General features: G+C 39.0%; 1 protein-coding gene and 1 long non-coding RNA gene across 5 annotated transcripts; one reads left to right on the top strand and one right to left on the bottom strand.

Annotated features, from left to right (window-relative positions):
• The first annotated feature begins 16,560 nt into the window (after positions 1 to 16,560).
• On the top strand, positions 16,561 to 217,085 carry HTR4 (5-hydroxytryptamine receptor 4). Of its 3 annotated transcripts, XM_063643229.1 has the most exons (8): positions 16,911 to 17,026; positions 34,308 to 34,380; positions 112,269 to 112,394; positions 113,975 to 114,175; positions 142,220 to 142,373; positions 155,547 to 156,115; positions 183,681 to 183,800; positions 184,755 to 186,500. In XM_063643229.1, the coding sequence occupies exons 2-8, from the start codon at positions 34,355 to 34,357 to the stop codon at positions 184,843 to 184,845; spliced, it is 1,287 nt and encodes a 428-aa protein (XP_063499299.1). In that variant the 5' UTR covers positions 16,911 to 17,026; positions 34,308 to 34,354; the 3' UTR covers positions 184,846 to 186,500. The 3 variants fall into 3 exon arrangements, with proteins under 3 accessions (XP_063499300.1, XP_063499299.1, XP_063499301.1); XM_063643230.1 differs by lacking the exon at positions 183,681 to 183,800 and having other exon boundaries at positions 16,561 to 17,026; positions 184,755 to 185,566; XM_063643231.1 differs by lacking the exons at positions 183,681 to 183,800; positions 184,755 to 186,500 and adding an exon at positions 216,640 to 217,085.
• On the bottom strand, positions 102,301 to 107,739 carry LOC129486193 (uncharacterized). Of its 2 annotated transcripts, none has more exons than XR_008658881.1 (4): positions 107,673 to 107,739; positions 107,172 to 107,274; positions 105,740 to 105,816; positions 102,301 to 102,711 (listed from the first exon to the last, which is right to left on the bottom strand). It is a non-coding gene; the product is annotated as an uncharacterized lncRNA (long non-coding RNA). The 2 variants fall into 2 exon arrangements; XR_010121868.1 differs by having other exon boundaries at positions 107,172 to 107,271; positions 107,673 to 107,726.
• Positions 217,086 to 222,039: the final 4,954 nt, after the last annotated feature.

Consider the following 222,039-nt stretch of genomic DNA (forward strand, 5'->3'; position numbering starts at 1 on the left):
AGACTAATAAAGAAGAAAAGAGAGAAGAATCAAATAGACGCATTAAAAAATGACAAAGGGGATATCACCACCGATCCCACAGAAATACAAACTACCATCAGAGAATACTATAAACACTTCTACGCAAATAAACTGGAAAATCTAGAAGAAATGGATAAATTCCTCGACACATACACCCTCCCAAGACTAAACCAGAAAGAAGTTGAATCTCTGAATAGACCAATAACAGGCTCTAAAATTGAGGCAATGATTAATAGATTACCAGACAAAAAAAGTCCAGGACCAGATGGATTTACAGCCAAATTCTACCAGAGGTACAAGAAGGAGCTGGTACCATTCCTTCTGAAACTATTCCAATCAATAGAAAAAGAGGGAATCCTCCCTAACTCATTTTATGAGGCCAGCATCATCCTGATACCAAAGCCTGGCAGAGACACAACAAAAAAAGAGAATTTTAGACCAATATCCTTGATGAACATTGATGCAAAAATCCTCAATAAAATACTGGCAAACCAAATCCAGCAACACATCAAAAAGCTTATCCACCACGATCAAGTGGGCTTCATCCCTGGGATGCAAGGCTGGTTCAACATACGAAAATCAGTAAACGTAATCCAGCATATAACAGAACAAAAGACAAAAAAAAACCACATGATTATCTCAATAGATGCAGAAAAGGCCTTTGACAAAATTCAACAACTTCATGCTAAAAACTCTCAATAAATTAGGTATTGATGAGACGTATCTCAAAATAATAAGAGCTATCTATGACAAACACAGAGCCAATATCATACTGAATGGACAAAAACTGGAAGCATTCCCTTTGAAAACTGGCACAAGACAGGGATTCCCTCGCTCACCACTCCTATTCAACATAGTGTTGGAAGTTCTGGCCAAGGCAGTCAGGCAGGAGAAGGAAATAAAGGGCATTCCATTAGGAAAAGAGGAAGTCAAATTGTCCCTGTTTGCAGGTGACATGATTGTGTATCTAGAAAACCCCATCATCTCAGCCCAAAATCTCCTTAAGCTGATAAGCAACTTCAGCAAAGTCTCAGGATACAAAATCAATGTGCAAAAATCACAAGCATTCTTATACACCAATAACAGACAAACAGAGAGCCAAATCATGAGTGAACTCCCATTCACAATTGCTTCAAAGAGAATAAAAAATACCTAGGAATCCAACTTACAAGGGATGTGAAGGACCTCCTCAAGGAGAACTACAAACCACTGCTCAATGAAATAAAAGAGGATACAAACAAATGGAAGAACATTCCATGCCCGTGGGTAGGAAGAATTAATCATGAAAATGGCCATACTGCCCAAGGTAATTTATAGATTCAATGCCATCCCCATCAAGCTACCAGTGACTTTCTTCACAGAATTGGAACTACTTTAAAGTTCATATGGAACCAAAAAAGAGCCCGCATTGCTGAGTCAATCCTAAGCCAAAAGAACACAGCTGGAGGCATCATGCTACCTGACTTCAAACTATACTGCAAGGCTACAGTAACCAAAACAGCATGGTACTGGTACCACAACAGAGATATAGACCAATGGAACAGAACAGAGCCCTCAGAAATAATGCCGCATATCTACAACCATCTGATCTTTGACAAACCTGACAAAAACAAGCAATGGGGAAAGGATTCCCTATTTAATAAATGGTGCTGGGAAAACTGGCTAGCCATACGTAGAAAGCCGAAACTGGATCCCTTCCTTACACCTTATACAAAAATTAATTCAAGATGGATTGAAGACTTACATGTTACACCTAAAACCATAAAAACCCTAGAAGAAAACCTAGACAATACCATTCAGGACATAGGCATGGGAAAGGACTTCATGTCTAAAATACCAAAAGCAATGGCAACAAAAGCCAAAATTGACAAATGGGATCTAATTAAACTAAAGAGCTTCTGCACAGCAAAAGAAACCACCATCAGAGTGAACAGGCAACCTACAGAATGGGAGAAAATTTTTGCAACCTACTCATCTGACAAAGGGCTAATATCCAGAATCTACAATGAACTCAAACAAATTTACAAGAAAAAAACAACCCCACCAAAAAGTGGGCGAAGGACATGAACAGACACTTCTCAAAAGAAGACATTTATTCAGCCAAAAAACACATGAAAAAATGCTCCTCATCACTGGCCATCAGAGAAATGCAAATCAAAACCACAATGAGATACCATCTCACACCAGTTAGAATGGCGATCATTAAAAAGTTAGGAAACAACAGGTGCTGGAGAGGATGTGGAGAAATAGGAACACTTTGACACTGTTGGTGGGACTGTAAACTAGTTCAACCATTGTGGAAGACAGTGTGGTGATTCCCCAAGGATCTAGAACTAGAAATACCATTTGACCCAGCCATCCCATTACTGGGTATATACCCAAAGGACTATAAATCATGCTGCTATAAAGACACATGCACACGTATGTTTATTGCGGCACTATTCACAATAGCAAAGACTTGGAACCAACCCAAATGTCCAACAACGATAGACTGGATTAAGAAAATATGGCACATATACACCATGGAATACTATGCAGCCATAAAAAATGATGAGTTCATGTCCTTTGTAGGGACATGGATGAAGCTGGAAACCATCATACTCGGCAAACTATGGCAAGGACAAAAAACCAAACACCGCATGTTCTCACTCGTAGGTGGGAATTGAAAAATGAGAACACATGGACACAGGAAGGGGAACATCACACACTGGGGACGGTTGGGGGGTGGGGGTAGTGGGGAGGGATAGCATTAGGAGATATACCTAATGTAAGTGACGAGTTAATGGGTGCAGCACACCAACATGGTACATGTATACATATGTAACAAACCTGCACATTGTGCACATGTACCCTACAACTTAAAGTATAATAATAATAAAATAAAATAAAAAAGAAAAGCAGCCAGTCTGAATTTGAAATATACTGTACATGTGGCCACACTCAACCACAAAGAGTTAGTGCAAGAAAAAGAGCACAAAATACCTCATTAATGATTTTTATTGTTTATGTGCTAAAATGATATTTTCTCTGTATAGAATTAAATAACATACATTATTCAAATGAATCTCACTTGTTTCTTTTTACTTTATAATATGTGTTTATTAGAAAATTACAATTGCGTATATGGCACGCATATTTCTACTGAATAGTGCTGAGCTAGAATACCAAAACTGGGAGGAACTGTCTAATCCCACACCTTATTTTATGAGTGAATAATTGTTAATAACTAGTGTTTATTAAGTGAGGGTTCATGTCTAATCATGTGCCCTAGCACCTTACCTCTACTATCTCATTTAATATTTACTACAATTCTGTGAGGTAGGTATCATGGTTCTGCCCACTTTAGAGATGAAGTCTGTAGAGGGGAAATAGTTTGTCTGGTGTTACATAGCTTGTAACTCAGATGCTTGGCACAGCATCAATTCCTGGGAATAATGGAATATACAAGTACTTCCTGAGACTTAGATGCCTGTGTATGGCTCCCTGGTTGTCTCTCACTGAATCCACCTATCTCTGGTAGCCACAGTATAATGGACCTACTCCTCAATTATCCTTGCCCTCAATTCAGATTTCATTTTGTCTTTGAAATAAATGTGTGTACAGTTTAATGGAAAAGTGATTTCTCTGGAGCAGGGGCCTCTAAAATTATAGCAAGCTCTATTTTTTTTTCAGTTACAGAGGCAGAGGAAAGTGGCCAAATGTGAAGCTTTATGACGGAAGGTAAGTTTTCATTCCGCCTAGAGCTGTATTCCTGTCATGGCAACACATGCAGTACATACACACACACAGACACACACACACACACACAGACACACACAGACACACCCCACACAGAGCAAATCCCTCCTCCCAAACTCTTCAGATATTTACAGTGTAGCTACATCTTAGACTTGATTTTAAAAATTAGTTGAAAGGTTAAAATAACATATGGACAAAAATGATAGCATTAACACATTTCCTTATAAAGGACAACATTGGAAACCGTTATGCCATTTCAGAATAAATCCAACCCAACCAATTTCTTTTTCAGCTTAGAATGGATTGTTGCTTCTTTAATTGATTGTCACATGATATTGCTTGTTTGTATTTATGAAGAATGTCATATAAAAAGTGTATTACCTGAGACACTAAAATCACACTCAGCACAGTGAGAGGCTTTCTTTGGGAGGAGTACATGAAAACTGGGAAATAAAATTTATGCCTCCCATATGCTAACTCTAGGGTATATGGTTACTGAATGAAATGGGTGATAGAATTTCTCCTAGTATTTGAATTATTTTCTCTATATTTTGACAAACATGTGAAATTGAACTCGTACAAGTTAATTGAAAATGCATGTTACTCCTCTATATACTCAACCTTCCAGTCCCTCTGATAAACAATATTAGGTTCTTATAGAGCTATCATTTATGAGGGTTCTTGAGAAAGGCGTATTAGTGATAGCAGGGTGTATTTGTCTTTAATGAGCTTGAAGAATTTATGAATTCATTCACTTACTCTTAGAATAGTAACAGGGGTATCATCTATGTGTCAGACCCTGTCCCAGGTGCTGAGAAATTTGAGAGAAATTAAGAGATCAACGCTGTCTTTAAGCTACTCAGAAATGTTAGATGGTTTACTCATTAAAAAATAAATAAATGCCCAGGAGCATATGAGTATTGTCCCAATGAGTCAGATAAATATTTTACATTTTATCTTATTGTTATAATTATTCCTACTATTATTAGAAAAAGATGGAGAAATAGGCTTGCAGGAAACAGAATGTTGAAAAAAGATTTCAGAACCTCTGATCTGGTGGGTCCTACTGCAGTAGACAATATAGCAGAGTGGAAATAAGTCTGAGCTTTGGAGACGGTGTGAAATAGATACTGTAGGTACTTAAGTGGAAAAAGAGTTGGAGGCTAGAAAGGCAATTATTACTTTTTGTCTCATAGAGCACCTCTATTTTAAACTGCATGGAAAAAATGCAGACAAAAAGATCTAGTCTGTTAATGAACTAGTGTGAATCTGTTACTGCAATTCTGCCCTTTTGAAAATTTCAGTGTATACCTCACCAAAGGTTTAAAATCATTAATCTTAAACCTCATTTTTTAAGGCTATAAGCTCAGGAGCATCAAATTTCCCATGAATTTGCAATGTAAATATTTACCTTTCTGATTGATTTTTCCTTTGTTTTTTCCCCCTAAGTTCACGACTTTGTTTTCCTCTGTTTTTAAAAGCTGATTGGCTAACTCATTTCAAAGGCATCTCCTTGACCTTATATTCTGAATCTGGAATTTATTATATTTACTGTTACCAAAATGACACTATCTACATCAACTTGTACCTTCTTCCATTTTCTCTCTTCAAGGTACTTTATGACCCAGGCTGCTTTCTGGATCAGAAAGATACTCAAAGCTGTAAAGTTCACACAAAGCCAGGCTTTGTTATCACCTGAGTGTGCAGAAGGGCACTAGCCCTGAGTATGTGCCACCTCGTACGCCTCTCACATGCTTCTCCGTTTTCCCTACTTCACTTTCCTGGGTTCACTCCAAGACAGAGAATGGAAGAAACCAGAGCTAAACTTGTGTGCCTGCAGTCCAGATGTCATGCCTGGAGGTGAGTTGTTCTGAACCTATGGACACATAAGTTTAGAGTATGTGGGACACACTCACTGCTTTAAAAGATTTGGTCTTGGGCCATACCTACTGCTCTGAGCTCTGAGAGTGTGGCCGTGGAAGGACTGTGAGGCCAGCCCAATTTGCTCTTGGAAACAGCCTGCTCCATTTTCCTTTGCTTTGAGCCCCGATGTGGTCACATCCTCTACTTTGGTCTCTCCTCAACACAGCTGATGCCAACTGCTATTCCCAACTAGCTGTGTTGTCAAGGCCCAGGATTCTTTTTTCAATTAGAAAATATTTTTGCAAACATTTTAAAGAACCCATATTGTACTTTTTCTTATTATAAAGTAAGACATATTCAATGTAGAGAATTTGGCAAATACTGAAAAATATAAATTTTAAAAAGCAAGCATGAACTCTGATTCTGCCCCTCAGAGACAACCACTGTTAACGTTTTGTGAAATTTCTCATAGATTTTTAATCTAGAACCACAGGAATTTCTACTATAGGATGCTATTAAATGTGCTGGTAGGCATTCCACTTTTTCTCTTAGTAACATTTTGTGAAAGTTTCCTCATTTTATTTAAGTAGTCTATGCAACCACATTTAGATATGCTTATGTGTGTGTATACTATACAGAATGCTTTCCAGTGATGTCTTTCATAATTTAGCATTGCCCTTAGGCAAGGACCCATCCAGTATTCCTACATAGCATTACTCTCCCATTTGTGGTACAGCTACCACAAACCATGTATTTTGATGTTTTACTCCTTACTCTTCATGCCTAATTGCATTTTCTTCATTTTTTATTCTTTACATCATTTTTTTAAAAAAATCGAGTAATACAGTGCTTATAAGAAAAGACAAAAAGCCGTCTGTCTGTTTACCACCTAAGAATCAGCTATCTCTAGAAGACAGATCTTTTTGTTTGAGTTCGTCTGTCAGGACTGTTCAATTTTGAAAAGTATAAAAAATTAGCTGGCCGTGTGCGGTGGCTCACGCCTGTAATTCCAGCACTTTGGGAGGCCAAGGTGGGCAGATCACAAGGTCAGGAGATCCAGACCATCCTGGCTAACACGGTGAAACCCCGTCTCTACTAAAAATACAAAAATTAGCCCGGCATGGTGGGCACCTGTAGTCCCAGCTGCTGGGGAGGCTGAGGCAGGAGAATAGTGTGAACCGGGAGACGTAGCTTGCAGTGAGCCGAGATCGCGCCACTGCACTCCAGCCTGGGCGACAGAGTGAGACTCTGTCTCAAAAAAAAAAAAAAAAAAAATAGCTGTATTGGTTAGAAGTAGGTTTATGTATATAATGGAAAATACAAATTAATAGTAGCTTAAACACTTCATCATTAGTTTTCTCAGGTAGCAGAAGCCTGAAGATATGTAGTCGATCTTTACTATTTAAGCTCTATCGGGGACAAAGGTTCTGGTAGTTTTCTTCTTCCTTATGACTTCTATTTTCAAATTTTCAATATGCCTGCTGTTGGAGCTCCTCATTCTACAGAACAGGAATGAGTAAGGAATCAAAATAATTATGGCATGCTCTAGTCACATCAGGAACTTTGAAGGAGTCTTCCTGGAAGTTCCATACCACACATCTGCTTAAATTTCACTGGCCAGATCTCAGCCAAGGGCTGGGAAGTTACGAATGTAGTCATTTACCACTGAATAAAATCGAGGTTTTACTATTCATGGAAAGACATGAAGAATATTGGGTAGGCAATTAGACAATATATTGCCTCACATAACTGAATAGTTCAAGGGTTGTTTATAACTTCAGGTACAGTTTGATTTGATTTATGACAACATAATCAGGACTTTGATTTCATTTTCTCAGAGAGTCTCTGGCTCATTCTCCTCATGTTGTTTTTACTGGCTGTCTCTTGGATGGCAGAGATGGCTGTAACATTTCGTGATACATAATTCTTCTACCTCACTGTCCAAAGAAAGAGAGAAACATTATTTCTGAGACCTCTCACAGGAAGGCAAAAATATTTTCTTCCCAGAATCCTAAGCAAAGGCTCTTTGTGTATCATTAGCCCAGCTGGATCACTTGCTTATGCCTGATTCAGTCATTATGACCAGGCAGATGGGATATACTGACTGGTTTAGGCCAATTAAGATTATCCCTAGCAATGGCAATGAGTTTAGCTTCCCTACAACACAGATTGTCTGGATGGGGAGATGTGATTACTGCACATGAACATGAGCATAAGTATCTAAAGAAACCAGTGTTCACTACAACTTTTCTGGAAATTATCTCCTTCTTTCTACATAGTATGCTTACATAGATAGTTCTTCATTTGTTGTTTAGTGAACTCCCCATATTATTTCCTCTTCTAATCACCTCTGCAACTTTAAATAGCACAATTATACTTTGATTTTAATGTTCATTCCATTAACCACAGGAGATGGACATCTCTTGACTCCTATTTTGTATGATGAGGACATCAAAGTTTCTTTATCCAATCATCACACTTTCTCACCTCTACTTTCCAATTATTATGCCAGTTGTATCATTGTTTTTATAATGTTGAGATTGAGAAATATATATTCTGTCCTGCTACATTCGTTAAGTCTTTTCAAATATCCAGGTTCATTCTAAAAGTTTAAAATTAGAAAACAACATTTAAATTTTTTTGACATTATAAATACTGTTCCTTGGTGGTCCAGGTGGTTACACTTTTCTTCTAGGTCATCAAAGACACAATCTTGTGCCACTGAAGTTTAAATGGTTTCTCTGTTTCTAACCAGCACAAAATGCCTTTACCATTTCTGTAAGTTTTTCAGGATCTCAATTAAACCAATTTACCCCTTTTATTTATTTCTTTCCTCTAGGGACCTCTCTTCCATGATCATCCAGGGTGAATTAGACCAGGTCCTCCTGAGACCAGCAGCGTGGATATTGTATGTCCAAAAGCTAGATCTGGGGCTTAGAAAAGAATTCTGGGCTGGAGTGCAAAATTTGAGACTTATTAGGATACAAATGGTAATCAAGCAAGGCTTGTGGATGAAATAGTATGGGGGTAGGGGGACTGTAGTGAAAGGAGTGAAAGGGGAAGAGGGAGGGCTTTGACATTTAAGTGCTAGCCAGAGAAGGAGTTGGCAAAAGAGACTGAGCTTTTCAAATCTTAGCATCAGATAATCAACAAGCTGGGGGAGCAGCAGAAAGTGATGTTGAATCTCACACCTGGAACAGGGGTTTTTGCTTCAGCATTCCTGGCAGATGGCATCTAGCCTGTGCTTTGGTACCTGCAGTGCTAGACAGCCCCAAATGTTGAAACAGTCTTACACTAAAGTGAATTATTTCTCTGTAATATCCTGGCCCCTATTCCACCTTCTCATGCATCAGAAATCCAGCCTGATTGTATTGTTTCTCTCTGCATAATAGTGGTCCAAATAATCTGACATAGTTACGTGCTCAATACGTGTAATGCGATCAATGATTAATGTTGTTTTTACATTGTTGTTACTATTAACGACATTTTATTTCATAGTTGCTCATGGCAAAAGCTTTAATGTCGGACAGCATGAATTCCAACCTTGGCTCTGCTCCTTTCTAGCCATGTTTTCTCAATATCAAGTTTCTTAGTCTTTCTGTGCTTTGTTTCTTTTTCCTTTGTAAAATTGCAATAGTAATAGAATCTCCTTCATAGACTTGCTATGAGGCTCAACTGAGATAATGCATATAAAATGCTTATCACAGTGACTAGCAAAAAGTATGTGCTCAATAAATGTTTATGTAATAATAAAATAATGACAGTAATAATAACAATAATAATGAACTCCACTTGCTGCCTATGCTTACCTTATTAATGATCTCAGTGAGTTGAAATTATCTGGGTCCAACTCCATCTCCTTTGCTTGGCTTGGAGTGCTTTGAAAAGTGGAGTCCTATCTTTTTATTCATCATATCCTGCAGGGTTAAGTACAGGGGCCACCACATAGAAAATGAGTAAAATGTTTGTGGAACAAATACTCGCCAACCTCCTAGACAGCCTGGTTGCCCTTTTTTTAAACATTAAGTGATAGCTCTAATCATCTACTAACCATCTTATTATCTGTAGGAGACCCCAAAGGGATCCACATGCACCACAAATGCAAATATGTCAGCCACACTCACCTTGTCCCTCTTTTCTCTGACCATCTCCACTGCCTGCAGTGCTGCCTGGAGATGCATCCTGTTGCCCCTGCCCATCATGAAAGCACCAGTGTCTGTGCCAAGGAGCCTAGCTGGGAATGACACGAAGACCTGCCTCTCCAGAGCCAAGGATAGGTCCTCCTTCCTGGATCTAGCTCTGCTTTATTAATTGGGCCCAGAACATAGCATCTTGTCTTGTGCTTAAACCCCTCTTGAACACTCCTATTGATTTTTGCTTCTAACCCCTTCTCTTTAGAGCTCAAACCAGTTTAAGGGATCTTCAGGGGCCAGAGGCCATTCCTTATCTCCTACTTTTCTTCCCGCTATAGCCCCTTCCTCCTCAGGGCTTCCTTTCCTACTTACATGACAAGAGCCTCTAGGTGTATGAATGGGACCAACCTGTACGGGGAAGGGGCGATGGACAGTATGGGGTAGGAACTCATTCAAAGATGCCCCATTAGTATATTATTTAAAATGTATCTCTAAGTATAGATGTTAAATATCACTTTTGCTGTATCCTGAACATGGCAGTGGTTTCACAACTCTATAGCTTGGTCAAAACTCACAGAACTGTACACCCAAACCAGCAAATTTTACTACATATAAATCTAAAAATAAATTATAAAATTTTAGTGTTGTCACGAGTTTCCCAGCACTTCATACTCTTGATGTCTGTTTCATTGTTTTGGCTGCCCTTGCCCGAAAGAGCTGACTCGGAACACTGTTTTCTAGATTTCCTTTCCAGTACCCTGAATGTTCATCTATTTGATTTTTATTGATAATAAAACATGAATTAGTTAACTGCAGTCTCAAACATAAATAGATTAAACCAAACAATACCGGGAAGACTGGAGGACAAAGACCAGCTAACACAGAAAGGGGCCAGGAGGCTCTTATCTGGACTGTGATAACTCTGCTTTGCGGCCCTTTATCTGCCTCTATTCTCTGCTGCTTCACGCGGTCGGCTTTTCAGTGTTCAAACAGCAGGTTAATACGGACTTTGCTGGATAGTAAGTGATTAAGAACGTCCTATCTTGAATTGATGTGGTCTTATGTTCTCTTGCTCAATTCTGTTAATTCCTTTTGAACTAGGCTGACTTCTGGGCAGCTGTTTCCCAGTTAGATACAGTCTGAAGCCTCTCTCCTCCTTCTCTGGCTCCACATTCATTTTTTAGTTACAGACATATGATGTCACTGTGTCTGAACACCTGTTCTGCTTTACAACCCCTCCTGCATGTGAGTCTACTTCTTCCCAAGCCACCTCCTCTCATAAAAATGAGTGATCATCATTTAGTCCACATGGAAGCAGTTTCCTTTGACCTCCAAGGACCCTTGGTTCCTGGGCAACTGTGACTCCTCTGGAGAGGACAGATGCTCAAGGGGAAATCGAACTGTCCCTGTGTTCATGTTTCCACCCATTCACCTCTTACCAAGTGAGTGTCCACCCTAAGCCAAGTTCTTATGAAGTGCATTATCTCTTACTTCCAGCAGCTTACATTTTAGTGAGGGAGGCAGGGTGAGTGAAAAACACATCAATAAGTTATTTACAGAGTGAGATAAGGGCTATGAGTGACATCAACAGAGACAGAAAATAACAGAGTGAGGGATAAATGGTGCAGGGAAACCTGGACCTGTAAAAAGAGATATTTATGCTGAAAGAGAAGAGAAAGCATTTCAGGTCTGGGAAACTGTAAATGCAAAGGTCCTGAGTCAAGAAAGAGCTGTGTGTAAGACTAGAAACCTAAAGCCCAGCATAGCTTCAGCACAGTAGGTGAGGAGAGTGCTGTGAGATGGGATGAGAGAGGAAGCAAGTTCCAGAACCTGAGCACCCTGGAGGCCGAGTGGAAAGGTCTGAGGCACAAGACCCACTCATTAATCTGATATGGGTTTGGGAAACTGGGAGATAATCATGCACTTCAGAACATATAGCAAAATAAGGATAAACATGGCCCTCTGCTGTAGATTTGACTCTTACAAACAACAAATTGCAAAGGTTTCTCCATTTCCAACTTTATTTGGGGGAGGTTTTATTAGAAGTTCCTTCCTGACATAGAATGATTGTCTATAAGGTAAACTGAGATGCTTGTGAATGACCCATGTGCCCATATATGACACAGTGTCTTGCTCTAGGATCTATTTACTTTGTGGTGTTTATTAAAATAAAGCCAGTCACCCTTGCTTTATTATGGGAAAGGTATTCACAGTTTGGTTTCCATGCCTTTGCAGCTGCATTAAAACTCTTTGTATAACTGTTTAAATTTTCAGCAGCTCTTAAGTGGATGGAAGGTATGCAGGCTTCAAGTTTGTGAATTCAAGAGAAGCATTGATTTATTTTAGCAATTTAAATTTGGAATTTAATTTCCATCTTCCTTGTTCCTTTCTCTTTGTTCTCTATTTTCTCTCTCTCTCTCTCATTCTCTCTCTCTCTCTCTCTCTCTCATACACACACACACCCCACACACAGCGCTTTTCTGTAGCTAAGGCACCCTAAATACAATAGTTTTAAAACAAGCTTTGAGACTTTTAAGATAATCTCCATGGTGTGGTGCTGATGACACACTCCAGGCTATTTGACAGACTGCAACGTAGTAAGTACATAGCAGGATATTTGTACCAGTTGAGCAAAGTATGGTGTGGACAACCATTCAAGTTTATAAGTGAAATAATAGAATCAAAGAACACCATCTCTTCGAGTGGTGTTTCTGGCCCGGTAGCTCCACTGAGCTGGTTGTACAGGGTCCCTGGCAGGGAAGCTGAGCCTGTGGCCTGAACAGCACAGGTCTCTGACACATCGCAGGGACAGGGACGTGTAGGGGGAATTTAGGCTGCCAGCTTCCATGTTATCTTCCAAACAGCATCATCAATTTACTGGGAAAATATATTGCCCATTGTGTGTAGTCATAGTGGTGGGACCAGGGCCTCTCCCTCCAATCCTCTGACTCAGAACAAGGGGAAAAAAGACACATAGCTAACCTTGGCCATCCAGTGTATTCTCCAGGGACTCTGAATTTGGGAGAGTGACTCACCCAAGGATGGAAAACTTGTGGAAGCCATTCACCATGTCAGGAGTGATGCTGTGGCATCTTGGTTGAGTTTGTCTGTGAACCGGTTGCTGTGCTTTCTGCTTTATGGTTCTCCAGAGCTCTCCTGGTGCCTGCTTCTCCACGCTTGCTTCCTGGTATCTCAGTGGTTCTGTGAGTTTCTCATATTATTTCAATCATTTTCTTTTGTTTAAGGTAGCTAGAATCTGTCTCTGTTGTTTGCTCTCAAACGCCTTAATTAAGATGGTATAATAAATGTTCCTAGAGTGAATAAATTAACAGAATAAAGTATGCCCAGATTAAATTTCAAGTCTTTTATGACTTTTCCCTTCTTTCATCATAATCAGAGAATTGAATCCCATCTGTAGATGAGTTTTCTTGAAAGTTGGATAAATATGAAAATTTTATATGATGACTCTTGGAGGCAAAACAGTTCTGTAAAAAAAAATGGAAACTTTTAAATATATGGCTATTGTATGGTAGTTAGAAAGTTCAGACCAGCATAAAAAGAATATAAGCATATCCACAAACATCTTTTTATACAATGAATATCAATTGACAAAATCATGCTCAATACCTGAGGATATCTCATGGGAGGGATAATACAGTTTAAGTGGTGAATCTCTCATTATTAAACATTTGAGTTCTCTCCAAGTACTCACTCTTATAAAAGGCCCTGCAGTGAACATTCTTTTAGGCAAATCTTTGTATGCATAAGCTTATTACCCTTAGGATACATTTCAAGAAATAGAATTGCTCGGCCAAAGATTTTGCACGTTTATAATGCTTTTACTCACAATAGTAGCCCTTTAAAAAGTTGATTAAAAAATGAAGAGCCCTTTTATTGTAGCTCTTCTTCAGCAAAAACAAGACAAACAAACAAAAACAAAAAAATGGTCTACATTTCAAGGTATGCATCAAAGCGGCCCCATTTAAAACCACATTTCATTAACCGAGGTGCTTCAATTGGTCAGCCCAACTAAACAGAAACAGATGGTGCAAGAAAAATGTATTAATATCCTTGTCTGTTCAATACAACAAGACATTGCACCTGCTCTCTTCATTCATATGTTTAAAGCTCATTTATAGAGTCCCTACTGTGTGCCTGGCATGGTTCTAGGGGCTGGGGGCATAAGAAAGGAGGCAAGATCTAGTTTCCGGCTTTGAGGTATTCACAATCCAGTGAGCCATGCAGACCCATAAACAACTCACAAACAACAGAGTGTGGTGGCCACTGCCACAGGAGAGGCATAAACACAGCATTCTGAGAGCAGCAAGCCAGAAGCAGTTTCAACCTGTGTGTAAAGTCTTCTTGTTCCCTTCTCTCTCACTAGAAAGCACTATTTAAAATGAGAATATGAGATACACCTTGAGAAAAACAAACAGAGGGTTCTGCAGAAGTAAAGAAGGGAGAGATCAGGAACAACTCCAGGGAGTCCATGGACATTGGCAAGTGGTAGGACTGGCATCATGTGGAGGGGCATTCCGGAAGAGAGGGCATCGTGATCACTAGTACAGAGCAGGAAAGAAAAGAAAGCGTTTGAAGAAAAGACTGCTTGAAATAGAAGGTTTGGGTATAGTGAGATGGCTGAAAGTCTGGGCTACCTAAATTGATGTTAATAACAAGATAAAGCATTTGTGTGTAACTCCATATGTAAAAGAGAAGCACTGCGTTTGTTACCTGTCACTGCTGCAACGAATTACCACTTGGTGGCTTAAAACAACACAAATTCATTATCTCACAGTTCTCTAGATGGGAAATCTGACATAGATCTCACTTTGCTAATATCATGGTGTCTGTAGAGCTGCCTTCCTTTCTGGAGGCTTTAGGGGAGAATCTCTTTCTTTGTCTTCCCCAGCTCCCAGAGACCATCAGCATTCTTTGACTTATGGCCCCTTCTTCTGTCTTCAAAGCCAGTGACAGCTGGTTGAGTCCTTATGTCCTCTCACTCTGACCTCCTCTTCTACTGCTCTCTTTTACTTTTAATAATATTTTAAGAACCCATTTGTATAATCCACAATAATCTTCCCATCTCAAAATCCTTAATCACATCTGCAAAGTCCCTTTTGCCATGCAAGGTAACATAACCACAGGTCCTTGAGATTAGGACATGGATATCTTTGGGGAACTGCTTTCTACCTTTCATGGGTATTAGGGTTTTAGAGCAAAGAGTGATGCTGTTGGGGATCTATCTGCCTGAGGAAGACCATGCTGACCTCAATGAAGAGGATGGACTGGAGGGAGAGAAGACCAGTTAGAAAATCTTTGATGATTACCTCTCTCTCTCTCTCTCTCTCTTTCTCTTTCTCTCTCTCTCTCTCTCTCTATATATATATATATATATAGGCCCAGTGGAAATAAGAAGGAAGGGACAGATGCAAATGACAGAGTGGGAATAGAATCCCCAGGAACTGGCAAATGTTTGAGTAGAAAGTGGGGAGAAGGGGAACAGAGGTGGAGGTGTCAGAGATGATTCAGGCTTTGAGCATCCATGAGTGAGGATAATGGTGTCATTTAAGTGAAGTGTTTGGTTTAGGGAAGGGGAGTAGTGGTAAATTCAAGTTTAGATCTTATTGTCATTAAAGAAATAATCTACAGCTCCTCTGCTTTTAAATTTTTCATAGGGGATATGCAATAAATACATATTCAAGACATACACACCAGGGAAAGAACTAATAGGTGGAAATGGCTGAGAGATGTTGAGACAAAAACTTGACACAAAGATGGTGAAGAAGAGATACACAGAATGGGGACTCAGATGGGAGGAGAAGGAAAGAAGAGATTAAAAAGTGTAAGAGTAAGATGGGGAAGAAATATAGACCATGAGGAAGAAGGAAGGACCTAGCAAAATAGAGGGAAAATGAGAGACAAGGCATTTCAGCAGAGAGAAACTAAGAAAGGGACCAACTCAAAGGTTTCTAGCATGGATAAGTTGGTCAATTTAAATTTCCAGTTCACTTGAGATGTGCTCACAATCATAAGTTAATAATTTTTAAGATTGTCTTGGCAGATTTATTTACTTTCAGAAGTTAATCACTGTCCACAGCTTCTCTGTTTTGTTTAGGTTCCATGAGGCCTCAGTGGCCCTTGAGGGGGTCAATTACTCACCCATTACCCCTTTGCTCCTTGCCTGCCTCCGTGAAGGAACGCTCTGCTCTCTCCTGCCCTTCCCAACATGCTTAGTCTAACTCTTGAATTATTTTATCCTTGGAATTTGAGGCTTTTGTCACATGTGTTGAGGAAAAATATTTTTCACTCTGTCACCGTCCCTCACAGATACTGCAACTCACTAAGTGGCACACCAGCACCACACAACTGTGAGTTTATGCCCGTGTTACAGATGGGAGCATTGAGGCTTGACTCTTGTTTAATTAACATGCTCAAGGTCACAGGTGGTCAAAGCTGGGAGGACAGGCTAAGACAGCAAATAGTGGACTATCAATATGGCCAGGATCATTTAGGATGACTTTAGGCAAATGGAATCATTGTCTCTGGAAAACTTGAGTCTTATATCCAAGGTGCTACGAAGCTCACTCTAAACCCTGCTCCCAAACTCTCCCTGCTCTGGCAGAGGCAGAGGCATAAGAAGGAAGTAAACTATACAGGGATAGGATTTCCCTGGCACAGACACCACAAACGCTTTCATATTTATTATCTTTGAATAGAGGAAGTGGGTACTCAGAGAGGCTAACCAACTTGTCCAAGGTCACCCAGGAGCCTGCAGTCAGCCCAGGGCTCCCTCCTGCCCTCCATCAGATGAGCAGCGCTCAGGCCAGGGAGGGCGCCTGCTGGCCAGCCCGGAGCGGGTGAGATCGCTCCAGCCCGCCTCTGCGCCCACTCCCCTGTGCGCCCTGCTGGCAGAGCGGCACCCCCGCTGTCCCTGGCGCCCAGTGGGGGCGGCAGCGGGCAGGGCAGCGGGGACCACCGGGGCTGGGGGCTGTTGAGCCCGTGGAGTCAGGCTCGGTTGGGGAGAAGGACGATGCGCGGCAAGCCCAGGTGATCCGGGGCTGGGGTCCTGCGCCCGCAGCCCCTGGCCCGCGCCTCGCGCCCGCCGGCTCCCCAGCGCGGGGGCTGGAGCCCGCACCCGAGGGGGCGGCGGGGAGGGCGCAGGCAGCGGCTGGGAGCGCAGCGGCAGCGGCGGCGGCAGAAGCTCGGCTCCGCGGCTGGGGGTGGCCGCTCGAATCTGCCAGGGCACCTCGCTCCCTCGCCTCTGGCAGCGGGTATGTGCGGCAAGTGCGCCGGGGGTCGGGGCCCCAGGAGCCCACGGGTGCCGGTGGGGACGCGGCGGGGGCGGGGCAGCACGACGGGGTCGGGGGCTTGGGGGTTCTGGACTCAGGAGACCCGGCTTTGCGGCAGGGTGGGCTGTGGGGCGGCTCAGGGTGTAGGTGGGCTGGCTGGTTGTATACGACGTGTTTCCAGCGTGGGATCACTGTAGGCTTGGGGCTGGTGCTTTGCACTTGTGTATGTAAATACTTGTGAAACTGCATGTGTGCTCACTGACTATACAAGGGAGGTTGTGTATGTAAAGATTTGTGTGTGTGCGTGTGTGTAAGAGAGAGCGCGTATAGGCTGTGCATCCATAGCCAAGTGTGTAACTGGATGTGTGTGTGGACTCTATGGCTGGTCCTTGATGTGCAGCCCAGAGAGTGTGCTGTGTGTGTGTGTGTTTGTGTGTGTGCGTGTGTGAGAGAGAGAGACAAGATAGTGTGTCTTGAGCGTCCACTTTGATGTGTGTGTATACGTGGCCATGAGTGTGTGGGTACGATGTGCTGCATAAAGCCTTGGCGGTCACTGCTGGTACTCGCAACCATCCTGCAGTTGCCTTTCACAGAATCCCAATCCTAATTTCAGATGCATTTCCTCACAGCTTGCTACCCTGTGCGGCACTGTGCTGTTAGTTGTCTTTGAAAGAAGTGGCTGTTGATACAAGGAAGTGGCAGCTGGCAGAGGTCAAAAAGTGGTAGGCATGAGCTTGTCTTCCTAGAGTTCAATGTTAAGAGAAGATCTTGGCTTGATTTCCATTTGGTCCAATCAAATGAAGAAACAGAATGTTTCTTAGGGTATAGGTTTGGCATGAACCAAAGGAGGCTTTTGATGGGACACTGGTTCAAGTTTGCCCTCCCTGTCTTCTATCACTGGGATGGATTCTCTGGCCCTTAAAGCTGTGGGTGACTGTGGTGAGCAGTAGTGGATATTTACCCTGTCCCCAGAATGGAACTTGAGCATCAGTGACCAAGGGAGATGTTGCTGCGTGCTCCTGGTGAGCACAGGTTTTGAAGGAAAAGGACGTGGGTGGTAGATGCGGTGCCCTGAAAACAAGGAAAAAGTCAGAGAAGAGATGAGACCTGCAGAGTTCTGAAGAGCAGCTGTCACCTAGGAAATATACAAGTGTTAGGAAAATCATTAGTAAAAAGTAAAGAGGTTTTGCAGCGTTAGCAAGTCATTTCTTAATCATGTTTATTTTCCTCATGCATTCTCATCTTAAAATCTCTCTTATGTTTGCATCATTCCCTCCTGTGGGAAATATCCTTATTATAATTATTATTATAGAGGAGAGCCACAGTCATCATTTAAATGCCAGAAGAACTGTAGCTCACTGAAGCTAGCAGGAGCGTCAGGGAGCATTTAGTTCAGTTCATATCGAGCAGAAGGAGGCCCCAGGGCCCACAGGACAGTAGTGTCTCTGGTTCCTCTGAGTTGTCTGGATTTCAGTTCTGATGCTGTTCCTTCTAGGGGCAAAAGCATCCTTGAAGCCAGCAAATCAAATGTATATTCTTTCACCCTGCTCTTCTGGACCTCCCTGATTCTGTTCATCTCCTCATCTCCTTCCCCAACTTCACAGACTAAAGGACAGCACCTGAAACCCAACATAGGCATCCTGCTACCCCAAGACGCCTCCTGATTTTTCCACCTGTTATTGAACGCCACCATCCTCTACATCACCCAGGCTGGGAACTGAAGTCACCTTTTTATTCCGCCTCTTCCTTCATCAGTAGCTGCCATAGTTTTCGTCAATAGGCAGGTTTTATCTGTTTTTCCCTCAATACCTTTTAAATCTATTTTGTTTTTCTTTTTATTCCCACTGCTACCACCTTATCAGGTAAGACCCTTATTTGGGAGTTTCTGGAGATAAGAATAGATATAGACTATGATCACTGAAAAAATGCAAAGGAAATACATGAATTGAATACCTTTGATATTATCACTGTCTGACAAGTTAAATTAGTTTTTTGGAAGAATTTGGATAATGGCTGTAGCATCATTGTGTGACATAGATCAACTTTGCCTTTCTAAGTCTTGGTTTCTTCACCTGTGAAATGTGATGAATGATTTCAACTAGAATCTATTCACTAAATCATTTCCAAGGATTCTTTCAATGCTAGAATTCTCTGATTGCCACTGATGTTCTTGGTCATAGCAAGAAACATTTCACCTAATTTCTTATGATTACCTTCTGATATTTAACTGATCAATTTGTTGATATGAAAATTCAATCTTCCATATCATTGCCTTTTTGAGTATTGAAAAATATTCAATATTATTCTTGAATATTTTTATTCAATAATATTATTCAATAATATTCAATATTATTCAATAATATTCAATAATATTATTAAGGTAACTTCACAGCATTCAGTAATTCAGGATTTCTTGGCACTATTAGAATTTTGAGCTAGATAGTTCGTTGTTGTGAGGACTGTGCTCTGCATCATAGAATGTTCAGCAGCATCTCTGGCATTCATTAGATGCCAACAGCAACCCCTGCTTGGGACAACCAGAAATTTCTCTAGGCATTGCTAAAAGTCCCGGGGGGTGGGTGGGCAAAGTACCCCTCCTCCCACCACTCTAGTTGAAAACCACTGCTGTAATTCAAGCACGAGTCTTGTAACCTTGTACAGCAACACCTTACAACAAAGTTTTTAAATAAATAGATGAATTGCTGTATTGCTAGCTGCCTTCCCACCCCCTTCCAACTTTACCATCCTCACACATTTACCTTTATCCCTCTTGCTTTTCACTGCCTTGTTGCTATGCCTGGAAATGCTCAACATGCTGCTGAAGGCTAAGAAGCATTTGGAAGGCAATATAATAATAATCTTAATAGCTCCCATTAATCTAGACCTTGATATGTGCCAGACACTGTTCTAAATGCTTAATGAGAATGATCTTATTTAATCTTCATTAAGAATCCTATGAAAGAGATACTTCTGTTACTCTCATTTTAGCAATGTGGTAACTCAAACTTAGAGAGGTAAAATAATGTGCCCAAGTTCTCTCAGCTATGGAGTAGTGAAGCTGGGATGAACTGGTGTGTTGTCTGATTCCGGAGTCCATGCTCTGAACCTCCATATTATAGTGCCTTGCATGAATGGGATCTTGGTGTTACAGGGTAGAAAAGAGCTTAGATATCCTCTGTGCCGAGTACAATCCTTCAAATTGGAAAGATAAGGAGGGATGGAAGTAGAGTAGAACCACTACATCTACATTAGGAACTACACAGAGTTGAGCATTTTTCCACTTTTTTCTCCAAAATAGGTTTATTGTATGTTATACTATATATTAAAAGCATCCTAAAATAAACCCAAAAGTTATGTGCAAAAAAAAAAAAAAAAAAAAAGAAAAGAGCTTAGATATCCTCAAGCCCAGTTGTATATCCAAGTCTGCCTCTAGAAAACAGGCTAGAGCCTATGAGCTTGTGAGTTGTGTTCAGCTGAAATGTGATTTCTCTCATTTTTATGTCTTTGCCCCTTCTCTGTTATTCAGAAATAGCTCAAAGGCATATGCAGAGTGAGAGGGGTGGTGGCAGGGTTGGGTAATGGAAAAGTGGGGAGGTACAGGGGAGAGGAAGGATGGAGGAAGGAACAATGAATTATACCTTTATTTTTCCATTAACTTCTCCTTACCATCAATCTAAAATTTCTTCTCTTGTCAAAATTAAATTTGCCATTTTTTTTTTAAAAAAAGCTCTGTTTTTATTCTTCTTGGTTTACCCTTTGATTCCTCCATTCTGCATGCTGTTGACTTTTTTATACTATTGAGACAGTAGAAAGTAGTATGGATTTGAACAGAGGGAAATACAACGTAAATGGCTACCAAATAGACTTATTCATAGGGCTAGCCTTAAGTATAGTCTGAGTAAGAATGACTGCCTTATCATTTACCAATTACTAATATGCTTGCAAATCTAAGGCACGTCTGAGAAGGTTGACTATTTTTTTAAGACCCTATATCAACAAGTTCATAGGTTTGGTAACTGCCAGTGAACAAATGATAGAGCACTGGCTTTACCAGCCTCATGGTTGGTTAAGAGAGTGCTTCTCAAACTTTCATGAGCGACAGAATAATTGGATTGTTTGTAACACAGAGGATAAATGGCTGAGGGGATGAATACCCCATTTTACATGATCATGATGTGATTATTACACATTGCATACCTGTATCAAAACATCTCATGTACCCTACTATGTACCCACAAAAATTACAAATTAAAACTTAAAAAAAAAAACACAGATTGCTGGTCCTCACTCCCAAAGTTTCTGATTCACCTAGGTTGAGATCTGAGAATTTACATTTCTAATAGGTTCGCAGGTGACAATGTTGCTCCTGGTCTTGAGACCACTATTTGAGAACTGTTGGGTTAAGACCTAAAGAACAAAAATGAAACTCACAATCCAGCCACCTGGATTTTTAGAATGAAAATATATCTGATTTTAAGATAACTAAACATTTGGATTAATGAGAATCAATGAGTGGAACAAGACTGAAAGGTCAATAATTACTAGGGATGAATTGACATTTCTTACTAAGCATTTAAGCTTTGCCTCTTATGTTGAGTTTCAGAAAATCCTTTGCTTTTTCTCAGCAATTGTACTTCTAGGTTGAATTAATTCTGGTCTTAGATCTTGTCATGTTCCTTGTCTCCACCTACCCCCACTGCTACCTTAATTTGGATGATAAAATTCCTCATTACTTACAGAGTAATCCAAATCAAAAGTCCTTTAATATCTTGTCTACTGCCAGATAAATTCTGAAGAGTCTAAGTTAAGAAAAATCTATTATCTGTCCATCGAGTTTGCATTTCTTCCCCTTTCAAATCCATGTTAGCTCTATGGAGAAACCCAACAGAAATTTAAGTCTGCATATTTATGTAGAATTAATTTAGTTTTTGATATCTCAATCAGAAAGTTTCTTTTAAAACCAAATTTCAAATTCAATGAACTCCTTCCTTCTTCTTGAATATTAGCTTCTTTTTTTTTTTTCATAATCACACATTCCTCATCCAAGCAAGGTGTCTCTAAGTACTTACTCAGAAAGATCTGTTCTGAAACTCAGATTTAATTTAAATAATGTTTATTGAATATTTACCATATGTATGTTTTGCACACCTAGTCTTTGATTTTTCTATCAACTCCTGAGAAAAGTATTGTCTCTCTCATCTACAGATGAGAAAACTAAGGCCTAGACACTTTAAGAAAACTCTTGTATTAGTTAGAAGGCTAGGTGTATTAGTAAATGTGTTTATTGGTTATACAAAATAAAAGCCAACACTGGCTACTTAAACAAAAAATTAGGATTTGTTGAAAAAACAATAGTGCTTTTATAGTGGAATTAAGGAACTTGGCTCCAGGAAGGATGGGAAAACAGTAAATTCTAGAAAACTCAGCTCCTGGAGTTCATGACCCTTTTCACATTGCTCTGCCATTAGTTTGACACATTCCCAGGAGTCTGTTCTCTTAGTTCAGATTCTCAAGAAAGATAATCTGATTGGCTCAACTGTTTATGACCAAGAAGTCGTAGCAGAAGCATAGTTGCCACAGGCTCATCCTTGTGGTTGTGGTAAATTTTTCCAATGACAAGTGGTGTAGTGGATGCCTGAATAAATGTCCCCTCCTATCACACAACTAGTATGGCAAAGACAGGATTTAAACTCTGATTTGACATCAAGACCAGTATTTTTCTTCTCTGAAAGGGATGTTGGATGGAGAATCACATACTGTGGCTTGTAATAGAGACAATCTGCCTTTCTTTTTGAGGTTCCCCCACATGAGGCAACCCAGACACAACATCCTGATCCTTCCATTCGTGCACCTCTCTTGAACTCTGATGCTTCAGTGGGCACATCCTGGCTCTTCTTTGTCCACCTGGTTTCTGTGTCATGTGGCCTGGCTTCTCATTCTGCTCATGTTTGTCACATCTGTTCACCTAGCATGACCCTAACTCACAGATTGTATCCCATCTTCTACCTGCACAGTAGATCATCATTGCTAATGCCAAGCATCTTCCATGAGCATTGCTGAGAGCTCTGTGTCTCATTTAACTTTTCCAAAAACTCTGTTGTTGCCTTTTTGAGGCTTATTTTCCAGTATTTTATTATGAAAATAGAAACTTAAGGGAAAAGTTGAAACAACTATACAGTGAACACTCATATAGTCACCAAAAAGTTTCTAGTTTCTATAATTATCATTTTACCATAGTTGTTTTGTCATATTTCTGTCTACCTATTCACCAATCCATTCTTTGGACAATTGCAAAGTTGTTGTTTCTTATTCTTATTTTTATGCTGAGGAAACAAACCAAGACAGGTGACCTTACCTGTCCAAGATAACTCATGAGGTGGTAATTGGGCTGGGACTTAACACTGGCAGTCTGATTCCCAAACCACCTTCTTGTTTTGTTTTGTTTTTGAGATGGAGTCTCGCTCTGTCAACGAGGCTGGAGTGCAGTGGTGCAATCTCAGCTCACTGAAAGCTTCGCCTCCAGGGTTCAAGCAATTCTTCTGCTTCAGCCTCCCATATAGCTGGGAATACAGGCATGCAACACCACGCCCGGCTAATTTTTGTACTTTTAGTAGAGACAGGGTTTCACCATGTTGGCCAGGCTGGTCTCGAACTCCCGACCTCAGGTGATCCACCAGCCTTGGCCTCCCAAAGTGCTGGGATTACAGGCGTGAGCCACCACGCCCGGCCCTAACCACCTTATTAACCACCAAGCAGCTTTGTCTCCCCTGTAAGGGGAGAGAGAAAGACTCACTAAAGTTCAGGTAGTGGCAGGGCAATGTCCAGTGCCCAGGTCATCTGATTCTCAAGCTCCGGTAATTTCCATTACATCGAGCCACAAAAAATAGTCCACCTTCCAAGTAGTAGAGTTTCTTTGCTCCCCCAAAGATCAGCAGTTTTGGTATTTTACAATCTACCTTAGATCTCTGGAAAATCTGATTTTTGACACAGATGATTTCATAAGATGAATGCACTCTTTCTTCCTTCTCAGCATTTCAAAATAATTTATGAAAATGACAGACTGAGAAATTACCATTTTGGATAACTTTTTGCATTGTTCAGAGGACTTTAACATAAGTTATCTTATTTGAACTTCATGAGTAGTAGCAGGTCTATAAGACAGGTGGGCTGGATGTCTTAACCACACCGAACAGCGATAAACCTGGGGCAAAGTGAGGAGTTCAAAGTCACATGATGCCAAGAGCAAAATTGAGCCTTAGTTAAAAACGTATAGTCTTTTAAGTGTTGGTAGATGTTCTGGAAGCTTTGAGAGGCAAATAAGTAATAGTAAATTAAGCTGGGAGAGCTGAGATAGGGGATCATTGAGATCTAGGTTTTGTTGTTGTTGTTGTTGTTTGTGGGACAACTTAGTAGTTAAAACTCTGGGCTCTGGAGTCACTGTCCGGAATTGCTTTGGGCAGCTCCTCTTTCCTATGCCTCAGTTTCTTCATCTGTGAAATGAGAATAATTGCAGAACCTCCTGATAGCCTGATGTGAAGGTGAACGAAGTAATGCACGTGAAGGGTTAGGTTCTTGGTCTGTTATAAAAATGTGCCATTGCTCTCCTTCTGCTTCTTCCCCAGGAGCCCTTTCTTCTGTGTTAAATGGGCCCCTCTAAAATCTATGGGTATAATTTTATTTTTTGCTCCAGGGATTGGTTTAGAAACTCTTGGTAGGAGATTGTAGACAGCAGCCTTTGGGGAGGTAACATTTTATTTGTCTAGGAAAAATGTAGATTTTGCTTAAGAATTTTCATCTAAGAGGCTGTAAATAGCCTATGTCTTTTGAGATTGCACTGGCATGTTTAATTGGATATGATCATTAGCACGTGATATCTGAAATGGAGAATTCTGTATAAATGGTTTCCTAATCCAGGAGGTTCAGAAGAAATAGCACAGAGTGAGGACAGCAGAGGTAAACATGCCTGCAGAAACCTTTCTCTTGGCATGCAGAGCAAATACTATAATCCAGGTCTCTCAGCCAATGAGGCATTTAAACTGATACAGAAAAATCATTAAAGAGGATTTCAGAAGGGTATGCTCACCTGGACAGATTGCACTCCATCCTTGCAGTGTCTCCTGAACTGCTCCCCAGGAATCGTCTTCATCAGAATCACTGGGGCATTTATGATTCAAAAATGCTTTGAATGTGGCAGTGCCTGAATCTACAGTTTTCCATGTGATTTTTAGATATACTAATGTTTGAGAACCACTGTTGTCAACAGCATAATTCTGTAAGATTCAAAATGCTAGTTGTTAATTTAGATGAAATGCAAATTTTGATTTGACCTGCTCCAAATTCCAGACCTCTGAAATCAGTAATGACAAAAACCTTCAGGCATTTTCAGGCTCAGCCTTCAGAGGCTTATCCTATAGAGAAGAGGAATAAATTCTGTAGCCACATCCCAAAGTAGGGGAGATGGGCCACTAGGTGCACAGCTGCCTTTGTGAAGAAGCAGAGTAGGAAATATCTACCCTCCAATGACTGGGACACAGGAAAGCTGGAATCCACCTTATTACAACAGCTGGTTAACATCATACCGTGAACTCATTGAGCACCTGCTTTGTGAATATTCATTTTCTATTTTTAAATTTTACATCAACCTTGTGAGGTTGTTGGTATGTTTATCTCCATTATACAGATGAGGCTGCTGAGGCTAAGAAAAGTCAAGTAATTTGCCCAAGGTCATATTGGTAATTAGTAGAACTAGGACAGATTCCAGGGTTGTGGTTTGAATCAGGGGTTGGCAAACTATCTGGCCCACTGCCTGTTTTTGTGTGGCTTGCAAGCTAAAAAAAAAGATGTTTACATTTTTAAATTGTTCAAAAAAATCAAAAGGAGAATAATATTTTGTGACAAGTGTAAATTATATAAAATTCAAATTTCTATGTCCATATATTTAGTTTTATTGGAACACAGCCATGCCCATCATTTATGTTTTGTTAATGGCTGTTTCATACTATACAGCAGAGTTGAGTAGTTGTGACAGTGACCTTATGCTCTTGAAAGCCTAAAATATTTGGTAAATAGCCATTTATAGAAAAAAGTGCCACCTCCCACTTTAAACCATTATGCCTGCATTTCTCAAACTTCAGCCATTTGAATTCTACTCCTTCGTGATTCTTGCCACCTTTTCATACCATCTGGAACATTAACTGCATGACATTTTTCTTTAGATCAATTAATTTTCCTTAAATAAATTTATTTTATAAAGAAACAAAAATGAAAGTGAAAACCAGTACCAACTGCAAGAAATAGAAGATAACTGTAAAAACAAATACAATATACCAAGAACAATGTATTCATATTAGATTTCAGCTAAATAGCTGGAACAGACAATGTGGTTGTTGCTTCATTTCCCTGCAGATCCCCTGATCATTTCTCTGTAAGCCATCAGACTTCCAATGATGGACCTGAAACATTTTCGGAGGGCCGCTCTCAGTCTACTGGAATCCCCTTTGCACACAAGCACAATAAATTGGAGGTGCCTGAGAATCCAAGTTCCACTGTGGATAGCTCTAACCAACAAATTGTGGGTACGGGAGTATCCACATCCCACCTTCCTACCCCCTTCTCTGGGAGAATTCTGAGGCATATGTTTTACACCGTTTCCCAAAGCTTCCCTGTGAGATTAAGCTTCAGTGGCTTAATAACACACATCTTACTGTGTCTTATTCCATTTTTTATATTATTATTCCCCTATCAGTGTACTGGCACCTGCCAAATTAACAATGTGCATTTAGTCCTTATCATGAAATCTGCTTCTTGGGGTCCCAACTAAGACAATAGTGTTTCCAGCAAAAAAAAAAAAAAAAAAAAAAAATTGTGAGCTTGAGACCTATTCTTCCCTTAAAAAGAGAGACTAGGAAATAACAGGAGGGTTTTCGTAGATAAAGTAGCACCTATTTGAATCCTTTTAGTCAACATAAACAACAGTAACTAAAACAGAAAATGAAAAGGGAGTACATTTTTTACCATACGATCTGATGAGTACTTAATGCTCTAGATACCTACTGCATAAGAGCATATGCTTTGCCCAGGGGGATGTGAACCACACTTGGAGAATTGCTGTTTTGCCGTGGTGGTTCTCAAAGAGTGGTCCCTGAACCACTAGCAACAGTAATATCTGTGAATTTGTTAAAATGTAGATTCTTCATTCTAAATCTACTACATCAGGAACTTGGGGTAGGGTCCGGGCTTTTTGTTTTTGCAAGCCTCCAGGTGATTCTTATGCATGCCTAAACTTGAGAACCATTGCTCTGCAATAAATGGCCTCTTAGTTCTGTTCTCGTTGCATTCCTGGATTTCCTCAGAATTCAGAATCATCCAAGATTTGTTCCTTTCCCTCAAACGTGACTATCTGGTGGCTTTCTGGCTGCTAAGCCTCCTACTGAGGTGGATCCTTTCACTTGCCAAGACACACAGATCAATAATTGGACAGCACTGATGATTGAAATGATCTACCTCACAGTCAGTCTCAAACTCCTCGTGAGCCTTGCACCCATTTCTCCTCTGGAGCCACAAAGACAAAGCTAATTATTCCTTCTCTAACTATCAAGTAGAACTTTCCGATGATGCCATGCCATTTATTCTCAGGTGCTTGCTGATCACGTACTATATCTCTTTTCTCATAGAATTTGTGGTCAAATAGCAAGTGAAATGTTAATCAAGTGATTCCAAAAGCACATAAATTAATGACTGAATCTTCTCCTTTTTTCCCACAAAATTCCCAGATTCACACTTAATTGGTCCTGTTTTCTTGGGATCTCATTGTATTCTTTGGGGAAAAAAAGTCTCTGCCTTTGGGAAAAAAAAAAAACCTGATTTCTAGAAACACTAGATATATCCCATTCAGCACAACATGAAATGGAAGTGTATGTTACCCCTTTATTTTTCCTGTAATCCATTCCTTTTAACAAAAGGTAGGTTGGGTATTTTAATCCTTTTGAATATCCTTTTGTTGCTTAAGGGCTGTTTTATATAATAGTTTTTTGACAAAGGTGCTAAACTTACCAGCTGTGATATGTTTATTTACCCAGCTGAGAAACGTGTATTTACTTTTAAAAAAGTTAAAAACATTTTGCATCCTAATTGTACGTATCAGTATAGGTGTATTCCAATTATAACGGAATTGGTGTCTGTATTGGATATTCAGTTATGCAAATGAAATGGCTAGAAACTTTTTATTTAGGACTAAATCTTTCTAAATGACTTAGTTCAAATGACGTTTTTACTACCAGCGCTAATAAGATCCAGCATGTGAAACACAGGCTTCTTTTTTGTTTAATCGTTTGTTCACATTTTCACCTGTACACTGCAATTTAGAGCTCTAGGTAAACAATATGTTTTTTTTGGTGAGGGACTAATTTATAGGCAGAAATTCTTTTAAAGAGAATGTATCAGCTGATTAAGGTTAAAAAAAAATTTCCAGGACAGCATCCTATAAATTCTGAATGTTTCCCATAAAACAAATTCCAAGTAAATAGCCAAGGAGAGGATTCTTTTCTTCCATTTAGTGAGAGTATTTTCTCTGTTGCAAGTTTTCAGATGATTCGATGATTTTTTTCATGCTGAAGGTCAAGAGAGTTTGGAGTACTAGGAAATCACGATCATCATGGAATTTGTAAGACTGTTTGTGGGTTGCTTGCTTGTGTGATCCTGATGGGATTGTGTGTTTTAGTGCATATGGCTGGTAGTAGGTTATAGCAGTGAGGTGACAAAGCCAACAACAAGCCTTTGGATAGGTAATTCTTATGCAATATCTGGCCTTACACATTTCTCTTACTTTTATTCTACCTATGGAATGTATTTGAGACATTCTACAAGTTTCCTGTAACTTTAGGGAAGTTCTAATTACTTGACATTTCTCCCTTGGGTTCATCCTCTGCCCCATTCCATTCTGCAGTTGGGAAAATTGAGATCATGAATAGTGAATAGACTTGCTTAAGAATAAGACAGTAGCAGGGTCAGGTGGAGGGCCTAGGTCCAGTGACTCCCCCTCCAGTGGGCCATAATCAGTTATTCCATTATGTCAGGCTCCCACCCTTGATTTGGCTATTAACATAATAGTGTTTTACTTACTCCTGACACTTGTCCCAAAAGAAGGGTATTGGGATATGTCGTTTGATGTAGAAATTTAACCCACGTAGGCATACTCTATAAAGAAACGTGGTCAATCCCAGCATAGTTATGCATGAATATCCATCCATGCAACCAAAACCAGAGAAAACAAAACAAAGCAGAGCAAAGCAAGCTGAGGTTATGACATAGCTCCAGGTTTGCAGATGTTGGCACTGTACCAAACTACATCGATATTTCATTCCAATAGGTGGCGGCTGTTCACATGTGAACCCTGTGCTCACACTTCTTATAATAGAGATGCAACTACACACCTTCTGTTAACCATTAACGACTGTTCCACAGCAATATTTCAGAGAATTCTGAATCGAAAACAAGGGTAAAGATGGGATGCACTTACCTTTGGGGTTTGCCCTTAAAAGTTGTAAAGCCAGAAAACCAAGGGTTGGAATGGTATTGAGTGGCATAAATAAGATAAGCTCTTCCTCCTCCTCCTAGTCTTATAAGGAAAAATCAGATTCTGAATATATCCATCAAGAAAAAGAAGCTCAAGGGAATCTGATAGAATTATATGTTGCTGCAATTTTACTTTTATGATGGATAAAATGTTTTCAGTAATTCCAGTGGTTTGAGCTTGTCATGCATGGTCTTGAGAGACTATTGAGACATGCATTTGTACCTCACATTGGTAGAAGAGTTTGCTTGACTCCTCGCCCATCCCTTTTCCAGAACTTGCCATGATCTTTTTCCGGTGATCTAGGACTGTTTCTCCGAAGGGGATTAGTATGGAGGGTATCATTTCTTGTCCCTTAGTCCAGATGGTAGGGTACAGCGTTACTGTCGTTAAAACACACTCACACCACCACACACATACACACCAGGTCTTAATGGATTTGAACTGGCAGAATTTTTAGAAGTGACACAACTTGTACCTGAGCATAGGAGATGCTCTGAGTTGATTGTGTTTTTAATTAGCTAGGCAGTGTTTTGTGAAGGAGCCAGAAATATAAGTATTCAAGATAAAAGCACTGGTTCCTTCCACATCCCCCTCACCCTATGCAATCTTCCCAGCAAGAGATGTTCCTATAATCATGGCTCTGATTAGTTCTCCCTGGTGAGTCCTGCAGAAAATAGTCGGGCATAATCAATTAATCAAATTAGGATAGGTACTAATCATCATCTCCTCCTTCCTCTGTTCCTTTCTCTCTGACAAAATGCATGCTATCTCACTGGTTTGTTAAAAGGCAATCATTTTAAATTTGCTCATTGGGTTTCAGTGCAAAAAATGTAACAATGTATATGCTATGAATATATAAGATTTTCCTTGTGTTGTAACATTTTCATATGCAGTTTTAATGATACAAACTTTAGGTTTTAATGGCTTTTAAAGCTGAAACTACCCAGCTTTTCTTCCTTTTAATCTGTAAAACAATACAATATTGATTTTATTGTATATTACTCAGCATTCATTTGCTTGCTGACTGAAACACAACTCAAACTGGCTTAAGGAGGAAAAAAGAATTTGTTGGCTCTAGTAATTAGGACATTCAAGTGTAAAATTATCTTAAGACATTGCTGGATCTTAAGCCTCAAATTATGTAGTCAGGACACTGGCATTCCCTGTGTTGCGGCTCTGCCTTCCTTTGGGTTAGTTTTCTTCTCAGACAGGCTCCTCACAGGGGTGGCAATGATGGCCACCAACAGCTTCAAACTGTCTGACATCAGAGGAAAGATAGAGTCTTTCTAGCAAAAATTCTAGGCCTGGCTTTCCCTGGTCCAGCCAGTAAGCTAAGGGATTCTTGTTGCCAGGAATGGACTATTCTGATTGACCAGCCCTGCTTATGTGTTCATCATTGGAGCTAGGGATTGGAGAAGGGAAGGGGTGGTTCCAGTAAGGAAAATCAAGACATTATTCTCAGAGAAAGATGAAATAGATGGATGGATAGCAGAAAATTATAGTAAATGTTCACTTTCATCAGGATACTCTGTTGCTCCAGTGGGAGGACGTATAATAAGATGACGAGAATGATGTAAGCTAAAGCTTGAGTTTTGGAATACATAGCCCTGAATTCTATTCCCAGATTGGTCAAGTGCTGCTGTGTATGACTTTGGCAATTCAATTAACCTCTCTGACCCTCAGTCTCTTCATCTGTAGGTTGGAGGTTGGACTGGGAGGTTGGACTCAAAGGTTGGAGGAGGAGAAAAAGGGCAATGTCTGGTACTTATTAACACGTACTAAAGGGTAACTAATTAAGATATAACACTTTTGCGATTCTTTAAATTACAGTATTCTATTCTGGGATGGTCCCCTTCCTCCCAGTGTGAAAGTCAGAAACTCCTAAGCCTCAGTTTTCTCATTTGCAAAACTAATGAACCACTTAGTTGACTCAATAAATATCTATGATGAGGACACAATACACCAGGCATTTCTCTAGGGCACTGAGGATGTCACAGTGATCAAGACAGTGTCCTATGTCCTCTTGAAATTCATATTCTAGTGAGCAAGACAGATCACAAATAAAGAAGCAATTGACTATATGTATATATATATATATATATATATATATATATATATATATATATATATACTGGGAAGAAAAAAATAGAACAGAGAAAGAGGATAGACATTTTTAGAAAATGGGGTGTGAAATTGTAGTTAGGTGTTGAGAGAAGACCTGTCTGAGGAAGTGATATTTGAGCGGCACCCCTAAGGAAGTGAGAGAGTAATCTACATGGTCACATTCCAGGGAAAAGAGACAAAGTGAAAAGTCCCTGAGATGGGAACCTACAGTTATGGCCCAGGAAAGCAGCAAAACCAGTGAGCTGGTGGGTGGGGAAGGGGAGGGGCATGGCTACAGTTGAGTTTGGAGAAGAGCGGGGGCCAGATCTTGTAAGGTCTGGTGAGCTATGATAAGGAGTTTGGATTGTATTCTAAGTGTGATAGGAAGCCACTAGAATTTTATGCAAGCAGGAAATGACCTGACTTACATTTAAAAAATATCATTCTGGCAAGAGACAGATTGGGGGTGTGGGTGAGTAATTCAGAGAAAGAAATTGGTGGCTTGGACCCAGGTGCTGGGTCCAGAGGTGATGAGAAGGGTCGGGTGTAGGAATAATTTTCTTTCTTTCTTTTGCTTTTTTTCTTTCTTTCTTTTTCCTGAGACAGGGTCTCACTTTGTCACCCAGGCTGGAGTACAGTAGCGTGATCAGCGTGATCTTGGCTCACAGCAGCCTCAACCTCCTGGGCTCAGGCGATCCTCCCACCTCAGCCCCCCAGGTAGCTGGAACTACAGGCATATGTCACCACGCCCATCTAATTTTTTGTAGAGATGGGGTTTTGCCATGTTGCCCAGGCTGGTCTCAAACTCCTGGGCTCAAGCGATCCACTCACCTAGGCCTCCCAAAGTGTTGGGATTATAGGCATGAGCCACCGCTCCTGGCCGGAATCATTTTCAAAGTAGAGAGAATGAGTTTGCTGATGGTTTGGTCTTAGGGTATGAGAAGAAGTTTTTTTGGTCTGAATCACTGGGTAAATGGTGGGCCATTTACTGAGATGGAGAACACTGGAGGAGAGCAGGTTTTTGTATTGGAGATGAGAAAGGAAGAGTTTAGTTTGAAATGCTTTTTAGTCTCCATTTTGAGATGCTGGATGGGCACTGTCTACACCTGGGAAAGTCTCAATGTAGGGATAAAATTTCGGGAGTCTACAGTGAATAGTATTGTAATTGTACTGTGTTTTCAGCCGCCAGATGGATGTGATCCTCTCAGGAAAAAATTTAGATAGACAAGGAAAGAGGATTGAGCCCTGTCACTTCAATAGTTAGGGCTTTGTACTTGTATATTTCCAGCAAAATATTATTCTACATTCAAAATATAAAACAGATAGATGTGGACAGAGCTACTTTGCTTCAGATTAGGGGAGAGGGCTCAGAGTCCTGCAGGTGGAGCCTTCCCCATGCCTGCCCCAGGCGCAGAAATGCCCATGGGAGCTCCTGTTAAGTTTGGAGGATCTCAGAAACAAACATCGAAAAACACAGAGAGTCGAGGTCCTTTCCTTATCTAGTGATCTGCCATTCTCTTCCTGGCTGCCAGCCACATCTGTTTAGCTCACCCTGGCCAAGGTGTCCAAGGGCCCAGGCTGAGTTTCATGGTTCTGTTATGTAGATAAACAGATTTCCAGGTTCTTCTTGGTAAGATTCAATTAGAAAACTAGCAAACAGAACTATAGAATATCAGAGCTAGGAGTGAACTCAGAGATTATTTTTTTCCAATCTCTTCTCTTTACTGAGAAGTGAATGATGATGCTCAGAAAGAAAAGGGACTTGCTCATGGTGACCCTGGAAGAGACAGCTGGACCCTGCCCCTACACTCACTGATTCATCGTGCTGTGGAACAGATGTGATGAAGATACAAAAATTCTTTGCAAAAATGGAACTGAACAATTAGTAAAGAGGGTTGATTTTGTGGAGATCAGTAAATGCCCATCCATTAAAGAGCATGAGGTCTTCTGAGGGTCTGTGATAGAGGAAATCTCCTTTGATTGGGAATTCTTAGCCTGGGGTTCTTGGATGGGCCTGGGATTCCTGGATTCCTGGATTCCTGAGTTCAAGGAATCATGGACTCTCTAGAAAGTGTGCATGTGTGTGCATGCATATCTATTTTTTTCTGGGCAGACAGTTCTCAAGAGTCTACTAGATTCTCAAAAGAATCTGTGATTTCCTACCCTTAAAATGATTTAAACATTTTTTTTAAATCCTCATAGGAACAAAATGGCCATTTTGGGCAATATACTATTTTAAGCATAAGAATGTAGCTACCTATCTTCACTAGTTACTGTCCTAATGCAGATCATAAAAATAAGCCATGTTTCTGGGAAGAACAAAAATAACAATAAATGGAGCAAAAAGAAGCACCCATATGTTTTAATCACAAAGCGATCAGTAGGATGTAAATAAACCTTTTGTGACACGCGGCTGTACCATACCTCAATATGCCAAAAGCTTTTTACTTTAGTATTGGTTTATTAAATATTTCTACAGAACAAGTCATAATAGGAAGCAATAATTATTTGAGTTTTTTAAAACAAGGACTTGTATTTGTCAATGCTACTTTCTTTTATAACATCTTTTTACTTCCCCCATTTTAGGACCCTGTGGGCATTGAAATCCAACTCACTCATGCTTATTTCCTGTAATGGACAAACTTGATGCTAATGTGAGGTATGTTACCTTTCTGTACATATTGTGTTGTAAACTGTGAACATTTCTGCTATGAAGACTCTAAAAATCTGTTGTTGTAGAGTTATAAAGTTAATGGATGTGGATTTTCTTTGATGTTTCATATATTATCATGTTCATGGTACTGTTTGATTATTAGTGTTTTGTCATTTCTGTTTAAATGAAAAACGTAATATGGCTGTAAACATTTCCAGCTTCCTATACTAAAAGTCTGCATTATGGAGATGATGTTTGAAAATAGATATTCATCTCTGTAATAGGAAGAAAGATGTATTTAAGTAGGGGTAAAAATAGCTTAAGAATATCTATCTGTACATCTAAAGTTGAGACAAATTCATGTTGCTTTTTATAGCAGGTTCTAGTTTGTCCACTTCTTTTCTCAACTAGGTTATTATATTATGTGACATAATGGTTGCATGGTATAGTTACATAAAGCTAAATGGTTTTTATTTGGTTTTGATTTGTTTTCCTGTAATTTTCTGAAAGCCTTGGAGATGAAATAATAGTCTGACTGTTAGGGAAGATTTTCTTTTCGAAAAGATTGCTTTATTTGGCACAATCAAATAGTACAAAGAAAAGTGTATTCAATAAGGCCTAAATGTTATGAACTGGCATTTGAGGCTGAGAATTATCCATAGATATCAGTAGCTGGAATACATCCTAAAAAATACATTTTTGCTGTAATCACAAGAACTTTTTCATTCACTTGGGACCTCTAGAAAAGTATATTTCAGGTATAGATCAGGGGCCTTGTGCCTTTGTGTTTGACATAGTAGAAAACTATCACAAAAGGAGTTGTCAAATATCTTGACAGAAACTCTAGTGTAATAGGACTTGAGTTGCCAAGATGTACTATCACCCCAACCAGGGAATTTCTTGAGGGTAGAATGTGTTTCATGATCCCTGGCAAAATCCCTGGTACATGGTGGGTATTTAATAAAGTGATGTTGATCAGTTTGTCATTATAATATATATATTTCAAATAAGGTTGTGTTCTAATACATATAGATATACAAAAAGACTGAATTTTTAGCAATAAAACATTTTACACTCTCAATAAAAGTGTGTGGACTTTGTTATTTCCCAGATGTACTGACTTGGTCAGAGTTTTAGGACTTTAACATAGATTATTTAGGCTGGTGCCAGACCTGGTGCCAGGTCTTTAATTTTTCTCTAAAAGTTTCTGAAATTATTTGCCCAGAGAAAGCAGAGAATCTCAGTTTTGTTTTTGTTAATTAAAAGGCCAGAGTGAGCAATATCAATGGTGACACATTATAAAATTGTTTTAAATTTCAGACACTGTATCAAACTGGATCAGTTGGTTAAAATGTACTTTTGGGGGAATAATTCAGATATTATGAGCTGTAACATTTCTAGCTTTTAAACATTTATTTATAGCAGCATTAGATTATAACAGCAGAATACAATTTGATTAAATGGACATTAGCCATTCTCCTGGGTGCTGTGGAACAATAGTGCAGGATACAAGATAATATCACGCCCCAGAATCTTGTCTCTGGACCATCCTCTCTGTCAGTTTTGTAACCAGATCCCATCAACATATGTTTCTCCTCACCCACTCCCCCTCTCTATCCACAATATTAATAACAGGCAAATGCCACAGACTTTCCACTCATGTCCTCTCAGTACAGCCTCTGAATGTTCATAATAAAAGATGTTTTTAGGCTCACATTTACCAAATTGTGATGCATGAATTGTTAGGAATACGTAATGAATTTAGGTGGTATGCCAACAATATTTTTATTTTAAAATTAAATGTTTATTTTGAGATTACCTCCTTCGGATGAGTAATATTATTTTGCCACTTATAATAGTGAAAAATATTTCCTTATATGATTAATTTATTTAAAATGTAAATGTAGGTTTGTTTTTAAAAATATGCATTTTTATATTAATTAATAAAGGAATGTTAAAAAATTCACAAGGGTATTATGCAAATGACTAAAGTCTAGACACCCTTGTTCTAGGTGTAATTAGCAAGAGGAAATTTTATTATTTTAAAAGCATGAACCAGAAATTCTTCTTTGATAAGGGATGTCCCCACTTGGAAAAGCGCCTACATAAGGTGAGAACTGAAAGGCCTGGGTTTCTAGCCCAGGAAAAGAATCCTTTTTACTTGCTCTGAAGATAGAAGAAAATGAATGGAAAAGGGAGGAGTTTGGAAGAGAGATGATTCAGAGAAGGAGAATCTGGGCTCTGTTTGGGAAGGGGCAAAACATTAGTTGTAAGGGGCTTTGAGAGTACAGTTGCATATCTTTTTTTTTTTTTCTTTAATGTGGTGTGTGTGCTGACTTCTCAAAGGACTCATTCCTTCAGGAAAATTTTCTAGCTTGGCTATGAATGTTTCTTTTGTTGAATGTGTGAGCTCAGCATGGGCTATAAACTGGTATTATCCCATTTAATTTTTAAAGCAGTCCTACAAGCTCCATATCATTATTATCCCTATTTTACAATGTGTGTCAACTAAGACACAAGGAGGCTAAATAACTTGCTCAAGGTCATAAAACTGCATTGCCTTCTTTTATATGATATTTTATTTCAATACATATGTGCATGTGAATGTGCGTGTGTGGGTCTATGTATACTCTGCTGAGATGTCTGACATTCCTGTGTTGGTAAATGTGGTTTGAAAGAGAGGATGCCCGTGTGAGAATGGACACCCAAAAGGAACAGGATGGCAGGAGACTATAAATGCCCTGGAGAGATTTCAGAAATCTGAGAGAAGGCTTTAGACTTCCACAAGCTGTAGAATTGAGGGGCTCCAGTCAATTTTCCCCAGATGTCAAGAGACAGAGAGGTCCTAGTTGACATTTTCTATTAAATAAAATGTCTTACAGTTAAGTATTTTGTCCGGCCATACTGATCACTTCATTTTTTGTTTGTTTGGCGTCATTTAATTGAGTTTTCTTATTCAGCTTGGTCCTTGCTACGATGTGTCTGTCAGCATCCTTGACTAAAAACATCAGAAACTAACTCTGGCTAACATAATCAAAGGTAATTTGGGAGTAGTTACAGCGTACAAGCTCAAAGAATTACTATGAAAAATGCTGGAGGACCAGGATTAGACATAAAAAAGAACTTTGGGAGTTCCAGGAAAGTTAGAAAATGGAATCATGGCCAACCACAGGAAGAAGTCAGTAGATTGCCTTTATGTCTTTACTATAAAATAATTAAGCACCTACACTTCGTGTCAGAAAGAGGGAGACAATTTCCTGGGCTTAAGGATTTCACTGTGTAGTTAGATGACAATCACTGAACTAAAGTATGTAATATGATGATAAAAGAATTCTAATAGTAAGATACATACAGTGAGCTATGTTCTCTGTGAACTATAAGGTAAGACTAAAGAAACTAGGTCTTGATTTTAGCAATATGAGAAGCATTATAAGCATTTTCCTCTTAAGAGTCTCCATGGCAGAGAAAGCAGTTGATGCAGGATGGATTGAATCATGATGAAAAGCTGGCAGTGAATCAGGCCCTGGTTGGGGAGGCAAGTTCCTGATGAGTCCTGTCCCTTGGTAAATAGTGTCAGCCAACTTAGCAGTCAACAGGCGGCTCTTTCCAGACAGACCGACACCCACCTGATCTGTTTTATTGGTCTGTTTTTTCCTCCTCAAGGCTCCGGAGGAGGCAGCTGCATTTTTTTTTTTTTTTTTTTTTTTTTTGAAGGGGTGAAGAAAGAAAAATGGAAACACTGGCTTTGATGATTTTGCAGCAGATACCCTGTAGAACATCTTTGGCTTGTATTTGGGGAATGAGCCTTGCTGGTGCCTCACCCTACTTAATTCTGCCCTAAAACACTTAATGCCTGACTTCAGAGACAGCCATGCTTTTGATGTTTAACTACCAGATTCTCCCCGCTGACATGTGGTTTTCCTCAGTTGATGCGTGATCCCTAAATGCAGCCCATGTTTCTGTCTCTTTTTTCTTGCTTTTTATTACAATTTGAAAGTTTCTGCTTTCTAAGAAATTTTTTCAATCAATTTCTTTTTAAGTTCCAGAGAGTACAATGTTCAAACAGGAGATAAACAGGTGAAGGAAAGTCCATATGTATATAAACTTGCACTTTGAGGTTTCTCAAGATAATGCCTCCAGATTTTGAGCAGAGAAAAAGTTTATTTTATATCTTGGTTCTTTTTAACGGTAGTTTCCTCCTACCCTTGACTCACCTCCCTGCCCCATGCGCTCTCTACCCTCTTGCTTCACTGCCCCTGCAGTCCCTGGGGCTTCTTTCTTCTCTAATAAGAACAACCTCGTTTAAGGATCTGCTTCTTCTCTACAAGATAACCGTTGTGCTTTCTTATTAATGTTTCTCATTAGCAACCAAAAAAGCATCTTATAGGATTATGAATCATACAAATGGTAGCATTTTCTGCCCTTTGCTAGGGTTTCTAGGAAACTGAGAGACAAATTTATAATCACCTCTAATAAGTGTAGAAGATCTCTAGGTATGTACAATGGCGCTAACATGCCTTTATTATATTTTCCAACCCTTTTGATCTCTTCATCTTGTTTCCTTTGCTTTTTAAATAATGTATTGATCGTTTTTGTAAGCCACTTTAAGGATGTAAAGGAAGAAGGAGGAAAGTGAGAAAGAAATCAAAGAAGGAAGAATTTTCCAGGGAAATAATCTTTCTTTTTTATTCCTTTGGTAGGCTTGATGTTAGGTACTAGGGAGCCACTAAATATTTTTTAACTGAAGATCAAACTGGCAAGCTTTTATACACAACACAGAAAATCTAAGTAAATACCAAAAGTTGAATAATTTAAATATAAAATACATAATCTTTATATAAAAGCCGTCACCTGCTATACACATGCGACAACATTAATTAAAAACCATAACAAAAGTGAGTAGTTGGCTTCAAATTAATTACCTGGTTGCTTTAATTCTGTCATGACACCAAGTTGCAATTCATTACTTTAGATCAAGAAATTAAATGTATTGGATATCAATGTAACTACAAGAATGAATTGAAATTTTCCAATCTTAGCAAACAGAAAAAGATAGAAATTTTTTAAATAGGAAAGTTTATTTTGGGTTTGATTAATACCGGTAAAAATACACATTATGTTTCACTAAAGCCTGAAATGAAATGGTAATTTTTAATGCTGACTATTCTAAAGTCTTGAAATAATTTGTAGAATTTTAAAAATCAATGTGTGTTAGTCGTTTGCCCTAAAGATTTATCGATGTGGAATTGATTTGGAACTGGAGTTAATTCATGTTTGTAACCTGGCAGTCAGAATTGTGAACATGTGCAACTTTAAGGCATTTAGGTGTTTTGCAGGAAATCTCTCTTCAGGCTCTGAAATTGCGACATTCATTAGCATATAAGGAGAAAGTGAGTGGGTACCATTTAAAAGGGGTTATTTTTATGTTGCTTTAGAAATGTAAATGAGAATAATACTCAACTTCACTGCTTGACTGACAAAAAATGATGATTATTCAGTAAGTACTTTGATTAGATCAGGAGCACAGTGAATATGAGCTGGGACTCATCCTGTTGAAAACCCCTGTGCCACCTGGGGTTACGGGGGACCTCAAGCTAGAGACATCACAAACTACCAGAAGGAAGAAGACACATTTATATTTTGAAAGCAATGGTCTCTTGCAATGTGTGAAATTTTCTGGTTGTGGAATTAAGCTAGTAATCTTCTACAGATATGTGATCCTATACATCTTCTGAAGTGCTTCTAGCACAACTTCAACTACTAACACCATGGGATGCTGGAAAAGTAGGGTTTATGGAAACAGAATAATATGAGTTCAAGTCTTGACTTTCCCACTTACTGGCTGTATGAAAACAGAATAATATGAGTTCAAGTCTTGACTTTCCCACTTACTGGCTGTATGACCTTGAAGAATTTGTGTAACCTCTCTGAGCCTTCAGTTTTGGCATCTGAATATGGAATTTTTCTTAAGATTATAGGTAATCTTCAGAAAAACATAGGCAAAACTCTTAACATAGTATTTTGCACATAGTATGCATAGAGTAAATGATAAATGTGTCTTTAGTCATCACAAGTGTCATGAGAGGTAGGTATTTATTACCCAAAAACTGATACTTAATTACTATATGCTATAAGTTTCTTGATTGTTTAAATTTAGTATCCATTTATTTACCTGGCTGACCTTAATGGTCAGTTATTACATTGTTTGAATATTTATCCCTGACTGTGCCCATTCTCTGGTGAGGAAATGAAGGCTCCCAAAGGTGATAAAAAACCTTCAATATTGGAGCTAGTAAGTGGCTTAGTTGGAATGAAACCACTGGTCTTCTATACCTATTTAGCACCATTTTCTCTTTACTCTGCAGCTTCGATGGACTTGGACACAGTTCTGTTTGGGAATTGGAGCATCTGGGTTAAGATCCTGTGTCTTTTTGACTCCAGGTCTTGTGCTGGATTCCATACAGCCAGCTCTGCTTTATATGCAATCAATCCCTTGATTGGTGACCCCTGTTTACAAGAAAATACCCCTGACTTATTTCTTTCTGCTATTATATTTGTCAGTGTCCAGGCAGGAAGATGGAAACTGTTCTATATATTTTAAGCAAATGGAGATTTAGTGCAGTTCACAGAGCTCCGTGGCAGAGCAGGGAGAAGGAGATGTTAACCAGAGGTCAAGAAGCCTCATGATCCTCCTTGCTGTTATGGGTCTGCTGGAGGCACAGCCATTGCCACACTTTTGGAACCATTTGCTGTTGCTCTTACTGCTTAAAGCACCTCCAAATACAGAAGAAAAATACTCCCCTTTCTCACCTCATCGCCCAAATTTCCATCTTGAGTCTCTCATTTGGAAAACATAACCAGAAGCCAGTGGGCAAGAAAGTCTGAAAAATATAGTTTTCAGGCTTCTGACTCTCATTGATTGATATAAGTGCATAAAAACTGTGGCAAATAAGATACAGCTTCCCCACTATATAAGCTTGGTTTCTTCTGGAACTTACTGCTGTGGAGGCTGCTTAGCCTGGCTTCAGAAACCTGAGGGTGCAGATGTTACGGCATTAATGTAAGCATCTGAATCTCAATCTGCTTGACTGCAGGAAGCTCAGTCTTCTGTGCAGTTTACCTTGTCCACCTCTTTTGGAGAATTTGATTATTACTGAAAGGGGTGCTCCCAAGTGTCCTGACTTTGTTTTGCTGGCCAAGCTGAACCTCTGCAGCCTCTAGCTCTATCAGTTCCACTGAGGCATACTTTGAATTACAGCCTGCTAAATGAGCAGTCTGTAGGCCTCAAAGCTTCCCCCTGGACTTTAGTAAAGCAGAAGCTCCTTGATAATGAAAATCCACATCATTTCACCTGTGAAGTGAGAAGAGTATGCCTTCCGTGTCATACTTGATCAAAGTGGGTCCCATACTAAAATTGCTTGAGATAGAAGTATTTCAGAAGCAAGCATTGTAGCATTTCAAATTCTCAGACCTAATCTTCTTCCCTGAAACACACAGAGGGTAGTGTTATGATGAATTTTAGTATCAACAGTTACATGTTCTCAGAATTATTATTGACCTGCATCGTTCTGGGTCTGTTGCTCAGTCAACCCTGGTGTATCTGGCTTCTTTTCTTATGACACCTTGTTATTCCTCCCTGCAGTTTGCTTCTTTTATTACCAATCTTTATTTAAATGTCATATTTAATGAGATTTTTTAGATAGTTTATTAGGACCTGTGCAAATCAGTGGATGCAAATAGCTTGGCAAGGGTAGAGATATTGCCTAATTAAAAAAAAATTACAAAATCTTTATGACTCTCGGCTCAAGCCCAGTCAGAATTACCTCTGTACCTAATAGTATTACAGCATGGTCTAGATGGAAGGGTCACTTGGATTCCTGTAAGACTGTGTCTTTTTGTCTCACTTTACAAGCACAGGCTGTGATGAGATTCAAGAAATGTGACTGATGCTGTGAATTATTTACAGTTTCTTAGAAGCTCCTTTCTATAATTTGGAGCCTTGCCTATGACTTGTAGCTTCTTGCAGTCCTACAAAGCACAATTTTTGTAAATAAAGAAATAAAGGCCGGGCGCGGTGGCTCACGCTTGTAATCCCAGCACTTTGGGAGGCCGAGGCGGGCGGATCACGAGGTCAGGAGATCGAGGCCATCCTGGCTAACACAGTGAAACCCCGTCTCTACTAAAAAATACAAAAAATTAGCCAGGCATGGTGGTGGGCGCCTGTAGTCCCAGCTACTCGGGAGGCTGAGGCAGGAGAATGGCGTGAACCCGGGAGGCGGAGCTTGCAGTGAGCCGAGATTGTGCCACTGCACTCCAGCCTGGGCGACAGAGCGAGACTCCGTCTCAAAAAAAAAAAAAAAAAAAAAAAAGAAATAAATATCTTTATTTACAAAAGAAGTAAAAAGAGTTTCAGAGAGGTTAAGTGATTTTTTCCTCAGCCTACACAGCTAATAAGTGATTAACCTGAGACTAAAATCCAAGTCTTTGCTTCCAAAATCACTGATTTTTTCAAATTGTCTCCCAACTGTCCAAAGACAAACTATCACCTAAGGTATATATAATTTAGATTAAAATGTCACTCAACCATGACTAAATCTATGAAAATGGATTTGGACAATAAAAGGAAAATATCAAATCACTATTGTTTGATGCCTTGAACATTTGATAAGAAGGACTTGCTATGGTTCAGACATTTCTCCAAACATGTGACCTATATATATGATCTCACTGATAGTGGCCCCAGCATTACATATGAAGTAACCGAGGCAGAGAAGAATCATTATTTTGCCCAAAGTCACATTTATAGAAAGAGGCAAAGCTAGTATTTTCACCCAAATTTTTGAACTTCAGTGGTTTGCTTTTCTAAAGATTTCTATGTGGCAGAGAGTCTATCATTTGACATTTTAGACTTGGGTTCTCAAACTGAAGGCCTAGTGGATATGTTCATTTGGCCTGTCCAGGGTTTTAAAAATGGATTAAAATCCTTTTAGGGAAGCTGGGCACTCTCCAATTTACCAGAGTCGTAACTGTGAGTCCCTATTGTTTGAAAGGAAGCCATCTTGAACTATCACATTACCTTTCATAGCCACAGCGTACAGTTGTTCAGTGTGCAATCTGCCTGCCTGGTCCTGGAGGGCTTTTCACCTTATCACTTACATTTTGAAAACAGTGGTAAGAATCATCCTTAACTTTGTAGAACCATATTATGACATTTAGTACCCGCTATTTTCTCCCTGGAATTCTGTTTTATTACCATTTAGCAAATAGGGTTGTGTTGAATTTCAGACCTTTTTTCAATTGGAACAGATTTCTAAATAAATATCTGCTAAGTGGTTACCATTTTATCAGTCAGATAATAATGTTCAGGCAATGTTCTTATTTGCATTTTTAAAGAATGTAAGAAGAATCTTTTTTCCCCCTTCTCTGCCCACTCACTTACTTCTTAGCTTATAATGACTTCATTTAGTTTCAAAAGGTTTTATACAACATACTCATCTTTGAATGTTCAATACTAATCATACCTTTGTGCATATCAAATATAGATGGATATTTATTCTCAGCTTTCTCTATCAACAGTGTAACTGACGTTTCTAACCTCACCTTATTTCAAATGCCACCATTGTTCATTGTATGTAATTACTGCAGTTCAAATCCTCAAAAGATGAATTCCAGAAAAGGTGTTATGTGTAAATAGATACATTAGAGTCATTTTTTAAATGTTAAAAAAATCGACAAACTTCTTGGCATTCAAAAAATGTTGGTAATAGAAAATACAGAGGCATTGTAGAAAACTAAATATGAAAGTTCAGAAATACGATCTATCAGTCTGCACGGAAGACAAAAAAGTTCTGTCAGGCATGTAGGAAGCATGACTGAGACTGAATGCAAATAGGGTTACAGGGTTGACAGGAGGAGGGGCCCGAGGAAACAGTGACAGTAGTCCAGGGGAGGCAGGATAAGGACCAGGAGGAAGAAGAAGGGAGTGAGAGTAAAGGAAAAAACACAGATCCTAGAGAAATTTATGAAGTAGCATTTCCAGTAGATCGTGATGAATTGCATGAGGAGGAAGAGGAAGATGTTTTTAAAGTGACCTTGGAGAAGAAGTGTGGTGATAGGGAACGAGGAGTTAGTTTGATGTTGATTGAGATGGAGAAAACTGTGGGACATTCAGATAAAAAATGTCTATAGAAAGCTGGCTAACCTAGTGTGGCTCTCAGTTGGGAAATATTTTGGGGAGGATTCTAATCACATCTGCTGTATGGTCAATTAAATATAAAAGAAATTGACTCCAAAAAGGGCTAATGATCTAGACCAGCAAAAGGTAAACCTCTCTCCAAATATTAACATCCAGAAAACTACCTTTATGTGGAAGCTCTGCCTTCTTCTGACCAAAGGGATCATTTTATTCTCTCATTTGCAAGGACTACAAGCATTTTACATAATTAGGAAGTATCCAAAGGTTAAAACTGTCACCTTTCTGATCTGAACTCAGGAAGCTTATGAGAGCAAATCACCTGTTGTGTATTCATTGGTAACGTGGGACATCCTGACTTATTTTCTTTGTATTTTCATTTCTAGTCAATATGATTGTGAGAATCGAGTCTAATATTTTTCATAGCAAATACATTCTTTATGACTCATGACGGTTACGATGTAAGAAATGTGCAAGGATTTGGAAAATAAATAGTGCATTTAGTTAGTGTGACTTTTAGACAAGCTATGATAATTAAGAGTTTCAACTAATTTAGTACTTTAGTAGAGGATAAGATAAAATCCCCTCCCTGAAAGGGAATGTTTTGATGGCTTGTCCTGGAATTGAACTGAATTTTATCATCGCACCACTGACAGAAGTTTTGCAAAACAAATTGAGTCACGCCACGGAGTCCTGAGAATCAGAAAAATTGTGTCTGATTTCTATTTGTAACTTCAAATGTTATTTTCTATGATTGCATTACTGATGGCCTAGAATCACCCAGATGACACCCCTAACTGAGGGTGAGGCATATCAGCCAACAAGTCTTCTATGACTGAGAGACTCAGACCAGTTCTCTGGACAGTCAAGCCTGAGGGTTGTGACTTTCTACACTAGTGAGAGGGGAATAGGCTATGAGTAGAGACCAGCCTTGGAATTCGTGAAGCACATCTGTGTGAACAAAATAAAAAAACAAAAGGGTTCAATCCACTTCAAAAAAAAAAAAAAAAACCTTTACAGCCGGGCGCGGTGGCTCACGCCTGTAATCCCAGCACTTTGGGAGGCCAAGATGGGTGGATCACGAGGTCAAGAGATCAAGACCATCCTGGCCAACATGGTGAAACCCCATCTCTACTAAAAATACAAAAATTAGCTGGGTGTTGTGGCGTGCACCTGTGGTTCCAGCTACTCAGGAGGCTGGGGCAGGAGAATCACTTGAACCCAGGAGGTAGAGGTTGCAGTGAGCAGAGATCGTGCTGCTGCACTCCAGCCTGGCGACAGAGCAAGACTCTGTCTCAAAAAACAAACCAAAAAAACCCCAAACAAACAAACAAAAAGAACTTTACTTCTAAGAACCTCATTTTGTTTGCAGGAGCACTGATGCTTCTAATTAAGAGTGGGGAAGTTGAAAAGTTTTTAAAATATCTCATCTAGTCAAAAATTCCTAAGCTGTTAGTCATGTATTTTTTAAAGCTACAAATCATATTTGATTAATTTGACATGCTTCTATCCAATTATGTTGAACTGATGAGGTTTTACTCTGAAAATAATAACTAGTACCCTTTTTATACCAGCTTAATTTTAGCAGTGTTTTATTTAGAATTATGTAACCTTGACGCTGCCACCCTCTCTCTACCCTTCCTGTCAGTGCTGTCTTAAGGCTTCACCTCTTTTCTGCGTGATTGGCATCATCCCCAAATACCTTTTTGACTCCCTAACTCCAATTCATTTTTCAGCCAGACGACTGGCCATCTTTCTATAGCCTAATCCCAGCCTTCACGTCCCCTCTTTCTTTCACCAGTTTCCTACTCGCACCTCAAAGTATGAAGTCATTTATCATCTCCTGACCCCCAAGCCTCCTGACGTCCCCTCTATGCTCCCAGACCTCTCTATACAAATTGCTGTTATCAATTATTTATAATTGTCGTTGTTGTTTGTAATTATTTGTTTAACATGCCTACCTCCTCTGCTGGACTTCATATGCCTGGTATTTAGTCTGACATCTTATAATGTTGGAAGAATTTAACTAACATTGATAAAGCCTTTATTTTATTTTTTAACTCTTTAGGCAATATCTCCACATCATTGAAGGCCCATCATAGAAAGTTTTGTGCCCAGTGGATATTAATAACCATTACCCATCTCCACTCTATGCCCCTGAAACTTCCCCCACAGCACACTGAATTTCACTTGCAGCCTGGAATCTGAGGCTATGGGATTTGGAGAGGAGACGGGAGAGTGAAAAGAACACAAGTTCTCTATTTGAGGTTGAAAAGGCTTCTCCTGTGGTGCTGTTTGCAGATTTCATGGCATGGGATTGCTAATGACAGGGACAACATGCCTTTTATTTTGTATCCCTTAGGTGGGATCTATTCCTTTGCTCAGACTGCCACCCTCACCACCATCCCTGCTACTACTAGCTAACAGGCACTGAATGCTCAATGAGTGTAAGTGCTGAGCTCAGCTCTTCACAGGTATTTTCTCATGCACTCCGTATGAGCACTCTATGAAGGGGTGCTCTTATTATCTGCATTTCATATTGAGGTGCAGAAAAGTTAATTAGCTTGCCCAAATTTATGCAACTAATAATAAGGGATGGAACCAACCAGCCAAACCTAGGAGGTCTTATTGCAGAGCTCAGATCCCTGACTACCACATTACAGCTATTTGTAGAATTTACAGATACTGGTATTATTACACCAGTTCCTAAGATCAGCGTTACTCCTCTTCTACAAGTGCTGCTACTACTACTACAGCTGTTACTGTTCATTTTATTTCTACTGTCTCTACTACCATAACCATAAACCCCTAAGACTTTCTTTGCTCCAGGTGCCGTGCTAAAGCTGACTGTACCTTAGGTCACTGAGTCAGCAGTACAAATAGCCCACTCTAAGAAGGAACGTCTATATCATCCCAGATAGGTGAGGCCATGTGCTCTGTGATTCAGGACCCCCTCCAAGAAAATCCGGGAGGGGGAACGCCCTTTTAATAACCTTTCTGTTTCTCTTTGACTGACTCATTCTCTAGGAATTCTTTCTCATCTCTAACCAGAAATCTTCAGCTGCTGTTACCTCTTTTATTTATTTATTTATTTATTTATTTATTTATTTATTTATTTATTTATTTATTTTTGCTGTCCTCAGAGGTGACTGACATCAGCTGAGGACCTACAACGTTAGCACAGGAACACTCCAAAAGAGGGTTGAAGTCCCTCCTATGTATCAGAATTCCATTCCCACTTCAGGATCCTAGAAAGCAGCAACTCTGCTTGGGCTTGAAAATTCCAGTCCTGTTTTTTTTTGGTTTTTTTTTTTTGAAAACATCATTCTCAGTAAACTATCGCAAGGACAAAAATCCAGTCCTGTTTTTAAGTATGTCCAGATGATTGGTTAAATTTGACTTACCAGTCAACTAAACCTAGATTATTACGTATATCAGTGAAGAAAAGAAACAACAGTGAGATTGTGTCAAATTATGCAATATTTTAATAGGTCTGACACAGGTTTTGTTTTACAGGATGTTAAGCTCATCCTCTGCCCCTTTACTCCTCTCATTTTCTGTGCTGTTGTTAAACATCTGAGTATTTCATTTGTCCAGTTTTTGTCCCCATCTCGTCTCTTCCCGCAGAGCAGGCATTGTCTGTCTCTGTGGAGAGGCCTTGGCTACCGATTTTCCTCACTGGGCTGCCTGAGATTTCCTTAAGATAAGTTCAAAGGCCCATTTTTTTCCTGAAGGGCCTGGAGGCAAGGAGCTTGCTTCCATTGCAGTCTCTGGACATTTTCCAAGCAGGTAATTCTGGTTTAGGAATGTCTGGTGCCTTTTCTGTTCTGTTGTCTTTTCTCATTCCCTGCTGTCTTTTCCTCCTCTTCCTCTCCTGTATTGCATTCTACTTGCCTTGTCTTCCCTGTTTCTCTTTCTCTCTTGCATTTCCACTCTGCCCAACACTCTTTCTCTCATTCACGTTCACAACTCATATTTTTCTACCTCTTCTTTTTCCTCAACAGCTTTAACCCCCTAGTCCCTCCCTCACTTAGTTCATTGGACATACATTTCCATTTTGCTTTACAAATAGATTTTTAGGAGTACTTGCATACATATTTATGAAATGACAAATATTCACCAACTATTAATAATATGTATGGCTGTTTGTGGTTAAAAAGGAGTATGAGATAACAATTCTGGCTAGTGAAAAAACGTTATATTAATGATTTATTTATATAGTCCTTCAAAATTTACAATGTGCTTTCACATACATTGTTATCTAAGTCTCACAATATATAGCAAAACAAGGGCAAGTGTCATTAACCCAACTTATAGATAAGGAAAATGAAAATTTGAGAGGTATAAAAGATATTTTCTTTTGCATTAAAAGACACACTGCTAGTAAATAACAGATCCAAGTTTCGAATCTGAAAGTTTTGTTTGAGTTCAATGTTTTCTTACTATACGTGTGTCAGTAAGTAAACACAGGAGTATCAGAAGGATATCAGCCTGACAAGGATGACATCATAATATGATAAACTATTGGTAGAGAGGCATGGTGGTTTTATGGTGTTTCTTGTAGGTTGGGACATGTGGAAAGGTTAAGTAAAGTTTGGTGAGATGTGGCTGGGATTTGAAGACAAAGTTATCCATCAGGATAGGGCTGGTTACAGAGAAACGTAACAGGTACATAAGGAAAGATTAGTCCACAAAGCAGTTTTATAATATGCAGTTAGCATCAGGCAAATCCAGTAAATGGTAATATTTAGACCATAGCAATGAGTAATCTGGAAGTTGACAATTTTAAACCACAGAGAAAATGCTTAGTTTACTTAGAGAAGTTTCTCACAATGTGCTAGGGACCCCTTTGCAGTTCCTAGATTGGGAGGAATGATCAGGTAGACAGACTCCTGATCCTGAAGCCACTGGGGTTTGGAGCAATTATTACAAGCGGCAGTCAGAAACATCAGGATGCATTTGGATACCGGTCAAAGCTGGAACGCAAATTGACATCTGGGTCTCAGGATCCATACAGAAGCCAAGAGCCCAGAACTGGGATCCAAATAAGCAGCAAGAATGACTTGATGTTGAGTATTGTCAGTAACTCAGAATGAAGTATTGAAATGACCTTTGAATTCCCTTTATTATGGATGGACCAGATCTCCAAGGCAAGTTCTAAAAATGATAATCATGACTTGTAGACCATTTTTTGAAAAGGACAAATGAAAAGGAAATTACAGGGTGAACGTACATCATCAGGAGAGACCTCACTAGAAGCTACCCCTTGAAGTATAGAAAAAATAGATTATCCATGGAATCGCTCTTCAAATATTTGAAGAGTGCTGTTAGGATTTTTACAGTTTTAAGCAAGATAAACTAAATTCAAAGTGGCTTCAGCAACAGTGAGAATTTACTAGCTCACCTAATTGAAAAGTTCAAGAACACAACTTGCTGGACCAGAGCCTCAAACTAGTCGTTAGAATTGGTCTCTCTATGCTACCATGGATTGACTAGCAGAGTCTGGACCAGGAGTTTGATGCAACTGGCAGGTACTTCTAGGTGTGCTAGGTGGTAGATTCTAGTGGAAGACAGGACTGGAAGACCAGGTGGCTCATAGGGTTGGAAAAGAGCAGAAGTCTGGAGAAGACAGCTAAGAGGCTAGAATCCAATTGTGGTGGTTGGCGATCACACTGGAGGTTTTTATGTCAAGGCCAAAGCTTACTTTTGACTCTCTGTCATGCGTGGGCAGCCCTGAAGTCTTGATTATAGATAGAAGCATGATTCTGGAATCCCCTCTCAGTAAATTGGTTTCTTGTTAGGAACTGGAAGACATGAAGTTAAATACTCTTGAATTTCAAAGAACCTTTTCTTATTAACAAGCACTAATGAGTCTCCCTAACTCAAACAAATAATTACAGTTGAAATGTAATTTTCACTGTGACAATGATTCTGCTAATATTCCTTTCCTATTTATGGATATTTTTCTGACACATACAAATATGCTTGTGTACACATGTGATGAATGGGGTGTACATGTGAGGAGGTGGCAGTGACTGTTCTTCTAAGTAAGTGTATATTCTCACGTGGGTGTGAGTTGTGTGGTTACAGCATCTGTTGAGTCTCAATGTGGTTTCCTTTTGGTTAGTCTGAGACAAGGCTCTGCTTGAGATGGAGAAGATAGTGAGGGCTAAGTCAAGGCTTCCTGAATATCATCATATCACAGAAGCCTGGAGAGAGAGAAAAGGGACTTTACAGAGCAGGTTGTCCAATAGAAATACAATGCAGACCACAGATGCTAGCCACATATGTGATTTTAAATTTTGTAACAACTATGTTAAAAATAAGCAAAAAGAGACAAGTGAAGCCAATTTTAATAATCTATTCAATGTAACTTAACATATCTAAAGTATTATTTCTGCCTATAATCAATATGCAAATTATTAAAATAGTATATATTTTTGTACTTAGTTTTCAAAATCCATTGTGCATTTTCCACTTACAGCCCAGCTGAATTCTGTCCAGCCACATTACAGGTGTTAAATAACTAAACATGGCTAGTGGCTACCATATCGGACAGTATAGTTCTAGAACATACATTCCAAGGTCAGCAAATTTCTCAAGTGGGTCACCACCTTCCCTTCCTACTGCCATCCCCACTGGAAACACTGCCAATCTATCACTTTTTATTCCTGCGCCTGGTTCTGCTATGACTTCACCTTCCTTTCAACACAATGTTTAAGGCTGCCATTACAAACTGATCAGTTTCTTGGGAAGCAACTTAAAACCATTTTGTCAGCACAGATGGTTCAACCTCTGACTTTTCTTCCCTTTTCTTCTACCTTCTTTGTTGAGGCTGTGAAGCTCTCACTGGGTCTGGTGCAGGTGCTCTGCCCTTGTCTGACCTTGCCCCAGGTGAACATCCAGCCCTCAAGGATGGAGTCTCTCTTGCTTACATTACCTCTTTTCCCCTAATATATCAACAAATTTAGTTTCTCAAACCCGGCTTGTCTATTGCCTGTTCTTGTACCCTGGCTATTTATAATGAGTATTTTTAGCAGGAAATACCTCAGAGCTTTTAATTTATTTTGGTATCCTTTTTTATATTATCAATTGCCTCATTTCAGAATAAACAGGCTATATTTTCCAAATTCCTTCTTTGGACCTGATATGTTCATGCTTTTCTGTTTTCTTTTGTGACTCTGTCAAGTTACAGCTCATTTCCTGCTTTGGCCCTTTCTTTTTAAAAATTTTTTTTATCTTCCTCCTACAGCTTCTACAATCTTGGCTGGACCAGGCAAATCGCACACAAAGAAGTGTGGGGACATCCTCCTCTGTGGATTTTCAGTCGTGTTTTCAATTTTGCATTGTGTCGATGGCTAGGCTGTGTGGGCTCCTGCTGGCTTCATTAGTGTTTTCCTTGGGCTTCACTGCAGATCCCTATTGATAGCCCCACGTTGTCTGTACATAAAATTTGGTCTGTAGCAAGAATCTGAACAAAAACAAGTTTGTTTTGAATTGAGGGCAGGCGGTACCTTGGGTTTTCATTCCATAATTAACTTAAATGATTCCTAGTTTTCAAAAAGATTTTGCTTTCTTGGTCAGAAAAAATATATTTATCTAATTTAGTAAAGTATCTTAATTTTCTTTGAACAGGCAGTGTTTGTAAGGGCATTTTTTTTCTTGCAAGCATCATTAATTGTAGTTCATTAGAACTTCTTAGATTATTAAAACTGGAAGGGACCTTAAAAATGGTCTGGCCCAATCCTAGTGTTTACAAGTCAGGACAATGAGGTCTGGTGAAAAGGGAAGATGTCCCAAGGCCACCTGCAATGGTCAAAAACAAAGTTGGACTGAATTCTAAGGTTTCCTTACTCCAAGATCAAAACTCCTTATTCCTAGGTCCTTTTTCTTTTTTCTCTCTCTTCCTTCTTTCCTCCTTCCATTCTTTTCTTACTTTCTTCTTTCCTTTCTTCATTCACTTTCTTTTCAATACTACTAGAGAATCAAGATCATCTCCACTAAAATATAACCTTCACAGAATATATTGCAGATATACCCTACTAAATCAACCCAAAATGAAGGCGATTGAAATTGGCTGTATGTGTCACAATCCTCAGTATACTTCTGTGGTCACCAAAGCCTAGGTCATAATAACAGGCAATTTGGATTAAATTGACAGTGTCCCTTAGCTTTGAACTTTTAATATTCACTTCCATTTCTTGAATGAAGACTTTAATGCTAACCAAATTTGCGGTTGACATGAAGGAACAGTGATAGGTTGAGCAGCCTGATAGGAGGTCCCATAGGAAAGGGAAAGCAGGCGCAAATAGTTAAAGGTGTGTGCAAGGTTAAAATCAACAAAAGATGGTGGAATACCCTGGAGCTTAGCACAGCAGTGAGCTGTTATCATCTTTGTGCCTGAAGGGCCAAGGGGAGAGAGTTATCATCAGAGCCCACAAAGAGATCAGGAACACAGCTGCTGCCAACCTGTAACCCACTAAGGCAGGAGATGAAGAAATACGGTGACTTCACTCTCCTGCTAATACATCCTGTTGAGTAAGCCCAACTGGAAGCCAGAGGGAAAGGAGCTGGTTGATACGGTCCATATGCTGAGCCTGGCTGGAGAAGAGTGTAGAGTGGATCAGAAAGAGTAGATGGAACACACAGGAAATGTTGCTGCTTTTGACTGCACAGTATCCTTGCTGATAGCACCCTGATTTTGCTTTTGGGGAATGACTGCTCCTTGACTCTTGGGTTCTTGAGTTTTGGGTGGGGTGAACTGTGTCATCAGGCTTCAGAGTGGGAATGTTCTCCGGGTCTGGCCCTACTCAGAGCACCTGACCCCTGGCTACAGTGATTGGTTCAGAAGGGTACAATCAGAGTGACTCCTGGGACTAAATCAGAGGACTGCTTTTTCCCCTAGAGTTCCTGAGAACGTAGAAGCCTAGAGATGCTGATGGCCATCTCCTCACATTTTGGAGAGAGCTGGCCCGAGAATGAAGCTGTTGCCGAAGAGGGAATTGCTGAAAGACAGTGGGAGTGAAGCTAAGTCTTGTTGACTTACTTGAGTCTGTGACTTCCACTATGCATTCAGATAGCCTCTCCTACTGTAACTTTTAGCAATGCAGCCACACTTTGCCTTTTGCTTGAGTCCCTTTGAGTTGAAGTTTCTGAAATTTGAAACCAGAGTCCTGATTAATTCATTACTGTAAGAAGCAGGTAAGAGACTTGACTAGGGTAGGCCGGGCACCGTGGCTCATGCCTGTAATCTCAGCACTTTGAGAGGCCAAGGCGGGCAGATCACAAAGTCAGGAGTTCGAGACCAGCCTGACCAACATGGTGAAACCCTCTCTTTACTAAAAATACAAAAATTAGCTGGGTGTGGTGGCGTGTGCCTGTAATCCCAGCTACTCAGGAGGTTGAGGCAGGAGAATCACTTGAGCCTGGGAGGTAGAGGTTGCAGTGAGCCAAGATCATGCCACTGCATTCTAGCCTGGGTGACAGGGCAAGACTCCGTCTCAAAAAAAAAAAAAAAAAAAGAGAGAGAGAGAGACTTGACTAGGGTAATATTACAAGAAGTGTGTGTTAGGCTGTGCTTGCACTGCTGTAAATACCTCAGATTGGGTAATTTATAAACAAAAGAGGTTTAATTGGCTCATGGTTGGGTAGTCTGTACAAGCAAGGCACTAGCATCTGGCCTGGCACCCCAGGGTGGCTTTACTCATGGCAGAAGGTGAAGCAGAAGCAGGCACCAAAGCAGGAGCAAGAGAGAGGGAAGTGGGAGGGACCACACACTTGTAAACAACCAGATCTCGTGAGAAATCACTCACTATTGTGAGAACAGCACAAATATGGCATTAAACCATTTATGAGAAATCTATCCCCATGATCCAGCCACCTCCTACCAGGTCCCACCTCCAACAATGAGGATTACAATTCAACATAAGATTTAGAGGGGACAAATATCAAAACCATATCAAAATGGAAAGGAAATACTGATATAAGATTCTGTAATTAATAAAGCTAACTATGGTTGGGTTTAGGTGATTAACGGGAAAATGCAATAAGATTAGTAGAGTTATCTTATAGCTGATCATTTATCCTGTTAATTACTCTTCCAAGTTTCATTAAAATACTTCAATGATCCTGGTGTAGTGCAGAAGTCATTAAAAACTATGTAGGCTATTGTGGAGTTTATAAGGTAAGTTATAGCTTTTTTATATGGGTGATAGAAGAAAAAATCTGTCTGTGTATGTACAGAAAAAAATCTAGAATGATATGCACCAAGGTATTTACATTGCCTTAATTTACATTACATTATTCTTTCTGGTGAAGATGAACACAGATACTAATGTTCATTCTTGTGTCTATATTTTTCTGCTTTTTTGTTAATGATCATGTATTGCTTTGTAATAGGAACAAAATAAAGCAGACTTCTTAGAGTCAACAATACTATATTATCACAGCAACTGAAGAGGGTAAATGCTGATCACAAGGGAGAGGAGTTGCTCACTAGCAGATAGAACATGCCCTTGTAATTTATCAACTGAGTGAATGGACTGGTATGGGAGGGGGAGAAAGTATGCCTATTAGGATCAGGAGGGAAGGTGTTAAAATAACTCAGGCTATAGTTGCAGCCCTGAACTAGAGAAATAGAAACAGGTCATTTTTACCTACTTTCCCCCTTGAGATAATGATCGTTATAACACACTGTGTCAAATTTCCATCAAGGAGAATTCTAAACACATTTTGGAAAAATAAACTGTCAGAAAGCTTTAAAATAAGTGTGCCTTTTCCCTTTCTCAGGCACATCCAACAGCATGTGTGTCAAAAGCACTAACCCCTGTGGTTATCAAGACAGTTCACTCACAAGCTCCTCATATTTCTCCTTCGTGCAGATGCCCAGAATCCATTCATTGAGCTAATACGTAGCCCTTGTTGCCTAGCAACATTTGTGGAATTGCTATGTGTGCTTCTTAATCACTGTAAAGTCTTGTCCTTTATTTTATATTGAAAAATAGAAAAGGAGAGAAAGCTTATGGAAAACAAAGGGAAAAAGAGACTGCCCCAACTGTATTTCCAGTTGCAAATTAAATCACAGTATCTGGGTCAATTTAGACAGGACAACATTTTTCAAAAAACTATTTTGGGTCCCACTGGAGAAATTGATTGACAAGTGAAAGTCCTGAATCAGCATTTTACCTGAGCAGTCTGCAAGAAGAGGATCCAGAAACTTAACCACTTAACATACCTTTAGGAGCTTTCTATCCACAAGACTATGGGGGCTGAAGAAGGCCTCCACTCACTCTTTTTCTCAGATAGTTGTGATGAAGAATGTTTTATTGGAAGGACAACATCATATTAGAATTGTTCTTACCAATTTTTAGGCAACGAGGGGGTCCCTACTCCTATCATTCAATAAATCATTAATTAAATAATTATTCATTGTTATTCCCTATCTTCAGCACAGAATCAAAGTACTGCAAACTTGAAAAAGATCCTAAGTGACATGAACCAGTCCCTTGTCTGATGTAAGAATCTCTTCTATTAACACTCCTGATAGAATATGTAGCATCCTGACTGGCCATCTGGGAGTCGATGGCCGAAGATCAGGCAAGCTTCAGAACCAATAAAATATTAAACCCTACTGCTTCTACCTCCTTAATCCCTCTGAAATTCTTTTACATCTCTCTGACAATGGCTTGATTTAGAACAGTATCATCTCTCACCTGGGTTACTGCAATATCCTCCTTGTTGGTCACACTAAAGGGCTAATAGAAATGTTCTTCTCTTGTCTCCCTCCAATCCATTCTGCATGCCGCATTTGGAGTGATGCTTCTAAAATGTCAATCTTGTTATGCTGCTTTTCTGCTTAAAAGCCTTCAGTAGTTCCCCATTGCTTTCAATTGATTAAAATCCAGACTTTTTGACATGGCTGTTAAAGGCTTTTGTGATTTGGCCCCTGTTCTGTCTGTATTGTATCATACCACTTTCCACTTTATGGCCCGTATTCCAGTTCTAATGCATTACTTCCATTTTTCCATAAATAGCATTCTCTTGCTACTGAGAGCATTCTTCTTCACCACTTCACTTGGCTAGTTATGGCACAATCTCTCGGAAGCTTTTGTGGACCACCAAAGCCTAGATTAGCTGCTTCTCTAAAATGTCCCCATAATATTTTATATACTCTTCTCATTATAATATTTATGATATTATATGATAATTGCCTGTTTGTTTGTTTCCCCTGCAAGACTTTAAGATACATGAAGGCAGGCACTGCTTATTTTACCCAGTTTCTTAGAACAGTATACACTCAATAAATACTTGTTGAGTGAATGTGAAAGTAAGCTCGGTTTACACTGTTGGCTCCAAAATAGCCTTAGTTATTGCTTGATAAACCAGTTCTTCATCCAGACAAGAATGTATTTTTGGATAGATTTGGGATATAGTTCATTCCACCTAAGTTTACAGTTGCAGTTAGACAGTCCAGAGCAAGGTTCTAAGCTCCTGCACATTCCTCATCTTAGCTGTCACCCTCCAGTATTCTGATTGGGATTCTCTAGGGATCAATGATTTGGCAGTATACGACATTGCCAAATTAAATTTGAAAGTATAAACAAATAACTTTCATGGTTTCTCCACATTCATAAATGTCCATGGGACATTTATGTTTTAGGCTCCAACTATCGAAATCCAGTGGGACAGACAGAAAAATAGAATATTCTGGTAGCTCCTACACATATCTCTTTATTCTTATGATTGGACCAACTTGGATCATCTTTCCTGTGATGAACTAATTACTGTGGTCAGAGAAACTTAGTGCTCCAATTGGCTGGGACTGGGTCACATGCTCCATCTCTGGAGGCACGTGGTGCCCACCCAGGGCACTTGAACTTCAAGTGGGAATGGAGAGGCTCATCAAAGGTGAGTTAGGGCCTTCTTAGGAAAAGAATGGGGACATGATGCTGGGATGATGGGTGTAAAAACAACAAAGACCCATAAAAAATAACTAATTTTATTTCCTTCAACTATCTTCAGTCAATTCATGAGCCCTGTACAGCATGCATCACTGCTGCCTGAATCACAGCATGGGCAGGCTAGGCCAACATTGAAGCTTGAAAAGTATCTCAACTTTTTTGACCAAAGTATCTGAACTCTGGTCCAGTCTGTGCCCACTACATTTTTCCCCCCTAAGCAGTATTTGTGCTGTGATTTGAGAGCATGGAATAGAAGGAATTATCATGTGTCTAAGCACTATGTTAAGAACATAAATATCTTTATCTCGTTTTACAAGTGAGGAATTGGATTCCTGGGAAGTTAAACAATTTCTCTGAAGACAAAGAGGAAGAAATAGAATTGAGACTCTTACCTAGATCAAGCCAACGCCAAAGCCGGTGCTTCCCCACAATACCTTTTTACTTCCACCATTATGATTAAGATTTAACTGAAAAAAGGATTGCCTTTATCTCCAGAAATAATCTACAGTAATATTGCTTAAGTTAGAGGGACATAAAACAATTACCAATTAAACCTTGTACCTATAGTGATTTGAAACATTGCTGTTTCACGGTAAAGAATCCAAATCTTTTAAATGTTGCAGACAACTTCCAATAAAGTGTTTTTTTTGACAGGAGCCTAATTCATAGAAGTGACAAATCAGTTACAGACCTATTTTATATATCAAAGAACGATGGGACCTATCACCAAATATTTTGTATGGATTTAAGCCACAGCATCACAAACGTAAATCTAAATAAAATTTAAAATAACTCAGAAGCTGGTTTTTAACCATCATACAGACTTGAATATGTCTCTCTCCTTCATAGAAACAATAATAATGGCAGCTAACATTTACGAAGCACATATTATATACTGAATATATAATAGTGCTAAATGTTCTACATGCAATATTACCTCATCTAAGGAGTCAGTTTTGGTGGAGTTAAGCCACTTGCCTAAGGTCAGGGAGCTAGTAAATACAATTTAAATATGTATATGGCTCCATTTTTTTTTTTTAAACCAATGTAATGTTGCATTAACACCTTCAACTGTGTTCACATTGAAAATTCAGGTTTCTCACACTGGCATTCCAAGTGTGTCAGCCTATCTGCAGTCTTGTTATACCTCATATTTACACCTGCCTGTATGCCAGGTGTCCTAGCTGTATCATGTAAACTGCAGTTCCTCAAATCCTTCCTGCATTCTCTCAGCTCTAATTTTGCTCATTTTCTACCCTTTCCCAATAATGTCCTCATTCCCCATCACTGCCTTTCAAAGTACTTCTCATATTTCAAATTCATTTGAAAGGACACCTGCTCTACGCTCCTTTTTCCCTCCAGTCTCTGCAATTCCAAATTAATCTGTTAGTGTCTTTCAGTTTGTATTTTTAATATTTTTAAAAATTCCATATATATTAAAATCATTTATCTGTTGAACTTCTCTTCTACCAGATTGTGAGACCCAGAGGGCAATCGCCATGCCTTATTTATCAAATTATCCCCCACTAAGCGTAGCACATATCCTGACATATAGTAGGATCTGTAGAATTGAGTTGTGTTAATTCATCCACATCAAAGATTTTACATGCTTCTTGGTAGCAGTTAATACACCAAGTGTTGTACAGGCCATTCAGAAAGAAGAGACTGCTACACTCTGTAGGGTTAAAGATCTCAGCTGCAACAGCCTGGGTTGATTTGTTTTCCGATTTTTTTTTTTTTTTAAATCACAGAAACATTTAGTTTCTTCATCTATACAATGGTGATAAAAATCTGTTACATGATCCTGACTTCAGGGCCATAGATAATTTGTCCTGAAGGGGATCCCTGGCCCACTCTGTCGTTCAATATAGGTAGTAACTCTGGAATGTGAAGATCCAGAGCATGCTTTCCTCATGAAAATGCAATCTGTGAGGCTGGACGTGGTGGCTCACGCCTGTAATCCCAACCCTTTAGGAGGCCAAGGCAGGTGGATCACCTGAGGTCAGGAGTTCGAGACCAGCCTGGCCAACATGGTAAAACCCCATCTCTACAAAAAATACAAAAATTAGCTGGGCGTGGTGGCAGACACCTGTAATCCCAGCTACTCAGGAGGCTGAGGCAGGAGAATCGCTTGAACCTGGGAGGCAGAAGTTGCAGTGAGCCGAGATCACGCCATTGCACTCTAGCCTGGGCGACAAGAGTGAGACTCCATCTCAAAAAAAAAAAAAAAAAAAAAGAAAAAGAAAATGCAATCTGTGGTAACATAGAAAGAATTGAACATACTGAAAAAAGCAAAGACCCAAGAGACCAAGCAGGAGAATGTCCCGGCCACAGTAGCATCCCTGGTTCCAGTTGACCCTGGTACCAGCTGAGCCAACACGAGCTGTATTGTGCTTATGTGAGATACAGCGGTCAATTCCTATACTGTCTGAGCCATCAAATGCAATAGGTATACAGAGATACCTTATTTTACATAGTGGCTTACAGTTTACAAAATGTTTTCCCTTTATCATCTCATTTAGTATACTAGGTAGCCAGCCATCTTCTCCACTGTGTTCCCACCCCACTGGTCCAGGTAGGTGGTGAAAAAAATGTTTTTATTGGAATAACTGTATCAAGAAATAATAACATTTCCAATGCCTGAAGTGCCTAGTCCCTACCTCTGCCCTGCAAAGGTAATTACCATACATCAGTTCTGAATTTCATATAAATAGAATCATACATTCTATATTGTTTAGTGTCTGGCCTCTTTCATTCATCATTGTATCTTTGAGATTTATACATTTCATTGCTTGCAAAAGTGGTTAATCCATTTTCATGGCTAACTATTCCATTGGATTAATGCAACACAGTTTTAAAGTTCATTTTAATAGTGGACCTTTGAGTTGTTTTGATTTTTACACTCTTACAATGAGTGCTATACAAGTTTTTTTGCTTTTTATTTTTCTTGCATATGTGTACCCATTTCTACTGTACAATGAGTTAGTAGCAGGTTTGCTTAGATCACAGGCTATGTGTATATATTCAGCTTTGCAAGATACTCTCAGTTTTCCAGCAATAGTATAAGAGATCTAAATGCTCCCCATCCTGGCGAATGCTGATATTGATATCTTTTTTCTTAATGAAGATTTTGTTCAAGTCTTTTGTTCATTTTACTGTTGAATTGATTGCTTTTCTTCATATTGTTATGGGCTCTTTCTGTATTCTGAATAAAGCCATTTTTTTCAGATATGCATGTTGCAAATATATTCTCCCACTCTTTTGAAGGTGACTTTTGGTTAACAGAAGCTCTTCAAAATGTAGTCTAATTTATCAATGGCTTCTATTATGGTTAGTGCCTTTTTACAACTTATTTAAGAAATCTTTGGTTACCTCAAGGTCGTGAAGTCAAAACACCTAAGTTTTTCTCTAGAAACTATATTACTTTATCTTTCACATTTAGACTTACGATTCATTTGAATTTGAGTTTTTATATGGTATATGGTAAGCGTTATGATGAGTTTTTAAATATATATATATAGATATCAGATTGACCTAGGGCCATTCATTGAAAAAGTCTTTTTTCTCCACTACTCTGTATCTTAAGTCTGTGATGATTCTGGGTGGGGCTATTTCCAAATGCTATTTGTCCCTTTGGTTTGTTAGTCAACTCTTATACCAATACCACCCTATCTTATTTCCTGTAGTTTAGGACATTTCATGTGTTACTGTATGTCTATAAATGGCATCATTTTCAATTTAACTTACTAATTATTTGTTGATGTTATGTCAAAATAAAATTAATTTGGAAATTAACCTTGTATCCGGTATATTTTCTAAATTAGTTTATTAATGCTAACACTTTGTTTTCAGATTATTTGAAATTTTTCATGTATAGAGCCATGCTTTTTGTAAATAATGGCAGTTTTGCTTCTTTGGTTTCAAACTTTGTACTTTGTTTTCTTATCTTATCATACTGGCTAGGACCTCCAGCACACTGTTGAATAGAAGTAGTGAAAGTGGACATCTTTGCCCGTTTTTGATATGAAAAAGCTTTTAGCATTTCCCTATTAAGTATAGCATTTTGTGTAAAATACCTTTATAAGATGTTCTTTTGGATTACAAAAATTTCCCTCTGTCCTTAGTTTGCTGAGTTTTTTCTTTGTAAATCATAATTATAACATTTTTTCAAGTGCTTTTTTTGAGGTGGTAATATGAATATTCTCCTTTATTTTATTAACATGGAGAATTGCATTGATTTATATTTGTTAAACTAACCTCACAATGATGAAATAACTATTATTTGTTGCTTTAGATGTGGTTTTATTCAATTTGTTCATGTTTTGCTTAGAATTTTTAGATCAATATTTATGAGATAAATATGCATATATTTATCCTTCTTGTAATGGCCTTTTGGATTTTGGTATCAAGGTCATTCTGGCCTTTTTTCTTTAAAAGTTTTTGTGTAAGTTGGTGTTATTTATTTCTTAAGTGTTTGGAAGAATTCACCAGTAAGTTATCTGGGCCTGAAGATTTTGTAGAAGGGCTTTTATTTACAGATTTTGTTTTTTTTATTGAGTACATTTGGTAAATTATGATTTTCTGGGAATTTCTCCATTTCATCTAAATTTTAAATTTATTGACATTCAGTTGTTTACATGTTTATTACTTTTGTGATGTTTGTAGAATCTCTGGTATGTGCCATTTGTCATTCCAGATACTGATAACTTGTGCCTTATTTCTCTCTTTAAAAATTTTTTAATAAGCCTGTCTAGGGTCAATTGTATTAGTCTTTTCAAGGAATCAAGTATTGGTATTGCTTATTTTCTGTGTTGTTGGTTTTAATTTAATTAACATCTGCTTAGCCTTTTTCTTTCATTCTATTTTTTGGGATTAATTTGCTTTTCATTTTCTAGCTTCTTAGTTGATTATTTATGTAATTTAAGCTGTTTTGAAAGAATTATATGCTTAACAATTTTTCTTATAATATATACATTTAAGGTTATAAATTTCCCACTAAGCCTTGCCTTATCTGCATCCCATAAATATTAACACATCATAATTTAATTATCACCTAGTTTGAAACATTTTAAAATTCCCATTTTGATTTCTTCTGTGACCCATGGTTTATTTAGAAGGATATTGCATAATTTCCAAACGTTAAAAAATTCCCCAGTTATTTTTTAAACTACTTTATTGAGGTATCATTGACATGTAAAAAGCTGTATATGTTTATGGTCCACAACTTGATGCGTGTGGGAATAAGTATACACCCGTGAAACCGTCACCACACTCAAGGCCATAGACACGACCACTACCTCCCATACTTCATCAAGTATGTGGTTTGCATGTATTTTCTCTCATTCTGTGGGTTGCATTTTCATTTATTTGGCTATTTATTTTGCTATGAAGAAGTTTTTTAGTTTCATGCAATGCCACTTGTTGACTTTTGCTTTTGTCGCTTCTGCTTTTGGTGTCATACTTAAAAAAAATTATTGCCAGAACTAAGGTCAAAGATCTTTTCCATTTCTCCTTCTCGAATTTCTTCCCTTACTGGTTTTTGTTGTCAGCATATAGATCTTTTGCCTCACTGGTTAAATTTATTTCTAAATATTTTATTCTTTTGAAATGATTGTAAATGGGATTGTTTTCTTAATTTGTTTTTTTGGATAGTTTCTTACTAGTGTATAAAACTGCAACTGCTTTTTGTGTGTTGATCTTGTATTCTGAAATTTTACTTTGTATCTTGAATTCCCTTCTTAGCTCCAACATTTTTTTTCTGGAGTCTTTAGGGTTTTCTACATATAGGAATATGTCATCCCTATCAGTCCTGTTGAAATAAGCCTAGTTAAGAGCTTCCTTTAGTGACTGGTGCTGATTAGGCCCCCAGTCATGTGTGAAAAAAAATATATATATAAAAATTATATACATATATTAAAAAATACATAATATAATATATATGTGTTTATATGTATATATGTTATATATGTATATAATTATATACATTTATGTATATATGAAGATATATTAATATTTTATTTGTCCTTGTATTTAAACTAACTTTATTAAAGCACATACTTTAGGAACCCAGTTAACAATGCTTTCTTTTTTATGAGTTTATTTAAAATATTTACATTCAAATATATTTGAATTATGTCTAGTATTGTAATTTTTATTTTCTAGTTGTCCTTTTTTATAATTATTTTATAAGCTTTCCCACGGTATTTTGGACTAAAAATTTGTCTTTTATTGTTGCTTTTTCTCCTTTATTGATTTGTTAGAAGTATATTCCTTAATGGTTATTATAGAGATTAAAATATGTGTATGTTATTAACTTAATATACATTTTTACTTTTACCATTTCTCAGACAATGCTAAGGAAACACTGAATCCATTTATCTCCTTCCTTTCTTATATGTTTTGCATATTAAATCTAGATATGTTTTAAACTGCAAAAAACATAATATATTGTTTGTATAGTAAGAAATAATTTAAATTTACTTACATATTTTCCCTTTCCATTGTTTTTCATTTCTGTTTGCATTCCCATGTTTTTCTCTGGGATCATTTTTCTTCATAAGGAGAACTCTTAAAATTTACCAGTACTAGATATGATGACAAATTCTGTTTTTATTTGCCTTAAAGTGTTTTCATTTTTTTCACATTTGAAGGATAATTTCAATGGATATAAAATGTCCAGGTTGACAGTATTGTTTTCTTTCAGTATTGTAAAGTTTTCATTCCATTGTGTTTGACTTCCATACTTACTGCTGAGGAGTCAGATGTCTTATCTTTTCTTTGAAGCAATGTGTCTATTTCCTCCCCACCTCCCAAGCTGCTTTTAAAATGTTCTATTTACATTGGAGTTTTAAGCAGATTTTCCTTTTTATTTTGTGCCTAGGCTTTCTTTTACTTTGTATTGATCTTGGTTGGGTTCATAATATTTCTTGATTTGTGATTTGATGTGTTTCAGCAATCTCAGAAATTTCTTCAAACTCTGCTTTTGCCCTTTCCTTCTCTCCATCTTGTGGACTACCAATTGCATATACCTTACACCATTTCAATGTATCTCATCTATCAGCTATACTTTCCTTTTGTTGTATTCCATTCTTTTTTATCTCTATTATCTAGTCAGTGTTTTTTTCTACTTGCCTATCTTCCTGTTTTTTATGTTCTCTTTATCTATGTCCTGTAATTCATATCCTGCTCTTACATTCATCAATTACTTAATTTCAATAATTGTATTTTAAAATTCTAGAATTTACATTGATTTTAAAATATTTTAAAATCTACTTGTGAAATTCTGTCCATCTTATCATCTATTTTCTTGAACATGTTAACTAGTTATTTTAAAGTCTGTGTCTTACAACTCCAGTTAGCCATTCTTTCAACATGAATTTTGTTAGCAGAAGGAAGGCTAGTAGTCAGGCAATTATAAATAAGTCTGACACAATACTAAAAAGTAGATTTACTTTAAGTAGAAGATTATTTGGTCAGAATTTACTCAATAAATATTTATTTAGTACCTACTGTGTTCCAAGACACTTTTTAAAGTGCTAAACTTCATGGCTTGAAGGTCTTTCTTACTGACCACTAACCTTCACTGATAGTACTTTTTCTGATCTCAACTGCTGGCCTTTTTTTTTTAGCCAGAGTCCGGCTCTGTCACCCAGGCTGGAGTGCAGTGGTAAGATCTTGGCTCACTGCAACATCCGCCTCCCGGGTTCAAGTGATTCTCCTGCCTTAGTACCTTAGACTCCTTAGTACCTGGGACTCAGGCATGTGCCACCACACCTGGCTAATTTTTGTATTTTTAGTAGAGATGGGGTTTGACCATGTTGGCAAGGCTGGTCTCAAACTCCTGACCTCAGGTGATCTGCCTGCCTCAGCCTCCCGAAGTGCTGTGATTACAGGCATGAGCCATCGTGCCTGGCCTCAACTACTGGCCTTCTGGGCATCACTTTTCTGTCTCATTTCTTTACCACCAACCTCCCCCAAATCAGTCTGTCCTTCCCTCAGCTCCTCCTCATTTCTTCTGACTGTCCTATGCACATACCCTTTTTATGGTCCTACTCTTTCATCTTAATCCCAGAATCTTCCCTCAGAGTTCACTGATGGCTACTTAAGTAATCCCAGATGAAACTTTTCTTCCTCCAACATTCTGGAATGAAGGTATTTTGCCTCCCTCTTCATAAACATGCTCAGAATGTTGATTGTTCAATTATGGACATCTTCATCAAAACTTTAACTACTTTTAAAAATCCATTTGCTCATCAACTTAACAAAATCTTTTATGGAACGCTTTCTATGTGTCAGTCACTGTTATGAGCGTAGGAGGTACTTGTTCTCACTGATCTTGTGATATAGTGAAGGTGATGAGCCTTTATCAATCATAGAGGCAAGGATATATAATATAGGCTAAATAACTTATACAGGAAATGAAATTGATTAACATGTTTCCAAAAAACCATATGTTGACTGGAGGGTCGGATAAGACTATGTAGGAAAGTGACAGTTGAAAGGTGCGATGCAGAGGCTAGACAGTGGTTGGGGAGCATTCTAGGCAGTGAAAAGAGCAGTGCAAAGGCCCTGCTTTAGGAGAGAACATGGCACCTTGAAGCAATTGAAAAGGAGTGAATATGGCTGGAACACAGACAGTAAAGGGCACAGTGGTAAGAGGTAAGGAGTAAGAAGAAGAATGAGACAGGCATTAGGGACTTCGGTAGTTACATTCAAGGCTTTGTTCTTAATCCTAAGAGTGATGAGAAACTGTTTCAACTTGGGTTTTAAGGTGATGTACGGCATTTTAAACACATTACCCTCACTGCCCTTTGGAAAAGACCCTGGTTGAAGCCTGTAGTAGATGTGAATTTAGCTTTTCTTTTTGTGTAAAGAACTGAGCTTCTTGTGGATAAATCAGAAATGAATATGACATGCATCCTATACATAAGAGATTCACGTAGTCAGAGATGTATGCAATAATGGGGCCATGAATAATAACCAATACAGAGCAGGGTGCCAAGTATCATAGAGAATGTCTGCTCTGGCTATGCAGAGGATAGGAGATTACTTCTGTGTGAAACTATCAGAGAAGGCTGAATAAAGCCAGCATCTGAGCTGGGCTTCAGGGGGTGGGTAGAATTTGTATACACTGAGTTCTGTAAAGGATGTCCTACTCAGGTGAGTGGAGGCTTCTGCTCTCAGCACTTTTCACTCTACCTCTTCAGGGGCTGCTTACTCAACTCTCTGCCTTCTTGGCTTATTACACTTGATCTGGCTTATTTCATAAGGCTATCAGCTACACAAAGTCAGGGCCATAGCCATCTTGTTCACTACTGAACGTTTAGCACCTGGTAGAGTGCTTTTCATAGAGTCAATGTTCAATACAATATATGCAGAATGAATGAAAGATGGACATGGAGGTAGGAAAAATCAGAGTTTGTGTAGGAAGAATGAGTAATTCAGTTTTGCTAGAGCAGTACTTCTCAACTGGGGCACCTCCCACCCCTCTCCCTCCACCACCAGGGGACATTTGACAATGTCTAGAGATGCTTTTGGTTGTCGCAACAGAAGGGGGTGGTGATGCTTCTGACATTTAATGGTTAGAGGTCAGGATGCTGTGAAACATTCTACAATGCACAGATCAGCTTTCCAAAAAAACCCAGCCCCAGCCCCCAAAATGCCAGCATTGGGAAATGCTGAGCTAGAGACAAGAGGAATGGGGGGGATAATAAATGAAAAAGTTGCTTGAGGTGAGTTAATAGAGAGCTTTGAATGCCTGGGTAAGAACTGTGAACTTTAAAGAATAAACAATGAGAGCCTATCAAGGGTTGAAGTTGGAGAGTAACCAAATTTGAGGTTTGCTTTTGGAAGATGAATCAGGATTACTTATTAGTGAGGTAGTGATAATTGCACCATTTAAATTTGTAAAAATAGATTTCCTGGACACATTCAGAGACTAGTAGTAAGACATTATCAGCACATACTAAGACTTTCACAAGTGCATTTTCACACAGGTTGTGCTTGTCACTTAAAATTGGTGCCAAATAACTGTAATCAATACATTCATACATTTGTGAATTTTTTAGACTTCTCATTAGCATTTGCTTAATTACTATGTCCTCAGCTACTGCTCTGGGTAATAGAAGCACAAATGCCATATGCTGCAATTGATTTGCAGCCACAGTCTTTGATCGGAAGTCTGTGGGATGCTGATTGGTGTCTGAAGCAACTGATCATCTGTACGATACTTTTAACTAAGTTGGAGAGATAAAAACACGATGTTGCAATAATTATTAGTCATTGGAGTAAATAAGTGTGTCACTACACTAACTCCTCATGCAGCCTAAAATTTTATGGATTTTTGTCCTTGTAAATGGGTTGCATCATTTTTATAATTTATGTCATTAAGATTGGAAAATATTTTTAAAATACTTTTTTGGAGGACGAGAAAAAGGAAAGGATAAATTGAATTATTCATTATATTTGGAATCAATGCAAATTGCTTATGGCAAGATGATTTGCATATAATGGTCAATGTATCAATCTTGTCAGGCCAATAATTAATATAATATATAAATTAAAAGAACACAAATATATGAAGACTTTTCCTGTTACAAATGTTATGTCATTGCATTGTGGGATCTTTGCACACCCTTCTCATGTTTGGGGCATGATTTGATCCTGGTGGGTAGATGTGTCCTGTGTTCTGGGTGCTATCAGTCTTGTCAAGAAGAGAGGAAAATGGGATGAAGCAAATGCCATGGGAAAATTTCTTTTGTAATTTTTGGGAGGCAGTGGAAAATCTCACTTTGGGCTGGTGTTGGATCTTGGGCCTACACCACAGTCTGGAGTGTGAGCTGTGGCATCTGTGCCCTTTGGTCGTGGTGGTGCTAGAATTTTCTCTGGAGAAGTCCTGTAATGTTTGAGTATTATTTTCTGGTTGGATTGACTTCAACACTGACCCTCTGATCTTGCTAGAGATTCTAGAACTGCGTAATATCCTTTAATACATGTCTTTTCTGTCTGTATTAGCTAAATAGGATTTTGCTATTTGCAGTTAGAAATGCTCACTGATACACCTTGTATAATCCCATTTGGTTAAAAAAAAGTTGTTTTCAGAGAAAAAAGTATAACAATGGTTATTTCTTCCAGCAGAGATTTCTGAAGATTTCTATCTTTTATGTGTTTGCTTTTCTTTATTTTTGAAATTTTCTGCAATGAGCAACTATTTCTTATGTCAAAGCTTCTAGGGAGTAAATATATGGGAAAACTCATTACATTATAACATTAATCTATTTATGGGATATGAGAAATGAGAAATTCTATTGGCTTTCTGAGATTGGGTTGAACTTATTGTAAAAAACAAAAGTCATAGCCACAGAACTTCATGCAGACGTACAAGATTAGGGTTAAAGCCAGCTTTATCCATGGCTAATTGACCTTGAATACATCATTGGGTCTCTGGGCTTCCAGTTTTTCATTTGGACAGTAACTGGGTTGGGGTAGATCAGTGATTTTTAAACTTAGTCCTGTGTAACCTCTGTGTTGCGGGTAGATAGGAGAAGGAAGGATTACCTGTGCATAGGGCTGCAGTATTATAGTCTCTAAATGAAGTCAGGGGAGGCCCACATGTACCTGTCTCACATGTTGGATTTCAAAATTTTTCTTTGGAAACAATGTTCTGGCTAGTAACACATTTCAGAAACTATTGAACTAAATTATCTTTAAGGTCACTTTCAGCTATAACATTTTATTATTTTATTGCTTTTCCCAATGAATTACACTTACTGGAATGTCAAGTAGGTAGCTTTACACACACACACACACACACACACACGCACACACACACGAAACCCAGAATTGTAAAATTATGAGCCAGAAAAGAACTTATTTATCTCAACTTTTTATTCTTGTAATTTCTAACCATATTATCTAACAACTCAGTTCCCCTTTAAGAACTCACTTAAGGCAAGCGTTTACCTGTCTATGAGAATTCTATTATTATATTTGTCATTGACAATATGTTTAAAGACATACACTCTCATATTATTAGGAATATATGTTATACTGCTATTGAAATATAAACAAATGAATGCAATTCCTAAAAAGAAGAACATTGTTGCTGACTACAATTTAATATACTTTCACTACGAAGCATAGTAATTATACTTAGTATAATGACGTGTAATAAAGAATAACAATTTTTATCATCAGAAAAGATGTGACAATAATTCATGCTGAGAAGCTTTCATCTGGATTTTATGGATCAACACACTGATTTCTCTAGCATATAAAAATATTCTGGGAATTTGAACACATTGAAAATTTAGTATGGTTGAAGCATTGGTCATTTGTATAAAGGCATCCAGGAGAAATTTGCAAGAGATAAAAGCCAAAAACAGAGCTCAGATTGCCAATAAACTTGAATTTCATCTTAGAATTCAAGGATTTATTTTTATTTTGAAAGTGATGGAGGTGCAGTAATAATTTTTAAGCCATAGAATGACAGGATTAGATTTGAATTTTAAAAATATCGGCCGGGCGCGGTGGCTCATGCCTGTAATCCCAGCATTTTCGGAGGCCGAGGCGGGCGGATCAGGAGGTCAGGAGATTGAGACCATCCTGGCTAACACAGTGAAACCCCGTTTCTACTAAAAATACAAAAAAAAAAAAAAATAAGCCGGGCGAGGTGGTGGGCGCCTGTAGTCCCATCTACTCGGGAGGCTGAGGCAGGAGAATGGCTTGAACCCGGGAGGCGGAGCTTGCAGTGAGCCGAGATTGCGCCACTGCACTCCAGCCTGGGCGACAGAGCCAGACTCCGTCTCAAAAAAAAAAAAAAAAAAAAAAATCAATTCAGCTGTGGTGTAATGAATCAGGGAAGGTTAAGTCTTGTGGCAGAAGCAGTAATTACAAGGTTTATTTCAGGTATGAGATCAAAGAATTAAGTTAATTACATTAAAGGTGGAGAGAAATTGAGGTATTTCAGAAAAAGTAATGAGATAGAAGCCACAGGAGTCACATATTTGGATGAGGGTGTAAGAAAATATGAGACATTAATGATGATGCTGTGTTTCTTTCTTGGTTAGCTGACTGGAACAAAATCAGAGAAAGAGTAGCTTTGAGAACAAATGATGAAAAGTTCCGTTTTGTAATGAATATGTGTGGTTCAAATTTATACTACTGTCATTGATCTGAGAACTCACAAGCCAAGAAAATATCATGAAATTTGCCATGGCAGGTCTCCTGCCGGAAGAAAACGTGATACTCCTCTGAAGGGGCACACACTGAACCAAAGTTGTCCAGAATTCTCACAGGAAAAGTCCCATGAAAGAGGAACTCACAACCAAAAATGGAAAAATATATGAGAGTAAAAGCTGCTTTGAGTCAGAATCAGAGGACCCAAAAGCAGAAAAATTTTAGCTATAAGTACTTCAGATTGCATACCAGTTTGAGAGATTACAACATAATTGTTTAAAATTAATAAACAATAGAAGAAATTGAAACCATAAGACAGCCATGAGACATTATGATGAAGAATAAACCAATGTAGCCAAATATAACTTCTAAAGAGAAAAACATAGTAATCAAAATTTAAAATTGTCAAAGGAAAATAAAACATTACATAAACCATAGTGAAGGCAGAATTAATAAACTAAAAGACTGAAGTGAGGCAATTAGCAAAGTGGTAGTACAGAGATAAATAATATCTGAAATTTTAAAGGACATAGGGGACAGAGGAAAATAAATTAGTTTACATTTCGTATGAGACACAAAAATCAAATAGGATGAATGGGGGAAAGGCAATATTCAAAAAACGATGGCTGGAAATTTTTCAGAATAAATGAAGTACATGAATATTAATGTATAATAATAACAATGAGTCCTAAGTAGAAAAAATGAAAGTAAATTCATGTATAAAAATATTGGTGAAGCTGCATGATATCAAAGACATAGAAGACAAAATATTATTAGAGAGAAGAGTCTGCTTATTTGCAGAGCAACAGCAAATTTTCAGCAACAGTACAGACTAGAAGACATGGGGCTATTATCCTTAGAGAGCTGAGAGGGTATAATTATTAGTTTAGGCATCTATTCTCAGTAAAAAAAAAAATTCTTTTTTTAACTCTTATTTTAGGTTCAGGGGTACATGTGAAGGTTTGTTACACAGGTAAACATATGGCATGGGAGTTTGTTGTACAGATTATTTCATCACCTAGTAATTAAGCCCAGTACCCAACAGTAATCTTTTCTGGTCCTCTCCCTCCTCTCACCCTCCACCCTCAAGTAGACTCCAGTGTCTGTTGTTTCCTTCTTTATGTTCATAAGTAGTTATCATTTAGCTCCCACTTGTCAGTGAGAACATGTTATTTGATTTTTTGTTCCTATGTTAGTTTACTAAGGATAATGGCCTCCAGCTTTATCCATGTTCCCACAAAAGACATGATCTCATTCTTTTACATGGCTGCACAGTATTCCATGGAGTATCTGTACCACATTTTCTTTATCTAATCTGCCACTGATGACATTTCGGTTGTTTCCATGTCTTCTGCTATTGTGAATTGTGCTGCAATGAACATTTACTTGCATATATCTTTATGGTACAATGATTTATATTCATCTGAGTATATACCCAGAAATGGGATTGCTGGGTCAAATGGTAGTTCTGCTTTTAGCTCTTTGAAGAATCACCATACTGCTTTCCACAATGGTGAAACTAATTTACACTCCCTCCAGCAGTGTATAAGTGTTCCCTTTTCTCTGCAACCTTGCAGCATCTGTTATTTTTTACTTTTTAGTAATAGCTATTGTGACTGGTGTGAGATGGTATCTTATTGTGGTTTTGATTTGCATTTCTCTAATGATCAGTGATACTGAGTATTGTTCATATGCTTGTTGGCAGCATGTTTGTCTTCTTTTGAAAAGTGTCTGTTCACATTCTTTTCCCACTTTTTAATGAGGCTATAAAGGCAATCCCATTTACAATTGCCACAAAAGGAATAAAATACCTAGAAATACACATAACCATGGAGGTGAAAGATCTCTACAATAAGAATTACAAAACACTTCTCAAAGAAATCAGAGATGACACAAACAAATGGAAAAACATCTCATGCTCATGGATAGGAAGAATCAGTATCATTAAAATGACTATACTGCCCAAAGCAATTTACAGATTCAATGTTATTTCTATCAAATTACTAATGACAGTTCTTTACAGAAGTAGAAAAAAACCTATTTTGAAATTCATATGGAACCAAAAAAGAGCCCTAATAGCCAAGGAAATTCTTAACAAAAAGAACAAAGATAGAGGCATCATGTTACCCACTTCAAACTATACTATAAGGCTACAGTAACCAAAACAAGATAGTACTGATACAAAAGCATGCACATGGACCAATGGAACAGAATAGAGAGCCCAGAAATAAGGCTGCACATCTATGACTATCTGATATTTGACAAAGCTGACAAAAACAAGCAATGGGTAAAAGATTCCCCATTCAATAAATGGTACTGGAATAACTGGCTAGCCATATGCAGAAGATTGAAGCTGGACCCCTCCCTTATACCATATACAAAAATCGACTCAATATGGATTAAAGACTTAAATGTAAAACCCAAAACTGTAAAATCCCTGGAAGTCAAGCCAGGCAATACCATCCTGGACATAGGAACAGGCAAAGATTTCATAACAAAGACCCCAAAAGCAAACGCAACAAAAGCAAAAATTGACAAGTGGTACGTAATTAAACTTGAGTTTCTTCACAGCAAAAAACAAACAAACAAACAAACAAAAACTATAGAGAGAATAAACAGATAACCTTTTGGGAGAATGGGAGAAAATATTTGCACACTACGTATCATCTGTAAAGAAAAATATTTCAACATCAGTGTTGAAACAAATACATTTTCCAACAAGACTGAGAGCATTCACATAGAGTCTCTCACTCAAGTATGAAGGATGGAGTTTAGGAAAAAGGAAATTAAACCAGAAAGTAGAAATACAATTCAAGAAGTGATATACCCCCAAAATTTAATGAACATGTGGGTAGCGCTGAGAAAGTATTTGCTCTGCTGTTCTGTAAAAATAAAATAAAAATAATACCAACCCCGTCTCTATTAAAAACCCAAAATTAGCCGAGCATGGTGGTGCATGCCTGTAATTCCAGCTACTTGGGAGGCTGAGGCAGGGAATCACTTGAACCCGGGAGGTGGAGGTTGCGGTAAGCCAAGATCGCAGCGTTGAACTCCAGCCTGAGCAACAAGAGCAAAACTCTGTCTCAAAAAAAAAAAAAAAAAGGAATGAAAAAAAGAAAATAATAATAATACCAATCATTTAGAATAATAAAAACAAGGTAGAACTAAAATCCTGGATTGGGGGAGTAAGAATACCATTTTCAATTACAGGGGTGTTGTTTCTAGTATGGTATTATGGTAGGCAAAACATCTTCAACAAAACACAAAAATTGTAATCCAACCATAAAATATTGTTATCTTTGACTATATTAAAATTAAAGCTTCTGAAAGTTAAACTCATAGAAGCAGAAAGTGAAATGGTGGTTGCCAAGGATTAGGGAGTGCTGGGGAAAGGAGAGATGTTGGTCAAAGGGTACAAAGTTTGTTAGACAAGATAAATAAATACTTCTGGAGTTCTACTAGACAGCATGGTGACTACAATTAATAATAGTGGATTGTATACTTAAAAATTGCTAAAAGAGTAGATCTCATATGTTCCCAACACCAAAAAGATGATGTTTGTGAGGTGACAGACATTTTAATTAGATTGATTTAATTATTTTAAAATGTATATGTTTGTTAAAATATCACATATTGTATACCATAAATACATATATATATTATATATTTTTGTAAAGTATATCTTCATAAAGCTGGGGGAAAATAAAATTAAAACTTCTGTATGGCAAAATATGCCCAAAACAAAGTGAAAAAAGCCAACTACAGAAATTATTTGTAAACCATGTAACAAATAAAGTATTACAAGCCAAGATATAAAATTTCTTACAAAACACTAAGAGAAAACACCAAACAACCCAACCAGAAAATGAGAAATAAGGCAATTCCTAGAGGAAGAAAACTGAGTGGTCAATACAATAAATGAAAAGCTATGTGATCTCACAAGAAAATAGGGAAATGCTAGCACAATGAGATACCATTTGATACTTATCATATTGGCAAAACTTAATAAATCAAAGACAACAAGGGCTGGCAGAATGTCAGGAAACAGAAACTCTTATTCAAGGGAGAGTTCAATGGTATAATTATTTTGAAGAGCAATTCGGCAAAATTTTCATCTAAGTATTTAGCAAAATTTTGGTATAGCTATTTTGAAGAACCTTAAAATGAATACATACCCATAACTTAGCAAGCCCCCTTCTAGATTTTTGACCTAGAAAAACTCAAACTTGTGCACAGGTATGTTTATTGCAGATTGCTTGTGGTAGCAAAATAGTAGAAGCAAATCATCTATCTCTTATAGGAGAAAAAATAGATTGTGGGTTATTCATATAGTGGAGTGTCAATTAAGATGGACTCAGTCTATAACATATACTATAGACAATCTCAAAAGAATGGCATTGAATAAAAAAGCAGCTTTCAAAAGGATACCATCAGCATGATACCATTATTCACATAAACGTAAACATACAGAAAACATAAAAAAATTTAAAATAGTATATTTTGACCATAATATTTATGTATTATTTATACATATTAAATATATTTGTATATTTATTATACATTTATAATAAAAGAACTAAAACCTACTGGGAATGATATACACTGACATTTAGTGTAGTGATAACTTCTGGGGAGAGGGAGCAAAGCAGTAAAGGCTTTTTCTTCCCCCTGGTTCTTCTCCATTCCCCAAGTCTAAGACCCTCCCAGAATTTAACCTTTGGCCACCTGAGCTTTTTCTCATAATCATTGCTCAGGTCTGATTGTACGGTTTGTTTGCTCAACATTATGTAATATTTTCTGTACTTTTTGGAACATTTCAGAATTAGAAATTGTTTTAAAAATTGTTAAAGAGGTTGGTCAACAATGCAGGTGTTGCAGAGATTAAATGAGACCAATGCTGAGAAAAGTCTATTGGTCCTGCAATCACAGAGCTGACTGATGGTTCAGCAGGGGAGACTCAGCTGGTTGGTGGCAGAGCAGGACTAGATCTCAATCTTACGAGCCTTGGTGTTTTCATTTCTTCCACTTGATCATACCGCTTCCCTATGTGGTTAAAATTCCTTCAGAGGTCCCCAAATCCAGCTACAAATCTAGAAGCAGGGTGAGGAAAACTGAGGGCAATCAGTTATCCCCATGCTCAGGCAGGCACAGCCAGGAAAGGAAGTATGAGGGTGCAAGAGGCTGTGCCAGAGTCAACTGTGATATCTGCTGAAAGATGCTAAGTTGCCGGGCGCGGTGGCTCACACTTGTAATCCCAGCACTTTGGGAGGCCGAGGCGGGCGGATCACGAGGTCAGGAGATCGAGACCACGATGAAACCCCGTCTCTATTAAAAATACAAAAAATTAGCCGGGCATGGTGGTGGGCGCCTGTAGTCCCAGCTACTCGGGAGGCTGAGGCAGGAGAATGGCATGAACCCGGGAGGTGGAGCTTGCAGTGAGCCGAGATTGCGCCACTGCACTCCAGCCTGGGCAACAGAGCGAGACTCCGTCTCAAAAAAAAAAAAAAAGATGCTAAGTTACTAACTCTCACTTTTAAATAGGACTTTCCCCTAGAGCCAGATGGGAGGATGGGGCCACAGCACGAAAAGAGAAGAAAATTCTGCAGCCAGAGTTTCCCTTTCTTCCAGACTGTCTTGTTTCTGCAAAGGCTTCCCCAAAGTAACACCATTCTCTCCCACAGTTTGGATCCCCACACACCCTGCTTGGAAAGAGTAAACGGTAATTAGTTATATAAAGTGACAGAAAAGATACAGATACAAATTAGTGAAGGAGGATGAAGGTACAAGTGTATCATTACGTGGGAGGAGAAAGTATCCTACCTTCCAGAGTTCTGCTGGGAGGAAAAGCCTGAGAAAGGTGGGCTCAGCCCAGGCAGAATCTTGAAGATGTTCTAAATTCCACCACCAGCCATCCCAGCTTTCTTTCACCCCCTCTAGTACTTCAAAGCATCCTTGCTCTGCGCCAGACCACTTTGGTCACCAAGTCTAAATTTCAGTACCAGATCTACCACTAACTTGCTCTGTGACCTTAAGCAAGTCATCTACCTTTCCTAAGCCTGTTTCTTCATTCTCAAATGAAAAAGGTGAGAAAAGACTGTGTCTAAATTTCTTTTACCTCTGATACCCTATGCGACTATAGATATCTTCAAGATATTCTCCTCCATGCAACAAAATTAGCTCTGGGTCATTTACTCATGGTCAAATGTAATCTATCGATAGCAGCTGAAGAAATTGCACTTTAGCCCTAAAACAAATGTGGTTCCAGGGGCCCAGCAGGTAAGATAAGTTTCTAAAGCAGCCAGAGGTGAGACAATAGGGAGCAGTGGGGGTTCAGGGGTGCTGGAGAGTGTCTGCCTCACCTAAAGGCATCCACGTGCAAATGTTTCAGAAACACTGTGCTGCCCAGGGCCATCAGAGTGCAGCCCCAGATAAAAGAAAAAGAAAATGTGTGATGGAATTTCAGGCATGCATCCTGTGAGGTTTAAGAGGATTAGGGCAGCAGAGAGTAAAGGAGTGGGTGAGAGAAGTTGGACCATCTCATAGTCAAATCATCAGTTGCTATCTCATTCACTATTATTCTAGATTTTTAGAGAGGTAGCCATGGATAGATTTTACCCCCAACTTCGCCCTGTCTACACATCAGTTAATTCAGTCAGTTAGCTCTCAAGGCAAGTACTCAACTTCACTTTCCTCCTTGATATGGTTTGGCTCTGTGTCCCCACCCAAATCTCATCTCTACTTGTAACCCCCACATGTCAAGGGAGGGACCTGATGGGAGGTGATGCGATCATGGAAGTGCTTTCCCCCATGCTGTTCTTGTGATAGTGAGGGAATTCTCACAAGATATGATGGTTTAAAAGTGGCAGTTTCCCCTTCTCTCTCTCTCTCTCTCTCCTGCCGCCATGTAAGAAGTGCCTTGTGTGAAAACGGACTAATATACTCCTGTTTCACATGAAAGGGTTCGAGTAACTTTGCTTCAGGATCTTTTCAGGATCTAGTATCTTATAAAGCTAAATACAAAATGGCTCCAGGATTTATTCATTCATTTGTTCAACATAGATTGCCAAGTATAGCTCACAAATATTTATCAGACAAAGATTGTCTCAGGAGCCTAGAATTCTAGAGCTAACAGCATCACCCAATGTTCTTTTGACAAATAGTTATTGGGTACCAGCTCTGATTGCAGGCATTGTTCTGGCCTCTGGAATGCAGCAGTGAGCAAGGCAGATAAGGTGTCTGCTCTCATGCAGCCCAACAACAAACATGTGAAAAAAAATTAGTTAAGTTAATTTCAGCTGGTTATATATATGAGCTGAAAGAAATGGTGAGTGAGGTAGAGAATGACAATGATACATTTTAAGGGGCAGTCAAAACAAATGGCCCTCAAGCTGTGGCTGAAATGGTGAATGAATGCCATACAAATAAAACTAGGGATGAAGACCAACCAGAAGTAAGGGATAATAGTGTAAGAGTCTTGTAAAAGGAGCAAGTTTGACATAGTTGAGGAAATCAGACCAAGACTATACTTCCTGGAGCATAGGGAAATGAGAGAGTGGTAGGAAATGAAGGAAACTCAGGGATCAGATTTTCTATCTCAGTCATCCTGGTGGACAGTAAGGAATATTTTCTGATGGTATACAAAAATGTAAATCAGGAATTTCAGGATATAGACAAAAGACCAACCCAATAGGAGTCAAGAGGCTTGAATTTTACTCCAACATCTGCCATTAACTGCTGTGTGATCTAGGTATGCCTGCAAGTCATTTAACATCTCTGGGCTTCAGTTTCCTCAGCTGTAATTGAAATGGTCATATTAGATACACATTAGGAAATGCCCCCACTACAAGATAAATCCCATGAGAACAGGAATCTTACTTCAATGATATATTCATATATCAACAGTGACTAGCATGGTTCTGAACATGTATTTGGCACTCAGCAAATATTTGTTGATGAAGGTTTAAGCTGTCTTTCTAGCTTTAGCATTCTAGGCTTCTAAGGCAATCTTTGATGAATATTTATTAGTTTTATTTTGGTAATTTGTGCCTTCCATGACCAATCTACGTATAAAGTTGTGGGTGTAATACGTGTTGTTTGCTGACCAATGAGATCAATTCTGCATACATTCCCGGATAAACAATGGATAATAATAAGATAATTTCAGAGAGAGATTCCTACATGTAACCAGGCTACAATATACTGAGGGCTTGCAATGTGCCATTTTAAGCACTTTATATGCATTTTTTTATTTAATGTTTAAATCAATCCTGTGAATTGGGAAAACTGGCACTCAGTGAAGTTAGGTAACTTTTTCAATGTCAGGCAGCTAGCCAGGACTCACACCCAAGTCTGTCACTCCCAGGCAGTGCCTTTAGGTTCTATACCATGTTGGTTTCTGAGTTATTATTTCTTTTACTGAAAAGATACTCAGTTATTAATAGTTCAGGGCTGGTGCAGCCAGCCGGTGATATCAATGACCCGTGACTCTAGCTTTCCATTTTGTTGTCTCTATGTATGGCTTCCAGGTGGCTGCTGTTGCTCTAGATATCAATTTAGGTTCAAAGAGAAGAAAAGGGAAGATGTGATGCCAGCAATCTTTATTCATTTACTCAGAAAAACAAGTCTTCCCCAAATGCTTACTCAGCTTCTGCCTATAACTCCTTGGCCCAAACTATATCTTGTTGCTCCTGGCAGCAGGGGAGGTTGAAAAAGAGAGTAGCTTGATGGAGTTGGGCATATTGGTGCCCCCAAACAAAACTTGGGTCTGTCACCTAGGAAGTAGGATAGAATGGCTATTGGGAAGGTAGTTATCAGTGTCTGCAGTAGCTAACAGGAAAGCCTGGCCATTGAATTGTTACAGAATGTCTGATTGCTTAGGGGTACTGTTAAGTTATAATGAGCTATTTTTACTTTGTAATTTCTCCTTTGAGTTTTTTATACATAAATACACAGAGAGAATGAAAGTAGTCACTAAGCAGAGCTTTGGAGGTCATAAACTAGGCGCCAAGTGGAGTCATGTAATTGGAAAGTGTGTGGCACTGGGTGACTGGACTCCTGATGTCCATCTGTCTAGTCCTGGCTCTGCCACCAGCTGATGACTCTAAGAAAATCCTTTTTCGGGGGAAAGCTCCAGTTTTTCCACAGTAAAATAAGGTATTTGTACTAGATAAAGTCTAAAATCTCTTAGAAGATTTTGCTAACCTTATTTATGTCACTTAAGGATTGACATTTGAAAAGAATGAGAGAATGAAGGGTGTTAGTTTAATGAGCATGAAATGTTTTATATGCTGTTATAAGAATTGAGAGAGCTTTTGAGTATTACCTTTCTCCACTAAAAGTTGGGTAAGATGGGGTGAAAAGCTTTAAAACAAATAACAGGTAAAATTAGATAAAGTAATCTGTATAACCAGAAGATAAAGATCAAATGTAAATGTTAAAAGGGCTGCATTTTGCACTAGACAATGCAAATTCCACCATCAAGTTGGTGTTAAGAAACTGGGAGATTCTGGATTCTGGTGTTGTCAGTTCCAGGACTAGAGCTTCAACCACAGCCCTCCTTGGGGTATTAAAAAAAGCAGCCGAAAAATGACCAGGCAGCTTCTCAGGGAACAGGAGCTCCCCAGAAATGCCTTGCAAAAGACTCATCATCTCCACAGTTTTTAAATGGCCCAGATTAGGAGTGGGTGTGTGGTAGGTGCTACTGGAGACTTTTGCATTTCTTCTTTTTAATATAAAATGATGATAATGCTGATGCTGCTGCTGATGATGACAATTGGTATTAATGAGTGTTTTCTATTTACCAGAGGCTATAACTATGATAACTGCTTTTAGATATTATCTTTAAGTCCCAGTTTCTTCATCTGTAAAATATGAGTATTATTAGCCTTTGCATCATTCTTTTATATAAAGAATAATTATTGGGGACCTAATCAGCATCAGTCACCAAAGGAGACTCTGTATTGGGCTCATTTTAAAAGGGCTGCTGGGCTGGAGGCCATAATCCAAAGCAAATTAACACAGAAACAGAAAACTGCATGTCCTCACATCTAAGTGGCAGTTAAACATTGGGAACTTGTGGACGTGAAGATGGCAGTAGACATGGGGACCACTAGAGGAGGGAGGGATGAAGGAGGACAAGGGTTGAAAAACTAACTATTGGGTAATATGCTCAATATCAGGGTAATGAGATCAGTCCTACCCCAAAGCTCAGCATCACAGAATATACCCAGGTAGCAAACCCACACATGTACCCCTTCAATCTAAAATCAAATTTGAAATTATAAAAAAAGAAGCTGGAATGACATGATCTTATATGTATAAAACCCTAAAGACTCTAAAAATAATAAAGGTTAGAACTAATAAACTAATTTAGGCTTCAAAGTATAGCTGAAGAATACAAAATCAACACACAAAAGTGAGTTGCATATCTATTCATTAACAATGTACTATCCAAAAAAAAATCAAGAAAACAATCTCATTTACAATAGGATCAAAAAGAATAAAATACTTAGGAATAAACCTAACTAAGGAGGTGAAAGACTCATTTGAATGCTGAAAATTGTAAAATACTGATGAAGGAAATTAGATAAAAATGTGTGATTGTGTGTGCTTTTCCCAAAAATACATTCTATGTCAAAATGTCTACACTACCCACAGTAATTTACAGATTCAATGTAATCCCTATCTAAATCTTAAAAACATTTTTATAATTATAAATAAAACAATTCTTAAATTTTCATGCAACTGCAAAAGACCTTAAATAGTCAAGACAATTTTGAATAGTAAGAACAAAGCTGGAGGTACCAAAATTTCTGATTTGAGAATATATTACAAAGCTACAGTAATGTACACAGTTTGAGACTGGCATAAAAATAGACATATAGATCAATGGAACAGAATAATAGATTCATAAGTAAACCCACATATATATGGTCAATTAATCTTCAATAAGGCTGCCGATAATGTATAATAAGGGAAGGACAGTTTCTTCAATAATTTTTTTTGGGGGAAAACTGTATATCCACATCCAAAATAATAAAATCGTGTCATTCATAATACACAAAAATTAACTGAAAGTGAATTACAGATTTGAACATAAGATCTAAATCCATAAAATGCCTGGAAGAAAACAGAGGAGAAAAGCTTCTTGTCATTGATCTCAGTAATGATTTCTTGGATATGGCACCCAAAAACTGGCAACAGAAGCAAAAATTATAAGTAGAGCTACACTAAAATAAAACACTTCTGAACAGCAAAGGAAACATCAGAGTGAAAAGGCAACCTATGAAATGAGAGAAAATAGTTGCTAGCCATATATCTGATAATGCATTAATTTCCAAAACACATAAAGAACTCCTACAACTCAATAGCAAAAAATCAAATAACCTGATTTAAAAATGGAGAAAAGATCTGAATAGGCACTTCTCCAAAGAAAACATACAAATGACAAACAAAAGAGATGTTTACTATCAGTAATCATCAGGGCAATGCAAATCAAAAACATTGAGATAACACCTCACACCTGATAGGATGGCTATTATTAAAAAAAAAAAAAAAAGATAACAAATGTTGGTGAGGTTGTGGAGAAATAGGACCCTTTAAAATGTAAAACGGTACTGCTGCCATGGAAAACAGTATGGAGGTTCCTCAAAAAATCAAAAATAGAATTACCACATGATCTAGCAATCTCAATTCTGGCTATATATCCCAAAGAATTGAAATCAGGATCTCAAAGAGGTATCTGCACTCCAATGTTCATGGCAACAATATTCACAGTAGCCAAAATAACCCAAATGTCTATCAACAGATGGATGAATAGGCAAAGAAAATGTGTTAAACACATGAAGTTGAATATTATTTAGCCTTGAAAAGAAGAAAAACCTAACATTTGTGACAACATGTATAAACCTGGAAGACATTATGTTAAGTGACATAAGTCAGTCACGGAAAAACAAATATTGTATGACTCCTTTTAAGTGAGGCATCTAAAACAGTCAAAGGTATAGAAGTAGACAATAAAATGATGCTTACAAAGAGAGTTGTTATTCAATAGATATAATGTTAGTTATACAAGATGAGTAAGATCTAGAGGTCTGCACAAAATACTGCCTGCAGTTAACAATAAGATACAGTGCACTTACTCATTGGTTAATAGGATAGCTCTCATTAGAGTAAAAAGGGGGACTTTTGGCATGATGGATACATTTATTGCCTGGATTATAGTGATGGCAACGTGAGTGTAAACATGTTCAAACTCACTAAGTTGTATGCATTAATAATGTAGAGATTTTGCATATCAGTTGTATCTCAGTAAAACTGGGGGAAAAAGATTACTGGGAAGATGAAATAATGAAAACAGGCAGCCTAATCCTGAGTATAATCAGTACTTGGAAGCTTTTTTTGTTTCACTGTATCTAATTGACTTTTTCTCTGCAGTGAGCACCATTGTTCCCATTTTATAGCTGAGGCTTGCAAAGCCAATATATCTTGTTGTGATTGGCAAAAATATAAGCTGTCCCCCAAGATATCCTACTCTCTGGAGTACATACATACTCCTTCTCCTTGGTATTCAATAAAACACTTACCTAGGTACTGACGTAAAGGAATTTGGCATGTAATATTAAGGTTCCAAAATCAGCTGACCTTAAAATAGGAAAATTATCCAGGTAGGCCAGACCCAGTCAGATGAGCCCTTTAAATCTGAGTCCAGAGGAAAGAGATGCAGAAACTAGCGATGTGAATTTGAGAGTGATTTGATATGCGGGAAAAATCTGTTGCTGGCTTTGAAGATGGAGGAGACCATGTGTCAAGGAATGTGGGCTGCCTCTGGAGCTGCAAGTTACCTCAGCTGACAGCAGCAAGAGAATGGGGTCTTTAGTCCTACAACTGCAAGACAGTGAATTATGCCCACAATCATGTGAGCTGAAAAGGGAACCCTGAGCTCCAGATGAGATCAGCAGTGATCCCTACCTACATCTTAATTTTGGACTTGAGCAGAGAACCCAGTCACCATGCCCAGACTGTGAGATAATGAATGGGTGTTATGTTAAACTGCTAACTTTGCAGTAAATTGTTATCTATCTATAGAAAACTAATATATTTACTTGGGCCACATGCCTAACCCATGGTAGAGCTAGGATTTGAACTCAGGTCTGGTTGACTCTAAAGTTTTTGTTTTTAATCTCTCCTAATGTAGGGAATTATGCAAATCAAAAATTTGATATTAGGTGAGAAATAGACTAACTGCAACTATAACATAGATGATGTGATAAATTTGAAGCAAACTCTGAGAACTATGAGAAAAATAAATTGCCAAAAAGTTACATATGCTATGTGCAACTCAACCAAAGTATTATTAGCATGAATGTGAAAAAAGAAACATTGGCTGTGCCCCCAGTCTCAACTTAAAGAAAGAACGGTGACATATAAACACTTATGTAGAGTTCTTTAATTGCCAAATTAAATTGGCAGAAACTGACAGCTATGAGTGACTTGAATAAATTCTCCTGTAAGAAAACAATGCCTGGAATTTGGACAAATAGAACTTAGTGTGCAGAAATCAAAAGACTGGACATTGCTACAGGTTCTATAGAGTTTCTGAAGGATGGCTGATTTCCAAAGCTTAGCATAATTAGGAGAAGTGGGCAAAAGAACATCCTGATTTTTCTAGAGTAGCCATAAGTTGGGCTTGGTGTAAGGATGCCATTGTAAGGGCCCTTTCCAATATATTATAGCAAAGACTGTAGCTACGAATAATATTTATCAAGGCCTTACTATGTTCCAGCCACTTCTCTGAGTGTTTTACATGACTTTACTCATGGAATCCTCAAACAATCCTAAGAGGTAGGTATTGTGATTATTCGTTTTATAGATAAGACACCTGAAGCACAGAAAATAACTTGCCCTGGGTAAATATTGTATTGACTCCAGGACTGGAAGAATTCAGGCAGTTTGTCTCTAAAGACTGTGCTTTTAGCGATTACCCTCTGCCTCAAAAAGAAAATGCTTAAGTTCCAGGAAAGTTCATTATTGTTGAAGAGGGAAGTCCATTTATACGGTTAAGACATGAGGTTTATTGAAAGTATGCATGTTAGATTATCGTTTATATAAAAAGGAAAGAGATACCTTTGTTCAAACAATGCTATTTTATATTGAGTGGAAAAGAACTAATAACTAACAGTAGATAACTCTTTAGGGTGCCTAGGACTAGGTGCTGGGTGGTGGTCAAAATGAGGTTTAAGTTTATTGAAATGTTTGAATTTTTTTTCCTAGAGTGTTTATAATTTATTGCAAAATAGTTCAGACTAACAAAATAACACCGCACAACAGAACAAATCTGCATCACCCAGTTTAGGAAACAAAGCATGACCAATACAGTTTACCCCTCCTTGTGTGCATCCCCTCACTTCGCCTCACAGAGGTAATTGTCTCCCAGAATTTGTAGTCTTATCATTCTGTTGCATTTGCTTAATACTTTTTAGTACATTAAGCATGTATTACGAAATGATATTTAATATATTTTATATTTCATATTTTATGTAAATAACATACTTCACATATCATTTGACAACTTGCCTTTTTATTTTACGTATTTACTTTTTTAAATTTTTATTTTAGGTTCAGGGGTACATGTGAAGGTTTGTTACATAGGTAAACTCATGTCATGGGAGTTTGTTGTACAGATTATTTCAACACCCAGAAATTAAACCCAGCGCCCAATGGTTATCTTTTCTGCTCTCCTCCCTCCTCTCACCCTCCGCCCTCAAGTAGACCCCAGTGTCTTTTGTTTCCTTCTTTGTGTTCATAAGTTCTCATCATTTAGCTCCCACTTATAAGTGAGAACAGGCAGTATTTGGTTTTCTGTTGCTGTGTTAGTTTGCTGAGTATAATAGCCTCCAGCTCCATCCATCTTCCTGCAAAAGACGTGATCTCATTATTTATATAGGCTGCATAGTATTCCATGGTGTATATGTACCACATTTTCTTTATCCAGTCTGTCATTGATGGGCATTTAGGTTGATTCCATGTCTTTGCTATTATGAATGGTGCTGCAATGAACATTCATGTGCATGTGTCTTTATGGTAGAATCATTTATATTTGCCTGGGCATATACTCAGTAATGGGATTGCTGGGTCGAATGGTAGTTCTGCTTTTAGCTCTTTGTGGAATCACTGTACTGCTTTCCACAATGGCTGAACTAATTTACACTCCCACCAACAGTGTACAAGTGTTCCCTTTTCTCTGCAACCTCACCAGCGTCTGTCATTTTTTGATTTTTTACTAATAGCCATTGTGACTGATGTGAGATAGTATATCATTGTGGTTTTGATTTGCATTTCCCTAATGGTTAGTGATATTGAGCTTCTTTTTCATATGCATGTTGGCCACATGTATGTCTTTTTTTGCAAAATGGATGTTCCTGTCCTTTGCCCACTTTTTAATAGGGTTGTTTTTCTCTTGTAAATTTAAGTTCCTTTTAAATGCTGGATATTGGATGATCTCTGTGAGATACATAGTTTGCAAATTATTTTCTCCCATTCTGTAGGTTGTCTGTTTACTCTGTTGATAGTTTTTTGTCATTGTTGTGCAGAAGGTCTTAAGTTTAATTAGATCCCACTTGTCAATTTTGCTTTTGTTGTGTTTGCTTTTGGTCTTTGTCATGAAATCTTTGCCCATTCCCATGTCCAGGATGGTATTGCCTAGCTTGTCTTCCATGTTTGTTATAGTTTTGGGTTTTACATTTAAGCCTCTAATCCATCTTGACCTGATTTTTGTATGTGGTACAAGAAAGCAGTCCAGCTTCAATCTTCTGCATATGGCTAGCTAGTGATCCCAGCACCCTTTATTGAATAGGGAGTCTTTTCCCCATTGTTTGTTTTTGTCAGCTTTGTCAAAGATCAGATGATCATAGATGTGCAGCCTTATTTCAGGGCTCTCTATTCTGTTCCGTTGGTCTAGGTGCCTGTTTCTGTACCAGTACCATGCTGTTTTGGTTACTGTGGCCCTGTAGTGGAGTTTGAAGTTAGATAACATGATGCCTTCAGCTTTGTTGTTTTTGCTTAGGATTGCCTTGGCTATTAGGGCTCTTTTTTTGTTCCGTGTAAATTTTAAAATAGTTTTTTTCTAGTTCTGTGAAGAATATCATTGGGAGTTTGATAGAAAGAGCTTTGAATCTGTAAATTGCTTTGGGCAGTATAGCCATTTTTATGATATTGATTTTTTTCTATCCATGCACATGGGATGTTTTTCCATTTGTTACATCTTCTCTGATTTCTTTGAGAAGTGTTTTGTAATTCTCATTGTAGAGATCTTTCACTTCCATGGTGAGCAATATTCCTGGTATTTTATTCTTTTTGTGGCAATTGTGAATGAAATTGCCTTTCTGAGGAATGCTAATGATTTTTTACATGGATTTTGCATCCTGAAACTTTGCTGAAGTTTTTGATCAGCTGAAGGAGCTGTTGGGCTGAGACTGTGGGGTTTTCTAGATATAGAATCATGTTGTCTACAAATAGAGATAGTTTGACTGTCTCTCTTCCTATTTGGATGTTCTTTATTTTTTTGTCTTGCCTGATTGCTCTGGCTAGGACTTCCAATACTATGTTGCATGGGAGTGGTGAGACAGGGCATCCTTGTCTTGGGCCAGTTTTCAAGGGGAATACTTGATTTTCAGAAACTCATTACATGTGTGAAATGTATCAATATTGATATGTTTAGTTTATTTAAACATTTTTACTCCTATGTAGTAGTCAACTTTATGACTATAGTTTATTTTTTGATTATTCTATTAATGAATATTTAGATAATTTCCAGTGTTTTGCAATTATAGAAAATAAGTCCGTAAATAATAATTCCACCTTGGGTACATGTGTGAGTTTCTTTAGGTTCTGTGCCTAGGAGTGGGTAGCAGGTGTATACAACTCCACTTTACTAGATAGTACCAAAATTCTATCAATGTGTTGATGCTCCCACAGCAGTTCATAATGGTTCCAGATCTCTGTCAACACATGGCCATGCCAGACAGGAATTATTCTTAATCCAATTTTGTTAGCAATAAGAATGTGTTCATGTTTTACTCATTCAATTAAATAAGAATGTGTTCATGTTTTACTCATTTAATTAAAAAGAAAGAAAGGGAGAAGGGAGGAGGTGAGGAGAAAGAAATAAGGAGCAGGAAAAGAAAGGAATCCAGTTTCTGAGCCAATGTGCAACTTCAGTGTTTGGACAGGGTAACTGGAGTCACAGGAAGGCCATGTTGAGGTACAGATCTCTTGTAATTGATCAGGGAATGCTTACCTCTCCTTCTATTAAGGATTACACTAGCCTCAAAATTGGAGATTGAGAAGAGCCTCTAATGATTTTAACTTGGGGAGAAAAGAGGTAAAGGCAGGCAGAAAGTAAAGAGGAGAGGTACCCAGAAGCCCTTCTCAACTGGACCAGTGAGGAATACATGATTCAATCAGCCAGTCAGCCATTTTATCTCCAGCTGGTTTGGCTGATTTTCTAGTGTGTTTAGAGGTTGACTCTCATGTGGACATACTCATTAGTTATCCTATCATGCTTGCTTCCTCTTGGGATATTATAAGCTCCACTATAAGGACATTTTAGCAGCAGAAACCAGAGAAAATTATTTTATGCCATTTGACAATATGAAAAATAAAATGAATTCTGTGGTGGGTGGAAATTTCATTTACTGTAGAATGTCAATGATAAATGATTTCCCTGAGCATGTAAGAAGTACCGTATATTACAGGAACTGTGGTCCCTCAAGCCCAACATTCCATCACCAGCCCCAGCAAGTAGTGGTGGTGTGATGAGGTCAGCTTTGAAAGATTAAGAAGTCAGTTTTTGTCACACATCCATTCCAGGTGCTTTCCTGTGTACTACAGATGTAGAGCCATTTGGACACAAAGTGAATCAAATTAATCTTTCTGAATCTGAATTTCTTTATCTGAAAATATCACTTATAATAGTAATTCTAACCTCCCTGAATTTTGTGGATTAAATAGGAATCATAAAGAAAGCTTTTGATAACTGAAAGCTGCATTCAGATGTTGATTTTTAAAATCTGTCACGTGTGTGTGTGTGTGTGTGTGAGTGAAAGAGAGAGAGAGAGAGAGAGCGCGCAAGAGCCTTTACAGCATATTTACCCTTTTATCAGGTGTTTTCAGATGTTTTCTCCATTGCTGATTAGCCTAACAGTCTTGGGTGAATAGCAGTGCATTTTCTCACCCAACCATTTGCTGTCCTGTCTGTAGCTGAATAGGGAGGCTGATAGTCAAGTGCTGGTCTTTATAAAAAAAAATATTTAGTACCACAAACTTTGCTATAGCAGCTTTTTCAATAAAAATCCTTTCCCTCACTTTATGTTGATTCTTCTCATCATTGTCGCTTGCTGGGGAGAGAGTTAATGTGCTTTGCCCTCCTGCGGGAAGAGGAGCAATAATGGAACTATAATGGTCAGCCTATGTTTCTCTCCGTTTTAAATGAGCAAAATTCACCCCATTGCTTGGTTGTTTAGCTGGCCTGTGAACTGGTAATTTTTCTCTAAATATCCGGTATACTTAGCAAAGTATTCCATAATTCCTAGTTCTGTTTATTTCAGAGTGGTAAGAGACCCATGTAGATCCAAGTAGACCATTAGTCTACCAGATAAAGGAGTAGCCTCTATGGTGTCATTAACCTGCACTCCTTTAACTTTTGCTTGCAACACTATGGTGTTAGGGAGCTCACTACATTGTAAGGCTTTGCAGGGCAGCTCTGGTGATTAGGGCAGGGATGAAGAGTAGGAAGACAAATGCTAGAATGCCTCGTCTAGACCCAGGAGGTCAACCACTGCTCATGCCACTGCTTCTGGTGCTCATTATGTTGTTTATTGTTCTCGCCTTCTGGATACATTGTAGATTTGCACTCCCCATCTTCCGTATGGTTGGGTGAGTCTTTCTGACTAGCGCTGGCCAATGAGTTTTTGAGTAGATGTAATATAAGTCACTTCCAGGCTGGAACATTTTATTACCAGTTTGTGACACACACACACTTTAACCCCCCAAGTTCTATTTCCCTCTAGCATGTAAAATGGGAACATTTGAGATGGTGATCACTCCATCTTTCTGGATCACAGAGGGAATGAGTTGAGCAGAGCCTCCCTGACAATGCACACAGACATGTGCAGTGAAGTGAAAAATGAACCTTTGCTGTTTTACGGTACTGAGGATTAAGAGTTCTTTGTTCGCAGAGTGTAATCTAGCCCAATCTGACTGAGACAATGGTGACTGAGAACCCATTCTCAGAAACCTTCTCAATACAGCATTTCAGCTATACCATTGGATTGTAGTTGTAGTATGAGAAGAAAAGTACCTTTCATTTTCTCTTAGTTTGAGCTGAACCCTTCCTTCCAGTATCTTCCCTGACTAGGACCCAGCCACACTCTTTAGAACTGCATGACAGTGTTCAGATATTGGAGTTAGCTACTCCAGCACCTCTGAGCTGTTTGGTCTCTCAAATGAGATCTCCATTTCCTCAGCTGCTCTACCTGTGCCACAGGGAATAATTCTAAACCCTTCATTATTCTGGTTAATTGTCTAGATATGTTTTAGTGTCACTGGATTATCATTATCCATGACAATTCTCAGGGTATCCTTAATCTTCCAGCACTTTTAGCATTCACGATATCTTTTAGAATCCATAGCCTGCCTGTGGCATGTCATGTTCTGAGATGAGGAGGGTGAGGGACAGTGAAAACATGTTAGAATCAATAGGTTGAATACCCTGAGATGGTCAAAGAATTACTGGAGTCAAGAGTACTAAAGAAAAGGGTTCTAGAGACAGGAAATGATAGTTTAAGAATGAGATATTTTAAATTGAAATTGTTTTCAATTTACAACTATTGGTAATGATGAACTCATGGACTGAACATTGGAGTGAGTAACTGAAGAAGTACAGAGCACAAGCTCATTGAAGGAGAGCAGGCTTGGTTCTCAAAGGAGTTATCAGATTTTTTTAAAGAGGCAAACATTTCTATTCATCTGTATTCCAGATTATGTATTTTACTGTTAGATTATCTTCATAATTATGCCACTGGTGATTAAATTAAAATATTATTACATTTGTCTATTATAGGGATTAAGATATCCTGTTCTGGACTATCTACCAGCCATGTGACCTTGAGCACATCAGTTCAAGTCTCTGAGCCTCAGTTGCTTCATCTGTAAATTGGATATAGTCGTAATATCTATAGCCATAGGCTATAGATAAAAATCAGTCAATGAATAAAAAACAGATATCACTCTTTCTGGCATATAGTAGCACTCAGATAATGAGAATAACTGTTCTTTATTCCATTATTATTAAAGCAGAGAAACTGACAAGGCCTGAAGTCTTGGAAAGCTGCCACAGTCAACCCTAAGGGGATACCCTTATTATATTATATTACATTACATTGCATATTAGAACCCACCGTTTATTTTCAAGCTAACCACAAAATTAATTTTTTTATCTCAGCAGTTTCTAGCACATAGAAACATTTCTACCTTAAGAATTATTCTGAGAATGAACAAAACACACACTCACATGAACACACCAAAATTCCACAAACTTGATTTGCAAATATTGTCAAATTAGATATTCATGAGATAATAAATTACAGCTTTTTATGGAAGATGTGTTAAAAATCCTTCAGGACTTTGAGAAAAGCTTGAAGCTGGAGCAGATCTTTCTAATTTTCTTGATAGGGAAGTAGTGTGCCACCTCTGCCCCTGTGCTGCTCTCTCCAACCTTTGACATTCACTGAGCTTCTTTAACTGCATGCATCCAGTACTGATAAATCAGGAACACTACAGTGCATTCATTTAGACAAGACACCTGAAGTGTGTCTTGTCTATCAAAACAGCCTAGCTCTTGAAAGTCATATTTTTCTAGGCCAGTAATTCTCAATCACCCCAGATCACCTGCTACTCTCTTTTTAAAAACAAATATCTTGTAATATCCCTTTACAATACTGAAATGAAATCCACGAGTAATCTAACGTATCTATACACAATGAACAATTATCAATATAATGCCTTAACTGAAATACAAAGAAGCAATAAAAGAAGAGTAATTTTGGTAAAATAACATACATTTCGTTGTATAAATGCTCAGGCTCATCTACAACAGAAACATAATAAAGCAGTCAGATATGTGCATTTGTACATTAAGTCACCACCATGGATGCGACCACTACCAACGAAGTCTAACAGACATGTTGTATGTAGGTGACAGGGTGAATATTTGTTCTGACCCAAATGAAAGCATACCCTTCCCTTTATTCAGTGTATGGAAATTGCCGTGCAAGATTCTTTTTATTTATAAGTAAAAGGAGTTATGTTCTAGATTAGAGAATTACAAACAAATTTTTCACTTACACAAGTGGCTGGTAGGATGTTCTAGAATCATGGAGAATGTGGCCTGTGGAATGATAATTTTCTTATGAGGGATTGTCCCTCATGTTGTAATGTGAAACCTGTCCTTCCTGTAGATTTGTGTTGTGCTCCCCAATCATAACTACAACCCGGTATCCCAAAGATATCTCAAACATCCCCTAGGACATGGCGCCACTTCCACCAATAACCAGGTTCTAGGTAGGTTGACTGATATCGATACAAGGACAATATTTTTAAATTACCAAGACCACTCTAAACAAAATAAAACAAAAACACACACACACATAAACACACAAAAAATACTCTTGTCCCTTCTCTTTTATACACCAGATAGGTCAAAATGCAAATCTAATCATATCACCCCCAGTGCCAACCTTCTTAAAACAATCACTGAATTAATGATAATACCTAAATACTTAGTACAACTTCCAACCCCCTCCTGATATGACCCTTGCTGGCCGCATCTGACATGAGGCATCCCCTCATTCTCTGCACTCCAGTGATCTTTGTCTCCTTTCAGTTGCTGGACTAAGTTATGTGGCTCTCACGGCTGCACTTCCAGCCTTAGTCCCCAATGTTTTCTGCCTTTTTTCTGTCAACTTCTATTCCTCTTTAAGTTGCAGCTCAATTATCATCTCCTCAAGAAAGTGTTTTCTGTTCTCCCATCAGGGTCAATGCTACCTTGTGTACCTCCCCTTATAATATCCACCATAGCTGTAATTTTATGTATATGCAGTTATTGAATTCGTGTCTGTCTATTTCAGTAGCCTCTGAGCTCCCTGAGGGAAGGAACTATGCCTGCTTCCTCTTCTCAGTGCCTGAAATAGAGTGGACTATCAAATACTCTGTTGAGTGCATCTACATATGATTAAGCTGGTGAAGGAATGGTTGAATGAACAAATGGAAAAATGTATGCCTATATCTAACCTGACATTCCTTGGCCAAGCCTCTTTTTCAGTCAGTGAGTTTGTTTGTTTTCTGCTTGGAGCAAGGCTTACACCCAGCTGCTTGGAGAAATTAATACTCTTGTGTATGACCTATTTGGCAAGAGCAGTACATTATCCTTCTAGTGCAAAGTGAGAAGACTTAGATGTTGGCCAGAGTGCAAAAGATGGGATTCACAGGTGAGGGAGAAGTCTTTCCTTATTCTTCAGTTAAACAAGTAACCCATAAGCATACAAATTCACGTAGTTTAAAGTTCTAGTAATATTCCGAAAGAAGAAGTCTCCCATCATCTTTGATCCCCTGCCCAAAATATTTATGATTAACAATAGGGTGTGCATTCTTATGGCCATGACCTCTGGATCTACTTATATTAAATGTATGTATATGTATGCATACATATGCATATCTGTCTCCCTCTTCTTCTCAGTTTTTATTTTATTCAAACTCTTATGATATCATGTAATATATATTGATGTATGATTTTTTAATCTACTCTTGTGTCTTGGATACATTATATTATTTTATTGTAAGTATAGCACAACTTCTGTACAATAAAATAATAAATAAAATAAATATAATACACATACATACAATAAAATAATAAAATGTATTTAAAATAAGATTTTTTTAATTTAAAAAGTCATTTAAAAAATTATTTTAAGTTCCAGGATACATGCACAGGATATGCAGGTTTGTTACATAGGTAAACGTGTGCCATGATGGTTTGCTGCACCTATCAACTCATCACATAGGCATTAAGCCTCACATGCATTAGCTATTTATCCTGATACTCCCCTTCTCCCCATCCCCCAAACAGGCCCCAGTCTGTGTTGCTCCCCTCCCTGTGTCCATGTGTTCTCATTGTTCAGTTCCCACTTATAAGTGAGAACATGCAGTATATGGTTTTCTGTTCCTGTGTTAATGGCTCTATTTTAGATATAACAGCTCTATTTTAGATATAACAAAAGGTACTGAGAAAAAACATAAAAGAACACCTGTGTGTCCATGACCCAGCTTAAGATATAAAATATTACAAATATGACTGAACTTTCTGCTGATCAGATATATTCCTGATGAAAATCAAATCTCCTTCTGATAAAAAAACAACTCTTCTGTCTGTCTTGACCCTACAACTACTTCCCTGGTTTCATTGTTTATGCATGGCTGTATACTTTTTATTATATGTATATGCATCCCTTCTCATTCTTTTTAACACCTGCATAGTATTTTTTAAGGGTATCAATGTGTCATGATGTAATTAATCACTAATAGATTTGTGAAGATTTGTACCGTTTCCAAGTGTTCAGTTTTACAAAAAACCATAGCAACACACAACCTTCTACATGCATCTTTGGACACCTAAGCAACTGTTGGGGCATTTCCCTAGAATAGATACGTCAAAAATGTGCATTCAAAAATTTGGAACATACTGCCAAATTAGCATCCAAAAAGGTTTACTAATGTGTCCTCCCACAACCAGTCCTGAGAGTATGCTTTCAGCACACCCTCGTCAATTCAAAAGATTAGCAATTTGGTGTTTTTTGAGTCTGACTGGTGGAAATTGTATCTCATTGTTTGAAGTTACAATTTCCTGGCTACTTATAAATGTGTGCGTCTTTAGTTAAGCTCATGGACAATTTGTAAAAAGAAGAGTGATTCTACAATATATAATTCATTACCGCTTGCTCTATGAGGTCAGGGGCCTTATCTGTCTCACTGTCAACTATAGCTCCATGGCCAAGCATGGTAAATACATAATAAATATTGATTGGTTGGTTAGTTGATTGATTCATAGGTTAATTAATTATCAGACCCTGTGTATACTTTAAAAATTTCTCTAAAGGGATAAGATAATCTAAACTAGAAATAATCAGTGTAAAAAATGAAAATTGTAATGCTTATGTAAGAATAAAAAATGGGGATTAGTGTGGCCAAAACCCCTAAACTTAAAAATAGAAACAATTCAACTGAGTTCTGAAAACAAAACAAACAATGGAACTGGAGAGGACAGACTTATGGTCTCTACTGGATGTAACATATATAACGTCTTGAGGAAAAAGAGTATTTCATTTGCAAGTAGAAGCAAAGTTATTCTTTCTTTGTAGCAGCTTCAGGTGGATGGGCAAAAACTAAGAAAATTTCTTCTATTAAGCACCACACCACAGTTTATAGCTACATTTGCAATTTAAAACTTCTTAAAATGAAGTACGCCAATTAGTAAGTTTAATAACTGGTGAGAGGAGCAATACGTGTAGATTTCATATAATTATCAAGGCAATTTTATGAGCAAAACCAGACATAGGCAATGCATTTTGAAAAAAACACAATTTTTTTGTGGATTAGCAATGTAATACACATTTGATGGGAAATACTGGGAAAAGGTAAAAAAAAGTATGAAGAAATAATTTAAATTTTTTTTAGATTAATATCACCTAGAGATAACCATTTTGGATGTAGATAATATTAATATATGGAGTCATATGTAATAAATACAGGTATGTCATATGTATAAATATTAGGTACCATGTATGTATCATTTACCTGTATATATATATATATATATGTTTGTATATGTAAGAATGTATGTGTATGTATATCACATACATATACCAGATTTGCATTTCAGTGTTACTCTACAACATTCAGATGTATGAAATGCCAAATTCCTTTTAATCTCTAAATTAGTTAACTTCTCTTTGAGCTCCTCAAGCTGGGTCTCAATGGTAAATTCAATCTCAGACATTTTGTGGACCTCTTCCTCTTTCTGGGTTAAGCTGGACCTTTTGCTTTTCACTTTGTCCTGGTCACCACCATGTCCACAGATCCCTTGAAGGCAGGAGGCTCTGTTGCTTCCCTGTCAAGCTTGATACTGGGGTCTTCAAAGCTTGTAGTTGTACAAATCTTAGTTATTTTCTTGAGATGGAGGAAGAAAGTAACCATTCATTTCTTCTAGTATTTTTGTAATTTTTTAAAAAAGGTCACAAATTAATCTTTCACTATAGTATCTGGGCCCATATATAAATATATATTTTTTATAAAGGTTGAGCTTGTGCTTTACTGTTTTATACCTGCTTTTAAGTTTGGATGGTGTTTAGGAGAAATGTCCCCTGTCATTAAATATTTTAAACCTGAATTTCAATGTCTGTGTATTAATAAATTGTTTATGCAACCAATACCCAAATATAGACATTTAGATGTTTCATGTTTTCCAGTTATGAACAACATGGTTGTGAGTAATAATGTACAGAAATCTTTATGAACAGCTATAATGATTTATTTCTTTCGGAATTTTTGGAGCATGAATGTTTTTAAGGCTTTTTTAACATTTGTCACAAGCATCGCGTGGATATGCATTGACATAGTACTGCAATACAGTTCTTAGATTTGCCAGGTTGGAATGCCACAGCCAGCATTTCTAAATGAGCCTACTTTACATGATTCTGTCTTTGGCTCTAGGGATGACTAGTAACCAGGTGCAGGAGGAGAATTAGTGGGTAGAGGGTCTAATCCAGGTAGAGAATCTGAACTTCAATCTGTCTATCTTTGGGCAACCCCACCATTATTCCCCACCTGCCTCTCCCATCACCTTCACTCCCTCATCTTCTCTTGTATGTTGGGTGCATGGCAGGGCGTGTAGGTGTGAGTGTATACATGCTGGTTGTGGAATAGAATGCAGAGCCTTTCTCTTTAAAATCCTTATGCCCCATCAAGATACTGGATACTCCCTGCTTCTCTTATGATTATGCCAGCCTCAAATCCTCCCAAATTCTTACCCCTCACATACGTTTACCACCTTCTAAACCCCATCTCCACTCCTATGAGCTTTCAGCACCTTTATTTGTTTTCTACTGGTCATGTCTGGAAAAACTTCAGTGTATTCTTACTCATTACCTCTTTTCTCTGACTGCTGTTTATACTTGTCGTTTCAACAGCCCCCACTGTTGAAATTACAACATGCTCTCATAATGATCAGTCATTGATCAGACTGAGTTTCTTGCTACGTTGTGGGCTAGAAGACCAGGACCAACGTTAATGTCATTTGTGTCTATTTGAAATGAACAGAAAAGATGAATATTAATAACTAGGATTAAGAGAACAGACACTACATGCCAAACAATATTGTAAGTGTTTTAGATTTAGATTTATTAATCTTTTTTTTTTTTTTAGATGGAGTCTCACTCTGTTGCCCAGGCTGGAGTGCAGCGGCGCGATATCGGCTTACTGCAACCTCTGCCTCCTGGGTTCAAGCGATTCTCCTGCCTCAACCTCCCGAGTAGCTGGTATTACAGGTGCCTGCCACCATGCCTGGCTAATTTTTGTATTTTTAGCAGAGACAGGGTTTCACCATATTGGCCAGGCTGGTCTCGAACTCCTGACCTTATGATCCACCCACCTCGGCCTCCCAAAGTGCTGGGATTATAGGCGTGAGCCACCGTGTCGGGCTGAATTTATTAATCTTTTTAACAACTTCGGTGCCCAGGACACGACTAGAAAATAGACTTAAAAGTATTATTAGCCTACAGAGTACAATGTGGGAAAGGCTCCTGATATTCTCTGGAGAAACTTGTTAACTCTTTAGCGGTTTGTATGTGATGTTAACAGCTATAACTTGTAATTCAAAGCGAGGTTTGCTGGCCCAAATACACTTGTCTAGGGGAGTGGTTTAGAGACAGGATTAACAGAACTACTGAGCTGATCACTACTTTAAACTTCTTTCAAGCAAGGGCTACCTTGTATATCTTTTTACTTGTCTAATATATATTTGTTGTACTAGGCACTGTTGATACCAAAATCAGTAAGTTAGTGTGGTTGGGAGGCACAGATCTTTAAATAACAATTAAATGTAGGGTGATAAAAGCTATGATATATAATTATAGGGTACAATGGAAGCATATACGACATGGACAATATTGAGGTCAGGATGGCTTCCCAGACAATAAGATGTTTAAGCTGAGTGCTGAAGGACATGCGAGAGCTTGCCACATAAAGAATGGGAAGGAGAGAAAGGAGTTTAATAAGCATGTCTCGTCTCACTGAGTGGGAATTTGGGCACTTCATTTAGTGTTGGTTATGGAACAGTGTCAGAAATAAAGCTAGAGAGGTAAGTAGGGACCACTTTAAACCAGGTCAAGATGTGCTATTTTATCAAAATTGCAATGGGAAGACATTACAAGATTTTGAACAGGAGGGAGAAATTAGCTAATTTCTTTTGGGGGAAAAACATATCTTGACTTCAGTGTTGAGATTGTTGGGAAAGAGTAATTGCCAAGGCAGAATAACTAATTAAGAAGTAGCTCATTCATTCAGTCAGTGAGTCATTCATTCCACAGATACCTTTGTCCCTTGGTATCCATAGGGGATTGGTCCCAGGACCTCTCTGGGGTACCAAAGTCCAAGGATGTTCAAGTACCTGATATAGAATGGTGTAGTATTTGCATTTAACTTAAGCATATCCTCTCATATACTTTAACAAGGTTACTTAACAATACCTAATGCAATGGTAAATACTATGCAAATAGTTGTTACATGTATTGTTTATGTAATAATGACAAGAAAAAGTCTCTACCTGCTCAATACAGGCACTATTTTTTAAAGAATATTTATGATTCACAGTTGGTTGAATCTACGGATGTGGAACCCACAGATACAGAGAACCAACTGTACTTTCACAGCACTACTATGTGCTAGGTACTATAAAACAGTACCTAAAAGGTGCTGGAAAATACTTCAGTGAATATAACAGCCCAAGTTCTTGCTTTCGGTGATTTTACATTCAAGTTATTCTAGTGTGTGTGGGAGCATAAAAGGTAACAGCTGTGAAAATCAATAATGCAAGTCAAGAGAATAGAGAGTGAGGGGGGGGTTCTTTTTTAAATAAGTCCTCTCTGCAGAGATGAATCTGAGCAGACACCTGAATGAAGTGAAGGGTAAGCTTCTCTGGTCACTTGGATGGAGAGATCCAGATGATTGGTAGCATCAGGTGAGAGGTGGATGGTGGAGGTGGATGCACGATTGGCACCATCTGGGAACAGTGTGGAAGTCAGGAAGTCTCCTTAGCAGGAGCAGCCTGGGAAAGAGACAGTGGTGAGAGTCGAGATGATGGAAGCAGCCAGCGGCCAGCTTTGTAAATTTACAAAGGTCATGGTGAGGGCTCTGGGTTTACTCCTAGTGAGATGACAAGCCATCTTAAGGGCAGTGAGTATGGAAATGATATGTTCCAATCTCAATATTTTTCAAAGCTCATTCTGTCTAGTGGGTGAAGAGTGGATTGTATGTGAGAAATGATGGAAGCAGGGATGCCAGTTGAGAGGCCTTTGCAGTCACCAAGTGAAGCATGATGTAGTAGGAACTAGAATGGTATAACAATGGCTGGTAAACGGTTGGGATCAGGAAACATTATGAAGTTAGAGCTAACAGGATTTGCTGATGTATTGGAGGTAGAAGAGGCAGAAACCTGGTAAGAATGGCTTCCAAATTTTTAACCTGAGCAACTGGAGAAATAGATTTGCTATATATTCAGACAGGAAGCAGGTTTGAGGTTAGGGAAATCAAGAGTTCGATTTTGGACATGTTAAATTTAAGCTGTCTCATATACTAAGAATTTGAAGACAAAGACAAAGTAGTTAGTGAGATAAAAGTGGTTGTGATAGGCTAGGCAAAGATGAAAGGAAGCCCTCTCCTAGGGTATTGACAGCAGATTGGAGAGAAGTGAAGGGATTTAAGAGATCCTCAAAGTAGATAATGACCTAGGTAAAGGAGAAGAAAAAAATGAGCAAGATGTTCAGTTTCTGGCATGGTCAACTGGAAAGGTGTTGCTTTCCACTTAGCGAGAGAATCCAGAGGAATGAATGACTCCCAGTAAATAGGTTCCTTTTAGGCTCTTATAGGTCTTTGTGTCTTTATGCCATGTTCTTCTTTAGACCAAACATCTCTGGTTACAAAAGAGCAGGGGTCATGAGACCTTTTCATAAAGGGTCATAAAGGGAGTAAAGTTTCTCTTCGGGCCACGCAATCTCTCTCGTAATTACTCAGCTCTACTTTTGTAGTGTAAACTCAGCTAGAGGAACTACATAAATGATTGAGTGTGGCTGTGTTCCACTAGGATTTCATTTATAAAAACAGACAGCAGGTTGGATTTGGCCCACTGGCCATTGTTTGACTACTCCTGCAACAGCGTAAAATTGAGCTGTTTCATCTCTCCTTTGGTCAAAGGATTTTTTGCATTATCAGAGGCAGAAGTAAGAAGAGAAACCATAGTACTGGGCAACAGCAAACCAAGATCCTGGCAAAATATGGAGAGCTGTATCCACTGGCAATTGGGCCTAGTGACAGAGGCCAGTTGTTGCAAAGGAATGGAGAGCAGGTTACTATCAGAGTATGGGAAAGTCCACTTTTCCTTGAGTGCTTATGCTTAGGGTAAATGATTCACCAAAGTGGAGAGGGCATATGTGGTCCACATTTTTTTCCCTGTGCTGAATTTCTCATAATCACAGGAATAATTTTGAGGAAATGATCAGCCGAATATTGAAAACATGTCATGTGTTTTACCCCAAAGGAGGACATTTCTGTGCCTGATGAGTGTATTCTTTAACAAGTGTGTGTAAAAAAAAAAATGTTCTCAACACAAACCAGAGACCCTAGACTGTGCACACATACAGAAAAAATGATCTTGTAAAGAAAATCTATCTCTGTAGCTGTTGGCTCAGTTCCACTTTTGGAAAATGGGTTTTCTTAAAGAGAGACCACCTCTGAGGTCTAATTTACTAGCACTATTATTTGGCATTTCATTTCCAAGAAGAATTGAATCCTTAGTGGTTAACATGCTGTGCAGCAGTGGGTATCTCCCCAGACGTAGATCTCACCTTGCCTATCTATCTTGCCTTGGCTTCACATTCAGACATGGTCTCAGAAAACAGTGTCTTTCATCCTGACATCCTTTGTATTCCTTACAGCTTTTAACTCCATTATACGCTATATAGACAGATCCTCTTTGGGCTTTGAAGTTAGTTTCATGCCCATTATGTGTGATATTTGAGGTTCTTGAAAAGTCTATTAAGATTTTGCCTCAAGAATTTTACTCTGCATGTTTGCAGTTCAAAACTACCTAACCTTCACCAGCTGTGCACCAACCACCTCCTTGCCCTCCTGTCGTTGTCTATAGGGTTTTCAAAAAAAATCAAACAGAATTATTTTAGAATTACATAAAAACTCCATTATACATAATTTCCATCCTATAAGGTTTATTCCTTTTTTCTCCTACCATTTTCTATAGCCAGCACATTTTACAACACATATTATAAGCTGTCATCATCAGCATTTTGAGTCTTAAGTTTCTAGACAAAAAGCGCAACTTTAGCATGTGTTTTTTTAAAGGAAATATACTCACTTCTAAGTAAGCATGTTTAAAATTTAGTAGGCGAAATACTGGACTTGCAATAAAAATATGTGGGTTTAAATCCCAGCTTCACCACTTAATAGTTACAAAATATTACGTCTCTTAACCATGCTGAGCTCCAGCGTCTTCTGAAAAGGGGTCATTATGATATTACATCACATGATAATGATAATTATGAAGATTGAATTAGCCAACATGAAAAATCTTCCAGGTGCATTGTTTGCCATATGGTAGGTGCTCAGTACATCAATGTCAAAACCAACCCACTTCCAAGGAAGACATTTCAAAGTGAGAAGCAGAAGAAAATAATTTGCAAAGGCAGAAAGAAGGTTAAGATTAAGGGCATCCCTTGTAAGGTTCTAGGTCAGTGGTCCTCAAAGTGTGGTCCCAAGACCAGCATCGACATCAGCATTACCTGGGAACTTGCTAAAAATGCAAAGTTTTGGTCTTCACCCAAGATGCACTAAATTAGAAAGTGTGGGTGGGTTCAGCAGTCTGTGTTTTAACCAAGCCCTCCAGATGATCCTAGTGTTTGCTGGTGATTTTGAAGCACCACTGCTCTGATGCTTCATATTATGGAATAAGGCTATGCAAACTATCTTATTTAATCCTCCTCTTTTTTTTTTTAAAGCTTTCTGTAAAAAAGAAAAAAGAAAAGAAAAAACGTTAACTGGGAGACCTGAGAACTTAGTACAAGAACCCAAAGTAATATAAGCCAAATCATAAGAAATATTTTCTCCCTCAGAAAAGATTTCTACTTAATTCAAAATATAGGATTTCAAATAAGTGTAACATCTAGAACACATCTAGAATATGGAAATAAATGAAGACCACACAGATGAGAACAAACAGAAGCAATTTATTTGCATGATAAAGCAAGAGGATCAGCCACCATCCTTGGAATTTAGCAAAGTCTCAAAGACAGGCAGGGGAGTAAAAAAGCTTTATAAGCAGGGAAAAGAAGGCTTCTGCTATCTTCTGCCTGGAGGTTGTTGGCACAATGAAGCAGGAGGTGCACTAACAAGCAGTGAGGCATCTTACATGATTGCTTTGGGGAGCAGCGTCTTTGGGGTTCTGTTGTTAGTCTTGAGTTGGAAGCAGGTAAGAGGGTTAAAAAGGGGGAAGCTAGCTCGCAGTCATTGAACAAGTCCTGATCGTTCTGGGCTGGCTGCCAGAGATTGTCCATCAGAGTTTTATTGTTACACATGGTCTGGCCATTGTCCATTTGTATGTTTAGTCTCTCAAGAAACCTAGGGGGAAAGAGTGCATGTATTTAAAGGAAATGATATATACTTTAAAACAATTACATAGTATTGCTCAGGTTATTTGTTATAAGGAAAAACAACATATTCATGGATTCTGTTATTTCTATTTTAAATAAAGAAATATTTGAAAAATTAACTTACATAAGTCATATTAGCAATGCGATTATTATCTGAGTTTATTTCTCCTATATGTTAAACTCAGATTTTGTTCATGGCCAGTAATAAAGGTAATGAAGAAGCCACACACATATAATTACAGATGGTCCCCGACATGATGGTTTGACTTAAGAATTTTTTACTTTACCATCATGTAAAAGCAATATAAAACCAAACACCGCATGTTCTCACTCATAGGTGGGAATTGAACAATGAGAACTCATGGACACGGGAAGGGGAACATCACACTCCAGGGACTGTTGTGGGGTGGGGGGAGGGGTGAGGGACAGCATTAGGAGATATACCTAATGCTAAATGACGAGTTAATGGGTGCAGCAAAACAACATGGCACATGGATACATATGTAACAAATCTGCACATTGTGCACATGTACCCTAAAACCTAAAGTATAATAATAATAAAAAAAGCAATATGCATTCAGTGGAAACTGTATTTCCAATATTGAATTTTGATCTTTTCCCAGGATAGCAATATGCTGTATGATATACCATCTTACCTTGCCTGGCAGCAGCAGTGAGCTACAACTCTCAATCAGTCAGGTGATCATGAAGGTAAACAACCTATGCTCTACAGAGTAGTCTGCTGCCAGATGACTTTGCCCAACTCTAGGCCCATGTAAGCTTTCTGAGCACATTTAAGGTAGGCTAGGCTGTTACAACGTTCTATAGGTTAGGTGCATTAAATGCATTTTCCATTTACAATGTGTTCAACTTACAATGGGTTTACTGGGAGGTAACCCCATCATAAGTCTAGGAACATCTGTACTTGTAATAAATGATGTATACTGTCAAAACAAAAATTGCACTGGATGAAGTTAAACAGGTAAAGATGACTTTTTTCTTTTCCAAAGCTATGGCAATAGGGAGAGAGACCAGAATGCAATCTGACTTCAACTTCACTGCAACAAAGGACAGGAGAGTTTTTAAGAAATGGAGTGGGGGGAAGGGATTACCTAATGTGCTACCTAATTAGCCTTACCCAAAGGATAAGTAAACTTTCTCATATCTTCATGACAAGAGATGGTTTTACAACTTGGAACAAGGTGTCCACCTAAGTTAGGCTGTTCGCTCCCACACAGACTGAGAGATAGGAGCACTATATTTCTTGATGATTTCCTTTCAAAGGGAAAGGAAAAGTTCTTGAGAATGACAGTCCCAGCTTGTAAAACTGGTATCTTTCATTTACATCTCAAAGTGTTAGAGAAAGAATTTGTAGTTACAAATTTTCTACAGTAAATGCTCTAAGAAAAGGGAGTCCAGAGCCTGGAGTCAGGAAGAAGGCTGTCTAAAGTTTAGTCAAGCTGAGTGGAACGTTAAGGCCCTCTTGGTTAATATTCAATCTTTTATCAGTATAGAAACCAGCAGGGACCTTACATTTAAGGTTAATAAAATTCTCACTAGAAAAAAGTAATTCAATTTTAGGCAGGCTGTCTTGTAAGTCAGAATGCCCTTGTACTCTTCTCCTAACTGTTGATTGGTAAGAAAATGAAACATTATTTTCTTTAACTTAAATGTAATTCCTTTGCAAAAGACTGTGCAGGGCTGGGCAGGGAGGGTGAAAGAAATACTTGGATAGGGAGTGCTGGGATCTTTTGTGGATGTGCTGTGTATGTTTTCAAGAATGTTTCTTGTGTACACGACACTCCTAACAGGTGGGAGAGGAGGCACTTACTGCGGAGATCATTGGTGCAATGGTGGAGCCCTCTGGTCTAACATAATTTTATTGCAAAGTTCGATACATAAAAAGATAAAGAGAAAAAGTACTCTAGTTTCCCTGCCTCCTTGCTTCCTGTCATTCTTAGGAGTGATCTTGAAGTAGTTCCAGGGAAGTATCAAGAATATATATATTTATATATTCCTAATATATATATTATACATACATATATTCACTTGAAATGTTCCTCTTGGCTTCCAAAATACCACTCTCATCTATGTCCTCAGAACATCCTGGATAGTCTTTCGCAGTCTCCTCTTCTGGTTCTACCTTCTCTACTGCACATCTCAGTACTGCCGTTCATCGAGACCCTGACCCTCTTCTTGGGTGATCACACCCTTCCTCAGTTCTCTAAATCCCATAGAAGTGCTGGCAATTCCAAGTGTGTATCTCCTGCCCAGTCATCCCTCTGAGCTCCAGACACACACACATCCAATTGCCTACTTGACATCTTCACTTGAATGTCTTATAGGTATCTCACACTTAATGTGTTTCACCCATCTCATTAAATTGTACCAACATTTATTCAGATATGCAATTCTAAAGTACGGCGTTTATTTGTGCTTCTTCCCACTCACTCATGGAATCTATTTTTCTTATCTATCTCTTTACTCCCCAAATAAACCTTTATTCCACCCACTTCTCTCCATCTCCCCAGCCACCATGCTACTTTTAACTACCATCTTCTTTTACCTGGACTCCTGCAGAAACCCCTGGCGTATTATCACCCCCGCCCCTATGTCATTACTCTGCTTACATCACTTCTGTGTCTTCTCATTGATCTTCCAACAGAACATAAATTTCTCCCTAGAGCACAAAAAAGTCCTCAGGGTCTGGCTTCGGACTACTTTTCTGAGCTCATCTCGGATGCTTAGTCCCTTGCTCATTTCCCCTGTGATGGTGAACATGAAAAATCTTTTCTGTCTCAGGGCTTTTGCAGTTGCTCTTCCCTTTGAATGCAATGCACTTATCCTGGTTCCTCTGACTTCCAAATTCTCTGCATTCATCAGAACTCAGTTGAATGTCACCTCCAGTGTTTCTCAACCACCTAACATTTCTCTCTAAGCCAGCGTGTTTTCTATCATAATGTCATGTTTACGCCTTTTATACTTTGCTACTCCACCTGTGACTCAGGAACCAGCAGCATCAGCAATGCCTACGGGTCTGTGAGAATTGCAGAATCCCAGACCCTACCTCAGCCTAAAAAAAAATCAGAATCTGCGTTTTATCAAGATCCTCAGTGGATTAATATAAACATTAATATTTGGGAAATCGAACTCGGAAGAACTGATCACAAACTGTATTTATTTCTTTAACTGTGCATTTGCTTATGTCTGTTTCCATCCATACTGTGAACCCCATGAGGTCAGGAAATTTGTCCATTTTCTTTACTATTGAATCTAGTACTCAGCACAGTGCTTGGTATATAGTTGGCACTCAATACATATTTGATGAATGAGAAATTTAGTCTAACTTTCTCAATTGATCAATGAAGAAACTGAGGCTCAGAAAAGTCAAGTGAATTTTTTGAAGTCCTACAGCTGTTTATGAACAAAACCAGTGCAAAAAGCCCACAAAAAATAACAACAAAGGCTGGGTGCGGTGGCTCATGCCTGTAATCCCAGCTCTTTGGGAGGCCGAGGCGGGCGGATCACCTGAGGTCAGGAGTTCAAGAACAGCCTGACCCACATGGCGAAACCCTGTCTCTACTAAAAATACAAAAATTAGCTGGGTGTGGTGGCAGGTGCCTGTAATCCCAGCTACTCGGGAAGCTGAGGCAGGAGAATCACTTGAACCCCGGAGGCGGAGGTTGCAGTGAACTGAGATTGTGCCACTGCACTCCAGCTTGGGGGACAGGGCAAGACTCTGTCTCAAAAATAAATAAATAAATAAATAACAACAAAAAATGTTCTTGACTCTCCAGAAAGTATGAGAGAGAGAGAGAGTGCGGGTGTGCGTGTGTGTGTGTGTGTGTGTGTGTGTGTGTGTGACAAAGTATAACCTAAGATTTCCTTTGCTATTGTCTCTATCATTATTAACAACAATAATCACTTATTTATCATACTTTATCATTCACGGTCCATTTTCACGTATACTAACCTATGTGGAAATTTACCCAGAATTTGTGTCTTTATATTTTCTTTCATGAAGAGCAGAGAAAATGGCAAACCCAGCCCACAAGTTTGTGGAGTTTATTAATGGATCAAAAGATCACAGAGAAAGCAAAAAAGAAGAGAAAGTAAAATTTCTCATAAGAATAGCTGTCAACGAACCAATTTAGTGGAGTGGACAGCTCTTCAGCCAGATGAAAGCTATCCAGTTGTGGTTGACAGGATTGCTTGAGGGTGTCAGAGGCAGCCCAAGGACCTAACATGAATTTTGCAGAAGTGGTTTGGAATTTATTTTAATTGTCATTACTGGACTTACTTTTAGTTCAATGGACAGTTCTGCCTAATTAAAAAAGCTTCTTCTATGCTTAAATTTTGCTCGTCACTCCTAGTTTAAAGTTAAGCTATTTCTAACTCCTAATTGGCATGCCACAAATGAACCATTACATTGAACTTGATGCTCTCTAACCCTGACATTCCCGCTTGGTTCAAAATGTACCTTCTCTGGAGCCAGAGATGTTCATCACAGACGCTCTGAATCTGTTTTCTTCTTTTACAAGAGGAAAGAAAGTACAAGAGAGATTATTCTAATGGTGGTGGTTTTGTTGATGGAGAATTCATGTTATAAGGATATGTTTCAATCATAGTCCATAGACAAAAAAGCGACCTAAAAGAGCCAGGCCAGCCTGCCCCCAATACAGGAGCCCTGTACAGTATCTTGATATGTGGTCACCCAGGAATTCTTTTTTTATATAATGCTAAAATATAAATAATAAAATTTATCATTAATATATAAAATAAGCATTTTAAGCATACAATTTAGTGATATTAAGCCCCAAAAGAGAATGAGATCATGTCCTTTGCAGCAACATCGATGGAGCTGGAGGCCATTATCCTAAGAAAACTAACAGAGGAACAGAAAATCAAATTCAGCATGTTCTTACTTACAAGTGGGAGCTGAACACTGAGTACATTACAGACACAAAGAAGGAACAACAGACCCTGGGACCTACGTGAGGGTGGAAGGTGGGAGGAGGGTGAAGATCAAGAAACTACCTATCAAACAATGCTTATTACATGGGTGATGAAATAATCTGTACAGCAAACCCCCTGTATAACAAACCTGCACGTGTACCTCTGGACCTAAAATAAAAAGCTAAAAAAAAGAACATTCATAATGGTGTGCAACCATTACAACTATCCACTTCCGGAATTTTTTCATCATTCCAAACACTCTATACTTCTTAAATAATAACTCCGCATTCACCTGTGCTCCCAGTCCCTGATAACTACTTTTCTATTTTATTTCCTTATGAATTTGCTGAGTCTAGAATCCTCATGTAAGTGGAATCACAATACTTCTCCTTTTGTGTGTGGTTTATTTCACTTATTTATTTGTTTCATTTATTTTTAAGGTTCATCCATGTGGTAGCATGTATCAAAACTTCATTCCTGGCCGGGCACGGTGGCTCATGCCTGTAATCCCAGCACTTTGGGAGGCCGAGGCGGGCGGATCATCTGAGGTCAGAAGTTCAAGACCAGCCTGACCAACATGGAGAAACCCCGTCTCTACTAAAAATACAAAATTAGCCAGGCATGGTGGCATATTCCTGTAATCCCAGATACTTGGAAGCCCGAGGCAGAAGAATCGCTTGAACCCAGGAGGCAGAGGTTGCGGTGAGCCAAGATCAGGCCATTGCACTCCAGCCTGGGCAACAAGAGCGAAACTCTGTCTCAAAAACAACAACAACAACAACAACAACAACAAACTTTATTCCTTTTCATAGAGAAATAAAATTTTGTAGTATGTATATACCACATTCTATTTATTCACTTATCTATTAATGGAAACTTGGGCTGTGTTCACCTTTGGGCTCTTGTGAATAATGCTGCTATAGACTGTTGGTATATAAGTGTCTGTTTGTATCCCTGCTTTCAATTCTTTTAGGTGTACCCCTGGGACTGAATTGAGGGATCACATAGGCATTCTATATTTAACCTTTAGAGAAACCATCAAACTTGTTTTTCACAGTGGCTGTAGCATTTTACATTCCCACCAGCAATGCACAGGTGTTTCAATTTCCCCACATTCACCTAATACTTGTTATTTTTTATTCGTTGTTTTATTTTTTATAATTGCCATCCTAATGAGTGCAAATTAGTATCTCATTGCCATTCAGGTATTCTTAAACACTTTCTGTGCCAGGGAGCACAAAACAACACCAGGAAGCTATTGCAGATCATCTTTAATTGTTAGAAGGCTCTTATTATCTAGTATTAAATCTTGCCTCCCTGTCAGTGACTCTAATTCATTACACATCAGAGTCACTTGGGAGCTTTTAAAAATTTCTCTATCCAGGCTGCAACTCAGACCAATTAAAGCAGCACCTCTGAGGGTGGATTCCCAGAATCAGCATTTTTTAAAGCTCCTCCGGTAACTTAAATATGCAGGTAAGGCTGGGAACCACTGCTTAAAGTTCACCCACTGGTCTTAGTTAGCCTCACGACCTGTGATAACCTTATCATTGAACCTTCTCTGACATCCTTTATTAAATAGCCAATCTGCAATCCCCCACAGGCCATCCAGTCCTCCTTACCCTCCTAGATATTTTTTTGCCATGGACTGTACTATCAGCTGACACCTTACATACTGTCTCATGCATCTGTTTATTGTCTGTTTTGCTCTCTGTTTTGCTTATTGCTGTTTCCCTATGACATACAACAATGCCTAACACAGAGTAGGTGCTCAGAAATTGTTAAATGAATGAATATGTAAATCTACTCTTATTTCAAATGACAGTGCTCAGATAGCTGAAAGTAGCTTTTGTGTTTCATCTCTTGGCCTTCTTATCTCTAGGTGAAATCTCTATACTTTCAACCAGGCTTCAAAGACATTGAATAATAAATATAACCATTATGAGCACAATATATCTCTCTTTCACTGAATCAGCAAGTAATTGAGCACTTACTATGTAATGCATTATCTACATATGTAATATTAATACATAGTATTACATGTACATTAATACATACTCTAGACTAGATATTGTGCCAGACACTGGAGATTGTAGTGAAAAAGATAACCAAAGTCAATCTGTGGAATTGGGGCACAGACAACAATCAATAACAGAAGTCATTTCAGATAACAGTAAATGCTGTAAAGAAAATGAAAAATGTTTGTTGGCTATGGTACATTAAGTGGGGGTTAAATTTAATCTGAGGCCTCAATGACAAGAAGTCTGTCACTGAAGAATCATTCCAAGAAGAAGGCACCTCAAATACAGAGGCCCTGGGGGTGGAAGAGATGAGTTTCAGAGGGGCCGTTAGTCTCTAAGAAGGACAGGGAAGAGAACCACCATCACCTCCTTCGTTAGTGCTTTAACTCAACTAACATGACCTAAGACCAAATGAGTTTTTGGTGGCCACATCAGCCTATTAAGGTCTTTTTCCTAAGTGTACAGTTTTCCTCATTGAATTAAATCTTCCCTGTCTGATATTTGTACTGTTGATAGTTAGAACTTAAGTGTAGAAGGGTGATTTAGATAAGCATATCTGGAATTTCTTTTCATCTGAACCTCAGTCACAAACAGTCTATCAATCTGCCTATAAAAACACTTCTCAGCTGAATGGAGGGACTTTCTCATTCTCCAACCACTGCCAGACTGGTTGCTCATTCCCTTTGGCACCTTGTCTTCTGTGCCAGCTTAACAGAAGTTCTGGACAAGGCCAAAGCCAGGACTTTGCAGGCTGCTTTCATTTGGAGAGGGCATGCATCTTAATTTTCAGTCAAAAGAGCTCAAGAAAGACAGAGAATTCTTGATTTTTGGAACTGTGTGTTCTCAGTGGTGGGCTCACAGGACAAGCAGCCTCTCCCAGACCAGCCGCTAACATGCTCTGACAAGTCAGCTCTTCTTTCTGGGCCCTGGTTTACCCATATTCAAATGTAGGGTTTGGGTCTCGGACAAACTTGTCCAACCCGCAGCCTGCCAGGGAACAGGCAGCCCAGGACAGCTTTTAATGCAGCCCAACCCAATTTATAAACTTTCTTAACACATTATGAGATTTTTTTGCAATTTTTTTTTTTTTTAGCTCATCAGCCATTGTTAGTGTTAGTGTATGATATGTGTGGCCCAAGACAATTATTCTTCTTCCAATGTGGACCAGGGAAGCCAAAAGATTGGACATCGCTGGTCTAAGAGTTTTAAGATTCTTTGAAACTTCATTAAAAAGAACATTTTATTATACTATAAAAGTTTTTCAAATCCTTATAGCTTCTGAATATTAATCTGCAGATATCGTGCTTTCATTGAAAAAGGATCTTCATTTTCAAGTTAATAAAACAAAATGCTGAGTTTACATGGGGAAGGCAACATTTGTAGACTAAATCAGATGCTGAAATCACAAATTTGAACTGGGAAAACAATGACATATTGTGGGCACCAAAAGAAATGATCAGGGTGGTGAAAGGAGCCACTGAGCTTATTTATTGGCTACTATCTTTCCAACGGACTTCACAGAATCTGAATTCAATTTGTCCAGGTGAACCGATGCAAGAACAACCATCAAACCACAGTCTTTTTTCGCTGGGAGAACCTACCTGTAAGCAGAAGCTTCTGCATGGGCTGGAATGGGACACTGTAACAAGATGGCTTTGCATTCAAGCCAAGCAACTGTATGAATGCAAAGTAACTTGCTCAGTCACAACTGGTTCAAGTTGCTACTGAGCAAGCAGTGGGCTCCTTGCTGATGTTCATAGGCTTTTGAAGAAAAAAAAAAGGCTTCATTGTAAGTTGATCGGCAAGGAAGCAGGAGGCAAAGCTCAAATCTATCTCCCTGAGCCGGGGGCTGTGGCAGGTTTTATAGGCAGAGGGTAATAAGGTATGATCTGATTGGATCTTGTGATAAGTTAATGCCAGGAGGTATGATCTGACTGGATTATTCCACAAGGTGATGCTAGGGCTCTATATGATTGGATCATGGATCATACCATGAGATGTCCACTTCTTTATTTGGTCCCCATGCCTTGGTCCAAGCACTTAGGTTTCACCCTGTGGTTGCATGCTTGGTTCATCTGGGCCTGGTCAGTTTAACTTGCAACCTGGGGGTCCATGGCAACTAAAACACAACTCACCATTTTATAGACAAAGTTGGACCAGATTGGGCTGCTCCTGCAGTTACAAAGTTACTATCATTCATTCACTCAGCTTTTGCAATCTAGTTGAGTAGGTGCACAAAATAGGAATCAACCACATATGTCTGAATGCTAGTTGAACTAAATGCCCTGAAGGAAAGCCACAAGTGCTTGGATGGAAAATAACGTTAATTCAACTCTCTAAGCCTCATACTCCTCTTATGTAGGAGCTAACCAGGATAAAATGTCAAGCGACAGGTTCAGATTTTGGTGTACATTAAATGCATGATTAATATATGTGTCATCAGCTGATGGTGAAGTTACCTTTCTGAAGGTCAATGATGAAAAGATGAATTTTCTTTCTTGTGTCCCAGAGTTTCATTCAATTCTTTGTGCTGGTGTGTGTCTTTCAGTTCCGAGGAGGGTTTTGGGTCAGTGGAGAAGGTCGTGCTGCTCATGTTTCTCTCGACGGTTATCCTGATGGCCATCTTGGGGAACCTGCTGGTGATGGTGGCTGTGTGCTGGGACAGGCAGCTCAGGTGAGCAGCAGGAGGGAACCTTTTGAGGAAACATAGGAGTTCTGAGCTGTCCCTAGAGAGTTGGGTGTGAATATTTCCATTATAATTTGTAATTAAGAAAGAAAACATTCGGCCAGGCGTGGTGGCTCACGCCTGTAATCCCAGCACTTTGGGAGGCCGAGACGGGTGGATCACGAGGTCAGGAGATCGAGACCATCTTGGCTAACACGGTGAAACCCCGTTTCTACTAAAAATACAAAAAATTAGCCGGGTGTGTCGGCGGGCGCCTGTAGTCCCAGCTACTCAGGAGGCTGAGGCAGGAGAATTGCGAGAACCTGGGAGGCGGAGCTTGCAGTGAGCTGAGATGGCGCCACTGCACTCCAACCTGGGGGACACAGTGAGACTCTGTCTCAAAAAAAAAAAAAAAAAAAAAAGAAAACATTCGTGGGAACAACATTTTAAAAATAAAAGGGGAGAAAAAGGGATTGCAATTAATCCTACAACTCTAATATAACCAGTGTAAACACTTCAGTGTATTTCCATCCTGTCATTTTTTTCTTTGTCAAATGTGTTTATAGTTGTGATCACTGTATATACAATTGTTGAGAGCACATATAATCTAACCTCCCCATTTTATTAATGGTTTAGGGAAGATGTGGCTCACAAGGGACAGATCTAGAAATTAAACCTGTGTTTTTTGCACTTCCGCTTCATCAGTCTCAACCCTGGCTGCAATTAGAACCACGTGAAGCACTTTTAAAAACTATCATTGTGTGGTATTAGTATGTCTCATGTGGTATTTTGGACATAGTTATATTTAAGAAGTTATTTATTGCTAAAGTTCAAATCTAATTAGGCATCCTGTATTTTATCTGGTAACCTTTGAGGGGAGAGGTGTTAACTCCCAAGGGTGCCTGAACTAACTGACCTGGGGTGAGACCTCAGCATCAATACTTATTAAAATGCATCAGGTGATTCTAGTGTACAGCCTGGGATGAGAGCCTCTGGGCCATAAGAGTGTATAACGAAGCAGTTCCTCTCTAAGTAAGACATGCACACATCTAATGATGATGCAAATAAAGTGTAAAAGCACAATTCTGACCAGTGTTATAAATGTGAGTACACAGTAGCCAGTCTACTAGTGTAAAATGGTGAACTGTGACTACAGTCACAGGGCATACCTTGGGAGAGTTTCCTGAGAATGCCCCACCAAGGACTTTTGGGTGGGTGGGATTAACCAGGCAACATTGGAAGAAAGAACATCTGCATTGGCCCTCAAAAGGGACCTGTATGTGCAGGGGAACTCAGATTAGGGCAGGGTGGCCAGAAGGGGAAGGAAAAAAGAGGTTTTGGTATAAGGTAGGTCTGGAGAAGTCAGGAGAGGCTGGACCACACTGGGTCTTCTCAGCTATGTTACAGAAGGGGAAATTGAATCTCACGGAATACACTAAGCATGTGACTTTTTCTTTCCTCTTTCCCCCTCCCTTCTTTTCTTCTTTCTTTGTTTCCCTTTTCCCTGTTTTTTCTCTTGATCTCTTCTCCCTCCCCTTTTTCCCTTCATCCCTCCCCCTGCCTCCTCTCTTACACTTTTTCACTCACAGGAAAATAAAAACAAATTATTTCATTGTATCTCTTGCTTTTGCGGATCTGCTGGTTTCGGTGCTGGTGATGCCCTTTGGTGCCATTGAGCTGGTTCAAGACATCTGGATTTACGGGGAGATGTTTTGTCTTGTTCGGACATCTCTGGACGTCCTGCTCACAACAGCATCGATTTTTCACCTGTGCTGCATTTCTCTGGATAGGTAAGGACAGAACAATGTGCATAGCAGAGCTCTGTGCTGGAGACAATGACTTGATGGATATTGGGCAGTGTCTGCCTTTTCTTATTCATTAGAAGAAATGAATCTCAGAGAGGTAAATTTGATAATTCAGTTATACAGTCACTCTCCAGCCTTTGCAGAGGCCCCCTTTTTAGTCAGGCTCTCTCTGAGGCACTGTAGATGCACAGATTAGTAAGACCTAGAACCTGTCTGCAAGGAGTTTGCAATCTAAATAGCAACAGATGTCAGCAATCAAGTTTACTGTAGAGCTCTAAATTTTATACTGATGGCATGAACAAAATTCTGAAGAAGCTGAGCATCAAGAATGAGTACATCTTCCCAGAGGGCAGCAGGGGTGGTTCAGAATGAAAATGCCCTGTGTTTGAACATAACCTTTTCTTGAAAATATGTTTCTGTAATAATTTGATATACATATTTATGTGTGTGCATGTAATTGTGGAGACTCTTTTCCAGAAAGTTACAGTAAACTTTCCAATAATTTTATGTTTTTTTGGACCCAGGTCTAGCATTTCATTCTTGTTGCATAATTTTATTTTCTTTCTTCATATTTGACTTCAAGAGACCTAATGATTTTCATCTTTGCCTCATTTGTTGCAGATTTATGTATTTATCACTTGTATCATCACTATTCATTTTCCAATTCCTGCTAATTTACATTTCATCATAAAGGTAAAATGCAATCTAAAGTCAGATGATTACACAAACATATGCTGTTATCAATGTAGTAGTATCTTAGGGGTTAGCTCTCAGAAAAATATGGGGTACAAATCACATATAATCAGAATTACCAGGGACAATGATTTCTTACTGTCTCTTGAGTAGGCCAGCAAACCCAAGTTTTCCTCCAGTCTTGGGATAGATCACTTTTTTAAAATTTAGTTTTATTTATTCTTATTTATTTTTTATAGGGACAAGTCTCACTATGTTACCCAGGCTGGTCTCGAACTACTGTGCTCAAGTTATCCTCAGCCTTTAGCCTCCCAAAGTGCTGGGACTACAGATGTGAGCTATTGTGCTCAGACAATCACTGTTTTTTATTTTTATTTTCATTTATTTTTATTTTTTGAGACCGAGTCTCGCTCTGTTGCCCAGGCTAGAGTGCAGTGGCGCAATCTTGGCTCACTGCAAGCTCCACCTCCCAGGTTCTCGCCATTCTCCTGCCTCAGCCTCCTGAGTATCTGGGACTACAGGTGCCCGCCACCAGGCCCAGCTAATTTTTTGTAGAGACAGGGTTTCACCAACAATCACTGTTTTTTTTTTAATTGAGGACTAGGAAAAGTAGTTGACTAAAATTAGAGATTGTGGTATATCTAACATACACACTTTTAAACACTAACATCATAGTCTTCCCAGAGAATTAATCACACTGGGGGAGGTACTTAGAGACTGAAACCAGCTGAGGGGACAGCAGGTTCATCTCCTATTTCATGGGACTTCTGTGCATTGATTGGAATGGTAGTCATAATGGCCTGCTGTATTTAAATTGCTTTCTGTTTTGCTCTGCCAAGAACATATAGTTGAATATGCTTAAGTTAAATGCATGTATAATGAGACTCCACTCTATAGCTAGAGATAATGACTCTGGTAAAATTGAACTCATGGCAAGCAAACAGACCCATGGCATGGCATAGTTGGAAATTTGTGTTTATTAGCTTGTTTACAACAATCTGACTTCAGTACATGAAAGACTTTTAAAGACAGTCAGGATACACGGTATGAAAGTTCATATTATAGGAAGTACAATGTAAGGAAGTAGAAAATCTATGGAAATCCTGCTGGGTAACCTGCATATGATCATTGTTAAAATGAGTAGTGGGACTGAAAGTACTACAGGAATTTGGAGAAGGCCAGGCAGGGGAGATGGGGGCAGCTGAGGTAACCTCAAGGCCTGGGTAAAAGCAAGAGTAAGAATGCTAAATGACGAGTTAATGGGTGCAGGAAATCAACATGGCATATGGATACATATGTAACAAAACTGCACATTGTGCACATGTACCCTAAAACCCTAAAGTATAATAAAAAAAAAAAAAAAAAAAAAAAAAGAAAAAGAGCCAGTCAGCCAGGAAAAAAGTGGGAGAAAGTGTAGAATCAACTGTCTGTTGTGGAGAGTTTGCTATGGGCAGCCCTAAGAGAAGGTCTAGAGGTTTCCTTGAAAGGTTTGGCTTCAGATTTATGCCTATGTACTTTTCAAATCAGGAAATTTTTCCTGAGTAGGTATGAGTTGTCACGAAACAGCATGAATTGGTCATTAAGAACCATCTGCTTTAGAATTGAAGAGATTTGGGTTCAAATCCCGGCTTTTAAAATGTTTAGTTCTGGGAATGGCAATAAGTGATTAAGCCTTTCTGAGTCTAAGCCTTTCTTGTCTCTAAAACTTGGGGAGATAGCACCTATTTTATATGACTACAGTTAGGTATAAATTGGATAATCCATTTAAGGCATCACTTTGGCCCAGCTTGTCACAGTACTCCACGTTAGTGGATGTTGTTGTTCATGTCAGTTTCTTGTAACTAGCCATACAACTCATGATCTTTCTCATCAAACTTGCACCTCCTCCGTGAATAGCTGCTCCAACAGCTGCATCATCTAGAAACCAGGTAGTTATTCTAATAGCAGTCTTTCCTCATCTCCTACATTTAAATAATGACAAGTCCTGCTCATTTTCTTTCCTAAAGAGATCCTAGTCTATTTCTCTCTATCATTCATCCAAAGTAATATCATTTCTTGGAGAAATCACTCAACACTTTCCTAATTATTCCCTCCAAATATGTTTTATCCCCTCCCCATCCATTTGTCACTCACAAGATCAAATAGCCATCTTTTTAAAATGCTGCTCTGATACTGTTGCTCCTTTGCTTAAAACCCTTCAGTGGCTATTCATTGTACTGAAGATCAAAACCAGACTCGTACAGGGTTTTTCACCCTTTGTTTCCTGTCCATGTCCCCAGCTTCCCTTCACCCCCTTCCTAACCTCACCTCCAGGCCCAAGTTGCTTTGGCCGTCTTTCTAGTTCTCCAGGGCTCTCTGCTCAGCCACCTGAGGCCTTGGCTTTTCCCTCTGCCTGAAAACCTCCTCTGCCCCTCCTCTCCTGCATGTCTTTCAGATTTTAGCTAAATCTTCTCTTCTTTGCAGAAGTCTTCGCTGACTCCATCAAAACCATTTTTCTCCTTTGTAGAACTCAGTGTAATTATAGTTAAAATCAAGTCTATACTTTCTTTTTAAATGTCTTTCTATTCCTATGGGAGGAAGCTCAAGGCTACGAACAAGGACAAGGTCCCTGACCTCAAAGAACTTGCATTGTTATGGGGAGGTTGACAATTAAACAGTCATTGCATAAATACTTATTTAGGTATTTGGCAAACACGATTGAACAAATGGAGTGGTCAGCACGTTCTCTTTGTGAGAGTCATGCCAATAATTCCATTTCATTCTCTGACAGTGTATGTCAAAAACTCCAATACCATAAGTAAGATATCAGATGCGGTTTCTTTTGTTTTATTTTCCTTGGGGAGCTTGGGGATCTTGCCTCCATCTTGTCTCCAGCTTTCCCTGTCCCAAGAGCATTCTCTCATGGTGCTGGAGGGTCCATCCTGAACATTACAGGGCAATGTTTAGCCTGGAAGAGTATGGTTTTATTTATCATCTAGCTCTGTTTTTGCTGTGTCCTTCCTGTCCTAACAGTTTGGTTCACCTGGGCTGGGCCAAAGCACAGAGTGAATGTCTCAATGAGGTGTGATGTCCTTGTTAGCCATGTTATTCCTGGCAGTATGCCATGTCCTTCTCTCTAGAGCTGCTACAAGTCTTCTGGGATCAATCATAAGGGGTAGTTCCTTTGAGCAAGAGGGCTCACTTTGATTTGTAACTCCTTTCAGATGGCAGACTCCTGGATCAAAGCAAAATGTAGGACTCCTTTAGTACTACAAAATGCGTTTTCCCAACTCCCATTCTCAGCTCACTGTGTTTCCTGGTGCTTTCAGAATTGAATTCTGTTAATAAGAATTTATTGCCTCCTTAAAAATAATTTCCAAAACGTAATTAAAATAAATGCACCATATAGTATGGGTCATGGGAGATCAAAAACTGCTTTAAAAGCTTTAGAGTACAGTTGATTTTTTTTAAGATCTAAAGTTCTGTGGTGAATAAAAACTAACCAAGTAGTCATGATAGAGTACTAGTTTTAAAAGTGAAATATAAGGCAGCCATTGAAAACCATGAGAAATAATGACGTGTGTTGTCCTAGAAAGATATCACTGGTGTATTATGTTGGGGGAAAAAAAAGCAAGTGGCAGACTGTAATGCTTAGCATAATTCCACTTTTGTAAAATAAATATAGAGATGCGTGTATCTGGGTTTACATGAGTGTGTGTGGAGAGAGAGAGAAAGAGAGAGGGAGAGAGAGAAAGAAAGAGGGAGAGATTGAGAATGAAAAGGAAAGAACATGAATGAATTTTCACCAAACCATTAACAGGTGGTTATTTGAGGGGTAGGGCATACGGTGTAGTGCTGGCCAGAGTGGATGGTCAGTTGAACTGGGGTTGGGGGCCTTCACTTTTACTAATTTCTGTCATACACATTTTAAACTTCAATTTTCCCTTTGCTAGAAAGGTAACCTTCTCAAATGCAAGTCCATCCACAATAGCCTTTTAGCTGAAAATGTTGCTAGAACGGCACATTCCTCAGTTCTCTGAGAACATTCTGCTTCAGTTCTGGGAGTTCCCTCTGAGGTCAGAACAAGCCAGGGAGCATGGAAATCTTCCTGGCCAGTGTGTTCTCTCTGCTTTCTCATCAAACACCCTCGCTTCTCCCTCTAAGGGAGCCCTCACCATCTCTTACGGGGTGCATCACTCTCACATTGGTCTTGGTTAACCTCCTCCTTGTTCACAAGCTTGCATTTGATTTTTTTCTAACAGTCCCTTTTCTAATCCTCACAGACTTTTTAAGTCACAATATTAATAATACCTGAGCATTGTCAAAAATGCCATCAGTTCACAAGTAGAACGTAATGTCCCCAATTCTTTCAATATCCACTTCCACAGCTGCATAACCTGAGGTAACCACTGTAAATAGCAACTGCCTATAAATGCCAGTGATTTCATATGTAATAAGCAGACCTATTTGAATGTATTTTGAGTTTATGATATATGTCACTGAGTTGCCTGAATGTAATGTTTTTACCAACTTGCTTATTGGATGATCTATTAGCAAGGTTTCTTTCAGCAGCATGCAGCAGATAATAAATTGATCGTTCAAATAACCGAAAAGTCTGGCTTCAGACGTGGCTGTCTACAAGGATTTGAACAATGTCATTTAGTCTAACTTTGCCCCTCTCTAACTCTGTTTCCCTCTCCTTTTTGTCTCTATCTTGCCTTCTTGTTCTCCCTGTTTACTTCCCTCTCTGTTTCCCTATGTCTATTCCTCTCTTTCTATCTGTCCCTTTTTGTCCCTATGCTGTCCATCAGCTCTGGTTTCTTGTTAGATTTTTTTCTTAGGCTGGGTTCTTCCACCAAGAAAGAAAAATAGTCACAGGCAACAAATCTTAAACCATCCTTAACGCGTGAGTCCATAAGACGAGAAACCTAAGTGCTGTTTTTCATGGAAGAACTTTCGTTGGCTTTGCTTGAGTCAAACACTCTTCACTTAACCAGTCACTGTGGTGTGGAGATGACATATCCTGGTTACTGGGCAGAGGTCAGGCACCATGACTCCCAGCTTTACCAAAAACATATGGTGTGAGGAAATGGCAGTTCTCATTGGAAAGATGGGTGTTAGGCAGACAAGAAGAGGAGATACCAATTCCCCTTAGGCTGGCCAGACCCTACAGGTATCTTTAGGGAGCCTCCACAACAAAACAGAGGTATATCATCCCCAATTCCTCCCTATATTAGGCCAAATATTTCTAGATCCTTCTGCTGGCCTCATAAGCCATACTTTTCAGACTTTTAACCATTTTTATCCCCTTTCTCTGAACATGCTGTACTTTGTCCTTTACTTAGCATCAAATGTAATTCCCTTTTTAAAAAAAAGTCAATTTCACTTCATTGACGATAGCATTCTCTATAGTACTGCAAGATTCTTTTTTGGATACATCCAGCTGAATTGTCACCCTTCCTCTGCACAGCTCGAAAATCTGGTGTGTTTTATCGGCAAAATTCTCCAACAGTTTCTTGGTCTCCGATCCTCTTTTAAACAGGTTTACTTGTAAAACATACAATTCTTACTTCAAGGCTGCATGTTTAATCTTGTGCTGGAGATAAATGTATCTGCATTTCTTAATGATCTCCCTGGAGTATAATTCAATTTTGTAATGTATAAATGAAAAGTGTCTGTCATCGTGAACTGTGTCACACAATTACATTTGTTTTCCCAATAGGATTGAAATGCATTTCATAAGGAAAGTATATTAAAAGTTTCTCCTTCTCACATACTCTTTTAGGGCAGGTTCAGGCTTTGTACATAATATTTGTTGAGTCGAATTTCATGCCAGAGGGTTTGAACTGTTATTTTTATATTCATTTCATCAAACATCTATGGAGTGCTTACTAATTACTATGAGTTGTTCTGGGCATTGTAAATACAGTGGTGAATGATCAGAAAAACTCTGAATCATGGAACTTTTTGTCTAGTTGGGAATACAGAGAGTAAACAGATAATTACAGTAAAATGGGTGGCCATTTAATACTCTAAGGAGAAGAAAAAAAAAAAGCTATTGGAGTCTGCTAAGTTGCAATCTCCAAAGCAGGGTAGGCTCCTGAGGAAGTGATGCTGATGCTGGGATCTGCAGGTGCTGTGGGTATCGGTAGGGGATAGGGAAGTTGGTGAGGCCTGGGGAGTGGCTGCTCCTGAAAACACATGTGAAAACCCCCAGGAAAGCCCTTGTTAACTAAAGGCTAAATTCTTAGCTCAGCTTGCACTGCTTTTCCAATGTGTTCTCAATCTGATTTTCCTACCTCAACTCCTACCCATGAGTGATCTGTTATCATTCCCTGAATATGATATGTTTCCTCATAACTGCATGTTGCTACCTGTGCCTTGGGTTTCTTTTATTTTTCTGGCAAACATCCACCTTTCTTCAATACTCAGATAACACGTGTCACCTTCTCCAATGGCTGGTGGGCTTCATTCATAAAAATTTGTCATTTCTTCCTCTGAGTTCTCATGGAGTATTGAATCAAAGCATCGTGGTTAATAGAAGGTTCTTAGTATGTACATCTCAATAATTGTTTGATTTGTCTGCCTTGCTCTAGAATATAAAATTCTTGAGAGTAGGACTTATCTATTCATGTATTTTTCTTTCTGGAACATAATAGCTGTTCCATGCATGTTTGGCTGAGCATAGAATGCTGAGATGTGACTTGTGGTTTTTTGCATGACTCTGGGGTTGGTTTCTCTGTCCTCATAGAACTCTTAATATAGAAAGTGGTTAAGAATGAGACCTGAGGTGCTAGGCTGCTTAGATTCAGTCACAGCTTGACTGATGGTCAAGTGTGTGATCTTGGAGAAGTGACAAAGGTTTTCTGGACTTTGTCTTATCTGTAAAAATTGTGTTATTAATAGAAAATCCCTTCCCTTCTCTTTTAGGACTTGTGAGGAATAAATAACTGAGTGTTTATTATTCAGTTAATAAACTCAATAATTCATAGACCAGTGCATGGTGCTTGGTAAGTGTTCAATTAATGTTAGCCACGAGGACTATTCCATTATTGTTTTCCTCTCTAAATGCAAATTCCTAGTGGTAGCAAGGGCCTTCCCAGACACTGATAGTCATCTTGTTCTTTCTGACTCATAGCTGAGTGCCCTTGAAGGTTAGATCCTTAGCCTTCCAGCCCTGAGTATGTCCCCTCTTTCCTTTGGAAACCTCATTTATCCTGTGGCTTCACTTGCACCTCTGCTCTTGTCTCTCCCTCATCCCTTTCACACACTGGGCTCTGGGGTTCTCTGTCTGTCTGCTCAGCATCTTGCCTTAAACATCTTTCTGTTTTCTCAAACCTCAGTGTGCTCCAAGTAGACATTTTTATTGTAAACTAATACTATATCCTCTTCCACATTGTATATTGAAGGTGAATCTATTAGTTATCTTTCAGACATTGAAACACAATTTTTTGAAGTCATCTTTTACTTACCTCCCATGATCAGCTGGATGCCAAATCACACCTATTTTTTATAAATATCTTTTTTAAAATTTTTATTTTATAAAAATTATATATTTTATATATATATAAAATAAAACCTAAAATTTTATTTTAGGTTTGGGTGTATATTTGAAGATTTGTTACATAGTTGAACTGTGTCACAGGGGTTCGTTGTATACATTATTTCATCACCCAGGTATTAATAAACCCAGTACCTAATATGATTTTCTGCTCCTGTCCCTCCTCCCAGCCTCCACCCTCAAGTAGAACCAATGTCTTTTGTTCCCTTTTTTTGTGTTCATGAGTTCTCGTCATTTAGCTCCCATTTATAAGTAAGAACATGCAGTATTTGGTTTTCTCCTTCTGCATTAGTTTCCTAAGGATAATGGCCTATAGCTCCATCCATGTTCCTGCAAAAAACATTATTTTGTTATTTTTCATGGCTGCATAGTATTCCATGGTGTATATGTACCACATTTTTGTTATCTAATCTGTCATTGATGGGCATTTAGATGTATTCTATGTCTTTACCATTGTGAAGGGTGCTGCAATAAACATTTGGGTGCATGCGTCTTTATGGCAGAATGATTTATATTCCTCTGAGTATATACCGAGTAATGGGATTGCTGGGTCGAATGATAGTTCTGCTTTTAGCTCTTTGAGGAATCACCATAGTGCTTCCACAATGGTTGAACTAGTTTACACTCCCTCCAACAGTGTATAAATGTTCCCTTTTTTCCTCAACTTCACCAGCATGTGTCATTTTTCGACTTTTTAATAATAGCCATTGTGACTGGTGTGAGTGGTATCCCATTGTGGTTTTGATTTGCATTTCTTTAACGATCATTGATATTGAGCTCTTTTTTATATGCTTGTTGGCTGCATATATGTCCTCTTTTGAAAAGTGTCTGTTCATGTCCTTTGACCATTTTTTAATGGGGTTGTTTGACTTTTTTATTGTAAATTTGTTTAAGTTCCTTATAAATGCTGGATATTAGACCTTTGTCAGATGCATAGTTTGAAGATATTTTCTCCCATTCTGTAGGGTCTGTTTGCTCTGTCGTTAGTTTCTTTTGCTGTGTAGAGGTTCTTAAGTTTAGATCCCACTTGTCAATTTTTGCTTTTGTTGTGATTGCTTTTGGTGTCTTAGTCATGAAATCTTTGCCTGTTCCTATGTCCAGGATGGTATTACCTAGTTTCTCTTCCAGAGTTTTTATAGTTTTGGGTTTTACATTTGAGTCTTTAATCCATCTTCAGTTGGCTTTTGTATATGGTGTAAGAAAGGGGTCCAGCTTCAATCTTCTGCATATGGCTAGCCAGTTACCCAGCACCATTTATTGAATAGCGAATCTTTTCCCAATTGCCTGTTTTTGTCAGCTTTGTCAAAGATTAGATAGTTGTAGGTGTGTGGTCTTATTTCTGACCCTCTTTCTGCTCCACTGGTCTATGTTTCTGTTTTCATACCAGTACCATGCTGTTTTGGTTACTGTAGCCCTGTAGTATAGCTTGAAGTCAAGTTAGGTGACGCCTCAGCTTTATTCTTTTTGCTTAGGATTGACTTCACTATTTGGGCTTTTTTTTTTGGTTCCATATTAATTTAAAAATAGTGTTTCTTCTACTTCTGTAAAGAATGTTTTGGTAGTTTGATAGAAATAGCATTGAATCTGTAAATTGCTTTGGACAGTACATCCATTTTAACAATATTCATTCTTCCCAGCTATGAACATGCAATGATTTTCCATTTCTTTATGTCATCTCTGATTTCTTTGGTCAGTGTTTTGTAATTCTCATTGTAGAGATCTTTCACCTCCCTGGTTAGGTGTATTCCTGGTATTTTATTCTTTTTGTGGCAGTTGTGAATGGGATTGCCTTCCTGATTTGGCTCTTAACTTGGCTGTGGTAGGTATATAGGAATGCTAGTGATTTTTGTACATTGACTTTGTATCCTGAAACTTTGCTGAAGTTGTTTATCAGCTGAAGGAGCTTTTGGGGCAATACTATGGGGTTTTCTAGATATAGAATCATGTTATCTGCAAAAAAAGGGTAGTTGCACTTCCTCTCTTCCTATTTGGATGCTCCTTATTTCTTTCTCTCGCCTGATTGCTCTGGCTAGGACTTCCAATACTATTGGAAGAGAGAGGGCATTCTTGTCTTGTGCCATTTTTAAAGGGGAATGATTCCAGCTTTTGACATTTCGTTATGACGTTGGCTGCGAGTTTGTCATAGATGGCTCTTATTATTTTGAGGTATGTTCCCTCAATACCTAGTTTTTTTTGAGAGTTTTTAACATAAAGAGCTACTGAATTTTATTGAAAGCCTTTTTCTGCTTCTATTGAGATTATCATGTGGTTTCTGTCTTTAGTTCTGTTTATGTGATGAATCACATTTATTGGTTTGTGTATGTTGAACCAACCTTGAATCCTGAGGCTGAAGCCTACTTGATTGTGGTGGATTAGCTATATGATGTGCTGCTGGATTCAGTTTGCAAGTAATTTGTTAGGGATTTTGCATTGATATTCATGTAAGGATATTGGCCTGACTTCTCGTTGTTGTTTCTCTGCCAGGTTTTGGTATCAAGATGATGCTGGTCTCATACAATGGGTTGGGGAGGAGTCTGTCCTCCTCAATTTTTTGGAATAATTTCAGTAGGAATGGTGCCAGGTATTCTTTCTACGTCTGGTGGAATTAGGTGTGAATCCATCAGGTGTGGGTTTTTCTTGGTTGGTAGGCTATTGCTGATTTAATTTCAGAGCTAATTATTGGTCTGTTCAGGGAATCCGTTTCTTCCTGGTTCAGTGTTGGGAGGGTGTATGCGTCCAGGAATTTATCCATCTCTTCTAGGTTTTCTAGTTTGTGTGCATAGAAGTGTTTGTAGTAGTTTCTGATTAGTTTTATTTCTGTGGGATCAGTGGTAGCATCCTTTTTGTCATTTCTAATTGTGTTTATTCGGATCTTCTCTCTTTTCTTCTTTATTACTTTAGCTAGTATCCTATCTATCTTCTTCATGTTTTCAAAAACCTAACTTCTGGGTTCATTGATCTTTTGAATGTTTTTTTGTGTCTTGATTTCCTTCAATTCAGGTCTGATTTTGGTTATTTCTTGTCCTCTGCTATTTTGGGGGTTGATTTGTTCTTGCTTCTCTAATTCTTTCAGTTGTGATGTTAGGTTGTTCATTTGAGATCTATATAACTTTTTGATGTGAGCATTTAGTGCTATGAATTTCCTCTCAATACTGCCTTTGCTGTGTCCCATAGATCCTGGTATGTTATATCTTTCTTCTCATTAGTTTCAAAGAACTTCTTGATTTCTGCCTTAATCTTATTACTTACTCACACATCATTCAGGAGCATATTGTTTAATTTCCATGTAATTGCATGGCTTTGAGTGATTTTCTTAGCCTTGACTTCTATTTTTATTGCATCGTGGTCTGAAAGTGTGTTTGATATGATTTTAGTTCTTTTGCATTTGTTGAGGATTGTTTTATGTCCAATTATGTGATTGATTTAAGAGTATGTGCCATGTGGTGATGAGAAGAATGTATATTCTGTTGTTTTGGGGTGGAGAGTTCTGTAGAAGTCTATCAGGTCCATTTGGTCAATGTTGAGTTCAGGTCCTGAATATCTTTGTTAATTTCCTGCCTCAGTGATCTGTCTAATGCTGTCAATGGAGTGTTGAAGCCTTCCACTATTATTGTGTGGCCACTTTTGTCTCTTTGTAGGTCTCTAAGAACTTGCTTTATGAATCTGGGTGCTCCTGTGTTGAGTGCATATATATTTAGGATAGCTAGGTCTTGTTGAATTGAACTCTTGGCAATTATGTAATGCCCTTCTTTGTGCTTTTTGGTCTTTGTTAGTTTGAAGTGTGTTTTGCCTGAAATTAGGATTGCAATCCCTGTTTTTTTCTGTTTTCCATTTGCTTGGTAGATTTTCCTCCATTCCTTTATTTTAAGTCTATGAGTGTCATTACATGTGAGATGGGTCTGTTTAAAACAGAATACCATTGGGTCATGCTTTTTTTTTTTAATCCAGCTTGCCACTCTGTGACTTTTAAGTGAGGCATTTAATCCATTTACATTCATGGTTAATGTTGATATGTGTGGATTTGATTCTGTCATTGTGTTGTTAGCTGGTTATTATGCTGGCTTGTTTGTGTGGTTGCTTTATATATCATTGGTCTGTGTATTTAAGTGTGTTTTTGTATAATCTGGTAGCAGCCTTTCCTTTCTATATTTAGTGCTCCTTTCAGGATCTCTTGTAAAGCAGGTCTGGTGGTAACAAACTCCCTCAATATTTGCTTATCTGAAAAGAATCTTATTTCTCCTTCACTTAGGAAGCTTAGTTTGGCTAGATATGAAATTCTTGGTTGAAGATATTTCTTTAAGAATGTTGATTATAGGACTACAATTCTTTCTGGTCTGTAGGGTTTCAGGTGAGAGGTCTGCTTTCAGACTAATGGTGTTCCCTTTGTAGGTGACCTTCTCTCTCTCTCTCTCTAGCTGTGTTTAACATTCTTTCTTTCATTTTTATCTTAAAATATCTGATGATTACGTGTCTTAGGGATGGTCTTCTTGTGTAGAATCTTGCAGGAGTTCTCTGTATTTCCTGAATTTGACTGTTGGCCTCTAGCAAGGTTGGGGGCGTTTCCGTAAGTCATTTCCTGAAATATGTTTTCCAAGTTGTTTGCTTTCTCCCCATCCCTTTCAGGGATGCCAGTGATTTGTAGATTTGGCCTCTTTTCATAATCCTATACTTCTCAGAGGTTTTCATTATTCCTTTTAATTATTTTGCCTTTATTTTTGTCTAACTGTCTTATTTTAGAGAGACAATCTTCAAGTTCTGAAAAAGTTTCCTCAGCTTGATTTATTCTGCTGTTAATATTTGTGACTGCATTGAGAAATTCTTATATTGTGTTAGCCGTGTCAGATCCATTACATTCTTTTTTTATACTGGCTATTTCATCCTTCAGCTTCTGTATCATTTTATTGTGTGTCTTGGTTTCCTTGGATTGGGTTTTGCCATTTTGCTGAATCTTGATAATCTTCATACCTATTCATATTCTGAATTCTATTTCTGTCATTTCAGCCAGCTCAGCCTGGTTAAGAACTCTCATTGGAGAACTGGTGCAGTCATTTGGAAACATAACAACGCTCTGGTCATTTGAGTTACCAGAGTTTTTGCATTGGTGGTTTCTCATCTCTGTATGTGGGTATTCCTTTAACTGCAGTGTAGATTGAGTACAGTCAATAGACTCCTTTCCTGCCTGTTTTCACAGGGCCAAGGCATTGTGTACAGTCTTTATTTGAAGCTGACTTCTTGTCTTTGGTTTCAGAGATGGGTATGTAAATGAGGTATTTTTGATGTTTAAGCTTTGAGGTGTGGTCCTGTGGGTGGCACTTAAACATATGGTCAATTGGTAGACTCTTGCTCAGTTGTGTGGCTCCCCTGTTTCCTCACAGTTGCAGCTGTGTTCCTTCTAAATGCTCTGAAGGTGTGGGTTCCTCTCCCCCTTACATGCTGGCTGTAGATCATGGCTTGGAAGTCCTGGGCTTCCCCCTGTAGCTCTGGGGCAATCTCAGTATTCATTTTCCTTCCTCCACTTGGAGGCAGCAGAGGAAGGGACCTTAGTAGTGGTTGTGGACAAGGGTCTTTTCCTTGTCTCTTGGAGGCTCCACCCCAGAGAGATTGAGGTCAGGAATTGCCCAGTGCAGTCAGCCCAGGCTGAAGGGTATGTGCTGGGGCCCCAGTTAGGGGTTACCTGTCTGGCGCAAGCAGAAGGAGTAGGTGGCACCCATGAGAGATGGTCTGGCCTTCTCTCCTTGGGTCAAGGAGCAGCTTGTTGGAGGTGTAGAGAAGGCACTTAGGGTCTTTTTAGTCCAAGGGTATTAAGGGCAGTTCCACTGCAGAGGCAGTGACAGAGAGGCTTTCAGTTGCCTCTGGAGTCTTTGCCCCGGGAGGTCCTGAGTTGCTACTGGCTCAATACCTCTGACACGGGATGGCTGGAGGCCCAGGCCTGGAGGACCTGCCTGGTGAGGAGATATGGGAACAGGCACCCACTTAAGTCTGGCTACTTTAACATAGGGCTACTGCAGTATGCTGGGGGCCTGCTCCAGTCACTAGTCACCTTGGATTTCCCACCACCTTGAGGTATCAAGAGTGAAAAGTGCAAAACAGCAAAGATGGCAGCCTGCCCCTCACTCTGGGAGCTCCATCCCAGGAAGGTACATACCTGTTACCAGCCCAAGTGCACCTGTTAAGAGGTGGCCAGGGACCCCAGTTGGAAGGTTTTGCCTAGTGAGGAGGAATGGGCTTGGAAATTCACTTTAAGAAGGAGTCTGGCTACATTTTTGTTGAGTAGCTGTGCTATGCTGGGGATTTGCTTTAGGCCCCAGCCACCTCAGACTCTCTAAAGCCCAAAGGGTAGAACAGCTAAGCCACCCAAATAGCAAAGAAGACATCGCACCCCTCCCTCTGGGAGCTCCATCCCAGGGAGCTTCTGTTGGCCAGAGAGCCCCAGCAGGGGTGGCTGGAGGCCCCAGTTAGAAGGTCATGCCCAGTGAAGAGGAACAGGATCAAGGCCCACTTAAAAAAGCAGTCTGGCCACGTTTTCATAGAGCAGATGTGCTGTGCTAAGAAACAGCTTCTGCCCGCGGTCAACTTGGACTCGCCAAAGCCCAAAGGCTAGAATGGGTAAGTCACCCAACAGCAAAGACGGCAGCCCACCCCTTCCACTGGGAACTCTGTCTCAGGTAGGTGCAATGCTGCTACCAGTGGCTGGCTGGAATTCCAAGCCAGTAGGGCTTATCCTGTGAGGTACTGTGGTAGTGGGGCCTGCAGACTGTTGCTGCTCAGCCCCCTGGATTCATGCCCCTTTCTAGGGGTATGTACAGGGATCTAACTTTCTGCTTTGCCAGAGTTGCAGCTACTTTTGCCAGGATGCACAGGAAGTCCAGGTATCTAGGGCTCCCAGATCTCTGCACGTGCCTGTGCGGCTGCTCTGAAAAGATTCCATGTAGCTCTATGTGTCAAACTGAAGGCTCTCGTCGAGTGGGTTCACAGGGGAATCTCCTGACCCAAGGGTTGAAAAGATCTATGGCAGAATCATGGGTTCCAGGGGTCGCACATTCATTCACTACTTTCCTGGGCAGGGGAGGTTCCCCTGGATCCATGTCACTCCCAGGAGGGCCGACATCCTGCCTTGCTTATCTTCATTCCCTGTGGGTCGAGTTGCTTCCTTGAGTAGTCCCAATACGTGTATGTGGATGTGCCAGTTGAAGGTGCTGTATTTACTCGCTTCTTTCATTCCTCTCCATGAGAGCTATGCATACTAGCTGCTTCTAGTCTGCCATCTTGGCCACTTCCTATAAATATCTTTGAAATATATCTTCTTCTTCTTTATTCCTTCTTCCCATCCCATTTCTGGATTACTGTAATAGCTCCCGAGTTATTCTTCCTGTATATTACCTTATTTGTCAGGTTCATCATTAAATATGTCTTTTTCTTGTGTATTCTCAGCTCATAAAGCTTCTAGGCCACTGCATGGTCTTCTCCTCTTACTAGATAGAGTCACTTTTGTCTAGCCTTGTCCCACTTACCAGTGTTACCAAGGCATAGACTTCAGCAGATGTGGGCTTAAGACCCACTTCTACCATAACCTAGTTGTATGATCTTGGGTAAGTGGATTCAACTCTCCAAGCCCCAGTTTTCTCATATTTGAGATGAGGATGAGTGCTGCCTTGCAGAGTTCCTTTAGAAATTAGATATAACATAGAATACACTTCCTGCTATATAGTGTGCCTTCAATAACTGAATGGTGTATGTAGCAGGAATAGTAGTAGTTGTAGCAGGAGAAAAGAATGTGGACAATTACAATATAGCTAGGAAAATACTGTGTTACAGATACACACAAGGTACTGTAAAAAAACAGAGTAGAGGTGGAGAACCATTCACTGATTTTTGAGGGCCAGAGAGGATTTTACAGGGAAAGTGATCCCTGAGCTGAGTCTCAATGAGTCAGTGGAACAGTCAGTATCTGCTGGCAGATTTATTAATTAGTATATGCTATGAAATAATACTTTGGTAACCTCTATGTGTGTCCAGTAAGCCTCTGCCAAGATGTTTTTAGATGACATTTTTGGCAGGCTATTATTTTTCCTGTAGTCTGTTATAAAATGCCTTTCTAGATGGCTGACACTCCCTTTCTTACAAATTTTATTATCATGAAGGTAAAGAATAATTTTTTTTTTTTTAGGTGGCGTCTCACTCTGTCGCCCAGGCTGGAGTGCAGTGGCAGGATCTCATCTCACTGCAACCTCCGTCTACTGGGTTTAAGCAATTCTCCTGCCTCAGCCTCCCGAGTAGCTGGGATTACAGGTGATCGCCACCACACCTGGCTAATTTTTGCATTTTTAATAGAGACGAGGTTTCACCATGTTGGCCAGGCTGGTCTGAAACTCCTGGCATCAAGTGATCCACCCGTCTTGGCCTCTCAAAGTGCTGGGATTATAGGCATGAGCCACTGTGCCCACCCACAGAAGAATATTTAAGAGATGAACATAATAAACATTAAATCTGAAGATTGCTCATGGGATTATAATTCCTGCAAGGGCCCAACCTGATGTCCTCCAGATTGCTGACAGAAAGGAGTCTCTCTCTGTCCCCTTACCCCTACGGTTTTTCCTTCCTGGAACCCACAGTTCTGCCTCTGCTTTTGGCTAATTCCTCAGCCCCTCTTCCTGTCTCCAGCTCCTGGTGAATATCTCTGCTGGGTCTTCCTCATTGATCCTCCAGGATCAGTGAGGATCAGTGACAAAGCTTGCCAAGCCTGGAGACCACAGGGAAGAGGCCTTTAGTTTTTTCTTAAAGCTACTACTGCTCTTCTCTCTTCTCCACCTCCTCAAAGGGGGAACAAGGGGAACTAAAATATAACAAAAAGAATTACTAAGAACAGAAACACAAGTTTCTTCATCCAGAGCTCTGCTACAAAAATGTATTGAATCACCTTTTGCTAGGAGGACTGCTATTCAACCAGTGAACCCCACAGCTACCCCAAGCTATACATGTTTACCCTGTTGTTATCTATTGGCATGTAACATCTACATCAAAACTCAGCAGCTTAAGCGACAATGTATGATTACTAAATCTTACATGTAACCAACTCCATTGCACACAGCAAATATGGCCTTAATGCTTTCATTTGCCTTTAGAGACCAATTCATTCACCTTTATATTTCTTAGAATCAACTGTTAGGGAAAGATGTTGAACCAAGTGGCTTTTTATTATTTGTTAAATAATGTAGAGCTCATAATTCCAAAATATATTTGAGTCTGTTTATAATAATATGTATTAAACAGATATTTATGTGCCAAGAACTTCCGATGTTTTAAATATATTATTTCATCAATTCTTACAGTGAAGGAGAGGCATATTTGGAGGTAGACATAATTATTCTAACTTTAAAGATGAGGAAACTGGATCTTCTTGAGGTTAGTAACTGATTCTAAGACCACAGAGCTACTAAGTAGTTAAGGCAGGGAAAGTTGGTACCCAATTGTGAAGACATGAAGTTGACTGCTACTATCTCCTCCAATTCTGACAGTCTAGAATTCCAACTTACTATCGTTGCTTCTTGTGCCTTTTCCGTCGTTGGGAGGGCAGGAAGTGAGGAGGTAGAATTTTCCTTAATTGCAGAAGGAGCACGGAAGGGATTAGCATGGAGCTTAAAATACATGGCTGCCTACTAAGAGTTGTCAAAGTAAATTGTGTCCCCAGAGACATTTAAAAGCAATTTGATCACACATTTGCACATGGCTGCGGTGGGAGAAGCTGGTGGCTGGTCTACAAAAGCGGATTTTAATGGAGTTTTATGAGCAATACTTTTGAAATGTTTTGCATAAGAAATTACTTTGTAAATATCCTTGCTTCATTTTAGTTAATCCTGGCCATCTGGAACCTCACTCATCATTTGAACATTCATTTAACTACTTTGTAAAAGTTTTCTGGTTAAGGAAGAATGGGAGATACCCAATGGAAGGCTGGAAAACAAATCTTGCTGATTCATGTATTCCTGAGATGAGACAATTACTTTTCCTGTTAAACACTGTCCACCTAGCATATGAATGAACAACTCCTTCTCTTGACTTCGTTTTAATTCAGCTTCTTTAGAAAAGCACACAGCAATATTGATTACGATTTTTTTCCAGCTTAAAAATCTTTTGGTAACTCCTCCTAGCCTAACATTCAAAACCTCTAAGACAATGGTTCTCAAAGCGTGGTCTCCAATCTACTAGCAACAGCATCACCTGGGAACATATCAAAAATGCAAATTATTGGGCCCCACTCCAGACCAACCAGCAATCTGTGTTTCAACAAATCCTCTAAGTGATTCTGACAGATGATACAATTTGAGAACCACTGCTCTGAGACGTGCCCCAGTCAGTCTTTTTAGGCTTATTTTTGTCTACTTCCTTGTGAACACCCTACAATTTCATTAACTTTACTCTTATGTTTATAGGGCTATATAGATATAGGAATATACATTTATGGGTATGTATTTCATATATATAATTTCTCTCTTCAGGCCTTGGCCATGCTGTCTGCAGCAGCTAGATTACACTTTCTCCTCTACCATCCTGATCCAGTCTCTAACATTTGATTTAGAAAACCATTGAAGAAAGCCTTTCCCCATCCCTCTACTAGATATGCCTGTTCACATCTCCAAAATCTGGTAACATATTTTAATGGAATTTACTGTACTTGGTAGTGATCAAGAGTTTATTACTTTTTAAAAATCCAGTTTGTCAGTATCCACAATATATCTGGCATTTTACTAGCCATCATGGACACAAAGCAGAACAAGGCAAACATTGCTGCCCTCATGGAACTTATACATCAGTTGGGGGACAGTTTTCCCACCTCCTGTCCTAGATCATTTTCTTTTTTAGGGGCACAGGTGTCCTGTGCTTATGGATATCCCCTAGGCTGTATTAAGTTATGGTGAGCAAAGTGGAAGGCAATGCAGTGGTTTTTGGTCCATATAGGATTCACCAGAACATAGTGCTGTCCTTGTGGCACCCCACTCTTAAGAGATAATGACATGTTATAGCACATATAGAGGACAAGGAGCTCCACTCCTGCTATTGGTGAAAATCCCCTCATCTAAACCAGGGATCCTCAATCTCAGCACTATTGACATAGACCAGTATTGTTATTGGGGCACTGTAGGATGTTGAGCGGCATTCCTGACCTCTACCCACTGGATGCCAGTAGCATTTCCTTCCCAGTTGTGACAACAACAACAACAAAGTCTCCAGACATTGTCAAATGTCCCCTGGTGAGCAAAGTCACCCCTGGTTGAGAGCAACAGGGAATTTTTTACCTGCAGAAAATAAGCCTTCAGAGGGATGTAAAAGCTCTCTTCAGATGTCTCTGGAACCACTATGCAGAAAAAGAATTAGATAGAAATTTAAATTAAGCCAGAGGGAAAAACTGCAAGTTACTGAAAATTGATTTTTAGAGGAAACTTTCTTAACTTTAGGATGCCCTTAAGTTTAGAGTGTACTGCAGTAGGACCTGGTGAATTCCAAATCCCTAGAAAAATTAAGCGGGTTTGGATAAACACTTCATTTTAGAGGGGATATATTAGCCCATTTTCACACTGCTGGTTAATACGTACTGAAGACTGGGCAATTTGCAAAAGAATGAGGTTTAATGGACTCACAATTCTACATGACTAGGGAGGCCTCATAATCATGGCAGAAGGGGAAAGGCACATCTCACATGGTGGCAGACAAGAGAAGAGAGCTTGTACAGGGAAATTCCCCTTTATAAAACCAACAGATCTTTTGAGACCCATTCACCATCATGAGAATAGCATGGGGAACACCCACCCCATGATTAAACCACCTCCAACTGGGTTCCTCCCACAACACATGGGAATTGTTGGAGCCAAAAAACAAGATGAGGTTTGGGTGGGGACACAGCCAAACCATATCCTTTCACCTCTGGCTTCTCCCAAATCTCATGTCCTCACATTTTAAAGCCAATAATGCCTTCCCAACAGTTCCTCAAAAGTCTTAACTCACTTCAGTATTAAATCAAAAGTCCACAGTCCAACATCTCATCTGAGACAAGGCAAGTCCCTTCTGCCTATGAGCCTGTAAAATCAAAAGCAAGTTAATTACTTTCTAGATAAAATGAGGGTACAGGCATTGGGTAAATATGGCCATTCCAAATGGAAGAAATTGAGCAAAACAAAGGGGCTACAGGCCCCATGCAAGTCTGAAAAACAGTGGGGCAGTAAAATCTTAAAGCTCCAAAATGATCTCGTTTGAATCCATGTCTCACATCCAGGTCATGCTGGTGCAAGAGGTAGATTCCCATGGTCTTGGGAAGCTCCACTGCTGTGGCTTTGCTAAGTACAGATTCCCTCCCATCTGCTTTCACAGGCTGGCATTGAGTGTTTGCAGCTTTTCAAGGTGCACGATGCAAGCTGTTGGTGGATTTCCAGTTCTAGGGTCTGGGGATGCTGGCCCTCTTCTCAGGTCTACCAGGTGGTGCCCCAGTAGGGACTCTGCAAAGGGGCTCCAACCCCACTTTTCCCATCTGCAGTGCTCTAGCAGAGGTTCTCCATGAGGGCCCTGCCTTTGCAGCAAACTTCTGCCTGGGCATCCAGGTATTTCCATACATCCTCTGTAATCTAGGTGGAGGTTCCCAAACCTTAATCCTTGACTTCTGTGCACTCACAGGCTTAACACCACATGGAAGTACCCTCTGAAGCCATGGCCTGAGGTCTGTGTTGGCCCCTTTCAGCCATGCCTGGAGTGGCTGGGACACATGGCGCCAATTCCCTAGGCTGCACACAGTACAGAGACCCTGAGCCTGGCTCACAAAACCATTTTTTTTCCTAGGCTTCCAGGCCTGTGATAGGAGGAGCTGCCACATAGACCTCTAACATGGCCTGGAGACATTTTCCCCATTGTCTTGGGGATTAACATTCAGCTTCTTGTTACTTATGCAAATTTCTGCAGCCAGCTTGAATTTCTCCTCAGAAAATGGGATTTTCTTCTCTATTTTATTGTCAGGCTTCAAATTTTCCAAACTTTTATGCTCTGCTTTCCTTATAAAACTAAATGCTTTTAACAGCACCCAAGTCACCTCTTGAATGCTTTGCTGCTTAGCATTTCTTCCTGATGGTGGAAATTTCTTCCTGGTGGAAATTTCTTCCCAGATACCCAAAATCATCTCTCTCCAGTTGAAAGTTCCACAAATCTCTAAGGCAGGGGTAAAATGCCACCAATCTCTTTGCTAAATCATAACAAGAGCCATCTTTGCTCCAGTTCCCAACAAGTTTCTCATCTCTATCTGAGACCACCTCAGCCTGGATTTTACTGTCTATATGATTATCAGCATTTTGGTCAAAGCCATTCAACAAGTCTTAAGAAAGTTCCAAACTTTCTCACATCTTTCTGTCTCCTTCTGAGCCCTCCATACTGTTCCAACCTCTGCCTGTTACTCAGTTCCAAAGTCACTTCCACATTTTCAGGTATCTTTTCATCAGCACCCCACTCCTGGTACCAATTTACTGTATTAGTCCATTTTCATGCTGCTGATAAAGACATACCCAAGACTGGGCAATTCACAAAAAAAAGAGGTTCAATGGACTCACAGTTCAGTGTGGATGGGGAAGCCTCACAATCATGGCAGAAGGTGAAAGCCATGTTTCACATGGCAGCAGACTAGAGAAGAGAGATTGTGCAGGGAAACTCCCCTTTATAAAATCATCAGATCTTGTGAGACCCAGTCACCATCATGAGAACAACATGGGAAAGACTCACCCCCATGATTCAACCACCTCCCACTGGGTCCCTCCCACAACACATTGGAATTGTGAGAGCCGCAATGCAAGATGAGATTTGGGTGGGTACACAGCCAAACCATACCAGAAGACTTGAGGATTTCATGATTCTCAGCATCCCTCAAGTTCTGAGATTCAGTATGTTTATGTTTTGATTGTTTCCAAAGTGGCTTTTCAATGAGAGAGGCAGCTATGTGAAATGATAGGAGGTTTATGTCCTGGCTCTTGAGTCAGGCTGCCTGGGCTAGATGCCAGCTCAGTTCTTACCACCTGTGAGACTGGGCAAATTTTGATCACTCCTGTGCTTCCCTTTCCTCATCTGTGAAATGGATATATTTATAGTTCCTGTCTCAAAAGTGTTAGGTTGGTGCAAAATAATCATGGTTTTTGCCATTTTTCTTGATGGCAAAAACCACGATTATTTTGCACCAATCTAACAGTTGTGCGGATTAAATGAGATCAAATGGGCAGAGCCTTTGGTCAGTAAATAAATACTAGCTATTATTGTCAAATCAGCCAGTGCATTTTGCCTTACCTTCCTCCAAAGAACTTGCAAATTTAATTAGCTAATTCTGTCTAGTGGTGGTGTTTATGTGTTGCAGGAATAGTTCGTGATAGGTCAGTTTCCTTTTTGTTATTAACAAGGACATTATAATCCAAATACAGAAACTGAAAATCAACCGCAATATATAAAAGTGAAGTTATCAGATTTCTGTCTAGTCTTATCTACAGACAAATATTAAAATTTTAAGGAAGCACCATTAGTTAATACTAGAACTCAATTTGTATTAATCCCTTTATTCAGTGATGTTTGTTTTCACCTACTTAATTTGCATTCTTGAGTCCAGCCTTCAGAGGATGTTTACTTTTCTGGATTTTTTGCTTGAAAGCAAAGATCAGAAAGACATTGGAAGGATATGAGGTGACTTATTTAGGGCTGCTGCCTCAAGGGTGCCAGGTCTTGGTGTGAATCTTGAGCACATAAAGTTAAGTAGATGCTAGAATTTGAGCTCCAAATAAGAACCTTATGTTCTATACTCAATCCCACTCAAAAATCAAATTATGTTTACTGTAGGGTAAGACAGAGGACCAGATGGAAGAAGATGTAGAGGTCAAAACGCAAGTAAAACATATACCTAGACATAATTTAGTATTTTTCTTATTCATATCCTTACCTGTCACTAACAGTTTACCTAACCTAGTTTAAATTTAAGTAAAATAAAATCCTTTTTCCCCCTTTACTTATTGATAATTTTAAAAAAGGAGATAAAGGATTCTTCCCACCCTTGCCTAACCACCCCAGATCCTGCAAGAGCAACTTTCTACATCTGTGTCTGGGCATGTTTTGATGTATTCCACCTTAGCCCCCTACGAGATGGGCTCATTGTCCAAGCACTTTACTTCTGGCAAGGATTTTCCAGGGAACTGACTGTGTAAGTAAAATGTGTAAGGGGGCCGGGTGTGGTGGCTCATGTTTGTAATCACAGCACTTTGGGAGGCTGAGGCGGGTGGATCACTTGAGGCCAGGAATTTGAGACAAGCCTAGCCAGTGCAGTGAAACCCTGTTCCTGCTAAAAATACAAAAATTAGCTGGGTATGGTGGTGCATGCCTGTAGTCCCTGCTACTCAGGAAGCTATGCAGGAGAATCAATTGAGCCTGGGAGGCGGAGGTTGCAATGAGCCAAGATCACATAGCACCTCAGCCCAGGCAACAGAACAAGATTCTGTTTCAAATAAAAAAATGTGTAAGGGGTTGGTAAAATGTGTACTACATTCACAGTATCCTCCTTTAAGTTGAATTTTAAAAGCAAACCTGTTACTACTATTTAATTCTATATAGCAGCAGCTCCTAGAAATCTAGGTTAAAGCAAATTAAAGCATAGAACATTTGGACAGCAGAATGTAGGGCAATATTGTTGTTCATGGGACGTTCATTATGTCAAGGGAAACTGGCAATAGCCCTGGGCAAGCTAGATTTAGAAAGAAAGGCTTTCATAAAAATGTTATGAGCACCAATATAACCATACATCCTAAAGCCCTCTTTTGTAAATTCTATTATTTTCCCAACATAACCCTCTAAACATCCACATCCATTTATGGAAATCAAAGAATATTCTCAGGTAAGACGTCCTACTTTCTCAAATGTACTTTTTGTCCTGCAAGATATTATTTATTTATGTAAAATATTTTAAATTGTATGGGTACATAATAGTTGTACATACTTATGGGGTGCATGTGATATTTTGATACAAGCATACAACGTGTAGTGATCAAATCAGGATAGCTGGGATATCCATCACCTCAAACATTTATCATTTATTTGTGTTGAGAGCATTCCAAATCTACTCCTCTAGCTACTTTGAAAGATACAATAAATGATCGTTAACTAAAGTTACCCAATTGTGCTGCCCAAACACTAGATCTTATTCTCACTGTCTAATTGTATTTTTTATGCATTCGCTGACCCCTCTTCATACTCTGCCTACATATTACCCCTCCCAGGCTGTGGTAACCATCATTTTATGCTTTACCTCCATGAGATCAATTTTCTTAGCGCCCTCACATGAGTGACAACATGCAATATTTGTCCTTCTGTGCCTGGCTTATTCACTTAACATAATGTCCTCCAGTTCCATCCATGCTGCTGGAAATGACAGGATTTTATTTTTTATGGTGGAATAATATCCCATCATGTATATATATACCACATTTTCTATATTCATTTATCCACTGATAAATGCTTAGGTTGGTTCCGCACCTTGGTTGTGGTGAATAGTGCCCTATAGGATACTTAATTTGGCCTTGTGTTTTTGAACTTTTGGATTTTTGTGATGTTGGAGATCCAACCAAAATTTCTGAAATCTGCTCTTTACTTGGCAACATCTTGACACCTTGTTCTAAACCTCGAAAATTATATTGATTACACAACAAAGATAGGGCAGAATTCATTCTTCATTTATCCCTCTATTGCCTTTTTGGGATAATAGAAGAAAGGATGCCAAGACTTGAGCTATGATCTGAAAGTATATTGAATGAAACAAAAGATATTCTTACTTAAGTATACTATGAAAGATATATCTGGCATTCAAGCCAGTTTTACTGCTCTGTGTGAGGGAGGATACTTTTCTTGCAAGCAAGAGATTGTTGTTAGCCAACTGTATTAGTTTGCTAAAGCTGTCATAACAGGTACCACAAACTGGATGGCTTAGAACAATACACACTTATTGCCTCACTGTTCTAAAGGCTAGAAGTCTGAAATAAAGGTATCAATAGGGCGATTATCCCTCTGGAACTTGTAGGGGAAGGATTCTTTCTTGCCTCTTCCTGGCTGCTGCTGGTTGCTGGCAACTTTAAGTGTTCCTTGGTTTATAGACGCATCACTCCAATCTTCCACCTTCTCATGGCCACCTTCCTAATGTGCATATCAGTTTCTGTGTCAAAATTTTTCTTTTCATAAGGACATCAGTCACAGTGGATTCAGGATCACCTTGAAGACCTCATTTTAATTTGATTGCCTCTTTTAAAACCCTATGTCTAAATAAGGTCACATTCCAAGGTTACTGAGAGTTGGGACTTCAACATATCTTTTGGAAGAGGAAGGACACAATTCAACCCATGACACCAGCTTAAGCAAAAAGAGAATTTATTGGAAATATATGAGGCGGTTTATTTAAAGAGAGAGCTAAGGAGTGAGGACTTGATGGGTAAAAGCATGCTGCAAAAGATCCAAGGAGCAGGAATTAATCCCCAGCCCTGCCAGGGGGCTGCTGCTGGGATAAAAGGCCCTCTGCTGACCTGCCCACCTTCTATCCCTCTGCAGGACATTGAGTCCCAGGAGAAAGTCTGATTGGGTCACCCCTAGGCTAGAAAAGTCACAGCCCCGTCATTTGTTTTCCCAATAATACTATAGCAACAGCAAAGAGATAACTCCCGAAGGATTTGAAGTGCTATTAACAAAGAGAAAAGAGGAAGGATGTTAAATGGAAAGAAACTTGCCCCCAACGGGAAATCAAGAAGGAAACAAAATTTGAAAAAAAAAAAAAGAGTATATTTCATCCACTTCAAATTCATCATTAATTCTATGTTAATAATAAACCCCTGATGATTATGAATATCACCGTTCAGAGAAATTTGCTACTCAGATATAATTTGTCTTTCTTGTAAGCCAACAGTATGGAGGGAATCCAGCTAATCATGATTCTTTCAATGACTGAGTTATCTTTAGTTTGATTTTGCGGCCGTGTCAGAATTATAATGGAGACAATGGTTTTTCTGAGCAAGCCACTATCCCATTCTTCGATTTGTTGTTTCTTGCACTCTGGCCCAGATCAGGATGCCCCACCGAGCTTGCTGGATACAAGGAGCTTTTAGCACAATGTCGTCAGCTGCTCCTCAATGCCTTGTAGGAAAGGGGGTATTTCTCCTCTCCCTGCTCCTGAGGCACCTGCTTCTCATGCTCCAACACGGGGCTCTCCTCATTCCACCCTCTCTCTCAACCCATCCTACTACCACCTCTTCAAAGAATATAGCCATTGTTATGTTAGTTATGCTTTGAATTAAGAAAAGAAGAGGTGGGAAAAATTAACAAAGTGAACTGCATAAAATGAGGGGTGTATGAGGGTGGTTCATCACTAAATGGTATAAAACCTTAAAGAATAGACTTAGCCTCCAGGCTCTTTTTCCATTTATATTTTGTACTCTCCCAAAGAGAAATAAATGATAGATCTACTGTAGCATTCTGCCTGTTGTGAAATTCCATGCCATGCCTGGGCATGGAACAGGTGATCTCCAAGGCCAGAATAACATGCAGGAATGGTCTAGAAGTTAGAGGCCAGACTGTTGAATGGGCAGGTTGTACCTCTGTCTGGAGGCAGGAAGAAAGCTAGTATCATAGGCAGAACATGGAATCAAAAGAGAGTGAGCACTGTGTCCCAAGAGAGAGGTCAGACCCTAATAAATGGAAGTGGGGTGGTCTCATCCAGTAGACAGGAAATGATGGAGCAGGAAATATTCAAAATTTTACATTCTTAGTATCCCAGAAACATTTAAATGGTTTGTCCCAGAAGTGATGCCTGTCAATTCTGTTCGTGATTCATTGGTCAGGACTAGTCCCTTGGTCCCATCCAGCCATAAAGATTCCAAGAAGTGTACGTGTTTGGAAGGAGGAAACTGAGTATCCTTAGCAATAACTCACACTTAGTAATAACTCACACTTGTCAACATGCAAGCTCCAGGTTGTTCACCAACAGGCTCTGATTCAGGAGATCCTTGGGATCTGCATTTAAAAAAGGCTTCCTCAGGTGAGTTTGATTCAGCATGGCAGGGATGGGGGGATGGAGGGGAATCCTTGAACCACAATTTAAAAAAAAACACTGACTTAGAGCTGCACTTCCATGTAGGCAGGTGATCAAGGGTACGGGGACAAATCTGAGACACAGTGGTTAGAGCCCAGATGTAGAGCTATGCCTGGGTCACCTCAAGTTGTAATCAAATAGATTTCAGTTGCCTGGATACTGAGGCCCAGAGGGCTGGGTAGAGGCTCCTCAATGCACAGGCATCGGGATAGTGTTGGAACAGTGCTAGAAATAGAAAAGACCTTCTGGTGTGTGTGGACCTCCTCCAGATATTGGGAGATGGAGAGGACTGCGGGGCCAACTGCAGGCAATGATCCTGAGATGTGATCCAAAGCATATATTAATATTTATATTAACAGAAACTCACAGGCCAGTATATCATATTGTATTATATAATCACTTTTCCTTTCCTCTGTTCTTTTCTCCCTTCTCTCTTCCTTCTTTTTCCCTTCCTCTGCCACTTGCTCTCCTCTTTTTATCCATTATTCTTTCTTTTATTTCCTGATTTTTATTCTCTGCTTCCCCTCCAACTCTTCTCCTCAATGTTTGCTCTTCTCTACCCCTTGCTCCATCCCCTCTTCCTCCCCTCTTCTCTCTCATATATTCTCTTTTCTCTCCCTCCCATTCCTCCTTGCCCATGCCTATGCTCTGCCCTCTATTCTCTCTCCAGGTATTACGCCATCTGCTGCCAGCCTTTGGTCTACAGGAACAAGATGACCCCTCTGCGCATCGCATTAATGCTGGGAGGCTGCTGGGTCATCCCCACGTTTATTTCTTTTCTCCCTATAATGCAAGGCTGGAATAACATTGGCATAATTGATTTGGTGAGTATCCACACAGACCCCACTGGTTTACTGTCTGATCAACTTTGCATGGGATTCCTAAATGAATAAATAATATTAGATTGAGTATTCTAAGAATCTGATAGTGGTCTGGGTGATTTTTTTTTTAAAGCTAACACTTTTGAATGCTTACTGACAAAAATCCTCTCCTTAACCCAACTTTAGTTAGACTTTTCTGAATCCTTGTCCCATCTAGGTCTTGACTTTTGGATTTCTGTGTCTGTTTTTGCATCACCCAATTTTAGCAAGAATCTTGCTAAGTTGGTTTAGCCAGAATCCCCCACCCTTGATATTTGACTGGATTCTTCATCCTCCACCATCTCCCAGGTGATGTATGATCACCTTGGCCTGTCTTCAGCAAGAGCCCTGCTAGGTTTGTTTAGCTAGAATCCTCTCTTACTCCTGATGTTTCCTATTGGTAATTTTCCATCCACTAACCCCCACTCACCATGCTGTTTGGCTATAAATTTCCACTTTCCATTGTTGTATTTCAATCTCTCTCTTCTACTACAAAACCCCATCACGGTAGTCCCTACAACCTATGTTGATAGTCCTGAATAAAGTCTGCTTTACTGCTTTAACAAATGTCATGAATAATTTTTTTCTTTAACATAGCTGTATGCTAGAGAGTATGCTAAATACTTTATATATAATCTTGAAAACCTCCTTGTGGGGAAAGTATAGTTATTTCCCCCATTTCTCAGATGAGAAAACCCAGGCTCACAAGCTTATGTAGGTTAAGGTTAAGTAGCATACCCAATGTCACACAGCTTGTAGATAACTGAACAAGTATTCAAAGCTTAGACTCCAGGGCCTGAGGCATATCATTTGCCCCAAAAGGTTTTTATTCCATTTTATGTGGAGAGTCTATAAGGCTGATGTACTAGTCCATTTTTACACTGCTGATAAAGACAAACCCCAGATTGGGTAATTTATAAAGAAAAGGAGGCTTAATGGACTCACAGTTCCACATGCCTGGGGAGGACTCACAATCATGGCGGAAGGCAAAAGTCACATCTTACATGGCTGCAGGCAAGAGATAATGGGAGCCAAGTGAAGGGGGTTTCCCCTTTATAAAACCATCAGATCTCATGAGACATATTCACTACCATGAGAAAAGTATGGGGGAAACCACCCCCATAATTCAGTTATCTCCCACCAGGTCCCTCCTACAACATGTGAGAATTATGGGAGGAGCTACAGTTCAAGATGAGATTTGGGTGGGGACACAGCCAAACCGTATCAGCTGACGTGGACCTGAAGAAAATATGTCATGTGGGTAGAGGCTGCCGGGGAATGAAGACAGCTCCAGGCTAAAAGTTGAGAGAAGTAAGCCCTGAGCCCAGCTTGAACTGTCTCACTTCCTGAAGCACTGCGATGAGAAGATCCATTGGTTCTCAGTGGAGAAGAAGGTCTACCAGGGATCTAGGAGGGCATGCAATATATGCCAGGCATTATTCCAATCCCTGTGCATTGGTTCTCCAGATAAACATAACTAATATGTGTGTGTGTGTGTGTGTGTGTGTGTGTGTAGAGAGAGAGAGAGAGAGAGATACTGTAAGGAATTAGTTCATGTGATTATGGACGTTTACCAGTAGCAAGATCTACAGTCAGCAAGCTAGAGTCCCAGGAGAGCCAATAGCATAGTTCCTGTCCAAATGCAGGCACACTAGAGCCCAGGAGAGTCAATGTTTTAGTTTGAGTCCAAAGGCAGGAAAAAACTGATATCACAGCTTGAAGGCAGTAAGGCAGCATGAGTTCTCTGCTCTTCAAGCCTTCAGTGGATTGCATGAGGTTCACCTGCATTGGGAAAGGCAGTCTACTGATTCAAATGTTAATCTCATCCAAAAATTTCCTCAAAGACACACCCAGAATAATGCTTGACTAAATGTGTAGGTACCCTATGCCTGGTCAAGTTCACAAAAAATTAACCATCTCATTCTGTCTAGATACTAACCTTTAAGAGTCCTCCAGCTTTAACATACTAAACTTATAATGAAGATCAAAATCTATGATCTGGATTCTTTAGCAGGGATATATACTCCATAAGGAAGTTGTCAGGCACTCACTTTAAAAGTGGTCCCAGGATACATCGAGATGTGGGAAGGGGAGTGGAGAGGAGAGATTAAGAGCAACAGGACCCTCAAGAGAAGGAGCTGCCCTTTCCTCTTTTCACCCCATTCTTAGCCCTTAGTCCTGCCTTGTTCTCTTTCAAGGAAAGGAGTCTAAACCAAGGCCTGGGCCAGGATTTTCATGTCAGAACAAGTATTCCTTGGGATTCTGAAAGAAATGCCGGAGGCAGGAGAGTGAATTAGAAGGGTAACTGCATGGACATTGTTTGAATCCTATCCAATTTATTTTAAACTGTCAGTTTTACCATTCCTGGAGGAAATGAAATCCAAATTTTCAACAATTATTATTGCTCCAAGAATAATAATGGCCAGTAAATGTTGAACACTTACTATGTATGTATGAAGCCCCCTGTTAATCATTATTCCTGAGAACCTCACTTAGGCTTCACAACAACATTATGAAGTAGATCCTATCATTGTCCTCATTTTATAGATCAGCGAACAGAGGATCAGGGAGATTATTCACTAAAGTAATTGGTAGGAAGTAGTGGGGACTGTGTCTGAGCCCAGGCTTTGGATTCCAGAGTCTATGCTCTTAATTTATATGCTAAACTTATTTCCTAATGGAGAAGATTTTTGGAAGCATATGCTTCTGTGCATTGGGAACTTCTGATGAGGGATCAGCACTTCTACCTCCTGAGTAGAATTTCTAAAGAAAACAACCCAGAAAGATTTTGTTCACTTAGAATGAGCCAAAGGGATTGCCTATTAAATTTTAATCATGGTTTAAAATGGACCCTAATTCACCTAAATGGGAAATGGAGCATCTGTTTACTGTTAACATGACTGATATTCATATCTGTCCACTCATTTGCACACTGAACCTGCCTAGAGAGAAGCTAGCACAATCCACATGGTCATGTTGTTGGCAGCAATTAAATTTTATAAAGTCATTGCAAACACTGAATTGGTAAATACTGAATCTTTGCTTCCAGGAAAAATACAGGATTAGGTTCCTGTGAGTCTCTGGTCACAACATTTTCGTCAGCCAATCAACGCACAACCTTGTTTGATGTGTGTTTGTGCTTAAAAACCCCTATTTAATTTATATGTTGACTCATTAGCACTGCAGTCGTGGACAAGGCACTATAACTCATGCCTGAATGAAGCTTATCTAAAACATGTATTTTCTCTGTAAATCACATCACAGCCTTCTTGCAATTACGAACACCAGACAGCACTTCAGCAGTACACTTAGGGTCCATTTTAAACCATGAAATCCCCATCAAAAAGCACAAAAGGCAAAATATGTGCCAGCAAATAGCAAAAGGGACAGTTGTTGAAGTGAAACAAGATGATAGAGCATTGCCTTGTTTGACTTCAGCTGGAAACACACCTATCAGGAAACAATGCTTCCACTGCTTTGTGCACATGCATGTCTACAAATGACCATAAAAACACTGTGAAAGCACCTCAAGTATTGATTTGGGGGATTTAGGAAGTTACAAATAAATTTTAGTGAGTAGATTAATTCACAATTATGGAATCCATGCATAATGATGACCAGTTATATACCCACACATATAAACATACACATACGTGCAGGTACAGATGCCCAAGGCAGAAACCTACTCCAAGGACTTTCTTCCTTTGCTCAATGGAATCAGCTGTGCTTTTAAAGCTAAGCTTGCTAGAAATGTCCTAATCCATCCCCAAATTTTACAAATTGGTAACCACATCCACCCAATGCAGGGTTGTTAACGTAATGGGAAAGAAACCACCTAAAAATTCAGTATTCACATAATAATTTTCTCATTTATGTTCCTAAACCTAGACCCTGCTTTCTCTTTCCATCATCACTACCATTTATTAAATATTTATAGACAATATACTAAATTCTTCACATGTTTCAATATCATCTAACCAACACAATATTACTATGTTTAATATTCATTTTATAAAGGAAATTTTACAACTTCAAAGTCTAAGCTCGTAACAGCTGCACTGTTCATTTATTCATTCATTCAAGAAATAATTGAATGCCCACTATGTTGCATAGGCAATTGAGAAATTAATGGTAAAAAAAATTTCAGTTCATATGGCATTTAAAATGTAGTGAGGAGAAAGTATGATATATTTCAGGTGTTACATTTTATTTAAAAAAAAAACACAAAAACAAGTAAAAAGTGAGTGATTTACACATGACATTCACCTTCCTTAATAAAATATTGCTGAAGCAGAGTCCTGCAGGAAGAGGGAAAGTAAGTCATGTAAGCACTAAGAAAAAAAGTGTTTTGGAACAAAATTGCAATAATCATAAAGGCCCTGGAGTGGGAGCATGCTTGGGTAGTTCAAGGAATGGCCTAGAAGATTACAGACAGCAGTGAGCAAGGAGGAAATTGGTAAGAAAAGTAGAGGTCAGAGAGGTAGCCTGGAGTCAGATTGTGGCTACTCAGAGTGATAGAAGAAGCTTTCAAGGGTTTGGGTGAGAGGAATGACATTATTTGCTCTATATTTTAAAAGAATCATTCTGGCTACTCTATAGAGAATGACTGTGGAATGGCAGAAAACAGTGAAAACTTTTGGGAAGGAATTACAATTATTCTGGCAAGTGATGATGCTAACTTGGACTAGGATGATAGCAATTTGAGGTGGTAAGAAATGGTCAGATTTCGCATATTCTTTTGCTCTAAAATTAATTATTTTTCAGGCCCCAACCATACTTGAGAATCTAATTCAGGTGCTTAGGGTACATTATTGAACAGTATAGACAATGACCCACATCCTTGTAAAGTATATTCTAACAAAGAGAGGCAGACAATAAGTGATGAGATGAAAATAAGTAGAGGAGATTAAAAATAAGCAGATATCTAGGATGTTAGGAGATGGTAAGTACTATGAAAAAGCAGGTGAACGGGATAACAGATTGTAAATAGGTGTTAAACTAGGCTTTATTGAGAAGGTGATGTTTCAGTTACAGCTTTAAGGAGGTTGGGGAGCTGTACTTGTGGATATCTCGGAGAACATACCAGGCTAGAAAAATAGCAAGTGCAAAGTGCTGTGGCAGAATATTCCTAACATATCAAGGTTAGTGTGGCTGTTGCAGAGTAAATGAGGGAGGGAAATGTAGGAGAGGAAGTAAAAAAATATATAGGAGAAAGATCGTGTAGGACTTTTCAGGTTATTTTAAGAACATTGACTTTTACTATAAGGAAAATGAGGAGCCATTGCAGAGTATTGAGCAAATGAGTAACATGACCTGAATTATATTGTTAAAGAATCTTTCTGGTTTTCTGTTAAAAAGCAGACAGTAAGGGAGTCTATTGAAGTAATCTGACAGGTGAGAGACAATGGTGCTCCAACCTCAGTGATAACAATCGAGATTGTGATTTAGAATCTGGATCTATTTTGAGGATTTAACCAACATGATTTTTTTTTTTTGAAAAATTAGAAGAGGAATGTGAAAGGAAAACCTAAGTCAAACATGACCCAAAATTTTGGACAGAGCAACTAGAAGATTAGAGTGAGTGACCATCAATCTAGATGAGAATACTGTGCGTAAGTTTATAGGGTGGGGAGAGTCAAATGCTTGGCTTTTTTATTTATTTGAGATACCTATTAGATATGCAAGTGGAGATATCAAGTAAGGAGCTTAATATCAAATTCTGCAGTTCCTAGGAGATCCCGATCAGAAAGAAAAAAAAGTGGACCATTCTCAAAGATTAGATGCTATTTAAATCCATATGACTAGATGAGATCACCTGAAGAATGCAGGTAGATACAGAATAGAAGAGGCCTAAGGAACGAAGGGCAGTAAAGGACAGTCGGAAGGAACAGCCAGTGAGGAAGAAAACAAAGAAAGAGAAAATTGTCTTGGAAGCAAATATGCCTTAAAATATATTATAAGGAAGGAGAGAGAATTGGGTTTCTAGATAAGGAGGGAACTGTCATAAGCATGACTGTCAATGCTACATAAAACACACTGAATTAAATACAAAATATGAAGATTAAATAAAATACTCTTTGAAAGATTAGAAAATAACTGAAGCAAATAAGACTTAGTAGCCATACTCTCAAAGAGAAAAAGAAGGCCTCTACTATTTCCTTTGAGGCCTTTACTGAGTCATATAAGGTCTGTGTAAAAGTAACTGTGGTTTTTGCCATTGAAAGTAATGCATTAAACATAACCTAAACATGATTGAGGTGTTCTTTTCATATTCCATCTGCTTGCCAGAAGAAAATTAAATTATTTCTGGAATAGGCTACTACCATCCAAAGCACCTGTACTTTTTTATATATAATGTCTGTCCTTTAATTAAGTCACCAGACCTTGTAGGAAGCAAGACTAAATGGCCAAAAACCATGAACATAGAAAGACAACAGAAACAGTCTCATAGGCAATCTAGATAATGGAGTAATTAGATAAGGAGCATCTAAAAAAAAAAAAAAAAGGGAATTTTTGGCTGGGCACGGTGGCTCATGCCTGTAATCCCAGCACTTTGGGAGGCCAAGGTGGGCAGATCACGAGGTCAAGAGTTCAAGACCGGCCTGGCCAATATGGTGAATCCCCATCTCTACTAATAATGCAAAAATTAGCAGGGCATGGTGGAATGCGCCTTTAATCCCAGCTACTCAGGAGACTGAGGCAGAAGAATCGCTTGAACCCATGAGGCGGAGGCTGCAGTGAGCCAAGATTGTGCCATTGCACTCCAGCCTGGGTGACAGAGCAAGACCTAGTCTCAAAAAAAAAAAAAGGGGGGGGGGAATTGAATGGAAATACTGCAACTAATAAATATACTGAAATAAATAAGTATAATGATAAATTTAATAGTAGATTTGACATATCTGAGAACACCTGTAGTAAACTGGAATTTAGGTAATATCATTTTTTCATAATGATAACAATATCAAAGAGGATGTTATATCATAACCTCATAATAAAATATTGATTGAAGCACATAGAGATAAATGGATAAAATTTTATTACAGACCATTCTGGTATATATATATACATATATGTATCATATCAGAATATATGTGTGTGTGTCCATACATATACTTATATGTATATGTGTATATATATGTTACATATATATATAATACAGAAAAGTTCTAATGTCCATATAATTAGTATTCTATTTGAAGAGAGAGAGAATGGGGCAGATGTAATATTTGTAGAAATAGTGCCTAAGAATTTTCCAAAAAGATAAACGCTATCGGTCACAGATTCAAGAAACTCTACAAAGCCCCAGCAGGTTAAATAAAGAAGAAAACTATATCTAGAAAATTCATTTTAAAAAATTGCTGAAAATCAAAGACAAGTTGATAAATCTCAAAAGTAATTAGAGAAAAATGATAAATTAAACTTAACAGGGAAAATAAGACTTACAGCTGACCATGCAATAAAATGAAAGAAGTGAGAAGACAATGGAATGACATGTTGAAAATCTACAACTTAGAATTCTATACCCAATGAAAATATGCTTTAAAAATTAAGATGATATTAAGACATTTTCAGGCAAACAAAAATGAAGGGAATTTTTCCACATCAGGGTTTATACTGTGACTTTTATGAGAATTTTTCAGTCAAAAAGAAAATAATCCCAGATAGAAGCACCATAATGCAGGACAGAGTGCAGAGCACTGGAAATGATAAATATGTGGATAGTGTAAGAGAACATTGACTATTAAAATAACAATAATATTAATGTCTTGTGGGTTTTCAAATATATGTAGGATTAAAATGCATGGAAACAATAGCATAAAGGGCAGGCGTGGGGCAGGTAAATGGAGATGGGCTGTTTGGGATCTTTGCATTGCCAAGGAAATGGCAAATGTATGAAATAGACTGTAATGAGTTGTAGCCCCTAAAATAAAGATAATAAAAGAATATATATCCAATAAGCTAATAGGGAGAGAGGTAATGTGTTAATATAAACAGGTATTATTCTGAAAATAAGCAATAAATATGGAAACAAGGAACCAAGAAACAGAAAAGATTAATAGATAACAGTAAGATTATAGACAAACCTAAATCAATTTGTAATTTTAGTAAATATTAAATTATGAAAAGAATAGATGCTAAAAGACAAAGTTGTCAGACTGCATCAAAACAAAATACAAATATATGCTGCTTGTAAGAGAGGACCATTAAATATAAAGTGACAGAAAAATTGAAAATAAAAAAATAGAAATACATACACTATGCAAGTGATAATTCAAGGAAAGTTGGTGTTACTCTGCTATTATAAGTGAGAATAAAATTTAAGGAAAGTAATATTTCTTGAGGTAGAAATATTTCACGATGATAAAAATATCAATTCAGAGGATGATACGTGATAACCTTATAATAGTCTATAAAACAAGATACTGACTATGTTTTGTAGACTCACAAACATTTGTGAGTATATCATATAGGTGTCTATTCTTCATATCTTCATGCATGTGTATATTCACAATGGATGCAGATTGATCCCAAGAAGGGTAAGTGACATTGGGTTAAGCAGCTCCCTTCAGTCAAGAGCTATTTCTAGAGAAGGTTGATGACTAAGACCTGTCAGCAGGCAGTGTTTATAATTGGTGGAAAAGTCCTTCAATCCTTAAGAAAAATACTAGTGTGTCACAGGGTCCAGTACAAATAAGACTTATTCCAGGAATTGTAATGCAATCAATGTAATTCATTGCATCAATAAAAGAAAGGGGAGAAAACCCACATGTTCATTTTGTTACTGCCAAAAATGCTTTGGCAAAATTCAATACCCATTCATGATTTTTTTTAAATCTCATCAAACCAAGAATAGAATGTAATTTCCTTAATCAAGTAGAGGGTGTTGACAAACAATTTATAGCAAATATCATACTTAGTAAATTACTGAAGGCTCATCCCCTAAAACTGGGAGTGAAACAAGGTGTCAACTATTCTCATTTTTATTCAAAATTAGACGGGAGGCCCTATCAAGTTCAATAAAGCAAGAGAAAGTGATATCAGGATTGGAAAGAGAAAAAAATGTAACTGCCATTATTTGCAGATCACATGAGTATTTCCTGGAGAAAATTCAAAAGAATGTAAAGATGAAGTATTAGTTGATATCTAACTTAGCAAAGTTGCTGAATACATAGCCAGCTTACAATAAAAATCCTCACCAAGTTCTACATATTGGCAACAATTAGGAATAAGAATTTTAACATGTTACCATTTACAACAGAATAAAAACATAAAATACTTAGAAACAAATCTAACAAAAGATGTGCAAGATACAAAGAAAATTATAAAATTAAAAAGTATTATTGAAATATACTTAAAAAGACAAAGGGAAGGAATTACCATGTTAATTAATTCGAAGACTTAACATTGTAAAGATGTCAGTTTCCCTTAATCATTTTACTCTCATTCCAATCAAAATCCTAGAAGATCTTTCTAGAAATTGAGATATTAATTTAAATTTTATATGGAAATACTGAGATAAAATATTATCCAAGAGTCTTCAAGAAAAGAAACCACAGTTCAAAGACTTTTATAACTAGATGTCTAAGATGTGTGAAGTTATAGAAGTTAAAGCAGTATATGCAGAGAGAGACAACTCAAGAGAACAAACAGGAAATCCAAACGTGGAGCAACGTGCATATACAGTCCTCTGATTTATGACCAAGGTTACACTGCAGTGCAACTAGGAAAAGATAATCCTTTCAATACATGCTGCAGGGGTCAGTTCAATATCCATATCTTGTACATCATACCATACAGAAAAACTAATTTCAGGTGGGTAGAAGCATTAAATGTAAAAACTGGTCAGGCACAGTGGCTCATGCCTCTAATCCCAGCATTTTGGGAAGCTGAGATGGGCCGATAGTTTGAGCCTAGAGTTCGAGACCAGTCTGAGCAACACAATGAAACCCTGTCTTTACAAAAAATATTTAAAACTTAACTGGGGGTGGTGGCCCACACCTGTAGTCCCAGCTACTAGGGAGGCTGAGGTGGGAGAATTGCTAGAGCCTGGGAGTCAGAGGTTGTAGTGAGCACAACTGCACTCCAGCCTGGGCGACAGAGCAAGATCCTGTAAAAAAAAAAAAAAAAAAAAAAAAAAAAAAAAAAAAAAAAAAAAAAAGACATAAAAATTAACACAATAAAGATATGCTAAGTGATCATGTAAAAGAATGTCTTTACATCTCTTGACAATATCTTTGAGACCGAGTCTCACTCTGTCACCCAGGCTGGAGTGCAGTGGCATGATCCCAGCTCACTGCAACCTCTGCCTCCCGGGTTCAAGTGATTCCAGTGCCTCAGCCGCCCTAGGAGCTAGAATTACAGGTGCCTGCCACCACGCCTGGCTAATTTTTGTATTTTTTTATAGAGACAGTGTTTTGCCATGTTGGCCAAGCCGGTCTTAAACTCCTGGCCTCAAGTGATTTGCCCACCTCGGCCTCGCAAGGTGCTGGGATTACAGGTGTAAGTCACCGCGCCCGGCCGGTATCTTTATACTTAGGCGTAAACAAAGATTTCATAAACAAGATACAAGTACTAACCAAAAGTATAGGTTCTTTTAGAGCTTCTTTGTATCACAAGATACTAGAGTGAAAAGCCATGCCACAGAGTGATATATGTGCAACACATAAATCTGACAAAAGACATCTAGAATATAAAAGAACTATTATGTTAAAAATCAATAAGAAAGAGAGTCACAACTTAATTTTTAAAATGGGAAAATATCTGAATAATCAATTCGAAAGAGGATATCAAAAGGGCAAAACAGTGATTAACATTATTAGTTCTCAGGAGATGCACAGTAAAACTGCAATAAGAAACTGAAGGATTATAATAAACTTAGATTTGATTCAAGTTTATTGGATTTAATTCAAAATTACAATGAGTTAGCCAGGACATAGTAAACAGGGAACAAAGATGCAGAAAGCAGGGCACACTGAGAGTTTGAGGTGACTTACTCGGATTGAAACTGAAGATACAGCTGCAAGAATTGGGACTGGCAAGATCTAGGCAATATTTTACCATTCTGAAGGCAATGCTCTCGTCCCATTGAAGGAACCAGAGTGCTAATTAGGAAACAGATGCAGAAACTCAGTCTCACATGCTTTCCAAAAGGAGTGATGTCAACGTACTATAATTATGTGGATATGGATGCCCAGGACACTTTCCAGTAACAAAGCATAAGACAAATCCTAATCTAAACCAATGGAAAGAGTCAAAAACACATAGAGTATTTTACTTACGTAATCAAATACACTTTACCAACATCATCAACAAATCCACAATGAGATATCCCTATATACTGACAATAAATTCCAAATGTTGGCGAGCATGTGGAGTAACTGGAACTCTCTTGCTCTTGTGGTGGGAATATAAATTGATACGGTCCCTTTGGGAACCATTTGGCTGTATATACCCAAGCTATGAGACAGCAATTTCAGTCCTGGGTATATACCTAAGAGAGATGAAAATACACACACACACAGACACACACACACACACACACACACACACACAAACTTCTACAAGAATATTCATAACAGTTTTATGCAAAATAGCACAAACCCAAAAATAACTCAAATGTCTGTCAATATTGGAATATGTAATATTGTAGTTTATTCCTATAATGCAATATTATACTACAATGAAAAAGAATAAATTACCTGTACGTGCAATAATGTGAGTGATGCAATATTAAGTTAAAGAAGATACAGATTGTGTGTTTTATTATTATATTGATACTTAGCTGGAAAACAAAATTACATTATGATGATATAGATAAGTGGCTATGTTTGGGCATATTAATGACTAGGAGAAGCATTTGGGAGGCTGCTGCATTGTTGATAATATTCTATGGTTTGATTTGAATAATAATTACACAGGTGTATTTACTATGTAATAGTTGATTCATCTGTATATACACTTTATGTACTTTATATGTATTTTGGTCCAATAAAATATTCAAAAAAAGAAGGATGGAGGGTTCAGCTATGTCAAAGGTATAGATGGCTCATTTAAAAGGAGGAATGGCAACACAGAGGTCATTGATAGCCTTGACCAGAGCATTTTCAATGGAGTGATTAGGGTGAACACCTAAATGGAATGGGTTCAGGAGAGACTGGGAGGAGAGTAAGTTGAAGCATTGAGTATTGTCTAGGTTCTAACTCTTGTTGGGTTCCAAAGTCCCTCATGACCTTGCCCTACCCAATCTTTATATTCTTTTCTTCCATTAAAATATCTACCCTTTCTTTCCTCCAAGCCCTAAGGCCCCTCTTGGCTGTTACACTAAAACACAGCCTGTTACACTATAACACAGGCTGTTACTCTGTATTATCTAAATGAGACAAACCTCCATCAGGGAACTCAATAGATAGAGAAATCACTCTAGAAAAGTGCCCCATGGCATCCCCCAAAGAGCTAAGTTTAGCATGGTATAGAGCAATGGTTCTCAAATATTAATGAGCTTTAGAATTATTAGAAAAAACTTGCTTAACATGCATATATCTGGGCTTCATTGCCCAGAGATTTAGAATCAGTAGATCTTTCAGGGATGAGAGTGGAGGGCTGGCAGCAGGGAGTGGGCAGGAATCTGCACTTATAATATGTACTGCGGGTGACTCTAATGTTACTGATCTACAGACATTCTGTTAAGAGACTGATCTGTTATGTGCAAGCAGACAGGGAAGGGAGAACAGAGGCAGAATTCCACTTCTGGTTGGGTAAATGTAATAAATGATTCTGTCTCTATTTTATTTCTCTACTGTCCTGGAGCCTTCAGCTCCTCTTGTACAGATAAGTTATCTGAGCCCTGGGATATGATCATGTTCCTTTTCTGTCATCAAGGTTCTTTGTGTTGTAGGCTTATAAGAAAACCAAAGCTTTGCTGATAAACTTTGTTCTGTCTTTCCTTTCCCCTTTACTCTTTTATTCTCCCATTTTCTTTCCCTGTTCTCTTCCCCTTCTTTTTATCTTCCAATCCTCCACTTTCTTCTTTTTCCCTTTTTCTTTTCTTACACTCTCCCCCATTTTTCCCACTTCTTTTTCACTTTTTCTTTCCTTTTTACCTCCTTTCCTCATTTCCTCTCTCCCTCCAACTCTCAGATAGAAAAGAGGAAGTTCAACCAGAACTCTAACTCTACGTACTGTGTCTTCATGGTCAACAAGCCCTACGCCATCACCTGCTCTGTGGTGGCCTTCTACATCCCATTTCTCCTCATGGTGCTGGCCTATTACCGCATCTATGTCACAGCCAAGCAGCATGCCCACCAGATCCAGATGTTACAACGGGCAGGAGCCTCCTCTGAGAGCAGGCCTCAGTCGGCAGACCAGCATAGCACTCACCGCATGAGGACAGAGACCAAAGCAGCCAAGACCCTGTGCATCATCATGGGTTGCTTCTGCCTCTGCTGGGCACCATTCTTTGTCACCAATATCGTGGATCCTTTCATAGACTACACTGTCCCTGGGCAGGTGTGGACCGCTTTCCTCTGGCTCGGCTATATCAATTCCGGGTTGAACCCTTTTCTCTACGCCTTCTTGAATAAGTCTTTTAGACGTGCCTTCCTCATCATCCTCTGCTGTGATGATGAGCGCTACCGAAGACCTTCCATTCTGGGCCAGACTGTCCCTTGTTCAACCACAACCATTAACGGATCCACACATGTACTAAGGTGAGTATACTAAGGGAGTTCATCAATTTGGTTGATTTGTATCACTCAGAAGGGGTAATGCTCCAGTTTTCTGTTTCCAGAGGGGGTATCCCTGAAACCTGCATAGAGTTTGCAAAGATTATAAAAGATTCTACTATCTGGTCTTGGAATACAGCAGCGGTTAAGAGCTCAGGCTCTGGAGGGAGACTGACTTGAATTCGAATCGAGTCCCCATAGTTCTGTGACCTTGGGCAGGTCATTTAAACATTATTAACCTCAATTTCATTTTTTAAAAACTCAAGATAATAATCACTGTGTCTACACCACAGAGTTTTTATGAGAATCAAATTAGCTAGTGTATGTGGAGCGCACGGTACAGAGCCTGACACTTAACAAGTAATTGGTAAATGTTATCCATTATTATTTAAAGGTAGTACTTTAGAGTAGTGGTTAAAAGCATGTATTTTAAAGTAAAATAGGTTTTGTCTTGATTCTCAGTGCTCCTACTAGCCATCTGCATACCCTCTCTTAGTTTTACTTTCCTCACCTTTAAAAAATTGTAATAATGTTAATTCTCATCTCATGTGGGTTTTGTGATGAGTAGAGATAATATATTCATATAGGGCATGACATACAGTAAGCACTCACAATGACACTAAAAGTTTTATTAATATTAGGACCAATAGTAATAACGTAGTGCCTGAAAATCTAATATAGCCATAAATAACATGATAAACTAAAATAAATACCATAATAAATATACAACAGTAATACCATGTGATATAATTGATGTATGGGCAATCTAGAATTGGGGTAGAAAGGAAAGGAAGCTGATTTGGCTTAAGAAGCTCAGGGAAGGCTTCACAGAACACAGAACAGTATTTCCTAAGAATTTGAGACATGGAGGAGAAGGCAGGGAAGCCATTTCAGGCAGATAGAATAGTACAAGGAAGGAAATGAAATAGAATACCGACAGGTCCAGTGATTTTTTTTTCCCCAAGGTCACATAAGTGGATGGAGGTGGGAGTGACTTTGGAGTTGAATGTCCAGTGTCTAGTTATGGTACCTCTTTCCAAACCCTGAGACTTTTCTGGTCACCCTGGGCTAGAATTGTTCTCAGCTATTCAAAGCTGTGTGTGATAAGTACATCCATCCTGTAGCAAAACTGGATTGCCAATGACATTTTTTTCTTTGCCCTGAGATGCACAGGAATTTCTAAGGAGAAGTTCCTTCTTTGAGACAAGCATTTAATTTTTCTGATAATGATTAGTATTCAGCTGTTCTGGCAACTGAAAATTGGGGGATATTTTCATTTGCATGTGTAAGAAAAGAAGAAAAGAAAAGTAAGAATTGCTATAAAATATAAACCCTGTGCCTCAGAGGCTGCTCAGAGCATGAATTCCTTTTTTTTGCTACAAGTGTAGGCAGATTTGTAGCTAAAGCCTAGCATGGTGTTGTGGTTTCAGCTGGAGGAAAGGCCCCAAAGGATACTCCTAGAAACTGACATTCTCTCTTAATTATTATGCCTTCATGAGTGTCATAGAAAGAAATCAACCATAAAGTGTGTGTACAAGAACTTCTGTGTGGGTGCCAAATAGGTTTTAGCTATTTAAGCTAGCAGTTGCCTAAGTACAGGCTGTTGACAACTTACAAACAGCGTATGCTCTGGTAATACATTTGCTAAGTCAGTTGTTTAGCAGTTGATGGTTTATTTCATAGAGAGTTTGGGAGTTTCTAGGGCAGTCCAAGAAAGCCTATTTTACTAAATAAGATGTATTGTTAAAATCCTGCTGCGTCTGGTAATCTGCAGGATCATTGTAAAGCAAAGAGACAATTTAGAGATGGCATATGGATGTACACTCCATATTTTCTTCCATAAATTTCTTTTTTTTTTTGAAGAATCTTATATGGTATGAGTACAATTACCATTTTATTTTATTTTATTTTATTTATTTTTTTATTATACTTTAAGTTCTAGGGTACATGTGCACAATGTGCAGGTTTGTTACATATGTATACATGTGCCATGTTGGTGTGCTGCACCCATTAACTCATCATTTACATTAGGTATATCTCCTAATGTTATCCCTCCTCCCTCCCCTGACCCCACGACAGGCCCCATTGTGTGATGTTCCCCTTCCTGTGTCCAAGTGTTCTCATTGTTCAATTCCCACCTATAAGCGAGAACATGCGGTGTTTGGTTTTTTGTCCTTGCAATAGTTTGCTGAGAATGATGGTTTCCAGCTTCATCCATGTCCCTACAAAGGACATGAACTCATCATTTTTTATGGCTGCATAGTATTCCACGGTGTATATGTGCCACATTTTCTTAATCCAGTCTATCATTGATGGACATTTGGGTTGTTTCCAAGTCTTTCCTATGCGAATAGTGCCACAATAAACATACGTGTGCATGTGTCTTTATAGCAGCAAGATTTATAATCCTTTGGGTATATACCCAGTAATGGGATGGCTGAGTCAAATGGTATTTCTAGTTCCAGATCCTTTAGGAATCACCACACTGTCTTCCACGATAGTTGAACCAGTTTACAGTCTCACCAACAGTGTAAAAGTGTTCCTATTTCTGCATATCCTCTCCAGCATCTGTTGTTTCCTGACTTTTTAATGATCGCCATTCTAACTGGTGTGAGATGATATCTCATTGTGGTTTTGATTTGCATTTCTCTGATGGTCAGTAATGATGAGCGTTTTTTCATGTGTCTGTTGGTTGCATAAATGTCTTTTGAGAAGTGTCTGTTCATATCCTTCACCCACTTGTTGATGGGGTTGTTTGTTTTTTTCTTGTAAATTTGTTTGAGTTATTTGTAGATTCTGGATATTAGCCCTTTGTCAGATAAGTAGATTGCAAAAATTTTCTCCCATTCTGTAGATAGCCTGTTCACTCTGATGGTAGTTTCTTTTGCTGTGCAGAAGCTCTTTAGTTTAATTAGATCCCATTTGTCAATTTGGGCTTTTGTTGCCATTGCTTTTGGTGTTTTAGACATGAAGTCCTTGCCCATTCCTATGTCCTGAATGGTGTTGCCTAAGTTTTCTTCTAGGGTGTTTATGGTTTTAGGTCTAACATGTAAGTCTTTAATCCATCTTGAATTAATTTTTATAAGGTGTAAGAAAGGGATCCAGTGTCAGCTTTCTACATATGGCTAGCCAGTTTTCCCACACCATTTATTAAATAGGGAATCCTTTCCCTATTTCTTGTTTTTGTCAGGTTTGTCAAAGATCAGATGGTTGTAGATATGTGGTATTATTTCTGAGGGCTCTGTTCTGTTCCATTGGTCTATATCTCTGTTTTAGTCCCAGTACCATGCTGTTTTGGTTACTGTAGCCTTGTAGTATACTTTGAAGTCAGGTAGCATGATGCCTCCAGCTTTGTTCTTTTGGCTTAGGATTGACTTGGCAATGCGGCTCTTTTTTGGTTCCATATGAACTTTAAAGTAGTTTTTTCCAATTCTGTGAAGAAAGTCATTGGTAGCTTGATGGGGATGGCATTGAATCTATAAATTATCTTGGGCAGTATGGCCATTTTCACGATATTGATTCTTCCTATCCATGAGCATGGAATATTCTTCCATTTGTTTGTGTCCTCTTTTATTTCGTTGAGCAGTAGTTTGTAGTTCTCCTTGAAGAGGTCCTTCACATCCCTTCTAAGTTGGATTCCTAGGTATTTTATTCTCTTTGTAGCAATTGTGAATGGGAGTTCACTCATGATTTGGCTCTCTGTTTGTCTGTTATTGGTATATAAGAATGCTTGTGATTTTTGCACATTGATTTTGTATCCTGAGACTTTACTGAAGTTGCTTATTAGCTTAAGGAGATTTTGGGCTGAGATGATGGGGTTTTCTAAATATACAATCATGTCATCTGTAAAAAGGGACAATTTGACTTCCTCTTTTTCTAATTGAATACCCTTTATTTCTTTCTCCTGCCTGACTGCCCTGGCCAGAACTTCCAGCACTACGTTGAATAGGAGTGGTGAGAGAGGGCATCCCTGTCTTGTGCCAGTTTTCAAAGGGAATGCTTCCAGTTTTTGTCCATTCAGTATGATATTGGCTGTGGGTTTGTCATGAATAGCTCTTATTATTTTGAGATACATCCCATCAATACCTAATTTATTGAGAGTTTTTAGCATGAAGGGTTGTTGAATTTTGTCAAAGGCCTTTTCTGCATCTATTGAGATAATCATGTGGTTTTTGTCTTTGGTTCTGTTTATATGCTGGATTACATTTATAGATTTTCATATGCTGAACCAGCCTTCCATCCCAGGGATGAAGCCCACTTGATCATGGTGGATAAGCTTTTTGATGTGCTGCTGGATTTGGTTTGCCAGTATTTTACTGAGGATTTTTGCATCGATGTTCATCAGGCTTATTGGTCTATAATTCTCTTTTTTTGTGTGTGTCTCTGCCAGGCTTTGGTATCAGGATGATGCTGGCCTCATAAAATGAGTTACAGAGGATTCCCTCTTTTTCTGTTGATTGGAATAGTTTCAGAAGGAATGGTACCAGCTCATCCTTGTACCTCTGGTAGAATTTGACTGTGAATCCGTCTGATCCTGGATTTTTTTTGGTTGGTAGGCTATTAATTATTGTCTCAATTTCAGAGCCTGTTATTGGTCTATCCAGGGATTCAACTTCTTCCTGGATTAGTCTTGGGAGGGTGTATGTGTCCAGGAATTTATCCATTTCTTCTAGATTTTCTAGTTTATTTGCATAGAGGTGTTTATAGTATTCTCTGATGGTAGTTTGTATTTCTGTGGGATCAGTGGTGATATCCCTTTTGTCAGTTTTAGATCTTTCCTGCTTTCTCTTGTGGGCATTTAGTGCTATAAATTTCCCTCTACACACTGCTTTCAATGTGTCCCAGAGATTCTGGTATATTGTGACTTTGTTCTCACTGGTTTCAAAGAACATCTTTACTTCTGCCTTCATTTCTTTATGTACCCAGTAGTCATTCAGGAGCAGGTTGTTCTGTTTCCATGCAGTTGAGCGGTTTTTAGTGGGTTTCTTAATCCTGAGTTCTAGTTTGATTGCACTGTGGTCTGAGAGACAGTTTGTTATAATTTCTGTTCTTTTACATTTGCTGAGGAGCGCTTTACTTCCAACCATGTGGTCAATTTTGGAATAAGTGTGATGTGGTACTGAGACAAATGTATATTCTGTTGATTTGGGGTGGGGAGTTCTGTAGACATCTATTAGGTATGCTTGGTGCAGAGCTGAGTTCAATTCCTGGATATCCTTGTTAACTTTCTGTCTCGTTGATCTGTCTAATGTTGACAGTGGGGTGTTAAAGTCTCCCATTATTATTGTGTGGGAGTCTAAGTCTCTTTGTAGGTCTGTAAGGACTTGCTTTATGAATCTGAGTGCTCCTGTATTGGGTGCATATATATTTGGGATAGTTAGCTCTTCTTGTTGAATTGATCCTTTTACCATTATGTAATGGCCTTCTTTGTCTTGTTTGATCTTTGTTGGTTTAGAGTCTGTTTTATCAGAGACTAGGATTGCAAGCCCTGCCTTTTTTTTGTTTTCCATTTGCTTGGTAGATCTTCCTCCATCCCTTTATTTTGAGCCTATGTTTGTTTCTGCACATGAGATGGGTCTCCTGAATACAGCACACTGGTGGGTCTTGACTCTTTATCCAATTTGCCAGTGTGTGTCTTTTAATTGGAGCATTTAGCCCATTTACATTTAAAGTTAATATTGTTATGTGTGAATTTGAGCCTTTCGTTATGATGTTAGCTGGTTATTTTGCTTGTTAGTTGATGCAGTTTCTTCCTAGCATTGATGGCCTTTACAATTTAGCATGTTTTTGCAGTGGCTGGTACCAGTTGTTCCTTTCCATCTTTAGTGCTTCTTTCAGGAGCTCTTGTAGGGCAGGCCTGGTGGTGGTGGTGACAAAATCTCTCAGCATTTGCTTGTCTGTAAAGGATTTTATTTCTCCTTCCCTTATGAAGCTTAGTCTGGCTGGATATGAAATTCAGGGTTGAAAATTCTTTTCTTTAAGAATGTTGAATATTGGCCCCCACTCTCTTCTGGCTTGTAGAGTTTCTGCCGAGAGATCAGCTGTTAGTCTGATGGGCTTCCCTTTGTGGGTAATCTGACCTTTCTCTCTGGCTGCCCTTAACATTTTTTCCTTCATTTTAACTTTGGTGAATCTGACAATTATGTGTCTTGGAATTTCTCTTCTCCAAGAGTATCTTTGTGGTGTTCTCTGTATTTCCTGAATTTGAATGTTGGCCTGCGTTTCTAGGTTGGGGAAGTGTTCCTGGATAATATCCTGCAGAGTGTTTTCCAACTTGGTTCCATTCTCCCCGTCACTTTCAGGTACACCAATCAAACATGGATTTGGTTTTTTCACATAGTCCCATATTTCTTAGAGGCTTTGTTTGTTTCTTTTTACTCTTTTCCTCTAAACTTCTCTTCTCGCTTCATTTCATTCATTTGCTCTTCAGTCACTGATACCCTTTCTTTCAGTTGATCGAATCGGCTACTGAAGCTTGTGCATTCGTCACGTAGTTCTCATGCCATGGTTTTCAGCTCCATTAGGTCATTTAAGGACTTCTCTACACTGGTTATTCTAGTTAGCCATTCGTCTAATCTTTCTTCAAGGTTTTTAGCTTCTTTGCGATGGATTCGAACTTCTCCTTTAGCTAGGAGAAGTTTGATCATAGGAGGCCTTCTTCCCTCAATTCATCAAAGTCATTCTCTGTCCAGCTTTGTTCCATTGCTGGCGAGGAGTTGCACTCCTTTGGAGGGGGAGAGGTGCTCTGATTTTTAGAACTTTCAGCTTTTCTGCTCTGTTTTTTCCCATCTTTGTGGTTTTATCTACCTTTGGTCTTTGATGATGGTGACATACGGATGGGGTTTTGTGTGGATGTCCTTTCTGTTTGTTAGTTTTCCTTCTAACAGTCAGGACCCTCAGCTGCAGGTCTGTTGGAGTTTGCTGGAGGTCCACTCCAGACCCTGTTAGCCTGGGTATTAGCAGCGGAGGCTGTAGAACAGTGAGTATTGCTGAACAGCAAATGTTGCTGCCTCATCGTTCCTCTGGAAGCTTCATCTCAGAGGGGTACCTGGCCATGTGAGGTGTCAGTCTGCCCCCACTTGGGGGTGCCTCCCAGTTAGGCTACTTGGGGGTCAGGGACCCACTTGAGGAGGCGGTCTGTCCGTTCTCAGATCTCAAACTCTGTGCTAGGAGAACCACTACTCTCTTCAAAGCTGTTAGACAGGGACATTTAAGTCTGCGTTTTCTGCTGCCTTTTGTTCAGTCTTTTTTTTTTTTTTTTTTTTGAGATGCAGTTTTGCTCTTTTGCCCAGGCTGGAGTGCAGTGGCATGATCTTGGCTCAATGCAAGCTCCGCCTCCCAGGTTCATGCCATTCTCCTGCCTCATCCTCCCCAGTAGCTGGGACTACAGGCACCTGCCACCACACCAGGCTAATTTTTTTGTATTTTTAGTAGAGACAGGGTTTCACTGTGTTAGCCAGGATGGTCTCGATCTCCTGACCTTGTGATCTGCCCACCTTGGCCTCCCAAAGTACTGGGATTACAGTCTTCCATAAATTTCTTCATGAGTTCATGAAAAGTGCAGGAAGTTGGTCTGTGATGTTTTACTGTGGGAGTGGAGAATCTTATAAGAGTAAGGGTAGCCTGTAGAGAATAGTTGAAACCTGCATCTGCTAGAGGTTAAATCTTACAAAGGACAGGAATTCTGCCTATTTTATTCACCGCTATATACCAAATACTCTACATATTGTCTGATATGTAATAGGAACTTAAACTCTTGATGAATTAACAAATTCTAAAATTAATTCTTCTGATCAATTGTTTTAATTTAACACAACTAAGACAATTTTTGCATTTTTCTTAAAAATCTCACAGTAGATCATCAGCAAATTCAGATGAATTCAAGAAATATAAAACCAAAACAATGAAAATCAGTATCAGCTTTTATCCTGCTAATCCTACCCCTGTTCCCAGAGGCAATAGTTAACATTAGTCTGCTGATCGTTTCAATGTATTTACAGACATTCATAAAAACCATAGAAATATCATAACTTTTTCTCACTCTATGTAAATGGGATCATTTTATATGTACTTTTCTACGTCTTGTTTTTTATCCTTTAACAATACATTTTGAAGATCTTTTCACTGGGGAAAATATAGCTCTAACTCATTTGTTTCAGCTGTTCCATAATCTTCTGTACTAAAAATAATATTAAAATTTATTTAATTATTTGCTATTAGTGGGCAGGTAAGTATTTCCAATTATTTGTCATTGCAAACTGTACTGTTTTTAATGCCCTTGAACACATTTCTTGGTGCATGTGCAAGTATTTCTTTCAGATAGCTACCAAAAATGAAATTGCTGTATTGACAGGTATGCTCATTTAAAATGTTTACGTTTACTATAATATTGGCATCCTAGCACACTGTAACAATTTGCATTCTCATCTGTGAGTGTGAGTTCTCCTCACCAACATTGAATATTATCAACCTTTAATATTTTCTTAATTAAAAAATATTAGGTTGGTGCAAAAGTAATTGCTGTATCATTTAATTTCCATTACTCAGCGATTTATCAGATTGAACCTCTTTTAAATTAGCTATATATTATTTATATTTATTCTTATATAAACTGCATCTTTATGTGTTTGGCCCTTTTTGTGACAACTTAGTTGTATTTTTCTTATTAATTTCTGAGTGTTCTTTGTTATATTCTCTATATTCATTTTGTGTCATAGATTTAGCAAATACACCTCCCCATCTCCTGCTTGCTTTTTAACTTTGGTTAACTTTTGACTTACAGAAGTTTCAAATTTTGAAAACGTATTCTTACTTGACCTCTTAGAGTTGGCCTAGCTTCCTTCTTAAAATACTTCCTATGTTGATTTTCCTTAACACCACACTTTCCTGGTTTTCCTGCTAACTCATCAGCAACTTTTTCCCAGTCTCTTTTAGAGGCTCTTCCCCTCTCTCTGGCCTCAAACTGTTGGAGTTCTTCAGGACTTGGCTCTTGATACTCTTCTCATATTATGCTCTTACTTTATACATTCACTATCTATAACTTTAAATACAATCTTCATGATGTCATCTCTCTCTTTGATCAATATCTCCAGGACATAATACTCCTCTGAGATCCAGAGAGAAGATCCAATTTGCTTCCTTGACAACCCCGTATAGGTATCTCTTAGAAATCTTAAATGTGATGCAACCAAAACAGAATTCTTAGCTCTGTACTCTTACCCCCTGTATTGGCCCATTTTGTGTTGCTATAAATGAATACTTGAGGCTGGGTAATTTACAAGGAAAAGAGGTTTATTTGTCTAATGGCTCTACAGGCTGTATGAGCATGGCATCAGTATTGGCTCAGTTTCTGGTGAGGCTTCAGGAAGCTTTTACTCATGGCAGAAGATGAAGGGGGGTTCATACATGTCTCATGGCAAGAAGGGGAGCAAGAGAGAGAAAGAGAGGAGGGAGATGCTAGACTCTTTTTAACAACCAGATCTCACAATAACTAATAGAGTGACAATTCGCTAGTTACTGCAAGGAGGGCACCAAGCCATTCATGTGGTCTCCACCTCCATGACCCAGACACCTCATATTAGGTCCAACCTCCAACTCTGGGGATTACATTTCAACATGAGATTTGAAGGGGATGGATATCCAAACTATCTCACCCTTCAACCACAAGTTTTCTGAGTCATCCCTATCTCCATAAATGGAATAATCTTGTATCGTGTTACTAAATCAAGACACTTTTTCTGTGGCTCTGAGGGAGAACTAACATATTAGAGGGCAGGCTTAAGGATTTAAAAAGAAACCAATCAGCTAGTATTGAAAAGATGGAGCTAAACAAAAATAACTGTAAAATTCAACCATGGGGGCAAAATATAAATCATAAAAGTGTAAGATAAATAAATTTCTAGCTGCATGTATAAAATTTAGAATATTACAGGCATGCCTTCATTTTCCTCACCCAAGGCAAACATTTAAAAAGTACTGGACAGGTCACTAGAGACCTCCTTCCATTTTATTAATAATAATGATTATGATTATGAAACCTAAGATTATTCCAGGAAAGAATGTTTGTTACTATATTTGAGAGCCCTAAGTTCATCATTTGCATCTAATTTTTATAACTCAAAGAGGTAAGGTATTATTATCGTTGTCATTTTAAAGATGAGAAAATTAAGTGTTAGGGTAAGTAATATGCCCAAAGTCACACAAGTAGTAAACAATGAAGCTGGAATTCAGACCCAACTCTTTCTGACTTCAAAACTCAGCCTTGTCCAGCCACTTAGAGTCAGAGTTAAGATTACAACTCACCATGATCACCTTGACTTTTTGGATAAAGTTGATGAGTCATTTTTTAATCTATCAACTCTACCATTTTGTTCATATTTCTGTAGTTTGCCTACAAACCATGGAAGACTAATAACTTGTTCAAATGAAGGCATTTTCATACACATTTTTTAAAGGAAGTAAGTTTAGATCAGACAGGCCTATTCTTATTAACCACCTGTTGACTTCTATCTTTGGGTACCCATTGATTATTCAAATAAAAAATCAATTTAAAAGAGGTTTGTCTCAGGATTGGGATCAAACTCTTCTTCCTATGGTTTTCAGAACATACCTTTTTCACATTTCTTCAACTTGGGTATTTGTTCTTCTCTATTTCTGCTGGATGGCAGTGGCCTGTTTACAGCACTATTTCCATGACATTCGTACTGCTTTAGAGTATACAATTCCTTATTTAATTCCTGTCACATCAAATATTCCTTGAGGGGAGAAACTATGGCTTCCTTTTCTCTAGGAACCGTATAGTCTCTAACATAGTATCTGTATAACAGTCGATGATCAATTGATTGATACATTTTTTGCTGATGAAAAGTCTTCCTGATTCTCTTCAGATTTATGAAGGATTAAAATACTCAAAATCAAAAATTAGGTTTTGTTTGTTAAATCTTCCCTGAGATCCTAAAAGCTATAGAGAACTTAGTCTACAAGATTCACACTGGGAAGACCCAGTTCATGACAACACTCTGATATTGTGGAACCTCTTTCCTTTAAAGGCTTTTTGACAGAATGGAATTTTACTTTTCCAAGTTGAATTAGAAACAGCCAAGCCCGGCCTCAATGGTTTAGAGTCGTAGGTCTCCCAAGCTTAGTCCTATCCTTATGGCCCTTTGATTTACATGCAATTTTATTGTTAAATAAGCAAATGGGTAGCCAATGAAATAAAATATGCTTTTGAAAGGCATTCTTAGAGGGTTTTGATTACTAAAATTGTACTAACTAGTGTACACAGTAGCAGAGATGTCTGCAATTGTGTTTGACTATTTTCTGTTGGAAAAGTGTTTTTGGAAATATGCAACCCATGATCAAAATAGAAGTGAAGACAGCATTTGGTTGAATGATGACACCATTTGTCTAGACATATAGGTTACATAGTCTTCTAAATATAGCTTCTAAACATGAATTATTATCATATAAATGTTTTGGGGCCAATTTTAATTTGTCTGCATGCATGTATTAGAAAGAGGCATAATGCCAGTGTGTGAAATTCTAAGAGGTTCATCAAGTGTACAAACTCGGATTCTCAGTGAATTTGGAGGCAGCCTCTTTCTCCTTGTCTCGTCCTTAATCTTGTTCTGCAGCTGTGTTTTCCCCACCCACCAATATCTGTCTTAGTCTTATAGAAATCACTTTTCCCACTCTAGGAAACCCATACTGAACATAGTGGCAGAGAAGAAAAGAAATAACCTAATGATAAAACATTAGCTGCATTCCTACTAAAGTCAGGAATAAGACAATGATGTCTTATTATCTCTTGTGGTCAACATTGTACATACAAAATCCAAAGAACAGAAAGAAGAAATATGATGTACAAAAACTGGAAAAAGAGAGCAAATCTGCCATTATTTATTAATCATCTGCATGATCTATTATAATCATCTTCCAGGAAAATGCCCTATAAACTGTGTAAAGTAATATTCCGTAAGGATGGACGATATGAGATAACACTCAATCCTCGGTGACTTTCCTACACACAAGAAAAAAACAATTAGAATGTGAATTAAGAAAAACACTACTGTGCCACTGCACTCCACTCCACTCCAGCTTGAGTGACAGAGCCAGACCCTTTCTCAAAAAAAAAAAAAAAAAAACCACCATCCACAGAAGCAATAACTAAAGTTCCTTAAAAAAAGTTGTTTTTTAAAGTATAAGAACTTTATTGAAGGAAACTTTAAAACTTTACTGAAGAAGAGCAGATAAATTGCTAAAGGTTCATTGTGGGTGTAGAAAAGGTGGCTGTAAAACCCAGATTTTGCTTTTGAGGTTATAGGAAGCCCACTAGAACTCCAGGTTTGCAGATTCTGGAACTCAGTTTATTAGGTTCTGAAGTTTGATTCACAGGAACCATGTATTGATCATTTAATGCAGAAGGCAGCATGCAGCAGATATAAACATGAACCACTGAAGCAAGGGATACACAAGCAAGGTATTACAGTACGGTGAACAGAACATCACTGCAGGTGTGCCCAAGGTTTATCAGGAGCTGAGGGAATTGCTAACAAATCAACAGTTTCCTTGTCATCATTGGTAATGGGCATCCACTCTCTGCTTGAACTCCCACAATGAGAGAAGCTTCCTACCTGAGCAGCCTACTCAAAGTTTGGGCAGCTCTAGAGCTTGAAAGCTTTTCCTAATATTGAGTTGACGTTTCCATCCCTGTGTCTTCTACTCACTAACCCTTGTTCTGCCTTGAGAAAGAGAAAAACAGGTTATATCTCTTACGTTAGGACAGCCCTTTATGCATATTTGGCCATAGGTTCTTTCTGAGGCTTTTTTTTTTTTTTTTTTTTTTTTTTTCAGAATAAATATCCCAATTTCTTTTAGTGCTCTCTGTGTATATTATTGTTGGAAATTTGGGGAGTTCAATTTTATTCCCTTATTTGCAACTTTTATTTTTATTTTTCTTGATCATTTTTCCATCAAAGCATGCTCAGCAGACCACTCACATTAGAATCATCTGGTGGCTTAGTAAAAACACAGATTCCTGGGTCCCACTCATTGAATCAGTGCAGGGCTTGTAAATGACATTTTTACTAATATAACTGTTATGCATATTAAAGGTTTAGAGCCACAGTCCTAGACTTTTGTGGATCAGAATGGTTCAAGGTGTGCTGGCATTGATTGTGATTCAGGGCTTCAACTTATGACACATATTAGAATTCTTAGGTTCTTATAAAATTTTTTTTTTGAGGCGGCGTCTCACACTGTCACCCAAGCTGGAGTGCAGTGGCATGATCTCGGCTTACTGCAACCTCCGCCTCCTGAGTTCAAGCGATTCCCCTGCCTCAGCACCCCAAGTAGCTGAGATTACAGGCGCCAGCCACCACACCCAGATAATTTTTTGTATTTTTAGTAGAGACAGGGTTTCACCATGTTGGCCAGCCTGGTCTCAAACTCCTGACCTCGTGATTCACCCGCCTCAGCCTCCCAAAGTGCTAGGATTACAGGCTTGAGCCACCATGCCCGGGCCAGAATCTCTTAAAAGATAATAACTTTATCTAAGTTAACTGGTAAAATATAATTAGCAGAAAATTCCTTTTGGAAGCCTGCTTCAGTTCAGTCATGCTTTAAGCCTCTCTCCCCACTTGGAAGACATGGTATGACATAGTCCTGTGACCACAACAAGGTGGCAGGTGGTAGGAACAAGTCATGTTAATTTGATCTGAGGTTCTTTGGGGACTTGATAATGGGGTTCTTTGTCCATTGGATAAATACCAAGGACCTTGCCAGTCTTGCTGCCTGTTGTATCCTCAGAGCCTAGTAAAGTGCCTGGAACATTGTAGGACTTGACAAGGGGAAGAAAAAATGCTCTGTCTTTACTCTACTGGCTTACTGTCTCTTCTGTTTAACTGTCTCCATGATTATTAGTTCAGATAACTGAGGGCAGAGCAGAAAAGGGACTAGTGGTGCTGACTGTAACCTTAGAGCAGAGAATTTCCCTGCACAAAATCTGCTAAAGATTCCAGTTTTGGCTCTTTGGTAGATAATCCCCATCCTCCTATTTCACTCCTTCATTGTCAAAATAAAACAAAATAATTGATATGAATTTGCTTTGCTAACTGCAAAGCTCTGTCCACGTGACAGTGATAATTTTAAGAACAGACTATTTATAAATTAGGCAACACAGCAGAGATTGCATGCAAAGTTTAGCTTTGGAGATGGGTTTCTCTGCTCTCTCACCAGGCTTAGATTCTTCCCCAGTTTCCAGGTTCAGATCTTACTCAAACCTAGGACACTTACCCAATTCCTGAGAAGTCTGAGAACTGCTGCAAGCACTTTTCAAACAACTTATTGCCTATCTAACTTGGTTCTTGGCTATCATCCTCCGTTATCCACTGTCAATCCCTGTGATAAACAGGCTGTCCATTGACTTGAGATCTCTAGATCTGTGTTGTCCAATAGGGTAACCACTAGCCACACGTGACTATTTAAATTTTAATTTAACCAAAATGAAACACAACTAAAAACTCAGTTTTTTAGTCACACTAGTTATATTCCAAGTGTTCATTAGCCACATGTGGTGAGTGGCTCTTGGCATAGATATAAATGTAGAAAATTCTCATGATTGTAAAAAGTTTGTTTGACCAAGCATCTCCAGAGCTATATGTGCCTTCTCTCTGGAAGGAGGCAATACAACTTTCTCTCAGACTCACTAGCTCTTGTTATCAGCCAACACTCAAAAACTAATCAACCAATTCTATTGGATGTGCTATATAAATCTTTAACATTTCCATGTGTGACATTAGTGTATTCAGATTTCTATGTTAAATCAACAGAGGAGAAAATGTAAACATAGAAAAAAAATGAAAATGAGTAAGAGGCAAAGAGAATGAGCTTCCCCCAAAACACAGCAGAAGAAAAAAAAATCTGGGTACAGCCCCTTGTTATTTCCTTTATAAATAACAACTATGATAACTTACCATATATTTTTTTGTTCTTGTTAACTTGTTTATTATCTGTCTCCCCAGCCAGACTGCCAGTCTATGAGGGCAGGTACCATGTCACTTTTATTCCCTAAAATTTCCCCATGGTGCAGAAATTGCTCAATTAATGTATTTGTTAAATAAACAGATGTTCTTATACTTCATTGTTCATCTGGACTGTGTATGCCAGAATAAGTTTCCACCACTTTAAAAAATATGTATTAATTCCATAACTGAAATAGTTGTTTGTTCACTGTGAAACCACTTGCTAAATTTTGACTTCAGCACATCAGAATTCCCCTTTTAAATACAGATTTTCACACTGTGAATTGGAAGATTTTTACCCATGGATGAGGAAATGATTTAGAATTGATTTACTTTGGCTCTTCAGAGGTTTCTGCTAATGTCGGAAAGTTGTTTGACATTTAAAAGCCATCTTACGGCCTTTACCTTGAACTTTAGAGGTTACAATTGTATTCAACATTTACCTCATTGTTTTGAGCCAAAACAGACTTAATCTGGGTAAATCAAAGATGGATGAGGATGACCTTCCTTTGTCTCCATTAACCCCTACCGGGGCAGACTATGTAATTTGCTGGCCAAATGCAAAATAAAAATACAAGCCATTTGTTCAAACGGCAGGAAAAAGTCTTCTTAAAGGTATTAAAATTTAAAGCTTTTCTTTTTTTTTTTCATTCACTTCCTCCCAACTTGTCTTGGTGTTTTTTTACTTGCTAATTACCTTTGTTCTAGTTAAGAAATTTTTAAAATTATTAGCACCAATTTATCATTCATCACTGATACATGAATAAATTTATCATTCATCGTTGATACATGAATCAATTTATCATTCACTTTTACATTGTGCAATGCCAATTTCGAATGTAAATAAAAGAGCATTTAACTGGTATGTGGAATTATCAAAATTATGCAAATCATGGTAGGTAGTTCATACACACTTAAGTATTTTGTTTTTACCAGAGTAGTGCAGAAAACTAACTCAACTGCTTTTATTTCACTTTTTGATACATACACATTCTACTAATATTCACAAATTCAAGAATAAAGTTATTAAGAATTTCAAGATGGCAACAGCAGAGCATTAAACCTAGGTCTGGATTCCTGTATATGCACTGGTCACATACCCACAAAGCCGGCCTTGGTCCCCATCACAACATGAAGTAATCTTTCAGAAACACTGTTCTTGTTGAGAACACACCAGGAAAATAGCGAGAATAAAAACTTCAAAAGAACACCAGTGGTCTCATCAAATACTCAGGATTAGAAAAGTCAGTGCTGTTTGCAAAATGTACCTGCTTTTCAGAAATGTGTTAATCGGGTGGCCTAAGCTTCTCTCCAGGATGCCCACTTCTAGGCTAATGTGTTGAGGCTGAAACATTATCCCCTCCATTGAGATTTACTACTCAGGAAAAGTTCCAGCTTCTGGATTAGTGGAAGGCGACCATTGGTATGTAATCAAAGGGCCATCCCACCCAGCACAGTGCCATGGCTGCAGGCGCTGGAATCTGGCCCACCTGGGTTTCAGTCCTGTCTGAGATCTACCATTTAGTGTCAATATGACCTTAAGTGTTTGACCAAACATCTCCAAGTTTTTTTCTTCATCTGTAAAATGGACATAATATTAGAACCCATTTCATGGGGATTTTGTTAAGGTTAAATTGATAACATCCGTTCAGGGATATGCCAGTTCCTATTACACAGAAAGCACTCAATGAATGGAAACTGCTACATCGTTATCATAAGTGTTTGCATAGCATCATTCATATCTTGGTAAAACATCTTTCTCCAGGTCTCCAGTTATTTTCTTAGCTTCCTGATAAGAATTTCTTAAGAAATGAGTCAATAGAAATCTCCATGTTCTGAACACTTCTCCTGAAACAAGGAATGCAGGGCTCCTCTACTAGAAGAAAAGCCAGAAATAAATTAATCACACTATTTATAAATAATTGTTTAAGCAACATGAGACAAGACTCGTTTCCTGGGTACATCATGCCCTGTGCTGTTATTTTGAATATGCCTTCTGGATTTTAAATTACCTGTAGGCATTTCTTTGACCCAACATAAAATATACTAGCCATGTCAAACAAGTCGAGCACATTCTGTGTGTGTTTGTTTTCCCCCTTTTGCTCTATAGGTGCACCCACTGTCAGGGTGTCGAGGTTCTGTGTACCAGCCCTCAGAGATCAGCGCTCACAGTAAAAAGGGATTATGCATTCCACCCTGCAGGGCAAGCCCCCAAACAACACTCAGCTCCAGAAATGCCCAACGTGGTTTATTTGAGGTCAAAGATAGAGGCAGTGTGATGTGGTGCCCTGGCCCTCAACCCTGGCTGCACATTACAGCCACCTGGGGCCTCTTAAGCAATACCTGAGCCTGAGCTCTGCTTGTAGAGATTCCATTTTAATTGGTCTGGTTGGGAACCAGAAATCCATTTATTTTAGGAGCTTGAGTGCACAGCAGGGTTAACAACCGCTGGTGTCCTGGCAAGAGCAGGAGGCCTGTCTTCTAATTCCTTAGTGATCACCAGGAAGTCATGACCTCTCCCAACACCAATAAAATGAAGAAGTTGAATTAGATAATGCTTTAAGTTTAGATCTAGCTGCATGTCTTAGATCACTGAGATTGTGTGGGTTTAAACCAGTAGTTCTTTATCAGGAATGACCTTGTTTACCAGAGAACATTTGGCAGTATCTGGAGGCATTTTTCGTTGTCACAACGTGGGAATACTATTGGTATATAGTGGGTGGAGGCCAGGGATGCTGCTAATCATCTGACAATGCATGGAACACCCCAGAGCAAAGAATTTCCTGGCCCCAGATTTCCAGATAGTGCCGAGGTTAAGAAACCCTGCTTTAAACCAATCCTCTGAGCTTTACAACAGAGAACCTCCTTGCCACTGCCAAGGACAGCAGGAGAGGTCTTTCAACCGTGCCAGGAGGTTCAGCCCCTGCACCATTTGGCTCCTTTTAATCCTCATACATTCTTAAGGTAAGACCAAAAAAAAAAAACAAAAAAAAAAAGCGCTGTAGAAGGCGACTGATGTGGTTTCTAGGAGGAAGGGTCCTGAACTTCTGTGGTTAGAGTGCTGGCAGTAACCTTGCAGATAAGCCCTTTCCACTAGGCAGGCTCTAGGAGCATGTTCTCTTACAGCATGTACTTGGCGAGGACACAGACCTCCCAATTTAGTCAGAGCAGCTGTTCAGGAAGAAATCTCCTCCAAAGCACACTGAGATACCCACTGGAAAACCATATTCCCATGTAAATGTGTGTTTAGTCCATGGTGCAATGCGCAGGTACCTGGTCCATGGAAATGATAAAAGCTTCATCTTATACTGGGAATTGACAAGCTGGAGTATGTTCGGAAGAGGGTAAATGCCATGATTTTCTCTACAGAATTTATGACATATAAATAACAGTAGAAGGAACTGGGGATGCTGAGCTTAGAGCAAAGAGGTTTTAGGTCATAATTATTGTTTTTATATATTTAAAGGGCTGTTAGAGGAAACAGGAATTCAACTTCTTCTGCATAATGTGAGGGAGAGAGGTAAGAAACAAAAGATTGAGGTTATAAGAACATGTATTTCAGCACAAAATGGAATGGATTGCCTTACCAGGGAGTTCCTAGTAAAGTTGAAGGAGAAAATTGGATGACCATCAATCAATTAAAAGTGTTGATTGACTGAATATCAGTAACTGGAAGAACTGAATGTTCATTAGTCAACATTTCTGGGGAAGAGGTGAGTAGATTGAATAACATGTTCTCAGCCCCTTTTTTGCGATTCTGTGAGTTACAAAATCATAAGCATCATCCCACAGTGCAGTTAAGTTTAGGGGAGAGCAAACTCTACTTCAGCCAGTGTAACATTTTGTTTGGTTGAAGCTGGAGAATTTCTGGAAATAATACTAGTGAGAAGAGATATGTCAGAGATGATACTGTCAATTTTAGGGGGCCATTCTGCTTTCCTTTACTGAATCTTTGGCAATCTGGGGTTGGTAGAAAATGTAGACATTTCCAAAGGAGAAATATCTCTATAGGTGCTTAGTGGTAAACAGCTAATTTGATGCCTGAGATTGCATTTGGAAAAAATATTGGATATATTTACTGATCTATATATATATATATATATATACACACACACACACACACACATATGTATATATATACACACACATATATCTATACATATATATACATACATATATGTATATGTATATATATATGTTCTTTGAAGCTTTAATAAGAAACAAATTGCTGTTTAAAGATTTGCAAGAAGGGGCTCTGGGCTGGAATTAAGGATACATCTTCTCATTCAGTTTTTATGATGCTTCCTTTTTCATACAGAGACAATTAGGATCAAGACTTCAGGCTCTGGAAAGAAAAAGACAGAATCCCAATGTAGGAGGAACCATGTTTCTGATGCAGTGGTTTAGTGTTACAGTTAAAAGCATAGGAATTGGTATTTGATGGGCCTCAGTTTGATTTTTGGTCCTGCCGCTTTGAAGCTGTGTGATCTTGCGTTAGTTACTCAACCTCTTGGTGCCTTGGTTCCTTCCTGTGCAAAATGGGAGCACAAGTGGTTCTTGCCTGATCAGACTGTTGCAAGACTTGTGTGAGACAGATACTGTACCTATACCTGGAACACAGTAAGTTATTGATAAATGACATTCTTGTTATAATCACCACCATCTTATTAGGCAAAATGGCAGGAAGAGTGGTTGTTAGGACAAGATTCTTATTTCTGGAACTCTGGTTCATTATCAGAACAGGGTTTGAAGGGAAATGGTGTGGTGTCAAAATCACTATAAAGCCCTCTGATAAGAAACAGGATTTTTCCTGAGCAGTAGGTTCAGGAGGAGGAGGAAAAGCACTTCAACTGCAAGGATAGGTGAGCTGTGAGAAAAGGAATGATGCAGAGTTCTAGCTGCTGTCCTGCTAGAAATGCTGTGAGGTCATCTATCATCTACAAGCCCTGAGCAAGGAGACCCACTGAATGTCTCTGGTTATATAAACAAACAGCTGAGTACGTTCTGCTTATATTCAACCAAAGAGCCAAGAATCTACTTTTCGAAAAATGGTTTCTGAATTGTCTTTTCTTATTTCCATGCCTGTTTCAGGTTATTTTTAACAAGATTCTTAGAAACATTTCAGTTAGAATTGCTTTTGGAGACTTTTTTATTCTCAAAGAAATGAGCAAATTCGTATTTTGATAAACCTGACAAACAAATACATTTGGCATCTGCTCAAGTTTTTTTTCTCCTTTTCTGACTTTAGTTTTCTTTGCTGGCTGGTAAAATTTAATTGCTTTCTCCATGTGTAAATCGGGATTGCCTTCTTTGAGTTTCTGACTTTAAGGAAACGAGTGTCTGTATATGTGTACACACACATATGTATGAATATATACACATACACATATATAGATATGAATGATTGTCATATATAATAACTAGTTGCTTTAGGAATACTTTGGCTTTTTGGTTCACACTTCATCTTTATAATCATCATCATCTTATCTTAGGAGCTATCATTTATTGAGCACCAGTTTATATGCCAGGCATTGAGCTAAGTGCGTTGTATATGACATCTCATTGAGTCATCTCATTTACTCTGTGGAGCATGTATTATTGTCTTCATTTTACTGATGGGAAAACTGTAACTCAGAGAGATTAAATAACTTGGCTAAGGTCCCTCAACTGTTGATGTTAGGGCCAGGATTCTAATAATTTCCACATCCCTTTGTTGTTAACCACTAAACCGTACTCCTTGATAGTTAACTCAAAACGCCTGTAAAATTTCAGAATTGTTGATTCTTAGACATGGAGAGGGCTTCAGAAGTGATCTGGTCAAATGTCCCACCCAGTACAGTGATATTTTCTCTCACTTGCCTGTAAGCAGCTTTCTATCAATTCTCCTAATGAAGGATAGCTCATTATTATCCAAGGTAAGGCATTATATTGTTTGACAGTCCTAGTTGTTGCAAAGTTTGGTCAAATTTTACTTCTCTGTATCTTCATCATAAAAGCTTATAATCTTCTAGCTGGAAGTGATATGAGAGCTCAAACAGTCCAGTGGTTATCAAACACATTTGGAGGGTGTAGCAATCTTTTCTTCAAACGGTATCTCACTTGGAAGTGCAAACAACAAAAATAGAATTGCTTTGAACAAAACAGGTGTTGGTGTGGAGACATGTGTGCACAGCACCATGACCATTGCCCCATCACTCCTATGACCACTCCATGAGGTTATTGGTTGAAGTTTTGTTAAAAATAACCTGAAGTAGATTGCTGACCTCAATCTATTACAGACGAGAAAATAGAGGCTCAGAGAACTTAAGAAGTTCGCTAAGCTAATGCAGCCACATCATCAGAGGAACAAAGACCAGAACCCAGGTCTCAGAACTCCTACATCAATTTCTCACTTACTCATTAATTCCTCCACTCATTTATTATCTTTTTATTACATACCTAATAGGCTACAGACACTGTACTAGGCAGAAGGGCTCCAGCAAAGACCTAGACAGGCAAGATTCCTGCCGCTAAGGAGCTCACAGTTGAGCTTTTATCTTCTCACTTTTTCCTGATGGTCTAATTCCTGCCCTTGGAAGGTACACACAGACACATGCATTCAAAAGTTAACCGGACCATCCTGGGAGACTTCTACATTCAGTCCATTTTTTGCATGACTTTCCAAAAGGGTGAGTTCTAGAATTGAACTGAAAGGCTATTCACACATTTTGGTGATTTTAGGATGCTCTTTCCTTGACAGAGTTGCAAATTATAAATTATTTTCTCTGCCTCTGGTTTTCTTTTGGGACTATGTATATAATATAGCCATAAAGGGAGAAGCTGCTTCGTGTTTATCACTCAGGAAGATGGAAAGGCCATTCAGACATGTGGGATTTTAAACTGCAAATGCCAGCTGGATTGGGTTGTAACAGGATAACCTTGAGCAGTACAGTAGGACTTGCAGTGGGCAGAGAGGGAAGGGCATATGAGGCCCTTCTTGGCCTGATCCAATCTGGTTTTCCAGCTTATTTCCCTCAACTCTCCCCACTGCAGCCCAGCTCCCCTGACCTAACTCTTTGTGCAATAAACATACAAGATTGGTCAGCTTTTCCCAAACAAATAGTGAATTATCTTGTCTCTGGATCATCTCTGCTGCCTTGAACGCTGTCTCACTTTCCAGCCTGGCACAAGACTACTCATTCTTCTAGGCACGGTTCCAATAGGACTTCTCCAAACTTTCCTGCCCCACTTTTCCCTCAGTCTCTGGGCTCTCTTACCACCTGCTTGCCCTTCTCTTGGGAGCTCAGCTTATCCCTCAGTATCTTAAGTATTCTTTTCTTTTTTATTATACTTTAAGTTTTAGGGTACATGTGCACAATGTGCAGGTTTGTTACGTATGTATACATGTGCCATGTTGGTTTGCTGCACCTATTAACTCGTCATTTAGCATTAGGTATATCTCCTAATGCTATCCCTCCCCCCTCCCCCCACCCCACAACAGTCCCCGGAGTGTGATGTTCCCCTTCCTGTGTCCATGTGTTCTCATTGTTCATGTACCTGACTCACTGTCACTCATATGGGCAGCTTCTCAAGAGCACTGTTTAGGGGTTAAGAATGCCTGTTCCATGAAGGTGCAAATTTAGTGATGTTGTTTCAATCAGGCTCTGAGTTCAGATCCTGACCCCACCACTCTCTAGATATTCTACCTGGGGAAAGTTACTAGGATTCGTTCCACTCAGCCAGAGCCTGCAAATAATAAAACCCATGTGATAGGATTATTGTGAAGTTTATATGAAATAATCCATGAATTTCTTAGCACAGTAGCTGACACATAATAAACATTCAGTAAATATTCGCTGTGTTTAAAACGTACTTTTAAGGTATTTTCTCCTAGATATTTTAGGTTCTTTTATATTGGAATTCTATAGAAAAAGCAGGTAGATAGTCTGACTCCCAAAGATTCAGAGTTTCAATCCTTTTATTTGCCTTTTAGGAACTGTGGTTAACAATGGAAAAAAGTCATGAAAGGATATTGATTTGACCTCTTAGTTCCATACACATATTGAGAAATAGGGAAAGAAGTACATTGGGATTAGAATAAGCCACACCTGATTTGATCTTACACTTTGGTGTATTGAAACACAGACATATCTGAGGCTGGTGATGGGATTAAAGGGCCCTTGGGAATACATTTTGTCCAGAGGCCACAATGTTAACATCCCAAACTATGAAAGCTCAGCTTTCTGCAAGCTTCAAAACACAGTAGAAAGAAAGATCGTAGAGCTCATGCCCTGCAGATGCATTGCTTTATGTCCTTGCCAAGACACTATGCTTTCTGCAATTTAGTTTTCTCATCTGTCTGATAGGGGCTTTTGTTTCTTGCATGCTACTTTCATGATTTTTTATCATATCACCACTCTACCCATGCCATGCTATTATTTATTTACTATTTTTCTTTAAATACGTTTTAAATCTAAATAAATATATTTGTAAAGGAAACTCTGTATCGTGACCTTAAATGAAAAACTATATAGAGAAGATGATTTTTAATATAAATGCAATGAAAGTAAAACAAAGTTATTAAAATTTAACTTTATCCTGTTTTTTTGCCAAAGGCTTTGAGCTTGACACCTGCACTGCGTTTGTTAGATATTAGAGACTTGTTAAACCAGAGCAGGACAACACTGAGTCAGAATGACTGAACGAATAATTTGAATCCCCTTGCTGTCATTCAGATTATTTAATGCGGTGTCTATTGTCTGAGATATCACTCACAGAACACATCCTATGTTTGGGAAACACTTGATCTTCTAGCCTTAGTAGAATTCTGGTTGATAGCGAATCTAAAGACAATTTAAGAAATGGACTTTTAATAAGCAAACTTGCTGATAACTTATTACAAATCTATGTGCCTCACGGTTTATAGACAACTCAGTTTTTATCAGCTAACAATACCCAAGAATTCTATTTCTCATCACATGAAAAGCACCTAAAAAAACATTGCTCTGGGCATCTCTTTACATTTTTTGCTTTCTCATTTTCATAATCACCAAGTCTTTTCTCATCTGTTTATCTTCAATGTGATGAAAACCAATAAATACTTCCTTGTCCACTTTGCTGAAATATATGTTTTATTTTATTGTTTCCATTCCTTTCCCTTTGGGAGCAGGGACTTCTAGCTCTGGCTCCTCTGACCTGCCTGTGCTTTCTCTCTACTGCCCCCTAAGTCCCTATCTCTAAGCTCGCTCTCTGGTATGAGTAGAACGGCTGGAGGGAAATCTCATACACCTGGGTGCCTAAGAATCAGCTGAAAGCAGCTTCTTAAAATGCAGATTGCCGCTCTCTCCACTTCACTCCTGCCCTCCTACCCTCACTGTCAAAGGTCTGGTATGGATCCTGGGAATCTGTATTTTATACAAGTACCCAATATAGTTCTCATGCACATAGCCTCTGGACCTTTGAGAAAGATGACTTAGCAAGTGATTCTCCTCCTCCTCCTCCTCCTCCTCTTCTTCTTCCTCCTCTTCTCCTTCTTCTTCCTCCTATTCTTTCTTCCAGAGAACAAGTAATTGTAAGTCTGTTTCATTAACTGCTAATATTAAACTTCGTTATAAAACTTCCCACCAGATAAATGATTTCCATGTTTCCAAATGGGCAGAATTCTTGATTTGTAGGGCAGAATACCTGAGTTATAACACTAGATCCACCATTACCCATTGATCAATCCATGCCCCTATATTACACTTTCCTCTTCCTCTAACATGGAAACAAGACTCTGTACCTTCTTGCCTTACAGATTTGCATTGAAGATTAAATGTGAAAAAAGATATGACAATGCTTTGTAAATTGTCAGGGATTTTACCAAAACGATTACAACAAGAAACTGCATTTAAAAAACTCATCCGTTAAGATATTGGAGAAAGATCTTTTTAAATGATGTTTTGCATCAGGGATTTTGAGTGGCTCTGCCAATGTTTTTGATCAAACATATGTTTGAGGAGAGACAGTTGTGATCTCGCTGCATTTTAAGTTGTGGCATCTCAGCCCCACCCTATCCTATCCTACCCAAATACGTTTAACAGCTTTGCAATGTAATTTCACAGATTCCGAAATTGAGGTCTTTCAGATTCTTTAATACAAATCCAAAATTACCCTCCCTGTGTTTCCAGTGAAACCTCTTCCCTCCACATGGAATATAAAGTATCAGATACTAACAATAGAATATTAAAAGCCAAATTTGAAGCAATTACCCACAGCTTTGGAGAACAGTCCCACACACAGCTGGTGCCCAATCAGAAGGCCTGTCTCTGTCACCCACCATCCCTGCTACTCATAAAATCAGAATGTCAGAGTTGCAAAGGATCTGACAGATTATCCTCCCCTTCATTTAACAAATGGGAAAAGTGAGGCACAGGAAAGGGATGAAGTCATCCAGAGTCACTCAACTGGAGGCTCCAAAGGCATTAGAACCCAGGTCCCTGTCTTCTGGTTGCTACACTCTGCTGCTTTCTTCTCTGAATTAGTAGGGTGACCTTGTAGCTGGGAGTGAAAGGGGCTCCCTGAGTGTTAAAGCCATGTGCACTGAGGATGATCTTATTGCACAGGAAGGAGGTCTCTTATGGTGCAGCATAATGTACCATATTTTTTTTTTGTCATGCATGAAGGCCTAAAAGGCAGATGGCACTAAACTGTTAACTGTGAAGAGTTATGTAAGTATAACAATGAGAACTGCGGCTATGAGCCAACTGTCCATAAGATCACTCTGTCATTATTCTCAAGTTCCCATTCGTCCTGCTGAGAGAGAGATGGTTGTGAGTCCTTCATGGAGTTAGATGCTGGGCCATTGTCCTTTCTCCATGGCCAAAGCTATATTGATGTAACCTGGCATTAGGCATCAAATAGCAATACTGGAGTATTTTCAATCTTTATTTAAATCTCTGAAAGAATTGTACAAGAGAGCCAATATATTGAAACTGAGTTTGCCAATGTCAAAGATAGATAGAGAGGGAAAGAAAGAGAGAGCTGATGTAGCCCTTCGGAACCATTTCTCAAAGAACCTCTTCCTCTTTCCAATTGCTCTGGAGCCTTCCACGTGCCCAACCACATGGCTTTCTTTAGCTCTGATCTTTTCACCTTGTCTTTTATCCTCACCCCTCATTCTTTATTATGTTTATTCATGTAGCCCCTCTCTTTGTCTTCCGTACTTTCCTCCTATCTTTGCAGGGTTTTTTTCCCCCCTTTACACCTACTCTCCCTATTTCTACATCACAGAAAACATTGGGTTCCACTTAGCAATGACTCTTCTTTAATGGTCAGATGGAGTTAGCAGGAAAGAGTCCCATGTTAGTGTCGCAGTCATATTGTGTTGCAATAAATGGAGAGGCCACATCACACTGCAGGTTTCTCACAGGTGGAACATTTATAACATGCACCCCTGTACATATTCATTTCACCCGGGAGTCTGCTATAGTGGGACAAAGAAATGCTAGAGACAGCAACACCTAATACTGTATCCATAGTGGTAGTTGTCAAAATGATGAATGACAATACAGTAGAACAATTACTAGCACAGATGATGGTGTCAAAAATGACTTAAATGTAAGGTCTGACCCTGTCATTTATTAACTGTGTATACTTGGGCAAATTACTTATACTCCCTGAAGCTCAGTTTCCTTGCTTGTTAAATGGGTATAATACATGAATTAAGGTACATACTGCGTTCAGCCCAATGCCTGGTGCACCAGTGCTGCACTAATGGGTGGTTGTTTTTATTGTTGCTAATAATGACAACAATAACAAATATGATACAAAGGGGATTTGGCCAATAAGAGATGAGAAATTCTTATTTTCTTTCTTCCCTCTCTCCCTCCTTCCCTTCCCTCTTTCCTTCCTTTCATTCTTCCTTCCTTCCTCCTTCCCTTTCTTCCTTCTCTCCTTCCTTCCTTTTTAACCTTCATTCCTTGTTTTTCATTCATTCGTTTTTCTCTCAATAGATATATTCAATGAATAAGACAGATAAAAATGTAAGGGAGCATGTAAAGGCCTGAGGGCACATCTTGAGTTAACTAGAGAGTTTACACTTTAAAATGGCATGTGGAAAATCTGGAGGAAGGAACATATAACCAAGGATGAATCAAGGATGAACAAAAGCTATGTTCAGAGCTATGTTCAGATCTAACCCAGAAATAGTTAGATTTCATTATTTAGGGAAGAAATCTTGCATATTCTGCTGTAATAAGAATAGACTTCCAACTGGAAAGAAGAGAACATTTTAGGGAGAAAGTTGCTGTCCAGGATTGATGGAAAGCATTTAACTCTCTCTGAGCCAAGATGTGTCATATCTCAGGGGCTTAAAAAAACTTGTTGCTAACAAGTCTGAATGATCTTCGTCTAAGACTGGGGAATAGGTGGAAGCCTGGAGATAGTAAATATTGCCCCAATTTTTCAAGAAACACTAAAGCTAAACTCCAGAAACCATAGACTCATAGCTTGTGTAAGTAAGATTCACTGTTGTATAATAATTCATGCCAAATAATTTCTTTATCTGCTAGGACAGATTTTCTGTTTGGCAGAGACATTTTAGCAAGGCACTGGACAAAGCCTGCCAGAGTGGGTCCATTCTCAGGCACATTGAGCATTAGATGTTTGACTGCAAGGAAGCCCGTCTTGGGGTAACTATGATTCTCTATTTTGTCTTGCTCAACATTTTTTACCTTGCCTGAAAAACTAAAAGGCAGATGACACTAAACTGAAATATCTACCATTGTAGATTATTTGATCTTACTATGTGCTTGCAAAAAATTTAATGTCTAGTTTGCGTGAGTGCTAAATAATTATATCTTGAATGTTAAAATTACTATGATTTAGAATGATCTCAGCTGACTAAGGTGATACCAAACCGATATAACAAAGTTTAACTGAGTAAAGTGTGATGGTTTATATTTTGGCTCAAGTAAATAAATAAATAAATAAAATCAACTATGCAGAAATGTAATAACCTCAGGAATTGACAGTTGTTGTATCAAAAACAATCAAAGTTGGCAGCAAGCTGAATATACACCAATAACTTATTACTATTGTTAGAAATGAACTGAATTTGACTACATTCATAGAAGTAAACCCAGTTGATGATGAAAAGCACATGATGTAAGTCAGGCTCACTGCGAAAATTTGTGCACTTTCCTAGCACCATAATTCAAGAGAGGTGTTCACTTTCCTAGTACCATAATTCAAGAGAGGTGCCCATTATGGGGAATAATCTGGAAACCATAACATATAATGAACTATTAAAGAAAATTGGAATGTGTAGCCTGGAGTAGAGAAAACTTGGAGGATATAATCGGTAGAGGGCACAATGTTGAGGGGGCCTGATAGGCGTAATAGGTTCATCAGGTAGAAGCCATATGGAACCGATTTTGGCTGAACATTAATGGGCTATTTCTAATAGCTATTGTTGCCCAAAATTAATATAGACTGGCCTGTCAATGGAAATTCCTAAGTAGAAGCCAAATAGCTACTCATCTGCATGGCACAGAGTGTTCCTGCCATGCAGGTGGGCTCTTTCAGGAGATGATCTGCAACATCCATTCCAATTCTGAGGTTCTGTAATCTTCTCCTCTCTCTAGGGATGCAGTGGAGTGTGGTGGCCAGTGGGAGAGTCAGTGTCACCCGCCAGCAACTTCTCCTTTGGTGGCTGCTCAGCCCAGTGACACTTAGGCCCCTGGGACAATGACCCAGAAGACAGCCATGCCTCCGAAAGAGGGCCAGGTCCTAAGCTGCTGCTTGTGCGCGACTGCACGCGGTATTCTCTTCACCTGAGGCCTTCAGTCCGCCGGTGCAGGAACCCAGTGCTCGCTGGGCTTTTCCTCTGAGATTCCAGCAGGTGGCGCTGGAGGGACTCAGGGGACATAATGGCCTCCATGTTCACTTTTTATTTCCCAACCCTCCTCCCTCTTCCCAGATTCTCTGCTCTTGCTGCGTGGTCTCTGGTGTCTGTGACATGTTCCCGCCACTCACTATGTCTGATCTGTCTCACTCACGTTCTAAGCAAGACAGCTTGCTGCGTCCTATCTCGGTCACTGATGTCTCCAAATACGCCTTCTTTGCTGTGTGGGCTCACAGATAACAACAAAATACTCCCTCTCTGTTCCTGTCTTAGCCAGAGGTGTCGCTCCTGTCTTGCTTACTTGCTTGGTCACGTCTGTCACAGCCATGTTCAAGCTATCCCCTGCCTCTTCTTCACCCTGTTCTGTGCCGGACGCTAACACACTTTTCTCCCTGTGTCTGGGTCCAAACGTGCATCCTCTTGGCCGGCCCCCTTGTCAGTCCCAGACGTCCACTTGCTCTTCCTTATGTCCAATGTCTGTCCTCCTCTTCAAGACATGCTCCATTTATTTTCCATGGAAGACACAGGGTCAGAGATCTGTCAGAGGAAAATGGTCTCCACAGCAACTCTGGAGGGAAGCTGAAGACAGATAGCTTCCTCCTGGTGTCCTGGCCGCTGGCGTGTCTGCCCTGAGATGCTCGCTCTCCTTGCTGGGCTAGAACGGGACGTCTTCTAAAGAGCCTTGGGCAGGGCTAGCAACGTCATAGGTGTTTATTAGGCTTCAGGATCTTTCCCATGAACTTGTGATATCATTCTGAAACCCTTCAATCTGGCTTTGTTGCTCCGAAAGGAGAGAACTGTTGGAAGTTCACACTGGGTAGACTCATTTTCCCCTGCAGCTCCCCCAAGGTGCAGGAGGGCAGGATCCAGCAGTACTGGGGATGCGGAGGCAATGCTGTACTTGAAGCCAGAGGACCCAAGTTGCCGTCCTGGCTGTGCTGCTAACAAGCTGTGAGATCTTGAATAGTGTTCTTTCATCTCTGGACCCCACTTACCACATCTGTGCACTCAAGCTTGGACTAGAGGATCTTTAAGTTTTCTTTCTGTTTCTAAGACAACAGGATGCTGCTATCGCCGTCTGCTACCTCGAGAAGCCGTGGCCTGCCTGCCTTTTGGCTTTGTTTCAAAGGAACGACCCTCCTCATTTGGGACTTTTAGACCCCTGACCTTTCCAGCTTTGTCCTTCAGATTAATCTGGATGTCTTTTATTCAAAGCTGAGTCAGTGGCTCTTGCGAATGCCCCATAGCAGAAGTCCCAGGAAGGTAAATGCCAAACCCAGAGCCATGTGAGATTCTGACTTTGATCTTGGCTGTGGTTTAATAGCATCTCAGGATTATTTATCATATTCTCTTTTTTTCTTATTGCTTATGAAGTGTCAGTTATCGTTTCCATTGTTGTTTACTTTACTTCTGGAACTGAAACCGACAGGAAGAAACTTTGGAATAAGGAAGAGAAGATTGACCAAACCATCCAAATGCCAAAAAGAAAAAGAAAAAAAAAAAAAAGCCTCTCTGTCCTATGAAGACTTAATTCTGTTGGGGAGAAAGTCATGTTTTAGGGAAAGGAAATAGCCTCTGAAAGAGAAATGCTCTTCAGAATTCTCGAGAAATATCTCTCCATGCTGAAATGCTCTTTGTGTAGACTGGGATTCTCCCTGCTCAATGAAGCAGATTGAACCAGGGAACCATTCTTGTCACATATGAAGAAAGTTTATTTAAGTTCTAACTTGCACCCTGACTCTGTGGCTGGACCAACCCCCTTTGGTTTTTCAAGTCATTGTTCCCCTGCCATCACTAGGCTCAGCAACCACCATTAGGAGGCAAGCACCATTTTGAGGTGCTTTTCTAATATGAAGAAGGGAGCAGCCAGCTTCTGGGCCCCACGGCTCTGGACCTGATGATGAGACCCAACCAATCTGCTGTGGCTGCCCACACACCCACCCACTGCCTGCACGAGCACATTGGTGGGAGGAGTACAGCACAGAGGCAGCGCGTGCACTGGGTCCATTGCTGACATTAAGCAAATTGAACTAATTCTTGAATGTCTCAGACCTCAGAGAGAATCTCTCTTGCCTACTTCACAAAGTTGTTGTGGAGATAAATAAGATAATTTTTTTTGTGAAAACATTCTGTAAATCATAAAATGCCATTCCACATATTTATCATTACTTTGGGCGTTTTGGATTACTGTGGATGTGCCTGAGCACTCAAGGACTACGAATTTATTTACTGGGAGGTAAACCAACTTAAGAGAGTAAGTTTCTATGTTGATAAAGAAACAGAGAAAGAAATGCCCCAGGGCAAAGGTCGCAGGAAGGTAAATGCCAAACCCAGAGCCTTGTTAAAAAAAAAATATTCTAGGAGCACCCCTTGGGTATTAATTCTTCCTGTATTCCCAGCACTTTGGGAGGCCCAGCTGGGAGAATCACTTGAGGTCAGGAGTTCGAGCCTGACCAACATGGTGAAATTTGATCTCTACTAAAGCTACAAAAATTAGCCGAGTATGGCGGCATCTGCCTGTAGTCCCAACTACTTGGGAGACTGAGGCAGGAGAATTGCTTAAATCCGTGAGGCAGAGGCTGCATTGAGCTGAGATTGCACCACTGCACTTCAGCCTGGGCAATAGAGGGAGACTCCATCTCACTAAATAAATAAATAAATAAATAAATAAATAAATAAATAAATAAATAAAATTCTAGGAATTGTAGAAGCACCCTTTGGATATTAATTCTTCCAAATCCACCCATCCTAATTTGGTCATTTCAGGTTACCCAACACATGAATTTATGAATCACAAAAACTCATTTAAAGGGATTTGGTTATTCACAAAGTAGGGCACTACGGGCTAATTTTGATAATAAGGAGTGTAACTTCTCATATAACTTCAAAGTCACATGGAATAAGATTCAAATGTCTATTCACTATGAAAAAATGTATTTGAAGAAGAAAATACTTGGACCATCAAAATCGTCCCCACACTATAAATTATATATGTACAAATCCTATGAAAAAAATCAAACATGGACCAGACTATGACCAGCTAGCATGAATACTACATAAAGAGTCAACTAAGATATTGAACCTGATAACTTTTAAAAATTTTCCTGATCTGATAGTCTATGTATATGATTGTTAATTGTGGTTTAATGCTATTTTAGCTAACAACTTAATTTTATTTACATTTTTAATAAAGTAGAATTACAAAGGGGCCACTTATACAGTTTATAATGCACTGAGATCCCTTGTGTGATCAACATATAAAGTACATGTGTGCCCACCACATAGAACATGACACTTAATTCTATAATTTCAAAGGATTATAAATTGTAATGATGGTTGTGTTTTTGGTTTATGAGATTGTTAGTTATAGCTATGATTTATTTGAAGCTAAGGCTTTGAAGGTCCTAGAATCCTTGATCTAACTTTGTTTACATGGAAAGCATCTTTGGCTTTATGGTCATCTACTTTTTGATGCAGTTCCCAGAAATGTGTTATGGAAAAAATTGGAGCCTACATAGATTTTTTAATTGATAAATTATATTTATTGATAAATTATACGTATGTTTATATGAGTGCATTCTGTACATGTTTATATAAATTATATATTCAAGGAAAAATGAGTCTGAAAACTAACAACTGAATTTTGAATATGCAATAAAATGCCAAAGTCAACTCCCATGCCTCAGTCTTGTGGAGCTTCTCGGTAACCTCCAAGGTCCCAGGGCATTCTCCAGTAGCTATGTCATTTGAAGCTAGAGAATTTTCTGACTCCAGTACCAGGTTCCCCTCAAAGGAAAGCTAGAAGCCTCGGGCCCCTAGATAATGTGATTTTACCAGATTCTACCTGTCTGCCTGTCCTGTCTGTCACCTTCATCAAGGCCTCCAGCAATAAGACAGACCTCTATGACATGGTCACCTCATGAGCAGAGGATGGGGATCCTGTCCAGCTACTCTCAGAACACAAACCACGAGGAGCCATTTAAGGCAGTGTGACAATGTATATCTGGAGGTCTTGGATTGAGGTTAAGTATGTGCATCCCTGCTGAAGCCTTTAGAAAAAAAAAAAAAACTGAAAGGGGGTGTCACAAGCCATCCAAGAGCCTGGAGTCTGTCTCCCTTAGGCCCAGGTTATGTGTCAATGAAATCTAGGTGCCATCTCTTCTGGGTGTGGAACAATGGAATGAACCCTGTCAGCAGTCAGGAGACAGAGTAATGTCCAGAGTAAAAGAGACTTAGCTCTTTTGTTTACCTCTTGGGACCTATCTTCTCACATATAAAATGCCAGGGGTGGACAAGAATTAGGTTTTCACATCAGAATCCTTTCTTCATACACAAATCTATCTGGAATTCCATCACATAAAAGATTCAAGCAGGATGGGGAATAGGTAGGTCTGGATCCCCCATCTCTGGTTATTATAATCTGTGCCCTGGAAGGAATGATCTTGGGGGCCTAAAGCCCAATCGCTGGACCAAGGAATATCCTCTGTGCTGGTGCTTGTTTACCTCCTGTCCTTAGCTTTTCTGAGGCGGTGTTCATAATACTGCCACGAACTATCTTTTCCAGGTGACAATCATTTCCTCAGAATCACATCTCCCCATTACAAAATCTCTTCCTCCATTCAGAAAGCATACTGTCTCCTGAAACTTCCTTCCTAGAATGAAGACCTGAGCCTTCACTGGCTGTGAAGTACCTGCTACCAGACCCCAGAAACTCCTGCAGAATCCGCCTCCAAACTAACCTACCCTTGGGAGAATGCCCTCTTTCTTGATTTTTTTACAAATTGTCTATTTTCATGTTGGAGCATCTCTAGATTCATTTAAGGGGAAGAGACTAGTATTGATTTGGCGCTTACTGTGCACTAGGTGATTTCTATTTGCTATAGTTTAATTCACTCAACAGCACTATGGCATTCAGAGAAAAGGAGATTTTCTGAACACCGACTATGAGGCAGGGTCTCTTGCCAGAAGTCTACTAATAAACCTGACAAGGTCTCTACTCTCTCGTCAGAAACTAGAAAATAAACAAGGAGACACATATACATGAATAAGGCAAGTTTAGATACTGATATGTGCTATAAAGAGAATAAAAAATAGAGATGGGCAAGGGGGTGTTTTAGATGAAGTAGTTAGGGAAGGTTAGATGGAGGAGGTGTGCTCTGTGACAGGGGACAGGCATTCTAAGGAGTCAGGCATATATTTGATCTGAGGGAATATCACGTCAGGCAAAGGGAAAGGCAAATACAAATGCACTGGGGCAGAAATGTGCTTGACATAGCCAGTACAGCCTAATGAATGTGAAAAAAAAAGTGGTAGGAGATGAGATCAGAGAAATAAGTAAAGGCTGATCATAATTCGGTAGCTCTGGTGCCATTTACCAATTACTACATGTCAGCCTTGGTGAAAGCATTTTACATGAGACACCTCATTTAACCCTGTTAAGGTAAGTATCATTTTCCTATCATAGGGATCAGAAAACCAGGCTGTACGTCAGAGAAGTTAATCTGGAATTTTTCCAAGGATGCAGAAATTACCTGCAGCTGGAAATGGAGCCCAGGTTCCACCAAATCTAAGGGGACTTGATCCACCTGAGGCCTGTTCTTGTTAGCAGCAAGAACAATCCTTGAAATGGATGGATTCTCTTCTTGTGCACTTTTCCCCTTTGCCCCTTTTATTCTCCGTGGAGTTTTGGCTGTCTACAAACAAAGATGCATTTATACAGTAGGTCTTCACTGATTTCAAGTTAGCTAGTTCCAAATAGCATCTAATTGGAAGGAAAAGCCAATTACTGGCCAGCCAGAAAGTGATTCTTGATAAAAATTATTTTATCAGAAATGAGTGGAAATCAATCTGGCTATGTAATCAGTAGACTTTCTCATGCATTTCCTTATCTCTATCCTTACTGACATCATCCTTTCTACAACTGACATTATCTTTCATCTGGATTGGGGAATTAGGCTCTAAAACATAAGTTTCAGCATGCCATTTCCCCAATCAAAATCCCTCAAGGACTCCTCATAGCCTACCAATACTTTCTGTAAGTCCACTGTTAGAGTTTTTCTTCCAGTTATTCCCCTCATACCCGCAAAGCAAACAATATGCTCAACTCTTTGGATTTGCACATTCAGCTACTACTCCTGCTGTTCTTTCCACTGGGCATGCTTCCCCTGGCACCTCTTACATAGTGTATTTCAAATACCACCTCCTGCCTGAAGTCTTTTCCAGCCTCCAGGACTGCATGAGGTTTTTGACCTATTCCAATCCCCAAACACTTTATTTGTTCTTCTCCTGTGACATTTTGATATGCTTTTCAGTGTGGTTCATTAATTATGTTCTTTTTGATCTCTCCTACCAGATTTTGAGCTCCTTGAGGACTGTGGCCAATTCTTATTGCTCATTTTTTTTTCCTAGTGCCCAACACAGGTTTTTGTGCGCTGAAATTATCAAATAAATTCATTGGATGTATTTGTTTGGAAGAATGTGAAGCTTTCCATTGTTACGGCATCTCCACTGTACCAGCCCACTTTGCTCCTTCAGTCCCAAATCTCAGTGCTGCTCTGCCATTAGTACTCCACCCACTTCAAAAGCTGCAGCCTTCTGATAAGAGAAAACTCTTTCTGTGACAGTTTTGAATAAAATCAAGATGTTTATCACACCTTTTTCAAGTGGCAGAAAGATTAGAGTTTTAAAACACCGTTATATCCCTGAGTTACGGCAACTTTATTTTCTCTTTTGGTCCTGTCTATTGAAAAAGGGCTTAAGCTTAAAGTTTTGTATTTATAGAATGCTGTGATGAAGCAGACTGAAGTTTTGTGAGTTACTTGACATTGTGTAATCCTAGAGGACGTTGGCCTCCATTTCACCAATAATGGCATTTATTGAGACAACATAGAGCAAATGAAGCGTGAACTGAGCCATAGATGTAGAATGGACCCAGTGAGAGTTATTCAGGCTAGGGTGTAACAAAGCATCTTTGAAAGATGTCATAAAATGTCAGATTTTTCAGCAGCATCCTTTCTAATTTGCTGTGTGACTGGGAATGTCTCTGCACCTTTCTGCCTAAAGTTTTGCCATTTGTAAATTGAGAAACTGTCTTTGGTTAGGAGCGTGGGCTTTGACATTAGATGGACATAAGTTGAGATCTAGAGTCTACCAGTTACTGAATGTGTGACACAAGGAAGTTCCTCAACTCTTTGAGCTTCAGTTTCTTCTTTGCAAGGGGATAATGATAGCACATTCCCCACCCAGTGTGATGAGGCGTCAGTGGGTTAAAGCATATAAATAGTGGCACACAGTCTCTGGCATACAGTAAGCTCTCACTGAAGTGTAGCTGTTACTATTATTACTCTGAATTTCATGACATTTGAAATTCAGAAGCAGTATGTGGAGTCATATGGAAAGGGTTGTTGAGAAACCAGGAGCGGGGAAGTGGTGGAAGTGGCGGAAGTGGCAGGCAGTGATTGTTTCTGTGCCAGTTGTCTAATCTGAGAAGGGAAAGGCTAAGAGGACTATTCAGGAGAAGATGGAGATGGTAAAGGATTTGGCTGTGGAGTCACAGAAGAAACATAATCTGCATGCATGGAAAATGGTATCTACTTGTCATTCAGTGTCTTGTTACGACACTCCTAATATGCCTCTTAATCCTCTCCAATTAATGTGTCTCCCAAGCAAGAGTCTCACTTCACCTTCTAAGACAGTAAAAGGATGCAACTTTATCGAGCATATAAGATAATCAGGACTACCTAAACACTTCACATATTTGGTAACATTTAATTCTCATAAAAAGTTTTGACTGGATTGAATCCCTGCTTCCCAATTTGCAAATTTGCTTCTTTGGACACTTTAAATAATTTCTCTGAGCTTCAGTTTTTGTATTGGTAAAAATAGAGCTATTAACACTACCTAACTCATGAGGTTGTATAATTTAAATGAAATTATGATAGCAATTAACACACCGCCAAGGAGATAATTGGTAGTTTCTATTATTGTTTTTATTATTATTGTATATAATGCCCATTTTATGGGTAAGTAAAATGAGGCCTAAGGAGACTACTTTTTTTTTTTTTGGAGAAGGAGTCTCACTCTGTCATCCAGGCTGGAGTGCAGTGGTGCCATGTCGGTTCACTGCAACCTCCGCCTCCCGGGTTCTAGCAATTCTCCAGCCTCAGCCTCCCGAGTAGCTGAGATTACAGACACACACCTCCATGCCCAGCTAATTTTTTGTATTTTGATAGAGATGGGGTTTCCCTGTGTTGCCCAGGCTGGTCTTGAACTCCTGACCTTAGGTAATCCACCCACCTAGATTACGTTTCTAACCGAAGGTCATGCAGGTTATAAAGAGCAGAGCCAGGCTACAAACCTAGATCTGTCTATGTTGAGAATCCATGCTCTAATTTTCTGACTGCCTAGAAGGTGAGAGACAGACGTAATGCCACCAAACTTTAAAGAGACACTCCCTCTGAAATTTTTATATATATTTTATAATACGTGAGGGTAGTCTAGTAGCTTGGATGAATAGTCATTTAAATTGGTCTGGAGTCCTGAATGAAAGGGCAGACATTATCTGTACTTTTAAAAACTTGGTCGAGATCAGATAATTTAATTTCAATTTAGTCTTTCTCCGTATTGAATGTCATTAGGGGGTTACGTCATTTGATTCCGGCCTTGGTCCCCTGAATTAGCATGGCAATCATCAGTATATGGCCTTCCTGTCAATAGGGTACAAATAGGGACCCATATGCCACTGCTTAATGATGAAATTCTTGGCCAGGATAAAGATCAACCCCCCTACACCACCCCACATTCTTTCTCCAAAGACTTATAGCGATCGCTTTTTATCATTCTCGGGAACTTGCCGCTGGGAAGATCGTGAGTCATCAGCTACTAAGGCTTTGTGAAAGAGAACCCAAGCCAGGGTTCTGTAACTTCAAGTGAAAAGGCCTTGGCTCGCTGAGCAGAGGCACCATTTCTGGTGGGACCTCTTGTCCCAGCCAGCTAGAGAGTGGGCAGTTGGTCAAGGGATATGAGTCAGTGGAAGGAACTAGGAAAGGGTACTCTTATCAGGGTCACTCTTATTATTGCATCTCCTCTCCTCAGCACAGAGCTATCTGGAAACACTGAACTTGTAAGACTAAAAGGCCAAAATCATTCTTGAATTCTGTCTCATCTAATATCAGCCGTCTCGGTGGAGAGCATTCTCTATTTATTCTCTAACTTCCTGGCATTTCTTTGCTATTCAGACCTTCCTATTGCAGCTGATGATTTTACTGTGATAGCCTGAATAATGGGAAAAAAAAAAAGACATGGATTGTGATTCCACCTTGCATTTTGCCGCTCACTAGCTGGGTAAATTCTGGCAAGCCACTTACCTTCTGGGTCTCAGCTTTCTCATGAAACAGATGCCCTAGACTACCTCACCAAAGTTTATTCATTCACTTAACAAGTGTTTTTGCGTTGTTAGAGGAGAGATACATAAATCAATTTTGTTCAATGGCCACTGAACAAACACCGATAGTGATTATGTTAATAGGTGAGAAATATCTAGTCACAAAAAACAGAAAGCCAGGCAAAAAGTAGTAAGACCAGTGAGGTTCATTAAGATACTATATTCTAAAATATGTAGAACTAGGCAACAAATTCAAGATATTACTATTATTATTACTGATTGTCTAATATTCCAGGTAGGAAGTCATTTTTTATTTTTGTATCTTCCAAGTCTCTTACATTTATTCTTCAAATTCTCTTACTTTGACACAACTTATCTGGTCTTTCACTGCTCACCACTTCATATGAGGACAACTATGGCTATCCTCTACCTCTTTTTCTTTTTTTTTCTGAGATGGAGTCTTGCTCTGTTGCCCAGGCTGGAATGAAGTGGCGCCATCTCAGCTCACTGCAACCTCTGCCTCCCGGGTTCACGCCATTCTCCTGCCTCAGCCTCCTGAGTAGCTGGGACTACAGGCGCCCACCACCACACCCAGCTAATTTTTTGTATTTTTAGTAGAGACGGGGTTTCACCATGTTAGTCAGGATGGTCTCGATCTCCTGGCCTTGTGATCCACCCGCCTCGGCCTTCCAAAGTGCTGGGATAACAGGCACGAGCCACCGTGTCTGGCCTCTTCTACCTTTTTTCCCTCTACATCTGGACATACCATCAGGTTGATGTTTTTAAAATCACACATACACACACAACAATAAATACAAAAAGAAAAAATAAAGTTATGCCCTCCTAAAATTTTCTATATTCAGCAACTCTACTCAAAAACTTTATGTAGTAGTGCCCAGTTTCTCATCAATATGTCATCCACTCCTACAACACAGTGCCCAATTCAGAGTACAATAAGTAAAACTGGGCCAACCCCCACTTCCTATTTCAGCTCTCAGGCTGTGTGCAACTTCTCCCTGCTAACCATGCTTTTCTTCCATCGCCTGCCAGTTAAAACCAAGGCCAAGTTCATTGACTACCTTGTCTATGAAACCTAATGAAGCTTACTGTGACCTGTTTAACACATTTTTCCACAGGACATAGTTCCCTGGGGCAACAACCATAATCTCCATGGTTGTTCTCAGGCCTACATACAAAAGAGAAGCATCCAAATTAGCTATCTCCACATAAAACTAAACAACAATACCAACACCAACATCACCAGCACTGCCAGCAAAAACTAGGACAAGGTAAAAGTCATTCTCTAATTGGCGAAGACACGTGGGTCCATATAGATAATCTCAGGAGATAACAGAAATGAAACAACCTTATTAACCATCTCAGGAATGTAAGGAAAAAATGCTATCAGTTTCACCATTTTGCTTGTTTTCATTTAAACAAACTTTAAGGAGACACCCACTGTGTGCCAGGCATTGTGCTAAGTGCTAGTAATGCAAAATAATAGACTCAGGGCTTGTTATGCCAGTCTCTATGGGCCTGATCTTGGGGCTGAAGATAAAATGGAAGAGACTCTGTATTGCCACCTTCTGTGGTTGCATATACCCTGTTGGGTGCTCTGAATGCCGGTCACTGTGGCCAGCTTGGACTGTGATTAATCTTCCAGACCAGTTTGCAGACCCAGACACCTATGCCAGCGGGAAACTGGTGAGTGGGACCCTATGTGAGTATCCTGAGAGTATAAGAAAGCATCACACGGACAAGGACACCTGGAAAACCTACTACTGATCACCACACACCAGCAACTTTTCATGTTTCCCTTTTTCTCCTCAAAGGTAAACTACACTGAAACAATTCTGCTGTAGAGCTAACATTTAAGGCATAATAAATCCTTTTGAGAGTCTGATGAAATCCATGATCTTTTCCCTAAAAATCTGGACATATGCACACAATTTTTGCCACATTTCTAAGAAGTTCATTTATTCCCTGAAATAAAAATCCGAGGTTAAATAACAATTAAAATCCCTGCTTTAATGTGAAACTGTATTGGTGGATACAACAATAGTGATTTATAATAAAGTCACTAGGTTCTCCCTATTTTCCTTCCTGTGGTTAGTGATGTATTTATTTAGAAGTCATAAGTACAGTCTTCTAGTGACATTTTTGTGAGCACAATGACTCATTGTAAAAATAATATTTCTACGTATAACATTTTTCTTTCCTCCACATAGTTCTCTGGAAATTATCTCATAAATTGTTCCAGGTTCCCTAGAAACTGGATTAAGGAATATATTATTGCCTTCCTTTACAAGGAAGACATGATTCAAATGCAAAATACAGAAGAGTCTGGGAAAATGGCTGAGATATTGGGGAATGATTGAATTCAGTCAGAAATCAGAATTATTTCACTCAACAGGGAGTTATGTATTATATGCCTGCTATGTGTCAGGCATTGTACTAGGCATGGGGTCAGCTAGCTCTCAGCCTGCTATCTGGCCCCCAAGTCTGTTCCAAGAGGAGAAACTATTTTCAATTTGAAAATTGACTGGAGAAAGTACAGTATCCCTAACTCAGTAATAATATCCTACATTTTAACGGCATACACGGAGACAGTATAGTGTGGGTTGACACAATTTTTGAAAGTAAATGAAACTGGATTCAGATCCTGATTTCAGCACTTATTGAATGGCCTTAGTTAAATTCCTGAAGCTTTTGATCTTTAGTTTTCTTATCTGTAAAATAGAAATTACTTTTAGAGGCTGGGCCCACAGTGGCTCATGTCTGTAATCCCAGCACTTTGGGATGCTGAAGCGAGCAGATCATTTGAGGTCAGGAGTTCAAGACCAGCTTGGTCAACATGGTGAAACCCCATCTCTACTAAAAATACAAAAATTAGCTGGGCATGGTGGTGGGTGCCTGTAATCCCAACTAATTGGGAGGCTGAGGCAGGAAAATCGCTTGAATCTGGGAGGTGGATGTTGCAGTGAGCTGAGATTGTGCCACTGCACTCTAGCCTGGGCAATAGAACGAGACTCCGTCTCAAAAAAAGAAATTACTTCTAGAGCAAGAGTTAGCAAACTATAGCTCTGTGGCCCAAGTTCAGCCATATGTGTGTTTTTTTGTGTGATCCTTGAGCTAAAAATGTTTTCTGCATTTGTAAAGGGGTATAAAAACAAACAACAACAATCAAACAGGAAAACAAGGAAAGCAAAAAAGAATATGCAACAGAGACCCTGTGTGGCTTCGAGGCCTAAAATACTTAACATCTAGCCCTTCACAGAAAAAGTTTGCCAACTCTAAAAAAGTTGGCAACTCCTATTCTATAGTCAGAATGCCTGCATTTGAATCCTTATGGCCTCTTACCATCAGTATGATCTTGAGCAAATTGCCCAACTTCTGTATCTAATTTTCCTCATATGTCAAGTAGAGATGATAATAGTACTTATTTTACATGATGGGAAGCTGCATATGTTAATATGCTTAAAATGCTGAGAAAGGAGACTTATATATAGTAAATATTTAAGAAATGTTAGCTATCTTTATTAATAGCATCATTACCACTGTCATCAGTTATTCAAAAATACTTGTGAATATTAAATAAGATAGTGACCATCAAACAAATAGGTCAGTGCCCTTCTCACAACAGCTTCTCAATAACTGTCAGCTATCATTGCTGTTGTCATCACCATCACCATCACCATTATCATCATTATAATTTTCAAAGCTCTTTCACATACATCATCCCACTAGAAGCTCCCAGCCACCCTGTTGTTGCTGTTGTGATCTCCCTCTGATACATGAGAAAATGAAGCTTGGAGAAATGAAGAGTTAGATACTGAGCCAGGAAGAGGCGGAATGTGGACTAGCGCCAGAGATTTTGCATTCTGGACCAATGTGTCCTCTTTCCACACCATACTGCCTCTCCATCAAAATATCTAAGGATCTGTTGTTTGTTAGTTTTCTCCAAATGATGTACTTTGCATCCTAGGAGCCTGACAAGGCAGGCAAACATGACTATGTTCCTCCCTGGCATGGTTATGCAGACAGGAAGCTGGGATAATTGGATTGCAGCCATTTGGTCTCAGGACTGCATTTGTAACCAGCCAACTGCTGATGACCAAGCCTAATGGATAAAGCCCTGACCAAACAAACACAACCCCCGTGTAGGAACTTATTGTTTATGCTGCAGAGCTGGCTTCAGAATGTGCCAGCACTCAGACTGCCACTACGACAAGCAGAGCTTTTGGACTGGGGAAATGTTCAGGTGAGGAGGCAAAACATTTTTGACAGCAGATCTTGTGTAGTCAGATCAGCACCGTTTTATTATTTGGTGTAGGCCAAAGGCTATGGCAAGACTCATTTAAGCAAAGTGTGCGCAAGGATTGATGTTTAAACAAAGTTAAGATCACAGTGGTACAGCATTAGAGTGAGTTGATGACTATAAAAAAAGCTAACATTTTGAAGTTAGTTTATAAAAGGAGTCACATATCTTCATATCACCCTGTTGTTTCTATAGTATTTAAACCAGCTTTAGCTCAGATTTTTTTTTAAGTCAGGAGATTCAAATAGACTTTACTGTGGAGCAGTATGTAAATTTGTGTTTCCTGGTATTGTTGCTGCAAAAATAATAAAAATTATGTTTAAGAAGTGTATTCCTCCACTTCACACTGCTAATAAAGACATACCCAGGACTGGGTAATTTATAAAGGAAACAGATTTAATTGACTCACAGTTCCACAGGGCTGGGGAGGCCTCAGGAAACGTACAATCATGGCAGAATGGGAAGTAAATACATGCTTTTTCACTTGGCAGCAGCAAGCAGAAGTCCCTAGCAAAAGAGGAAAAAAAGTCTCTTATAAAACTATCAGATCTCATGAGAACTCACACATTATCATGAGAAAAGCAGCATGGGGGTAACCGCCCCTATGATTCAATTACCTTCCACTGGGTCCCTCCCATGACACATGGGGATTATGGGAACTGCAATTCAAGATGAGATTTGGGAGGGGACACAGCCAAGCCATATCAAGACTCCTCAGAATTGTACTTGACGTATAGGGCAGAATAAATAAAATACACTTTGTAGACAGGGTTTTGCCATGCTAGGATAAGCAAATGGCATCTGCTTCCAACGACGGAAGTAAGCTGTGCTTAGAAGAAGTTCTGAGACTTGTTCCCCAACTGTTGTGACACAGAGCTCTCAGTCTGAGGAAGGGGACAAGAAGACCTCCCTTCCTAGAAAGACATCCCTATGGATCCCTATGGTGGGATAGATTTAGTTCTTCCTTCTAAGGCAAAGACAAACAAGTGTAAGGTCTTATAACTCAATATTTGTAGATAAGACCATTTTAAGTGGCCAAGAGTTCCTGCCAGAGTAAAGGAGATAGAAGTAATGAGGAAAGCTGGGGTTCTTAGAAACTCAAAGCAGGTCTGGGAGCTATCCAGGTGTTTGAAGCACTCTAAGCCAATGTTCTGGGATCCCATGTCTCTACTGACCTCTTCTCTTTGTTGGCTAACATAAGCCCTTGTCTTCTTGCTTTTGAGTTTTCCTAACACCTGCTGCCAGGCAGTTGGCTAACCACCAACCAATCCCTGGCCTGTCACATCACCATTCACACAACAGCTAACACAACAGCCACCTGGCTGCTTCCTAGGCCTGTGATCTACCTCAGCTCTATCCCAGGCTGAGAGGCTAAGGCCTTACCTGTACCAAACATATCCAAACTTAAGAATGGAAAGATTGACCTTCTAGAATAGGCTGTACCGTGGTCATTTAAAGTTTTCTACATTGTCTGGGAGGTGGGGTTTGGGGGGAATGTGTAACACTCCTTTTCACCATACCAACCTCAAGGCTTTGTGGTGAGTAGAAAACAAAATAATGGATGTCCAAGGGCTTTGTACAACTATGGTTTGCAATACAAATGTAAGCGACAATCTCTGTATGTAAAAACATATGTTAAAGTTGGTGTGGTTTTACATGGTCATTCGAGCCAGTGAAAAATGCAAGCAGCCAGAGGTCTCAGGAAAACTATACTGTTAATTCAGCAAGGTTGACATGAATAGGAGACTGTGGATAAGGCATGTTATACAAATTATACAGTTTCTGAAAATCTAAACTTTTATTTTATAGTAATACCTTAGATTTCATCTTAACATTATTGTGTGACATTAATCACATTTGTCATTTTAAAGCATGTTGTGGTGAAAACAAGTGTTCATAAGCATTATATCCTCTTCTGAAATTTTCACAAGGAAAGGGCTGTGGTTTTTTTTTTTTTTTTTTTTTTTTGCCAGAATTTCCTCAGTAATTTCAGACATGTCTATATTATCTACATGGTGCACACTCAAAAATTCAGTCATCTAACTCCTTAGGTGGCTGGGCGCAGTGGCTCACGCTTGTAATCCCAGCACTTTGGGAGGCCGAGGCGGGCGGATCACGAGGTCAGGAGATTGAGACCACGGTGAAACCCCGTCTCTACTAAAAATACAAAAAATTAGCTGGGCGTGGTGGCGGGCGCCTGTAGTCCCAGCTACTAGGAGAGGCTGAGGCAGGATAATGGCGTGAACCCGGGAGGTGGAGCTTGCAGTGAGCCGAGATTGCGCCACTGCACTCCAGCCTGGGCGACAGAGCGAGACTCCGTCTCAAAAAAAAAAAAACAAAAAAAACTCCTTAAGGGTTGCATCCAAAAAAACCCACCATTGTTACCTGAATTTAGGAAGAAATATTAAATAGACATGTAAAAGTTGTTAGGATCATAATTAAATAATTATTAAGGTCTAATAAAATAACATATATATGCCAAATATTGGTGATTTGTAATAATTTATTATATTATCTCATGTGTAATTCTAGCTCCACGCAGGAACATTCAACACCGCTTAATTGTGGGAGATCAAGAGTGAAGGAATGGTTTTGGCTACCCTTTGTGCACTGAAATTCAATAATCCTGCTGCTATTTGAGTGAATGGATCCTTATTGCCTTGAAGTTTAATTTTCAGAGAAGCATGACATGCAGATACCCAGATATTTAAATTTTCAAAAGATTATTTAGAGCCCATTGAAAGTTTTTGAGTTTCTTTCTTAAATTTTCACGCTGGCATATGGATTATGAAATTGGAAATTTTCATAAAATAGACATAGTTTTCAGATGGTAACACTAAGAGAGCTTTGTTAGTTCAGGATACCAAGTCATACCATCAGGCTAATGAAATACAAGACAAATCAAGTTGAAGGAAGAAAAATTGGAGATCTAAATGACCATTTAATCATGTACTTAACTTAAAGTTGCATTAAAATGATGCTAGCTGATATTTATAAATGTTATGCCAGGAATTATTTATACATGATGAACATGACTTACTTCATTTGCTATTCACCATAACTCTCTGACGGAGGGTACTGGTATTGTCTCTATGTGTAGATGTGGAAATTGAACCGTAGGGAGGTCTGAGGTTGCAAGGCTACTTAGTAATGGAGCTGGGATTAGAATTATGGACGTTTAACTCTCAGCCACCATTGCTCAGTTAATGGTCAGTGAAATAACTAACTGCGCTGAATGAGTACGTCATGGCTCCTTTCCCCAAAAGGTCTGTAATTTATCTGAAAACATGCTATTTCAATTCACGTGCAGTTGCATTTAACAAGCCACAGTGGCTTATATTGTTAAATGAATTGCAGAAGCAGAAAGTGCTGTTTGTTTAAAAGAAGGAAAGGGAGTATCACATTGAGACAGTCAGAGATGACTATACGGAGGAAGTGGCCATATATATTCAACTATATTTTCAAAGCTCCTTCAACATAGACATATCATGGAGATTAGCTACAGGAGGGAAGAGGAGGCTGAGTTTCCTTACTTGGTAAATTAAGGTAGTAATGTGTCCTGTGAACATCCCAAGTTGTTGCAAGACTCAAATGAAACACTAACTTAAGTGTGCTTTTTAGACATACACTGTGGCATAACCATGTTGTGCAATAATTATGCTCCCCTACTTATCCTCCTCTAAAAGCACTTTAAGAATATTGGCAAACTCATTTAGGCTGAGATCATGTGTCTACTAATCTCTATGTTTTTTTTTTTTCTTTTTTCTTTCCCAAATTCTGCTTGGCTCTCCCTCATCTGTGGCTGTTTTCTGTTTCAACTAAAAGTGGCTGTTCCCCTGTCTCCAGCTTCCTCCTGCTCTTCTGCAATAGACCAGTTCCTGTCTAACTCTGAAAGTGCTCTGTAAGTCTGTCACTGTCTGTTGTGAGTCTGTCTGTGTCTGCCTATTTATTTCTTTATACAAAATATCCTTAAGTGTCTGTTTATACTTCTGTCCTACAGGACAAAGTTAAGGGTGCCCAATTGTTGGCACAGACCTGCCAAGCCCATATTAATATTGTTTCAGTGGTTTATTTAATTTTCTATTTTTAAATGTTTTAATGATGGGTTTGGCTTCTTCCCTGTTCTGGGAGCATGGCCTTCACAAGCCCTATGGGAGATGAGCACTGCGATGGAGCTGAAATCACCCAGTATAACTGTGATTCTTAGAAGTCCTCTCGTCTGGATTACCCCCAGTGCTCCAATTCACTTCTTTATCTCCTTGGCTGTAAGTGGTGGACTCCTTCATACTTCTTAAACAATTGATCGTGACTAAATAAGGTACTTTTTTAAAAAGTTTTCTAAAGAGACTACTTTTTAGAGCAGTTTTAGGTTCACAGCATAATTCAGGGGAAGGTACAGAGATTTCCTATATGCCTCCTTACCCCAGGCACAGCCTCCCCCATTGTCAATATCGTTTTCCAGAGTGGTAAATTAGTTACAACTGATGAACCTATATTGACACATCATTATCTCCCTGAGTCCATAGTTTACATTAGAGTTCATTCTTAGTACTGTACATTCTGTGGGCTTGGACAAACACATAATGACATGTATCTACCATTGTGGTATTTTACAGAATAATTTCATTGCCCTAAAAATCCTCTGTGCTCTGCCTGTTTATCTCTTCCTCCTCCTCCCCCACCCCAACGTCTGGCAACAATTGATCTTTTTATTTTCTCCATAGTTTTACCTTTTCCAGAATGTCATATTATTTAAATAATACAGTGCATAAACTTTTCAGATTGGCTTCTTTCACTTAGTATATGCATTTAAGATTCCTCCATGTCTGTTCACGGTTTGATAGCTCATTTCGATTTGGCACGGTATAATATTCCGTTGTCAGAAGCACTACAATTTATCCATTCACCTACTAAAAATTTCTTGGTTGCTTTCCAGTTTTAGCAATTACAAATAAAGCTCCTGTATACATGTGTGCAGGTTTTTGCATCAACATTTTCAACTCCTTGGTGTAAATACCAAGATGCTCAATTGCTGGATTGTATGATAACAATATGTTTAGTTTTGTAAAAAAACAGACAAAAACTGTGTTCCAAAGTGGCTAAACCATTTTACATTCCAACCAATTTTGTATGAATTACTGTTGCTCCTCATTCTTGCTAGCATTTGATGCTATCAGTATGATGAATTTTGATTATTTTTATAGGTGTGTAGTGTTGTCTCATCTCCATCTGCAATTCCCTGATGATATATGTGCAGTATCTTTTCATTTGCTTATTTGCCATCTAAATATCTTCTTTGATGAGGTGTCTGTTAAGGTCTTTGGCCCATTTTTAAAATTAGGTTGTTCATTTTGTCATTATTGAAATTTAAGAGTTCTTTGTATATTTTGGATAATATTATGTCTTTGGTATAAGGTATGTCTTTTGCAAATATTTTCTCCCAGTCTGTGTCTTGCTTTACCATTCTCTTAACCTCAAAGAGCAAAATTTTTAATTTTAATAAAGTCCATCTCATCAATTATTTCTTTCATGAATTGTACATTTGGTGTTATATCTAAAAAGTTGTCACCAAACCAGCAGTCATCTAGATTTTTTCCTAAGCTATCCTCTAGTATTGTCATGGTTTTTATTTTATATTTAGTTCTATGATGCATTTTGAGTTAATTTTTCTGCAAGATATAAGGTCTGTGTCTAGACTCTTTTTTTTTTTTTTTTGCATGTCAATGTCCAGTTGTTCTACCACCATGTGTCGACAAGACTATCTTTTCTCCCTTGTATTGCCTGTGCTTCTTTGTCAAAGATAAGTTGACTATATCTACCTTGGTCTGCTTCTGGGCTCTCTATACTGTTTCATTGATCTCTTTGTCTATTCTTTGGCCAAACTATACTGCTTCGTTTACTGTAGTTTTATATTAAGTCTTGAAGTTGGGTAGTATCAGTCCTCTGACTTTATTCTCCTCCTTCAATATTGTGTTGGCCGTTCTGGGTCTTTGTCTCTTCATATAAACTTTAGAATCCGTTATTCTTTGTCAAAAAACAAACAAATAAAAAAAACCTCACTGAGATTTTGATTGGAAATGCATTAGATCTATAAATCAATTATAAGCCTTGACATCTTGACAATATTCAGCCTTTCTATCCATGAGCATGGAATATACCTCCATTTATGTTCATATTTGATATTTTTCATCAGAGTTTTGTACTTTTCTTCATATAAATCCTGTACATGTTTTACAATTTTACAACATTCCAGTACAAACTTGAAAAGCAGGCCAGGGGTGGTGGCTCATGCCTGTAATCCCATCACTTTGGGAGGTCGAGCTGGGTGGATCACAAGGTCAGGAGATGGAGACCATCCTGGCCAACGTGGTGAAACCGCATCTCTACTAAAAATACAAAAAAAAAAAAAAAAATAGCCGGGCATGGTGGTGCATGCCTGTAGTCCCGTCTACTTGGGAGGCTGAGACAAGAGAATTGCTTGAACCCGGGAGATGGAAGTTGCAGTGAGCCAAGATTGTACCACTGCACTCCAACCTGGACAGCAGAGTGAGACTCCGTCTCAAAAAAAAAAAAAAAAAGAAAGAAAGGAAAAGGAAAGCAAAGCAAAGCATTGGTGATAGCGGACATCCTTGACTTATTCCTGATCTTAGGGGAAATATTTCAGTTTCTCACCATTAAGCCTGGTTTTAGCTGTGGGTTTTGTGTAGATTTTCGATATCAAATTAATAAAGTTCTCCTCTAGTCTTAGTTTACTGAGAGCTTTTTAAATCATGAATTGAGGTTACACTTTGTCAAATGTTTTTTATGCATTTATTAATATAATCATGTGATTTTTCTTTTTTGGCCTACTGATATGATGGATTACATTAATTGATTTTCAAAAGTTGTATTTGCCCTACATACCTGAGATAAATCCCACTTGGTTGGGTGGCAATTCTGTGTATACATTGTTAGACTTGATTTGCTAATATGTTGTTGATGATTTTTGCATCTGTGTTCACAAGAGGTATTGATTTATAGGGTTTTTTTTTTTGTAACGTCTTTGGTTTTGGTACAGGATAATGCTCATAGCATGAGTCAGAAAGTATTCTCTCTGCTTGTATCTTCTAAAACAGATTGTAGAGAATTGGCATAATTTCTTCCTTCTATGTTTGGCAGAATTCACCAGTGAACCCATCTCAGCCTGGTACTTTCTGTTTTGAAAGGTTATTAATTTTTATTCAATTTCTTTAATATATATATAAGCTTATTCATATTGTCTATTTCTTCTTGTGTAAGTATTGGCAGAATGTGTCTTTCAAGGAATTGGTCAATTTCATCAAGGTTATCAAATTTGTGGGCATAGAGTATTTTGTAGTACTTGATTATTCTTGACTATCCCTTTAATGCCCATGGTGTCTATAGTGATGTCGCTTCTTTCATTTCTTATATTAATAATTTTTGTTCTTTCTCTCTCTCTTCATTTTTGTTTAGACTGGCTAGAGTTGTATCAATTTTATTGTTGTTTTCAAAGAACTAGCTTTTTGTTTTATTGATTTTCTCTATGAATTTCTTTTTTTCAGTTTCACTGAATTCTCCCTTAATTTTTATTATTTCATTCTACTTACTTTGAATTTAGTTTCCTCCTCTTTTTCTAACTTCCTAAAGTAGAAACTTAAATCACTGATTTTAGATCTTTCTTCATTTAGTCCAAAATATTTTATAACTTATTTTGAGATTTCTTTTTTGATCCATATGTTATTTAGAAGTGTGTTGCTGAATCTCCAAGTATTTCAGAATTTTCCACCTATCTTTCTGTTATAGATTTCTACTTTAATTCCACCGTGGCCTGAGAGCAGACATTGTGTAATTTCTATTCTTTTACATTTGTTAAGGTAAGTTTTATGTAGAATGTGGAATATATTGGTAAATGTTCCATATGAACTTAAGAAGAATGTCTATCCTGGCATTGTTGGGTTAGGTAGTCTGTTGATATAAATTTTATTGATTCATAGTACTGTTGAGTTCAATTATGCCCTTAACTAGTTTTCTGCCTTCTGGATCTGTTCATTTATGATAGAGAAGTGTTGAAGTCTTCAGCTATAATCGTGAATTTATCTATTTCTCCTTGCACTTCTTAGTTTTTGCCTCCTGTATTTTGGTGTTCTGTTCTTAGGTGTATGCAGTGTTAAGGATTATTATGTCTTCTTGGAGAACTGACCCCTTTATTATTATGTAATGCACCTCTTTATCTCTGATAACTTTTCTTGCTCTGAAGTGTGCTCTGTTTAAAATTAGTGTAACTGCTCTCATTTTCTTTTGATTAATATTACCTTGGTATATACTTCTCCATCCATCTACTCTTAATCTATATGTCTTTATATTTAAAGTGGGTTTCTTGTAGACAACATATAGTTTGGTCTTACTTCTGATCAATTTTGTCAATCTCTGTCCTTTAATTGGTGTATTTAGGCCATTATCATTCAAAGTGATTCTTAATATAGCTAAATTAATTTTTTGTCTTCTATTTGTTGCCCTCATTCTTTGTTCTTATTTTTGCCTTCTACCCTTTTTCTACCTTTTGTGGTTTAAAATAAGCATTTTATATTATTCTATTTTCTATCTTTTCTATCATATCAGTTTAACTTCTATTTTTACTTTTTTTAGTGGTTGCCCTAGAGTTGGGAAAACATATTTAATAACTAATCCAAGTCCACTTTCAAATGACACTATACAACTTTTTGGTAGTACAAATACCTTATAATGACAAAATAATCATAATTCCTCTTCTCATCCCTTATTTTATTGCTGTCATTCATTTCATTTACACATAAACATATGTACAGATAGTCACCAACTTATGATGGTCCAACTTAACAATTTTTCTACTTTATGATGGGTTTATCAGGATGTAACTCCATTGAGGAGCATAAAAGCATGTGTAATTAATAGATTATTGCTATTATTATTTTGAACAATCTGTTATCTACTTGAGCAATTAAGAATAAGAAAAATAAAAGCTATTATTTTACTTCACTTATACCTTCTCTGATGCTCTTCCTTTTTCTACGTAAAACTGAGAATCTGGCCTATTTATTTTCCTTCCATCTGAATAATGTCTGTGAAAATTTTTTTCTTTTGCAAGGCAGGTATACTGGCAACAAATTCCCTCAATTTCTATTTGTCCCAGAAAGTTCTTATTTCTCCTTTACTTTTGAAGGATAATTTCACAGGGTTGGAATTACAGGTTGCCATTTTTTTTTTCTCTCAACGCTTTAAACATTTCACTCTACTCTTTTCTTTCTCGCACTGTTTCTGAGAAGTTGGATGTAATTTTTATCTTTGCTCCTCTATAAGTATTTTTCCACTCTGGCTTTTTGTCAGAATTTTTTATCTTTGATTTTCTTTAGTTGGAATATGAAATGCCTAGTTGTAATTTTGTTGGCATTTATCTCAGCTTCCTGGATCTATAGTTTGGCATCTGACATTCGTTTGCAGGGAAATTCTCCATGATTATTTATTCTCCATGAAATATTTCTTCTGTTTCTTTCTCTCTTTTTTCTTTTTCTTGTATACTTGTGGTGCACTTTTTTTTAGTTGTCCCATAGTTCTTGGATACTGTGCTCTGTATTTTTTTTCTGTCTTTTTTTTCTTTTCAATTTTGGAGGTTTCTATTGAGATATCCTGAAGCTCAGAGATTCTTTTCTCAACCATGCTTAGTCTACTAAGTCCATCAAAGGCAGTCTTCATTTTTGCAGCAGCGTTTTTGACCTTTAGCATTTCTACTTGGTTCTTTCTCAGAATTTCCATCTCATTGCTTACGTTACTCATCTGTTCTTGCATGTCATCTACTTTTTCCATTAGACCCTTAGCATATTAATCACAGTTGTTTTAAGTTCCCAGTCAATTCCAACATCCCTTCCATATCTGATTCTTGTTCTGATGCTTAAGCTGGCCTCTCCAACTGTGTGGGTTTTTTGTTTTTTTTTTTTGCCATTTACTATGCCTTGTAATTTTTTCTTGATAGCTACACATGATGTCTTTGGTAAAAGCACTTTAGTAAACAGCCACCCTATTTACCGATACGGTGTTAAGGTATGGGGGGAGGGGAATGGTTTGTAGTCCTGTGATCAGTTCTCTGTCTTCTAGAGAACCTGTGCTTCTGGGCTGTGAACTTCACACGTGCTTCTTAGTTTGTCACCCCCTTTGGTTCTAGGATGGCTTAAGGGGGCTGGAGTTGGATATTTCCCTTTCCCCAAGGTCAGCTGGGCTAGATAAAATTCTAATAGGTTAGGCTTGCTACATGTTTCTCCTGAAGGCAGACATCGTTAAGAACAGAATGCTCTGGAATATTTCAAAATAATTACTTCCCTCCTCCCTGTCAGAAGCATGAGGGGATTCTTCTCAGATATTTACAGTGAAATCTGGTTGAGTTCCTGAAGGTGAAACTCACCAAAGTGAGAGGTCCCCTATTATTGGCCTCCCCCCTCGAGTTTTTATCTCTCATATACTTATCCACTCAGAGGCTCTAACAGTCTATCAATTACAGTCATGCCAACTCCATGCCCGTGCCTGGACTGTCCTCACTGCCCCTACAGTCAATGCATCAGCAGATCCTGTCAGCTCTACCTTGAAGCTATATCCTGAATCCAACTACATCTCAATACCTCCACTGCTACCAACATACAGGACTTCTAAGCTCCAGAAATGCGAGATAATAAATTTGTGTCACCTGAAGCCACTAAGTTTGTGGTAATTTGTTGCAGCAGCAACAGGAAGCTAATACACCTCCTAATTTGCGCCTGGGTCTTCACTCCAACCTCACTCTAGTCCATTCAACACACCACAGCCAGAATGTTCCTTAAAAACATAAAGTCTTCAGGAACCTCCTCTGCTCATGACCTTGGCTGCCATCCTACTGCTTTTAGGACGAGGACAACGGTCCTTAGTGTGGTAGGTCCCTGCTGACTTTGTGCCCTCATCTTCGGCTGATGCCTACTTTGTTCCCTTCTCACCACATGGGCCTGCCCCCAGGACTGTGGGCCTTTGCTCTTGCTGGTCCTTTTGCCTGCATCCTCCACACCCTGGCTTGGTGAGCCCCTACTCAATTTTCAGTTCTCATCTCCTGTCGCTTCCTCAGTGACAGAACCCTGACACACTAACCGAGATCTCATCCCCCTCTGACATGCTCTCATAGCATCACCAAATACCTCTCACTCCTGACACTACTTGTAACTGTAATGTTATAGCTGGCTGTGGTCTCTCACACTACACTGCTAGCTCCATGAGGACAGGGACGGTGTCTCCATTCTGATATCTCCAAGGCATGGCACTGTGCCTGGACTGTTGTAAGCAATAAAAAAAATATTTTAGTAAATAAGTGGCTGAATGAATAAATGTCTAGGATTTGTGTTCGTGCAAAAAATACCAACTGTAAAATCTTTGTTTCCAGCTAACAGAACTCTGGCTTTTGTGAAACTGCCTTAGTATTGAATCTCTTTAAACCAAGGCACTTTATATTTTAATGATATATTAAATATATATTAAAATATATTATATTTTAATGTTTTAATGATATATTAAATATATATTAAAATATAATATATTTTAATGATTAAAACATTTTGCAAACCTCCCTCCTCACCCAGTCTTTGTGAACACTGCCTTGCAGGAGAAGGCTGGGGTGATTTATAGTAAAGTCTAATCATTTCCTGATAATACCAGGCTGGGCAGGCAGAGGGGGCTATTATTACGCTACTAATTACCACATCCAAGCTGCTCTAAGTGCGATGCTAATTGCTCAGTGAATGAATTGTAGACTCAGGTAATTACCAAATGTAATGTGGCTTCCGTCATGTTTGAGTAAATTAATGCAAATGGGGGAAGCAACCCAGCTTGAAGGGAGTTGCCGCTTGCATTGCTGTTGCTTGGGAAACAGCAGTGTTTTTTTATTAGATGTGAAACTGCCCAGGTATACCCGCTCATCTAGAGTTGTCTTTCCACCAAAGCAGCTGTGAGAAGGCAAGTAAGATCTCGCACCAAATGGAACAGGGAGACTTTTGCCACTCTGACAGATGATTGTCTCTTTCTGGAGCTCTTTATCTGTAAAGCCATTTACAGATAATGCCAGGCTAGGCAGGCAGAGGGGGGCTATTATTATACTACTAGTTCCCAAATCCAGGCTGCTCTAAGTGACCTTAATTGATCACAGGGTTAAGGTTTCCTTAGCTCTGTGATCAATTAACAAGTGAATAAACATTTGTTCAGTTACTAAGGAAAGGATTTCTGCACTGAATTGGGAATTTTGTACTGAGTTCAAGTTCTACCTCAATCATCAGATAAGAGCAAATACTTTTTGGCTGGCACTATTCCAATAAACATTATATATGCATTATCTCATTTAATGTCTACAACAAGCCAGAACATTTGTGATAATTCACAGAATTAGTAAATGGCAGAGCCAGGAGTTGAACCAAGGCATTCTGCCTCAAGAACCTGTATTCTTAACTATTCTGCATTTATTTATTTCTTTGACCCTAGGAAACTCACATTTTCTGAATCTTGTTTTACTTACCAGTGAAGATTCCTGCATCCATTGTGTGTCCAGCCCTTCTATTAAGGCATTTGTAGATGTTCACTTTCACAACAAAGGTGTTAAGGAGGTGGGAGTAACTTATTTGACCATGACTCATAACTAGTAGATGGTAATTTGGGATTTGAACGCTATTTGGTTTGCCTGCAGTACCCTGTGCTTTCTTTTCTCTCAATATTTCCCAAATTGAGGATGTTTAGATCCCCATGAATGGGGCTACAGACTGCTGGAGGTTTGCACACTCCAGTTAGAGACAGTGCATGAAGTTAGCCAGCAACAGCGGAGTGAACATGAACGCAGCTGTGGGCTCTGAATTCACAAGGCAATGTAAGTTTATAAGGTGGCCAACCAGGTGATCCCAGATCTGCTCCTATTATTTATTTATTACCAAAGTGAAAATACCAACTTAAAAATATATGCTTGAGTCATGGAGACTTGGGAATACTCAAACCCAGGGTATGTCTTTATAAGCCAGACTCCGGTTGGGATGTACTATCCTCTGCTAGACTCCTGCCAAGGAAAGCTTGGACTAGTTCCTCCTTCCTGTGTCTATCAGCCACCGTACCGTGGTGAGAGGAACCACTCAAATGCTTTACAGTTGAGCCTTGAACAACATGGGTTTGAACCGTGTGGGTCCACTTACGCATGGATTTTCTTCTGCCCCTGCCACCCCTGAGACAGGAAGACCAACCCCCCTCTTCATCCTCCTCCTCCTCAGCTTCCTCAATGTGAAGATGCTAAGGATGACAACTTTTATGATGGTCCACTTCCACATAACAAATAGTAAATATATGCTCTCTTCTTTATGATTTTCTTAATAACATTTTCTGTAGCTTACTTTATTATAAGTACAAAATATGCATTAACTGACTATGTTATCAATAAGGCTTTCAGTCAACAGTAAACTACCAGTATTTAAGTTTTGGGGCAGTATGTGCAGATTTTTCAACTGCACAGGGGATCAGCAACCCTAACTTCTACATTGTTCAACGATCAACTGTAATTGGAAAACGTGCCCATCTGCTTACTCTCATATCCACAGAGAGCTGTTGCCTTTCAACTGCTCTCTGGAGAAAGGGAACCTCCATTTGGAATATCCACTCCATTCCCACACTTCTTTTCTAGTTATTCCTGACAAGTGACTCATTAGCACATGAGAAACAGATGCTTATGAGGAGAGATGTGTGAAAAGCAGGCTGCTGTAGAGGTTGCCTGCATTCCACGGCAGTACATCTTTTTACGTGGTCACAGATGTCTGGTTGCCTTCTCAACTGGGACACCTTTTTCATGTGACCTCGGTGTAGGAGAAGGTGTCATTGCTTGACAGTGAAAGTGATCTATTAGCCATAGAACAGGGCAAAGGTTCAGGAGTGTGTTCTGAGGTTAAGGGCACGGGCACCATGCACAATGTAACCTTAGATAAACTGCGTAACTGCTCTGAGCCTCAGTTTTCTAATCTGTAAGAACAGTCTAAGTAGAGCACCTGCCACTTAGCGAGTGTAAAAGGTAAATTGTATACATGAAATAAGGTATGTAACTTCCAAAAACGGTACCTGGCACACATCCTAATGTCTTCATAAATTGAGCTGTGTATGATTTCTTAATATTGTCATTCAGGTTTCTCCTGCACAAACATCCACTTCAGGGATATCCCTGCACCTCAGATACTAAAGCGCAGCCCCCATTTCCTAGGGCTGTTTGGTCCTGAGCCCTTGTTTGAAGACTCATACATAAGTCATTAAGCAATGCTGCTCAGGGGCAAGAGCAATGGGGAAGGGGTTCCTGGCCTTGGTCCTGGCCAGGCCTGTGCTCACCCATCATGACACTCAGGAGACTCACTCAGCTGCTATGAGCCTTACTTCTCTCATCTGTATAATACCAGTCTTATCACCTGCCTTGCCTGGCCTGCAGAGTAACTTTGATTATAACAGGAGTCCGTGGATAGGGAAATCAATTGGTGTTGCTTTAGTATGCATATTTGCCAAAAGAGGGCTTTGTGACTCTGGTAAGGGAGAAGGGAAAGGCAAAGTCAGGGAGGCTTCTATATCTTGAGGCCAGTTAAGTTTCATCCATAAAGAAAATACAAGAGAAAAATATTTCTCAGCCACTAAGGCTATATGTACATCATCATCATCATTATCATTATCATCATCATCATTACATACTCTTAATTCAATGCAGAGGAGCAAAGTGAGGCATAGAGAGATTAAATAATTTGCCAAATGTCACAAAGTTGGTAAGTGGTGCTTTTTAATCTCAATAAAATAGTAAAATTAAGATTAAAAAGTAAAAAAAAATAATTTTAGCTTCAACATATTAAGCTTCTACTATGTGGCAGACTCTGTGTTAATGTTTTTCTTACATTATGTTATTTAATCCACAGAGCAAAGCTATGTGGTGGGTATCATTACCCTCAGTTACAGAGGTATAGAAAGTGATGCATAGAGAGATTAAATAAGTTGTCAAATATCACAAAGCTGGCAAGTGGTAGAGCCTGAATGGGAACTAGGTTTGCTTGACTCAAGTGAGGGTCATGGTTACTATTCTGCATAATGCAGCCCTCTAGCTGACGAGACAAGGCAAAGGGAAATAACCACACATGACAGGGCCTGAGAAAAGTTGTGAAGGCTAAACCTTTTGCAGAATTAAGTACGTCAGAAAATGGCTACTGGGAGTTATATTTCTATATCCAGAGTCTGACCATTCCTCACCACCTTTACAGCTACTTCCTGGACCAAGTCACTGTCTTCTCTCACCTGGATTATTGCTGTAAACTCCTAATTGGTCTCACCTTCCACACCCTACCTCCATCCCATATACTCACAATAGAGCATCCAGAGGGAGTCTGCTGAGAGGCCATTCAGACCATGTCGGTGCTCTGCTCAGACCCCTCACACGTAGTAAAAGCCAGAGCCTTATAGGGATTTTCAAGCCCACCCTCGCCCACTTGGCCCTGGCTGCCTTGCTGACGTCAACTCCTTTCATTCCTCCCCTTACTCTTTCTGCCTCAACCGGCTGCATCCTTGAGGTTCTTCAGATACACCAGGCAGGATCGAACCTCAGGACCTTTGCATCTGCTGTTCCCTCTACCTAGAATGTTATTTTCCCCGATAGGCACATGCCTCAGTTTCTCACTGTATCTCACAGGGCTTGGTCAGTAGACAGAAACGGCCTGGGTATTTAAACACCATTTTAACATAAAATGTTGCTAACTAGGCATGTAGTCATTAATTACTGAAAGAATGCTCTGAAGTATTATGGAGTTAGCAACTGCAGGGAGCAACTACTCGCTCTAGGGCTGAGAAAATAGATAAAATAATCACAAAAACTTAGACACTTAGAATAGGGACCCTACTGAGCAGAAATTTAGACCTTTGAGAAAGGGACTGTCTAGATGAACCTGATGTTTCTGAGGGGCTGCTGTAAGGCTGGTTCTGCAAGAGTTAGAAAGACTAACCTGGACTCAGCTGCTGCTCCAGGAAAGCACTGCCTCTGCTGGGGTAAAGAAGCATTCCAGGAATGACATGTATAGGAACCACAGCAGATAGAAAGCTCACAGGAGCGAGCCCCTTTCCTTCCTCCAGCTTCCACTCCCCTGTGACATCCTGTGTTCATGGAGCTGGACAAGAAGTCAGCCAACAAAGCAGACATTTGGTTTTCAGAATGGCAAAGCCAAGTATGCAGGGCGTGGTTTGGAGGCTGAGCATCTACGACTCACTAGCTGGGACTCTAGCTTCCCTAAGGTCTTGCATATCTCACTGGGACCCTTCCTGGCCACCCTAGTTAATAGTGGCTGATCTGGCCCTTTCTATCTCTTTTCCCATTTTATTCTTCTTAACACTGACCTATCTGGCAAGTAGTAGCAGATGCTTTGGTTCTGTATGTCACATCTGCTTGGCTCAGCTCTCTCTCAACAACAGCTATGGTGGATGGTTCTGTGAGAGCTCGGACTCAGGCCCTTCACTGAGGCCCTGTTCTTCAATTAACACCTGCTTCTAGCCAGCTAAAGGGACTAGTTATTCTAGATTAGGGTTTCTCAATCCTGGCACCGTTGACATTTTGGGCCAGATAATTCTTTGTTGTGGGAGGCTGTGCTATGTATCGTACAACATTGATCAGCATCCCCGGTCCCTACTCGCTAGGTGCCAGTAGCACTACCTCTTCAGTGACAACCAAAAATGCTTCCAAAATGGCCCCTGGGGGACAAAATGCTCTCTGCTGAGAACCACTTTTCTAGACTTATACCTAGTCCATGGGCTATGTGAGAACCAGTTAAGCACATGGGTATTTGCATGAGCTAGAGTGGGTTTGATTGGATGTGTCTTCATGTATGACCTATATTCCTGTGGGCATCACTAAACTTGACTATGCATTATTTTGCTCACATGTAAAATGAAAATGATACTATCTTATAGGGCAATTATGGGGATTAAATAATTTATGGAGAGGGCTTAGTACAAACCAATTTGTCAATACAAATCAACAATAAATTATTGTAACTCAAAGCAAAGCATCAATGTAAGTCATGAGAAACTACCACCAAGTTGTTTTGTCAACATATGATGCCAAATAGCTGACTGGTATTTGTTTGTTTGTCTCACTGAAAGTGCTTGACACTGGCCTCAGAGAAATGAGTGGTGAACATGCTTCTAAAGTCTGTAGAAATTTCATAGGAATGGCTGCCAGATGCTAGAATTTGGGTAACTGATGATGAGACTCGCCTGCAATTGGGATGCATTTAAAGGCAATTAAGATATTGAGTGCAATTGTATGACACTGCAGAAAAATAATAAACACTTGTCAAGTAGTAAATTTCACTCTGATGCTTAGAGTCAACTTGCTGTTTGATTCATCTAATTGATTTACTGTTCCAAATGGCACCAAAAGTAATGAAAGTAACAAATATGGTTACATTGTATTTCAGGCTCTGAGTGGTTTATTCATCTCAATCAGCAGTCAGAACCCAAAACTATCCCTGGTAGATAGGACGTAGCATATTCAGGTACAGCTTGAGGTGGTACATAGGGTTCATTCTGATGAGTGACACAAGAATCCCAGGCTTTGTTGGCAGTAAGAAATCTGGGTTCTTGTCCCAGCTCTGCCACTTACCCCCTGTGCACTCCTAGGCCTGTCGTTTCCTCCAGGACTGTTTCTCCACATTTAATATGAGTAATCTGGGTGCAGTTCATTTGGTTTTCTATCTCTATGAAGTATCACCCCACCCCCACTCCCACTTCACAATACCCTCAGAAGTATGCAAAGAAAGGAAGTCAAGAGTAGAAGGAGTACTCTTGACTTTGGTGCAGTTGAAGCATGCCTTTTGAATTCTCATGCCTTCTTTCCTTCCTTTCTAGGTACACCGTTCTGCACAGTGGACATCATCAGGAACTCGAGAAACTGCCCATACACAATGACCCAGAATCCCTGGAATCATGCTTCTGATTGAGGACATGGCTCACAACTTAGCCATTCATTCGCATTCATGTTTGCATGAACAGGTCACCCTGGCATCACTCCTGATCCTCATCACCACCAGTGAGGCACGAGGCAGTAGGGGCTGAGAGCCCAGAGGAGGTACATGGAGGACAGTGTTGGGGGGTAGCTGAGGCCAGAGCCTCGAGGGTCTCAGAGTTGTGAAGAAACTTCAGGCATTGTCAGATTCAGCCTCCCATGCAAAGCAGGAGTAGCATCTTCTATTTCATCCCTGAAAGTTGGTCAATCTCTGCTTATACACCTCCAGGGACAGGAGCTCACTACCTCCTAATTCAGGCCCTTTTATTTTGGAGAAGCTCTCATTATAAGGAATTTCTTTCCTTTCTTGGAACACAAACCTGTTGCTGCTCCAACTTCCATGCAGTTAGCCCCCACTTTCCCGTGAGAGGCCTTAAATACTGGAAGAGAGTAATCTGTCACCATGCCTGTGAGTTTTTTTTATAAACTGAACATCTCCAGTTTCCTCTCCATTGTGGCCATCTTCTTCTGGACATGCTTTGGTGGGTGAATTAATCATGCTTCTTCTAATAAAGTTAGGTTGATATCAATGCCAATATGTCTATCTAGAAGCATTGACATAGTGACAAGTGAAGTGTCAAGATTTTTGGCTTATAGCCATGAATATTTTCCTTCTTTTCCTCCTTGGGAATAGGTTTTGGAGATTCCACTTAGGTTTTGGCTTCAGAGCCATTACTAAAAGGCATCTTTGCAGCTTGTCTGATGTGTGTGCGTGCATGCACACATGTGTGTTTAAAGTTGACATTTTCTTATTGGCATATTGATGTTGAGGTCATTAGAATTCATTTCATTTCTATGGCAATGGGAAAAGGATCTTACTTCTTTCCTGAGAATGTTGATTGAGAATGACCTTATAACCCAGAGTCTGGGAGGGAAACTGACTTTTCTTCACCTTTGTCAGCATCTTATCCTCTCGAAATACCTATGGAGATGCTTCTCTTTCTCAGTCAAAGCAATCACCATCTTCCTTCATCTTGGGGGTAAATTATATACTCAGCTTGAGGGTCTGAGGGCAAATTTTTAAAGCTGCCTTTCTTTTGGCTGCTGAGCTGATTTTTAAAAACCCCAATGAAAGGATTTATTACTGGTCCTCCCTTAGTGAGACAAAGGGAACAGGGCATGTGGGCAATGTTGAAGTTCATATGTAACACGCTTTTGATTGAGGACATGCCAGGAGTTTAACAGCAAGATAAAGATGTGCCAGGAGTTTAAACCTCACAAGTTCTCTTTGCCCTTCTACTTGGTCTGTTGATCCTTCTTCTTCCTAACTGATATCAGATGCCACAATTGCCTCCTTAACCCTTATTTCTTCCATGAAGGTAGAACCCATTAGCCGGCCCTCTCTCTTCTTTCTGTGCCCAGGTATGGTGAGAAGGGATAGTCAGACACCACAGAGGAGACTAGGATGATCACCTTTCTGGTTTTAACATTCAAGTCCCTTATCCCAGGAAACTCCATGGTCCCGGGCAAACTAAGGAATGTTGGTCACCACACTGATGGGACCTCCCTGTGTTGAGGATTAATACCCATCCCTCCTCAGAGTGGATTCTCTTTCTTCTCTTTTTCATGGAAAAAGCAAAGATTAGTGAATTTGGAAGTCCACAGTTCTCCTTTCTGAAAATGGCTCTCTTCCCATCCAACAACGAAACATTTCTTAGGGAAGGACTAAAACAGGGATAATAAGAACCAGATAATAGTGCTTTGAGGTAGCTGGTAAACTTTTTTTAATGCCACCATTGTTGACAGGATCTACTACTTAATACATACATGCATACACATATACATAACTACAGTAGGATTTCTCCCTTATGAAATATTTCTTTCCCAGGAGCTTAGTAAGCATATCTGCTTATGTAAAATATTATTTCTCAGTGGCAGGTCTTCCATATTAAATGGGAACTTGGATTCAATAGAGACACAAAGATTACAACATAGGGAGGAAAATGAGATCTCACTATATCACAGGACTCTTCTTAACTCTCTAGATGTGCTTGTTAGCCAGCCCATGATTGGTGTCTGTAGAGGTCACAGGCACCCTGGACCAGGGAAAAGACAGCAATTGCAAGAATAGTACTCCTTGTCATTGTCAAGAAACTGGTCTTTGCAGAGGAGAGCCTCACAAGCTTGCTTTGTTACCACTTTGGACTAGGGCTGGGATGCTGTGAGTGATTCATCAAATGCCAACATTGGTGATTTACAGGACAGGGTCAGACTTGTTCTGTGTGAGCAGCTACTAGCCTTGCCTAGGAATCCAGGTAATTTAGCATGTGTATGAAAGACTCAGAAAGAGAAGACTTATAGCTTGCCCAAGGAAGGAGGAGACGTATACCTTGCCCTCTTCTCTAAGAAGGCCACCCTCTTCCAGGAAGCCTGCTGTGTCAAGAAGAGAAGCATCTGAGGAAGAGGATGATGTGCTGCAGACATGTCTGCCAGATTGGCCTTGACAATCACTGGGGTTGATAAATGCTACAATCAGACTATCCCCATGTCTGGGAGAAAGGAAGTTCACTGTGCCTCCTCTCCACTTGACTCTCCAGGCTGCAAGACTCTTCAGCTCTGAAACTAGAGAGGGATGCACCATTCTAGTCTTCACCATTTACAGCTAGAAAGCAAAAGAAATAAAAACCAACTTCTTCAACTAATACCCAAGTATGTGCTTGTAAAAAAACCTTTTCCTTCTGAGACCCCACCCTCTTGTCTTGCCAACATTTCCACTTCATGCTGCTAACTTGCTCTGTACTGATGCAAATTGCCGTCTAGCTGGAGAGTGGGGGGTGGGCATGGGGTGGATGAGGGAGGGGACCTAGGGAGGGGCTGGGGAGTGGATACAACTACGTTGCCTTTACTATTGTCTTCAAGCAAGAACAAAAATAATGTCTTCTTGGTGCTGTGCTGTCTACCCACTTATCTCTTTGGAATTGGATCTCTCTTTGGTGAGAAAACATTGTCACTCCTCTCTTTTTGTCTCTTCACTTTGCTGTGGTCAAAATCTTGTAACACCTAGTCTAGGAAGGAAAAGAAGACTAATGCATTTACCTCTTCTGGCCAAAATTTGTAATCTCTTTTCCATCTAATTTAGAAAACTGAGGCTGAATATTTGGTTTGAATTCAAACAATTCAGGAATGGATTTTAAGTCCTAAGTATGAACAACGCATTGCTTTGGGCCTTACTCAAAACTTAACTTCACCTGTCTCATCTACAAAATAGAATTTCTGAGTTTGTAAGATTGTTGTGAGTGCTCCAACATGGGTCGTCTGAGGGCCACTGTTAGGATTTTTACCAAATGTGTTCTGCCTGTTCTGTTACCTACTTAATATCTTTAAGTCCATTCAAGTTTTCACTTACCTAAATTTATTTTTGAAGGGAACATTATATCAGTACTCAAAATAGAAAAAAAGGCTATTGAGTTTTAACTAGATGCCAGTGATCAAAGTGCAACCTCTGTTTCTGTGTTTAAAAGGGAGACAAGTGAATGTTGGAGAGTTGTTAGAAATGCCCTACCTCTTGTGTGTGGCTCTTTCAGTTAATTGGGAGGATCAAAAGAGAACTTACAGAAGAGGAGCTTCCAAGCTTTAGGAGTTACTGTGATTTAGCTACAAGCTGCATTCTACACTTTTGGAAACATGGAGAGAAGGGATAAGAAACTGCATATATTTTTAACTACTGTTATAGTGGATTCAGATTAGGTTTCTCTTTCTTTACCTTTTCTTTCAGCTTGCCCCAGATCAATATCTTTGTTAATAAAAATAATAAAATAGCAATAAGATAAACTGACATTTAATGAGCTTTTTTTCTGCTATGCATTGAGGTCAGTGCTTTATATGGATTATTTCATTTAATCCTTGTGAAATCCTTACAAGATTAGTATGAAAATTACCCCTACTTTACAGCTGAGCAAACCTCAGCTGTAACTGGTGACTAGCTCAAGGTCGAGACCTGGGAAGTGTGGATTTGAAATGCAAACCCAGGCAGTCTTATTCTAAATGAGGCCCACAGTCCTAAGCATGTGCAACTGTGTTCATTATGGGGATGTATGTATTCCACCTTCACCTGTTAGGCACTGCTAGGAAAGAGCAATGAACAATGTTGCTTAAGAATTTTCCTTTCCACATCAGCCTGGGACCCGAAAAGGAACTCTGGACATGCCTATTACAGTTTGAACTCTGTCACTCACTTGCTTTCTTGTTTTCCTTTGCTCTTGCTTCCTCTGCCTGAGCCTCAATTTCCATCTTTAAACCATGGAAGACTCTGGTAAATTATTGATCAGCAGGAAAGGCCCTTCTGCACTGATCTTTTATAGTCTGTCTAGTATTCAGCAAACTGGGATTACTGAATAACCAGCAATAGACTGTGAGAACAAGATGTGAGTCAAAGAAAGCATTGGTCCTTTATATTCCAGGCCATCAGGGAGGCTGCTCATAGTAGGAGTGGCCCCTAAAAAGGCAGTTTGCCTTCCCTGTATTTCTTGGTCGGAGCCTGGAACACTATTTGGATATGCTCCCATTGGTCTCAGTAAGCATCAGCCTACCATTGCAAGCTTTGTGCAGTTTCTCTGCACTTTTATAAGATCTCTAAGTCTCTCATGACAGCATATAAAGAGGGATTGTTGACTTCATTTTATAGAAGAGGAAAGACTTTGTCAGGGAAAGTGATTTGTCCAAGAACAAGAGCTGATATGAGGCTGAAGTCAGGACTGAAAACATTCAGATTTCTCAATTCTAACAAAATGCTTCCTTATTCTTTAAGTTTATTTTATTTCTAAATAGATAAATTATACATTTTTAGACTATATAAATTATAGGTTACACAAATGATGTATTTATGCAATCCATTTCCACTGTAAAAATTTCTTGTTATATATATTAATACATACAACAAAATACCCCTTGACTCCAACTCAATGTTACCCCCCTCCCCAGAAGTAAATGCTCTTTTCACTTGGCTTATGTAATTCAAGAACATTTTCTATGCATTTACATATGTATAAATGTACATGTATAACATATGGCTTTGTTTTTTCTTATATGTAAATAAAATGATGTTGGTATATAATAATTTGCTACTTGCCTTTTCAACAGTGTACTCTAAACATCATTTCACATTAACACATATAATTTTTTTAGCTGCTGCGTATCCATTTCATGCTATAGACATTGTATGGATTGCAGTGTTTTTTTGCATTCTACCTGCCTCCCATGTGTCAATGGAACATCTCCCGCATCAGAAAATCAGCCTCTGTTTT

The sequence above is a fragment of the Symphalangus syndactylus genome, chromosome 7 (genome assembly GCF_028878055.3).
Source record: "Symphalangus syndactylus isolate Jambi chromosome 7, NHGRI_mSymSyn1-v2.1_pri, whole genome shotgun sequence".
Taxonomy (NCBI): Eukaryota; Metazoa; Chordata; class Mammalia; order Primates; family Hylobatidae; genus Symphalangus; species Symphalangus syndactylus.

Bases quoted from the DNA above. Each gene is read 5' to 3' on its own strand.
- HTR4 (XM_063643229.1), top strand. From the start codon at position 34,355: ATGGACAAACTTGATGCTAATGTGAG. The intron at 112,395-113,974 runs GTGAGCAGCAGG...TTTCACTCACAG, and splicing joins TGCTGGGACAGGCAGCTCAG to GAAAATAAAAACAAATTATT. The intron at 142,374-155,546 runs GTGAGTATCCAC...TCCAACTCTCAG, and splicing joins ACATTGGCATAATTGATTTG to ATAGAAAAGAGGAAGTTCAA.